The sequence below is a fragment of the Dipodomys spectabilis genome, unplaced genomic scaffold, assembly GCF_019054845.1.
Source record: "Dipodomys spectabilis isolate Male_0828 unplaced genomic scaffold, ASM1905484v1 ptg000115l, whole genome shotgun sequence".
Classification (NCBI taxonomy): domain Eukaryota; kingdom Metazoa; phylum Chordata; class Mammalia; order Rodentia; family Heteromyidae; genus Dipodomys; species Dipodomys spectabilis.
This window is the reverse complement of record NW_024870792.1, coordinates 1,054,411-1,310,000: the sequence shown is the minus strand read 5'-3', so window position 1 is coordinate 1,310,000 and position 255,590 is coordinate 1,054,411. Positions and strand designations below refer to the sequence as shown.

The 255,590-nt window shown below is 42.4% G+C and overlaps 6 protein-coding genes, 1 non-coding gene and 2 pseudogenes across 15 annotated transcripts; 4 read left to right on the top strand and 5 right to left on the bottom strand.

Annotated features, from left to right (window-relative positions):
* Positions 1-15,666: 15,666 nt before the first annotated feature.
* Positions 15,667-64,901, bottom strand: Sf3b1 (splicing factor 3b subunit 1). 5 transcript variants are annotated; one of them, XM_042688276.1, is made up of 25 exons: positions 64,750-64,901; positions 53,523-53,689; positions 49,888-49,992; positions 48,758-48,872; positions 46,877-46,956; positions 45,245-45,415; positions 37,986-38,223; positions 36,157-36,369; positions 35,781-35,902; positions 33,080-33,277; positions 32,898-32,999; positions 31,820-31,999; positions 28,375-28,461; positions 27,999-28,269; positions 27,645-27,790; positions 27,398-27,544; positions 27,148-27,273; positions 26,518-26,739; positions 25,145-25,327; positions 24,946-25,057; positions 23,495-23,615; positions 22,569-22,700; positions 21,090-21,362; positions 16,527-16,743; positions 15,667-16,300 (listed from the first exon to the last, which is right to left on the bottom strand). In XM_042688276.1, the coding sequence occupies exons 1-25, from the start codon at positions 64,775-64,777 to the stop codon at positions 16,142-16,144; spliced, it is 3,915 nt and encodes a 1,304-aa protein (XP_042544210.1). In that variant the 5' UTR covers positions 64,778-64,901; the 3' UTR covers positions 15,667-16,141. The 5 variants fall into 5 exon arrangements, with proteins under 5 accessions (XP_042544210.1, XP_042544211.1, XP_042544212.1 ...); XM_042688277.1 differs by lacking the exons at positions 48,758-48,872; positions 49,888-49,992; positions 53,523-53,689; positions 64,750-64,901 and adding an exon at positions 47,261-48,626; XM_042688278.1 differs by lacking the exons at positions 15,667-16,300; positions 16,527-16,743; positions 21,090-21,362; positions 22,569-22,700 and adding an exon at positions 24,012-24,081 and having other exon boundaries at positions 23,522-23,615; positions 64,750-64,856.
* Positions 43,088-44,148, top strand: LOC122114996 (annotated as a pseudogene).
* Positions 62,654-62,755, bottom strand: LOC122115076. Its single transcript, XR_006148691.1, has one exon. It is a non-coding gene; the product is annotated as a U6 spliceosomal RNA (small nuclear RNA).
* Positions 64,902-84,253: 19,352 nt separating the features above from the next.
* Coq10b (coenzyme Q10B) lies at positions 84,254-102,480 on the top strand. The gene is made up of 5 exons (XM_042688386.1): positions 84,254-84,469; positions 91,289-91,438; positions 94,681-94,873; positions 98,515-98,616; positions 101,413-102,480. Exons 1-5 carry the CDS (start codon positions 84,354-84,356, stop codon positions 101,578-101,580), a joined length of 729 nt encoding a protein of 242 aa, XP_042544320.1. The 5' UTR covers positions 84,254-84,353; the 3' UTR covers positions 101,581-102,480.
* A 10,725-nt stretch (positions 102,481-113,205) lies between these two features.
* Positions 113,206-122,666, bottom strand: Hspd1 (heat shock protein family D (Hsp60) member 1). Of its 2 annotated transcripts, none has more exons than XM_042688322.1 (12): positions 122,565-122,666; positions 121,317-121,492; positions 119,952-120,204; positions 119,157-119,239; positions 117,553-117,648; positions 116,915-117,008; positions 116,049-116,217; positions 115,442-115,541; positions 114,807-115,052; positions 114,337-114,511; positions 113,924-114,102; positions 113,206-113,828 (listed from the first exon to the last, which is right to left on the bottom strand). In XM_042688322.1, the coding sequence occupies exons 2-12, from the start codon at positions 121,488-121,490 to the stop codon at positions 113,676-113,678; spliced, it is 1,722 nt and encodes a 573-aa protein (XP_042544256.1). In that variant the 5' UTR covers positions 121,491-121,492; positions 122,565-122,666; the 3' UTR covers positions 113,206-113,675. The 2 variants fall into 2 exon arrangements, with proteins under 2 accessions (XP_042544256.1, XP_042544255.1); XM_042688321.1 differs by lacking the exon at positions 122,565-122,666 and adding an exon at positions 122,351-122,507.
* A 74-nt stretch (positions 122,667-122,740) lies between these two features.
* Positions 122,741-158,560, top strand: LOC122115028 (MOB-like protein phocein). 4 transcript variants are annotated; one of them, XM_042688327.1, is made up of 9 exons: positions 122,800-123,001; positions 123,435-123,599; positions 142,615-142,677; positions 145,206-145,306; positions 148,436-148,478; positions 148,694-148,780; positions 151,745-151,824; positions 155,418-155,529; positions 156,568-158,560. In XM_042688327.1, the coding sequence occupies exons 1-9, from the start codon at positions 122,999-123,001 to the stop codon at positions 156,697-156,699; spliced, it is 786 nt and encodes a 261-aa protein (XP_042544261.1). In that variant the 5' UTR covers positions 122,800-122,998; the 3' UTR covers positions 156,700-158,560. The 4 variants fall into 4 exon arrangements, with proteins under 4 accessions (XP_042544260.1, XP_042544261.1, XP_042544259.1 ...); XM_042688323.1 differs by lacking the exons at positions 122,800-123,001; positions 123,435-123,599 and adding an exon at positions 135,317-135,434; XM_042688326.1 differs by lacking the exons at positions 142,615-142,677; positions 145,206-145,306; positions 148,436-148,478; ... (2 more) ...; positions 155,418-155,529; positions 156,568-158,560 and adding exons at positions 122,741-122,792; positions 124,843-124,932; positions 125,013-125,281 and having other exon boundaries at positions 122,956-123,001.
* A 13,508-nt stretch (positions 158,561-172,068) lies between these two features.
* Positions 172,069-172,185, bottom strand: LOC122115079 (annotated as a pseudogene).
* A 5,436-nt stretch (positions 172,186-177,621) lies between these two features.
* On the bottom strand, positions 177,622-240,050 carry Rftn2 (raftlin family member 2). The gene is made up of 9 exons (XM_042688301.1): positions 239,433-240,050; positions 226,310-226,493; positions 224,418-224,532; positions 218,907-219,186; positions 215,100-215,303; positions 205,481-205,602; positions 204,002-204,105; positions 184,315-184,393; positions 177,622-177,956 (listed from the first exon to the last, which is right to left on the bottom strand). The coding sequence occupies exons 1-9, from the start codon at positions 239,569-239,571 to the stop codon at positions 177,699-177,701; spliced, it is 1,485 nt and encodes a 494-aa protein (XP_042544235.1). The 5' UTR covers positions 239,572-240,050; the 3' UTR covers positions 177,622-177,698.
* A 7,745-nt stretch (positions 240,051-247,795) lies between these two features.
* Mars2 (methionyl-tRNA synthetase 2, mitochondrial) lies at positions 247,796-250,137 on the top strand. Its single transcript, XM_042688307.1, has one exon. The coding sequence runs from the start codon at positions 247,829-247,831 to the stop codon at positions 249,605-249,607; it is 1,779 nt and encodes a 592-aa protein (XP_042544241.1). The 5' UTR covers positions 247,796-247,828; the 3' UTR covers positions 249,608-250,137.
* Positions 250,138-255,590: the final 5,453 nt, after the last annotated feature.

Below are 255,590 nucleotides of genomic sequence, written 5' to 3'. Positions count from 1 at the left end.
ACTCCCCAAGCAGAAGGCTTGGAGGGGCTCCTCTAGTTGGAACAGCATTAATCCAGGGGTTCCAGACAAGGGCAGTGGAAGTGGACTGGAACAGCAGCTATGAATTACTGAGGAAATAGTTTCATGTTTAGAAAGTCATTGTGGCCGAGTGCTCATACCTATAATCCCAGCTACTCAGAAAGCTGAGAACTGAGAACTGTGGTTTGAAACCAGTATGGGCAGAAAAGTCTATGAGACTCTTATCTCCAATTAACCACCAAAAAAAGCAGGAAATGACGCTGTGGCTCAAGTGGTAGAGCATCAGCCTTGAATGAAAAGGATAATGCCCCAGGCCCTGAGTTCTAGCCTCAATACACACACACACACACACACACACACACACACACACACACACACACACACACACACACACACACACAGAGGAAGTTAACTGTGGCCATATTGATGCTAGTTAAGTGAATATGAGCCCTGTTTTCCTGTACCACACAGAGCAACCGAACAACATGGAAATTAACAGACTGGTTACACAGTTTGACAGGGTCCTGAATCGCTCCTAGACTAACTTCTCAGAGTCTAGTGTTTTTTTCATTTATTTAATAGAGGAAAACTTGCTCTGTAGGCTTCTTCAAATTAAATGAGACAAATGGGCATAAGACTCCAGCCTAACTTACTAGTAGAATTGTTTGCTTATGCTCCAAGGAGCCAGGTAAAATTACTTAGTTATTGATTTTTTAAAGTAAATAATATTTCCTATATGGATAGTTCTTACAATAACCCTTTTTTATTCTTTTGATGCTGTTCCTATGACATGCACTCAGGGCCCAGGGCACTGTCCTTAGCTTTTTCATTCGAGGCTGGTGCCCTACCACTTGAACTACAACTATACTTCCTGGTTTTGGGTGGTTAATTGGAGATAAGAGTCTTACAGGCTTTCTTGTCTTGGCTGAATTTGAAGCTACAGCCTCAGATCTCACTCACAGCCTCCAGAGTAGCTAGAATTACAAGAATGAGCCACCAATGCCTGGCAAAAAACTAGGAACTCTTCATGAATTGGTGAAATCAGAAAAATAAAGGACATCTGGAAAAAGGAAGTCCTGAAGGTTGGCTGTGTTCTGGGTGGGCCTCTTCCTCTCTCTCCACCCCAAACCATTTTCTAAAGACAACGCAGAACTAGACCAGCATAATCATCTACATCTATCTGGCTCAAAACGTATGAAACTATGGATAAGAACTGTCATTTTGAGTCTTCAGTAATCCCATTTCCTGCATGGGAAGCAGGAAATATTTCTCTCTGTTTTCTATTTCGACCCATTTTAACTCTGTTATACTAAAACAAATCCTTACTAAAACTTTCACACACAAAAAAAAAATTATTGTAAATTTTACCATCCATGAAATGTAAAATGCTTAGGTTGAAAATTACTTCCAGCTGTTCAGGAAGATCTCTCTACAAAGGAACTAACCCTAGTCCTAGGCATGCCAGAACCCTGGAGGCAAACAGCTGTGGTGACTCCTCACAATGCCTCTTTTAAGAAAGTAGAGGAAGTGGCACTGTGGCTCTAGTGGTAGAGCACTCTTCTTGAGCTGAAGAGCTCAGGGACAGCCCCCAGGCCCAGAGTGCAAGCCCCACTAATGACAGAAATAACCATAAAAAATAAATAAAAAATAAAAATAAAAGGCTCCAGTTTTGCCGGGCGCTAGTGGCTCACACCTGTAATCCTAGCTACTCAGGGGGCTGAGATCTGAGGATCATGGTTCAAAGCCAGCCTGGGCAGGAAAGTCCATGAGATTCTTATCTCTAATAAATCACCAGAAAACTGAAAGTGGCACTTGTGGCTCAAGTGGTAGAGCACTTGCCTTGAGCTGAAGAGCTAAGGGACGGTGCCCAGGTCCAAAGTTCAAGCCCCACAACCAACCAAAAAAAAAAAAAAAAAATCCCATTCAAGAGTATACTACAAGTGATTATTGAAGGCCCACCACCAATTTAGTAGGACTTGAGGTATCAAAGCTTCCATTTGTGCCAGAACATCAATGTACCCAATCTCAAGTGAATCAAAATTGTTCTACTTAGTCACTCATTCCTGGCCATAAAATTTAGTTCTGATCAACAAGACAGAAATAGAAATCCACTGGGAATCATGGTCTGAGAAAGTTACATCTTTCTTGATAAAAAGATGTGGACAGAGCTGGCCTGTCCTTTCTGCCTTTTTCTTGCCTTGAATTGGGGCAGGTGTCCACAACTACAATTCTGAGAAAAAAGCCAAAAAAGTACAGAATGTGGGACCCAACAGCTTAAGCCATCAATCCAACACCATCAGTTACCTACTTCCAGACTTCTGGTTAAGTAAGAAATTGAAAGCCCCATATATTTGTTTCCATAAATTGAGTTTTCTAATGCTTATGAACAAAAGCATTCATAATTTAGATCTTTTAAGTTACCAGAATGAGATATAAGATATTTGTGACTATTTATAATCTACAATGAATATTATATACCAGTCCATGTTCAAACATAACTAAAAAGTTTCAATCATATTAATTAATTTACTGCAGAACTCTTTTGATCTTTGAGCAAATATTTTGATCTTTCAGGCTTCCTTGAGATTAGTTTGGGCTTAATAACAGAGTGGCTCATGCCTTTAATTCTAGCTACTCAGGAGACTGAGCTGAGAGGATCAAGGTTTAAAGCCATCCCAGGCAGGAAAGTTCGTGAGACTCTATTTCTAGTTAACCATCAAAAAGCCAAAAGTGGAGCTGTGGATCAAGTAGTAGAGTGCTGGCCTTGAACAAAAGAGCTCAGGGACAGCACCCTCTGACTAGCTTAGTGCCTTCAAGTCATATCCTAGAGCTTTGGCAGCAGCTAGTCATACACCAGCCTCTCTCTGTGTGTGGAAGGCCTAATTTATTTAGAGTTTAAAGGAAGAGCCTGCAGAGCGTCAGAGTGGGGTGGGGTGGGGTGGAGAGGGGTAGCTCAGGGCTGGAGTATGCCCAGGACCTCAGCTTCTTTCCACAGCATAGAATCAAAGAGAAGGAAGAATCATAGAATCAAAGAGAAATAAAGGAAAGGAGGGGGGGGAAGGGAGGAAGGGAGGGAGGGAGGGAGGAAGGAAAGAAGGAAGGGAGGGAGGGAGAAAGGGAGAGAGGGAGAGAGAGGAAGGAAGGAAGGAAGAAGGAAGGAAGGAAGGAAGGAAGGAAGGAAGGAAGGAAGGAAGGAAGGAAGGGAGGGAGGGAGGGAGGGAGGGTGGGTGGGCCTAGGATAAAAATGTCTATTTCGATTAGCTCAGGACTAGAATGATTAAGCACAGAAATCTGAATATACAACATGTTTTAAGTACTCTAGAGTCTCTTGTACCTTTCCTATGCAATTAGGATGCTAGAGGCTTGCTACTCGTTAGCTAATTTCTTCTACCTAATTGGTATGAAAGGTAAGATGATGCATCCTTGGTTGAAGCCTACCCGTCTGTTTTTCCTTCTTTCTTCCTCTGTGTGTGTGTGTGTGTGTGTGTGTGTGTGTGTGTGTGTGTGTGTGTGTGTGTGTGTGTGTGTGGCATCTGTAAGCCATTTTGCTTTCTAATTGTGGATCACAGTGGTTTTTATGGCTCATGTTACTGTCTTTCAACTTCCAGCCTCTCCTCCCTCTCCCACTCTTAAATGAGAAAAAAAAAAAAAAAAAGCAAGTTGGAATGTATTTTCCTCTCCGTGTAGCAGATGTCCCTTTCAAACATTTAAAATGAGGTACTGCTAAAAGTGACATCTTTTTCTCTCGGAGCAACTGACCCCAGCCCACTAGGTCCAGCCTTAGCAGGAAGCCCCCTCCCCCACGACCCCCTAGCTCCCCACCCAGGATGGAGAGAGAGAGCGCTCCCAAGCTGTCTAAGGCCCCAGAGCCATTTTTATCCTGGGCCCACCCACCCCCACCCACCCTCCTTCCCTCTCTCCCTTCCTCTTTCCCTCCCTCCCTCCCTTTCTCTAACCTCTCTCTCTCCCCCCCCTTCCTCGCTCCTGCCACACCCCCAGGGGCGTGGGCAAAACTTTGCTTCCCTCTAGATCTGTTTAGTTATCTGAGGAGATTGGATTAAAGAGTCTTTGAACTTGTTCCTGTTCCCAAGACTCAATGGATTGCCTCAAAAATTCAAACCACTGTTGATTTTTAAGAGGAAAATCACCTTTCCTTGGAGCTGGGAAGGTGGCTCAGTGGTAGAGTGCTTGCCTTGCATGCATGAGGCCCTGGGTTCGATTCCTCAGCACCACATAAGCAAAAAGAAAAAAAGCCTGAAGTGGCGCTGTGGCTCAAGTGGTAGAGCACTAGCCTTGAGCTGAAGAGCTGAGGGACAGCGCCCAGGCCCAGAGTTCAGGGCCCACGACGGGACCCCAAAAAAGACTAGTAAACAGGAGTACTTGTCCACATGCAAGTCATGACCACCTCAGGAGAGGACAGTAAGAAAAAGCAAAATTACATGATTCCTCTTCTTATTTAACTCCAGAAAGTGCCTGAGGCCAATTCACTCAAGACTTATTTAAATTTTATAGCTCACTTTTACTACGGCATCCTGAGCCTCTTATTCCGCTCAATTTTGTCATATTTCAACAAATGAGATGTGATTTTGCTGTTAAGCTGCCTAAGACCAGAAATGAAACAAGGAGTCAAGGGGCGTAGGCCTCATTTGCATTTCTCTGTATTATCACCTAAGAACATGGAGCATTTTTTAAAATGTTTCCTTGTGGAAGAAGCTTGAAGCTTTACGGACCCAGGTCTCACACACATGGTTTTCATTTCCTGGCCTCCTCCCCAGACCCTGTGCACACACAAAGCTCTGCTTTATAGCCTCAAGACATCAACACTTTTGTACTTTTTTTGCTTTGTTTTGTTTTTGTCAGTTGCCAGACTTGGACTCAGGGCCTGTCACTGAGCCTCTTTGTGCTCAAGGCTAGCACTTTCCACTTGAGCCACGTGTCCACTTCCAATTTTTGAGTGGTTAATTGGGGATAAGACTCTCAAGGGGATTTTTCTGCCTGGGCTGGCTTTGAACCGTGATCCTCAGATCTCAGCTTCTTGAGTAGCTAGGATTACAGGCGTGAGCCACCAGCAGTAAATGAGCTAGAAAAAGTCAATACTCCACAAACATTGCATCGCAAATAATAAACGGCTGCCCACAAGCAGTCTTGTCTCCATTCAGCTTTTAAAAACCTAGCTGAGGGGCTGGGAAGGTGGCTCAGCAGTAGAGTGCTTGCCTTGCATGCATGAGGCCCTGGGTTCGATTCCTCAGCACCACATAAGCAGAAAAAGCCGGAAGTGGCACTGTGGCTCCAGTGGTAGAGTGCTAGCCTTGAGCTGAAGAGCTGAGGGACAGTGCCCAGGCCCAGAGTTCAGGCCCCATGACCAGCAAAAAAAAAAAACCTAGCTGACCAACAAGCCCAGAATGGTCTTTGAGTCCCACCTCATAATAAGACACCAGGAGAGGTGTCTTATTATCTATCCTGTGCCTTGAAAGGAATGCTTTGTCTATAAAGAAGATGAATCATGCCGGGCGCTGGTGGCTCACGCCTGTAATCCTAGCTATTCAGGAGGCTGAGATCTGAGGATCGCAGTTCAAAGCCAGCCCGGGCAGGAGAGACCGTGAGACTCCTATCTCCAATAAACCACCAGAAAACCGGAAGTGGCGCTGTAGCTCAAGTGGTAGAGCGCTCGCCTTGAGCTGAAGAGCTGAGGGACAGCGCCCAGGCCCAGAGTTCAAGCCCCACAACCGACAAAAAAAAAAAAGATGAATCATGTGAAGCTGCCTCATAAATAGAAAACATTTTAAAGTGAAACATTTTAAAGTGACTCTTTGTTACTGTGAAAAGACATGGCTAGGCTAATTGCTAAGAACCTAGCTTTCAAATTTACCTCTAGGACTCACTAGAAACTATGTGGAAAATGAACTATACCTCATGTGGGTGGGATGAGAGGGAAAAACTGGGAGAGAGTGTCTGGAGGGATGACATTATCCAAAAAGAAATGTACTGGCCGGGCGCTGGTGGCCCACGCCTGCAATCCTAGCTACTCACGAGGCTGAGATCTGAGGATCGCCGTTCAAAGCCAGCCCAGGCAGGAAAGTCCAAGAGACTCTTACCTCCAATAAACCACCCAGAAAACCAGAAGTGGCGCTGTGGCTCAAGTGGTAGAGCGCTTGCCTTAAGCTGAAGAGCTGAGGTACAGCGCCCAGGCCCAGAGTTCAAGCCTCATGACCAACAACAACAAATACTCTTCACCTGACTTATGTAACTGTTACCTCTCTGTATATCTTTTTTTATACATTTTTATTGTAAAAATGCTGTACAGAGGGGTTACAGTTCCATGAGCAAGGTCATAAGTACATTTCCTATTGAGCACTGTTGCCTCCTCCTGTTTTCCCCCCTACCGTCCCTTCCCTACCACCTCCACAACTAACTCCCCCTACCCCATGTATCTTTTATAACAGTAAGAAATTACAATTTTTTAATGGTTCAAATGGCAAAAAGAAAAAAAGAAAAACTATTTCTAGAAAGTGCAAGCAGAAAGGAACAGAAAAGAATAAGACTGAGAAGACTGAAAACAACAACACAAGAAGACTGAAAGTTTCACGTAATGACTCCAGAGGTGCTAAAAAGAGGATCCTGAGGAAGAGCGAGCCCAGCTCACATAGGACTTCCAGGCAGAGAGGGAGAAAGGACATCAGTTTACCTCAGCAGACCTCTGATTTCCTAAGGAGAAAGTAGATGATGTGCCTGGATTCAAGCTACCCTTGTGAGCTGTGGTACAAATTTCTGCCCGCCTGGTTGTCTCCTGCCTAAACAAACCACAGGTAGCCAAGGGGCCTTGCCCTTCTTCTTTGCCCCCCTCTCCCCCCCAAATTTCAAAATAATGAAGAAGGGCAGATTCCATGAAGTGAGATGTGGGCACCTGCTCAGGGAGACCCTATTTCTCAATGTATAACCCTTGCGTGGGTCGGGGAAAATGGGACATGACTAGGTCTTGGGAATTCCCTTGGAGTACTGGATGTGATCAGGCTGCATGTAGTCCTTCAGTTCTATTGTATACTGAGTACCTGCTGCCTAATTCCAGGCCTGGACACTGGACATTAGAAGGGACCCAGGTAGAGCCCAGCCCCACAAGGGCTGGAGCTGTGATGGGTACAGCAGAGGGAATCTGAGTTCTGGTATTGGCTTTGTTATCTCAACTCTTTCCTTTTTCCTTTTCTTCCTTATTTACTTTATGTCTTTCCTGCTCCCAGCAGGGGGGTGGGAGAGAGGAAGTGGATGGCTGCATCTAGTCATAACTTGTACAACTTCACATTTCCCTGGCATACTGTGGCTGAACTAGTAATTTCTCAGCACCACTTTACAAGTCACTTGTATAATAAGCACCTACTTTTTTAAAAAAAGACTATAGTACAATGACAGACACAATGTCTTGTAGTGTGTGCGCGTGCGCGTGTGTGCCAGTCCTGGGGCTTGAACTCAGGATCTGGCCAGGGTACAGTCCTTGAGCTTTTGTGCTAAAGGTTAGTGCTGTACCACTTGAGTCATAGCTCCACTTCTGGTTATTTGGTAGTTAATTGGTAAAAGTCTCACAGACTTTCCTGCCTAGGCTGGCTTTGAACCGTGATCCTAAGATCTCAGCCTCCTGAGTAGCTACGATTATAGGTGTGAGCCACCAGCTCCTGGCTTTTAAAGAATAGTTAACTTATGTGTGGTGGCATCAAAGAATGTTAAATGAATGAAAACTAGCCTTCATCTGGAAGGCCTTCCTTATGCTATAACACAGTTTATCAGCTGTCAAGGGCTGCTTTCTCCTGAAAATTGTTAAGAGTCTTCACTCCCAAAGCCAGCAATGAAGTTCAAAGAGATGAACTTTGGTTTTCTGGGTTCTGCTGCCCCCTTGTGGAAGCTATAAGTCTTACATGGAACAGGATGTTTTTGAACAAAGCCTTTCACAGAATAGTGACTTAGATGATTTCCTCAGCATTATACAATGAAATAGGACATTCTCGCCACTTGTCAACTCAATAAGGTCAAAAATTGCTTGCTTGAGGGGCTGGGAAGGTGGCTCAGTGGTAGAGTGCTTGCCTTGCATGCATGAGGCCCTGCGTTCTATTCCTCAGTACCACATAAGCTGTGGTTCAAGTGGTAGAGCCTTGAGCTGAAGAGCTGAGGGACAGTGCCCAGGCCCAGAGTTCAGGCCCACAAGTGACAAAAAAAAAAAAAAACGCAGACAAAAGCACAAGAGCCTATATGAAAAAGAAAAAAGACTAAAAAGCAAAACAACGGGGAGGTAGCTTAAGTAGAAAAGTGCTTGCTTAAAAACATAAGGCCCTAAGTTCAAACTCCAGTACAGCAAGAAGGAGGAAAAAAAACCAACCCTTCATTTCTCTAACACTTTCTAAAATCCCTAAACATTGAATTTTCAGGGGAAGAAAGCAAATAATTTGAGGATCATAACCTTCCACAAATGCTTCATATTCTTTGCAGTGATTATGTAGCTCTGAGACAGTGCCCCGCCTGCCTACAGTATCGTAGTTAAGGTGAGAGCAGGAGGCTGAGACAGGGCCATGACTGATCTAAGCATCTGCTGCTCTGGGAACACAGCTTTATGTAACTCTACATTCCAGGTCAAGAAAATGACCTGGGAATATTCATCTTGCAAGCACAATTCAATCTATACCATTTCTGTACTTTAAAATCCTCAATAAATATTTGTGGAATAAATGAACATTGAATAGTCAGTGGCTACTCCATTGCCCATCAAATACAATTTAAAGAATGGCTTTCCAAGGCTTGAATCCTAAGTACGTCTCATTTATTCATTTGTCTAATAAATGTATCATGGGCACCCAGCAAGAAAGGTGCTGTACTTGGTGCTGGAGGTTCAGATTTGACATAGTTGATTCTGAACCCTTTCCTACTTTCCATTCCTTCATCAAAGCTCCCCGTTCTTCTTTGCAAATACATATGTGAAATTCTAAGTTCTTTTCCCTACAAGCTAGGCTTAAGAGTGCTCTCCGTCTCCGGCTCCCTCCTAACCACACATTCTCTTGTTCCCCTTACCCAGGAAGGAAGCACTGTCCTGCAACTCACCTAGAACTTGATGGACAGCTTCATTTTGGCATTCCCGCCTCCAGTACTGTGACTTGAGCATCTTCTGCATTCACTTTCAGACACCTATAGCCACGGGCAGGAGCCTTGGAGACAGATGGTTCTTAGCAAATGATCAAATAAATGAAGTCTTACTCTTTTTTGCACCACTGCTCAAATCTGTAATTCTAGCTACTCAGGGGGCTGAGATCTGAAGATCACAGTTCAAAGCCAGCCCAGGCAGAAAAGTCCATGAGACTTTTTCCTTTTTTTGTATATATTCTTTATTGTAAAAATACTGTACAGATGGGTTACAGTTACTTAAGGTAATGAGTGTATTTCCTATCAAGCATTTTTATCTCCTCCTTTGTTTTTTCCCTACCATCCCTTCCCTCCCCACCTCAACACCTCCCTCCCCCTCCCCCACCTCCAAGAGTCTCTTATCTCCAATAAAACCACTCAGAAAACTGGAAGTGGCTCTGTGGCTCTAGTGGTTGAGTGCTAGCCTTGAGCTGAAGAGCTGAGGGACTGCTCCCAGGCCCAGAGTTCAAGCCCCCATAACCAACAATAGTGTGTGTGTGTGTGTGTGTGTGTGTGTGTGTGTGTGTGTGTGTGTGTGTGTGAATGTGTATGCTGGGCACTGGTGACTCATGCCTCTAATTCTAGCTACTCAGGAGGCTGAAATCTGAGGATTACAGTTGGAAGCCAGCCTGGGCAGGAAAATATATGTGACCCTTATCTCCAATTAACCAGGCACTTATACTCATGCACACATAAACATGTGTGCACATACATACACACAGCTCAAAGTGGGGTTAGGCTTAAGTGGTAGAGTACTAACCTTGAGGAAAAAACCTGAAGGAGGGGGTGGGAAGGTGGCTCAGTGGTAGAGCGCTTGCCTTGCATGCCTGAGGCCCTGAGTTCCATTCCTCAGCACCACATAAGCAGGAAAAAAAAGCCAGAAGTGGCGCTGTGGCTCAAGTGGTAGAGCACTAGCCTTGAGCTGAAGAGCTGAGGGTCAGCACCCAGGCCCAGAGTTCAAGTCCCACGACCGGACCCAAAAAAAAAAAAACCTGAAGGAAATGAGAGGGGAAATCAATGTTCGAGAAGAAATGTACTTGTTATCTTACTTATAGAACTGTATCCCCTCTGTTTAACACTTTTACAATAAAGTTAAAAAAAAAAAGCTGAGGGGCAGGATCTGAGTTCAAGCCCAAGTATTGGCACAAACAAAACCATAAACTTAAAAGCCCAGATCTATTTATGTCATATCTAAACACAAAAATGCCCATCAAGAAATGAAATTCTAGGGGCTGGAAAGGTGGCTCAGTGGTAGAGCACTTGCCTTGCATGCATGAGGCCCTGGGTTCGATTCCTCAGCACCACATAAGCAGAAAAAAAAAAGCCGGAAGTGGCACTGTGGCTCAAGTGATAGAGAGCTAGCCTTGAGCTGAGGAGCTGAGGGACAGCGCCCAGGCCCAGAGTTCAGGCCCACGACCAGACACACACCCCCCCCCCCTAAAAAAAGGAAACGAAATTCTTTTGGGTTACCTCATTTGTTTCTGTTGGTTTTTGTTAGTTAATTGGAGATAGTTTCATGGACTTTTTTGCCCAGATTAGCTTCAAACCTTGATCCTTAGACCTCAACCTCTGAGTAGCTAAGATTATTAGGTGTAGGCCACCAGCCCCCATGAAATTTTAAATTCATTTTAAATATCGTTCTGTTCTTTCACGTTTCCTTCTTTTTTTTTTAAGTTTGGGGGGTAATGTTGTAGAAACAATAAATTACCCTACTTTCAAAGGCCTTTTTCCTAGCACAAATATAGTCCAGGATTTCAGAATAACAGCTTCTCTAGCTAGTATCTTCATATGTTCCTCCCCAGGATTAAGGACATAGCTTAGACGGAAAGCACCATTGTAGTATGCTTGAATTTCTGGGTTCCATCTTTAGCACTATCAAAACAAAATATCCCCCACTCCCCAAATTTGACGCCTGGTTATAAAAGACAATGTATATGTCCGACATGATCCCCTTCTGTAATTTTCAGAATCCATAAAAGGATTAAGCAATTTAAAACTTAAAATTTTAAACGTATTTTTCATTTGCCAACAACATAGCTGGATTGAGAGGCACTGACTGCTACACCCAATGTATTCTGTTGAGATGAAGTCTCAGGTTTTTTCTGTCCAAGCTGACCTAGAATTGTGATTCTCCTAATTTTACACTCCCACATAGGATAATCATGCTTAGTCACTGGTAGAGAAGACGGTCTCTCAAACTTTTCTTCTCAAACTTTTCTCAAACTGCAATGCTATCTCAACCTCTCAAGTAGCTAGTTAGCCACTGGCATGAGGCAATGTTTTCATTTTCTAACATTTAAATTCACTTGCTTACAAAAAACAACAACAAAAAAAAGTGCTCCACACTAACACAACGGCACAACCACAACAGAACATATTGTGGAACAATAAAGAATCAACTGAAATTAAATGTTTTATTCATCTGGTGGTACAAACTTTAAAAATACAATATGAAAAAAAAAATCTAACAGCCAAGGAGACTTTTTAATCCCAACAGGGAAACAGTGGAAGAAGAAAAGAAGGAAGGAGTGGGGGACAAGAACACATGGTAAAACTAACCTTCTATCCCCTTAACCATTCCTTCCTGCTTGTTTGACTTTAAGGAACATCAAGCCGGGCGCCGGTGGCTCACGCCTGTAATCCTAGCTACTCAGGAGGCTGAGATCTGAGGATCTCAGTTCAAAGCCAGCCTGGGCAGGAAAGTCTGTGAGATTCTTATCTCCAATAAACCACTAGAAAAACAAGAAGTGGCGCTGTGGCTCAAGTGGTAGGTGCACTCGCCTTGAGCTGAAGAACTGAGGAACAATGCCCAAGCCGAGAGTTCAAGCCCCATGACCGACCCAAAAAGAGAAAGAAACGTCAAAACAAAGTGTGAAAGGTGTTTAAAAGATAGCTAAAACTCACAGAGCATCTTTCACATATTACAGAATGCTTTTTATTCAATATGCACATGAACAAGGTCTTCAATATTTTCTCTATCTCCAAATTATTGGCATCACAGTCACTTACAGGGTAACAGTCACCTTTTGCTCCATACTTCCACAGAAAAAATTTATGCAAATATAATTATATTCTCCCAAGAATGAGCCAAAATCGTATTTTGACTTTGAAGTCTAGCGTACTTATTAGTAATTATTGAAAGTCATTTGAAATTAGCCATCTAAAACAGGATGTTCATAAAGAACCTGCTAGGAAAAAATTCTCAGGTGGTTTTAGAATTTGATCTATTTTACTACACAATGACACACATTTTCTGAAAGTTATAGCACATACAAAAGAACCATAAGGAGCTACCAATCCTACTTGGACACTGTTCATGTTCGGTATCAATTTTGTAAAAGCCAATTACAAGCTATTCCTCATCTAAGCTTCCAAGCACAGAACACTGTATGTTAATAGCTGGAAGCAAACACCTAGTCCCCCATATGTGTTATTTAGAGTAGTAGTCATATGCTAGTAATACTGCTTGCAGAATTTCTTTTCACTTGAGAATTCACTGAAGTACTAACACATTAAAAAAAAACAACTCTAAAACAGTAATGGGAAGTCTAAGTCAACACCAAGAAATTTAGGAGCATAAAAGCTTGGCATATATCTAAAATTAGTATAGATAAAAAAATGACTTATTAACACAGCTAATAAGATAAAAAGAGCCTATGTATTGGGAGACCTTTGCCAACTAAACATCTGACAAGGTCTTAACATCCTGCCAAAAACCATACTTTATTAATAAATGGGCAAAGGATCTAATAAACACATGAGGAAATGCTCAACCTTCCTAGCCATAAAGGAAATGCAAGTCAAATCAATGCTGAGATGCCACCTCACCACAGCATGGAAACTGGACAGCATTGAGAATACAATTACAAATATTGGCAGGGATAAGGGAGAAAAAGGAAGGAACCTCACCACATTGTTCATGGAAATATAAACTAAGGTAACCATTCTGAAAAATGGTTTGGAGATTCCTCAAATAACTAAACATGGAACAAGACCTATGGTCCAACAATACACTCTTGGGTATCTACCCAGAGGATTACAAGTCAGGACACAGTAAAGACAGTGCACATCCATGATCAGTGCTGCACTATTCACAACTAAGTAATGGAAACAACTCAGATGCCCTACAACAGATAAGTGGACCAAGAAAATATAGCAGATATACAATAGAATTTTACTCATCTATCATAAGGAATATGTCATTTGCAAGAAAATGGATAGACCTAGAAAGTATTGGGTTGGGCTGGGAAGGTGGCTCAGTGGTAGAGCACTTGCCTTGCATGCCTGAGGCCCTGGGTTCGATTCCTCAGCACCACATAAGCAAAAAGAAAAAAAAAGCCGGAAGTGGTGCTGTCGCTCAAGTGGTAGAGCGCTAGCCTTGATCTGAAGAGCTGAGGGATAGCACCCAGGCCCAGAGTTCAGGCCCCATGACCAGACCCCCCCCCCCCAAAAAAAAAAAAGAAAGAAAGAATTAGGTTGTCAGGTTCAGAGAGACAAACTACATGTTTTCTCTCAAATGTGGAAGCTAGATCAAAATTAAATTACAAACACATGGTAAGATATACATGGTTTCATGCATATACACACAGATGGGGTATACTGAGGCGCGGGGGGGGGGGGGGGTGTCTGATGGTATAACTGCTCTGAACTATTGAACTGCCTTAAAAAAAAATGAGTACTAGGAAGTGGACCAGGTTTTGGGGGGAGGGCAATGAGGGAAGCAGAAAATGTAGTCATTATATTCAAGGTACAAAATACAAAAACTGAACCAAGTTAACTCAAGGGTAGAGATGGGAGGGAAAACAGAAAATTATGAAAGGTTGACATCAATCAAGATGCACTGGACTCAATCCGTAACCTTTGTACAACTACTTTATAAAAATTAAAAAAGCTGGATGCTAGTGGCTCACACCTGTAATCTAGCTACTCAGGAGGCTGAGATCTGAGGATCATAGTTCCAATTGTAATTGTTTCATTACATGGCATTACAAAGCCAGCCTAGGTAGGAAAGTCCATAGAACTCTTTTTTTTTTTGGGTCCGGTCGTGGGGCCTGAACTCTGGGCCTGGGCACTGTCCCTCAGCTCTTCAGCTCAAGGCTAGTGCTCTACCACTTGAGCCACAGCGCCACTTCCGGCTTTTTTCTTTTTGCTTATGTGGTGCTGAGGAATCGAACCCAGGGCCTTGAGCATGCAAGGCAAGCGCTCTACCACTGAGCCACCTTCCCAGCCCAGTCCATAGAACTCTTATCTCCAATAAACCAGAAACCCGGAAACCCGGAAGTGGCGCTGTGGCTCGGTGGAAGAGCGTAGCTTTGAGCTGAAGAGCTGAGGGACAGTGCCCAGGCCCAGAGTTCAAACCCCATTACTGAAGGAAAAAAGGCTGATGGCTCATAACTGTAATCCTGGCTATTCAGGGGGCTGAGATCTGAGGATCACAGTTCAAAGTCAGCCTGGAGAGGAAAGTCCATGAGAACCTTGCTTTTATCTCTGATTAACTACCAAAAAAAAAAATCTGAAATGGAGCTATGGTTCAAGTAGTAGAGTGCTAGACTTGAGCAAAAAAAAAGCTCAGGGGCAGTGCCTAAGCCCTAAATTCAAGCCCCAGGACAGCCTCTCTCTTTCTCCCTCCCCGCCCCCCCTCCCCAACAAAAAAAAGTTGGAATCACAAACCTAGTCCCCCATATGCGTAAGAGTAACAGTCATTATATGCCAATATTATTGCTTTCACAATTTTTTCCCTTTAGAATTTAATGAAGTACTAACCGAATAAAAACAAAACAGCAATAGGTAGTATGAGTCAAAAATCAAGAAATTTAGGGGCATAAAATTTGAGGATATATTTAAAATATCTGTCAAAAAAAACCCATCAAGTGTTGCCTTATTGCTTAGTTCCTGTGGAATTAAGTGACATTTAGAATTTAATTCATGCTGCATTTAGATCAAATTACTTAATAACTATAAAAAACTGAGCAAATCTAGACATTTCAGCTGCTCCTACTGCAATATCACAGTACATATGGAATCTACACTAAAGTATATCTCTCCTCTTCATGATACTAGTTTTTAAAGGACAATACCTTGCCTCTATGCACAGTGCCTGGCATATAGTAGACACTCAACAAGGAATTACTGCATATACTGTGTACCAGTGGCTAAAGACACAAAGCCCAAAGATTGTCTTATTCTAATACCATTATTTAGGTAGCCTAACTCTCAAAAATCAGAAGAGTTTTGAAGACAGCTTTCCCCTTGCTAACCACAGCCCTGTCAGGAGTTGGATATGACTTAAATCACTACCTTTATATATGTTCATAAAGCATTTTGAGAAAAGAGGTGAAAGGTGCTATGTAAGTATAACATAATATGCTCAAGACAGTAAAAGGCCAAGGTGCTTTTTATGGTAATGGAATGGCTGTGGAAGATTAGGGGAGGATCCCCAAAGCTATTCATCTCACTGTCATCATTATGAGAACAACAGAATTTTTACAAAGATGCCATCACTTTATATAGTTTATTTTGTGCTAACTACTTTTCTATAATAAACCAGGTGACAGAAAATTAAGCCACTTATTCTACACAAACCAATACTTTTTAAATCAGAGTTTCACATTTTACAAGTCATGTTCAATAAACACACACAAATTAGCATTTTGTACACAAATGTTTATTTTTCAATTAAACATTCCCTTTAAACACAAGGAATGAATTCTAAATCTTCATAAAGATGAATTAAAAATGAAATCCCTCCAGTATAGCGTGTATAATCACTGAGTTCTTGGTCACTACTGTTTACTGTTTAACATCAAAAACAAAGACAGGTTATTTAAAAATCATGCTACTGGATTTCTAGTTCTTCCTCTAGGACCAGCTCTATACTGATCTGCAATGTTTAAAAGTTTACATCACCAAATTGAAGCAAGTTTAAGGTGTGAAACAGCTGTGTATTAGACACAAAATAAACATAAAGTTACAAGATATAGTCAAGTTCATAACGAATATAGGTGTTCTTATCATCATTGTAGATTCTTGGGTAATGTGCTATGAGAGCGTCCTGTGAACCAATGTAGATGGAGTTGTAAATTTTCCAATACACATCTCTGACTTTCCGAGCTGGATGAAACAGACCCTAGAATAATTGAGAGATTGCATTATCTGAGTTTTGCAGAGCATATATAACCTTAATATAATAAACAAATTATAAAGGCAGCTTCAAAAAAATCTGGCAACTCAACCAAAGTACAAAGCAAAGACAAAGCCCCCTATAATAACCATTCTCTCATGCATGTTAAGTACAGTGATTTGCTTCAACACATTACATTTGTGATTAATCTTTTAAAATATCCTCAACTTACCTGTAGACAATACTGTAACATTCTACATGGTCCAATAGCAACTCTCAGACCCTCCAGGGCTCCCATAACTGCTTGGATTACATGGGGAGATGTCTCAAACACATTGGGCCATACGTAGTTCAACAAGTGATTCAGAGAATCTTCACAACCAAACCCATAAACCCCAAGTGACATGTGTTGTACCACTGCACTTGCTGTTTGTCTGTGTACAAGGTCCCTATAATAAAGAAAAATATGTTAAGATACATTTACAGTAAAAAATCACCTGCCCATTTAGGAACTACATTACTAACTCAAGGTACTGAACAGACAAGATAATAATCTTAACATCTTATGTACTTTACACATCTTTTTAGTGACTAATGATTCCATTTGGGACATTTTGCCTTAATGACTTAAATCTCACTAAGGTTTCAAAGTAAGCCAAAGGTTCTAATTACCTTTAAAATAAATGAGCGAGAAAGTATGGTACAGTCTTACTATGCAACTAAGGAAAAGACGTGTGGATTTTATGTATGATTAGCAGTAATATTTTGTATTAAACTTTAGAAACTTAAAATACTTGATGGTAATTCAGATACTAGCATAAAAGAGATACTCTACCTCCCATTAACTACTAAAATACTAGAAGTAGTGCTCAAGTGGTAGAGTACTAGCCTTGAACAAAAAAGCAAAGTAATAGTACCTAGGCCCCTCAAGCCCCAAACCAGCAAAATCAATCAGTAAACAACATTAAGTTTCATTCAAAAGAATTCAGATCTGGGGCTGGGAAAGTAATTCAGTGGTAGAGTGCTTGCCTTGCATGCATGAGGCCCTGGGTTCGATGCCTTAGCACCACATAAGCAGAAAAAGCCGGAAGTGACTCTGTGGTTCAAGTGGTAGAGTGCTAGCCTTGAGCTAAAGAGCTGAGGGACAGCACCCAGGCCCAGAGCGCAGGCCCCACAACAACAAAAACAAAAACTAGCCAATAGGACACAGGAATTCAAATCTTATCAAGTGACAGTCTCAATTTTTTACTTTAACCCAGATGTTTTCAGCACAGTTAAATGACAAGACTGGTTACATTCAATGCGGCAAATATATTTTGTTTTCTTCACAGATATCCTAAAATGTGTGGTCTTGCTTACAATTTGAAGAGTGGGCTAAGAGAAGACACAAATATGTACTTGGCTAAAAGTCCTATAGGATCTACAGACATAAGCATTGCACATGTGTTGTTTTTTTTTTTTGGTTGGTTGGTTGTGTGGCCTGAACTCTGGGCCTGAGTGCTGTCCCTCAGCTCCTCAGCTCAAGGCTAGCTAGCACTCTACCACGTGAGCCACAGAGCCACTTCTGGCCTTTTCTGCTTATGTGGTGCTGAGGAATTGAACCCAGGTCCTCGGGCATACAAGGCAAGCACTCTACCACTGAGCCATCTTCCCAGCCCCCAAGCATTGCATACGTGTAAAGACAGTTCTTACATTTTTAAAAAGCAGTAACACAGGTAATTTTAGGACAAATGAAGCAAGATTAAGGGAAAAGAAAGTAATAGATAAAGAAGTAGTAACTGATATTAAAACTATAATATAGTATTTAATTTTAAAATTCCAAATTTCCCTACACACATAATTGAAAAGTATTTTTATACTCTTTTGAAATGGAATTCTACCTGGTATAGCTTGAATTTTTTTCTTTTTTCTTTTTTTTTTTTTTTTTTTTTGGGGGGGGGGGGGGGGGTCTGGTCATGGGGCCTGAACTCTGGGCCTGGGCGCTGTCCCTAGGCTCTTCAGCTCAAGGCTAGCGCTCTACCACTTGAGCCACAGCACCACTTCTGCCTTTTTTCTTTTTGCTTACGTGGTGCTGAGGAATCGAACCCAGGGCCTCAGAGGCATGCAAGGCAAGCGCTCTACCACTGAGCCATCTTCCCAGCCAGAATTTTTTTCTTTAATAAAGCTTTTTTTTTTTTTTTAAGCATTCAGCTTAGTTGATTCTTCTAAACCATGAGGAAAAGTGTGTCTTTGGGGGGGGGGATCCAGTCGTGAGGCCTGAACTCTGGGCCTGGGCATTGTCCCTCAGCTCTTCAGCTCAAGGCTAGTGCTCTACCACAGCCACAGCGCCACTTCCAGCTTTTTTCTTTTTGCTTATGTGGTGCTGAGGAATTGAACCCAGGGCCTCAGGCATGCACTCTACCACTGAGCCACCTTCCCAGCCCAAGTCTTTTTAATATTATTTAACTCCTCACAACATATTTTAGTAAATTGGAAATCCTTACAAATCTTATATATAATACCAGATGGCTCTTAGCCATATTGTTTCTTTAGTAGGCTGACTACTGTCTTGCTTTGAATACATTTATTTTATGACAAAATTCTAGCTGAAAATATTTTTCTTAGAAGCTCTTTGCTCAGCTCATACAGATTTGTTCTCTTGGTTGACCAAGCAACCTTCCAAAATTTAATCATCATACATTATATCACACTAATCACTGCACACAAGTAATAAATCATACTGATCTTGAGCTTTTGAACTAAGGACCGAGGGTATCCCTCAGCTTTTTTCACTCAAAGATAGTTATCTACTACTGAAGTCACAGCTCCACTTTTTGATGTTTCACTGGAGGTAAGAGTAGGCAAGGGAGCTAAAGAGAAAAGAGATAAAAATGGCACAAAAAAAAAAAAAAAGAGGAACTGTTCATCATCCCTGGGTATAAAGGAAATGCAAATAAAAACAACCATGAGATGCCACCTTACCCCAGACAGAATGACCTATATCCTAAATTCAGACAATGCTGGCGAGGATGAGGAGAAAGAGGAATTCTACTGCACTGCTGGCAGGAATGTAAACTAATACAATCAATATAGAAAGCAGTCTGAAGGTTCCTCAAAAAGCTAAATGAAGACCTTCCCTACTACCCAGCCACACCACTCCTAGGCATCTACCCTGAGCAACAGGAACCAGGATACAAGGACACCTGCACCTCCACATTCATTTGCTACACTGTTCACAATAGCCAAGATATGGAAACAACCCAGATGCCCCACTACACATGAATGGATCCATAAATTGTCGTTCCTATATACAATGGAGTATTACCCAGCCATTGAAAAGAACAAAATAATGGCATTTGCAGGGAATGGAAGGAACCAGAACAATTCATGTCGAATGAAATAAGCCAAGATCAAAGAGAGAAATAGCACATGGTCTCCTTGATATGTGGATGTTAAATTAAAAATGCGACAAGAAGGGGCTGGGAAGGTGGCTCAGTGGTAGAGCGCTTGCCTTGCATGCATGAGACCCTGGGTTCGATTCCTCAGCCCCACATAAGCAAAAAAAAAAAAAAAAACTGGAAATGACACTGTGGATCAAGTGATAGAGCAGTAGCCTTGAGCTGACGAGCTGAAGGACAGTGCCCAGGCCCAGAGTTCAGGCCCCACAACCGACAAAAAAAAAAAAAGCAACCAGTAATGACAAAGTGAACAGGACTCCAGAAACAAATGACCTCTTCTTAATTTATCCCATCATTTTTAGATGACTCTATGTTCTCGATCTCACATATGGTATATAACATGTGCACATCTGAGTTCGGAAGCTAGGAGGAGGGCACAGAATCAGAGGGAAATGGGTGAAAAAATACAGTAGAGAGGACCCATCAGCTGCACTGGACATTGACGAAAATGCACTAAGTAACTCAAGGGCAGCAATGGGAGGGAAGGAATGAGAGAAAGAGGGAATAGCTTACCCTAAAAAAGGAAAGAAATGTATATATGACCCATTTGAAGAAATAGTTGTATTGTCAAAGTTTGTAGAGTTCATAAGCTTTATAGATCATGGATAAAGACAATTCACCTTGTGAAAGTTAAAATGTGTTTGTGACTTAGGCTAAGTCACAATACTATAAAATTTATGTAATCACTTAATCACAATGAAGAAATGTTTTAAAAAAAGAATGTGATGACCACAATTTTAGCTCAGCAAATTGTTGTTTGACTTGCAGTCTCACTATATCTTTATATACTTTATGTATCAATTTCTCTTTTGTATTACTCCATAATCAGTGGGAAGAAACTTTTACTTTTTCTCATCTCTAGACATTGTTTTGGTTCTCTATTTCCTTGTCAAACTGTGTTCAATGTGTCAAAGGGGTTCTCAAATGACAATGCAATTACCTGAGAGTTTGTTGGTACTGCCTTACCTAGGAGTATCTACAGACCTACTGTTCTAATAAGTAAAATGTTCCAATGAATAAATTTCTGCATTTTTAGTTAAAAAAAAAAGTCACAGACTTTACTGCCAGACTATCTTTGAATCATGATCCTCAGATCTAAACCTCCTGAGTAGCTAGAACCAGCACCCAGCTTGACCAATTTTTTAAAAATAAAAGTTCATTATTATTTTTCAAAATATATTTCCCTAAGGAATTAAATTTGGAAGAGGAATTAAAAAGTCCTATCTACTGTGGATTTGCAAAACCCATAGTAATATTTCTTTAACAATACCACAAAAAACATGTCATCTAATAATTACTCTAATAAGTCCTAAAAATGAAGAGCTATATATTTTTTGCACTGAATTCAAATAACTTACCTATCCATTAAAGCATCTTCCAATAATGGTGTTACAGCATAAATGTAGTCTTTTCCCATTTCACCAATATATTCAAACAAGAATGAGAGTGATTTTAATACTCCATTTTGAACATTCAGTTCAGGAACTCTGTATTCGTTCATTAAGGCAGGGAGTACTGTGAAGGGTGAACACGTTTCAGCAACAATAGCTATTGCTACAGTGGTACAGACTCTGTTTTGCCTTTCCTGAACTTTAAGGTTGTTTAAAAGCGTAGCCAATACATCATGAGGGCTAGAAAGAAAAAAAAAAAGTATAATTCAGTATTTTCTCAGAAGGAAAATAATGCAATACTTTCAAATCACTAGCATTTTGGTTTTTTTACTTCATATAAATTAAAATGCTGATTCACTTTTTTGCCAGTCCTGGGACTTGAACTCAGTGCCTGGGCACTGTCCCTGAGCTTCTTTTGCTCAAGGCTACCACTCTACCACTTAAGCCACAGCACCACTTCTGGCTTTTTCTGTTTATATGGTACTGAGGAACCGAACCCAAGAATTCATGCATGTTAGGTAAGCACTCTACCATAGAGCCACATTCCTAGCCCTCAAATGCTCAAATTAAAGAAATTTAGTTAAATGTTTAAATTAATTCTTTTAATTAAAGGAAATTTTAAGGGGTCAAGAGTATCCAAAACTAATCTCCTATAAAAATTATGTTTTTCTCTCTTCCATCCCCCCAATTTACTTTTACTACATCTATTCTCTCCTTCTTAAAGCACTTCCTTTGCATTACTCAGAGGGAAATTGAGGCTAACAAGTTTTTCACAACAGCTATTCATTGCAGATTTTAACAGGTCTACTGAAATAAATAAATGTTACTATGATCAAGAAATGAAAAGTGTGTGTGCTTGCATAGGGGACTACTTTACCTAATTAATTTTTTTTCTCTTGTTACAGGGCTTGAACTTAGGGCTTTTGGCCCTTTCAGCTTTTTCCTCTCAAGGATTGTGCTCTACCAGGTGGCCCACATCTCTACTTCTAGCTTTTTGCTGGTTAACTGGAGAAAGAGTATCATGAACTTTTCTGCACAGATTGACTTCAAACCCTGATCACCAAGATAAAGGCTCATGCCTGTAATCCTAACTACTCAGGAGGCTGAGATCTGAGGATCACAGTTCAAAGCCAGCCCAGGCAGGAAAATCGTGAGACTTATCTCCAATTACCACCAGAACACGAAGTGGCACTGTGGCTCAAGTGGTAGAGCTCTAGCCTTGAGCTGAAGAGCACAGGGACAAGCTCCATAATGGGGGGGGGGGGGGGGGGGGGGGGGGAGCCTCCATTTTTAATTCAGTTAAAATTTTAAGAAAACATTTTAAAGTTTAGAAGGTCAAAGGTTAAATGAAAAGCTTTCTCAACTACATTATACTATATTATACCCTAAAAGGCATTTTCTAACACCACAATGGATTTATTGTAATAAAATGGAAAGAATACTTACCCAATGGCCTTTGCAATATAACCAAATGTGTTGACTGTGGCTCTACGAATAGCTTTTTTATGAGCTTTTAAGAGCTCTAAAAGCTCAAAGCAAATCCTCATCCATTCTCTTGCAGACACATATTCAGCTCCCCTAATGAAAGAAAAAATAATTATTTTTATAGTATTAATGCTTTGGGGTTGTTTTTGTAGTGCTAGGGAAATCAAACTCAGGGCCTTGTGCATGTCAAGCAAGCATACTACCATAAATATAAGCCCATTAAGGAAAAATAAATTTGTGCTGGAGGTGGTACCTGCCTCATATGTACAAAAGCCCTGAGTTAAAACCTCACTACTAAGGAAACAAAACTACATTTACAAATTCAGTTCTGAAACCATGATAAATATCTTAATTAACATTAAATAGAAATTATTAACCAAACTGAAATTTGATTGAAAAAATATGAAAAAAACTGCTTCATATCTTGATCACATATACTTATGTAATTGACATTAAGCAAATTTGCTAACTGAATACAAACTGGCTAAGTGTAAAAACCAATACTGTTTACAAAAATGGTTAGACCATAGCCAGGCGCCAGTGGCTCAAGCCAGTAATCCTAGCTACTCAGGAGGCTGAGATCTGAGGAACTCAGTTCAAAGCCAGCCAGACAGGAAAAGTCCGTGAGACTCAGAGCTGAGGGACAGCGCCCAGGCCCAGAGTTCAGGCACCATGACTGGCAAAAAATAAATAAATAAAATAATTGTATACAAAAATAAACTGACTTAGAGATACTTAGGAGAGAACAATGGCAGGAGTGCCACTGATCAAGATGAACTGTACTTATAATCTGACTTCTGGAACTTTATACAACTCTATACAACTACTTAATTAAAACCACTTTAGACAACTACTTAATTTAAAAAACGTTTAGGTCATCTGCTTACCTGTCAGCAATACGTCCAACAAGATCAATACAATTCTCTTGTACTTTTTCATGTCTGTTCTTTAAGATAGGGGTGAGTCTAGGCAGCAGATCTTTAATTGGTGGAGTCATCTTATGCATACCTATTTAACAAAAGCCAATACACCATCAGTCATTTGAACTGTGTAATTTTTATTCCTTTTTAATTCCCAATGTACTATACATGACTATGCATAAATATAAACTTATAGCTGCCTATGGAAAGAGAAAGCCCCAGATTCTGATCGGACTCAGAACTGCTTTTAACTTTTTATTAAGAACTTTCGATTATGCGTGGAAATGAAAGAAATCAGCGAAGTGATTTAAAGAATGATGGATACTCAATAACAAAAAAAAAAAAAAAAAGTTTTCTTTCTGAAATGTATTTGTACACTGACATTTAAATATGGGGACAGCTTATGTTCCGGCCATACACAGCAATATAAGCCAGAGGTAGACATGTAAATTAAAGCAAAATTTTCCAGAAAGGGCCCCCTTACCCTTTAACTGCAAAACAAACAGATCTCCAGTCTCCCTGCAATGCAGGGTATACTTGGATGGTATTTACACCTATGAAGAGAGAAAAAAGGAGGCAGCTGGCAGGGGCTCTTGCTCTAACTAGAACTGCTTGCTCTGATTCTCTTTCCATTGCTTTTCCCACAATATAACTCCCTGCAAACCAGAGCCCCACAAGTGGCCAAGTAAATGATTGTTGCCAAGTCATTATCTTTCAAGTACAGAGAAAGGACTGGACTGACTTGGGAGTTATATGCAAATGCAATCATTCAAATATCTATATTGCATAAATATTTCTTACTAAAATGAAAAAAAAAGTAGCTACATATAAGCAGCTATTTTGCTATTTCTTTAAGGCCTACAGAAGCTATTTTTGGCAATAATAGCAATAACTACATGAGAGAATATAAGAAACCTAAAAGAATACAAGATTTGTTCTCCATACCCAATATTTTTTCATACACTTTTGTTTTGACTTTGGATTAAAAGACTGAATTGATAGCTTTAAATCTTAGGTATAAAGAGACAAGTTAATAATTTAATCAGTTCACTTTTCTATCCAGTTACCTGAACTTATAACAAGGGAACAAGCAAATAAAACAACCTGTCATATTAACTAATATAAGGCTGAATAACTACTGAAGAATTTGCTAAAACTAAATCAAAACTTCAAGGTTGCTCTCTTCTCCCCCTTACAGAACATGACAGTGTTTTTCAGCTGTAAACTAGTAAGACTATTTTAAATAAAATAGGACTTACAAAGGTAAAACTTTTGTGACATCCAATGTATGCATAATCTTGAAGTAACCAAAGTTTAACCAAAGTTACCCAACTCCTAAGTATGATCATAAAATATTTGAAATACAAAGAGAATTTAAAAAAACAATGAAAATCTCACATGAACAGCAAATTCCATACCTATTACATTTACAATAGCCTTCAGTGCTCCAAGAATGCTGCCCAATACTTCAGGATACTCTTCACCCAAATATTCATACAACACAACACCCAAGTGCCCCATCAGTTTTTCCTATAAAAGAAATAAAGGTAAGAACTTTTTTTATTTTTAAAATTAAACTGCTTGTTGAAGAAGTAATAACTGGGAATACAAACTTACCTCTTGGCATGTCTTCATAACAACAGCAGTTCGAGAAATCAAGTCAGCTGCCTGTTGCCTAACTTTTGCTGATTTGTTATTCAAACGCCACAATACTGTACCACATATCTGAGGCAGGTATGGTTTTACTCGTTTGCCAAGAGCATTGACCACTGTGCCAAAGCCATTCAACATTACTGAGTCCTTAAAAAGAAAAAAAGTTCCATAAAAAAGAAATAGTCACTAATAATCATAATTTACTTCTGACAATTGATATTTAGTAATATTCAGTCTTTCCTAACTACTCAAACACAACTTAAAAAAAAACAGAGTTACAAGAACTATTGGCAGACAAATGAGAAAATGACTGCTTAAAAAATTACTTCTGCTGGGCACTGGTGGCTCACGCCTGTAATCCTAGCTACTCAGGAGGCTGAGATCTGGGGATTGAGGTTCAAAGCCAGCCCAGGCAGGAAAGTCCATGAAACTCTTATCTCCAATAAACCACCAGAAAACCAAAAGTGGCGTGGTAGCTCAAGTGGTAGAGCTCTAGCCTTGAGCTGAAGAGCTCAGGCCCAGAGTCCAAACCCCACAACCAACCAAAAAAAAAAAATAAAGTTACTTCACACTGGGAGAGAGGGAGGGAAAGGGTGACACTGTCCAAAAAGAAATGTACTCTTTGCCTGACTTATGTAAGGAATCCCTTTGTTCGTCCTCTTTGTAGTAACAATACAAAATTAAAACTTTAAAAATTGCTTCAAGGGATGTGGTTCAAGTGACAGAGTGTCTGCATAGCAGGCACTGGCTCTGAGTTCAAATCCCAGTACCATCCCCTCCACAAAAAACCCTAAATATGCATTACTTTAAATTTAATGTGTTTTTTAAAAATAACATTGTGGGACCACTGGTGTCTCAGGACTAGAATTGCATCTGATCTCAGGAGGCTGAGATCTTAAGATCAAGATTCAAAATGTGCCTAGGCAGACAAATCTGACTCTTACCTCCAATTAACAAGCAAAGAGCCAGAAATGGAGTTGTGGCTCAAGTGGTAGAACACCAGCTGTTGAGTGGAAAGAAAAAGCCAAACAAGAGCACGGGCGCACCCCCCCCACACACACACACAATATTACCTTTGAGAGAAATACGCCTGCCTTGATAGATTCTCATTAATAACAAAGATATTTAACTGAACTTTTTCCTAATTGGTTCCAAGCATCCTGAACTGATAGGAAACTTTCTGATCTTTTAGAGACTATTAAGTGTACTAGCCCAGGAATTCTTAGGCCTAAGAACTTGTACCTTGAATTCTCCAGTAAGTTTCTTGTCTTGTAAAGTAACATGCTTTTCTACAGAAATAAGTGTAACAACTTGCCACAATAATTAGTTGTCATTACCTCTGTAGTCTGTTCTTGGAAAGCATAAAGAATGCCATCAATAAGTTGTTCTTCAAGTTTATGATCAATATCTGCTGCTCCCAAGTTGCCCATAATTTTCTCAATTGTCTCCATCACCATTTTCCGGTACTGCTCAGCTTCATCTTTCAGATCATCCACAATCCTGGATATAATTTCTGCTGCACCTACTTTATTTGCCAACTCCACAGTAGTATCAACCAACTAAAAAGACAAAGAAAAGCCTTTCCATATACTGTCTTTCAAAGAAATAAAGCAACATGAAAAACAATTCATCTATGTATTCTTATTTAGCTGGTAATGATGATGAAGAATGTAACTAGAAAAGTAATTGGAAATTTTAACTCTAAATCAATTAGATTCAAAATAAAACTGTTACTCATGTTTCAGGTGGCCAGATAAAACACTGAACTTACTAAACAAAGATAGTAATTTAGTATTTACACTAGATTACAAATCATAATAGAACTCATTGATGAAAGTCCATCTCCTTTCACAAACAAGCACATATAAATAAACTGTAAGAAAATCATACTAAAATATACCAGGTAACAAGCATTCAGGGTGAGTGAACAATTAATTAGTCAAAAGGGTTTTTTAATAAAATCATACCTGTCGGTAATTTCTTCTATCTAAAGCCATTCTGTGCTGCCAGAAGTGTTTAAAGAAAGGAGGAAGAATCTCTGTTTTTATGTAATTTGCTTCTACACCATCTGTCCCACAACACTGTTTTACCACCTAAAAGATTTTTAAAAGTAATATTACATCAAATACAGTACTGATGCAATAAAATGTAGGCTTAAAAAATCTTTATAAAAATTCTTTAAACGATATAATAAGCTCAGGCTAGAGAAACAGTTACCTTCAGTACAATTTTCTTCATTTCTTCATCAGGAGATTGGAATTCTCGAATGAGAATTAACATCACTTCCCTAGTATAGTAGTTGGCATATTCTGCATCCATGAGAGGAATAAGATATCCAATAGCCTTTAAGAAAGCAGCTAAACCCTATTTTAAAATTTAAAAAAAAAAATAGTATTAGTTAGACTCATAGTGCCTTAACTTTATTGAGGAGAAATCAAAAACAGTATCTAATAGATGGATTTACCTTTCCTCTGTGTTGACGGATACCCTTCCATAGAGGTTTGAGCACAGAATCAAAAGATTCGATACCATAAGGAGTTGCTGCTTCAGCCAAGGCAGCAATAGCCAAAGCACTGATGGTCCTAACTTTCTGCTGCTCATCCACAAGACCTATAAAACCAAAGACAGGCTTAACCTATGAACCAACACTACTTAGTTGCCACAATATGATCCAGATTCTAGCAATAGATCTAACATTTAACCAAACTACAGGAATCTGTTCACATTAGATAAAATTAGTCAAAAAGTATCTCTCCAAATTAGTAACCTAAATTTCAGGACAGCTGTTTTATAAAAGCCAAGTTATATTACAACTCACCATGTTCAATGATTTCAACTAAACTTCTCAGATGTGGCAAGATGGCACAGCCCATAAGAATAGCTATCTGCTGTACAATCTTAATACCAGTGTGTCTTGCTTGCCAAGACTTCTTGCTTTTGCATACAGCTTTTAAGAAGGGCAATAAAGAAGGAATGCCCAGGGCAGAGGCTACAACAGCAAAAGCTCTAGCTGTTGTGTTACGGACATACTCATCCATATTATCTATATCAGGTCTCATGGTAGAAATCATAGTAGCCAGACCAGCTGCCTAAAAAGAAAGATAAAAGAAAATAATTAACCTTCAACAATTTCCTGATAATCAAAGAATCCAATCAACAGATGCAAGCTTTCTTCTCTGAAAAAATGTGAATACCTTTGCCAAGTTAGAAATAATCTCTCGGCCTTCCACTCTGGCATAGTAGTCTTCATCAATCAACAGTGGTTCAATGACCACAAGAATCTGAAAAGGAAAAACAAAATAGTTACAACTTAACACCAACTACCTATGTCACATTCATATAAAACAAATTTATATTCATCATGACTTTGTTAAACAAGGGAAACGTTTTCTAAAAACTTTAGTTACATAATTTCAAATCCCAGATATAGGTGACTATTTGAGAACTAAACAATATAAATAAATAATATTATAAACAGAGGGGACTATGGGGAGGGGAGTAAAAGGAGGGAGTATGATCAAAGTACATGATATACAAAGCATGAATGAATCCTATTTAGAATATACAAAAAGAGCCAGGCTCACACCTATGACACTAGCTACTCAGGAGGCTGAGATCTGAGAGTCAAATTTCAAAGCCAGCCCAGGTAGAAAAATGTAAGACTCCCATTAACCAGCAAAAATCCAGAAACAGAGTTGTTGCTCAAGTGACAGCATGCCATGCTTGAGTAAAAACCTACAAAAGTGTAAGCCCTGGGTTCAAGCTACTGTCCTGGCCAAAATAAATAAATTATGGTATTTTAGCAGGGTGAAGAAGTGACACTGTCCAAAAAGAAATGTACTCACATTACCTGATTCATGTAACCCCTCAGTACATCACATTTATAATTCAAAAAAAAAAGAAACATACTTATAGTCATCCTAATCTAATGTTAATAAAGACAAATGAAAAAGTGAGTAGCATCAATCATTTTATGGTACAGATAGCACAAAATGACATCTATATATACCTGTACTTGTGTATGTAATGTAATCTGCAAAAAACATCTGAAAGATTGACCTAAAATACTGATTTAACAATAAAGATATTGTTTTTTTGTTTTTTTGGGGTCCGGTCGTGGGGCCTGAACTCTGGGCCTGGGCACTGTCCCTCAGCTCTTCAACTGAAGGCTAGCACTCTACCACTTGAGCCACAGCGCCACTTCCAGCTTTTTTCTTTTTGCTTATGTGGTGCTGAGGAATCGAACCCAGGGCCTCATGCATGCAAGGCAAGCACTCTACCACTGAGCTACCTTCCCAGCCCACAATAAAGATATTGCTATAACAAAAGTTGGAGGTCCAGTCGTGGGGCCTGAACTCTGGGCCTGGGCGCTGTCCCTCAGCTCTTCAGCTCAAGGCTAGCACTCTACCACTTTAGCCACAGCGCCACTTCCAGCTTTTTTCTTTTTGCTTATGTGGTGCTGAGGAATCGAACCCAGGGCCTCATGCATGCAAGGCAAGCACTCTACCACTGAGCTACCTTCCCAGCCCACAATAAAGATATTGCTATAACAAAAGTTGGAGGTCCAGTCGTGGGGCCTGAACTCTGGGCCTGGGCGCTGTCCCTCAGCTCTTCAGTTCAAGGCTAACGCGCTACCACTTGAGTCATAACATCACTTCCGGCTTTTTTTTTTCCTGTTTATGTGGTGCTGAGGAATCGAACCCAGGGCCTCATGCATGCAAGGCAAGCACTGTACCACTGAGCCACCTTTCCAGCCCTGTTATAACAATATTTAACATTGGTTTACTCTAAACAAGTATAAGGGGTTTTACATTTCTACTGTGAACGTATAGAATCAGCTAAATTTTTGTTGGTTTTAAAATTTCAAGAATACATGGGGCTGGAAAGGTGGCTCAGTGGTAGAATGCTTGCCTTACAAGCCTGAGGCCCTGGGTTCGATTCCTTAGCACCACATAAGCAAAAAGAAAAAAGCTGGAAGTGGCGCTGTGGCTCAAGTGGTAGAGCGCTAGCCTTGAGCTGAAGAGCTGAGGGACAGTGCCCAGGCCCAGAGTTCAGGGCCCACGACCGGACAAAAAAAAAAAAAAAAATACATGAACAAGATGACCAAAAAAAAAAAAAATCAGGGCTGGGATGGTAGCTCAGTGGTAGAGTGCTTGCCTTGCATGCCTGAGGCCCTGGGTTCGATTCCTCAGCACCACATAAGCAAAAAGAAAAAAGCCGGAAGTGGCGCTGTGGCTCAAGTGGTAGAGCGCTAGCCTTGAGCTGAAGAGCTGAGGGACAGTGCCCAGGCCCAGAGTTCAGGCCCCACAACCGGACCCAAAAACAAAAAACAAAACAAAACAAAAAAAAAAAAAATCATTGAATTACTCTTATATTAAAAGTATTTGGGGGGCTGGGAAGGTGGCTCAGTGGTAGAGTGCTTGCCTTGCATGCCTGAGGCCCTGGGTTCGATTCCTCAGCACCACATAAGCAAAAAGAAAAAAGCCGGAAGTGGCGCTGTGGCTCAAGTGGTAGAGCGCTAGCCTTGAGCTGAAGAGCTGAGGGACAGTGCCCAGACCCAGAGGTCAGGCCCCACGACCGGACCCAAAAATAAAATAAAATAAAATAAAATAAAAGTATTTGGGCTGGGCATTGGTGGCTCATGCCTGTAGTTACTTCAAAAGGCTGAGAACTGAAGATCACCTAAGCCAGCCCAGGAAGGAAAAGTTTGAGACTTGTATCTCCACAAAACCATCAAAAAAGCCTTAAGTGGAGCTGTGGCTCCAGTGGTAGAGCATTAGCCTTGAGCAGAAGAGCTCAGACAGCTTCTAGGCCCTGAATTCAAACTCCAGGACAACAAAGAAACAACAACCAAAAAAAAAACACATGCTGTGGCTAGAACGCTTGTGGTTGAGCGCTTGCTTTGAGCACAGAGAGAATCAAGGACAGTGCCCAGGCCCTGAATTCAAGACTCAGGATGCCAAAAACAGATTGATACAGGCTCCCCCTCCCCACATTTCACATGTGTAATCCTAGCTACTTAGGAGATTGACATGTGAGGATGTTGGTTGAAAGCCAGCACAGGAAGGAAAATCCATGAGACCCATCTCCAATTAACCACCCTCCCCCCCCCCCAAAAGCCACAAGTGTAGCTGTGGCTAAAGTGGTAGAGCTAGCCTTGAGCAAGAAAGCACAAGGGCAGGGCCCAGGCCCTGAGTTTAAGAACCAAGACTGGCACCAAAAAAAAAAGGGGGGGGGGGGAGTGAAAGTATGGCTCAAATGGTAGTGTCAGATTTGTGCAAAAAAGCCAAGCAAGGGCTGGAAAGGTGGCTCAGTGGTTAGAGCGCTTGCCTTGCATGCCTGAGGCCCTGGGTTCGATTCCTCAGCACCACATAAGCAAAAAGAAAAAAGCCGGAAGTGGCACTATGGCTCAAGTGGTAGAGCACTAGCCTTGAGCTGAAGAGCTGAGGGACAGCGCCCAGGCCCAGAGTTCAGGCCTCACCACCGGACCCAAAAAAAAAAAAAAAAAGCCAAGCAAGAGCATAAAGCTGTTGTGAATTCAATACCACTAATGGCACACAAGCATATGCACACACACACACACACACACACACACACACACACACGATTAACCATGAGAAACACTATTTGAGAGCAAACCTTGTGCACATATGGTCGTACTAAGTCATCAAGTTTGTATAATATTCTATCAATAACTTTCACAAGTAAATGACGCTCTTGATCCTCAAGTGTAGGAGACATCAGTAGAGGAAGAATCTGATTAAACAAAGGTCCAGCTCCAAATTCACGAGCTTTATCAGTAATCTGACGCAATGCAGCCTGGGAAAAATAGGAAAAAGTATGTTTGCTATATAATCAAATGTTCTGAAAGACAAAATTACTCCAGGAATATTTTCTATAGTTGAATATTTTAATTATACATTTGCAAAAAGCTTATATAGAGGAACATGAGATCATTTCTGTCCAAATAACTCTGAAGTGTGATCTCATTTGACAAAAACAGTGTTTCAGCTAATTCAAGAAGGGTAATTTACTAGAGCTACAGAATATACTAGTTCCTTACAAAATCCTAGCAATTACTTGAAGTCAAAGCATTTAAAGACCTCAAACAAGCTGGGCACATGTTGCTCATGCCTGTAATCCTAGCTACTCCGGTGGCTGAGATCTAAAAATTGCCGTTGGAAACCAGCCCCGGGAGGAAAGCCTGTGAGACTCATCTCCAGTTAACCATCAGAAAACTGAAAGTGGAGCTATGGCTACACTTTCAAGTGGTAGAGTTCTAACCTTGAGCAAAAGGGCTAAGGACAGCACCCAGGCCCTAAGTTCAAGCCTCATGACTGACAAAATAAAATAAAGACCTCAAAGACAAAAAGGCTCCACATCCTTATTTGAAGAAAATTCTGAATAAAAAATTAAATAGTTTGGGAACGTAGCGTAGTGGAAGAATGTTTGCATTAAGCCCTGGGTTCGATTTCATCAGTACCACATAAACAGAAAAGGCTGGGAGTGGTGCTGTGGCCCAAGTGGTAGAGGGCTAGCACTGAGCACAGAGAGACTCAGAGACAGAGCCCAAGCCCTGAGTTCAAGCCCCAGGACCAGCAAAAAATAAAAATAAAAAAATTAAGTATTTTATATTACCCTTGGTGAAGATGAAGAGACCAGTTAAAAATTTCTGAACATAACAATGAATATGATGATTTAAAAAACTGACACCTACCTTTCTCATCGGAGGTGTTCCATTCTTAATTTTTAACAGCAACTTCATTATTTTTCTCTCTTTTTGTTCCTCTGGACTAAGTGTTGATTCATCCACATCAACCTAGAGTAGAAATTAGAGGTAGGTCAAGATACTGATAATTTCCAAACAAAAAATAATTAATTCCCACAATTATCACTTACCAATAGTTTGTCAAAGTACTGAATGTCATCGGGTTTCAAAAATGGAAGATTTCCAGACGGCTGGTCATTAACACTTTTCATGGTTCTATCTTCAGTTTGCATGTGGAAACCAGTCATACCACCTAAAGGTGTTGGAGTTGCAGTCAGCTTCCGAGCTGGAGTTCGTATAGGAACATAACCAGCTGGAGGGGGAAGTACCTAACAGAGTTATAAGACAATTTAGGATTTTCTTGCTATTAGACATGAAAAACAGCATAACAAACACATTTCACTTGAAATATTTGACAATTTATTATTCTGAAACCTCATTTTTAGTTGGAGAAAAACTGGACATCTATCTTAATTCTTCTAGCAGAACTTTAAAACACTTATGACATTCATATTTCTCATTTGGTAATTAAAATTTAGGAATACTGGAAGTATGAGAAATAAATATATGAGGCAGGATTATAAAACTGATCACTTTTAAACAGTAATTTATATAAACATAAAAGCAAATGTCAGATAAATAATTTAGAATCTGCTAGGCATCAGTGGCTCGCACCTGTAAATCCTAGCTACTCAGGAAGCTGAGTTCTGAGCAGTGAAGTTCAAAGCCAACCTGGGCAGGAAAGTGTGAGATTCTTATCTCCAATTAACCACCAGAAAACTGGAAGTGGCACTGTAACTCTCAAGTGGTAGAACGCTAGCCTTGAGCTGAAGAGCTTAGGGACAGCACTCAGGCCCAGAGTTCAAGCCCCACAACCAACAAAAATAAATAAATAAAATTAAAATAATTTAGAATTCATAAAACTTGATTCAGTAATTTCCAAAAAGCTCTACCTAATAAACTTGCAATGGTATACACAATACATGTTTATGCTTTAGTAATAAAATTAAACATCATTCACATAAACATGTGAAGTATAAAAACAAATCTTTTGGGGCTGGGAAGGTGGCTCAGTGGTAGAGCGCTTGTCTTGCATGCATGAGGCCCTGGGTTCGATTCCTCAGTACCACATAAGCAAAAAGAAAAAAGCGGGAAGTGGCGCTGGGGCTCAAGTGGTAGAGTGCTAGCCTTGAGCTGAAGAGCTGAGGGACAGCGCCCAGCCCAGAGTTCAGGCCCCACGACCAGACCCAAAAACAAAAACCAATCTTTTAAGTCTAAAACTCTACCAAAAACAAGTCAATGCCAAATCAAAATATTTACAAAAGCCCTATAAAACGCACCACTTAATTAAGCTCTCTGTAAAACCATAAAATCTCTCTTTTCAATACTAGTACATGGGGCACTAGTGGCTCATGCCTGTAATCCTAGCTACACGGGAGGCTGAGATCTGATGACTATGATTCAAAAGCTAGCCTACTCAGTAAAGTACATAAGACTCTTAACTAATTAAGCACCAAAAAAAAGTCAGAAGGATAGCAGTGACTCAAGTAGTAGAGAGCTTGCCTTGGGCAAAAACAAAAGCTAAAAGACAGCCACCCAGGCCCTGAGTTCAAGCCCCATGCCTGGCACACACACACAAAAAAAACTACAGTTTTTGTTTTTTTGGATTTTTTTGTCGGTAGTGGGGCTTGAACTCTGGGCCTCAGTGCTGTCCCTCAGCTCTTCAGCTCAAAGCTAGTGCTCTACCACTTGAGCCAAAGCACCACTTCCAATTTTCTGAGTGGTTTCTTAGAGATAAACAGTCTCATGGACTTTTCTTGCCAGGGTTGGCCTTGAACCAGGATCCTCAGATCTTAGCCTCCTGAGTAGCTAGGATTACAGGCGTGAGCCACCAGTGCCGGGCCACAGTTTTGTTTTTTTTTTAAATGTAAGTTCCTGGGCAGAATAAATCTATACAGATCTTCTCTAATGAGTTTGAACTACTGACTACAACTGTCAATTAGATTTAAAATTAAATTTCTGTTAAATATGTGGATGCCAACTGTTTTGTTATCCAATCATATTTTGTTAATTTATGTAGGTAGGCTCCAACTGGGACTAAAGATTAAAAACTTCAGCTGGACCAGTGGCTCACACCTACAATCCTGCTAGTTGAGATTGGGAAGATAGAGGTTTAAAGCCAGACACACAGAAATTCAAAACAATCTCCTCTCAACATAGCTGGATATTGTGGTGAATGCTTATGATCCTAGCTACATAGGAAAAATGATATAGGCAGATCACACCCCAGCATAGGCCTGGGCAAGAAGCCAGATTCTATCTCAAAAACAACCAGCAAAAAACAGGTCAGGAGAGAGGGCACTTGTGGTTCATACCTGCAATCCTAACAACTCAAGAGGCTGAGACCTGGAGATCACTCCTTTTGGCAGAAAAGTCCAAGAGACTCTATCTCCAATTTCCAGCAAAATGCTGTACTGGAGGTATGGCACAAGTGGTAGTGTACCAGCTATACATAAAGACAGCCAACCAAGAGCCAGAGACTCTGAGTTCAAATCCTGATACTGGCACAAAAAGAAAAGGACTGTAGGTATGGCTCAGTAGTGACAGCATTTACCTAGCAAGTGTGACAAAGACCCTGAGTTTAAACCCTAGTACCTACAAAAATAAGAGCTTCCTATTAGTCACTTGTTTTCCATCTAAATTATTTTTTGGTATTGAAATGGACAAAGTGGAAATAGCAAATCTGGGTAAAGCTAGTACAAACATCTTTTTTTCAACAAACAACAAGAAAATTTGCATCCTAAATAGCACCACATTCATATTCACTATTACCTTATATCCTTCTGGAAACATAGCATCCAATTCTTCATCAGAGAGCGGACGATTTCGCTCATCAATTTCTCTTTCCCATCGCCAGGCCTGAAGCTGTTCGGGAGTCATGCTCATTATGTGACCTGCCAAAATTGGCAAAATGTTCACAATCAATAGTACAAGACTTTAATCATTACATAGCCCCTTAAGTGCTAATAAAGATAATGAAGATCAACCTTAACATTTAGTTGCTTTTATGTAAACCAAAACTAATTTTTATATTACTCTTGCTAAAAAACTGACAGTAACAGCCCACACAAAAAAATCAAACACACACACAGAGAAAAATTCAAGTACATATTCAACCATTTTTTTCTTCCAATGAAAGAGTTTCTACCTGGAGTAGGAGTAGCCATATTCATGGCTGGTGTGCCAATTGGTGTTTTTCCAGGTGTCAGAACAGGAGTGCTTCCACCCATCTGACTAGCTGGTGTTTCATCCCAACGTGACTTTCTTTTGCTGGCTCCAGGAGTAGGTGTTTCACCAATTGAATCTCCACCTCGATCTGTTCGAGGAGTCTCAGCCCATCCACTTCCATGCCCGGGAGTATCTTCAAAGAAAAAAAGAAAGCAACATCAAATATTAACTATTGTTAAAAATAATGTTTAATCTCAAAAAGCTGAAATAATAAAGTAATGAAGTTTAAAAGCAGAATATTCCTAACACAAATACAACCAATCTAGCTAGACAGACAGACAGACAGACAGACAGACAGACAGATCCTTTTGAGGTGGGGGGAGGGGAATGAGGGGGCAATCCTGGGGCTTGAACTCAGGGCCTGAGCACTGTCCCTGAGCTTCTTTGCTCAAGGTTAGCACTCTACCATTTAAGCCACAGCACTACTTCCAGCATTTTCTGTGTATGTAGTACTGAGGAATCGAACCCAGGGCTTCATGTATGCTAAGCGAGCACTCTATCACTAAGCCACATTCCTAGCCCAGACACAACATTCGAAGTTTTAAAGTTCCAATTCTTTTCTTTATGAAAAGAATAATAACATAATAACTTGACTAACAGGAATAAAAAGGAAAATAACTTTTTTCCCCAAATATAATATCAGTGTACACACCTATCTACTGTTGTACACTACATCTTTCCACATACTAGAAGACAAAAATTCTGTGCTCTTCCTTTGTCCATTACACATTAAGAATTCCCAAAGTCATCATTGATTCCAGGCCAAAAAAAAAAAAACTAAACATAGAAACCCACAAAAGGTTACAGTCAGCCAGGCAAAGCCAGGTACCAAAGGCTCATGCCTAGAATCCTAGGTACCCAGAAGACTGAGATCTGAAAATCAAGGTTCAAAGTCTGCCCAGGCAAAAAGCCCATGAGTTTTATTTCCAATTAACAACAACAACAACAAAAGCTGGAAGTGGAGGTGTTGATTAAGTCATAAAATGTCAACATTAACTGAAAAAGCTAGGCTCTCTTCACTAAACTCAGAACACCACGGCCCCAAGTCCAAGTCCTAGTTACCGTACCCCCCATCCAAAAATGGTTATAATCTAAAAATTCTCCTTTCTTTTATGATTCCTCCTAAAGGTCGTGGAGTCTGAAATCTGGGTGGGTCTAGGCGCTGTCCCTCAGCTCTTCAGCTCAAGGCTAGAGCTCTACCACTTGATCCACATCACCTACTTCCGGCTTTTTCTGCTTATATGGTGCTGAGGAATTGAACCCAGGGCTTCATGGATGGGAGGCAAGCACTCTACCACTGAGCCACCTTCCTAACCCCAGTAAAGCAACTCTTAAACCTCTTCAAAAAGGAAAAATAAAGCCGGACGCCGATGGCTCACACTTGTAATCCTAGCTACTCAGGAGGATGAGATCTGAGGATCGCGGTTCAAAGCCAGCCAGGGCAGGAAAGGCCATGAGACTCTTACCCAATCAACCACTCAGAAAAATGGAAGTGGTGCTGTGGCTCAAGTGGTAGGGCGCTAGCCTTGAGCTGAAGACCTGAGGGAGAGCACTCAGGCCCAGAGTTCAAGGCCCACAACCAATTAAAAAAAAAAAAAAAAAAAAGGATAAATAATTAGACAAATGATCTGCTCAGTTCTTTATCTCTCTGCAGTAGCTGAGCACTTATCCTTCAAAGATCTCAGTCAAAATACACCACTTATTAAGTCAACATTTCACTCAACCACATTCACACTACACTCAAAGTACCTCTCTCTGTTTTGGGGGTCTCATCCCATCTGTTTTTACGAGCGCTGGAAGTTGCGCCTCCATGTCCTGGTGTTGCATGGCCTGGTGTATCGCCTCGTCCAGGAGTAGCAGCTCCCGCAGGTGTATGACTAGGTGTAGGATCCCAAATTTTTGAGCCTGGCGTTGCTCCAGGAGTCTCACTTCCTTTTGCGCGACCTGGTGTCTCATCCCATCTCAAGGAAGGAGTATGCCCAGGAGTCTGAACAAAGCAAAAAGTATTTTATTTCCCATACACACTCAGAGACACAAGTAGAAATTCCTTATCAAACAAGAAATATTTAGTTCGGTATTCTATAATTAAATGTTAAGACAACCTGCTTTAAAAAAAACAAAACACGATTAACAATGGTAGAGCACTATCCTTGAGCACAAAAGCTCAGGGATAGCAACCAGGCCCAGAGTTCAAGTCCCAGGAATGGCAAAAAAAAAAAAAAATTAAAATATACTGTGTATGTGTCAACTAGCATCTCTGCAACTCTGGCATCAAACTGCAATCCTCAGATCTCAGAATATAAGGTTAAGAGAGTAAGAAAGGGACAAGGAGTGTGATAGAAGGAATGAAATTGATTAGAATACAGTGCAATCATGTATGAATAAATTCTGCCTGAATCTGAATAATGAATATAAGCAAATAATCAATTAACTCAAGAAAGAATATAGAGGCAGCACCAGTGGCTCATGACTGTAATCCTACCAATCAGGAATTGGTTTGACACCAGCCCATGCAGGAAAAGTCTGTGAGACTCTTATCTCCAATAAACTACTCAGAAAAAGCTAGAAGTAGAGCTGTGGCTCCAAGTGGTAGAGCACTAGTCTTGAACAACAACAACAACAACAAAAATCTCAGGGACAGCACCCAGGCTGAGTTCAAGCCCCAGGAATGGGGGGGAAAAGTAAAGAAAGAATACAGTCTAACACTTAAATGTCTGGCATGTCAAACACACGTGACCAATTGGGAAAGCAAAATGGAGGCAGAAAAAATGCCGGTGCTGGTGGCTCACGCCTGTAATCCTAGCTACTCAGGAGGCTGAGATCTGAGGATCACGGTTCAAAGCCAACGCGGGCAGGAAAGTCCATGAGACTTTGATCTCCAATAAACCACTAGAAAACCGGAAGTAGCGCTGTGGCTCAAGAGGTAGAGAGCTCACCTTGAGCTGAAGAGCTGAGAGACAGCGCCCAGACACAGAGTTAAAGCCCCATAACTGACAAAAAAAGAAAAGAAAAAAGAAAAATGCCTGCAAAAGATTGGTAATTTTTTCTTTAGAATAACTGATTCGTTCGTTCCAGTGGTACTGTTAAAAAATTTAAAAATTTTAAAAATTGATTTGAACTGTCTATTAAACAGCCAAGTGTGGCAATGATGGAAAAATATACAAGTCTGAGGAATACAAAAAGGGACAGATTTAAAATTTTGAGAGTTTGGTCTGGGCCTGTGGCTTAGTGGTAGAGTGCTTGCCTAGCATGCATGAAGCCCTGGGTTCAATTCCTCAGTACCACATAAACAGAAAAAGGCGGAAGAAGCACTGTGACCCAAGAGGTAGAGCAGTAGCCTTGAGCTGAAGAGCTGAGGGACAGTGCTCAGGCTCAGAGTTCAGGCCCCATGACCAGCAAAAAAAAAAAAAAAAAATAGGAATTTGTATACAGAAGTACCTAAGATGGCATGAAGAGATAGAAACAAGAACAAAAAGTAATTCAAAAGACTGAGCAGCAGAACACTCCAATATCCTTAAGTAATGGAAGAGTATAACAAACAAGACTGCAGACTAGCAGCCTATGAGAGATCTATAACCAAATGTTAGGAGAAAAAAGGGTCTCAAGGAGTGTCAGGTGCTAATAAATGTAACTTAGAGAAGACAGACTTAGCAAAATGAAGTCAACAACCTTTAAAAGATATATATTTACACTGGCAAAAGAGCAGAACCAGACAAGAGACACTATTAAAAGTATTTTGAAACCAGGCACAGGTGGTTCACATCTGTACTCAGGAAGCTGACATCTGAGGATCACAGTTCAAAGCCAGCGAGGGCAGGAAAGTCAGTGATACTCTTATCTCCAATTAACCTCCAGAAAAACCAGAAATGGCACTGTGGTTCAAAGTGAGAAAGAGCTAGCTAGCTGTGAGCAAAAAGCTCAGGGACAGCACCCAAGCCCTAAGTCCAATACCCACAGCCAACAGTAACAACCACCAAAATAAAACAAAAACCAGTATTTTGAGCTGAATGCTAAAGGCTCACATCTGTAATCCTGACTACTCAGGAGGAAGACTTCTAAGGTGATGAGCCCTATCTCCAACTACCAAAAATCCAGAAGTGGAACTTAGTTCAAGCTGTAAAGCAGTGACTTAGCAAGTACCACAAAAAAAAAAAAAAAAAAAATTTAGAGTCTTCAGCTGGGTGTGACTGTGCACACATCTAAGCCCAGTATTCAGGAGGCAAGTGGATTCAGCCTTGCCATAGGCAAGGCTATACAGGCAAGACCCTATCTCAAAAAGAAGAAAAATGTCTGGGAACGTGGCTTAGTGGTGATTGCATTTCCCCTAGCACGCAGAAGCCCTGGGTTCAATTCACAGTACCACCCTTGAGCAAAAGAAGCTCAGGGACGTGCCCAGGACCTGTGTTCAAGCCCCAGGAGTGACCAAAAAAAGAAAAAGAAAAAGAAAAAAAAGAGGAGGAGGAGGATAGCCCAGCACTGGTGGCTCCAGGGCTCACACTTGTAATCCTAGCTACTCAGAAGGCTGAGATGTGAGAATCGTGGTTCAAAGCCAGCCTAGGCAGGAAAGTCCATCGAGACCCTTATCTCCAATTAACCACCAGAAAACTGTTAAGTGGCACTGTGGCTGAAGTGGTAGAACACTTGCCTGGAGCTGAAGAGCTAAGAGACAGCACCCAGGCCTAGAGTTCAAGCCCCATGACTAATAAGAAGGGAGAAGAAGAAATAAAAGAAAGTCAGTCAAGGGGGGAGGATGGGAAGGAATGGGAAGGGGAAACAAAGGAGGAGGTCACAATAAAAAAAAGTCAAACAAGATTATACTTTCTGTTTATCTGCAAATAAATAGTGGTAACTGATGACTGCATAATTATTTACAATGCAATTAATGTCACTGGATCGTAAACTGTCTTCCTAGAGAGTAAGCTAGCCAAAAAGGAATAAGCATACTAAATGTGATCAAAGGCTTACATTTATCCATCTAGAAAACAAAAAAATAAATAAAGCCTGGCTCCAGTGGCCCACGCCTATAATCCTGGCTACTCAGGAGGCTGAGATCTTGAAGGTCACTGTTCAAAGCCAGCCAGGACAGGAAAGTCCATGAGACAATGATCTCCAATAAACCACTCAGAAAACTCAGAAAACTGAAGTGGTGCTGTGGCTCAAGTCATAGAGTACTAGCCTTGAGCTGAAGAGCTGAGGGACAGCGCCCAGGCCCAGAGTTCAAGCCCCATGACCGACAAAAAAAAGAAAACAAAAAAATTTTTTAAGTATACTGCACTCTACAATGTAACATACTTACTGTTTATAACTAATACTCAAAAAGGAATGTTAATTTCTCCCTAGGTATGAAATGAACTATGTGAGTCCATCCAAAATCCATATTTAATCCTGAATATGACTGTATTTGGAGATTGGCAGTAAAATTAAAGGAATCCTACATATATACATTTGTGGTAATTTGTTACAGCAGCCATAGGGAACTAATACAAGAGTAACTGGTATCTTCATATTATTGAAATTTCCAGACTATAGCCATTGCATGGATCTCCATCCAAATAGCCATGGCTATTTGGATGCTTTTTAAATTTCTTTCAGTGATCTAGGAGGCATGTGTATTTTTGTTAAATTTTTTCCCTAGGTATTTACACCTTGATGCATAGCATATATCTGCTTATTTGAAGCAGAAGCTCCTCAAGCTTATAAACTAGAATAAACCGTTTCCACAGCTATTTTACTGCTGGAGGCTGAGTGTGGACTGGCATGAGACTCTCTTGGGAAGCAGTCTTAGGAGGACTCTATGCCTTCATAGACTGTTAGGTACAGGAACTCCATCAGGTTCTCAGGAGTAGAGCCAGAAAGAAATTCCTGGTAGCAATGGGAAGGGAGGAGAAATGTAATCACCATGAATCATACCCAAAGCATCCTCTGTAACAGTGGCAAGTTCTCTATGGAGACTTTACCAGAAACTATCCTAGTTAGGGGAGGGACTTTCTTCTGCTTGATTGTGGTCTAGCCTTATATTATGTAAGGGGGAAAATCAGAGTCAGTGGGGTCAAAGCTGTAAGGATATTAATTGGGAATGTTGCCATCGGGTGAAGGAGTAGAGACAAGAAGAGGGAAGGAACAGAACTATCTAAGCATCTTTATAAGAAACAAGAGAAGGGAGCCGCAGATCTGGTCGGACGCTGGCGGGGGTGCTTGGAGCTGAGCAGCGCTGGGGCCCGGCTCCGGCTCGACGGGCCGGCGGAGGGGGGTGGTGTGTGCATGCGCTCTGCCCAGGGGGTGTGCTTGGGGGGTCCCGCGCCGCTGCTGTGGCCCAGGCCTCCGCTGCGGGAGATCTAATATCAGCTACCTGTCCCTGTCACTCTTGACACTTCGCTGTCAGGGCTGCCGCGCCGGGGGCGGGTGGAGCGCGAACGGCGTTAGCTTTCCTTATTGGAGAGGTATTTGGGGGAGGGAGGGAGGGACCGAGGGGGGTCTTGGCCCATTCTTGTTTCACTTTGGATCTCCGAAGTCTGCTCCCCAAAGACGCTCGGAGCGGGTGCCCTCCCGCCCACACTCCCTACCCCCCTTCCATGTCTCCGATTGTGCGCCACTGACACTCGGTTGTTGGACTTTTTTTTTTCTTCTTCTCCCGCTTTGAGCCTTCCGGGGGAGACGGGGGCGGCTTGGCTGCAGGACTTGGCGGGGGTGACGTCCCCAGGCTCTAGCCCCGGTCGCCAGCGCAGGGGTGGGGAGGAGGGAAACTCCGCGCCTAGAGCGCAATCCAGGAACGGACGGCCGGCGCGGTACACCCCCTTGGGGGGTCGCGGGGCGCGAGCCCAGGACTCGTAGCGCTGCTCACTCCCTCGTCCATGAACTGCATGAAAGGCCCGCTGCACTCGGAGCACCGTGTGGTCGGGACCAAGCTGCTGGCCGCCTCCTCGTCCGCCTCCTGTCACCATCCCCAGCCACTAGCCATGGCTTCGGTCCTGGCTCCCGGTCAGCCCCGCTCCCTGGACTCCTCCAAGCACAGGCTAGAGGTGCACACCATCTCCGACACCTCCAGCCCAGAGACCACAGAGAAAGATAAGAGCCAGCAGGGAAAGAATGAAGACGTGGGCGCCGAAGACCCCTCCAAGAAGAAACGCCAACGGCGACAGCGGACTCATTTTACCAGCCAGCAGCTAGCTGCAGGAGCTAGAAGCCACTTTTCAAAGGAACCGCTACCCCGACAGGTCCACGCGCGAAGAAATCGCCGTGTGGACCAATCTCACGGAAGCCCGAGTCCGGGTTTGATTTAAGAACCGCCGGGCTAAATGGAGAAAGCGAGAGCGCAACCAGCAGGCCGAGCTATGCAAGAATGGCTTTGGGCCACAATTCAACGGGCTCATGCAGCCCTACGACGACATGTACCCCGGCTACTCCTACAACAACTGGGCTGCCAAGGGCCTCACGTCGGCCTCGCTGTCCACCAAGAGCTTCCCCTTCTTCAACTCTATGAACGTCAACCCCCTGTCGTCGCAGAGTATGTTCTCCCCGCCCAATTCCATCTCGTCCATGAGTATGTCGTCCAGCATGGTGCCCTCGGCGGTGATAGCCTGAATAACTTGAACAACCTGAGCAGCCCATCGCTGAATTCCGCCGTGCCGACGCCCGCCTGTCCACTCCGCCGTACGTTTATAGGGACACGTGTAACTCGAGCCTGGCCAGCCTGAGACTGAAAGCCAAGCAGCATTCTAGCTTTGGCTATGCCAGCGTGCAGAACCCGGCGTCCAACCTGAGCGCTTGCCAGTATGCCGTGGACCGGCCGGTGTGAGCCTGAGCCTGAGCCGCGCGCGTGCGCGCTGCGCCGGGAGCCTAGGACTATGCCGAAGGGGCAGCTCCGCCCTTGAAAAGACTTGGGAGAAGGTCGTGCGCACTAAAGAAAGGCAGAGGAAAAGAGGATGGGGGGGGGGGGGGGGGGGGGAAGGAAACCACTGATTTCAAGAGAGATAGAGAAAGAGAGAGAGAGGGAAAGAGAAGGAAAGAGAGTTCCTTTGATTTCAAAGGAATGGTCTCCATGTCTGACATCTTTCACTCAAAAGTATTTCTTTCCAACACTTGCAAGGACATGTTACACCAACAAAACGTTTGACTGGATATGACATTTTAACATTACTATAAGCTTGTTATTTTTTAAGTTTAGCCTTGTTAACATTAAAATGACTGAAAGGATGTATATATATGGAAATGTCAAATTAATTTTATAAAAGCAGTTGTTAGTAATATCACAACAGTGTTTTTAAAGGTTAGGCTTTAAAATAAAGCATGTTATACAGAAGCGATTAGGTTTTTTTCGCTTGCGAGCAAGGGAATGTATATACTAAATGCCACACTGTATGTTTCTAACCTATTATTATTATAAAAATGTGTGAATATCAGTTTTAGAATAGTTTCTCTGGTGGATGCAATGATGTTTCTGAAACTGCTATGTACAACCTACCCTGTGTATAACATTTCGTACAATATTATTGTTTTACTTTTCAGCAAATATGAAAAAAATATGTGTTTTATTTCATGGGAGTAAAATATACTGCATACAAAAAAAAAAAAAAAGAAACAAGAGAAGATTATGTGAGGACACAGTGAGAAAGTGACCTAGTGAAGGCCAAAGAGATCCCTCACCACATACCAGTCATGCTGCACTTTAACCTTACACTTCTAGCCTCCACAACAGAAAATAAATTTCTGTGGTTTAAGCCAGACAGTCTAAAATACAATTACTACTAAAACTTTAAAAAAAATTACCAGCCAGGCACTGGTGGCTCACCTATAATCCTACCTACTCAGGAGGCTGAGATTTTAGAATCGTGGTTCAAAGCCAGCCTGGCACAAAGTGCATGAGATTCTGATCTCCAATTAGCCACCAGAAAACTGGAAGTGGCGCTGTAGCTGAAGTGATGGAGCGCTAGCTTTGAGCTGAAGAGCTCAGGGACAGCGCGTAGGCCCAGAGTTGAAGCTCCACAACCAACTAAAAAAAAGAAAATTACCTCTGCTTGATCCCAACTTGATAGTTTTTTAGGAGTAGCACCAGGAGTCTGATCGGCTGTTTGATCCCAACGCCGTTTTCGTTTTGAGGGAGGCTGGGATGCTGCTGCTCCATTGACGACTTTTAGTTCTCCAGCTTTAGCTTTTTCTGCTAGCTGCTGCCTAATTTCTCTCTGAAAAAGAAAAAGCAGAAAATATTTACTTTTCAAATGCTGTAGGGTTAGCTCATACCTAATATGTATGAAGCCCAGGTTCATTCGAGTACCACAAAATAGCAAAACATATTCAATATATTCCTGTGTCATTAGTGTAGATGTTTCGATTTAATGTGCTATTTTTATTTAACTATTTTTTTGTCGGTCATAGGGCGTGAACTCAGGGCCTAGGTGAACTCAGGAGCTCTTTTGCTTAAGGCCAGCGGTCTACCATTTTTGAGCACCACTTCCGCCTACTGGTAGTTAATTAGAGATAAAAGTCTCACAAACTTTCCAGCTTGGGTTGGCTTTGAACCATGATCCTCAGATCTCAGCCTCCTGAGTAGCTAGGATTACAGGCATGAACCACAAGCACCTTACTTTTCGATACCACTAGTGATCTCACTTTCACTTTTCTGTATATCCAGTCTTACAGTCTTTCTTCCCAAACAATATGTAAGTAACTACAAAATTTGATACAGAATATCCTAGTTTACATATAATGAAGTAAAATCTTTTCTGTGTGAAGTAAAGTCTTCTATCAACGACAAAGAAATACTTATGTTGAACACATACTGAAAAGACAGTTTTCTTTAAAATACAAGACAGAAAGATGATAAAGTGAAAATAGAATTTTCCTTCACTTATAACAAATACACTTACTCTTTTATTTTTAAAGTGAGGTGCTAATACCCTATATAATTTTAAAAAATAATTATACATTCATAATAAAGTATGATGGAAAGGAGTTTGTCTCCTAGCACTGCATGTGTGCCCACACAGAGTAATTTCTGCAGGTCCAGAAGAACTACTCAGAATTCTCCATCCACAGTTAAACTGAATGTTACAGAACTGGTGGTTCTCCAAGAAATTTGTGACCACTCAAGTCTTTCCTAACACAATGGCTTCTGAAGCACAGCATAAACCTTCTCCCTTTAGATAATTTAAGGGAGGCTATGTACTTACATAGACAAAAGGACTAGAAAAAGACATAGAAATATGAAGTTTAATTTTGTGGTTGTTGTTTCTCAACTAAATCTATATTAATGTTAACGAAATAGTGCTGATGTAGACAGAAAAAAAAAATAGAAAAGCCTACAATCAATCTACTTTACATTCTTTCAATAAACGTTCTTTCAATAAAGAAGGAAGTCGGCTGGTGGGAGACACAGTGGGTTCCTGTAACCCTAACTACTCAGCAGGTTGACATCTGAGAATCAAAGTTCAAAGCCAGTCATGGCAGAAAAGTCTTTGAAATTATTTATCTCCAACTAAAACCTATCATTTAAAAAAGGAGAGCTGTGGCTCAAGTAGTAGAGAGTTACCCTTGAACACAAGATCAGGGACAGCACCCAGAACCTCAGTTTAAGTGTGCAAATGCACACACATACATACATACACAAAAGTAAGCAGCTCAGAACAAACAACAGGTTCACATACCTCTTCTTTAGTTAAATGCTGTTCTCGCATTACATCCATGTAAGTTCTAGCATTCATTTTGGGATCAGGGGTCTTCCCTCCTGCAGAAAAGAACAGCAACAGGACAAGAGTACAATAAATAAAGGATAATTAGGTTCAACTGATTTATCTGCCCTGCACTAATATTATGTTATTCCATAATCATTTAATTTATTTTTTGATGGAAAGCTTTAATAATTATACATCTTACTTTTATTGAGTTTGCTGATCAATTTAACCTGTTTGAACACAAACATATCTACAGCAGTTTAAAACAAATATTTTTATGCATATAAAAAGGAAATGACAGCACAGTTTAGTCTTCAGAAGTGATGGGTTCCTGGGTTGCTAATCCGGAATACGTACACTTTCGTGCCTTTGTCTCCATCAGCAGTTCTGACTTCAAGCAGCAGAATAGAAGCCTAGAAAATTATCTCTTTACCATTAGTAACACTTTGGAAAGATATTTATATTCAAAACATTACCTGTTGCAAGCTGTTAAAATCCTGACTACAAATAACTGACTACATGTGATCTTCATACAGTGTTCTAGAACAGTTGTAGCATAGAAAATCAGATTTTTAAATATTCCTATATTATTCTGATGTCAAAATACTAAAAGGGCTTCATTCTTTTAAAGTTTTTTGACCCAGAAACATTTTTATTTTTAGAAAGCATAAATTAAAACTGGAAACATATTACTTAAAATATATTACTTTTACCATTTATTAAGATGCACACAGAAGGAAAGTGTACAAAGAGATGCATTAGTCTCTTGGTTAAAGCTTCAGTATTTGCTTTTCAAACTTCAAATATCTTAAAGAAGCCCAAGTACTATATAACAAGGTTCACAAAGGCACACTATACTTTAGAAATGTGATAATTAGCTATACAGGCAGTATAGCATCATAATTTAGAAAAAAAAATAAAATTCTAAGACATCTCCTATACTGACGATCATGCCCAATTGGTAGTGTCATTCTTTCTGACACTAACTCTGATAAGACTTCCTTTGGAATACTTTTTCACCATAATCTAGAGAGGATGTGTTGAACTGCACCCTTAAGAATGCAGACAGGACTGGCATATAGCAGTACTGCTGTAGGAAAGAAATTAAGGACAGTTAGTATGGGCCTGTGAATTCTGACATACATGTTTAAATCAATTACAATTATGCAAGTAAAGAAAATATCCCTATTAATTCATGCAGGCTGAAAGTCTAATTTGTAAACCTGCAGCAGCATCTAATTTTAAAAACAGGCACCTAATTTTGACTGTGAAACTCACTCACCTGAGGAAAGCTTCCATCAGGTTCACTATGCCCCTTGTGCTGACTTGCACACTAAAATTATCAAAACAGACTCCAACTATTAAAAATATCCAAGTCTTTGTATACATACTTCTGTTTAACTTCATGCTTAGGGCAAAGTAGGTGCATTTACTAAGCCATATTTAGAACAATATGGGGGAGCACTAGTGTGAGAAAGTTTCTCAAAAGTAACAATCCTAAAACTAAAATTTGGAATAGAAACTTTCAATAATTTGAAAGTATTTTGGTAGCAAAGCATATTTGTTCTAAGTAAGTATAGTAAGAGTACCCAAAACAAAAGTAAAAGAAAAACCTTTAACCCTTTGCGTTTCTATGGCATTGGCTCATTACTTTCTTGTCCTTCTACCTGGAAAGAAAACTTGCATTATAAAGATGAAGAATATGGCATCTGTGACTTCAACCAAATCTACACAAATCTATATAAGGGGTTTATAAAAAAGAAAAGCAAATTCATAAGCATGCCAAAAAAAATCAAAGGGCTAAAGACAACACATAAATAAATTTTTGAATACTTATAGGAAAGAGGGAATTACCATCTGCAAAAGGATCAAGACGCTCTGGGGATATTATCATGGTCCGTCTGTGCTTTTTATATTCATCTTCCCGGTCGGCAATCTTTGGGGGTCGGTGCTCAGCAAACGGATCATACTAAAAAGAAAGGTATTTATTTAATATCCACTTTACTAAATAATCAAGCAAAACATTATAAACAAAATTCAAGAATATTACAAAATACATACAAAGATTTAATTATATAATAATAAAATATTCTGCATAATTTTAGATAAATACTAAGATGAGAAACTAAGGCATATAACTGAGTGAGGTGGTACACACCTATAATCCTAACACTGGAGAGAAAGGCAAAGAATCACTAGTTTGAGACCAGCCTATCAAAAATAGTAAGACTGTCTCAAAAAAAAGTCGAAAATAAATAAATAAATAATAAAGTAGGATGATATGGCTGTGGTATATAATGTGTCTAGACAAAAAATGAAATAATATATTATGCCCACATTTCCATGGCTCAATGATTCATATATTATTACTTTTACAAAGTTTCTTATTTGCAATTCTAACCAGCTCCTCTCAATATTCTCAATTGATTATGAAACTTTTTGGACTTAGATGGGAACTCATATTCATCTCTCCTAAACTGACTAAACTTGGTTTAAAATAAAAGTCACCTCGGGGAAGTATAAGAACGGAGAGAAGAAGGGTGGGTGAAATAGTCATAATATTCAATGTACATATGTGAAAATGGAATCAGGCAACTTGAGATGGGTGAGGTTGGGCTAGAAGGGGAGAATGATAGGGTGATTCTAGCCGGGTGCCCGTGGCTCACGCCAGTAATCCCAGCTACTCAGGAGGCTGAGATCTGAGGATCCAGGTTTCAAGCCAGCCTGGGAAGGAAAGTCCATGAGACTCTCTCTCTCCAGTAAACCACTAGAAAACCGGAAGTGGCGCTGTGGCTCAAGCGGGAGAGCACTTGCTTTGAGCTGAAGAGCTGAGGCACAGTGCCCAGGCCCAGCGTTCAAGCCCCATGACTGACCAAAAAAAGGGTGATATTGATCAAGATGCACTGTACTTATGAACTAATATGTTGAACTAAAAACTGATTTAACAACTATAGATGATTTTTCAAAAGGAAAATAATAGTTACCTGTTCTGTTGACTGTGGTATATCATTAAGCAATGCCACAGGGGCATGATATCCAGGCTTCTTCTGACCAAGCAAACTTGTAGATGATGAATAGTCATCGTCATCCTACAATGAAACCCCCCAAAAAGACAATAAACCCAAGTCAGAATTTTTTAAATAGCATGATAAACTTTTCTAGGCAACTACATACAAACAGCTTATTTAGAACTCTCCAGTTTCCTTGTTTTACAACATGATTTAATATTACAGAAATGAGTAATTTTTAATGTATATGTTGTTTTATACTATGTTTAGACAGGCCAATGTTACAATAATCACGTTTTTACTATATAAAAGGGCAACATGGGCTGGGAAGGTGGCTTAGTGGTAGAGCACTTGCCTTGCATGCATGAGGCCCTGGGTTCGATTCCTCAGCACCACATAAGCAGAAGAAAAAAAAAAGCTGGTAGTGGTGCTGTGGCTCAAGTGGTAGCACTCTAGCCTTGAGCTGAAGAGCTGAGGGACAGCGCCCAGGCCCAGAGTTCAAGCCCCATAACCAGACTCAAAAAAATAAATAAAATCAGTGCAACACATGGAGATCCTGTATCTGAAGATCACATATTTAGTTAAAAATGAAATGACAATTTTGCGATTAGCTTATGGAACACACGGCTATCATTTTGTCTTTCAACATCAGGATATCAAAGCCAACAAAAAGCTAGTCCCTGAGTAGATTCGAAATTTTGGGACTTCTAAATTGCACTCAAGAAAAAGAAGGAAAAGGAAAAAGAAGATACCAACTACAAGGTATTACTTGCATTTCACAAACAATCAGTATGGCAATCTATATACATAAAATGAAGTTTGGTAATAAGTCACACAAAAATGGCTAGAAAAAAAATGGCTAGGTGTGGTAGTGTATGCTTATCATTTTAGCTAGACAAAAGATGCAGATCAGACTCACTGTGGTTCAAGGCCAGCCCAAAAAAGTTAACAAGAGCCCATCTAAATAAGTCAGGCATGGTGGTATGTGCCTGTCATCCCAGCTACAACAAAGGTATAAATAAGGAGAATTTTGGTCTAGGGCCAGCCACAGACAAAAGCAAAAGACCTGATCAAAAAATGACTAGGGGGGGCTGGGAAGGTGGCTCAGTGGTAGAGCACTTGCCTTGCATGCATGAGGCCCTGGGTTCGATTCCTCAGCACCACATAAGCAAAAAAAAAAAAAAAGAAAAACAAAAAATGACTAGGGGGCTGGGAAGGTGGCTCAGTGGTAGAGCGCTTGCCTTGCATGCATGAGGCCCTGGGTTCGATTCCTCAGCACCACATAAGCAAAAAGAAAAAAGCCAGAAGTGGCGCTGTGGCTCAAGTGGTAGAGCGCTAGCCTTGAGCTGAAGAGCTGAGGGACAGTGCCCAGGCCCAGAGTTCAGGCCCCACGACCGGACCCCCAAAAAAAAATTAAATAAATAAATAAATAAAACAAAACAAAACAAAAAATGACTAGGGGCTGGGAATATGGCTCAGTGAAAGAGTGTTTGCCTAGCATGCACAAAGCCCTGGATTCAATTCACAGGAAAAAAAAAAAAAATGGAAGTAATGCTGTGGCTGAAGTGGTAGAGCACTGGCTTTGGGCAAAAGCAGCTTAGGGACAGTGCCCAGGCCCTGAGTTCAAGCCCCAGGACTTGGGGGGGGGGGGGGGGGGGATTATTAGATAATGACCAAAAAGTTAGATATTCACCAAATGTAGATGTCTCAGAAGATCAAGTGAAATGAGAAGTTATGTAGAACATATATAAATAGCATTTAAGAAATGTCAAAATGGTGGCTCAAGTCTGTAATCCTAGCTACTCAGGAGGCTGAGATCTGCGGATCACAGTTTAAAGCCAGCCTGGGCAGGAAAGGCCATGAGACTCTTATCTCCAATAAATCACAAGAAAACTAGAAGTGACGCTGTGGCTCAAGTGGTAGAGCGCTCTCCTTGAGCTGAAAAGCTGAGGGGCAGTACCCAGGCCCAGAATTCCAAGACCCACAACCAAACAAAACAAAAAGTCAAAATACTCAGGAGACAAGAGATTTGAGGATGGCAGTTCAAAGCCATCTGGGGCAGAAAAGTCCATGAGACTCTTAACTCCAACTAATCACCAGAAAACAGAAATGGCGCTGTGGCTCAAAGTAGTAAGGCACTACCTTGAGGAAAAAAGCTCAGGGACAGAGCTAAGAGACCCTGAGTTCAGGCCCCATGACTGAAGAGGGAAAAAAAAAAAAGAGTATGTCAAAATGAGAAGTAGTTCCAGAAAACAGATGGAAAAAAGTTCATGAATATCAGTAGCAAGAAAAATCAGTCCATAGGGGCTGAGAAGGTGGCTCAGTGGTAGAGCGTTTGCCTTGCATGAATGAGGCCCTGGTTTCCATTCCTCAGCACCACATAAGCAAAAAGAAAAAAGCCGGAAGTGGCGCTGTGGCTCAAGTGGTAGAGTGCTAGCCTTGAGCTGAAGAGCTGAGGGACAGCACCCAGGCCCAGAGTTCAGGCCCCACGACCAAACAAAAAAAAAAAAAAAAAAACACATATACACACAAAAAAATTCCATTCACACTGGTGGCACAAGAGAAGAGCCTGAGATCTGAAGATTATGGTTCAAAGCCAGCCCAGGCAGGAAATGTCTATAAGACTTTATCTCCAATAAAACACCAGAAAACAGGAAGTGGTGCTGTGGCACAAGTGGTAGAGCGCTAGCCTTGAGCTAAACAGCTAAGGGACAGCACCCCATGCTCAGAGTTCAAGCACCACGACTGACCCTCCCCCCCAAAAAAAGAAAATTAAATTTCCATTCATATTATAATACCAGGGGAGAAAAAAAAACAGTATCAAGTACATGTTAGAAATCAAGCTACCAAAGTCAACACATGGGGGACTCAGAAGGTGGCTCGGGGGGCTGGGAAGGTGGCTCAGTGGTAGAATGCTTGCCTTGCATGCATGAGGCCCTGGGTTTGATTCCTCAGCACCACATTAGCAGAAAAAGCCAGAAGAGGTGCTGTGGCTCAAATGGTAGAGCACTAGCCTTGAGCTGAAGAGAACCCAGGCCCAGAGTTCAGGCCCCACGATGGACAGGAAAAAAAAAAAGTCAACACATGGTTATATGTATCGATAATCCCAGCATTTAAGAGGCAGAAGCCAGTCTGGGCTACATATTAGGTTTGAGACCAGCAATCCATCCTCTCAAAAAACTAACAGAAGTCAGGTACCAATTGCTCATGCCTGCAATCCTAGCTACTTCAGGAGGCCAAGTAGATCACAGTTCAGGCTGGGAATGTGGCCTAGTGGTAGAGTGTTTGCCTAGGATGCCTGAAGCCCTGGGTTTAATTGCTCAGTACCACAGAAACAGAAAAAACTGGAAGTGGTGCTGTGGCTCAAATGGTAGAGCACTAGCAAGTGCAGGGACAGTGCCCAGGCCCTGAATTCAAGCCCCAGGACTGGCCAAAGGAAAAAAAAAATACAAAGAGAGAAGGAAGGACATTTTACTCTCTAAAAGATCTCCTAATCTCAATACCATCTTTCCAAATTAAACTAGACAATTCAAATTTAAAATTCCTTTGTATTTCTTGCTTTCTCTCAAAATAAGGACGAAGCTTGCCTCTTAATACAGTTTATAACTTACATCTTCAAGTTCTGTTGCAGCAATTGATGTCACATATCCAGCAAATCGGCTGTCACTTCCACCATAAATCTCCTGGTCATAATAACCTGTAGAATCAAGGCCCACTCCTTGAGCTTCATCAAGAGCTGCCTTTTTGCCTTGAATTTCTCGAATCTGTGCTTCAATATCTGTAAGAAAGACAACATAAAGTATTTTATTTTCCAAAGAGCTCAGAACAATACATTTCCTTAGTAGATATTATCAAAAATACAAAAAATTTTAACTACCATATAAAGGGTTAAAAGCACTGTATAAAAGTGCATATATGCCAGGTACCAGTGGCTCATGCCTGTAATACTAGCTACTCAGGAGGCTGAGATCTGAGGATCATGGTTCAAAGCTAGCCCGGGCACAAAAGTCCATGAGACTCTTATCTCCAATAAACCACTAGAAAACCAGAAGTGGCGTTGTGGCTCAAGCAGTAGAGCGCTCGCTTTGAGCTGAAGAGAACAGGGACAGCACCCAAGCCCAGAGTTCAAGACCCACAACCGACCAAAAAAAAAAAAAAAAAAAAAGTTCATATATTTAATACATCTCACATTAACAGACAATACTAATGGAAAGATGCTAACTATCTCATCAACTATTATCTACTCTCACCATTAGAATGCATTTTATAAATTCATTTTATAAATTACTGTTGAATTCTAAACCTTTGCCCAACTGAAAAATTAGTAACACTGATGTTCTTACTTCATCTCACCACTCACCAGAGCTAGATTTGGGTGAATGTAGCTCAGCAGTAGAGAGCTTGTCTACCATGAATGAAAACTTGAACATTCAATACCCAAACAAGAGATACTATTGAAACACAAAGCAAACAAAAACAAATATAAAAAATAGCAAGGAGCCTGGCGCCAATGGCTCATGCCTATAATCCTAGCTACTCAGGAGGCTGAGATCTGAAGTTTGTGGTTCAAAGCCAGCTCGGGCAGGAAAGACCATGAGACTCCTATCTCCAATAAACTACTAGAAAACCACAAGTGGCGCTGTAGCTCAAGTGGTAGAGTGCACTCCTTGAGCTGAAGAGCTGAGGGACAGCACCCAAGCTCAGAGTTCAACCCTCATGACCGACCCCCCCCAAAAAAAAATGCTAGGGAGCTAAAAGTGTGTGAATGGAGTGGTTAAAGCACTTGCCCAGCAAATTAAATCCCTAGTACTTGAAAATAAACAACCCCAACACCACTGACAGAAATGTGAAAGCAACAGTACTGAGATGGACATGGCGCAAGCACACTTAGTCCCCGATTCTTAGGAGGTAAAAACAGGAGGAGTATTTGGCCAAGGAGTCTGTGTTCCAACACAGCAAGACTAAGTTTGAAACAAAAGTATTATTGTGGAGAATAGTTGTCAACCAATCTTCAACAAAGTATCTACAGATTCCGTGAAAATGTGATAAAGGATTTCATATTCCTAAGCAAGTCCTCCCCCCAGGTTATGTCCTATCTGGGATCATACTCTGAACAAAAATAAAGGGGAGGGAATGCGAGAATATGAATTCTCCCATAAAACTCAAAATTGCTAAATAAAACTTTTCTAGCTAGGTGCCAGTGGCTCAGGCCTGCATCCTAACTACTCAAGAGCCCAACATGTGAGGCTCACACTTTGTGGAGTCCAAGCAGCATAAGTCTGTGAGACTCCAATTAACTACAAAAAAAAAAAGCCAGAAAGTGGAGTGAGGCTCTAGTGATAGAGCACTAAATGAGCACAAAAGCTCAGGGGCAGAGCCCAGACCCAGTGTTCAAGCTCCAGGACCAGCATAAAAACAAAAATCAAAACCAAACAAACATCTATTCTGTATAAAGTGCCCAGCTGCAGCATTTTGTTATAATACAAAACAGCCGGGCGCCAGTGGCTCACACCTGTAATCCTAGCTACTCAGGAGGCTGAGATCTGAGGATCACAGTTCAAAGCCAGCTCGGGCAGGAAAGTCCGTGAGATTCTTATCTCCAATAAACCACTAGAAAAACCGGAAGTGGCACTGTGGCTCAAGCGGTAGAGCACTCGCCTTGAGCTGAAGAGCTGAGTGATAGTGCCCAAACCCAGAGTTCAAGCCCTATGACCGACCAAAAGAAAAAAAACAAAACACAAAAGGTCCTACATTCTAACCCTTAGAAACAAAACTATAGTTGTGATTCTCTTCATTTTTCTTCAGTTCTTGTCTAACCATTATCTTTGTTCAGCTAAGTTAAGTGCTTTAAATACCAGTTAAGGGGGAAAAAAAATGGGAAAAAAAATCAGGGTGAGGGAAAGGTGCCAAATGCCTGTACTTAGAGATGCTGAGGCAGGAGGAATAGGAGTTCATGGTCAACAACAACCTGGGCAAACAATAAACAAACAAATGGGCTGGAGAAGTGGCTCAAATGACAGAGCATTTGCCTACCATGCACAATGCCCTGAATCCAAATCCTAGTACCACTGAAAAATAAAAAATAAAAAAGGAGCCCGGTGCCAGTGGCTCACGCCTATAATCCTAGCTACTCAAGAGGCTGAGATCTGAGGATCGTGGTTCAAAGCCAGCCCAGGCGGGAAAAGTCCGTGAGACTCTTATCTCCAATAAACCACTAGTGGTTGTGGCTCAAGCGGTTGTGGCTCAAGTGGTAGAGCGCTCACCTTGAGCTAAAGAGCTGAGGGACAGCGCCCAAGCTCAGAGTTCAAGCCCCACGACCAACCAAAAATAAATAAATAAATAAATTAGGATGGGAATGTGGCTTAGTGGTAGGGTACTTACTTGCCTAGCATGCATGAAGCCCAGGACCTGAGTTCAAGCCCTAGGACCAGCAAAAAAAAAAAAAAAATCTCATTCATTACTATTAGTTTTATGTTCAAAAGTTGGTCATCTTGTAACCGCCCAACCCACTCATTCCACATAAAAAAGAAAACAGATGGAGGAAAGGAGGAAAGGGAAAAAAGAAAAAAAGAAAAGATACTATACTTCTTTTTTTGGGGGAGAGGGGTCAGTCTTGGGGCCTGATCTCTGGGCCTGGGCACTGTCCCTCAGCTCTTCAACTCAAGGCTAGCACTCTACCACTTGAGCCACAGCACCAAGTCTGGCTTTTTCTGCTTATGTGGTGCTGAGGAATCAAACCCAGGGCCTCCTATACGCGAGGCAATCACTCTACCACTGAACTACTTTCCCAACATTATACTTCTGAAAGGCATACTTTGCTCAAAGAAGAAAGTTGTTGGAGCCAGGCGCCGGTGGCTCAAACCTGTAATCCTAGCTACTCAGGAGGCTGAGATCTGAGGATCACGGTTCAAAGCCAGCCTGAGCAGGAAAGTCTGTGAAACTCTTATCTCCAATAAACCACCAGAAAACCAGAAGTGGCGCCCTTGCTCAAGTGGTAGAGCGGTTGCCTTTGCTGAAGAGCTGAGGGCAGTGCTTAGGCCCAGAGTTCAAGCCCCATGACCAACAAAAAAAAAGAAAGTTGTTGGGTGTAGAGGCATACATCTGTAATGCTAGCTTTTCAGGAAGAAAGGCAGAAAGATCAGGAGTCTAAGACCAGCATTGGAGAAATTACTTGAGATCCTGCTTCAAAAACAAAAGGGCTAGAGTTATGGTTCAAGGTGGTAGATCACTTCATGGGAAAGCCCTGTCTATGAAGGGAAATGCAGTCCAAGGAATAGCTGGGCCACACTTCCCTATAAGAAAAAAAATAGGGGGGCTGGGAAGGTGGCTCAGTGGTAGAGCGTTTGCCTTGCATGCATGAGGCCCTGGGTTCGATTCCTCAGCACCACATAAGCAAAAAGAAAAAAGCCGGAAGTGGCGCTATGGCTCTAGTGGTAGAGCGCTAGCCTTGAGCTGAAGAGCTGAGGGACAGTGCCCAGGCCCAGAGTTCAGGCCCCACAACCGGACCTAAAAAATAAAAAAAAAGCAAAGAAAAAAAAGTAGGGGGCTGGGAAGGTGGCTCAGTGGCAGAGTGCTTGCCTTGAATGCTTGAGGCCCTGGGTTAGATTTCTCAGCACCACATAAGCAGAAAAAGCCAGAAGTGGCACTGTTGTGGTTCAAGTGGTAGAGCACTAGCCTTGAGCTGAGACAGCACCCAGGTCCAGAGTTCAAGCACCATGACAGAAAGAAAGAAAGAGAGAGAGCGGAAGGAAGGAAGGAAGGAAGGAAGGAAGGAAGGAAGGAAGGAAGGAAGGAAGGAAGGAAGGAAGGAAGGAGGGAGGGAGGGAGGGAGGGAGGGAGGGAGGGAGGGAGGGAGGGAGGGAGGAAGAAAGAGAGGGGGGAGGGAGAGAGGGGGGAGGGAGAGAGGGGGGAGGGAGAGGAGGGGAGAGGGGAGAGGGGAGAGGAGAGGGGAGAGGGGAGAGGGGAGAGGAGAGGGGAGAGGGGAGGAGGAGGGAGAAAGGGAGAGAGGAAAAAATTCAGTGAACTAGGCCAACCAAAGAGCCCACCATCTCTCCTCTACAGTTTTACTGTAGTCTGTACATCACCACCTTAATCAAAATGACCTGGTAAATTTGTAACAAATATGTAGCTTGGCTGAGTTATACTAAGGAACTCTAACTTAAAAGCGCCTGTTCCTTCATTAATACATATCCAGAAAAACATTTTACCTGGCCCTAAGCCTCCATTCCAATTGCAACACATCTTTGCCTTTCTCCCCTCACTTGTTACAGCCGCCTCTGAAGAACTTTTTCATTTAAGTTTTTGGCAACTAGTCCTTCATTTGGATAATAATATATATTTACTCAAGAAGTACTTTCATCTACTGATTTTATGTACATTATGATTAGAAACAGTTTTCTAATTACAAAGGCTCATAAATACTGAATTAATGTTTGTATAAAATGTATGAAATCATCACTGAATTTCTATATTAATCAGAATTTAGTAATAAAATTATCTAGTCAAGCTCTTCTGAGGCCAAGCAGGTGTTTGTAGTTAATTAATTCTAAGGGGAATTAATTACTACATTTCTACAGGCTCAACAGTTAAATATTTTTATGTAAACTAGGCATCATTTTCAGTCTTTGCTGGAAACTATGGATAAAATCAAAAAAGCGAATGAATTTTGTTAATGAATTATCAACTGAAGCACATTTATACAATTATTATGCATGTAATCCACAAAATGAAGGTATCAGACATGCCTTGAACCTCAGAAACTTGTTTAGGCAACTAACAGACGAACACGCACGCACGCACGCACAAGTGTATATTGGGTTTGATCTCAGGTTCTGGGCGCTGTCCCTCAGATTTCTCATTCAAGGCTAGTATAGTGTTCTTTCTACCACTTGAGCCATAGTTACTACACTTCTGGCTTTTTGTTGGTTAATTGGAGATGAGATTCTCATGGACTTTCCTTTCCAGGCTGGCTTCAAACCTAGATCCTCTAATCTCAGCCTCCTGAGTAGCTAGAATTACTCAATGTGAGCCACTAGCACCCAGACAGGTCACTTCTTAATAAACTACATGTCAAAACAGAAAACATACAACACTCAAAATATTTATGGGTAAACAAATTTGTATCATTACAGTTATAAAGTACTTCCTGTTTTAAGTTTCATTTCCAAAATAAGTAAAATGGATGAAGCAAATATGCCACAATATTAAAAATTGATGAGAAGTCAAACTCATTGTACACTGCTGTATACTTTGCTATATGCTCAATTATTTCATAATTAAAAAGCTGGGGCTGGGAATGTGGCTTAGTGGCAGAGTGCTTGCTTAGCAAGCAAGAAGCCCTGGGTTTGATCCCCAGTACTACATAAACAGAAAAGGCCAGAAGAAGCACTGTGGCACAAGTGTAGAGTGCTAGCCTTGAAAAGCCAACTTTAGTTCACCAAATTTTTCCCTCCCTCATACATTAGTGCAAAGGTTTGTAACATTCCAAAACTTCAAACTTTATCCACAACTTCAAATGCTATGATCATTTTAGATCTTTAAGGAGGAAAAAAGTTAACTCTATATTTTCCTTTCCTTTCCTTTCCTTCCCTCCTTTCGTTTTCAATTCTGGGGATCATACCCAGAGCTTCACATATGCAAAGCAAACACTGTAACCCAAACTTGATTTTCAACATAAACACTGAATTATAGCTACTGGTATATAAGCAGCAATTCATACAGCTAAACACAAATATTCTTAAATACAATCTATGAAAAAATATCAGAGAGAACACAATCAAAAGAGTAACCAGAGACCAAAAAAATTTAAAACAGGGGGGCAAAGGAGGAAAAATGTATGTTAACCTTTTCTTTTTCAATTATGACAAATAACCTGTATGTTCTGGCCTAATCTTGCTCCTCTCTGTAATACAAAACATTCAGATATAAAGACAAATAAAAATGGACACTGTTAGTTACTAGGCAAGAGAATGGTACCTCCTCGTGACTACATACACAATGGCCAAATGGACCCATCTACTTGTTAGTACATAGTTTGTGTCTTTTTGTGTAACAGTGTGCTTATTTTCTAATTGAGGTGCAAGAGTTATTTGCAGTCCATACCTATCACAAGGAAGATATGAATATTCATATACAGGTTTTCATGTATCACTTGGGTAAACAGCTAGAGATGGGATTGCTATGGTTATATAAATAAATGTTTAATCTTATAGAAAGTAAGCTTCTGGGCTTGGGGTGTGGCTTAACCTTGCCTGTCTGGCAAGTTCAAGACCCTAAGTCCAATACCCCAGTACCATGAAAATAAAATTTAAAAAAATTGGGGTATACTAGTTTAAGAGTAAAGGAACCAATTATGTGTAACTGAGAAAAGAGGGCTTAGCAAAAAAAAAAAAAAAGAAATGCAATGGTAACCCCTCTGTACAGCACCTTAATAACAAAAAAATTATATTTTAAAAAAAGGGGTGGGGCTGAGAAGGTGGCTCAGTGGTAGAGCACTTGCCTTGCATGCATGAGGCCCTGCGTTCGATTCCTCAGCACCACATAAGCAAAAAGAAAAAAGCCGGAAGTGGCACTGTGGCTCTAGTGGTAGAGTGCTAGCCTTGAGCTGAAGAGCTGAGGGATAGCGCCCAGGCCCAGAGTTCAGGCCCCACGACTGGACCTCCTCCACACACGCACAAAAATAAAAAGGGCACCGGTGGCTCACATTTGTAATCCTAGCTACTCAGGATGCTGAGATCTGAGGATCACAGTTCAAAGCCAGCCCGGGCAGGAAAGTCCGAGGTACTCTTATCTCCAATAAACCACCAAAAAACCAGAAGTGGCTCTGTGGCTTGAGCTTAAGAGCTGAGGGACAGTGCCCAGGCCCAGAGTTCAAGACCCACAACCAACAAAAAAAACAAAACAAAACAAAGTTATGAGTAATCCTTCAAATTTTGAGTTGTCCTAGTCCAGGCTAGAATCATCAATTCTAAATTTGCTACCCGAGGCTGTGCTGCACAGAGTACCTGCCATACCAAGGTGGGGGCTGAAGTGCACTCACCCTATAACCTCTACTTCTTCCCCTGGAGGGGCTGCCTGCTAGCCTCCCACCCCCCTGGCAGCCAATTAAGTGTGTGGCCTTCCGTCCTCATGTGTCCCCAGCACCGCCAGTGCCTATAAATTAAAAACGGATCCATAGAACAAACCTAGGCTGGACTGGAAGGGAGAAGGTACCTGCCTACTCTGTCCAATCCCAAGCAAAACACACAGACCAACAGTCTAAAGCTAAGCATGATAGTTCATATCAATAATTTCAGCTACCAGGCTAGACTGGGATTTCCAAAACATGCAACAAAGTTAATAAACCCTTATCTGCAAACACAAAATATCAAAGGGTTGGGGGTATAGCTTAAATGTTAGAGCACTTATCTAGCATAATGGAAGCCCTGGATTCAATCCCCAATACCAGTTCTAGAAGCTGGGCATTAGTGGCTCATGCCTATAATCCTAGCTACTCAGAAGGCTAAGATCTAAGGATTATGGTTCAAAGTTAGCCTGGGGAAGAAAAGTTCATGAGATTCTAACTGCCAAAAATGCTGAAGTGGAGCTGTGGTTCAGGTGGTAAGCAAAAAAAAGTTCAAGGACGTGCCCAGGCTCTGGAGTTCAAGCCCCAAGACTGGCACCACAAAAAAAAAAAAGTTAGCCGGGCGCTGGTGGCTCACGCCTGTAATCCTAGCTACTCAGGAGGCTGAGATCTGAGGATCGTGGTTCAAAGCCAGCCCGGGCAGGAGAGACCGTGAGACTCCTATCTCCAATAAACCACCAGAAAACCGGAAGTGGCGCTATAGCTCAAGTGGTAGAGCGCTCGCCTTGAGCTGAAGAGCTGAGGGACAGCTCCCAGGCCCAGAGTTCAAGCCCCACAACCGACAAAAAAAAAAAAAAAAAAAAGTTCTGGAGCTTCAACTCAAGACCTGGGCGCCAGTGGCTCTTACCTATAATCCTAGCTACTCAGGAGGCTAAAATCTTGGATTACAGTTCCAAGCAGGCTAGCAGGAAAATCTGAGTATCTCCAATTAACCACCAAAAAACCTGAAATGCAGCACCCTTAAGTGGAAAAAGCTAAGGAACAGCCCTCTTTCAAGCCTGGGAACCTGCACAAAAGAAAAGGGGGAGAGAGGGCTACAATTTAAAGGACTGACTTGACAAATGAAAAGTCTATCTTTTGAGCTAGCTAAATTCAAAATTAAGACTATAACTTCAGAGTTGGGAATGTGGCTCAAGTGGTAGTGTTAGCCTTGAGCAGAGACAGGCTCAGGGACAATGCCCAGGCCCTCAGTTCAAGCCCCAAGATTGGCAAAAAAAAGTAACAGTTCTGAATAATCCATTTGTTTATTTCACTCATAGCTACTGTTCATGTGGGCAACATCCCAGGCTGTCTCTATACATAGTGGTCCTTCTATTTCAAGTTTTTCAGTCACAGTAATCATTTGAACAACAGTTAAGAACAGACAGCACCCAACTGGAATGCAGTTTAAAACTAGGGAATGCACCCAGGCGCCAGTGGCTCAGGCCTGTTATCCTAGCTTCTCAGGAGGCGGAGATCTGAGGATTGCAGTTCAAAGCCAGCCTAGGCAGGAATTTCCCTAGTAAGACTAATCTCCAATAAACCACTCAGAAAACCAGAAGTGAGCGCTAGCCTTGAGCTGAAGAGCTGAGGGCAGCGCCCAGGCCCAGAGTTCAAGCCCTATGATCAACAAAAATAAATAAAACTAGAGAATGCTTTACAAACTTGTGTGTCATTCTTGCACAGGGGCTATCCTAATTTTGGTGTTGTTCCAATTTTGGTATTATATGGTGAAGTGAACACTCTTTCCAGGTGAGGATGTAGCTAATTTGGTGGTGAACCCTGAACTTGTGTAGCATCCATGGGACTCGGAGTGATTCACCACAGGCAAGTTCTCTTTTTTTGTGTATCTTTTAAGATATAACCAGTTTATATCGATCTGTCAATAAATATCAAATATTTGAGTACCGATTACGCTACAGATACAGGGGATATTAAAGAATCAGAGCAAGTACTTGGCTCATCATCTTGAGACAACAAAATATCAAAACCCAATGTTCCAGGGGCTGGGAAGGTGGCTCAGTGGTAGATTGCTTGCCTTGCATGCAGGAGGCGCTGGGTTTGATTCCTCAGCACCGAGTTTGATTCCTCAGCACCATATAAGCAGAAAAAAGCCATTAGTGGCGCAGTGGCTCAAATGGTAGAGCGATAGCCTTGAGCTGAAGAGGTGAGGAACAGCGCCTAGGCCCAGAGTTCAGGCCCTGCGACCAGGGGGGAAAAAAATAAAAGTTCCAATCTTCACAGTACCAATTTTAACTCACACTGAGGAATAATCACAAATAAAATGGCAATTTTTGCCAATGAACTACAATTAGCTAGTTTTCTATAATTCATGTCAGATCTTTTAGATTTTCCTGGTGGTTGTTACATTGAAGAGACCAATAAACAAGTAATCAAAGTGACAAAACTCCCTGCATTAATCATCAACACCTCAACAAGAACAGCAACATCTTTAAATGCTCTAATTATTCCAAAACTGTCCTTCTGGATAGTCCAACTAATAAAAGCCTTCTAATCCAAAGCAATCCTTTCCAATTCATTTACTGATTCCCTCTTTGCACTCTCTTCCGCCACAGTAGACAACTTAAGCACACCTTTTGCCTTATGAGATGTTCTTTCCGGCTCGAATACACTCCCTTAATTTAGAACCGATTGATGTTTTTAGACCAGAGACACGTCATCTCCTCTCTGACATAACTAGGCATGTATTAATCACTCCGTTATTCTGCTTCCTGAATACGTTGCTTTTACTTCTATTCAAGCATTCATTTGACCTTGCAAGAAAATTAAGATACATACACATCTATTTCCCCATTAAGACTGTATAATTTTGATAGCCTTAGTCTGTTAGTTCCCTCAAATTCATCAATACCGACCCACACACCTAGAAAGGACGTGTGAAGGAGGTGACACTTTTGGAAGCCTTGAGTTCCGTGTAACTTTCGCCTTTTAAGTCAGAAATCACGAAATGTCCTCACATGCCACGCTCCTGCTTTCCTGTCTTCTCTGGATACTCCTCATAGATTCCGGTCTATTCCCTACATCCTAAAATTTTGTAGAGCCTGTATACCACAAAACGATCAAACTATCTTGAAAAGGACGGTCACACTGATCGAAGGAAGGTGCCTTTCCCTCTTCCGCCGGTTCTTCCAACAATCGGCCCCCACGGAGAAACACAAACACGATTCGGGAAGTGGCGAGGGACGCCCGCCTCATTTCGTACAACAATCGTCCCGTCACCAGGCCATTCAGGTTGCCCAGGTTAAACCTAACGGGCCTGGGGGTGAGCCACCTCGATTCCGCACCCCCCGGAAAGCGGCTGCCGTGCTGCGGGGCTTCTTCTGGCCGCTCCGAAGCGCAGATTTAGCCCAGGCCGAGCCAGGGGCCGAGGGAGGCTTTCCTCCCACGCCCGTTTCCTCTCCCCCCCCCCACCGCGGGCCGCCCGGAGCCTCCGCAGGCCGAGCCTCCAACGAGGCCCTCGGGCCGGAAAACTCAGCAGCCAGCCCCAAGCGGCGGCACCCCGACACGGAACAAAGCGCCTGCCAGGGAGGTTCGAGCAGGACGCCATTACGCGGGGCCGGGGCCTGCGCCGCCGACGCCGACCGGACGCCGCGGGCTCGGAGCGCGGGCGAGGCCGCGACCCAAGCCCCTCCAGGAAGAGGCGGAAACACAGGCCGGCAGGGCCGGGAGCCGAGCGCCGGGAAAGAGAGCCTCGCAACGAGGCAACGACCGCTTACCTTCGTGAGTCTTGGCGATCTTCGCCATTTTGTCCACTCCAACACACAGACGGAACTGGCGCTCCCAAGAACTTCCGCTCGTCGCCGCCGCCGCCGCCCGCCACGGAGAAAAATAGCCGGGGCCGCTCCCTGCGCATGCGCCACGCACGAGCGCGCGCGCCGTCGGAAGACACGTGACAGAGCTGCCACCTAGGAAGACCCGCCCGCTCGCTGGGTGGGCGTAGGAGGGGCCGGGCGTCCGCGGCTCCCCCTCGAGGTGAGCTCGGAAGCCCTGCGGGAAGGTAGATTCCCCGGGCCAGTTTACGAGTGTCAGTAGCTCACGCCCGCAATCCTAGCTACTCCGGAGGCTGAGAGGTGAGGTTCGCGGTTCGAAGCCAGCCGGGGCAGGAAAGTCCCTGAGACTCTTATCTCCAATAAACCACTCAAAAACCGGAAGTGGCGCTGAGGCTCAAAATGACAGAGCCCTGGGCTTGGGCAAAGGATAAATGACAGCCCCCGGGCCCTGAGTTCAAGCCGGACAACCGCGAAGCCATGGGAAGGTGTCCTGGGAAGGACAAAAAGCTTTCCTTCGGGGGCTGGGAAGGTGGCTCAGTGGTAGAGCGCTTGCCTTCCATGCCTGAGGCCCTGGGTTCGATTCCTCAGCACCACATGAGCAAAAAGAAAAAAGCCGGAAGTGGCGCTGTGGCTCAAGTGGTAGAGCGCTAGCCTTGAGCTGAAGAGCTGAGGGACAGCGCCCAGGCCCAGAGTTCAGACCCCACGACCATCCCAAAAAGAAAAGAAAAAAAAGCTTTCCTTCGCCTTCTGTCTCAAGCGCTGTCTGTGTTTAATTACGGACTGTTTTGGCAGCCTCTTTGTCCTGTAATTCCAGGCCTCTTTTTTTTCCTCTTAGTAATTGTCTATGATTTGTGCCAGCATAGGTGTAAATACTACCGAACCTCACAGGTAGTCCAAGTAAGGTAGGCAAAGTATTGCTCATCTCACTCAAGAAATGAGAGGAAACTCCGGTGGAAGGATGGAGGGATGTGTGAATTACACAAGATTGTAGTTATTTCGTTGCAGTAGTTAAGAAGCACAAGGGGCCAAGTGCCAGTGGCCCCTCTGTAATCCTAGCTGCTCAGGAGGCTGAGATCTGAAGATCACGGTTCAAAGCCAGCCCAGGCAGGAAAGTCCATGAGATTCCTATCTCCCAATAAGCCACCAGAAAACCAGAAGTGGCGCTGTGGCTCAATAGGTAGAGCACTCACCTTGAGATGAAGAGCTCAGGGACAGCGCCCAGGCCTAGAGTTCAAGCCCCATGACCAACAGAAGGAAGGAAAGGAAGGAAGGAAGGAAGGAAAAGGAAGAAGAAGCACTAGGGGAGCAGGACACTGATGACCCACACCTGTAATCCTAGCTACTCAGGAAGCTGAGATCTGAAGATTGAGGTTTAAAGCCAGCTAGAACAGGGAAGTCTGTGAGACTTGGCTCCAGGTAAGAACCAGAAGACGAGAAGTTGTACTGTGGCTCAAATTGATAAGAGTGCTAGCTTTGAGTGCAAAAGCTCAAGGACAGGGCTGGGAAGGTGGCTTGGTAGTAGAGCGCTTGCCTTGCATGCATGAGGCCCTGGGTTCAATTCCTCAGCACCACATAAGCAAAAAAGGAAAAAAAACTGGAAGTGGTGCTGTGGCTCATGTGGTAGAGCGCTAGCCTTGAACTGAAGAGCTGAGGGACAGCGTCCAGGCCCAGAGTTCAGGCCCCACAACCGGACCAAAAAAAAAAAAGTTCAAGGACAGCACTTAGGCCCAGAGTTCAAGCCCCATGAAGCCAGAAGTGGAGCTCAGCCTTGAGTGAAAAAGTGATTTGAGTTTTAAGCCCCATTACTAGCACACACATAAAATAATGCAGAAATGTGTAAATTGGTCCACTGTACATTTCTAAAATATGACCAATTTTCAACAAAAGTGAAAGTGAAAAAAGATGACTGTCAAGGAATTTCCAATTTCAGGTTGGTGGTGTGGCTCAGTGGTAAGAGTGCTTTCCTGGCTAGAAAGCTCAAGGCCCTGGGTTCAAACCCCAACACTAAAAAAGAAAAAATTTTAGTTTTGATCACATTACTTCTCTAATACACCCTTAATTTCCAGCCAGAGTTTCAGTTGTGGGAAAATTATTTGTACAAACCAACCCTGACTTACTTACTTACTTTCTTCTTTCTTTCTTTTTTATTTTTGTGGGTCGTGGGGCTTGAACTCTGGGCCTGGGTGCTATCCCTTAGCTCTCCAGCTCAAAGTGAGCACTCAACCATTTGAGACACAGTGCCACTTCCGGTTTTCTAAGTGGTTTTTATTGGAGATAAGAGTCTCATGGTGTTTTATGCCCTGGCTGGCTTTGAACTGTGATCCTCAGATCTCTGCCTTCTGAGTAGCTAGGATTACAGGTCACCGACACCCAGCTAACATACTTTTTTTTTTTTTTTTTTTTTTGCTGGTTGTGGGGCTTGAACGCTGGGCCTGGGCACTGTCTCTCAGCTCTTCAGCTCAAGGCTAGCACTCTACCACGTGAGCCATAGCACCACTTCCAGCTTTTTGTACTTATGTGGTGCTGAGGAATCAAACCCAGGGCCTCATGCATGCAAGGCAAGCACTCTACCACTGAGCCACCTTCCCAGCCCCTAACATACTTTCTTCTGCACCCTAGTACTTTGATATTTAGTATAAGTACAGACTTCACTTTACAGAATAGATCCAAAGGTGAATGAATTACTTACTTCCTTCTTTCTCTGTAGTATTTTCCTACTGCTGTCCCAGCCTGGAGGCCTAGAATGCATGTTAACTCCCCAACCTCCTTTACTCCCCTCCCTAGGCTGAGCAAGCCTCCTTTCCTCTGGTCTATAGATCCTTGCTGGCCCCATTTCTTTTACCCTTCTGGATCATTTTCTTCCTGTTGGCTGCCTTCTCCTGGTCCTCCTTTCTCCTTCATCCAACTCACACTTCTTGCTGTTCATGACTAGAGGTAGCTCTAGTCTTTCTTTGAGCTGCAAAATTCAGAAAACAGGGTAGAATGCCTCTGGAGGCATTAGAGACCTTGGCCACCTGCAAGGTATGGCCCACTTCCTTCTTACCCTGGTGTTCCATAGGGTGCAGACTGTTGCATACTGTGGCCACAAACCAGGTTATACTGCAAGTACAGCTTGTTCTTGGCCACGGCTTCCTTCTCAGCCTGAATCAGCTTGGCCCAAATGGTCTTCCAGGGTGAGCACCAACAGAAACCTTTACTTAGCCGGGTGCTGGTGGCTCACCCCTGTAATCCTAGCTACTCAGGAGGCTGAGATCTGAGAATCGCGGTTCAAAGCCAGCCTGGGCAGGAGAGACCTTGAGACTCCTATCTCCAATAAACCACCAGAAAACCGGAAGTGGCGCTGTAGCTCAAGTGGTAGAGCGCTCGCCTTGAGCTGAAGAGCTGAGGGACAGCGCCCAGGCCCAGAGTTCAAGCCCCACGACCGACAAAAAAAAAAAAAAAGAAAAAGAAAAAAGAAACCTTTACTGGCCATTCCTTGGTGTCTGGAATGTTTGTAGCCCCAATGGGGCCATCACTGGCCACTCAGTTGATTCCACATCAGAGAGTGGTCTTCTCCAGACAGACACCCACAAACTGTAGCCAAGGATGGGCCATGGGATTCTCACACGGCAGGTGGATTGTGGGTTTGGATAGCCACGCTACCAACAACTCTTCCACATGCTTACTAGTAGCTGTAGTATGGCTGATTGATTACCAGCTGCCTCTTAAACCATACCTAGGCCCACAGAACTGCCTCCCGCCTCCATCCACAGCAGCAGGGTCTAAATGTTCACTCTGAAGCCCGTAGATTACACAGGCTGAACTCCAGCTCCAACTACCATATACCTTGATGGGCTGCTACATTTCTGACTCTTCCATCCCTGCCTTCCATGCCCCACCTACCCTTGTCACTTCAGAGCAGCAGTTGTAATTACCTCTCCATGAGCAGCACTCAAAAGTTACCACTTCATGAGGGTCACCCAAAATGTCAACAGTACAACCACATCTGGAAGCCTAGACCCCAGCTCACTTCTTTGGAAAAGCATCATTGTCCTCTGTCACTTGGGAATCTCTTGTTACTCAGCTTTCTAACACTGTAACAAAATACCTGAGATAATCAATGTATAAGGAGGAAAGGTTTATTCTGGCTCATTCTCAGTGGTATCAGCCCATGGCTTGTTGGCCTGTTTGCTTTTATGCCTGTAAGTCAGTCAGTACCTCATGGTGGAAGCTTAGCGTGAGACAAAATTATTTACCTCTTGACATCAGGGGAAGTGAGAGAGGAAGGGACTACTCCTGGTAACCCGTTGTCCTTTTCAAGAACACTGTCTCCAATGATCTTATTCTGACAAGAATTTTTTTTGCTGAGTACTGATGGCTCACGCCTGTAATCCTAGCTACTCTGGAGGCTGAGATCTGAGGATGATGGATCAAAGCCAGCCTGGGCAGGAAAGTCTGTGAGACTCTTATCTCCAATAAACCACTAGAAAACTGGAAGTGGTGCTATAGCTGAAGTTCAAGCCTCATGACCAAAAAAAAAAAAAAAAAAAAGATCCCACAACAACCTTCCTTCCAATAGGCACTATGCAGGCCAAGATGTGGGTTTGATTCCTAACACCAGGAAAAAAAATTAACCTCCAGTAATACCATAGACTGACAACAAAGTCTATAACACATAGATCTTTGGCCAGCATTCAAGATAGAATTATACTATCAGACCCCATAATCTAATAGAGCTGTCATAGAGCTCAGCTCCATAACTGAATCTGCTGGTTGCACTAATGCTTGTAAAAAATAAAAAAGATAATAAATTTTTTAAAAAAAACCACTTGTCAGTATCACTGCTAGGCTGAGCCTCGTCAGAGGATTCTAAAACAAAAGGAAAAAATCAGCTGGGCCCCAGTGGCTCGAGCCTGTAATCCTAGGTACTCAGGAGGCTGAGATCTGAGGATCAATGTTCAAAGCCAGTGAGACTCTTATCTCCAATAAACCACCAGAATACCGGAAGTGGTGCTATAGCTGAAGTGGTAGAGCGCTCGCCTTGAGCTGAAGAGCTGAGGGACAGCGCCCAGGCCCAGAGTTCAAGCCCCACGACCGACCAAAAAAAAAAAAAAAAAGGAAAAAAATCAGTATAATTGATTGACTTTTAAAATGTCACTATCTGGGGGCTGGGAAGGTGGCTCAGTGGTAGAGCGCTTGCCTTGCATGCCTGAGACCCTGAGTTTGATTCCTCAGCACCACATAAGCAAAAAAGAAAAAAAGCCGGAAGTGGCGCTGTGGCTCAAGTGGTAGAGCGCTAGCCTGGAGCTGAAGAGCTGAGGGACAGCGCCCAGGCCCAGAGTTCAGGCCCCACAACCGGACCCAAAAAAATAAAATAAAATGTCACTATCTGTTTAGTCATGAAGGATTGTGTTGTTTGTTTGTTTTTTGGCATTTTGATTACCATTAATCTTTGCACTGAGCTTTTTTGCTACTTCATGGAAGTACTTCACTTTACCTAGTTCCCAGTCCTGTTCAGTGACACTGGTGTCCTCTCATATACCTTATTGCTTGGTCAAAGTGTCTTTTTCTTTTTTTTTTTGTCGGTTATGGGGCTTGAACTCTGGGCCTGGGTGTTGTCCCTTAGCTCTTCTTCTCAAAGCCAGTGCTCTACCACTTGAGCCACAGCACCACTTCTGGTTTTCTGGGTGGTTTATTGGAGATAAGAATCTCTCTTTCACACAGCCTTTCCTGCCTCAGCTGGCTTTGAACCGTGATTCTCAGATCTCAGCCTCCGGAGTAGCTAGGATTACCGGCGTGATCTACCATGCCAGGCTTTCAAAGTATTTTTTTGAGGCTTCCTATAGCACATAGTCATCTGTTAAAATGTTCTGGCTTTAGCAAACAGTATCTACTCCCACATGTCCACTTCTCTCAGCCTTTTCATACCCTCCTCTACATCTCCCACAGTAGTTTTTGAAAGGATCTGTCACATCCATGCCAGGCGACCATGCGGAGGCAAGCAGGCACAGGAGAAAGATTAGTACAAGGTTTGTTAGAGGAGCCAGAGAGAGAGCACATGGCAGACTCTGCTATAGGTAGCAGCAGGGACTGGGGATTAAGAAGTGAGGTAGGCGGGATTTCAGGTGGTCTGGGCAGAGAAAGAGAGGGGCCAGCAGGTCTGGGTGGAGTTGAGGACCAAAGGTGGACATAATGCTTACAGTTTTACCATTTCTTATCCACTTGATGTGAGCCAATGCCATCTCCAGGAGCAATGTATGTCTGATCTTTGTTAGGATCTTCCCATCATGAGCTGGGAGTCCCATATTGATAACTACTTCTTACACAACTTGGTTCTGTCACTGACCCCAACTTTTGATCTAAGACCTCAAAATGTATTCTTTATGCTTTTCCAGTTTTTTCCTTTTTTTTTTTTTTTGAGGGGGAGGCCAGTATAGGGGCTGAACGGAGAGCTTTGAGCTCTGGCTTGGCTTTTTCTCTCAAGGCTGGCATCCTACCACTTGAGCCACTCCTCCACTTCTAACATATTTGTTGTTTAATTGGATTTGTCTGCACTGGCTGACTTTGGACCTTGATCCCAAGATTACAGGTATGAGTCACCAGTGTCTGGCTTCTTCTAGCTTTTGATGGTATTCATTGGCCAAGTCTTTCAACTTCTTTGGCTTTTCCCTGTCCTTCCTTAGCAACCACCCAATTTATTTAGGGAGGTGATGACACTTAACCCCAGTTGTTGATGTCCTGTCCAGGAAGGAAGATAAGAGAAATTCCTTAAGGAGACATGCATTATCTTTTGTTTTTGGTCGGTCATGGGACTTGAACTCTGGGCCTGGGCACTGTCCCTCAGCTCTTCAGCTCAAGGCCAGTGCTCTACCAGTGAGCCACTTCCAGTTTTCTGAATGGTTTATTGGAGATAGGAGTCTCACAAGCTTTCTTGCCTGGGCTGGCTTTGAACCGGGATCCTCAGATCTCAGCCTCCAGAGTAGCTGGGATTACAGGCGTGAGCCACCAGTGTCCCATCATGCATTATGTTTTAAAGCATCTTCTTCAAGCAAAAGGGAACAGTAGCTTTTTAAAAATTAATTTATTGTTATTATTTAAAGGGATGTGCAGAGGGATTACAATTACATGAGTCAGGTAATGAGTACATTTCCTTTAATACAGTGTCTTCTGTTCCCTCATTCCCAGTCCTTCCCTCCTGCCTCCACCCACCAATTGTATTATTCTCTTTCATCAGTGTCCAGTGAGATCCACTAATGCACTTTTTCACCCTTTTCCCCTCAAGTTCTGTACCCTCCCCCCACTCTCCTGAAGATATACACTTGAATATACTATACATAAAGAAGACAAAATCATGAGAAAAAAAAACCCTTAAAAAGAGACCTCTTGTGTTCATATCTTGGGAATTGGTTTCAATATTTATATGATTTTATATAAGTAAGAAGTGGGGTGGGGGAGGGGGGCGGTGGGGAGGGAAGGCTGGGAAGGTGGCTCAGTGGTAGAGCACTTGCTTGCATGCCTGAGGCCCTGGGTTTGATTCCTCAGCACCACATAAGCAAAAAGAAAAAAAGCCAGAAGTGGCGCTGTGGCTCAAGTGATAGAGCGCTAGCCTTGAGCTGAAGAGCTTAGGGACAGCGCCCAGGCCCCAAAGTTCAGGCCCCACTACCGGACCCAAAAAACAAAAAACAAATAAACAAAGAAGCCGGGCCCTGGTGGCTCACACCTAAAACCCTAGCTACTCAGGAGGCTGAGATCTGAGGATCACTGTGCAAAGCCAGCTAGAGCAGGAAAGTCCGTGAGACTCTTTATCTCCAATTAACCTCCAGAAAACCAGAAGTGGGGCTATGGCTCAAGTGGTGAGCGTTAGCTTTGAGCTGAAATGCTGAGAGACAGCGCCCAGGCCCAGGGTTCAAGACCTACCACTGACCAAAAAAATAAATATGAAAAGGCATATAGGCATAGCACCTTTGTGTTTCTCTCCGAAGAGTACCCTTTCGGTCTCACTGTGTGTGAGTATCTAGAATCCTGTATAGTTTATCATATCCCTCTGTATTTTAGATCTAATTTCTGTATATCAAAGAGAACATGCTCCATTTCTCTCTGAGTTTAACATGATTTGTTCTAATTGTTGCAAGCTTCCGTGTGCCCCTTAACCCACCACGACCAGGAATAAGGCAGCAACGGAGACTGGACCAAGAAATTGAAGTTCGGGGTATCAGGGAACCTGTAGCCTTCTGCAGCTTCAGATTCCAAGGTTCCATTCACCAAGGTTTTTATTGGTTTCCTATAGGGAAGTATACGTAGAAAGTAAGGTAGCCGGGCCAGTGGCTCACACCTGTAATCCTATTCAGGAGGCTGAGATCTGAGGATCACAGTTCAAAACCAGCCCGGGCAGGAAAGTCTATGAGACTCTTATCTCCAATAAACCACTAGAAAACTGGAAGTGATACTGTAGCTCAAGCTGTAGAGCACTTGCCTTGAGCTGAAGAGCACTGGGACAGCACCCACGCCCAGAGTTCAAGCCCCATGACTGACAAAAAAAAAAAAAGATATAAATATCAACCATGTGACAATATTTTGTATACAAATGTAGATGACTTATCTTGGGAATGAGAGCTAAACAATAAATAGCTGACAATTTGTATAAACAGTCTATGTAATATCTGTGTTGTTATTTACTGGCAGAAAGTTCCTTTTATTGTCTGCCCTCAGTTCCTCGTGCTGTTGGAAATTTACTCTCTCCCTGAGCCCCTCCCTTTTCCTTGGAAAAGAAGGATATCCATGAGAATTAAAATGTAAAATTGGAAAACAGAACAAAATTATTGATGAAGGGCAAAACCTCTTGGTAAAGAAAAACTCCAGACAAAGGCTGACCAGTAGTTAGCCTTTACCTCTTTTCCATCCTTTCTAAAAAGTTTACCAAGCTGCCAGCTTTGTGGAGGTTGACAACCTTGAGGCTTATCACCAGCTGCACTGAGTTGCTGTATTAGTCAGGAGCTTGTAATAAAAATAATTTCTGGGGGCTGGGAAGGTGGCTCAAGTGGTAGAGCACTAACCTCGAGCTGAAGAGCTGAGGGACAATGCCCAGGCCCAAATTTCAGGCCCCACGACCGGACCCAAAAAAATAATAATAATTTCTGTATTAGTGTCCATACATTGATAGTATCCGTCATGCTGACCAAGTCAAGATTCTGTTTGCCTATGCTCCTGTGACTCAAGGCCATGTTTTTGCTGTTTTGCTTTTGTAACCTTGCTGGCTTGCCTCAGTAGCAAGGCCTTAAGCCCGCAGTTGACATCACCTCTGTCCTCCAATTGAAGATCACCATCAAGTGGTAGGCAGCCTATTGCAAATTATTACATATAATATTTACCATAAAGAACAAATGAGCCGGGCACCAGTGGCTCATGCCTGTAATCCTAGCTCCTCAGGAGGCTGAGATCTGAGGATTGAAGTTCAAAGCCAGCCCAGGCAAGAAAGTCTGTGAGTCTCTTTTTTTTTTTTTTTTTTGGGTCCGGTCATGGGGCCTGAACTCTAGGCCTGGAAGCTGCCCCACAGCTCTTCAGCTCAAGGCTAGCGCTCTACCACTTGAGCCACAGCGCCACTTCTGGCTTTTTCTTTTTTGCTTATGTGGTGCTGAGGAATCGAACCCAGGCCTCATGCATGCAAGGCAAGTGCTCTACCACTGAGCCACCTTCCCAGCCCACATGAGACTCTTATCTCTGATAAACCACTCAGAAAACTGGAAGTGGCGCTGTGGCTCAAGAGGTAGAGTTCTTGCCTTGAGGTGAAGAGCTGAGGGACAGCGCCCGGCCCAAGTTCAAACCCCAGGAATGACCAAAAAAACAAAAACAAAAACAAAATTTAAAGGTCATGTAACTATAACCAATGAAAATGTGCCAAACCTGCATGGCTCATCTACGTAACTCTATGTAACCTACCCTTACAAAAACCCATCCTACCCTGAGCTGAAGGCCAGTCTCCTACTTTCCTGGTAGTAGGAAGCGGACCCTGTGTGGCTGTAATAAAGTTCCTAGCTCCTTTAACTGGGTGTCTTGGAAGTTTCTTTTGGATTCAGGATATAATAATCTACCCTGGGCTCACAGGCAGTTAGGGTAGAATTAGCCCACACCCAGGATAGATATCTGAATAATTGTTAAGCCAGGATTGACCTTTCCAGAAAACTCTCAGCATTCTGAGTGTATGTTGGGAGAAGGCCTTCAAACTCCCAATCCTTTTGGGGGTCTCACAGCTTGTTTTTGGGCTCTCACATCTAGTCCATCCCTTCCCCTGCAAATGACATAATTTTATTCTTTCTAATGTCTGTGTAAAATTCATTGTATACCTCATTTTTTGGATCCACTCATCTATTGTGGGGCATCTGGGCTGTTTCCATACCGTGGCTATTGTGAATAGTGCAGCAATGAACATGGATGTGCAGGTGTCCTCATCATATCCTGGCTGATGATTTTCAGGGTAGATGCCCAGGAGTAGTGTATGGCTGGGTCATAGGGAAAGTCTATGTTTAGTTTTCTTAGGAATCTGCAGACTGGTGTCTAGAGTGGTTAGACTAGATTACTCCCCACCAACAGTGCAGTAAGGGTTCCTTTCTCCCCACGTCCCCACCAACACTTGTTGTTTGAGTTCACGGTGTTGGCCAATCTAACTGGAATAAGTTGGAATCTCAGAGTTGTTTTGATTTGTTTGTCATTTATGGCCAAGGATGATGAGGAGTTCCTCGTGTGCTTCTTTGCTATTCTTACCTCTTCTGAGAAGTTGCTCCTGGGGCTGGGAAGGTGGCTTAGTGGTAGAGTGCTTGCCGAGCATGCCTGAAGGCCTGGGTTCAATTCCTTACTACCATGTAAACAGCAAAGTCCAGAAAGAGCGCAGTGCCTCAGTGGTGTAATGACCTTGGAGTCCAGAAAATCCTCAGAGGCATGGTCAGAGGAAATGAAGGAATTTTATTTGGCTGGCTGGCAACAGCCTTGTTCTGGGCTACCTCAGAACTAAAAGCATCCACAACCTCCAACGGGGCAGGATTTATAAAGACCAAAACCACATGCAGGTGGCAGTTTACAGAAGCTCAAAGATCATTATGGGGTGGGGATATTCTTCAGCAGATTGTCAGGACCAGGCAGAGAGCATAGAGATACTAGACTGGGGGTGGGGTTGACAAGAAATGGAAAACTGGATTCTTAACAGTGGTAGAGCGCTAGCATTGAGCACAGAGAGGTTCGAGGATAGAGCCCAGGCCCTGAGTTCAAGCCCCAGGGCTGGCAAAAAAAAGTCTCTCCTTACCTCTCTTACCCATTTAGCGATTGTTCTGGAAGGGGTTAGTTTCTTGAGCTCTTTGTGTATATTGGATATTAGGCCTTTGCTGTATTGCTGGTAAAAATTTTCTCCAGTCTGTTGGTGGTCTTTCTAGTTTAGTAACTATATCTTTAGCTGTGCAGAGACTTTTTATTTTGATGTAGCCCCATTTGTCAAGTCTGTCTTCTATCTGTTGTGTCCCTGAGAGGTTTTTGTTTGTTTGTTTGTTGCCAGTCCTGGGGCTTGAACTCAGAGTCTGGACCCTGTCCCTGAGCTGCTTTTGTTCAAGGCTAGCACTTTACACTTGAGCCACAATGCCACTTACAGCTTTTCTGTTTATGTGGTACTGAGGAAATGAACCTAGAGCTTTGGGACTGAGAATGTGGCTTAGTGGTAGTGTTTGGCTAGCATGCATGAAGCCCTGGGTTCGATCCTCAGTACCATGTAAACAAAAAGCCAGAAGTGGTGCTGTGGTTCAAGTGGTGCAGTGTTAGCCTTGAACAAAAGAAGCTCAGGGACAGTGCACAGGCCCTGAGTTCAAGCCCCAGGACTGGCAAAAAAAAAAAGAAAAAAGAACCCAGGGCTTCATGCATGTGCAGTAAGCACTCTATCACTGTGCACATTCCCAACCCCCTGGAACTCTTTCTTTTCAAGAAATTTCTATCTTGGCTGGGAAGGTGGCTCAGTGGTAGAGTGCTTGCCTTGCATGCATGAGGCCCTGGGTTCGATTCCTCAGCACCATATAAGTAGGAAAAAAAAAAGCCAGAAGTGGCACTGTGGCTCAAGTAGCAGAGTGCTAGCCTTGAGCTGAAGGGCTGAGGGACAGTGCCCAGGCCCAGAGTGCAGGCCCCAAGACTGGACCAAAAAAAAAAATTCTATCTATATCTATATGTTCTAATGTTTCTCCCACTCTATCTTGCGATTATTTCAAAGTTTCAGGTCTGACATTGAGGTCTTTGGTTCACTTTGAATTGATATTAGTACATGGTGACAAACAGGGATCCACTTTTAGTTTTCTGCATATGGATGCTCAGTTTTCCCAACACCAACTATTTTTTTGTTCTGGTTGTTGGTCATGGTCTGGGGCTGGATGCTGTCCCTCAGCTCTTCAGCTCAAGGCTAGTGCTCTACCACTTGAACCACAGTGCCAGTTCCAGTTTTCTGAGTGGTTTATTGGAGATATTGAGATATTGGAGATATTGAGTCTCATGGCCTTTCCTACCTAGGCTGGCTTTGAACTGAGATCCTCTTATCTTAGCCTCCTGAGTAGCTAGGATTACAGGTGTGAGTCACCATGTCCAGCTTAGGTCTGTTATACTGATGCTACCTGCCTTATTTTTTTGTCTAGAATTGTTTTGGCTCTTCTAGGTCTTTTGTTGTTCCATATGAATTTTTGGATTGTTTTTCTCTATCTCAGTAAAGAATGTTATTTGAATTTTGATGAGGATTGCATTGAATTTGTATATCAATGAACACTAGCTTTTCTTTTCTTTTTTTGAGCCACCTTCCCAGCCCCACCGAACACTAGTTTTTTGTTTGTTTTTTAACAAGGGCAATTAGGTTCTTTGTGTAGGCCAGATTCAGGAGAATCTAGGATTTCAAGTTTCTTGGTGGATCAATAAATGTCCATGATTTCTCAGAATTACAATTATTCCTAATCAGGACACTTTTTTTTTTTATTTTTGGTCCCGTCATGGGGCCTGAACTCTGGGCCTGGGCTCTGTTCCTCAGCTCTTCAGCTCAAGGTTAGCTCTACCATTGAGCCACAGCGCCACTTCCGGCTTTTTTCTTTTTGCTTATGTAGTACTGAGGAATAGAACCCAGGGCCTCATGCATGCAAGGCAAGCTCTCTACCACCTTCCCAGCCCCAGCACACTTTTTTTGTGTAACATGTAGTCTAAAATGAAAGTTATTCCCATTTGTGGAGTTTTGGCTAGTCATAAGATCAGGACCAACTTTTTTATTGTTGTTGTTCTATAGCTATAGTAAATGATTTATTTATTTATTTATTTATCTTTGTCAGTCGTGGGTCTTAAACTCTGGGTTTGGGCACTGTCCTTCAGTTCTTCAGCTCAAGGCTAACACTCTACCACTTGAGCTGGTTTTCTAATTGTTAATTGAGATAAGAGTCTCATGGACTTTCTTGCCAGGACTGGCTTTGAACCGAGATCTTCAGATCTCAGCCTCCTGAGTAGCTAAGATTACAGGCATAAGCCACGGGCGCCTGGCTTAGTAAATGATTTTTATATACAGCAAAGTTGTCTTTCAGTTTGTACACTTAACACTTAATTGGGGATTAGACATGGAAATACTGGAATATTTCAGTAGAAACTATTAGCTTCAACTACCATTGCCATAGATGGCAAGTGATTCAGATATTTTAAGCCAGGCATGGTGGCACATTTCTGTAAATCTAGCACTTAGGAGGCTGAGACAGGATGTTAAGTTCAGAGAGTCTCCACAGAAATGAGCAAACTAAAAAAGCCACTTATCAGTGACTCATGCCTATAAGCTTAGGTACTCAAGAAGTTGAGATCTGAAGATCATGGTTCAAAGTCAGCCCAGACAGAAAAGTCCAAGAGACTTTTAACCAGTAGAAAAGCTGGAGTAGAGGTGTGGCTCAAGTGATAGGCTGTCAGCTGTGACAAAGAAAGCCAAGCCAGAGTGCAAGGCCCTGACTTCCAGCCCTGGTACCTGCATGTGTGCACACACTTATACACATCCATACACACAAGTCATATATACAACAGTAGGCCCTTAGCTGTTTACACTTTCCAACCACCAGAATCAGGAGACAAATAAATGTCTTATCTTTGTAAATGACCTAATGTTATATATTTTGTTATTTTAGGAGGAATCACAGTACTGGGAATCAAACGATTGTAAGTCTTATGCATGCTAGGTAACTGCTCTACCTCTGAGTTAAACTCCTAGTTCATGTATGATGGCCTAAGACAACAGCCAGATGCTGGTGGCTCATACCTGTAATCCTAGCTACTAAGGAGGCTGAGATCTATGGATCATAGTTCCAAGGGAAAGAATGTCTGTGAGACTCTTTTTTTTTTGGTCGGTCATGGGGCCTGGGCGCTGTCGCTCAGCTCTTCAGCTCAAGACTAGCGCTCTACCACTCGAGCCAAAGTGCCACTTCCAGCTTTTTCTGCTTATGTGGTACTGAGGAATCAAACCCAGGGCCTCAGGCATGCACGGCAAGCACTCTACCACTGAGCCACCTTTCCAGCCCTCCAGTGAGACTTTTATCTCCAATTAACGATCAGAAAACCAAAAGTGGTGCTGTGGCTCAAGTGATAGAGCTCTAACCTTGAGCTGAAGTGCTCAAGGGCAGCACCCAGGCCTAGAGTTCAAGTTCTACAACTGACAAAAAAAAAAAAAAAAAAAAAAAGACATAAAAACGACAGTAAGGAAACAGTGTATTATTCTTGTAAGGAGGCATTAACTAGGTAAAAGAGGATGTTTATGGAGTTTCAGTGTTTATGGTATTTATGGTGTTAACTAGGTAAAATATCATGGTGTTTGTGGAGGATTCAGAAGCAAGTCTGTGAGACATGGAATAGTTAAAGAATTTTGGCTTGAACTAAAGAGAGACTTCTCAGATGAAGAAATAAAAATGGCAAAGAAACACATGAGGAAAGGTTCACCATCCCTGGTTGTGAAGGAAATGCAAATAAAGACAACCCTGAGATACCACCTTACCCCAGTCAGAATGTCCCACATCCATAAGTCAAATGCTGGAGGGGATGCAGAGAAAGAGGAACCCTATTACACTGCGGGTGGGAATGTACACTTATACATCCACTTTGGAAAGCAGTCTGGAGGGTCCTTAGAAAGCTAAATATTGACCTCCCTTATGACCCAGTCATACCACTTCTAGGCATCTACCCTGAACAACAGGAACCAATATACAAGGACACATGTACCTCCATGTTTATTGCAGCACTGTTCACAATAGCTAGGATATGGAAACAACCCAGATGCCCCACCACAGATAAATGGATCCAAAAATTGTGGTATCTATACATAATGGAATATTATGCAGCCATTAGAAATGACAAATTAATGGCATTTTGCAGGGAAATGGATAGAGCTAGAAGAAATCATGTTGAGCAAGGTAAGCCAAGAGCAGAGACAAACGGTACATGGTCTCCCTGATAAGTGGATGTTAAATCCAAAATGTTAGGTGATACAACAAAATTAACAGGACTTAAGAAACAAAGAACTTCCACTCATCTGGTCGAACCACTACTAAATAACCCCATGCTGCTGATCACATGTATGGTGTATGTGTGTACGCCATTATATGTTATAGACCGTGACAGACAATTTGTTCCAGGAAAGTTAGAATGAGTTTGTGACTCTAAATGAGCATTACTATCCCACAATACTGTGAAATTTGGGAAATTATGTAATCACTTAATCACAATAAAAAAAAACCCACCAGAAAAAAAAGAATTCTAGGCTTGAGGACTGGGAAGGTGGCTCAGTGGTAGAGTGCTTGCCTCACATTCATGAAGCCCTAGGTTTAATTCCTCAGCACCACATAAGGAGAAAAGCCCTAAGTGGCACTGTGGCTCAAGTGGTAGAGTGCTAGTCTTGAGCTGAAGAGCTGAGGGAGAGCATCCAGGCACAGAGTTCAAGCCCTATAACTGACAAAAAAAAAAGTTCTAGGATTGAGGCTCGGCACCAGTGGTTCATGCCTGTAATCCTAGCTACTCAAGAGGCTGAGATCTGAGGATCACAGTTCAAACCCAGCCGGGGCAAGAAAGTCCAGGAGACTCTTATCTCCAATTAACCACCAGAAAACTGGAAGTGGCACTGTGACTCAAGTGGTAGAGTGCTAGCCTTGAACTGAAGTGCTGTCAGGCCCATAGTTCAAGTCCCACCACCTACAAAAAAAAAAAAAAAAAAAAGAATTTTTAGGAGGCCAAGATCTGAAGATGGTGGTTCAAAACCAGCTCAGGCAGGAAAGTCTGTGAGTCTCTTATCTCCAATTAACCACCAGAAAACTGGAAGTGGAGCTGTGGCTCAAACTGGTAGAGCAAAAAATGCTCAGGGACAGCACCCAGGCCCTGAGTTCAAGCCCCACAAAACTAACAAGAAAAAAAAATTCTAGGAACAAAACTAACAAGAAAAAAAAAATTCTAGGAGCCAGGTGCAGGTGGCTCATGCCTGTAATCCTAGCTACTCAGGAGGCTGAGATCGGAGGATGGCAATTCAAAGCCAGTCCAGGCAGGAAAGTGGACTTGGACTTTTCCTGCCCCAGCTGGCTTTGAACCGGGATCCTCAGATCTCAGCCTCCTGAGTAACTTGTATTACAGGCGTGAGCCACCTGCACCTGGCAAGTCAATTAACCACCAGAAAACTGGAAGTGGTGCTGTAGCTCCAGTGGTAGAGTACTTGCCTTGAGCTGAAAAGCTCAGAGACAGCTCTAAGGCCCAGAGTTCAAGCCCTATGACTGACAAAAAAAAAAAAAAAAAAGAATTCTAGGGGATAGGAGTTAGTACTATGGCTATTTAGGTACCATAGTAAAACTTCCTCACATTTCTAACTGCATTTCCTACCACTTTCTTCCTCTCAATTTCTTTCAAACTGTACCTCTTCCTAATACACAGGCAGATTGTCCCTGTCTAGGGCCTTTGCATTTGTTGTTCTCTCCAAGTACACATAGTTTATGTCTTCACTTCATTGACTTTTATTCAGTATTATATCAGATGCCTATGTAAGCTACTTACATAAAATAATCCCCAACTAAACACCCCAGCAACTTGGAGCATGAAGCAGGCAAATCCCTTGAGCCCAGTAACTCAAAGCCAGCCTAGGGAACAGAAGAGATCCTGTCACAAAATAGCAGCCACCTTATACCTTTGCTGCCTTGCCCTGATTTAATTACTTGTTTAGAGATAGAGTGTCACTAAGTAGCACACAGGGTGGTCTACAACTCAATCCTCCTCCTTCAGACTGTACAGTACTGGAATTACAGGTAGGTACACTTATGACCTCAAAAGAATGAGATAGCCAGGTGCCGGTGGCTCACGCCTGTAATCCTAGCTACTAAGGAGGCTGAGATCTGAGGATCACGGTTCAAAGCCAGCCCGGGCAGAAAAGTCTGTGAGACTCTTATCTCCAATTAACCACTAGAAAACCGGAAGTGGTGCTGTGGCTGTCCCAAATGGCCCCTTGAGGAGGCCCCAAATGACCTCTCTAGGAATCTTTTTTTTTTTTTTGTCGGTTGTGGGGCCTGAACTCTGGGCTTGGGTGCTGTCCCTCAGCTTTTCAGCTCAAGGCTAGCGCTCTACCACTAGAGCCACAGCACCACTTCCAGCTTTTTTTTTTCTGCTTATGTGGTGCTGAGAAATCAAACCCAGGGCCTCATGCATGCAAGGCAAGCACTCTACCACTGAGCCACCTTCCCAGCCCGTCCTGCTTTTTTTAAATTCTCCAGTACATATAATTATCTGACAATTTATATAATGATTATTATTTGCCAGTTCTGGGGCTTGAACTCAAATGAGCCTGGGCACTGTCCCTGAGGATTTTTTTTGCTCAAGGCTAACACTGTACTCCTTGAGCCACAGCACCACTTCTGGCTTTTTCTGTTTATGTGGTACTGAAGAATCGAACCCATGGCTTCATGTATGCTAGGCAAGCACTCTACCTCTAAGCCACATTCCCAGATTTTTTTGTATTGTATATAATAGTTGCACATTATTTACATACTAATAATATTAGATGATACATACTATATATAGTAATATTACATACTTTCCCCACTAGAGCATCAGCTCTATGACTGGATTTTTATTCACTTCTCCAACACCTCATAGTGAAATAAGGAGACTGGAGCTTGGCATCTTAATAAAGTTAATAGACAATGTAGCCTTTCGGAGAACGCTAGAGGTTAACAGAGGACATTCTTTGGATTGCAGATATGTCATGAGTTGTAGGACTCCAGGAAAATCATGATTACCCTAGATAATTGGGGTCCTGATTGTCCCTTATTGTTCCCCTGGATAGTTTGCTCTGCCTGTGTATAATACTTTTGTTAAGGCTGTTAAGGCTTAGTCTCTACCCCAACATGTGATTTTTGTCTTTAAAAGCTTGGTGCAAGGTCTAATCTGGGCAGCAGGCCTTTGGGACAGGACTCCACCATACAGTGGCCAGCCCTTTAATAGACTGCCGATTCGACCTCTCAAAATGTGCCTTCTTGGGCTGGGAAGGTGGCTCAGTAGTAGAGTGCTTGCCTTGCATGCGTGAGGCTGTGGGTTCGATTCCTCAACACCACGTAAGCAGAAAAAGCCGGAAGTGGCACTGTGCCTCAAGTGGTAGAATGCTGAGCTGAAGAGCTGAGGGGCAGTGCCCAGGCCCAGAGTTCAGGCCCCAAGATCAGCAAACAAAAAAGAAAGGGGGGGGCTTCTCTGTTTTCTCGCTGTAGAATAGTAGGTTTCCCCCAAATATTTGGATTGATTAAAACTACACTAAACAGCTAGTGCTACTATCCTCACTTTTCAGTAAACTATGGCCTTTTGTAGGTTAAATAAGGACCTGGGAATAAATGGAGAAAGTAATGTGCACTCATTCCTGAAATGAGTGAACTAATGCAGAGGTTGTCTTTTGTATGGAATAAGGGAAATTCATAAATTAACACTTCTTGTAGGGGGTACTGCTGTTAGATAACAGCCTTGCCTTACAGCATGACCTCATGTTGCCCTAGCAACAACCCTTGGGTTAAGCACAGCAGGTATTTTAACAATCATTAACGAACAGGACCCTGCCAGTCTCTGCCGCCAGAATCGATAACAAAAGTCCAGGTCGACACTCACGAGGCTAGACAGTTACATAATCAGATCAAGGTTTCCACGGGGAAAAGGGCGTGCCAGGGACTCCCGATCCGCCACAGCTCACTGGCAAACTCCAGGCTGTCGGCCAATCCGGAAAAGAGTTCCTGCTCAGAAGGTGGGACACACGGTCAACGTGTTACGTAAGTGCAGGAGCGAGTGGCAGGAGCCAGGGGGTGTGTCCTGCAGGCTCTGTGCGCCCTCTAATTGGCCACCAGGAACACGAGGCGTTTTCCATAGGCTCCAAGGCGGTGGGAGCGTGCGTCGGTTTGACGCAATCAGGGAGGGGTCAAAGGGCGTGTCTGGCAGCTGTCCAGGCCCGCCTATTGGCTGGAAGACTCCGAAGCCGGCTAGCCGGGCCAGGCCTTGGGCGGCGCCGGGGGCCTGGTCCCGGAGGGACAACCGGCTTTGGAAAGATGAACATGGCAGCTCGAACCGGTCAGAGGGCCCTGACAAAGGCAGTCTCGAGATGCCCGCCAAAGTCGGCCACAGCGGCGGGCGGCCCGGCGCCGGGATCTGCGCGGAAAGGAAGGTAATAAGCAACCCGGGCACCGCTCGGCCCGGCTGGGTGGCGGGACCGGGGGGACTTGAGTCCGGGGAGCCGAGCCCGAGCCCGAACATTTACGCACCCGTGGAACAAAGGGTCGCGGCTTTGACCTTTGGGGACGCAGCGCCGACGCGCGTCGCGGGGCCGGAGCCCGGCCGACCGGTCGGTGCCGTCGGTCTGTGTTCGCGGCTCGCTGTCCTCGCGAGAGCTGGAGAATCGTCACGGGCTACGCTGCCTTGGCAACAGCTGATGGGGGGGGGGGGAAGGGGGGGGACCCCGGGACCAGTAGCTCCCGCCTGTAATCCTAGCTACCCGGGAAGCTGAGACCTTAGGACCGCGGTTCAAAGCCAGCCCGGGCTGGAAAGTCCGTGAGACTCTATCTCCAATAAACCACTAGAAAACCGGAAGTGGCGCCGTGGCTCAAGCGAGCCTTGGGCTGAAGAGCTGAGGGACAGCGCCCAGGCCCAGAGTTCAGGCCCCACGACCGACCCCTCCAACCCCCAAAATCCAACTCACTACCAACATGAAACCTCAGCAGCCGGAGTCGGGGCTCCTGGCTCTCCTCCCGAGAGCCTGCCGCGGGAAATAGTGCGGGTGCCACCGTGGAGGCTGCTCGGCGCTCTTCTGTAGCATCTGCCGGCGCGGGACCGGAGTGTGCTGCTGGCATCCGGCCACCTGTTGTTCCTGAGTGCAGGGGTCACACAGGCCTTGGCATTTTTTTTGGGTACAGTTCTTTCGCCCATTGGGTGTTTGCAAAACGTAACTAATCAAGAAGAATTGTATTTATTTTTCACTCCACTGTAATGTAGACGTTCTGTAATCTTGAATCCGGCTTTGCCTTCGCTTTTTCCTGCTAGCTTCCTTTTGGGGGAGAAAAGGTGGAGATAAAGGCAGAGACATGAATACTTTTTGTAGTTTCCTGTTATGAAAACAATTATAGTTGGGCGCTGGTGACTCACACCTATAATCGTATGCTACTCGGAAGGCTGAAAAGGAGCGTGTAGTTTGAAGACAAACTGGGCAAGAAAGTCCCAGAAACTTATTTTCAATTAACCAAGGAAAAACCAGAGGCGGGGATGAGTCAAGTGGTAGAGGCCAGCCTTGAGCAAAAAAGCTTGAGGGACAGCGCCTATGCCCTGACTTAAAGCTCTAAGACACACACACACACACACACACACACACACACACAGCGCCTATGCCCTGACTTAAAGCTCTAAGACACACACACACACACACACACACACACACACACACACACACACACACACACACACACACACACACACACACACACACACACACACACACACACACACACACACACACACACACACACACACACGAGTAGCCGGTGCTTGCCTGTAATCCTAACTACTCAGGAGGCAGAGATCTGGGACAGGAAAGTCCGAAAGACAGTTATCTCCAATTAACCACCAGAAAATTGGAAGTGGAGCTGGTAGAGCACTAGCTTTAATCGAAAAAGCTCAGGGATGATATCCAGGCCCTGAGTTCATGACCCACAACTATTACAAAAAATTTCAAATAACTGGGTGCTGGTGTCTCATGTCTGTAATCCTAGCTGATCAGGAAGTTGAGATCTGAGGATCACAGTTGGAAGCCAAGAAATAAAGTATTGTAATAAATTATTTTTGAAGATTGAAATTACTATTTAAAATGGGTTCTTTTGTAAACAGTTAGTGTAAAGGAAGAAATCACATCTGGCAGAGCCCCAGGACATTTAAATTCAGTGAAGGATTTTAAAAGTATCAACAGTCCTCCACCTTCAAAGCCTCTCAGACATTAAGTGAAACTAAAATACAACTATCATTACTTCTGTTTTAAGAAATAACCTCAAAAAGTAGTACCGTGGGCTGGGAAGGTGGCTCAGTGGTAGAGAGAGCTTGCCTTGCATGCATAAGGCCCTGGGTTCGATTCCTCAGCACCACATAAGCAGAAAAAGCTGGAAGTGGCACTGTGGCTCAAGTGGTAGAGCGCTAGCCTTGAGCTAAAGAGCTGAAGAACAGCGCCCAAGCCCAGAGTTCAGGCCCTATGACAAAAACAAAAAAAAAAAAACAAAAAAAAACAGTAGTACCAAGTCTATCAAGCTTTAGATCTGCTTGTATTATGCTTACTAAATAGCAATTTGCTGCCAGTAGTCCCAGCTCCTCTGGAGGATGAGGCAAGAGGATAGGGTAAGCCAGACAATTCTGGAAAGTCTGGGCAACATTGCGAGTCCTTGTCTCAAAACAAAAAAGCTTGTTTGCAAATTAGTGTTAATATAGTTGCTGGCTGTTCTTTTTTTTTAAAAAAAATAAGTTGTTTTTTTTCTTTTTGGGTCCGGTCGTGGGGCCTGAACTCTGGGCCTGGGTGCTGTCCATCAGCTCTTCAGCTCAAGGCTAGTGCTCTACCACTTGAGCCACAGCGCCACTTCCAAAAAATAAGTTTTTTTTTTAAATTGTGAAAATACTGTACAGAGGGATTACAGTTACAAGAGCAAGGTAATGAGTACATTTCTTATCAAGCATTGTTGCCTCCTCCTTTGTTTTTCCCCTACCATCCCTTCCCTCCCACCTTCTCAACTACACTCCTCCTCCCTCCCCCCACCCCACCCTCGGGCTGTTCTTATATATAATAAGTAATGAAGAGAGTTGTATTGGAACATTAGTGATTAAGTTCTCAACGTGCTCCAGTATTTTTCTCTGGTTTAATTATATGGTTCCTTGTATTACACATAATCCTTCCCTCCCCTCTTTTTTTGTGCAGGTTCTGGGGCTTGAACTTGGGGTCTAGGTGCTTTTTTGTTGAATTTTGTTTTTTGTGTTGGTCATGGGGCTTGAACTCTGGGCCTGGACACTATCCCTCAGCTCTTCAGCTCAAGGCAAGTGCTCTATCACTGAAGCCACAGTGCCACTTTCAGTTTTCTGAGTGGTTTATTAGAGATAAGAGTCTCAGGAGTTTCCTGCTCAGGCTGGCAAAAAAAAAAAAAAAAGATTCAGCAAAAGTGTGATCCTCAGATCTCAGCCTCCTGAGCCACCAATGCCCGGCAGTTTGCTGTGTTTTCGTTTGTTTGTTTTTTTCCCTCTTTTTTAGCTCAAGGTTAGGGCTCTACCACTTGAACCACAGCTCCATTGACAGCTTTTTGCTGTTTAATGGGAGATACATGTCTCAAGGACTTTCCCATCAGGGCTATCTTTGAACTGTGATTTGAGCCCCTGAGTAGCTAGGATTGTAGGTGTAAGCCATCAGCTTAAACCCTTTTTTGATGCAGGGATCCAACCCAGGACTTTGCACGTTTTACCACTGAACTGCCCCTTAGCCCTTATTATTGATATTGTAAAAAATCAATGTCCTGTCCAGGGCCGTGCAACCATAGAATGCACTGAGACGGGAATATCTGTTAGATTGCTTCTTCAAACACATATTACTTTTTTTTTTTTTTCTTTTTTTGTTAGTTGTGGGGCTTGAACTCTGGGCCTGGGTGCTGTCCCTCAGCTCTTACTTAGCTCAAGGCTAGTGCTCTACCACTTGAGCCACAGCATTACTTCCAGTTTTCTGAGTTGTTTATTGGAAATAAGAGTCTCACAGTCTTTCTTGCCCAAGCTGGCTTTGAACCGCAATCCTCAGATCTCAGCCTCCTGAGTAGCAAAGATTACAAGTGTGAGCCACCAGTGCCCAGCCTAAAGAATGTTTTAGAGGAGTGGTGGATTTATATACCAAATTTACTTTTTCTTCTCTCTTCCTTGGGCTTTGGCTCTGTTGCCAGACTCTCACTCTACCACATTCCCAAGTAGCTCAGGTACATGCCATCTGCCCAACTCAAATTTAGTTGTCATAATCAATCTAACCAACAGAGGTCCTGGTTTTATTTTGTATGTGATCTCTCTCTGTCTCTGTCTCTGTCTCTGTCTGTCTGTCTGTCTCTCTCTCTCTTCCCCCCGCCCCCCATCTGTCATGGGACTTGAATTCAGGGCCTAGGTGCTGTCCCTGAGCTTTTTTGCTCAAAGCTAGCTTCTCTACTGCTTTGAGCCACAGTTCTACTTCTGCTTTTCTGGTGGTTAATTGGAGATAAGACTGTCACAGTCTTTCCTGCCTGGTCTGGCTTTGAACAGCGATCCTCAGATCTCAGCCTCTTGAGTAGCTAGGATTACAGACATGAGCCACCAGCTCACTTTTGATTAATCTTTTTTTTTTTTTTTGCCAGTCTTAGAGCTTGAACTCAGGGCCTGGGCACTGTTTCTGAGCTTCTTTTGCTCAAGGCTAGTGCTCTACGACTTCAGCCACAACTCCATTTTTGGCTTTTTCTGTTTATGTGATACTAAGGGATCAAACCCAGGGCTTCATGCATCCTAGGTAAACCCAGGGCTTCATGCATCCTAGGTAAGCACTCTACCACTAAGCCACATTCCCAGTCTAAAATAAAGAGTGCTCTTTTTTTTTTTTTTTTTTGCTAGTCCTGGGGCTTGAACTCAGGGCCTGGGCGCTAACCCTGAGCCTCTTTGTGCTCAGGGAGAGTACTCTACCACTTGAGCCACAGAGCCAATTCAACTAGAATGTAATCTGCCTAAAACTCATGTTTTTGATAAATCTTCAACTAGATTATAATCTGAAGGCTCATATTTATTCTGTTCACCATTGTATCCTCAGTGACTAACAGTCTAACACAGAATTGGAACTCAGAGAGTATATCAACTAATGAATAAATATAGTACATAAAAAATTGATTCATGCCCAAGCCCAGAGTTCAAGTTCCACTGCCCCTGCCCCTCCCCCCCCCCAAAATTGATTCATTCGGGCTAGGAAGGTGGCTCAGTGGTAGAGTACTTGCCTTGCATGCATGAGGCCCCACGCCCAGGCCCAGAGTTCAAGCCCCAGGACCGGATCTTAAAAAAAAAAAAAAAAGAAAGAAAAAGTCAGCTTTTTGGGAAGAGGACCTTTTGTGTCAGAATCTTCTAACCTAACTGCAAAGTTTTTTTTTTTGTGCGTGTGTGTGTTTTTTTTTTTTTTTTTGGCTAGTCCTGGGGCTTGAACTCTGGGCCTGAATGCTCTCCCTGAGCTTCTTTTGCTCAAAGCTAGCGTTCTACCACTTGAGCCACAGCGCCACTTCCAGCTTTTTCTGTGATTCATTGGAGATAAGAGTCTCATGGAGTGATTTTTTTTTTTGTTTGTTTGTTTCTTTGTATGTTCCTCCCCCAAGGTATAACCCATTTTTACTGAATTTGATGTGAGTGCCCTACATCTTGTATATACACTTCTCTAATTTGGGGAGGGGAAGGGAAAAACAAAATGCTTAAATAGGGATACAGGTTGACCCATGGTAACAATGAGATGCACAAGACACTATGTTGAAAAACGAACTTTACAATTTAGGTGTATGGGGTGGGGGGAGTGTAGTTGTGGAGGTGGGAGGGAAGGAAGGGTAGGGGAAAAACAAAGGAGGAAGTAACAATGCTTGATAGGAAATATACTCATTACCTTGCTTGTGTAACTGTAACCCCTCTGTACAGTATTTTTATAATAAAAAATGTATTTTTAAAAAAAAGTCTCATGGGAGGGAAGGGGGGGGAAGGAGAAGCATTGGGATTGGGGGGGAGGGGGGAGGCTGGGAAGGGATGTGAAGGGTAAACCAAAGGAGGAGGCTGCAATGCTTAGTAAGAAATGTGCGCATTATCCTGCCCATGTAATTGTAACCCCTCTGTACAGTATGTTCACAAATAAAATTAAATTAAAAAAAAAAAAGTCTCATGGACTTTCCTGCCTGGGCTGGCTTCAAACCCAGATCCTCAGATCTCAGGCTCCTGAGTAGCTAGGATTACAGGTATGAGCCATCAGTGCCTGGCACGCTTCTTTATGATGCTTAATAAGTTTATTGTTGTTGTTTTTTGCCAGTCCTGGGGCTTGAAATGAGGGCCTGAGCACAGTCTCTGCGCTTTTTGTTGTTGTTGTTGGTCGTGGGGCTTAAACTATGGGCCTGGGCACTGTCCCTGTCTTCTTCAGCTCAAGGCTAGCACTGTGCCACTTGAGCCACAGCGCCATTTCTGGTTTTCTGGTGTTTAATTGGAGAAAAGAGCCTTATGGACTCTGAGATCCTCAGATCTCAGCTTTCTGAATAGCTAGGATTACAGGTATGAGCCACTGACCCCCGGCCGCTTTCAATACTTTTTTTTTTTTTTTTCTTGGTCAGTTGTGGGACTTGAACTCTGGGCTTGGGCGCTGTCTCTCAGCTCTTCAACTCAAGGCTAGTGCTCTACGGCTTAAGCTACAGCACCACTTGTGGTTTTCTAGTGGTTTATTGGAGATAAGAGTCTCAAGGACTTTCTTACCCAGGCTGGTTTTGAACTATGATCCTCAGATCTTAGCCTCCTTAGTAGCTAGGATTACAGGTGTGAGCCACCGGAGCCCGGCGACACTTTTAAGTACAAACACTTCTAAAATGTAATCGTTTTACCCGTGTTTGCTAATTATATTTATTACTTAGTATATAAGTACACATATGTATATATGTATGTGTACGTATATATTTCTATATATGACATATATGTATATATAAGGGATTGATAATAAAATGTTGTGTGTGTATGTCTTTTTTTGGTGGTACTCTAGTTTGAATTAGGAGCTCAGACTTGCTAGGTAAGTATTCTCCCAATAAGGCCATACTCTAGCCTTAAGATATGATACTGTTTTTTTTTTTTTAACTTGTTGGTTAATTTATTTTTACTAGCTAAGATAGTTTTCTGTAATTTCTATAGTTTGAATGTCATCTTAATCTTCACTGTTACTCTAAATCCAGTCATTTTTGTCTTTTAGATATTTAGCTTCCTGTGGTGTACTGATGAACAGAACTCTTCCAGTACATACGTCCATTTTGCCCAAAGACATATGTGCAAGAACTTTCTTCAAAATTACTGCACCATTAGTAAACAAAAGAAAAGAATACTCAGAAAGAAGAATTATAGGGTTTGTATATACTAATAGTTCTAAAAGATTATTCATAATTTTCTTTAGAGTATTGTGCCTTTCTCTTGAATTGTCTTACAGACTAAACTCTGCTTTTTCTCTGTTGGCCTTTCCTTACTGTTTCATAAATACTTATTGAATGAATGCAGTTATATGATAACTGTATAGAATGGGTTTTTAACCTTGACATATATGCATATTTATGATTTACACTTTTGTTCAGTGTTCCTTTTGTGGTTGTAAATCAGTTAATTAAAACATACATGAGTTTGGTAGCTCACACCTGTAATCCTAGCTACTCAAGAGGCTGATATCTAAGAATTGCAGTTCTTAGTTTCTGGGTAAGAAACCCCAGGAGACTCATCTTCAATTAACCACCAGAAAACTGGAAGTGGAGCTGTGGCTCAAAGTAGTAGAACAGTAGCCTTGAGCAAAAAAGCTCAGGGACAACCCCAGGCCATGGAGTTCAAGCCTCATGGCTGACCAAAAAAAAAAAAAATCCCTGGTGTGCATGTGTGTATGTATGTCATATATGCACATACATATATATGTGAAGGTTCAAGTAATCATATACCAAAAATGCCCATTTGGAATTTAGGTTGTGATTATTGAAATTACTATATAATTATATGATGAATCATATTCTAAGAGCATTGAGTCTTTGGAACCAAAAATAACATCTGACTCTCATTAAATGGTCTTTTATGTATGTCCATAGAATTTTATTGTGTTTTTGTTGACTTAAACCCTAAATTGTTGAATTTATTTCTAGGTTTATTGCCTTTCTGTGCTATCATTTTCTAGCTAGTTCTTGTTAGTATAAGAGAGGTGTTGATTTTTTGTTTACTTCATGGTAGGCCACTTTACTAAATTATTGATTCTTCAGAGTATTAATTCATATCACCCCATATTACCTGGCAGTCAGTAAATTTGGCTCATTCTCTCAGCATGTGTGCTCTGATCATAAACAACATCTTTCTTTTTTCCTCTTTGGTGGTGCTGGGTTTTGGTTGTACCTACTAGGCTGATAACCTTCCACTTGAGCCACACCTCCAGCCCTGCTCTGTTGGAGATGGAGTTTAGCTAACTCTTTTACCCAGGCTGACCTCAAATTCTAAGCCTCTATATCTTAGCCATCTGAGTAGCTAGAATTAATTACATGTGCAGTTTATGAAACAGTGCCCTGTTTTAGGTAGTTTTGCTTGTGCCTGGGCTCAGCTTTATCCTGCCATATTCCTACCTATGCCTCTCACATACCTGAGATTTAGTACTATTCCCATTTGTTTGTTGATACTAAATTTTGGATGGCTTCCAACCTTTAATTTTCCCAGTAGCTAGGATTACAGGGTTGAACCACTATATCTGGTATGTTAAACCTTTATTAATATCTATTTGCTGATAGACATTTCCATTCGTTTCCTACTCTAACCATCAATATTGAAGTGAATGTCTTTTGTACTCTGTGACAGTATTTTTTTTTTTTTTGGTCCGGTTGTGGGCCTGAACTCTGGGCCTGGGCGCTGTCCCTCAGCTCTTCAGCTCAAGGCTAGCACTCTACAGCTTGAGCCACAGCGCCACTTCCGGCTTTTTTCTTTTTGCTTATGTGGTGCTGAGGAATCGAACCCAGGGCCTCCTGCATGCAAGGCAAGCGCTCTACCACTGAGCCACCTTCCCAGCCCTGTGACAGTATTTTTGAGTAATAAATCACCAAAACTAAAATTTTGGCTTCAAGTAGGAATTTTTTAAATCAATCTAACCCTTTAAAAAAATGTTATTATAGGGGCTGGGAAGGTGGCTTAGTGGTAGATTGTTTGCCTTGTATGCATGAGGCCCTGGGTTCCATTCCTCAGCATCATATAAGCAGAAAAAGCTGGAAGTGGCGCTGTGGCTCAAGTGGTAGAGCACTAGCCTTGAGCTAAAGAGCTATGGGACGGTGCCCAGGCCGAGTTCAGGCCCCACAACCAACAAGAATAAATAAATAAATAGGGCTGGGAAGGTGGCTCAGTGGTAGAGCACTTGCCTTGCATGCTCGAGGCCCTGGGTTCGATTCCTCAGCACCACATAAGCAAAAAGCCGGAAGTGGTGCTGTGGCTCAAGTGGTAGAGCGCTAGCCTTGAGCTGAAGAGCTGAGGGACAGCGCCCAGGCCCAGAGTTCAGGCCCCATGACCGGACCCAAAAAATAAATAAATAAATAAAATGTTATTATAAAGGTGATGTACAGGGATGGGAATGTGGCTTAGCGATAGAGTGCTTGCCTGGGACTGATTCCTCAGTAGCACTTAAATAGAAAAAGCTAGAAGTGGTGCTGTGGCCCAAGTGGTGGAGTGCTAGCCTTGAGCAAAAAGAAGCTCAGGGACAATGTTCAGGCCTTGAGTTCACACCCCAGGACTGGCAAAAAAAAAAAAAAAAGTGATATACAGAGACTAACCTAGTTTTTGTAAGGCTGTTTTTGCTGGTACTGAGGGGGCTTGAACTCAGGTTCATGCTCTTGCTCAGCTTTTCTTGCGCAGAGCTGACATTTTATCACTTGAGACATCCCTCCAGCCTAGCCTTTTCTGATTAATTGGAGCTGGACTCACACTTTTCTGTCTGGACTGGCTTTGACCCCAATCTAACAGGTCTTAGCCTCTTGAGTGGATAGTAATATAGGCATGAGCTACCAGTGTTTTATTTTGTTTTGTGGTAAGTCTTGTTATATTAACTATACTGGTCTCTTAATTTGTAGGCTAAAATGATCCGCCTGCTTCAGCCTCTGAACAAATGGATTCAAAGCATGTGCTACCACAGAGTCCTTTTCCATTTTCTAAGTTTTCCATATTAACTCTCAATTTTTATTTTTTTGAGACAGGATATTGCTATGTAACCCAGTTTATATAGAAATATCTGTTTTCTTGCCTTTACCTCCTCAGTAATGGGGTTATAAGTGTGTCCTCTCACACCAAGGTAAACTCTCACTTTTTAAAAATCAACAAGTAATTAAAAAATTTTAAAACCACATCTGCAGGTCAAGTTCAACCCATGAGTTCCCAAATTCTGATCTCTGCTATGTTTCTAATTTAGAGTTCTTTGTTGCTTTGAAGTTTATTTAGATGTGATTTCCATATGCCTATCAAATGATTTATGAATATTATATTCGTATTCAATTAAAGTATTTATCTCAGAACTAGCTGTTAAAACTACTTCTCTCTCTCTCTCTCTCTCTCTCTCGCTCTCTTTTTCTCTCTCTCTGTCCCCTTTTAAAGGTATTCAATGCAGGAAATGTATGATGTAGTATCAGGAATGGAGGATTATAAGCATTTTGTTCCTTGGTGCAAAAAATCAGATATTATATCAAAGAGATCTGGATATTGTAAAACACAGTTAGAAATTGGGTTTCCTCCAGTGTTGGAACGATATACATCTATAGTGACCTTGGTGAAACCACATTTGGTAAAGGTAAGAGTTTTTGTTCTTAAATATTCCCCAAATCATATCAAGTGGATTAAATAACGTGTAAAAACTGAAAAAGATGTCTCTAGTAATAGGAGGCTGGGCACTGGTGACTCACAACCTGTAATCCCAGTCAGGATTTGACTGAGATCTGAGGATTGAGGTCTGAAGAGAGCTGGGGCATAAAAGCCTTTGAGATTTATTTCCAGTTTTTTTAACCAGCGAAAAACTGGAAGTGGAGGCATGGCTTAAGTAGTCAAGTGCAAGGCTTAAGCAAAATAAGCCAAGCAAGAACATGAAGTTCTTGAATTCAAGCCCCATTATTAATGCGTGCACACACACACATTTTACACATAGAAAAGGAAAGTGAAATCCCATAGACTAATACTCAATATTTTTGAATTCCTCTTTTATAGTGATAAGAACTTTTTTTAAAGTAACAATACTGGGGTTTGGACTCAGAGCCTTGTGTTTGCTTTATTGCCACTCTACCATTTGACCCAGGCTTCCAGCTCTACTTTTTTTGTCAGTTGTGGGGCTTGAACTCTGGGCCTGGGTGCTGTCCCTCTGCTCTTCAGCACAAGACTAATGGCTCTACCACTTGAGCCACAGCACCACTTCCAGTTTTTGAATGGATAATTGGAGATGAGAGTTTCACTGGGATTTTTCTCTCCAGGCTAGCTTGGAACTGATCCTCAAATCTCAGCCCCTTGAATAGCTAGGATTACAGGTGCGAGCTATTGGCATCTGGCCTTGATTAATATTCTTATTGTAACTCACACCTGTCATACTAGTTACTCAAGAGGCTGAAATCTGAGGATAAAGATTTGAAGCCAGCCCAAGCAGGAAAGCCCTTAAAAAAAAATTTCCTTCTTCTCAGTAGCTAAGCATACTATGAACTGCATTTAGCTGTTAATGTTTTGTTTTTATAAATTATAAAGAGCATTCTGATATAAATGTCTTTTAGTTTGTTGTCCTTGACTTTTGTAATAATGGTTAGACTATGTTATTGACTGATAATGGATTCAAGAGGGCTTAAATGAAGAGAGGACTTTAAGGAACAAACTGGAAATAGATTTTTTTGTTCTTTGTTTTTCAGTTTGAGTATGTGGAGAGATACAGACTTTTGTCAGAGAATTGGACCCTGTGTTCTATGATTAGGAAGAGTATAGCTAAGCAAAAATGACTCCTTTAATTGGAGGAAACTATACAAGGACTTGTTTGGGGAATACAGATTTGTAGTGTCAGTAGCCTTACAGGAAGGATATTATTAACTTTTTTTTGTTGTTGTTGTTGGTTGTGGGGCTTGAACTCTGGGCCTTGGGAGCCGTCCCTCAGCTCTTCAGCTCAAGGCTAGTGCTCTACCACTGGAGACACAGCACCACTTCTGGTTTTCTGAGTGGTTTACTGGAGATGAGTCTCAGGGAAAGCCAAGCGGCCGATGGCTCACGCCTGTAATCCTAGCTACTCAGGAGGCTGAGATCTGAGGATCACAGTTCAAAGCCAGCCAGGGCAGGAAAGTCTGTGAGACACTTTTTTTTTGGGGGGGGGAGGTGGTCTGGGCCTGAACTCTGGGCCTGGGCACTGTCCTTCAGCTCAAGGCTAGCGCTCTACCACTTGAGCCACAGCGCCACTTTCAGCTTTTTTCTTTTTTCTTATGTGGTGCTGAGGAATTGAACCCAGGGCCTCATGTGTACAAGGCAAGAGCTCTACCACTGAGCCACCTTCCCAGCCCATGTGAGACTCTTATCTCCAATAAAACCACTAGAAAACCGGAAGTGGTGCTATGGCTCAAGTGGTAGAGTGCTCGCCTTGAGCTGAAGAGCTGAGGGACAATGCCTAAGCCCAGGGTTCAAGCCCCACGACCAAAAAAAAGAGTCTCATGGACTTTCCTGCCCGGGCTTTGAACTGTGATCCTCAGATCTCAGCCTCCTGAGTAGCTAGGATTACAGGTGAGCTACCAGGGCCCGGCTATTATAAAATCGTAAGGGGAATAATTGTCAAAGAGAAAAAGAATAGGCTTGATTGTTTGTTGGCCTCAGGATATACCTTAAGAACTAAAAATGTAAGGTTTAACTGAAATGGAAGTTGTAGCCTTCAGACAGGTATTTTAATGTTGTGCTGCAGAGGAGAAGTGATAATGTACTCTTAAGGTGGGTTATGTAGTAGTGTGATAATGCCTACTTAACATCCAGGAGGCCTAGGTAATGAAGCTGAATTTCAGCCAAGGTCATAACCACTTATAACAATATACTAGCTAGCATATCGTCACCATTTTTGACATTGCGCATGGCAGTCTTTTCATGAGTCACAGTCAGTATCTTTTTTAATGGTATGCAGTGGGAACTATCAAGAGTCACAAAAGCCCTGTTTCAGGTTATGCAAATACATATAAAATAGACATGTCCTGGGGCTGGGAAGTTGGCTCAGTGGTAGAGCGCTTGCCTTGCATGCATGAGGCCCTGGGTTCGATTCCTCAGCACCACATAAGCAAAAAGAAAAAAGCCGGAAGTGGCGCTGTGGCTCAAGTGGTAGAGTGCTAGCCTTGAGCTGAAGAGCTGAGGGACAGCACTCAGTCCCAGAGTTCAGGCTCCATGACCGGACACCCTCCATCCGCCCGCCCCCCCCAAAACAAACAAACAAACAAACAAACAAAATAGACATGTCCTGAAGCCATTTAGAAAGAAAGGAGTCAGGGCCAAGGGCATGAAGGAAACTGGGTAGCGGAATTGGGAATGAAGAATGAAGGCAAGACTATTGGTAGTAGGAGAGAATTTAGAAATTGCCCTAGGGATCTATAGCAGAAAACTTATAAGCATTTCAGCTATCATTTCATATTGATAATATAAAGAAGATAATATTTTGCAGCTCAAGGAATATGATACAGGAGTTTAACTTGTGTTAGAAATAAGATTCCAGTGCTGGGAAGGTGGCTCAGTGGTAGAGCGCTTGCCTTGCATGCCTGAGGCCCTGGGTTCGATTCCCCAGCACCACATAAGCAAAAAGAAAAAAAGCCGGAAGTGGCTCTGTGGCTCAATTGGTAGAGCACTAGCCTTGAGCTGAAGAGCTGAGAGACAGCGCCCAGGCCCAGAGTTCAGGCCCCACGACTGGACCAAAAAAAAAAAAAAGAACTAAGATTCCATAAAATCACTCCTTGTGCTATTAGAGGAGAGAAATCTAAGTAATGAGTGGGTGGTAGCATGGAAAAGAGAATTACTGACAGCCTTTAGGGATTCCAGAAGAAAACAAATGACTCATTTTAGTAAGACATTGCTTCCTAATACCAAGCTATTAAATATCATCATCTCTTGGCCTATGAAAGTAATAATCACTTTTTGGAAAAGTAATTCTGTCATGGTAGATTCTTGCTAATAATAGATTTTTGGGGGGGGGGGGGTCCGGTCATAGGGCCTGAACTCTGGGCCTGGGCGCTGTTCCTCAGCTCTTCAGCTAAAGGCTAGCGCTCTACCACTTGAGCCACAGCTCCACTTCTGGCTTTTTTCTTTTTACTTGTGTGGTGCTGAGGAATTGAACTCAGGGTCTCATGCATGCAAGGCAAGCGCTCTATCACTGAGACACCTTCCCAGTCCCTATAATAAAGATATTTAACTGTAGTTTTTAATTTTTAATTTATTTTTAATTTCTAGGCATCCTGTACTGATGGGAAACTTTTCAATCATTTAGAGACTATTTGGCGCTTTAGCCCAGGAATTCCTGGTTACCCAAGAACTTGTACCCTGGATTTTTCAGTAAGTCTTTCATGAAGTATTTGATTTGTTTCATATCTAAAGTGAAATTGTTAAGAAGCAATAATTCTTTTATTGGTTTGAACTTATGGCTTCATATTGGCTAGGAAGATACTCAACCACATGAGCTGCAATCATTGCTATATTTTACTTCTTTGAAACAGGGTCCTGCTATGAAGTAATGTTGATTAGTTTTACCCTGTAACCAAAGTTGACCTCAGTGCTAGGATTACAAGTATGCACCACCATGCCTGGCTAATCTATTTTTTTAGAACCAGATGCCATGATTATCTGATATGTATAGAAATTGCTAAAACATGATTTAAGAAATTTTATTTTTATTTTTTTTGTTGGTCATGGGGCTTGAACTTACAGTCTGGGCACTGTTCCTAAGCTCTTTTGCTCACGGATAGTGTTGTACTACTTTGAGCCACAGCATCACTTCATGTTTTCTTCACGTTCCACAGCACCACTTCATGTTTTCTTCATGTTCCTAAGCTCTTTGCTCAAGGATAGTGTTCTACTACTTTGAGCCACAGCACCACTTCATGTTTTCTGGTGGTTAATTGGAAATAACAGTCTCACAGGTTTTCCTGCCTGGACTGGCTTTGAACCACGATCCTCAGATCTTAGCCTCCTGAGTAGCTAGGATTATAGGAATGAGCCACCAGTGCCTAGCATGTTTTTTGTTTTTTTGTTTTGTTTTGGTTTTTTTTTGCCAGTCCTGGGGGTTGAACTTAAGGCCTAGGCACTGTCCCTAGGTTTCTTTTTTTGCTCAAGGCTAGCAGTCTATCACGTGGATCACAGCACCACTTCCAGCTTTTTCTGTTTATGTGGTACTGAGAAATTTATGTATACCAGGCAAGCACTCTACCACTAAGCTACATACTCAGCTCCAATATTTTTTTTAATCTCAAATTTCTTATTATAGAATACCTTTTTTTGCATTAATGCTAATGATTTTTTCCATTCTATTTCCTACAACATCAAACGTTATTCCTTCTCCTTTACTACTTTTTCTAAATCCATAGATTTTAATTACTATATTAACTCTTATCCCATCCATAATCTGGACTGGGGATGTAGATTCAGCAGTAGATACTTGTCTAGCATGCATGAGGCCCTGGGTTGGTCATCACCAGTACCAAAAATAAAATATATGCCATAATTTAGCTACCAGCTTAATATTACTTACAAACATTTAAGGCTGAGGTTGTATTTCAAGATGTAAAGAGCGGGCTGGGAAGGTGGCTCAGTGGTAGAGTGCTTGCCTTGCATGCATGAGGCCCTGGGTTCGATTTCTCAGCACCACATAAACAGAAAAAGCTGGAAGTTGCGGTGTGGATCAAGTGGCAGAGCACTAGCCTTGAGCTGAAGAGCTCAGGGACAATGCCCAGGCCCAGAGTTAAAGCCCCAGGACTGACCAAAAAAAAAAGATGTAAAGAGCCTGCTTAATTTGTATGAGGCCCTGAGTTCAATCCTAAATACAAAATAAACCCAGTACAGTTAGTACAAAACAAAATAATGCCTCTAGGAGGTGGTGACTCATGCCTGTAATCCTAGCTATTCAAGGAGGATGAGGTCTGAGAATTGAGGTTTGAAAGCAATCCCGACAAAGTCAAGAGACTCTTAACCTCCTGTTCACTATCAAAAAAATCTGAGGGCTGGGAATGTGGCTTAGTGGTAGAGTGCTTGCCTAGCATGCATGAAGCCCTGGGTTCCATTCTTCAGTACCCCATAAACAGAAAAAATGGAAGTGGCACTGTGGCTCAGGTGGTAGAGCAGTAGCCTTGAGCAAAGGAAGCTCAGGGACAGTGCCCAGACCCTTAGTTGAAGCACCACAACCAACCAAAAAACAAACAAAAAAGCTGGTATAGAGGTATGGCTTTAATGGTAGAGAGCAGGTTTTGAATAGAAAAGCCAAGTCAGATTTTTGCCTTGAATTCAAGCTCCAGTACCTGCACCAAAAAAGAAAAAAGTTTGGCATGGTTGCTAATTCCTTAAATCTCAACTTCTCAGGAGGTGGAGATTGGGAGGATCAAAATTCCAGACCAGCTTGAGGAAAACATGACCCAATCTGAAAAGTACAGTATTACACATGGCCCATGTGGTGAGGAGAATCTCTGCCTAGCAAGCAGTAGCCTGTAAACTTAGCTACTCAGAAGGCTGAGATCTGAGGATCACAGTTCAAAGCCAGCCCATGCAGGAAAGTCTGTGAGACTTTTTTTTTCTGAGACTCTTATCTCCAATTAACCACCAGAAAAGCAGAAGACTCAAGCAGTAGAGTGCTCCCCTTGAGCTGAAGAGCACAGGGACAGCACCCAAGCCCAGAGTTCATCCCATGACTGACTCCCCCCCCCAAAAAAAAAACAAAAAAGAGTTAACCACCTACCCTATTGCTATGTGGGATGAGGCACACTTACGTACTTATAGGCAACCTCATCTACCTCAACTTCTCTTAGGAGCAACAGCTATGAAAGTAGTCTTTTCCATTCTTATTTTCCTTTGGAGGTAGGATGGATCTAAAAGGGAAGAAACAAGTGATAAATGTGTTTTTTAGCGAAGTTTTTCTTCTCCAGACTCCATAGAGGCAGACTCTGCCGTGAAATGAGGTTACTACAGCCCAGTGTGTGTGAGCTTTTGTGCTGAGGTAAAGAATATCCCCTTCTGGTGGGTCCTGAAATCTCAGCTGTAGCCACACACTTCTTCCTTAGATTCCTGAATCACAGTGTCAATGTTGTCCTGAATGAAAATCTAGCAAAAGAAAAGTCTTTTCCAATTTTTAATATTTTCTTACAGATTTCTTTTGAATTCCGCTCACTTCTACACTCTCAGCTTGCCACATTGTTTTTTGATGAAGTTGTCAAACAAATGGTAGCCGCCTTTGAAAGAAGAGCATGTCAGCTGTATGGTCCAGAAACAAACATACCTCGGGAATTAATGTTTCACGAAGTTCATCATACATAAAGGGAAAAAAGAACCAATGTCACCTACTATTCACTTTGTTAACTTTTAGGAAGAGCTTTCATGATTTGTTTTCAGAAGTCAGAAAACATTTTTAAAGCCAGCTGTGATTATAAACCTGCTCCATTGAAAATTTGTACATAGAACATGGACTCTCTTGAACATACAATTATTTCTTCAATCAAGTGCAATTCAAACTAATGTGTACATTCACAGGTTCTACATTTATAATAGAATGTCATCACTATTGCTAGAATACTGACGTCACTCTTCTGAGCAGAAACTGAGGCTAAATTTAAACCTTATAGGTATTACCTTCCATGAGATAGAGGTACTCATACAATATATGTTATGTTCATCATATCATGTTTTAAGTTATTAAATTCAGAGTATTTGTAACTTATTTTTGTGGGGCCTGTCATATGGCTTAGAATACTTAAGAAGTCTTCATATATTTAAAGTTAAAACTTTGATTTAACTGTTCATGAAGGTTCATTGGTATTTTTGTTTTCTTAAATTGTTCTTTAGTACTAGCAGTAGAGGTAATAGTTTTAGTAGTTACTGTAGTGCTATAGTGAAGTTAGTTTCTAGATAGTGTTTTGTTATTGTGGGTCTTTTCTTGTGTGTTTGGTTTGGTTTTTGTCTGGTCCAGAGCTAAGTTATTTTCCCAAGAGTTCACAACATTCTCCTAGGTACTTGGGCTTCACTTTCAATAATGCTAATCATGTGTCAAGTTTTGTTTACCACAGAAGCTTTATTAGGTCTCCAACATTATGCCCTCCCTATTTTCTATTTATTGTATATACTCACTTTCAGTAAGTTCTACACTTTTTTTTTAAATCAATCAATGTAGACTGAAGTACTAGCTTAATAAAGTTAATTTGTTTATTTTTTGTACAGTTACTTTGGTTATTGAAATCTTAAATTGTTTCAGTGTTTCTTTCAATTGACAAATTGACATTTCCTGTTTTTTGGTGGTACTGGTTTTAAACTCAGGGACTCATGCTTACCTAGCTTAGCTCTCTAATACTTAAGCCACAACTCCAGTCTGGCTTTTTTCTGATTATTTTAGAGAAGGTACCTAGCAGACATTTCTGCTCAGGCTGTCCTCAAACATAACTTCCAAATTACAACCTCCTAAGTGGGTAAGATTACAGGTATAAGCTATGGCATCTGACTGGCATTTCATTTCCTAGCATATTTCTTTTTTTTTTTAATTTAATTTTTTTTTTTTTTTTGTGAACATACTGAACATACTGTAGAGGGGTTACAATTACATGGGCAGGATAATGCGTACATATCTTATCAAGCATTGCAGCCTCCTCCTTCGTTTACCCTTCACATCCCTTCCCAGCCCCCCAATCCCCCCCCCCCCCCCCCCCCCCCCGTTGTAAAGCTCGTTTTCGACATGACAACTTGTACTTCTCATTGTTGCAACAGGTCCACCTGTATCCTTAAACGACTTGTTTTTCCCCATCTCCTCCACAAGTTATACTGACATCAAATATAGTGAAAGCAGGGGTTATACTGTGGGGGAGGGTTTCCTAGCATATTTCTATAGGCTCAAGGCTCTGGGTTTGATCCCTAGCATTTCCATATATATGTATACACATACATGACATATACATACATACATACATACATGCATACATATACACACACTATATCCATCACATGTTTAAAAAATAGGATTACAGGTGTGAACCACTGGCATGCAACATGATATTTCTTGGACTTCTGTTTTCTGATTTCTCAGCTTGAAACATTTTCAATCTGTTGAAAGGCATGAAAGGACTAGGGAAAACGTTTTCCTTTCGTATGAATAGAATTAATAGTATAGCAACACAAGCTACTATCAAAGGCCTTAACATGCCAGCTCTACTCACCTCATTGAACTCTTACTGAGTTTTCAGAAAAGAGAGGACTACTAGCTATGTCTACTGAAGATAAACAAGTTTGGGTGCCTATACAAAATACATTTTAGATACAAATTGAAGTTACTTAGGCCTGTTTGTTGGATTTATCCTCCACAAAGTCAGGGAAGGGATGATTCTTTGGAAGAGTGGAAAGAACCATCCTCACTCAGGTTGCCAAGAAGACAGGTTGCTTAGGGGTATGGGTTGAAATCAACCAGGGAGCGTATTTGGATCCTGGGATTGGTTAAGCTTTTAATTAATGAGCTTACTGATTTTGAAAGGATGTTATAAAGGTAAAAATTAATGAGTCAAAAATTAGGAAAGAACAGCTACCAAAAGTCTCTCACCTCCATGACTTTTTTTTCTTTTTTTTTGGTGCCAGTCCTGGGGCTTGAACTCAGGACCTGAGCATTGTCCTGAACTTCTTTTGTTCAAAGCTAGCACTCTACCACTTGAGCCACAGCACCACTTCCAGGTTTTTCTGTTTATGTGGTACTGAGGAATTGAATCCAGAGTTTCACGCATGCTAGGCAAGCACTCTACCACTGAGCCTCATTCCCAGCCCCTCTCTCATCTTCCTGAGTAGCTAGGATTACAGGGGTAGGGTGAGCTACCAGTGCCAGGCTACCATCTTTTCTGTTCTAGGGCTTGGACTCAGCCTGGGTACTGTCTTTGAACTTCTGTGTTTTTGAGTTATGGAATATAACTCCATGGTAAAGGTAGCCAGGAGAGGAAGACTAGCCTGATAACAAGGCTTCCCCACACTAAGAGAGCCCCTCCCCATGAAGGTTGATCATGGGCTGGTAAAGAAATTTGATTTGAGGGGCTGGGAAGATGGCTCAGTGTTAGAGTGCTTGCCTTACATGCATGAGGACCTGGGTTCGATTCCTCAGCACCACATAAACAGAAAAAGCTGGAAGTGGTGCTGTGGCTCAAGTGGTAGAACGCTAGCCTTGAGCTAAAGAGCTGAGGGACAGGGCCCAGTCCCAGAGTTCAGGCCCATGACCAACCTAAAAAACAAAAAACAAACCAACCAACCCTAGGGCTGGGATGTAGCTCAGTGGCAAAGCGCTTGCCTAGCAAGTGCAACGTCCTAGGTTCAATCCCCAGTACCAAAAAAGAAAAGACAAAAAAATATAGTTAAAAAAACTCAAACAAGAAATTTGATTTGTTTTCCTTTTTGGGGTTCCTAGGCTTGGGACTTGAACTCAGGAGCTGGGCACTGAGCCTGAGTTTCATTTTACTCTAACATTTGAGCCACAGCTCCATGTATAGCTTTTTGGGCAGTTTATTTGGAGGTGTCTCAGACTTTTCTGTCCAGGCTAGTCTTAGATCTCAGCTTCCTGAGTAGCTAGGATTACAGGCATGAGCCACTGGTGCCTGGCTTGAAATTTGTAGGGTTGGACATAAGCCATTAGGGGTAGGTGATGACAGTTGAGTCCAATTATATTTTTGGTCAGGGTATGTTAAAATTATCCAGTAGATAGTGAATGAGACTCCCTCAGTTTGGAGAAAGAGAAAGTTCTTGGGTTTGTTGGAGGTAGAGAATGAGGGAGAAGTAAAAAACAGTACAGGGGTTAAAGTAGGAATCATTCATGCAGATAAGAGTTTGCTGATTGAAGTCACATAGCACTGAGAGAATGAGAATGAGTCCAGTGATGAGGGATTTGTCAAACAAAATTGAGTTTTGAAGCTGGGAGCCGGTGGCTCACACCTGTAACCATAGCTACTCAGGAGGCTGAGATCTGAGGATCATGGTTCAAAGCCAGCCCAGGCAGAAAACGTCCATGAGACTTTTTTTTTTGGTCTGGTCGTGGGGGCTGAACTCTGGGCCTGGGCACTGTCCCTCAACTCTTCAGCTCAAGGCTAGCACTCTACCACTTGAGCCATAGCGCCACTTCCAGCTTTTTTTTTTCCTTCTGCTTATGTGGTGCTGAGGAAACGAACTCAGGGCCTCATGCAAGGCAAGCGCTCTACCACTGAGCCAACTTCCCAGCCCCATGAGACTCTTATCTCCAATAAACCACTCAGAAAACCAGAATTGGCATGCTGTGGCTGAGTGGTAGAGCACTAGCCTTGAGCAAAAGAAGCTCAGGGAGAGTACCCAGGCCCTGAGTTCAAGCCCCAGAACTAGCAAAAATAAAAAAATAAATGGAACTTGCTACAGTATGTTGAAAATGGAAGGCAGGGTTGGCTTTGGGTGTCTAGGAGTGGCTCGGACACAAATCCCACAGTCCTTATATTTAATTACTGTGAGTTGAGGATTTGAAGAGCATCTTGAGTGGTGTGAGAAGACCTGCAGTGTCAGTAATTAGGCAAAGGAAGGTGATGATATGGAAAGGAAGCAGTTAGGGTATGAGATGGTTAGGGTCGGGTTTAGAGAATTTAAATGCCAGCATTGTGTGATGTGTGCCAGGCAGCAATCCCAGGGGATTGAACTGCAAATGTGGTAGATGAATCCCACTTGTAATAATGCCTACATAATAAAGTAGAGAGCTAGAAGGTAGATAAATAAGGGACATAAGGAATTTTTTAAATTTTTATTTATTCATTTATTTTTGGGTCCAGTCGTGGGGCCTGAACTCTGGGCCTGGGCGCTGTCCCTCAGCTCTTCAGCTCAAGGCTAGAGCTCTACCACTTGAGCCACAGTGCCACTTCTGGCTTTTTTTCTTTTTGCTTATGTGGTGCTGAGGAATCAAACCCAGGGCCTCAGGCATGCAAGGCAAACGCTCTACCACTGAGCCAACTTCCCAGCCCCAAGAATTTTTTTTTTTTTAAAAGGGGGGTTGGAAGAGGAGAAAGTTCTGGGTGGAAGAGGAGATTTAAATGCTGGTATGTACATGAGAATTGATGCACATAAGTACTATATACACTGTTAGTGCTATTAGACCTTTTTTGTGTGTGCTTATTATTGAGGCACACAAATTCAGATTTTCAATTTCACGAAAGTGTTTTTTTCTTTTGTTGGTTGTGGGGCTTGAACTCTGGGTCTGGGAGCTGTCCCTCAGCTCTTCAGCTCAAGGCAAGCGCTCTACCACTTCTGGTTTTCTGGTGGCTAATTGGAGATAAGAGTCTTGGATTTTCCTGCTTGGGCTGACTTTGAACCATGATCCTCAGATCTTAGCCTCCTGAGTAGCTAGCATTATAGGTATGAGTCACTGCCGCCAGTGGAAGTATTTTCTTTAGATACTTGGTTTCACTGACTGCTTTAGCATTGACATTCACATCTAACCCAGTTTTGAAAATCATCAGGCTAGAACTGCTGTTTGTGAGGACTAGGAAGATAAGCTTAGGTTATTTGCCCTCAGACTTGCTTTTCAGATTTTTGGGTCCTCATATGGCCAAAGTCCAGCAGGGGGTATCTCAGTTGCACTGGAAACTTCTATTTCTTTCAATCTTTTTTGAAATACAATTGTGACTTTTAAGATGCTGTGGTTCCTTTCCTCTTGATTACTCTTCCGTTTTCAAGGTGATCCGGGTACATTTCCATGTGTACAGCTAAAAGCTGTCTGATCAGTGTTTGCTTCTCCCTTCCTCCACTTTCTCTTGTTCAGGCTCATGCATTTGTTACATCATATTCTGGAAAGTTTTACAAAGACCAACCTTTGTTTAAACAAATCCATTCTTCCCAGAAAGAATGAAATTTTGCCTTCATACTAAGGCCATTCTACCCTGTGGTTTTGTTTTGATTGGCTAGCTATGTCTGGAGTGGGTTTCCTCAGGGGATCCTATTTCCTAGACTGTAGTCACTAGCTTTAATCTTAACTAATTGGATGCTTTAATTGTAACTACCTTGATTCCTTTTTTATGTCAGTCTTTGGCTTCTACTCAGGGCCTGGTGCTATCAAACCTAGTGGTCTACCAGTTGAACCACAGCTCCCCCTTTGGCCTTTTAGTAGAATCAAAGAATCTCATGGACTTTCCTGATTGGACTGGCTTTGAATTGTGATCTTCAAATCTCTCTTGTCTTTTCAGCTCAAGGCGAGCACTCTACTGCTTGAGCCACAGCGCCACTTTCGGTTTTCTAGTGGTTTATTGGAGATAAGGGTCTCTCAGCCTTTCCTACCCAGGCTGGCTTTGAACCGGGATCCTCAGATCTCAGACTCCTGAGTAGCTAGGATTACAGGTGTAAGCCACCAGCGCCCGACTCTCTCTTTTTTTTAAATGGGTCATTGAGTTGAACTGTAGGCCTGGGCACTGTCCCTAAGCTTCTTTTGCTCAAGGCTAGTGCTCTACCACTTAAGCTATAGCATCACTTCTGACGTTTTCTGTTTATGTGGTGCTGAGGAATTGAACCCAGGGCTTCATGTATGTAAGGCAAGCACTCTACCATTGAGCCACCTTCCCAGCCCCTCTCTTGTCTTCCTGAGTAGCTAGGATTACAGGGGTGAAGTACTAGTGCCAGGCTACCATCTTTTCTGTCCTAGGGCTTGAACTTGGCCTGGGTACTATCTTTGAACTTCTGTATCAAGGCTAGTGCTCTACTACTTGAGTTACAGCTCCATTTTCAGCTTTTTAATGGTTTGTTGGAGATAACAGTCTCATGGACCTTTCCTCCCTGGGGTGGTTTCAAACCTCAATTCTCAGAACTCAGCCTCTTGAGTAGCTAGGATTACAGGTGTGAGCCATTAGTGCCTGGCTTCATCTTGATATACCCTCTTTAGAATATCTCAAGAATGGAGCTGGGAAGGTGGCTCAGTGGTAGAGTGCTTGTCTTTGCATGCATGAGGCCTTGGGTGCTGATTCCTCAGCACCACATAAGCAGAAAAGGCTAGGAGTGGTGCTATGACTCAAGTGGTAGAGAGCTAGCCTTGAGCTGGAGAGCTGAGGGATAGTGCCCAGGCCCAGAGTTCAGGCCCCACGACCAACAAAACAAAAACAAAAAATATCTCAAAAATTTTGCCATTGCTTGGTAAGCTGTACTTTTCACAATAGATGCTACTGTCTACCTTATGAGAGGGATTGGATTCATTTTCTTTTTTTTTTTTTTTTGTTGGTCGTGGGGCCTGAATTCTAGGTCTGGGCGCTTTCCCTCAGCTCTTGAGCATAAGGCCAGCAACTCTACCATTTGAGCTACATAAAGCACCACTTCCCGCTTTTTCTGTTTATGTGGTGCTGAGGAATCAAACCCAGGGCCTCATGCATGCAAGGCAAGCACTCTACTACTGAGCCACCTTTCCAGCCCCAGATTCCTTTTCATAGTTAATTTGCCATGTGACTCAAATTTATTGACTGAATTGATCTAATCTGAGGCCTCATACATGCCTGGTAACTACTCTACAACTGAGTTATATCTCCACAGCTTTCAATTTTTGGGGGATGCGGGGGGCAGTCCTGGGGCTTGAACTCAGAGCCTGGACGTTGTCCCTCAGCTTTTCAGGTCAAGGCTAGCACTCTCACTGAGCCACCTTCCCAGCGCCTGTGACTCTTAGCTCCAATAAAAACTAGAAAACTGAAGTGGTGCTGTGACTTAAGTAGTAGGCCATTAGCCCTGAGCTGAAAAGCTGAGGGACAGTGCCCAGGCCGAGATCAGCCCCCATGAGACACACGCACACACACACACACACACACACACACACACACACTGCTTATATAATTTATAGGGCAAGTTTGCTGGGCAAAATAAGTTTTCAACCCACTGCACTCCATCACACACACACACACACACACACACTCACACACACACACACACACTGCTTATATAATTTATAGGGCAAGTTTGCTGGGCAAAATAAGTTTTCAACCCACTGCACTCCATCACACACACACACACACACACACACACACACACACACACACACACACACACACACACACACACACACACACACACACACACACACACACACGTTGCTTTATAGGGCAAGTTTGCTGGGCAAAATAAGTTTTCAACCCACTGCACTTAGTAATATATTTCCCTAATCTAAAAACTTCCTATCACCCTGAATATTCTTAAATCCATGTGGTACTAATTTTGTATCTTTTTGTCTAATAACCTATAGGTTAGCCTCATAAGCTAAAAACCATTACTGTACCTGGTGCTGGTGGCTCATGACTGTCATTCTACTTTTATCAGGAAGCTGAGATATGAGGATCATGGTTCAAAGCCAATCTGGGCAGCAAAGTGAGACTCTTCCTGTGGTTTTAAGTGGTAGAGTTTAAATTCAAGCCCCATGACTGACAAAACAAAACCCCAAAACATCCAGTCTTTGACTACTACTCAGTCGTTTGTTTGAATATTCTGTTTACATGAAATTTATTTGGTCTCCTGTCTAATTGTCAGTCCTCTTGCTAACCCAACCAACTTACCAAAAGAAAGGTATTTTAGATATAGGAGTTCAAGTGACTCTGGCTTTGGAAAAAGTCCTGTGAAATAGCTCAGTTTGGCCTTGAACTCATGATTCTAGTCTCTTGAGCACGTCACTACAGTGGGGCTTTTCATCTGTAGTAACAGACCTCCCTCCCCCACCCCTTCTATTCTGTCTAAACTATATATATGGTTCAAGGTAAGTCAACCAATAACTTCTGCTTCCTTACCTTATGGTGGCATTCCATGTCCATACTGATAAAACTGCAGTCCTTTACCACCCAGAACCAGTCCTGATTCTACAGCTCCAAGAGAACACAGCCTTGTGTAAGTGAAAAGCAAAAACTGTCTTAGATATTATACAAGGTCTTGCCTTCAAAAAGTTTATAATCTGGTAAAATCTAGAAAGGTACATCTTTATAGGTAAAATGTGTACCAGTTTAAATTTTGTTACTTCTTTATAGGTAAAATATGTACTGCTTTAAATTTTCTGTTACTGGGGCTTAAACTCAGGGTTCTTATGTTTGTTTGGCTAGCATTCTATCACTAGCTTTTTGCTGGTTATTTTGGAGATTGGAGTGTCACTGAGTTTTCCTCTGGAGCTGACTTTGCACTTCAGTCTCCCAGATCTCTATCCTCTGGGCCAATAAGTTACAGATATGAGCTACTTCTGCCTGGCCATATTAGTTTTAAAAGTAATCTACACTTGTCAGGTGCTGGTGGCCTGTGTATCCTAGCTACTCAGGAAGCTGAGTTTTTTTTTTTTTGGGTCCGGTCGTGGGGCCTGAACTCTGGGCCTGGGCGCTGTCCCTCAGCTCGTCAGCCCAAGGCTAGCGCTCTACCACTTGAGCCAGAGCGCCACTTCCGGCTTTTTCCTTTTTGCTTATGTGGTGCTGAGGAATCGAACCCAGGGCCTCGAGCATGCAAGGCAAGTGCTCTACCACTGAGCCACCTTCCCAGCCCCTCAGGAGGCTGAGTTTGAAGCCAGTCCTGGCAGTCTGGAATTCACTTAACCACCAGAAAGTCACAAGTAGAAGTGTGGCTTAGGTGGTAGAGCACTAGATCTGAGTGAGAAAGAAACCTAAGGCCCTAAGTTCAAGCCCCAGTACCAGCACAGAATTGAGCTAGAATCTCATTACTTTTACACTATTAAAAACAAAGGTGAACTAGGTTGGAGTCGTGTTGCCTGACTAGTATGTACAAGTTTATGATTTTCTCACTTTCCATGAATGCTATACATACCACCCAAAGTAGAAGAAATAGTTACACTGTCAGAGGTTGTAGAATTCATAAACTCTATAGACCAAGGTAACGACAATTTGCCTTGTGAGCTAAAATGTGTTTGTAACTTTAAGTATCACTATCCTACAATACTGTTAAATTTGTGAAATTCATGTAATCATTTAATCTCAATAAAAATTAATTTTTAAAAAACTCACAGGAGAAATTTTTACCAGCTATGCATCAGACAAGAGCTTCATATCTAAAATATACTTGAGTTAAAAAACACCCTCCCCCCCCCAAATAATCCAGTTAAAAAATGGGTAGGATGCTGGGTGCAGGTGGCTCACACCTGTAATCCTACCTACTCAGGAGGCTGAGATCTGAGGATTATGGTTCAAAGCCAGCCCAGGCAGGAAAGACCATACGATTCCTATCTCCAATAAACCACTAGAAAACCGGAAGTGGTGCTGTAGCTCAAGTGGTAAAGCGCTTGCCTTGAGCTGAAGAGCTGAGGGACAGCGCCCAGGCCCAGAGTTCAAGTCCCACGACTGATAAAAAAAAAAAAAAAAAAAAAGGGTAAGATGGGCATGGAAGGTGGCTCAGTGGTAGAAGTGCTTCCCTTGCATGCATGAAGCCCTGGGTTCGATTCCTCAGCACCACATAAGCAGAAAAAGCCGAAAGTGGCCCTATGGCTCAAGTGGTTGAGCTGAAGAGGTGAGGGACAGCACGGAGGCCCAGAGTTCAGGCCCCACAACTGGAAAAAAATAAAATGGGTAAGAATGGCCAACAGACACATGAAGAAACGTTCAACACCTCTGATCATAAAAGAAATGCAAATCAAACATTGAGTTTCTACCGCATCCCAGTTAGAATGGCCATTATTAAGAAAATTGACACTAACAAATACTGGTGTGAATGTGGCCAAAGGGGAATTTTATTATACAGTTGATTGGAATGTCAACTTGTCCAACCACTGGAAAATAGAGGTTCCTCCAAAGACTAAACATAGAGGCTTCCCTAACCTGGCAATTCCACCCTGGGCATTTATGCAATAGACCACAAACAAGGCCACACTGAAGCTACCAGTACAACCAGAACTGCAGCATTGTTTACCATGGCCAAGATAGGGAATGAACCCAGATGCTTTTCAGTGGACAAATGGATCAAGAAAATGTGGTATATAAATATAATTCTACTCATCCATGATCTTACCATTTGTATGGAAATGGAGACTTGGAAAAAATGAAACCAGATCCCAAATAAAGGTTACATGGCATTCCCTCATTTGTGGTGACTAGAATGTGCCTATAAATAAGTAAACACACTAGTTGAAAATATATACTGGAACATTCTCAGACTTTCTCCTCCTGAGAGGGTAACAAAGGTACAATAGCTACCTGCATCTGGTCACAAAAAAATCGAATACCACAAGCCACCATTAGGTTGTACTTTTTCAGTTCAAGGCGAGCACTCTACTACTGCTTGAGCCACAGCACCACTTCCGGTTTTCTAGTGGTTTTCATTGGAGATAGGAGTTGTATGGTCTTTCACACTTTTCTGCCTGGGCTGGCTTTGAACTGTGATCCTCAGATCTCAGTCTCCTGAGCAGCTAGGATTACAGGAGTGAGCCACCAGTGCCTGGCTTTCTCTCTCCCTTTCTATGGTATACTTCTTTCCACTGAAATACTCTCCTCACCCTTTTTTTGGGGGGGTCCGATCGTGGGGCCTGAACTCTGGGCCTTGGCGCTGTCCCTCAGCTCTTCAGCTTAAGGCTAGTGCTCTACCACTTGAACCACAGCGCCACTTCCGGCTTTTTTAGTTTCTCTTATGTGGTGCTGAGGATTTGAACCCAGGGCCTCATGAAACATCCCTTTTTTAAGGACATATTTGCTTCATGGTGCAAACCCATATTAAATGTTTTGAAGCTAGAACCATAGTTCCTACAAGAATGCCAAGCTCACCTTTGGCAGCCAGAAATCAACATTCCCAACATGGTTCCCACAAAACTCATCACAAATTCAGTCTGCAAGAAACAAGAAAATACTACAAATATAGTTGAAGACTTCAAGTGGTAGAACAACTCTGTTTGACAAAGCAAGGTGTTTTAATTGAAGACTCCTGTGCCTTTTAATTGGTTTTCATTTGTCATATTTTATGGGCCATGGAAAAAATGGACAAGTATTAACTTTAAAACAAAATTTTTATTACACAAAGTTTGTCACATAATTGGATTTCTCTCTACTTTATACACAATTATTCTTACTCTCCACAGAAAGGCTGCTTCTGAACTTCTCATCTGGTGATGGCAAGCACTAAAATCCTGATTTTAACAGAATAGTAGTAGAAATGCCTCAGTGATTTGAGTTGAAAGCAGTACATTGGTACATGGCTCTTGCACCCAGTATCAGGAATGTACAAATGTCTTTTATTCAAAAATACAAAATAAATTATCTGTAGGCATGGACAATGACAGCAGTAAACCATTATATATTGTCAACTGAAACCAGTAACTGATGGTTATAGTGATTTTATCAGCCAGCCTTTTCTCCAGTCATTTTCATTAACCGACTTCTCTGAAGTTATTGGTGAGGAACCCTGTCTTGAGTTTCCTGTCACAGTTCATCAATAATGGTAAAGCACTACTCTGGGAATTAGAACATGCCACCTCCCATACCACCTCCCATTCCACCCATTGCACCCATTGCAGGATCCTTCTCTTCTTTAGGAATTTCTGTGACTACAACTTCTGCTGTAGTTAGCAGTGAAGCCACACCAGCAGCATCCAATAAAGCAGTTCTTACAACCTAGAAAAAAATTTAATGAATGGTAAAATGAGGCAACACTTAATGAAAATTTTATCCCTTAGGGTTGTTAAATGGCTTTAGCAAGTATTATTTACCTTTGTTGGATCAATGATTCCTTTTTCCACCATATTCACAAAATCTCCAAGCATAGCATCATAACCAACTTCTGAGGAACTCTGCAGAATTCTCTCAACTATCAAAGATCCTTCAACACCTGCATTCTTAGCAATGGTCATTGCAGGAATTTTGAGTGTTCTTTTAATAATTTCAATACCTACAAAGAAAATGTTAGCAAATTCATTTTGGCTCTACAAAATTAACTTTTGTGACATCAAATTCTCTATATACTTACCCCTTGAAAAATGTGATAAATTAGCTACCTCTAAGATTAAGCACTACTTTGTTACTCAGAAAATTATGTTGTTCCATTTAGGGATCAGCAATATCATTACTCTCATAGAAGATTAAAAATTAATCTACCAACTCACTTGAAAGGTAGTTTTCTTACCGATTTTTTGATCTTCATTAGCAGGTGTTAATTTGTCCAAGGCTGGAATGCACCGAAGCAGAGCACAGCCACCGCCTAGAACAATGCCTTCTTCAACTGCTGCTCTTGTAGCATTCAGGGCATCTGTAACTCTGTCTTTCTTTTCATTCACTTCGACATCACTTGTCCCACCAACCTACAGATCAATGTAGTTCCAGTTAGTATGGCCTCCAACATTAAATGTTGACTGTGCCAAAGAACTTATTTAAAAAGTACTTAGTTTTTATAAAAAAGTTCATTATTTGTCCTACCAATGACTACCTTAACTGATGTCTTACTACCATCTCCCCTAACCCCAACAACTTACCCACAATAATTTCACCTAGATCAAGGACATGAGTTAAATCCCCACAAATTTTCATTCTGAACTCATCATGTACTGGTTTATTGGGCTATCACAGAAAAAGACTGTCAATAACAATAAAATTTACCTTTAGGACAGCCACTCCATCAGAAAGTTTTGCCAGTCGTTCATTCAGTTTTTCCTTTTCATATTCACTAGTTGTGATATCCAACTGTTCGACAATTTCTTGAATACGCTTTTCAATTTGAGCTTTGTCACCTTTTCCTTTCAAAAGCATGGCATCATCTTTGGTCACAATAACTTCCCCAACTTTTCCTAAGTCATGAGGCTGAACGTCTTCAAGATTTAGCGTCAACCCCTCTTCTCCAAATACCTACAACAGACACATAATTTGTGAAGTACTAAAATTCAAAACATTGCTAGTCTAGAAGATCTCAATACCCAGTACCAACTAGCAAGAGCATTATATACAAGAGATAGCTAAGGGCTATCATTGGTAGCATTAGCACTAGATCTTAAGCCTAATTAAATTGTATATCGTTTCTGGGCCCCAAGTTCAATCAAGCCCAAGGACCAGGGTGTGCATACACATACATACACAATTATTATGCCCATTTTAGAATATACTCAAGGAAAATTGGAAATTAACAAGACCTTAATTTAATCCCTATCTTCAAATATCCAACAAAAATAATACCTACATCTACACTCACTATTTTAGATCCTACATTCAGTAAACCAATATCACAATGTTTTACTTACGGCACCACCAGTTGCAATCGCCATATCTTTAAGCTGGTTCTTTCTGTTGTCACCAAAACCTGGAGCTTTGACTGCTACAACCTGAAGACCAACTTTGAGCCTGTTAAAAAGTCAATGTTGAGATTTAAATGGAGTAAAAACATCTACTTCTAGTTTTCTTCAAGTTCTGACACTACTGAGATCACTCTGGGCCACCAATTAACTCACTTTAGGTTAAAACAACCACTGAATATACCCACAGGCAGTTGCTCACTAAAATTTTGTTCCAAGCAAAATTAGCACTCTAAGAGTTTTGGCACCCACATACTTTACAGCCTTCAGGGTACTCCTCAGAAAGAAACAAACATGAGAAAGGTAGCATGAATCACACCTGAAAACTATAACCTTAAATAATGTGGAGGTACATAGTTTAAACCTTTCAACTAGATCCAGGGACCAGTGGGAGACAGAACTGAGCACTGAGACTACAAAAAGCCAGAAGTGCCTTAAAGGGTAAAAAACCAGTCTTGAGCAGAAAAAGCCAAGTGAAGTTCTGCCGAGGCTCTGAATTCAAGGTCCATTACTGGCATTGACTAAAAAAATACCTAGAAATGTAAAACAGCGATACCTATTTAAAACCAGCGTACTCAGAGCTTCTCCATCAACATCTTCGGCAATTATGACCAAAGGCTTACGGTGAGCATTGGCAATTTCAAGAGCAGGTACAATGGACTGTACACTTGAAATTTTCTTTTCACTTAGCAGAACATAGGCATCCTGGAATTCACATTTTTGACCTGCAAAAATAGCATTCATTTCAAAGCATATAAGACGAAAGCAATTTATTTCAATAATTTAGTTTCAATAAACTAATTAAACCACTCATCTGGGTACACTGTTGGCCTGTAATCGGCTACTCAGGAGACAGGTCTGAGGATAACGGTTCCAAGCCAGTCTGGGTAGAGTCCATGAGACTCTTATCTCCAATTAATCACAGAAAAAGCTAGAAGTGGCTATATGGCTCAAGTGGTAGAATGTCAAGCTTGAGCAAAAGGAGCCCAGAGGTAGCACCCAGGCCCAGACTTGTTAAGCCCCAGGACCAGCAAAAAATTAAAAAATAACCACTCTGGGGCTGGGAATGTGCCTTAGTGGTAGAGTGCTGATCTAGCTAGCATGCATGAATCCTTGGGTTTGAATCCTCAGTACAACACAAAGAGAAAAAGCCAGAAGTGGTGTTGTGGCTCAAGTGGTAGAGGGCTAGCGTTGAGCTTTTTAAAAGCAGCTCAGGGACAGTGTCCAGGCCCTGAGTTCAACACCCAGGACTGACCCCCCCCCCCCACCAAAAGCAATAAAAAAAAGAACAAAACCACTCAGATCATGCGTTCCTTTTATATTTACTTAACAATTTTTGGAACTCTATAAAGTTTTCTCAGATATATATCTATATTTGACAAATACTAACAATGTATTTTTCACAGACTGATTTGTTCTTACCTTTTGATGTATTAATAAAGTATGGAGAAATATATCCACGATCAAACTTCATGCCTTCAATAATTTCCAATTCATCATTCAGTGTTTTTCCATCCTATGAAATAAATTTGAAAACTCAGCCAGTATACTCTCCATCAATGCTGAGGTCAGACACAATGGAAAGAAATATAATATTGCCTTAACATACAGACTGAAATTTTCTATTGGAAAATCAGTCTTGAGAATCATCTCAGTTTCATCAAAAACACATTTGTGAAGTACACAGACACACTTTGGAAATGTTGCCATGGAATGTCTTCTTGCACAACTAATATATACTAATAGGAAAAATATTTTTTTTTAAGTTTTATTTTATTTGAGAACATACTGTACAAAGGGGTTACAATTACATGGGCAGGATAATGCATACATTTCTTACCAAGCGTTGCAGCCTCCTCCTTTGTTTACCCTTCACCTCCCTTCCCAGCCTCCCCCTTCCCCCCCAGGAAAAAAATTTTTGATTAAAAACAAAAAATCCTTATCAGCTAGGTGTGGCAGCATGCACTTGAATACTTTCAGCTACTCAGGAAGCTGAGGTGGGAGAATCACCTAAGTCCAGTTTGGGTCTCAAAAATAAACTTTAAAAAAAGTGTACTTGCCTTTACAGTGATGACACCCTTTCTTCCTACTTTTTTCATTGCATCAGAAATGATATTGCCAATTTCTTTGTCTCCATTTGCAGAAATTGTAGCAACCTGAAATAACCAATTACTCTTCAAAATTAAATGCATACTGTTAATGTTCTATTATTTTTCAGACTAACTTCTAATATGTTAAGTTTCCAGGGCAAGAGAAATTTATGGTATAATAGCCCCCCCCCCCATTCCCCCAGTCCTGGGGCTTGAACTCAGGGCCAGGGCATTATCCCTGTACTTCTTTTGCTGAAGGCTAGCACTCTACCACGTGAGCCACAGTGCTACTTCCAACTTTTTCTGCTTATGGGGTACTGAGGAATGGACCCAGGGCTTCATGCATGCTAGGCAAACATTCTATAACAATGCCACATTCCCAGTACATGGTGTAATAATTTTAATGAAATATGGGTTCTTTTCCCTGTGGCATATGGATCAATCCCAGAGCTTCATAAATACCATGCAAGTATAATGCCATGGAACCTCATTTATAGCCCATCAAGCTTTTGCAACTAACTATTTGGCTAAATTGCATAAAACACACAAAAAGCTATTCTTAGACAAACTAGTAAAAAAAAGTGAACTTCATTTTTCCTTTAACAAATGGTGATGCTACATGCGATGGCTAATCAGGGCTGTAACAATATTAAGGTACTTGCTTAGCATGTACAAGACCTGAGTGTTTTTGCTTTTTTTTTTTTTTGTCAGTTGTGGGGCCTGAACCCTGGACCTGGGAACTGTCCCTGAGCGCTTCAGCTCAAGGCTAGTGCTCTACCACTTGAGCCAGGCCTTTTTTGCTTTTGTGGTGCTGAGGAATTGAACCCAGGGGCTCATGCATGCAAGGCAAGCGTTCTACATGCCACCTTCCTAGCCCCAAGACCCGAGTTTCTAAAGTGGAGTAGAAAGTACATTTGATAATGAAAAAGAACATCTTTGCAGATATACAAACCTAGTTATGCAGAACTAAAAAAGCAAATTATGATCACTGAATTTACAGTACGGAGAATAAATGCTTCCCTAGTTAATGACTAGAATTATGCTGCTGTCCAAAATTTTTTTTTTGTTGTTGACCATGGGGCTTGAACTCTGGGTCTGGGCCCTCAGCTCCTCAGCTCAAGCCTAGTGCTCTACCCCTTGAGCCACAGTGCCACTTCAGGCTTTTTTCTATTTACATCATGTTGAGGAACGGAACCCAGGGCTTCATGCATACGAGGCAAGAAGTCTACCACTGAGCCACCTTCCCAGCTGTCCCTGAGCTTTTATGCTTAGGGTTAGCATTATCACTTTGGACCACAGCATCACTTCCTTATTAATTTTTAAAATTTATTATGTCTTTTTTTTTGGGGGGGGGGAGGGCGGGCGTTCGGTTTTGGGGCTTGAACTCTGGGCCTGGGTGCTGTCCCTCAGCTCTTCAGCTCAAGGCTAGCGCTCTACCACTTGAGCTACAGCGCCACTTCCTGGCTTTTTTCTTTTTGTTTATGTGGTGCTGGGCAATCGAACCCAGGGCCTCATGCATGCAAGCCAAGAGCTCTACCACTGAGCCACGTTCCCAGCCCTCATTACGTCTTTACCTGAGCAATTTCTTCGGGAGTTGTCACAGGTTTAGACTGCTGCTTAAGTTCAGCAATAACTGCATCAACAGCTAACATCACACCTAGTTCAAAAATATAGGCCATTACAATGTATATTCTTTTGTCTTCCAAGGAGAGTTGAAATTCTAAGACTTAGGTTGTATTCAAATGTTTGTTTTTTAAAAATTAAGATCTATACAGTTTATGTGCCCCGACAATCATATCACCAGAAGGCTAAACTACACATGAGATATGAACTTTAAATGCATACAGTCAAGTCCCACAACACTTAAGTCAAGAAAATGTCTCACACAAGTGGCTCATGCATATTATCCTAGCTACTCAGGAGGCTAAAATCTCAGGATCACAATTTGAAGCTAGCCTAGGCAAGAAAGTCTGAGACACATCTCTGATAAAAATTACACAGAAAAGCCAGAAAAGGAGCCCAGGGACAGCGCCCAGGTCCATACTTCAAGCCCCAGAAAGGAAGGGAAAAAGAAAGTTAAATCAAGAAAATCATGGTTGTCTATAGTTTCAACAATAACACCAGTTTAACTGATCCTCTATAAATTATTCCTAATTTTGTGTCACCCAATACCTTACCCCTAATAACTTGATTGACATAATACTGAGTCCCATGGAGTTTCCTGCCCAGGCTGGCTCTGAAGGGTAATACTGGGATCTCAGCCCCCTGAGTAGCTAGGATTACAGGTGAGAGCCACCCGTGGTCTGGCTAATACTCTTACTTTCAACATTAGGAATTTCTTGTGTTTTACTGACAAAAGACATCCTTACCTCTTCTGATTTCTACTGGATTAGCACCTTTGCTAATCTTCTCAAAGCCTTCCTTGGCAATAGAACGGGCCAGAACAGTAGCAGTGGTGGTACCATCCCCAGCCTCTTCATTTGTGTTGTTGGCAACATCTTGAACAAGCTTTGCTCCAATATTTTTATATTTATCCTTTAAATCAATTGACTTTGCAACAGTAACACCATCTTTTGTTACTTTGGGACTTCCCCAACTCTGCTCAATAATCACTGTTCTTCCCTGTAATTGTGGAGGGGAAAAAAAAAAACAAAAAACTGTGACAAAAACCAGACCGTATTTATTTTAAAAAGCAATCTTCAACAGATGACATCCACTTGAAAGCCTCAACTTAAGTCATATCATTTTAATCAGTCCTGCAACATGAATCTCAAGGGCAAGTTCACCAACATAATTTGTCTACAGACAAAATGACCTCTGCTATGCCAAGAGCATTAATTGCTAGGAATAAAAGATGCCATCTTAGGAACCAGCACAGAAGGCAAAGTACAAAATCTAGAAGATCCTTCACACCATTTATACTTTCTTTGGTAAGTTCCTGCTATCTTTCAAAGTAATATAATTTGCCTACAATTTCCTCAGTTGACCCTGACCATCGAGGCAAAAACAAAGCAATACTCTTCCAGTTTCATTCAAAATGAAACCAGGCATGGTACAAATAGTACTGGCAACTTTTGGATTTGAGCCAAGCTTCTACTGTTGAACTGTGCAAAATGCATTAAGTAACTGATACTTGTATCACCAATCTGAAATGAATCATCACTTGCCTGTGTACCAGTTAGGAGCGTCTCAAAATTTACTCATTAAATGACAGTAGGCTCTGCACTGGAAAATGGCAAAAGACATTAAGTATACTATGTACAGGAGGAGGAAATGAGAAGCTAAATAAATTACATTTTTACACAACATAGACGAAGAACTTTAAAATGCAAACTTTGTTAGGTGTGCAATATACAAAAAACTTTGTGACTAAGGTATGCTAAATTTAAACTATATTATATTTCTATTCATGGCACTAACTACTGGGAAAGGATCCAAAATGGAATTCAAGCAAGATTACTTTTTTCTCAAGTTTAAGAATTAACTGTGAGCTGTAAGTTACTATCCGATTACATCATATTGGACAAAAAGGTTTCATCAATCTAGCAGAGGCAGTTAAGACCATTTGTGTAAGGAAAAAAAAAAAGACAGAAAATTCCTAAAACCTTGAGCTCATACAAATTGCTTTCTCATTTAAAAAACTCAAAGTATTGTTCCAAAGCTGCGTGACTACGTCAAGAAAACGTTATACCTTTTATACAAGATTATAAAAAAAAGATTAAAGAGTACTATACCTTTGGCCCCATTGTAACAGCTACAGCGTCGGCTAAAAGGTCTACACCTTGAAGCATTAAGGCTCGGGCATCTGCACCAAATTTTACGTCCTTGGCATAAGCCCGAGTGAGATGAGGAGCCAGTGCCCAGGACACTGGTCTCATCTGGCGAAGGACTGTCGGTAAACGAAGCATTTCTGGGGGAAGGAAACAATTACACGGTCACTACTGGCATGGTCCGGGAGTCGCGGCAAAACGTGCCAACCTGTCCAGACACATGTGATGTTCGATGGGAGCCTGGCTGACCTTCGCCAACCGGTGCGCCCGGGCCAAGCGCCGCGGCTGCCGAAGACCGGTTAGAAGAGGGCGCCCAGGCCCGACTCGTGCGCAACACTAGCGCAAACCACAGGCAACTCCTCCCCGCGGCCCCCGTTCCCCGCGGCCCCGGCCGAGTTAATCTTTCACCGCCAAAATGGCCTTCGGCGGAAACCCACTCCAAAAGCACCCTTGAAGACGCCCAGGCCGCGGGCATCACAGACCCGCGTGACTCGGGAGATCCCAGAGCCCTGTGCAAAGCCCCGCTGGCCAGGAGCGTCCCCGAGCCTCCACAGGGGGCGACTGCAGCAGAGCGGGGGTCGGGGTCGGGGCCCGACCCGCCGCGCGCAGCCGCACGTGCCGGCTCCCGAAGACGCCCCGAGCAAGGTCACGCGTGGAGGCGCCGCCCCGCTGCGGGCGGAGGGACCACCCGGCCCGCTGCCCCGCACGCCGCCCCGGGAGCGTGGCCCCCGACCGCCCGAGTGGCTCTAACGCCCCGACGATTCCGCAGTCCGGCCTGCCCTGCCTGCCGCGGCGGTCCGGGGCCCCGGGTCCACGCCGCCCGCGGGAACAGCCCCCGCACCGAGCGGCGAGGCCTGGCCCCGCGTGCCGAGCCTGCAAAGCCACGGGGCGAGACGCGGGTCCCACTTTCTGGCCGGAGCGGGCCGCCCTGCGCGGGAGGAAGGCGCGCCCCAAGGCTCGCGAGTCCGGGGACGGGGCGGCGCGGGGCGGCCGCGTACCTGCGGGGCGTCGGGCGGGAGTGCACGCGGCGAGGCAGGCCGTCGGCGGCGAGTGAGGGAGCGAGCGCCAGGCGCACACGGCAATGAGCCCCGAGTCCCCTCCCTCCGGCGCTCCCCCGCCCTGCGACCCGGCGCGCGCAGGCGGCCCCGCCCCCTCCCCCGAGCCTGGGCCCGGCAATCGGCATGCCTGGCGGGAGCCCCGCCCCCTCCGTACCCGCGCACCGCCCGGCCCGCGGGGCTCAGCCCTCTCCGGCCGGTTTAAGCTAGTTCCTGGGCCGCGCTCCGTTCCAGAACTTTCCGGCAGGAACCGCGGTCGCCACGGGTTAAGGGTCAAGTTGCGTCACTTCCGGAAAGGGGACGAAGGGGTAGCGCTTTCACCTCGGCGGGCTGCCTAGAAAAGCCTAGAAAGAGCTCCCTTTCCTTCCGTCCTTCGGGCGCTCGCGTAAGTGCCCTGCGCAAAGTCCTCGGGACCAATCGCCGCGCGCGCTGGCGTTTCCGCCCTCCCGCGCGCGGAGGGGTCGGGGCGGGGGGCTGCGCGAGCGCGCCTGCGCGGTGGGCGGCCTCTTCACGTGTCCCCTAGCCCGACTGCGGGTCTCTCCTTGCAGCGTCGGCGTGAGAGCAGAGTCCGAGTGGCGACCGCGGAGAGTCATGGTGAGTTCCTCGTGGTCTGGAGGACTGCGGCCTTGCCCGGCCTGGGGCACACGGGGAGCCCCACAGGGGCCTGGTGAGAGGGGTCGGGTACTGGTTACTGACCGGCGCCCACCTGTACGAGGCTGTGCACGCACCGGGCCCGCCGGCTGGTGGGCCGCGAGGAGTGCGGGCGCGCGCGCAGCGGCCACCGGCCAGTGCCGCACCTTCCCGCGTGAGGCCTTTGCGGGAGGGAGCGTGACCCCGGGCGTAGAGATGAGCTCTCGCCGAGGACTGAAATTCTCCGGGAGGACGGTTGACCTTGGGCTGAGCGAGGGGTTGCCCTTAAAAGGGGCCTCGTGTTGAATTGGGACGGAGTGGTGTCCGTTCTGGAAGCCAGCTCAGTGAGACACGACGCGGCCCGTTGACGATGTGTTCTGCACGTTTGTCTTTGCAGGCCGGACAAGCATTTAGGAAGTTCATTCCTCTGTTTGACCGAGTGCTGGTCGAAAGGAGTGCAGCTGAAACTGTGACCAAAGGAGGCATTATGCTTCCAGAAAAGTCTCAAGGAAAAGTATTGCAAGCCACCGTAGTGGCTGTGGGATCGGGCTCTAAAGGAAAGGTAAATGGGGCTACAATGGAAGTAATTCTTGCTGTACTTAATAATGGAAGGAAAACGCATAGTAGGAAATCCTGTTAGTAAAAGTGGCCTTTTCAGTTGGCCACAGGTGCCTTTCAAGATAACCTCTTAGCTCATCTCTGATGTCTTTAAGGATGATTGCAAAATAACAAGATTTTCTTTCTTTGTGTGCAGATTTCTAGAGCATTGAAGTTGCTATCAACCGGCATAAAGATTATGCTTTAAATAAACTATGGTGGCCTGTAGAGAAGCTTGATTAGGTGGAGCAGGCCTTTAACCCTAACACCAGGGAGGCTGAGGTTATAAGGATCCAGTTAGAGGACAGTCTTGAATTGTTGGTTTAACCTCTTAACAATGAAATTGCTCTATCCTTATAATCTTTAGGAGGGGCCTCATTTGGCATACCTAATAAAGGCATGGGACCTAATAAAGCCAGGCACTGGTGGCTCATGCCTGTAATACTAACTACTGGGGATGCTGAGATCTGAAGACAGCCCCAGCAGGGTAAGTCAGGTAGACTCTTATCTCCAGTTAACGACAACATGCTGGAAGTGGAGCTGTGGCTCAAGTAGAATTATTAGCCTTGAACAGGAAAGCTCAAGGACAGTGCCCAGGTGGAGTTCAAGCCCTAGAACCAGCATACATACACAGACACACACACATAAAGAAATTGAAGTGTTATCTAACTAGTTAGGCCTTTAACATTGTCAGTGAAGACATGCTATCTATTGTGTATTTGGTGTGAAATGTTAAAATTGTTGTGAAATGTTAAAATTGTTCCAGTTAACCTCTTAAGAGGGACAGTTGTAGTCCGGAAACATTCTGGAGTTAGGGCTTTGAGGAATGGCAACTCTGCTTCAGTCACTTTACCTGAAGGGAGGAAATCAAGAGCATGTGTTAAATACCGAATCCTTGAGTTGTTGTTTGAGGGGTCATTTTATGCCTGGTTTGAAAGCTGCTTTATTATACATAGCCAACCATATTAATATTTAACAATTTTTGAAAAGTTTAACAAGTTTTCTTTAGCTTTTCCATTATAATTACTGTGAAAAGTCAAGATTTAGTTTAATCCACTGTTTTTATTTCAAATTCTATCAGTTAAACACTATGAGGTGCCTTTTTCACATACTAGATTTAGTGAGCATATTTCTTTTCATAGCCAGTTGAAAGTTAATTATCTGGTGAACTAGACATCTTTGCTAATACACAGCCTTATTTTCTTAAGGGTGGAGAGATTCAGCCAGTTAGTGTGAAAGTGGGCGATAAAGTTCTTCTCCCAGAATATGGAGGCACCAAAGTAGTTCTAGATGACAAGGTAAGTAAATGTCATAATTCTAAAAACAAGTACAATATTAGTTATTGAATTGTCTTAACTAACAGTTTCTCTGTTTGCAGGATTATTTCTTATTTAGGGATGGTGACATTCTTGGGAAGTATGTAGAGTGAATACATCACTAAAATGGCATCCTGTGAAGCTGCCCATTCCATGGAAGTTCTGAGATCTTTCATCATGTAAATAATTTCCATATCTCCCTTTTATAATAAACTGATGGTAACTAAGCTAATGATATCCATTGTCTCTAAAGTTTAATGTCACTGTTCTGGTATAAACATTTCCAAATAAAACATGTAAATAAATGGGTAGTCTTTATTTAGTGGTTTAAGTTGGTTTTAGAGTTCTGTAGTTTATGGTTTCAAGTAAATGACTGGTATACGAAGCTCAGTGTTGGTGATTACTGTTTAAGTATTTTGAAGGCTGAAATCAGGCCTGGCAAAACATACAGGGCTTAGTGGCAAGCCTCAAGTTGTAGAAAACCAGCCTGGGATATGTTAAGCCTTGAGTTCAAACCCACATCCTGCCAAAGAGATTGATATTGATAAAAACCCTTGGATTTTAGAAAGTCAAGCCGCCAAACTTATTTTAGCAAATTGTAGTGCATTACAAGTCTATAGTATTTATCTTTTCACTTTGTGCTACAAAAAATTACTCCCTAAATTGAATGTCTTGCTTTTAAAACTACCACATAATTTGGCAGAAAAAAAAATCGAACACAAATGATAGGAGTAATAGCACTCACTTACTTTCCAGGCACTTTGTATATAGTATTGGTTAACTTAAAGAACTTAATGTGCTGTTTTCATCTTGCAGATAAGGAAGTTGGCACAAGGGTTAAGTAATAACCACCAGTCAGTGGCAAGCAGTCCATTTTAGGTGTTTAAATACATGTGTCCTATATTTTACTTACGATGCTGAGAATAAAATAAACATAGGTCTTCTACGCTAGGTAGACTCTTCACTGGGCTACTTTTCCTTGGTTTGAGTGAAAATCAAATGTGTGGTAGTGACAGTGATCATATTTCCTCTCAGCAAAGTCCTGTGTACTCTTAATGTGTTTAAATTTATGCATATTATTGCCTCTGGTGTACCTTTTGTTACACCTGGTTACTGTCTCGGAGTTCTTTTGCCTAATGCTAGCACTCTACCACTTTGATCCACAGCTCCACTTCGTTTTCTGGTAGTTAATTGAAGATCAGGGTCTCAGGAACCCTTCTTGCCTGGGCAGGCTGGCTTTGAGCAATGATCCTCAGGTCTCAGCCTCCCGAGTGGCTGGGATTAGAGGCGTGAGCCACCAATGCCTGGCAAGAACTAATTGTCTTTAGTTCTTATAATTAAAGTAGAAAAGTGAACCACGACATAGCTAGTGTGCTTATATGTCATGGTTATGAGTACAGATTCCAATTGGAATTTTACCTGTGTGTGAGGTGGTTATGGGCCTTCCACTTGACCTAGGTGCTGTCTCTGCCCTTTTCTGCTCAAGGCTAGTGCTCTACCACTTGCACAGTTCCACTAGTAGATTTTATGTATGTATATTTTTTGTTGGTAGGGCTTGAACTCTGGGCCCGGGTGCTGTCCTTGAGCTGAAGAGCTCAAGGACACAAGCCACAGAGCCATTCCCGGTTTTCTGAGTCATTAGAGATAAGAGTCGTACATTCTTGCCCAGGCTGGCTTTGAACTGCGATCCTCAGATCTCAGCCTCCTGAGTAGCTAAGATTATAGGCGTGAGCCACTGGAGCTGGCTGTAGATTTTTATTTGTTTATTTATTTATTAGTGTTTATTTGGAGAGAAGAATCACAACGACCTCAATGACTTAACTGCTTGGGTTGGCTTTGAACTGAGATCCTTACATCTCAGCCTCTAGCGTAGAATTACGGGCTTGAGTCATCTATACCTGCCCTATATTCTGTTATATTCCTGTTGACAAACAGCAACATACTTTCAATCATGAACTTCTACATTCCTAGTATCCTAAATACCACATGGCCAGGTTTTTTGTTTTTGTTTTCCTTTGCAGTAGTATTTTTTTTGGGGGGGGGGGTCCGGTCATGGGGCCTAAACTCTGGGCCTGGGTGCTGTCCCTCATCTCTTCAGCTCAAGGCTTGAGCTCTACCACTTGAGCCACAGTGCCACTTCTGGTTTTTTTCTTTTTGCTTATGTGGTGCTTAGGAATCGAACCCAGGGCCTTATGCATGCAAGGCAAGCACTCTGCCACTGAGCCACCTTCCCAGCCCTGCAGTAGCATTTTGAACTCTGGTCTTCTGACTTGCTCAGTAGCTCTGTACCACTTAAGCCATACTTCCAGCTCTACAATTTTCTGGTTATTTTGGAGATACAGTCTGGCTGGCTTTTCTCTTTGAACTGGCTTTGAGCCACAGTCCTTAAGTCTAGGTCTCATGAGTAGATTTATAGACATGCTAAAATAACTTCTTAGGACTGAAGGTGCCCTTCTAGTTTCAGAAAATAATTTCTTCAATAAGGCCACTAGACAAGCATCAGAACAGACTACTGTGGTATAAAATCCATTCTAATTGAGTAAGCTTGAAATTTTAAGTATGCTAGTTCCAAGGGTGAAGTAAGACTCATTTGCTTGAAAAGCCTTGGGTGTTTGGACTGGATTTCAGATCCTAGCCACAGGGCTTGGAGCTAGTTCCCTCACCTCTTTGTTTTCTTTGTTCCTAAGATTTTTTTTTTTTTTTTACTCACCTTATCATTTTGGCTTTTACTTTTCATTTGCATAGTGCCTCTGAGGCAAGTGTTAAAACTGCTGTGACAATTTGAAAGTTTTTTTCAAACACTCATCTACATTGCCCAGTCTGACCTCAAACTTGCAGTCCCACTATTTCAGTAGCTAGGATTAAGGGCATGTGCTATCTTGTCCAGCTATTGCTGTTTTAAGCCAACTTCGGGTAAATTTTTTTGTGGCCATAGATAATTAATGCAGTAGTTTATAAACTATGAGAAGAAAAGGTAATTAGGCTGAAAGTGTGGCTCAAGTGGTGGAGAACTTCCAGATCCTAAGTTCAATTCCCAGTCTTGGATTAAAAACACCTTTTAAGGGGCTGGAAAGGTGGCTCAATGGTAGAGCACTTGCCTTGCATGTATGAGGCCCCAGGTTCGAGTCCTCAGCACCACATAAGTAAAAAGAAAAAAGCCGGAAGTGGCACTGTGGCTCAAGTGGTAGAGCGCTAGCCTTGAGCTGAAGAGCTGAGGGACAGCGCCCAGGCCCAGAGTTCAGGCCCCACAACCGAACCCCAAAAAAATAATAAATCCAAAAACACCTTTTAGTCAAAAGACTGAAAAATACTAACCAGGCGCTGGATGGCTCACATCTGTGATCTTAGGTACTTTGGAGGCTGAGATCTGAGGATCATGATTAGAAGTTGGCCCAGGAGGAAAGGCCATGAGTCTTATCTCCAATTAACCACCAGAAAACCAGGAGTGGTGCTGTGGCTCAACGTGGTAGAGCAATAACCTTGAGCAAACCAGCCCAGGGATAGCGCCCAGGCCCTAAATTCAAGCCCCAGCATGAGCACCAAAAAAAGCTGGAAGTGACACTGGTTCAAGTGGTAGAGTGCTAGCCTTGGGCAAAAAAGAAGCTGGGAGAATAACCAGGCCCTGAGTGCAAGCCCCATGACTGTCCCCCTTCCCCAGACAAGTGTCATTGCCACAGTGAAACTTCTTGGTACAATTAATATATTCAAAAGAATGATAGGAAAGCTAAACAGGCTCTATTTGAAAAATAGAGCTGGAGGAGGTGGGCAAATGGAAAGAGTGAATGAAGATAACTATAGTCAAAGAAGAGGAAGGGAAGTACTAGAGGATGATAAGAGGTATGAATTTGATAGAAATATATGATATGCATGATTGAAAATGCCATAAAGAAACTATCCCTTGTGCAACTAATGCAAGTTAATAAGAAATCATCAGCTGGACACTTCATGCCTATATTCCTAACTGCTCAGGAGCCTGAGATCTGGAGGATCATAATTTGAGGCCAGCCTTAGGCAAAAATGTCTGCAAGAATCCTTCAATTAACCAGTATAATACTGGGCTAGAGGCATGGCTTAAGTGGTAAAAGCACCAGCTATGAACAAGAAAGTCAAGTATGAGGCACTTAAATTCAAGCCTAAGTGAGACCTTGAAAAACAAAACTAAAAAGGCATAGCTGAAGTGGCAGAGTACTTGCTTAACAAGTAAGGTAAAGCTTTAGGCTCAGTTCCCATACTAGAAAATCAAAACAGGAACAAGTAAAACATAACAAATAAATGGTAACACTTTCCCTAAGTACAAATCAGGCAAGGTGGTACCCAACTGTAAGTTCAGCACCAGGTGAACCTGTGCTATATAGACCTTATTCATAGAAAACAAAATTCTCCGAAGTGAATTTCATACTAAATATTTGGAAGTTTGAAAGTTGTCTAAGTGTGTATGTGTGTGTACGCGCACATGTGCGCATGTGTATGTGCCAGTACTGAGCTTGAACTCACAGGGCCTGGCTAGTATTCCTTAGTTTTGTTCAAGCCTAGTATTATACCGCTAGAGTTACAGCTCCACTCCTGGCTCTTCTGTAACTGGAGATGAGTCTCAGACTTTCCTGCCTAGGCTGGCTTTGAACTTTGATCCTCAGGTCTCAGCCTCCTGAGTAGCTAGGAATACAGGAGCTGCCAGGTCCAGCTAAATACGATACTTGAGGTATGTAAAATACTTCTAAAGCTTCAAGAGACTTTTTTTGGTCAGTTATGGGATTTGAACGCGGCCTGGGCACTATTCCTCAGCTCTTCAGTCAAGGCTAGTGCTCTACCACTTGAGCCACAGTGCCACTTCTGGTTTTCTGGTGCTTAATTGAAGATAAGAGTCTCATGGGGGGCTGGGAAGGTGGCTCAGTGGTAGAGCGCTTGCCTTGCATGCATGAGGCCCTGGGTTCGATTCCTTAGCACCACATAAGCAAAAAGAAAAAAGCCGGAAGTGGTGCTGTAGCTTAAGTGGTAGAGTGCTAGCCTTGAGCTGAAGAGCTGAGGGACAGTGCCCAGGCCCAGAGTTCAAGACGGAACCCCCCCCCCCAAAAAAAAGAAAGTTTCATGGACTTTCCTGCCTGGACTTGCTTTGAACCATGATACTCAGATCTCAGCTTCCTGAGTAGCTAGGATTATAGGCGTGAGCCACCTGTGTTCAACTTCAAGATACTTTCTTTTTTTTTTTTTTTTTTTTTTTGTCGGTCATGGGGCCTGAACTCTGGGCCTGGGCACTGTCCCTCAGCTCTTCAGCTCAAGGTGAGTGCTCTACCACTGGTGCCACAGCACCACTTCCTGCTTTTTCTTTTTTTTTTTGTTCCGGTCATGGGGCCTGAACTCTGGGCCTGGGCACTGTCCCTCAGCTCTTCAGCTCAAGGCTAGCACTCTACCACTTGAGCCACAGCGCCGCTTCCGGCTTTTTTCTTTTTGCTTATGTGGTGCTGAGGAATCGAACCCAGGGCCTCATGCATGCAAGGCAAGCGCTCTACCACTGAGCCACCTTCCCAGCCCCACTTCCTGCTTTTTCTGCTTATGTGGTACTGAGGAATCGAACTCAGGGCCTCATGCATGCAAGGCAAGTACTCTACCACTGAACCACCTTCCCAGCCTGAGACTTTCATAAAATATTTAAAAAATTCAGTTTCAGGGGCTGAGAATATGGCTTAGTTAGCACATGCCGGTAATCCTAGCTACTCATTGAGGCCCAGATCTGAGAATTGCAGTTCAAAGCCGGCCTGGGCAGGAAAGTCTGTGAGACTCTTATCTCCAATTAGCCACCAGAAAACTGGAAGTGAAACTGTGGCTCAAAGTGGCAGAGAACTAGCCTTGAGCAAAAGAGACAGTGCCTAGGTCCTTAGTTTAAACCCTATAATGACAAAAAATTTTTTGTTTCTGTTTCACAGTCTGTGTATAGAGGAAAAGAATTACTGTGTACAATCTTTAATATTATAAGTTTCTTTTTTGGTCTGTCTTTGGGCTTGAACTCTGGGCCTGGGCACTGTCCCTGAGCTCTTCAGCTCAAGGCTAGTGCCCTATACAATCTTTAAAGAAGAAAATTTTGATAGTTTGTTCAAAGTTATAACCAACAGGAAAGAATATTTAGATTTTTTTGATTCCCATATAGATAGCATTTATCTGAAATATTCAAATGACTGCCTTTACTTGATATTTTCTAGTAACACTTTATATATAACTATTTACTGATTAAGTTCTTTTTACTGCTCTCCCACATTCCCACCCCCAGTTTTGGAGATTAAACACTGTGGCTTTTTTTTTTTGCTAGCCCAGTGTGTACCACTGACATATAGCCCCTAGTTCTTACTTAATTATGTGTGTATGTGTGAATGTGTGTGTATGTGCCAGTCCAGGGGCTTGAGCTCAGGGCCTGGGCAATGTCCCTGCGATTTTGTGTTCAAGGCTAGTATTGTTCTACCACTTTGAGCCATGGTGCCATTTCTGGCTTGGAGATAAGAGTCTGATAGGCTTTCCTGCCTGGCTTTGAACTTTGATCCCAGCTTCCTTTGTAGCTGGCTAGCTACAGGTGTGAGCCACAGACACCTTGCTCCTGTTATATGGGAACTTAATCAGTGAGATACAGAGAAGCCACACTTTTTGAGGTTGAATCTGGACTCCTTATTAGAAAGCCAGTGTTTGCAAGTGGACTAGTGTTCTAAAGAACTTGCAGTCCAGAATGTTCTTAGCATGAGCCTTTTTTTTTTTGGTTGATCCTGGGTCTTGAACTCTGGGCACTGTCCCTCAGCTCTTCAGCTCAAAGTGAGTGCCCTAGCACTTGAGCCACAGGGCCACTAATGGTTTTCTGGTGGTTAATTGGAGATGAGACACTGGCACCCAGGAGCTAGAGCCTTATAAAGGCTAAAACCAAGCTGGGTGCTGGTGGCTCACGCCTGTAATCCTAGCTACTCAGGAGGCTGAGATCCGAGGATCACGGTTCAAAGCCAGCCCCGGCAAGAAAGTCCGTGAAACTCTTATCTCCAATTAACCACCAGGAAACCAGAAGTGGCACTGTGGCTCAAGTGGTAGAGTGCTTGCCTTGAGTTGAAGAGCCGAGGGACAACAACCAGGCCCAGAGTTTGACTGACCCAAAAATTTTTTTTAAAAAATTAAAGGCTATGGGCTGGGAAGGTGGCTCAGGCGAAAACCACATCAAGGCAGATGCCACTAGGTATGGAGATTAGCAAAGTGTGTTTACAGAAGCAGAACAAACCAGTTATCCGTTAACTAAGGGAGGCAGTTAGGGTTTGTAAGTTAATTAGGAGGGACAATCTGGCATAGAGATTTATTGGAATCCAACCAACAGTCTTAACAATCAGGGGTAAAGGATAGGGATTTCTTGGAGTCTAACAATCCAGGGCACAGCTGCAATTCTCAGAATGACCTATGCCCCATTTATAGTTCTCAGAATTGAGTGAAATGTCCGTTACCTATTAAGTCATTAAGATGGCAGTAGGGATAAGATGGCACTACTTAGGCCCAGTATCTATATTTCATTTCACTCCTAATCTCTTGTTAAAATTTTCTTCTGCCAGGTGCTGGTGGCTCATGCCTATAATCCTAGCTACTCAGGAGGCTGAGATCTGAGGATCATGGTTCAAAGCCAGCCCAGGCAGGAAAGCCTATGAGACTCATATCTCCAATAAACCACTCAGAAAACTGGAAGTGGTGCTGTGGCTCAAGTGATACAACACTCACCTTGAGTGGAAGAGCTGAGTGAGGGACATTACCCAGGCCCAGAGTTCAAGCCCACAACTGACAAAAAAAAATTTTTTTTCTTCTTCTTTCTCCCCAGATTAACCTCAGTTATAGAACTTTCTTGTTTGAAAGTCATAATCTGCAGGATGACAAGAGTAGGGAAAATGTGAAGGTTATGAAGTAGAAACATTTCAGCCAGCTCTAAAGAACAAGGTTTTTCTGTGGACAAGGCCAGGTTTGACATCACCATGTAAAAAATATATTATCACTTTTCAAAGGGAATGAAATGGTATTTTGATTCTATGTTTAACATCTGCTCATTTAGCCCTTCCCTCCCTTCTTTCTTTCCATTAGATGGGCTGCATTGTTCAACAAATCAGCAAAGTCCATGAGACTCCTATGTCCAATTAACCACCAAAAAGCTGGAAATGGAGCTGTTGCTCAAGTGAGCACTAGCCTTGAGCAAAATAAACCCCAGAGGGCAGTGCTCAAGTCCGAGGACTGGCACAGAAAAAAAAGAATACTAAGGACATGAATGCCTGTAGTCCATGCCTATAATCCTAACTAGTACTTAGAAAGCTGAGAGCTGGAGGGTCATTGTGGTAAAGTTTTCAGAGATTCCATCTCTTAAAAAAAAGCAGCAATAGGGGCTGGGAAGGTGGCTCAGTGGTAGAGCGCTTGCCTTGCGTGCATGAGGCCCTGGATTTGATTCCCCAGCACCACATAAGCAAAAAGAAAAGAAGCTGGAAGTGGTGCTGTGGCTCAAGTGGTAGAGTGCTAGCCTTGAGCTGAAGAGCTGAGGGACAGCTGCCAGGCCCAGAGTTCAGGCCCCAGGACCAGACCCCCCCCCCCAAAAAAAAAAATCAGCAATAACCGTGCTGGGGCATGATTAAAATGATAAAACACTACCTCTGAGCAAGGAGCAAGCTGTAGGTAGGTTCTGAGTTCAAACAGTAAGATCAGAATGACCTTTTTCAACAGGGACCTGCTATTTACACAAAGGAAAATTACTGAATAATCTGGGAAAGTGAAGTTCATTCAGATTTTCTGGTGGTTAATTGGAGATAAGAATCTCACAGACTTTTCTGCTCAGGCTGGTTTTGAACCGCCATCCTCAGAACTCAGCCTCCTGAGTAGGATTACAGGCATGAGCCATGGGCACCTGGCTCCCAGGCTGGCTTTGAACTGGTATCCTCAGACCTAAGCCTCCGGAGTAGTAGTAGGCTGGCTGACATCAAGGACTTTTTTTTCTTTTTTTTTTTTTTTTGTTGGTCATAGGGCTTGAACTCAGGTCCTGAGTGCTGTGCCTAAGCTTTTTTGCTTAAGGCCAGTGCTCTACCATTTGAGCTACTTCCTTATCCAGCCTTTTTATGTTTCTATTTCAGTGGCTGCTACATAGTGGGGCTTAGTGAATATTTGGTGAAAGAATAAATTATTTTACTATCTTGGAATTAGTGTAAAAATGATAGAATTATGTCCTTGCTCTTTTAAGAGTTACAAATGTATATACATCTTTAGAAAAGATTCTTATATGCAAGCCAATTTATTGTCAAGCACTTCTCAGCCAAGTTCCAGGTCACTGACAAATATTCTGCTTTGGATCCACTCAACTTAAGATCGCTTTTGTCTCTGGAGGGTACGTAACAGCATACTCAAGTTTTCTTTATCTAGGGATGCCTGATGTTTCTTCCTGTGGAAATCAGACCAGCTTGTTCACTCTTTCCTCTTTTGGCTGTTAAAACATTTCATAACAAAGCCTCCCTCATCCAATTGAACGATTTAAGATTTTTATCAGGAAAAACAAGGGAAAAAAAATTCCGAACTGCTGTGGTTTCTTGAAACCATTTCCCATTTAAAGGAAATTTCAGAATTCTGTGGGATGTAAAATTCCCACCATCCATCAAGACCTATTTATTCATTTCTTCTTGCTTCCAACTTGCAGAATTCGAGCCAATATGAAGTGTTTGCAGGGCAAACCTATCAGATGCCCACTCTATCTCATAATTGATACCTCATCATCTTTTTCGTAGGCAAACATCATTGAAAAGGTCCTTGGCTTTGTAGTCAGAGGGTGGCGGAAAAAAACAAACACACGTTGAAGGCAGGCCTTCCATCTGATTTCAGACTGGGTTGGTTTCATACAGATTCTGTGGCATCTTCCCAGACTGATCTGTTTTACGGCTCTGACCTTGCTTCCCAGGCAGATTTTGGAAGAAAATTAGGCATCTTTTAGGTAATTAGGTAATTGCCTGCACATGGACTTACAGGAATAGTCGCCATTGTGCAAACTGTCCTTGCAGCACAACTGACGCGAGCCCAAGGACGGGCACCGAGGTTGACGTAGCGGTGCACGCACAGCCGCAGCGCCTACCCGTGGTGACGCCGCTCCACCCCCTCCCGTGGAGCTCCGGAAACGGCTCGCGACCCCAGACCTCCGGCCCCTCCCACTCGCCGAGCCGCGGCGGGCACTCGCCGGCTGTTCCATCCTGTACACCTCCCTCCGCCGAGCCCGCCTTGTCCTGGGTTCCTCCCTATTTTCCCGACCTGCCCTGCGCGAGCTGCAGCTGTTCTCCAAGGTGCCCCCTCCCCGGAGCCGGGACTCAGAGCGCCGCTGCGCCCCGCCCCTACCCCCTCCCCGCGCAAGCAATCGTCCCTTACATCCGGGTACCGACACCAGCCGTCCGGACTCAGGCACTATGGTCATGGCGGAGGGGACGGCAGTGCTGAGGCGGAATAGGCCGGGCACGAAGGCACAGGTAACCATCTCGGCACCTTTTCGGCAGGGAGCTGTCGGTGCCGAGGCACACGGCTCCGGCTAGCCGGCGATCGACGAGGGGAGGCCGGGCCCCCGCGGAAGGCGGGCGGGCGGGCAGGGACGTTGGTGCCCGGCCTGCTCTTCCGGAGCCGCGGCCCCTCGGGGTGGGCTCGGCCGGCGGCGGCCGCCCTCGAGGCCTGCCTGCAAAGCGCGGACCGGGGCGTGGGGAGCCTGGGGGGGGTGGGCGCGCGGGCGGGCGGGGCCCCCCGAGGCCCGGGGTCCCAAAGACGTCAGCCGCGACCCGCCGGTCGCCCGCCCGCCCGCCCGGCTGCCTGGCGCTGAGGGGCGCGGCCGGCCTGCTGGAGACCTCGGGGTCTCCTGAGGGTCGGGGGCCTCGGCGAAGGCGGCGGGCGGGGCGCGGAGAGCAGACCCTGCCCTTCCCCTGCTGCTGGCCGCCGCCGGTGCCGCGCCTGCCTCCGCTCCCGGCCGGCGTCTCGCCGCGTTCGGGAGGCGGTGGCTTGTCGGGCTGCCCCTGTGGTTTGCCATTGACCCACCACTCCCTGGGGCTCCCCCGCGGCTGTTCTCCGGGTTGGCCAGGCTGTGACTTGCCTTTGCTGGCACGGACTCGGGTGAACCGATCATCATACCTTACCGGTTGGCACTGTTCGCAGAGACCTGGGTGCTGCATGTGAAGGGAGAGCCCGGCTTGACGTTCAGAGTTGACCTCATTGATCTGCCCACCCAACTGGCGTGCCCTAGATACTCCAAACCCGAACAAGGGCGTTTAAGAGAAAGTGGTCAGGGAGAGAGACGTGGAGCGAAAAGCAGTCCGAGAAGACACTTCAATTCTTTGTACCGAGAGGTGCAAAGACTTTCACAGAGAATGTAGATTTAGACAGCAAACTGAAGCCTAGAGAGTTGAGTGGGTTTGCTTCTAAGGTTACATAGTGTCTTGATTTTTAATTCACTGGTGGCCTTTTCAAGAGGTTTCTTTTGCTACTGAATTGTAGAATTGTTTTGGAAATCTTATAGAGTCACTACTTGTCAGTTACTTCTACAGGCAGTTTTTGTCTTCATATTCTTGACATTTGTATGTTACATGGTTGTTTTTTTTAAAACTCTTTCCAAGATTTTAATTCCTTCTAATGTTCTTTTCTCAGAAAACTACTTCTTGTCCTGTGACATTGTTTCTGATTCTTTTCTTAAGTGACCAGTTTTTTTCTCATATATGTACATCTTTGAAAAACATACCTAAAAACATTCATAAACACATAGGTACGTTTGGTCCTGGGAATTGAGCTGCTTGCATGGTAAGCATGTACTCTGTCACTGAGCCAGAAGAGCTTTTGAAAATTTATTTTGAACAAATATTGCAGCATGTCTTTACTGTGGTACAAGTAAGTCACACGTGAGAAAATAACTTTTGCACTCTTGCACGCTGTGGTTAAGTCAGACTAAAAGATTTCAAGAGATGGCAGTCTTAGTTCTTGTTTATCACATGTATTTCCTCCAGTGAAATAGGCCTGCTCCAAAATGATATAGTCAGAGCTATAATAATTAAGTTGGTTAATCTGGAATGCAGACACATAGTTGGTTTTCAGTTAATGTTGACTGAATTGAGATGATTAAGATGGATTTTTTGTTTCTTTAAAATACAATTCATGATGCAAAACACTATTTCCACTTCACCTTTTCCCCAATATCTTTTCTGTATAGTACCTCGTGTATTTGCTGACTTTTTTTTGCTGGTACTAAGATTTGAGACTCCACTTGCAGGGCTCTACCACCTGAGCCATGCACCTGGATTTTTCTGCTTTAGTTTTTCAGATAGGGTCTTCCATATTTGCCAGGCCCAACTGTACCTCTATCCTTTTATTTATGCCTATGATGACAGGTGTATACCACCCTGCTCAGCTCTTGGTTGAAATAGGGTCTCAATATTTTGTAACAGCTGGCCTCAGACTGAGATTCTTTTTTTTTTTTTTTTTTTGGTCAGTCATGGGGCTTGAACTCTGGGCCTGGGCGCTGTCCCTCAGCTCTTCAGCTCAAGGCGAGCACTCTACCACTTGAGCTACAGCGCCACTTCCAGTTTTGTGGTGATTTATTGGAGATAGGAATCTCACGGTCTCTCCTGCCCGGGCTGGCTTTGAACCAAGATCCTCAGATCTCAGCCTCCTGAGTAGCTAGGATTACAGGCGTGAGCCACCAGCGCCCGGCTCTTTTTTTTTTTTGTCGGTCGTGGGGCTTGAACTCTGGGCCTGAGCGCTGTCCCTCAGCTCTTCAGCTCAAGGCCAGCGCTCTACCACTTGAGCTACAGCGACACTTCCGGTTTTCTGGTGGTTTATTAGAGATAGGAGTCTCACAGTCTTTCCTGCACGGGCTGGTTTTGAACCGCGATCCTCAGATCTCAGCCTCCTGAGTAGCTAGGATTACAGGGGTGAGCCACCAGCACCCGGCCAGACTGAGATTCTTTAATCCTGAGAAGCTGGGATTACTAACAAGTATCATTCATTGTACTTTTTTTTTTTTTGGTACTGAAAATTGCACCCAGGGACTCAAGCATGATAGACAAGTGCTGTGCCACTTGAGCCATACCACAATATTTTTTTCTTGTCGGTTGTGGGGCTTGAACTCAGGGATTGGGTGCTGTCCCTGAGCCTCTTTGTGCACCACTTCCATTTTTTTTTGGTGGGGGGGGAGGCCTGGTCTCGGAGCCTGAACTCTGGGCCTAGGCGCTGTCCCTCAGCTCTTCAGCTCAAGGCTAGTGTTCTACCACTTGAGCCACAGCACCACTTCTGGCTTTTTTCTTTTTGCTTATGTGTGCTGAGGAATCGAACCCAGGGCCTCATGCATGCATGGCAAGCGCTCTACCACTGAGCCACCTTCCCAGCCTTCCACTTCCAGTTAGTTGGACTTTTCTGCCTCAGATCTCAGCCTCTTGAGTAGCTAGGATTACAACAGGTGTGAGCACTGGTACCCAGCCTCAATTTTTTTTTTTTAAGCGCATAATCTATCTACAGTTTTTGTGTGTGTTTGCCCATGCTGGTTTTGGGTATTGAGCTCAGAGTCTCCACACTGTGAGCTTTTTGCTCACAGCTGGCATTCTACCACTGACCATGCCTGCATTTCCTACAGCCTATTTGTTTTGGAGACATGATCTCATAGCTCAGGCTGGCCTTAAGCTGGAGATGCTTTTTGCTTCCACCTGAGTGCTGGAATTGCTGATGTGTTCCACAGTACCTGGCTATAATCTACAATATTATTTATTTATATTTATTAGTTGTATTTATTATTTAATGGAAGATAAGGAATCTCATGGACTTTTGTATTCCTGTCTTTCCCAATTTTTTTCATTCTTTTCTTTCTTTCTTTTTTTTTTTTTGATGCTGGTTCTGGGGCTTGAACTTAGGGCCTGAGTTAAGTGCTGACGCTGAGATTTTCTTTCTTCAAGGCTAGAACTCTACCACTTGAGCCACAGCTCCACTTCTGGCTTTTTAGTGGTTGATTGGAGAAAGAGTCTCTGGGAACTGGGTGCCAGGGGCTCACACCTATAATGCTATCTACTCAGGAGGCTGAGATCTGAGGATAGTGGTTCAAAGCCACACTGGGCAGGAGAGTCTGTGAGACTCCTATCTCTACTATACCACCAGAAAGCCAGAAGTGGTGCTATGGCTCAGGTGGTAGAGCGCTCACCTTGAGCCGAAGAGCTGAGGGACAGCACCCAGGCTAGAGTTCAATTCCCATGACTGACAAAAAACAAAAACAAAAAAAACCTCTTGGATTTTCCTGGTAGAACTGGCTTCAAACAGGATCTTTGGATCTCAGCCTCCTGAATAGCTAGAATTATTGGTGTTTGCCACTGGCACCTGGCCCAATATAATTTTTATTTTTTGACAAAAGAATAAGAGGGCTGGGAATGTGGCTTAGTGGTAGAGTTCTTGCCTAGCATGCATGAAGCCATGGGTTCGATTTCTCAGTACTACATAAACAGTAAAAGCTGGAAATGGCACTGTGGCTCAAGTGGTAGAGCGTTAGCCTTAAGCACAAAGAGGCTCAGAGACAATACCCAGGCCCTGAGTTCAAGCTCCATGATCAATAACAGCAACAAAAGATACTGTGAAAATAGTACTGTTTAAAATACTTTAAAGAGCCGGGCACCAGTGGCTCATGCCTGTAATCCTAGCTACTCGGGAGGGTGAGATCTGAAGATCGCAGTTCAGAGCCAGCCCGAGCAGGAAAGTCCATGAGACTCCTTTTTTTTGGGGTGGGGGTGGGGTAATTCTGGTTGTGGGGCCTGAACTCTGGGCCTGGGCGCTGTCCCTCAGCTCTTCAGCTCAAGGCTAGCGCTCTACCACTTGAGCCACAGCACCACTTCCGGCTTTTTTCTTTTTGCTTATGTGGTACTGAGGAATCGAACCCAGGTCCCCCCGTGAGACTCTTATCTCCAACAAACCAGTCAAAAACTGGAAGTGGCGTTGTGGCTCAAGCGGTAGAGCGCTCGCCTTGAGCTGAAGAGCGCAAGGACAGTGCCCAAGCCCAGAGTTCAAGCCCCATGACCGACCAAAAAAAAAAAACAACTTAAAAAGTTAAACCCATCACCTGTAAAACTAAGAAGTTGATGCTGAAGGATGTGGCTCAAGTAGTAAAGTGCCTGCCTAATAGGCAATAATCTCAATAATGACAAAAGGGGGGAAAAAAAAAGAATAGAAAACTAAGATGTTAATAATACACTTGAATTGTATTTCTCTGGGTTTTCCTATCTTCTTACATCCTTTCACCCCAAAATGTGATTAATTGTTTTTCTTTATGTTTTTACCATAGAAGCAAAAGTATGGTTTTTCATTTTCTTAACCTTTTTACATGATTGTATACACTGAGTAGTCCTCCATTTTTTTTCTTTCATTAAAGTTTTTGAAGATGTATGTGTGTAATGGAAGTGGAGCTGTGGCTCAAGTGCTAGAACACTAGCCTTGAGCAAAAAGCACAGGGACAGTGTGCAAACCCTGAGTTCAAGCCTTAAAACTGGCACAAAAAAAGAGGAAAAAGTTCTGTGAATATCTAAGAAAACATATAACCTGTGTTGATTGATTAAAGTTTATAGGTAATTAATTTACTACTACTCCCCCACCCCCACTTTTACTCCAGAGACATTATTGGGGGATAAAATATATGTCAGGAATTGTGTAGCCTATTAAGAATACTTAGGGAGACAGGTGCCGGTGGCTCACACCTGTAATCTTAGCTACTCAGGAGGCTGAGATTTGAGGATTGAGGTTCAGAGCCAGCCTGAGTAGGAAAGTCCGTGAGACTCTTATCTCCAGTTAACCCGAAAACTAGAAGTGGCCCTGTGGCTCAAGTGGTAGAGTGCTACCCTTTAGCAAAAAGAGGCTTTGGGGACAGTACCCAGGCTCAGAATTCCAGCCCACTACCGACAAAAACAAAAAGAAAAAAGAAAAAAATACTTAGGGAAACGTTGCTGAAAATCAGTCAAATGGAAAGGTTGTTATTTAGGGAAATGTCTATAAATTCTGTTGTCTGTAGAGGAATCAGAAGTAAGGTACTCCACAAAAATATAAATTAAATAAGTAATTATTAGGGTTCCTCCCCTCGGCTCCTCTTTGTTAGGGACCAAACCCAGGTCCTTGCTCATGCCTATCATTTACTACTGTGGTAACTCTAGTAATTTCCAGCCCTAGATTACTCCCTCCCTCCCTCCCTCCCTTCCTCCCTCCCTTCCTTCCTTCCTGTCTGTCTCTGCTGGTCCAGAGGCTTAGACACAGCCTGGACACTGTCCCTGAGCTTTTGTGCTTAAGGCTAAAACTACCAATTGAACAGCTCGCTTCTAACTTGTTGGTTAATAGGAAATAAGAGTTACAAGGACTTTCCCGCTGGCCTGGCTTGGAATTGTGATTCTCAGGTCTGAACCTCCTGAAAAGCTATGATTACAGGTGTGAGCCACTAGTACCTGGCTAATAACATACTTTTAAACATATTTCTGTTTGGAAATTTAGAACTTTCTTTATCATTGGAATAATGATTTGTCGAGTACTTAATGGAGCTATAAATTAGCTACTAATGCTAGCTTTTTAGGTAAAAAATGATTTAGGTTTTTGGTGTCTGGAGATTTTTTATTTTTATTTTTGGATAGTGTGAACAGTATTAGTGCTTGAACTTAGAATCTTGCTTTTTTGCTCATGGCTGGTCCTCTACTACTTTTTTTTTTTTTTGGTGCAGGTCTGAGGGCTTGAATTCAGGGTCTGGGCGCTGTCCTGAGCTTCTTTTGCTCAAGGCTAGCACTCTATTACTTGAGCCACAGCTCCACTCGAGCTTTTTCTATGATTAATTGGAGATAAGAGTCTCTTGGACTTTCCTGCTTCAGATAGCTTTGAACTGAGATCTTCAGATCTCAGGCTCCTGAATAGCTAGGATTACAGTGTGAGCCACTAGCAGCCTGCTGGCCCTCTGCTTCTGGAGTTACACCTCTAGCTTGGCTTTGTTCTACTTATTTTGAGATGAAATCTCAAAGACTTTTCTGCTCAGACTGGCTTCAAGTTTTAGATCTCAGATCCTCAGATCACTGCCTCCTGTATAGTTAGGGTTACAGGCATGAGCCACTGGTGCTTGGCTAGATTTTTTTCTTTCAGTGTAACTTTTTTGGGGTGTTTTGCCATCATAAGTGAAAAAGTGACATCTTTCTAGTTAAATGATACATGAAAAGTTAATGGGAACCATATTGAGAGATTTGTGGTTGGAAAAATTTTTAGTTTCGTTTTTAAAAAACTTAGTATTCACTGAAGACTATTGATTAAAGTTCCTTTAATTTATTTCATTGGTAATCATACTATAACAGTTCTTTCCTTCCTTTTTTTTTTTTTTTTGGTCAGTCGAGGGGCTTGAACTCTGGGCCAGGGTCACAGCACCACTTCTGGTTTTCTGGTAGTTAATTGGAGATAAGAGTCTCACGGATTTTCCTGCTCTGGCTGGCTTTGAACCATGATCCTCAGATCTCAGCCTCTTGAGTAAGCTAGGATTATAGGCATGAGCCACTGGGGCCCAGCTTTTTTCTTCCTTTCTAATGTGAACTTTGTTTTTTTTTACTGAGAGTTAACAATAATAACATTAATGCATTATCTGTGTAACTGCAATTTGTATGTGCTTTAATCACAATTTTATTTTTATAGGATTTCTATAATTGGCCTGATGAATCGTTTGATGAAATGGATAGTACACTTGCTGTTCAGCAGGTAATAAAAAGTTTTTTTAAAAAGTAATTCCATTAATCTAAACATTGTACCTCTTTGGCATAGTTAAGTATTGCTAGATTTTTCAGTATTCCACTGAGTTATTGAAATGCTCCTTAAAGCCTTAATCAAGACTTTTTTTTTGTTGGTCATGGGGCTTGAACTCTGGGCCTGGGTGCTGTCCCTCAGTTCTTCAGCTCAAGGTGAGAGCTCTACCACTTGAGCTACAGCGCCACTTCCGGTTTTCTGGTGGTTTATTGGAGATAGGAGTCTCACAGACTTTCCTGCCCGGGCTGGCTTTGAACTCCATCCTCAGATCTCACCCTCCTGAGTAGCTAGGATTACAGGCGTGAGCCACCAGTGCCCGTCTCAAGACTTTTTTTTTAAACTCATGGCTTCTAGCTTATTAGGCAGGCCTTTTACCACTTTAGCAACACCCTTTATTCCATTTTATTGTGCTTTAAGATAATGTTTAAAGCTTAGTCATACTTAAATACGTTGTATTTTATTTTTATTTTATTTTATTTTTTTGTCAGTTGTGGGGCCTAAACTCTGGGCCTGGGCGCTGTCCCTCAGCTCTTCAGCTCAAGGCTAGTGCTCTACCCTTTGAGCCACAGTGCCACTTCGGGCTTTATCTGCTTATGTGGTACTGAGTAATCGAACCCAGGGCCTCATGCATGCAAGGCAAGCACTTTACCACTGAGCCACCTTCCCAGTCCTTATTCTATTTTTCTTATTAGCATACTTAAGCTGTACAAGGATTTCCTTGTGACATTTCCATGCATGTGTACAATATAATATATTCTAGTCAGTCTCCTCACACACATCACTCTCTACCTCTTATTCTACTTGATACAATTTCAAGATGTTTCATTGTTCTAGTTATACTAGCTAATAATTTTTTAAAATTTTTATTATTATTATTTTTGCCAGTCCTGGGGCTTGAACTCAGGGCCTGGGCACTGTCCCTGAGCTTCTTTTGCTCAAGGCTAGAATTCTACCACTTGAGCCACAGCGCCACTTCTGGCTTTTTCAGTGTATGTGGTACCAAGGAATGGAACCCAGGACTTCATGCAAGCACTCTGCCACTAAGCCACCTTCCTGGCCCCTTACTAGATTTCAATTTACAATCAGTGTAGAATGATGAGTAATAAATAGGAATAGTATACTCATTTGATGACTAAACTCTGATAACTTGTTTCTCACATTTACATTTTAGTTATCAGTAGTTCTTAACTATTTGCCTCTAATCTATGTAAATGCTAAAATACTTTGAAGTTAGCTAACTATTGATAGTAGTCTTCTGTATGTAACAAGTTTGGTTCAAAAAGCCTCTTAGACATTCTTTTGTACGAAGAGGAGCTGTGGCTCTAGGTGGTAGAGTGCTAAGCCTTGAGCAGAAGGACTCAGGTACAGCAGCCAGACCCTGAATACAAGCCCCACAATTGACAAAAAAAAAAATTACTTAATAAGTCTGGTACTGCTGTTCATGCCTGTAATTCTAGCTACTCAGAGGCTGAGATCTGAGGATTGAGGTTTAAAACCAGTTCAGGCAGACAAATCTAAGAGACTTTTCTTTCTAGTTAAACAGTGAAAAAGTAGGAGTGGAAGTATGACCGGAGTGATTGAACACCAGCCTTTAATGAGAAAGCTGCGTGAGAGTTTGAGGACTTGAGTCAAGCCCCAGTGCTGGCCCTAAAAACAAAAAACACAGGTGATGCTGGCTCCTGAATCCTCCTTCAGCCTCCTGAGTAGTAGGGTTTCAGGTGTCTGTCATCCTGCCCAGTTTGTTTATTAAACAACAACAACAAACTTTTATTAGATTAGTATCCCATATAAGCACTCATTTAAAATGTGTAAATCAGGGGCTAGAAATATGTCTTAGTGGTAGAGTGCTTGCCTAGCATGCATGAAGCCCTGGGTTCAATTCTTTAGTACCACCACATAAACAGAAAAGCTGGAAATGATACTGTGGTTCAAGTTGTAGAGTGCTAACCTTGAGCAAAAAAGTGCCCAGACCCTGAGTTCAAGCCCCAAGACTGGTACTAAAATGTGTAAATCAGTGATTCTCTTCTGAGTTCACCATAATCTAATTGTATAACTTCTCATTCACCCATCTTCCTTAGCAGTCATCTTTCCTCTATTCTGCCTTTCTTCTCTCCAAGGTTAAGCAACTACTAATCTGTTTTCTATCTTTAGGTTTGTTTATTCTTGACACTTCATATAAGCAGAATCATCTAATGGGGGCATAATTACATTTACATAGTGTGCATTTTATGTTCATGTGAAAATTTTGAATTACAGTTTGGATTCCAGTTTTAATCTTGCCAAATACTCTACAGTGCTGTTGAATGGAGATAGATAAGGGTTACCACTCTTCTTACCTACTTGTTATGATTCTAAATTTGGTTTTCTTTTTAGTATGTAATCCAAAAGTTGAACCATAAGAGCCATTACATATTCAAAAGTTATATATATTTAACATGGTTTATTATATAATATTTTAACCTTAAGAACTTCTTTGTTTATAGTATATTCAACAGAACATAAGGGCAGATTGCTCTAATATTGACAAAATTCTTGAACCACCTGAAGGCCAAGATGAAGGTGTATGGAAGTATGAACACTTAAGGTATGTATGATATGTCAGATAGTAAGGGCATAAGTAAAAATATGCTTTACTAATGATAATTACCAATCAAATAAAACTTTATGTGACTAAAGATGAAAAGCCAAATCTTAAAGCTTTTGTGTCGTTTTTTTGGGCAGTTGTGGGGCTTAAACTCAGGACCTGTATGCTGTACTTGAGCTCCTTTGCTCAAGGCTAGGCACTCTACTACTTTGAGTCACAGCTCTACTATCAGTTTTTGAGTGGTTAATTGGAGGTTAGAGTCGCATGGGAACTTTTGTCCCCAGGATGGCTTCCAACCTCAATTCTCAGATCATAGCCTCCTGAGTCGCTAGGATTGCAGGCATGAGCCACTGGCTCTTGGCTTTTGTGTCTTTTTTAAATTTCTTTTTCAGTACTAGGGATTGAACCCAGGTCCTTGAACATGGTAGGCAAACATGGTATCACTTGAGCTATATTCCCAGTTTAGTTTCTGAAATGGGATTTTTTTTTTTTTTTTGGCCGGTCATGGGGCTTGAACTCTGGGCTTGGGTGCTGTCCCTGTGTTCTTCAGCTCAAGGCAAGCACTCTACTGCTTGAGCCACAGCTTCACTTCCAGTTTTTCTAGTGGTTTATTGGAGATAAGAATCTCACAGACTATTCTGCTCAGGCTGGTTTTGAACCTCGATCCTCAGATCTCAACTTCCTGAGAAGCTAGGATTACAGGCATGAGCCACCGGTGCCGTGCCCGGCTGGGATCCTCTTTACTTTGCTCAGACTCACCTCAAACTTAAGATCCTCCTGCCTTTACCTCTGAAGTAGCTGAATTTTGTGTCTTAGAAAGATTTGTTTTTTATTAGCTGTTTTCACATCAACTTATACTGCAAAGTCAGTTGTCAGAAAGAGATTTAGGTTCTGTTAAATTTTTACATACTTATTTCTTGTGTATGCATGTACATGTGCATGCTTATACTGGGACTTAAACTCAGGGACTCACATTGTCACTTGGCTTTTACACTTATGGCTGACACTGTATCACTGAGCAAATAGAACCGAACCATTGCTCTAGTTCTAACACTTTTTGTGTGTGTGTGTGCCTGTAATGGGACTTGACCTCAGGGCTGGGTGCTGACCTTTTGCTCAAGGTTGATGCTCTCCCATTTGAGCCACAGCTCCATTTCTGGCTATTTTGGGGGTAGTTAATTGGAGATAAGAGTCTCAAGGTTTGTCTTCTTGGGCTGGCTTCAAACTAGGATCTCAACTTTCTAAGTAGCTAGAATTACAGGCGTGAGCTCTTGGTGCCTGGCTTAGTCATGTCTCTAAATTGTGACTGTGATACTTCCATTTTCAATAACTTTATTTCTCATCTGAGGATCAAGGTTCCAAGCCAGCTCAAGAAAGAAAGTCTGTGAGACTCTTATTCCCACTTAACTACCAAAAAGCTGGAAGTGGTGATGTAGCTAAAGAGGCAAAGCACCAGCCTTGAGAGAAAAAGCTAAGGGGCAGTGCCCAGGTCCTCATTCAAGCACCAGGACACACACAAGAAAACAACTTTGTTTCTCAAAAAAATGAATAACTTTTAAGCCGGGCGCTGGTGGCTCACGCCTGTAATCCTAGCTACTCAGGAGGCTGAGATCTGAGGATCGCAGTTCAAAGCCAGCCCGGGCAGGAGAGACCGTGAGACTCCTATCTCCAATAAACCACCAGAAAACCGGAAGTGGCGCTGTAGCTCAAGTGGTAGAGCGCTCACTTTGAGCTGAAGAGCTGAGGGACAGCGCCCAGGCCCAGAGTTCAAGCCCCACAAACGACCAAAAAAAAAAAAAAAAGAATAACTTTTATGTCTCTATAGATGACCATTTCTAGGTTTAGTAGCTGATAAATTACTTATGAGCAGTTAGTTCTGATCTTTTAGTAAATATAGATTAATTATAATCTTAAAATAAGACATTTTTGTGCTTTTCATTATTATTATTCATTATTATTTCAGTCCTGGGGCTTGAACTCAGGGCCTGGGCACTGTCCCTGAGCTTCTTTTGCTCGAGGCTAATGCTCTACCACTTGAGCCATAGTGCCACTTTATGCATGGTAGGCAAGCACTCTACCACTAAAACACCTTCCCAGCCCTTATTATATCTTACGAATGAGAAAAATTACAAGACATATAGATAGATGGAATTAACTTTGTTGTTACTGTACTGGATTTGAACTCAGGGTCTTACACTTAATAGACAGATGCTCTACAACTTGAGTCAATCCCTCAGCCCTCTTTGATTTTAGTAAATTGCTGGAAGGATTTTTAGAGGAAACACATATTTTGACAGTTATATTTTTAAAAAATGACTTAGCCAGCCACTGGTGGGGCTCAGTCCTATAATCCTAGCTATTCAAGAGTCTGAAATCTAAGGATCATGGTTCAAAGCCAGCTCATTACGATAAATACAAGAAACTTAGCTCCAGTTAACCAGCAAAAAGCTAGAAGTAGAGGTGTGACACAAGTGGTAGATTGTTAACCTTAAGTGAAAAAGCTAATCAAGAAAGAGCACAAGGCCTGGTGCTGGTGGCTCACACCTGTAATCCTACCTACTCAGACTAAGATCTGAGAATCACAGTTCAAAGCCAGCCTGGGCAAGAAAAATCTGAGACTTTTCAATCAACCATTAGAAAACTGGAAATGGCACTGTGACTCAAAGTGGTTGAATGCTAGCTTTGAGTAAAAAGCTGCTCAGGGGACAGTGTCTAGACCCTGAGTTCAAGCCCCACAACTGACCGAAAAAAAAAAAAAGCACAAAGTTTTGACTTCAAGCCCAGTTCCAGCATAAAAAATGTAAATCTAGGCTTTAAACCTTGAATTTTAGATCTCAGCCTTCTGAATAGTTAGGATTACAGGCATCAGGGCCCCGTGAGATTTCTTTCTACAGTTAATATCTTAAACTGAAGGTATCTTAAATACCTTAAACTTAGTATATGAAACTTAAAATATTAACTGTAAAACAAACAACAATTGGTGGCATAGTTTCAGGATTAATTGAACCCCTGAATTTGCAACTAGCTGGGCAGTGTAGCAAGACCCCATTATAAATAAATAAATGACCCCATTATAAATAAATAAATGGAATAAGTGTAATTTCTTAATTTATATTTTTATATTTCTAGGCAATTCTGCCTTGAACTAAACGGACTTGCTGTCAAACTTCAGGTAATACTTTGTGAAATCTATAACTGAAGATTCTGGGTTGTTTTTTTTTTGGTAATTTTAGGCTTTACATAGAAATGTTTTTTTTTTTTTTGTTTTGTTTTTTTTAGTTCCCCTCCCCCCCCCCCTCCCCACTGCAGCTACATAGAAATGTTTTTAGCTCTTATAACCTTTTATATTATTACTTTACAAATTAAGAAATTAACTATTTTTAACAGAGTGAATGCCATCCAGATACTTGTACTCAAATGACAGCAACTGAACAATGGATTTTTCTTTGTGCAGCTCATAAAACTCCAAAAGAGGTAAGGATTTATGAAGTCTTATTTTGTCTAATAAAATCATTAACTAGCCTAGATTTTCTCAAGATACTGATAGACAAGCTTTTAGATGTTTTAATTCACTGTTCATTTTTGCTTTTTTTTTTTTTTTTCCTAATAATGGGGTCTTAGGTTTGGATTCAGGATGTCATGGTGCTTGGCAAGTACTCTACCAATTGAACAATGTCTCTGGCCCCACTTTTGAAATTTTAAATAATATTTGTGTTGTTTTTCTTACTGAGTTTGTTGGGCCTAGCACTGTCCATTAGCTTTTTTGCTGAAGGCTAGTGCTCTATCATTTGAGCTATAGCTCTACTTCAAGCTTTTTGCTGGTTAATTAGATACAGGAATTTCATGGACTTTTCCCCCAGGCTGGCTTCAAACTGAAATCCTTAGGTCTCAGCCCCACTCCTGGTCTTGGGGCTTGAACTCTGGGCCTGGGAGCTGTCCCTGAGCTCTTCAGCTCAAGGCTAGCACTCTACCTCTTGAGCCACAGCCCCACTTCGAGTTTTCTGGGGATTAATTGGAGATAAGAGTTTCATAGACTTTCTTATCCAGACTGGCTTTGAATCTCGATCCTCAGATCTCAGCCTCCTGAGTAGCTAAGATTATAGGCGTGAGCCACTGTGCCCAGCTTCTCAGTCTCCTAAGTAGTGAGGATTACAGGTATGAGCCACCAGTGCCCAGCTAACACTTTTTTTCTTTTTTCTTTTTGGCCTGTCCTGGAGCTTAAATTCAGGGTCTATGTGCTGTTCCTGAGCTTTTTTTTTTTTTTTGCTAGTGCACTACCACTTAGCCACAGCTTCATTTCCAGCTTTTTTGGTAATTATTTGAAGGTAAAAGCCTCATGGACTTTCTTAATTGGGCTAGCTTTGAATTACAATCCTCAGATCTTAGCCTCTTGAATAGCTAGGATTACAGGGATGAGCCACCAGTGCCTAGCTAACAGTTTTTTCCTTTGCAATACTGTGGTTTGAATTTGTTGTTGTTGTTGTTTTGGGTGGGGGGTTGTTGGTTGTGGGCCTGAACTCTGGCCCTGGGCACTGTCCCTCAGCTCTTCAGCTCAAGGTTAGCCCTCTACCACTTGAGCGCCACTTCCGGCTTTTTCTGCTTATGTGGTGCTGAAGAATTGAACACAGGGCCTCATGCATGCAAGGCAAGCACTCTACCACTGAGCCACCTTCCCAGCCCTGTGGTTTGAATTTAAAACCTACAGGAGCTCTGTCTGACTTAAGCCATACTCCAGGCCTGCTAGGACACTATTTTAAGGTATATATTCTAATCACGAATTTACATTTCTAAATACCAGCTTCAATCTCAGCACCTGAAAAATATTTTAAAAATACTGAGTAAAGCGTAAAGCTAAAGTCATTTTTCTTCTAGTTGTGTGGCGCGGGGCGGGGCGGGGGGGGGGGGGGGGAGGATTGGGTTGGGGAGGGGGGGGGGGAAGGATGGGAAGGGGAAACAAAGGAGGAGACTACAATGCTTGATAAGAAATTACTCATTATCTTGCCCATGTAATTGTAACTCCTCTGTACAGTATTTTCACAATAAAAAATAAATTAAAAAAATAAACTTTAATATATTTACTGATTTTCCCTGAGTTGGTATATTTCATGGTTTGTGACAAATGGAATAGGGTAAGACCAATTTATTAAATTTAAAGATACTTCAAATTTTTATGTTAAAATTTGAAAGATTTAAGAAGAAAGTTACTTAGAGTGCCAGATTGGTGACAGGTGCTAGAGGACAAAAAGGGGTGTTTTGGGATTTTTTTGCTGATCCTGGCACTTAAACTTGGCCTGGGCGCTGTCCCTGAGCTTTTTCTGATTAGTTTATTGGAGATAAGAGTCTCACGGGCTTTCTTGCCCAGGCTGGCTTTGAACTGAGATCCTTTGATCCTAGCCTACTGAGTAGCTAGCATTAAAGGCATAAGCAAAAAGGGATGTTTTCTAGGCTGTAAGAAAGTAGTGGATCGTGGAGATAGTCATGAAGGGAAGGAGGCTTCCAATAGGCTTAGTGAAGCAATCAGTATATCTGGAATAGTCATTTTGAGTTCTTCCTACCTCTATGAATTTTTTTTGGGGGGGGAGGGGTTGGTTGTGTGGCTTGAACTTGGGGCCTAGGCACTTTCCCTGAGCTCTTTGTTCAAGGCTAGTGCTCTAACACTTTGAGCCACAGCGCCACTTCCAATTTTCAGATGGTCAATTGGACATAAAGAGTCTCACAGACTTTCCTGCCCAGGCTAGCTTTGAAACATGATCCTCAGATCTTAGCCTCCTGAGTAGTAGGATTATAGATGTGAGCCACCAGCACCTAGCTCTAACTCCATGATCTTTTCTTTTTTTTTTTTTTTTTTTTTGTCCTGGAGCTTGAACTCCAGGCCTGGGCACTGTCCCTTAGCTCTTTAGCTCAAGGCTAGAGCTCTACCACTTAAGCCACAGTGCCACTTCTGGCCTTTTCTGTTTATGTGGTTCTGCGGAGTCGAACCCAGGGCCTCATGCATGTGAGGCAAGCACTCTATCCCTAACTCCATGATCTTGAGTTAAGTCATTGACTATTCAAAGCCTCAGTTTCCTCAATTATATAGTCAGAGATTAGATTAGATAATTAGGTTCTTGGAGCTGGAGGTATAGCTCTGTGGTAAAGTGCCTGCCTAGATAATTGGGTTCTTCCTACTTTAAACATTGTTTTCCTCTAGGTTCAGTGTAGAATGAAACTGGGAGACTAGATGATGTTATTCTAATGTCTGATCTTATAGATTATTGGATAATGAAACTTTATTGATATAACATTATATTTTATAGTCATTCTGGAACTACAAGGGACTGCTTTTTATGGCTAAGGCTAATAAGCTCCTGTCTTTAGAATGAGATACCTATATCATAATTACAGCCTAATCTAAGATGTGAAACTTTGTTGATGGACTTTTTGTTTCCCCTTCTCTAGTGTCCTGCTATAGACTATACTAGACACACACTTGATGGTGCTGCATGTCTTCTGAATAGCAATAAATATTTTCCCAGCAGGTAAACCAAACTTACAAACATAATGTTAAATTCTTTGAGCTTCATTTGAAACTAATATTAGTTTTGTTTTTGTTTATTTGCTGTTCCTGGGGCTTGAACTTAGCACCTGAGCTCTGTCCCTGAGCTTCTTTGTGTTCAAGGCTAGTGCTGTACCACTTGAGCCACAGCATCACTTCTAGCTTTTTCTGAGTAGTTTATTGGAGATAAGAGTGTCTAGGACTTTCTTGGTCTGGCTGGCTTCAAATGTGATCCTCAGATATCAGCCTCTAGAGTAGCTATGATTATAGGTATGAGCCACTGGTACCCAGCTAGCTTTTTTTTTTTTTTTTTTGTCGGTCGTGGGACTTGAACTCTGGGCCTGGGCGCTGTCCCTTAGCTCTTCAGCTCAAGGCGAGCGCTCTACCACTTGAGCCACAGTGCCATTCCGGTTTTCTGGTGGTTTATTGGAGATAGGAGTCTCACGGTCTCTCCTGCCCGGGCTGGCTTTGAACCGTGATCCTCAGATCTCAGCCTCCTGAGTAGCTAGGATTAAAGGCGTGAGCCACCAGCGCCCGGCTAGCTTTTTTTTTTTTTTTTTTAAAGCAGTGCTATAATTGGCTTGTTTAAATTATTCAAGTTTTGAAATTAGGATTGTGGTTAAACTTGGCTTCCAAAGTTCATAGATCAAAGTTGAGTCAAAGCTAGTCATTGATACTATGTGTCATGCCCCATTTTTCTCCCTCTCCGGTGCCAGTGGCTCATACCTGTAATCCCAGGTACTCAGAAGGCTGAGATCTGAGGATCATGGTCCAAAGCCAGCCCAGGCAGGGAAGTCTGGGAGACTCTTATCTCCAGTTAACCACCAGAAAAGTAGAAGTGGTACTGTGGCTCAAGTGGTAGAGCACTTGCCTTGAACTAAAGAGCTGAGGGACAGCGCCCAGGCCCAGAGTTGAAGCCCTAGACCTACAAAATAAAAAAGATACTTATATGCTTGCTCACTTCAATATTTGATAGCCTTAGCATCCTCTCATACAGCATGTCTAAAGAACAGACTTTCCTAGGTTGGATTCGATTGTTTGCTTTTGAAGGAGTCTTGTTCTTTTCTAATGATCTAGGAAGAATTTGTGCATGTATTATATTACTGGTGAAGTTTACTATAGTATTTGTTAACAAGTGGTTAAATTTGGAGAGTGTCATGTCATGCGTGTGTGTGGGGGCCCACCCTTTCCCTGTCCTTGAACTCTGGGCTTAGGTGGGGTCCCTGAACTCCTTTTGCTCAAGGCTAGCTCTCTTACCACTTAAGCACCACTTCTGGCTTTTCCTGGGATTAATTGGAGATAAGAGTCTCCTGGATTTTCCTGTTTGTACTGGCTTGGAACTATGATCCTCAATTCTCACCCTCCTTAGTTATCCAGGATCATAGGCATGAGCCACTGGTGCCTGGCCAAGGATTTGGAGATTGAAAAAAAAATTTTGTTGGTACAGGGATTTGAACTAAAGACCTCAAATTTGTAAGGCAGGTGCTCTACCACTTAAGCCATGCCCCAGGCTAGTTTGGAAGATTTTCCCCTTCCCTTAGTATGACTTGACTCCAAAATTGCTGTAAAATACGTTAAAAGCAAACTGGGAATAATGGTTTACACTCAGCTACTTGGGGTATAGAGATTGGGAGGACTGTGGCTTGAGGCCAGCCTGAACAAAAAGTTGAGACTAAATCTAAAAAATCAATGGGTTGTAATCTGCACTTGTGATCCCAGATACTTGGGAGGCATAGGTAGGAGTATCACTGTGTGAGACCAACCAGGGACAAAAGCAAAAGACTTCATCAAAAAAATAACTAAAGCAGAGAAGATCTGTAATGTGGGTCAAGTGCTGTAGTTTCTGCTTACTAAGCTTGAGGACCTGATTTCAAACCCTAATATCATTGGGCACCAGTGGCTTACACCTCTAATCCTAGCTACATTGGAAGCCGAGATCTGAGGCTCACGGTTCAAAGCCAGCCTGAGCAGGAAAGTTGGTGAGACTTTTTTTTTTTTTTTGGGTCCGGTCGTGGGGTCTGAACTCTGGGCCTGGGCACTGTCCCTCAGCTCTTCAGCTCAAGGCTAGTGCTCTACCACTTGAGCCACAGCGCCACTTCCAGCTTTTTTCTTTTTGCTTATGTGGTGCTGAGGAATCGAACCCAGGGCCTCATGCATGCAAGGTAAGCGCTCTACCACTGAGCCACCTTCCTAGCCCATGTTGGTGAGACTCTTATCTCCAATAAACCACTAGGAAATGGGAAGTGGGGTTGTGGCTCAAGTGGTAGAGTGTTTGCCTTAACTGAAGAGCTGAGGGGCAGCGCCCAGGCCCAGAGTTCAAGCCCCATGACTGACAAAAAACAAAAACCACCACCACAACAAAAAACCCTAGTATCACCAAAAAGGAAACTAAAATACCAGAAAGGCTAGGCATAGGGGCTGGGAAGATGGCTCAGTGGTAGAGCACTTGCCTTGCATGCTCGAGGCCCTGGGTTCGATTCCTCAGCACCACATAAGAAAAAAAAAAAGCCGGAAGTGGCGCTGTGGCTCAAGTGGTAGAGTGCTAGCCTTGAGCTGAAGAGCTGAGGGACAGGTCCCAGGCCCAGAGTTCAGGCCCCATGACCGGACCCCCCAAAAAAAAAAAAAAAAAAGGCCAGGCACTGGTGGCTCATGCCTGTAATCCTAGCTATTCAGTAGCTGAGATCTGAGGATTGTGGTTCAAAGCCAGCCCGGGCAGTAAAGTTCATGAGACTCTTATTTCCAATAAACCACCAGAAAACTGGAAGTGACACTGTGGCTTAGCCAGTAGAGCGCTTGCCTTGAGCTATAGAGCGCAGGGACAGCGCCCAGGCCCTAAGTTCAAGCCCCAGGACTGGCAAAATAAAAGAGAGAAATAATGCTTTTTGTTACTACAAATCTCATGCTATTGCTAGGCTTTTTCCTATCACAGTTGAGGCTCTACTGCTTGAGCCACACCAGCTTTCTGGTAGTGTATTAGAGATGAGAGTCTCATCCATTTGTCTTTCTCAGGCTGGCTGTAAGGTTGGATCCTCATCTCTCAGCCTCATTAGTAGCTTGGATTATAAAGTATGAACCATCGCTTGTGCTGCATATTTTGATTTCTCAAAAAGCAGAGAAATAAAATTGATTTTTTTGGCCAGTCCTGGGGCTTAAACTTAGGGCCTGGGCGCTGTTCCTGAGCTTCTTTTTGCTCAAGCCTATCACTCTATCATTTAAGCACCACTTCCGGCCCTTTCTGTATATGTGATACTGAAGAATCAAACCCAGGGCTTCATTCATGCTAGGCAAGCACTCTACCACTAAGCCAACATTCCAAGCCCTAAAATTGAATTTTATAGGATAAAACAGTGGTTTCTTTTAGTAGTGTTAAGTAGTGAACAAAGTATTAATGTTGTAAGTTATGTTTTAATGTGCTTTGAGTTTTCTGAGGGCTCTAAGCCTGTTCCTGGAACTGTGGTCTTCAGATTACATGTTTGTCAGTTTATACCTTTGTGAATTGAGAGGATTGAATTATACTATGATTAACATTTTATCTAGCTTTGACAAATCTATTAAATCTATTATTTCTACTTCTAGGGTTAGCATAAAAGAATCATCTGTAGCAAAACTAGGATCAGTATGTCGTAGGATTTACAGAATATTTTCACATGCTTACTTTCATCACCGGCAGATATTCGATGAATATGAAGTAAGTATATTTCACTAATTCTCATAATGCATTTTTAAATTATTTATTTATTTATTGGTCGGTTGTGGGGCCTGAACTCTGACCTGGGCACTGTCCCTTGGCTCTTCAGCTCAAGGCTAGCACTCTACCACTAGAATCATAGCTCCACTTCTGGCTTTTTTGCTTATGTGGTGCTGAGGAATTGAACTCGGGGCCTCATGTATGCAAGGCAAGCACTCTACCACTGAGCCACCATCCCAGCCCCTAAATTAATTTTTTATTAGCACATATTAGTTTTTTTTTGTTGTTGTTTGTTTGTTTTTGGGTCTGGTCGTGGGGCCTGAACTCTGGGCCTGGGCACTGTCCCTCAGCTCTTCAGCTCAAGGCTAGTGCTCTACCACTTGAGCCACAGCACCACTTCCAGCTTTTTTCTTTTTGCTCATGTGATGCTGACGAATCGAACCCAGGGCCTCATGCATGCAAGGCAAGCGCTCTACCACTGAGCCACCTTCCCAGCCCACATATTAGTTTTATAAGGGAAATTTCATTGTGACATTGCCACCTACATGATGCAATGTATCACATCAACCTCATATCATCTGTCACTCCTTCCCCCGCTAGGAAAAATGTTAATAGAATTGAATGTCTTATTTTTTATTTTTTTGTAGTACTGTGGTTTGGAGTTTCCCACTTACTTATTTTTTTGTTGGTAGTGAGGCCTGAACTCTGGGCCTGGGCACTGTCCCTCAACTCTTCAGCTCAAGGCTAGCGCTCTACCACTTGAGCCACAGCACACTTTGGGTTTTTTCTGCTTATGTGGTGCTGAGGAATCGAACCCAGGGCCTCATGCATGCAAGGCAAGCGCTCTACCACCTTCCCAGCTCTCAATGTCTTATTTTTATACATTTATACAAAGCACATTAATCGTAATTATGCTTTTTATATTCTCTGTTTGCCATCTCCTAATGCATTCTTGTCAGAATAACAATAATATACTTTAATATTATTTTTAGCTTTTCATTTTGGATAATAGAATGATTTGTTTTTTCCTTTTTACAGAATGAAACATTTCTATGTCATCGATTTACTAAATTTGTGATGAAGTATAATTTGATGTCCAAGGATAACCTGATTGTACCAATTTTAGAAGAGGAAGTTCAGAATTCAGTTTCTGGGGAAAGTGAAGCATGAAGGGAATCATAGAAAAAAGTACTGATCACATAATTAACATTAATTATGTACTGTATATATATATATCATTTTAGACACATCAATCATGTATCCATATTATAGCTTCTTTGTCTAGTATAGAATTTTGTATGCTATATGTCGCCTTTTGAAATGGGAAATACTTTTTAAGTTATTCATGAGCTGTATATTCACTGGTGTGGCACTCATGGTTTTTAAATAAGATTAGTATTATCTGTTTATAATGCCTGTTAATAAATGAATTTACAGTTTGGTAAAATTGCTGCTAAACAATCATTGGATCACAATCCTCATTAAATCTATCTATAAAAGAGATGAGTGAGCTTGAGGTTTCACACAGCCATTTACTAAAGAGATAGCAATATTTTTCTTTGGTTTTATCCCTAGGTTTTGAAGTCTTAGAAAATTCTGTAGTATATAGTTACATCTTAATTGTTAACTTTTCCAAAATTAGATGAAAGGTTTAATATTTTGTTTGTAGTTTTTGATATGCCTATATGGTTATGTGAATATAAGTGCAAAGTAATATTGAAATAATCCTGCTGTACTACATAAAGTATATTCCAGGCCAGTGTACTTAGAAAGGATTGATCTTTTTGCAGCAGTTGATTAAGTACGTGATCGTGCTAAGGCAGGCTTGTGAGGTTCCCCTGGAGCCTGCCCTCGTCATTTCCTTTAGTTCTCTCCATACACTATTTAGCCAAGAAGTTTATTCACCAGACTATGACTCATTGGTGGCTTATATCTATTTATATTTGTATTAATTGCTTACAAATTATACAATATACTAGCAATTATATTACACTACAGGAAACTATATTGGTATGGGCTCTTGCTTTGTTTGGGGAAATTGTTCTAACTATGTAGAAATAATCCTCAAGATAGTTTGAATCTTCTTGTTAGTAATATTAATCTTTTTATCTAACAATGAGCAGCATTAAATAGAGGGGAAACACACTGTAGTATTTATTTTTTGCCCTCTTCCCAAAAGTTTGTTTGAAATACATGCACATGTGAGATCATTTGTAGTAATTCACAGTCCCAGTGTTGTTGAAAAGCAGTTACACGTTTGTGTACTTTGTCATAATTCAGTATCACCAGAAGAATTGAAGTGCATATTTATATTATACTCTGTTGGGTGACATTTTTCATAAAACACTGGAGGTCTTATGGTTATAATGAGGCATGAATATAGGGTAAAAAAATTATACATGTAGTGCAGAAAATATTTAAAGCTATCTCTTGACCAGACTTAACAAACACGGGGAACTTGTTTTTCATTTAAAATTACTTTGAAAAGAAGATGAAAATGCATTCATCTCGTTTTTCAAGTTTGAGGAGATAATTTATTCTGTATTATGAGACAAGTATGTAAAGAAAAATGTGGGAAGTAGTTACATTCTGAGAGTGTGTATGTGTAGTTTATGCCATTTCAAGCCTGCCTGTTATTTTGGCTTGGAACAGTAACCATCCCAGCAGCCACCATTACTACTGTACCACAGCTCCCAGTATCTTTTAAGTTTTGTGTTCACAGTGAAAAGCAATGTTGACATTGAGATTATGTGTTTATATTAATTTCACTATAAACCAATGACAATAGTAACTTTTAAACAAACTTGCTAAATATCGAGAGACTAAACTACAAAGTTAATAAACTATATAGTAATGGAGCTGTTCTTTCTAGAAGGTGTCTCATAATGCATTTTTGTTGCTTGACTGTATTTTTAATGAACATTTGAATTGAAGTGACTGGGATTAGTGATCTGGTTAAGTATTTTGAAGCACATTTTGAATATATGGCTTAGTGTGAACAGGGAAATAAAGTATTGTTTTTTCTTATTCATTTTATCCTCCCTTACTTGGTTTTGGGGTTCATCAGAAAGAAAAGAAAATTGCAACAAGCAGACATCAGTTTGTGGCCTTGTGTTTGTATTCACACTGACAACTAGTCACTAATAGTATACTAGAAACTTGATTAGTTACACTAGGTGAGGCCTAAATGAAACAGTTCCTGTGTTAATACTATTTACAGAATTTTGAAAATTCATGTATACTTAGTAGTGATTAAAAAACTTTCTTGCCAGGTGCCAGTGGCTCACCCCTATATTCCTAGCTACTCAGGAGTCTGAACTCTGAGGATTAACAGTTTGAAGACAGTCTAGGCAGGAAAGTCAATGGGACTTTTATCTCTAATCTACTGAAAAAAGTCAGAAGTGGAGCTGTGTCTCAAATGGTAGAGTGTCAGCCTTGAACAAAAAAGTTGAAGGGACAGTACCTACGCCCTGACTGAGTTCAAGCCCAGGACTGACACCATAAAATCCCAAAACAAACAAAAAACTTCTTGAGCCTGACCCTGGCAAACCAAATTATAAAATAAACAGGGCTGGAAATGTGGCTCTGTGGTAGAGTGCTTGGTTAGCATGCATGAAGCCCTGAGTTCAGTTCCTCATTATGACATACGCAGAAAAAAAGCAAGTGGTATTGTGGCTCAAGTGGTAGAGCTCTAGCTTTGAACAGAGAGGTGCAGGGACAAAGCTCAGGCCCCGAGTTTAGGCCTAAGACTGGCAAAAATTTAAAAGTTTTTTTTTTTTTTTTGCCAGTTGTGGGGCTTGAATTCTGGGCCTGGGCACTGTCACTTGAGCCACAGCACCACTTCTGGCTTTTTGTGCTTATGTGATGCTGAGGAATCTAATCCAGGGCCTCATGCATGCAAGGCAAAGCACTCTACCACTGAGCCACCTTCCCAGCTCTACAACATTTTTTTTTTGTCAGTCATAGGTCTTGAACTCTGGGCTTGGGCACTGTCCCTTAGCTCTTCAGCTCAAGGCTAGCGCTTTACCACTTGAGCAACAGTACCACTTACAGTTTTCTGGTGGCTATTTGGAGATAAGAGTCTCACGGACATTACTGCCCAGGCTGGCTTTGAATTGTGATCCTCAGATCTCAGCCTCTTGAGTAGCTAGGATTACAGGCGTGAGCCACCGGCGTCCAGCCCTACAACACTCTAATGAAGTTAAAAAAAAATCAAAGAAATATTACAAAAGCAACAAGGACAAAAATTACAGTTTTGGCACTTCAGTAGACATAATTAAATCTTTCTGTAAGTTTACACAAATACACAAATTTAAATAAAACTATTTGTTTTATACAAAAGAAATACCCTAACACAGTAGAGTCTCACAATGCTTTGACAAACATCAGTTTGATGCTGTAGAGTTACTTTAATGTATTGCTAACAAATTTTCAATCAGGTAAGTTTAGATATGTCTTCATATTGAATTCTTTCAACTCTCCATCGTTTTAAAGGCCCGGTTTTGATGGTGACAGTAGCTGAGAAGGTCTCCTTGATGGATTCCAAGGTAGCTTCATTGCTTCTGTAGCCTTCATTTACAACTAGGATTCTTTTTCCTGGTGCCAGAATTACTGTCTCTAAATGAGTCTGGTCAAGTTTCAGCTTTTCTCCAGAATCAGTCATCTTTACAACAGCTGTATACTTGTCAATTACTTCCTGAACAATATCCTTTATCTTATGAAATTTATCTCCAAGTTTTGGTTATAATCCTTAAAATGATTTCAGTTTCAACCAGAGGTCAATTTCGGATGTTCTTTTCCTCTTCAATCTCCATGATTTAATCCAGTGCAGATTTCTTTTTCTTCTTTTCTTTAGCCTGCACTGAGCTCTGGGAAGAGGCTTTTCACTTGACAGATGCTTTACTCCCCAGGGGCTTGAACTCTGGGCCTGGGCGCTGACCCTGAGCCTCTTCAGCTCAAGGTGAGGGCTCTACCACTTAAGTCACTGTGCCACTTTGGTTTTCTGTTCATTGGAGATAAGAATCTCATGGGGACTTCCCTGCCCGGGCTGGCTTTGAACGTCAATCATTAGATCTCAGCCTCCTATGTAGCTAGGATTATAGGCGTCCTACCTGGGCTAGCTTTGAACCTTGATTGTCAGATCTCAGCCTCGTGAGTAGCTATGATTATAGGAATAAGCCACCAGTGCCTGGCTTCCATATGTTTTAACTGTCCTATATAGTTCCAAAACTCACCATCAGACTTTTTTTCCATAAAGACTACAGAGTCAACTTTTTCCCCCTGTTTATCATGTCTGGGAAAGCAGCTAACTTAACCATGTATGTTACCGTAAATATAGCTTTTTGTATGCCTTTTTTTCTTACTGGAGATGTTAAATTTATATTTCTCCAAGTTCTCTGTTAAATTCTTAATGATACTTTCATATTTAGTGCCAGTAATTTTTTTTTGGGGGGGGGAGGTCTGGTCGTGGGGCCTGAACTCTGGGCCTGGGCGCTGTCCCTCAGCTCTTCAGGCCAACGCGCTACCACTTGAGCCATAGCACCACTTCCAGCTTTTTTTTTTTTCTGCTATGTGGTGCTAAGGAATCGAACCCAGGGCCTCATGCATGCAAGGCAAGGCCACTACCACTGAGCCACCTTCCCAACCCAGTAATTTTTTTTTTTTTTGATCAGTTGTGGGGCTTGAACTTAGGGCTTGGGTGTTGTTCCTGTGCTCTTCAGCTTGAGATGAGCGCTCTATCACTTGAGCCACAGCCCACTTCCTGTTTTCTAGTGGTTATTTAGAGATAAGAGTTTCACGGACTTTCCTGCCCAGGCTGGCTTTGAACCTTGATCCTCAGATCTCAATCTCCTGAGTAGCTAGGATTACAGGCGGGAGCCACCAGCGCCCCAGCGCCCCGAGGAAGAACTAATTTTTCTTTTTTATTGTGAAAATACCATATAGAGGGGTAACAATTACATGGACAAGATAATAAGTACATTACTTATCAAGCATTGTAGCCTCCTTTGTTTCCCCTTCCCATTTCCCCCCCTCCCCCTCCCCTCCACCCCCAAGAACTAATTTTTATGTGATTACTTTGTCCCATTTTGTATGATTATGGTATCTTTTTGTGTGTGTGTGACAGTCCTGGGGTTTGAACTCAGAGTCTGGGCACTGTCCTGAGCTTTTGTGCTCAAGGCTGGCACTCTGCCACTTGAGGCACAGCTCTGCTTTCAGCTTTTCGGTGGTTAATTGGAGAGAATAGTCTTGCAGATGTTTCCTACAAGGGTTAGAAGATTATGGTTCATGATCTTCAGAACTCAGCCAGAGGAGCTAGAATTACAGGTGTGTGGCAGCAGTAACTGGTTTATTTTTTGAAGCATCTAGTGTTAACTAACAGACAATACAACTGTATTTGTGGAACATATTTAGCAATTAGAGATAGTCAAAGCATTCAGAGCTGTTCCTGAAAAAAATCAGGAAACTTACCAAAAAATCCAGTAAGGGGTTAAAATACTTGAATTTTAGTGAAGAGCTTCTCTGCTTTAGCAGTTTTGGGGTGTGAACTTGGCCTTGTGCTTGCTGGGCAGGTACTTTTCCCCTGAGCCATACCTCCAGTTTTCAGAGCCTTACTCTTGTATAATTTTTCTGCCATTTATCTTTTTCTTCATACCATACATAAAAACAATATCCAGTGTGAGAATATACTGTAATTAAGCAAAGAGAATACTAATTTTTCCCCAACTTAAAAAAATTTGTTTTACTGTAAAAATGCTGTACAGAGGGGTTACAGTTACATGAGTAAGGCAATGAGGACATTTCTTGTCGAGTATTGTTACCCCTTCCCTTGTTCTCCCACTATCCCTTCCCTCCCCCCTCCCCAATTTTTTGAAAGGTAAGTATTTACATCTATGAAGATAGTATGCTGTCTGATAATGACACTAGGAGTAAATGCAACGCCAACAATTCAAAGCTAGTGAGATAGTCATTTTTTTAGGCAAGATTAAAAAAAAATATATTGATATAAGGACACTTGTAAGTTTCCCCACTTCTTATATTCAGTGTTCCAACCAAAAGCACAGCTTACCTTGACTAGTTTTTGACCCAGTTAGATGCTTAGATGCAAGTTTTTCCCAGCAGGCTTGAGTCCAAGCCAGGGCCTAGAACAATCGCAGACACTGGAAAGATGCTTACTTTGTTGTTCAAAAGAATGAAAGGAGCTAGGAAGGTGGCTCAGTGGTAGAATGTTTGCCTTGCACGCATGAGGCACTGGGTTCCATTCCTCAGCAGCACATAAGCAGAAAATGCCAAAAGTGGTGCTGTGGCTCAAGAGGTAGAGCACTAGCCTTGAGCTGAAGAGCTGAGGGACAGCGCCCAGACCCAGAGTTCAGGCCCCACAACCAGCAAAAAACAACAAAAAATAAAAACAGTGAAAGAAACTGACGCCAAAACCCCTTAACTCTATATCTTGATTCATTTTTTACGCGCATGCCTAAGCATTCTTTCTCACCCATATCACATAATCACCCTGTGATTCTTGTTGTTTACCCTTGCATTTTGTGTTGCTGCTTTGGTATCTCAACCAGGCCTATCTCTGCCGTGTTGGGGGCATCCCCTTGTAGGAGCAGCTCTGAAACAACTTTGAGGGCAACTCCAGCTATTCAGTGGGAAGAAAGAGCACTTTATTTATTTTTTTCTTTTTGGGTCGGGTCGTGGGGCCTGAACTCTGGGCCTGGGTGCTGTCCCTCAGCTCTTCAGCTCAAGGCTAGCACTCTACCACTTGAGCCACAGTGCCACTTCCGGCTTTTTTCTTTTTTCTTATGTGGTGCTAAGGAATCGAACCCAGGGCCTCAGACATGCAAGGCAAGCGCTCTACCACTGAGCCACCTTCCCAGCCCCGAAAGAGCACTTTACCCCAGGCCCACTCGCTTAAAATGTCAAGTATCAAGTCTGTTATCTGCCATTGGGGCAGTGTTGGAGAGCAGATCTTCAGAGCTTATGCTTGACTGAATTTTATGTCTCCTTCTTGGCTCCTAGTGGCTATCATTCATTTCAGTCTTTGACTTTATGAATCTGTTTTAGATAACTTATAGAAGTGAAATCAGGGAGCATTTGTGTGTCTATAGCTCATTGCATTTTATAGAATAACCTCAAGGCTCATCCACATATATAGTATACTGGAGAATTTCCCTTTAAAAACTATTGAATAGTAAGTATTCCATTGTATGTGTATAACACACTGAAACTGGCAGTAAACGTTTAGGTTGTTTGTATATTTTGGCTATTGTAATGAATGGAGGAGCTCTTCAAGATCTTAATGTTATTTTTTTATTTCATTTTTTCTATAAATGCTAGTGAGAATGTTGGATCATATGGCACTTCTATTTTTATTTCTATTTTATTTTATTTCTTTTGTTGGTTGTGGGGCTTGAACTTTGGGTCTGGGTGCTGTCCCTTAGCTCTTTAGCTCAAAGCTAGTGCTACCTCTCCAGCTACAGCACCACTTCTGGCTTTTTCTGTTTATGTGGTGCTGAGGAATTGAACCCAGGGCCTCATGCATGTGAGTCAAACACTACCACTGAGCCACCTTCCCAGCCCCAGACTTCTACTTTTAGATTTTGAGGATCTATGTAGTTTGCCATAACTACTGTATCAATTTGATTTCCCCCAACAGTGTGCAAAAGGTTTCACATCCACACATTCTCATCCATACTTTTGTCCATAATAGCTATCCTGACAAGCATGAAGCACTGTTTTCTGTTTTGTTTTTCAAATTTCAGCAGGGATTTATTTTAGTATAACAGGGTTAAAGTAGGGAAATAGAAACATTTCCTGTTCCTTGGAGTTAAAGACTCTGATAATATGGTTTTGATTGGCATTTTCCTGATGACTGAACCATCAACTTTTTTTTTTTTTTTTTGCTGGTCCTAAGGCTTGAACTCATGGCCTGGGCACTGTCCCTGAGACTCTGAGCTCAAGGCTGTCATTCTCCCACTTGAGTCACAGCACCACTTCTGGCTTTTTAAAGTAGTGTATTAGAGATAAGAGTCTCATGGGGACTTTTCTGCCTGGGATTGGCTAGGATTACAGGCATGAGCCACTTGTGCCTGGCTGGACAATGAACATTTTTTTGCATAGTGGTTGTTATTCCTATGTCTTTAGAGAAGTCTATTCTAATGTTCTAAGCCCATTTTAAAGTTGGCTTAAAGTTATAAGAGTTCCTTACATGACTCAAATACTGAGCACTGAGATTACAAGTGTCTTCTACCACAGCTGACGAGGGTCCAGTTTCATTCTTTTGTACAGAGCATCTAATTTTTCCAACATCATTATTTGTGTATTTTAACCATTGATTGATTTTCCTTGTCAGCACGATTTTTGTTTGGAGACCCCCATCTTGCTATATTGCTCAGTCTGGACTTGAATTACAATCCTCCAGCTTTGGGCCTTCATGTAGCTGAGATTACAGAACACATTTTCGTGCCCACTGAAATGGGATCATTTAGTTGGTGCATAAAATTGTTCTGTGGGGGCTGGGAAGGTGGCTCAGTGATAGAGTGCTTGCCTTGCATGCATGAGGCCCTGGGTTTGATGCCTCAGCACCACATAGGCAGAAAAAGCCGGACGTGGTGCTGTGGCTCAAGTGGTAGAGCGCTAGCCTTGAGCTGAAGAGCTCAAGGCCCAGAGTTCAGGCCCACGACCGACAAAACAAAACAACACCTGTTCTACTGTGGTAGAGAGACCCAGCTTACCAGAGTTTGAAAGTAACAGAGATGAAAAAACTGGGAAGGGTGTTTCACAGACCTGTAGTACATGTGCCAGCAACTTATGGGGAAACACAGATAAATAAGGAAAACATGAGTTGGTAGCCCCTAAATTCAGCTGAATGGGCTGAGTTCTGGTCTTCAGCAAATCCCAAGGAGAGAGTAAAACACACCTAGAAGGAGGACCTTAGAGGTCATTACTTGACTTAACTCTTTTTGTCCTATCACCTTACAGGCTTAGAGATAAAACCGAAGCACCAGCAAACCAAGGCCACAGAAATTAGATGGTTGACCAGGATTCAAATAGCTAGGTAGTGGTAGAATTGGGACCTCAGTCCCTAACAGGCATAGGCACAAATGTGGAGATGTTAGGGGCCAGAGAAGGCAGTTCTCTACCCCCATCTGACTTCTCAGTAGTGTGAAGGCTCACCAAACTTAGATTGATTTCTTGCCAGATCCTTCAATCCCAACAGGAAATGATCCAATTCTCTAGTTGGACTCCAAAAGGCTTCTTGAGGCCAAAGCTTAACATTGCAGTCATTGTCTCAGGCTCTGAGAGTAGGTTAGAGTTAGGGAGTTGCATGAAATCTACTGCAGTATTTGGTTACAGCAGTGTAGTGTGCTAAATAGTACAGCTGTTTGCAGACTTCCAAAACCCTGACTTATTTCCAGGGCATATCTTAATCATAGTGTAATTTTGGCTGATTGCAAAACAGCCCTTTCTCCTTGCTTATAATACTGAATTAAAAAAAATAGACTAGTCATCAACTGGCAGAAATCTCTTTGCCTTTAGCCCTCACTAGCTAATTTCTAATTGTGCCAGAAGCCTCACAATGCACCCATTCTTCCCAGGGCTTCCCACACAGGCTCATGAACTTGATGATTTCTTAAGTTTGACCCAAATGTGCTTCTTTCAGCCAGAACCTCACACTGCAGTTATTTATCATTTGGCTCTTGGCTCTTATTTTTGCATCAAGGGATTTAAAATACGAAGTTTCATAAATTCAGTCTATGATAATGTAGCTCCAAAAAAGAGAAATTATACATTTAATTGCAGAGGGCATTATATTACATATGAATGGTTTCTCATAAAAAAACCTTTCCTTTGCTGAGAATATATTTGCATCTATCAAATAGGTAAGTAAATAAACATTTAATAGGCTAGATTTATAATATCTGAAGCAAAGTAGAAAATACATTTTACATAAGAGGTATGTATATAACAGCATTCTGAAACCTAGAACTGAGAATAATGGAGAAGAAATGTGATGTTTATTACTCCAAAAGAATAAGCCTAGGGTTGGGGATTTAGCTCAGTGGAAGAGCACTTGCCTGGCAAGTGCAAGGCCCTGAGTTAGGTCCTCAGCTCTGGAAAAATAAATAAAAGAATAAGCCAGGGACTAGGCAGTGGCTCAAGGCTGTATTTCTAGCTTTGGGGGAGGTAAAGATAGGGGAAATCATTGTTTGAGACCAGTTCAGGCAAAAAAAATTCACAAGACTCCATCTCAACTGGATGAAGTGGCTGGATGAAGTAGCTGGCCTCTATTAGCACAGCGAAGCGGGAGGCAGTAGCTGGTTGTGGTAACACATGCCTGCCATTCCTATGCAGAAGCGTAAGTAAGAGATAGCGTGCATGAGGCCCTACTTTGAAAACAAGGCAAAAAGTGACTGGGGACATGACTGAAGTAGAGCACCAGCCTAGCAAGGGCCTTAAACTCAATCCCTAGTACTACCAAAAAAGTAAGGGAAAGGCTGAGCATAGTGGCACAGGTCTGCATCCTGCACTTGGGTAGATAGATGGTGAGTTCAAGGCTAGTCTGGACTACATATGGAGATCCTGTCTCTCCCCTACCATCAAAATAAAAAAAAACTCCTTTTCAAGTGTAGAAATGCTTGTGCCTATAGTCCTACCTACTCAGGATGCTGAAGTGAGGAGGAATACTTGAATTCAGGAGTTTGAAGTCATCTTGGGCAACATAGACCCTAGTTTGAATAAACATTTGTGCTTTTTTAACCATCAAAACCGAAGTGGCACTGTGGCTCAAGTGTTAGAGCACTAGCCTTGAGCTGAAGAGCTAAGAGACAGTGTGCAGGCCCAGAATTCAAGCCCATGACTGACAAAAAAAAAAAAAAAGCTGGGAGCCGGTGGATCACGCCTGTAATCCTAGCTACTCAGGAGGCTGAGATCTAGTATCTCTGGTTCAAAGCCAGCCCGGGCAGGAAAGTCTGTGAGACTCTTATCTCCAATAAACCACCAGAAATCCAGAATCTTCAAATCTCAGCCTCTCAAATAACTTTACATTTTTAATATAGTTTTGTTCTGTGAAAATTTATTATTATTATTATTTTGTTGGTCGTGGGCCCTGAATTCTGGGCCTGGGTGATGTCCATGAGCTCTTCAGCTCAAGGCTAGCACTCTACCACTTGAGCCACAGTGCCACTTCCAGCTTTTTCTGCTTATGTGGTGCTGAGGAATTGAACCGAGGACCTCATGAATGCTAGGCAAGCACTCTACCACTGAGCCACCTTCCCAGCTCCTTAAATATTTTTTTAACCTTAGTATTTACATAGTCTTTTTCTTTTTTTTTTTATTTGTTTCTTTTTGTTGGTTGAGCTTAGGGCCTGGGTGCTGTCCCTGAGTTTCTTTTGCTGAAGGCGAGCACTCTACCACTTGAGCCACAACTCTGCTTCCAGCTTTTTGGTAGTTAATTGGAAATAAAAGTCTCCTGGATTTTTCCAGCTGGCTTTGAACAGCTGATCTTCAGATCTCAGTCTCCTGAGGAGTTAGGATTACAGGTGTGAGCGACTGGCGCTTGACTGATTTCTGGGTTTTCAATTATGTGCTAAATATTTGTTTTTGTATTATTTCAACATTTTTATCATTTTGATTTTTACATTTAATGAATATATTTTAGAACAAGGAGTGACATCAGCCTCATTCATAGTAAGCTGGGTCTATGGCAGTAGTTATTTGTTGTGTGTGTCAGAAACAAAGATATAACTGTGCTTTCTATAATGTCAGAAATTATTGAATAATGAGAAATTCTCAAGTTATGTCAATTTCATTGGCACTGATTTGCCAAGTATTTTTTTTTTTTTTTGGGGGTCCGGTCGTGGGGCCTGAACTCTGGGCCTGGGCACTGTCCCTCAGCTCTTCAGCTCAAGGCTAGCGCTCTACCACTTGAGCCACAGCACCACTACCGGCCTTTTTCTTTTTGCTTATGTGGTGCTGAGGAATCGAACCCAGGACCTCATGCATGCAAGGCAAGCACTCTACCACTGAGCCACCTTCCCAGCCCCGTGATTTGCCAAGTATTATTGATTCTGTGAGCCAATTGTTACTTTCTTTTATTCAACTCTTAATTACTGATACTAACTCTCCCTTCACACATTATACTTCACAATAATATAGAGGTTACAGAATGGTTAAAAAAGAGTCAAAGTGGCTATAGGGTTCAGAGAAGGCTGTGCTAGAGGAACCAGCTGGGATAAGCTAATACAGATGCTTAGAGAATCATTGTAGAGGGGTTAGATGAGCCGGAGGTATGGCTCCAATACTAGAGTGCCAGCTTAAAACAATGCACAGAACTGTGAGGCCTGGTGGTGGCAAAACACAGACCTAGTTGTAAGTGTCGAGTTGACTCCAGGCTTACTGGATCCAGAGGGTGACACCTCAGCAGGAGATTGAGCTAAGCTTAACCCTATGGACAGAGGCAAGAGTTCAGGGCCTGTTCATCCTTGTTGCATGTACCAGATGGGCCAGTGATGGACTGTGTGTGCCGCACAGCCCAGTGTTGGGTGCCGCTCCTTGTATGTGATTCAGGCAGGAGCATTGCATTAGGCTTTGGTCTGGTATGCAGTAAGTTCATGGGTCTAGGTTTTGATATGGGTTTGTTTTACCCATGTGTCCATATGTTTTTTTTTCCCCCCTTAAAAAATGTTATTATAAAGGTGATGTAGAGAGACGTTACAATTATATAAGTCAGGTAATGAGTACATTTCTTTTTGGACTATGTCACCCCTTCCTTCACTCTCTCCCAATCATGTGTTTTTTGTTTAATTTGATAAGTCTATGGGCAATAATCTTTTATTTGCATAAATAAAAGATTTTCAGGGCCGGGCGCTGGTGGCTCCCACCTGTAATCCTAGCTACTCAGAGATCTGCGGATTGCCGTTCAGAGCCAGCCTGGGCAGTCCATGAGACTCTCATCTTCAATTAACTACCGGAAAACCAGAAGTGGAGCTGTGGCTCAAAGTGGTAGAGTGCTAGACATGAGCAAAAGCGCTCAGGAACAGTGCCCAGAGTTCAAGCCCCACAACCGGAAAAAAAAAAAAAAAAGATTTACAATTGATCCCATGGACAGATGGTGGTGGTTTACTTACAAGATATAGAGTTATTGCTGGGTGCCGGTGGCTCACGCCTGTAATCCTAGCTACTCAGGAGGCTGAGATCTGAGGATCACAGTTCAAAGCCAGCCTAGGCAGGAATGTCTGTGAGACTCTTATCCCCAGTTAATTACCAGAAAACCAGAAGTGGCTCTATGGCTCAAGTGGTAGAGTGCTCGCCTTGAGCTGAAGAGCTCAGGGACAGTGTCCAGGTCTAGAGTTCAAGCCCTGTGAACAACCAAAAAAAAAAAAAAAAAAAAGATGGAGAGTCGTACCTCCTCAGCACCTGCAGTCAGAATGCAGCAAATACTGTTTGGTAAAATGAAATCACTGAGGGCAAAGAAAGTCCTGTCCTGTACAATATGACGTCACTCAGAGCAGAGCCCAACCTGACCTCTGCACTGTTCACAGCAAAGCTGGCAGGAAATCCAGACACAAACCCAACCCAACTGCAGCTTTGTTGAGAGGCTGGGAGTGGAGGAAAATGGAATCTTCCACCAACATTTTTAGAAAAGCTAAAAAAGGGGAAAAAAATCCTCTTGAAACACATGGTTTCTCTGAAGAATAATTCAAAAGAATGACATGTGGTAGACACTAATGTTTACAGAAAAAATACTGAAATGATAAAAACTACTTTTTATATGTGTGGTATAACCATTTAAACATGACTCCAGGCTTTGGGAAAGAAAAAGGAAATGTAAATAAAATATCCAGACTTGGTGTGTTTTCAATTTTATGCTCATTAAATAAAAAATATGGGCTATTCTCTTGCTTTAATTTTTAAAAATGGTTTTTGCTAACTACAATCCTTACATATGGAAAATAACTCTGTGCTGAAGGATTATTATACCCAACAAGACACAAAAGAAATTAACAACAAAAGAAATTCTTCTATTAGAAAACCAGATGGTCAGGGCTGGGAAGGTGGCTCAGTGGTAGAGTGCTTGCCTTGCATGCATGAGGCCCTGGGTTCCATTCCTCAGCACCACATAAGCAGAAAAAGCCAGAAGTGGCGCTGTGGCTCAAGTGGTAGAGTGTTAGCCTTGAGCTGAAGAGCTGAGGGACAGCGCCCAGGCCCAGAGCTCAGGCCCCATGACTGGCAAAAAAAAAAAAAAGAAAAGAAAACCAGATGGTCCTTTGAGTGGTTCTTACTGGTCCACTCTTGGGTCCAGGCCTTTCTGGAACTTCCAGATAGCAGTGATTTAGAAAGAGGGCACAAAGAACCTTGATTGAAACTTGTATAGTTGATTTAAACTTCGTGTTCATCAAGGGTTCTAATTTCCCCATTTTATTTAGATTGTTTAGGGTTTGATAAGAAAATAATAACTTTTTACAGCAGGGCACCACTGGTAGCTCACACCTGTAATCGTAACTACTCAGGAGGCTGAGATTTGATGATTGAGGTTCAAAGCCAACCCAAGAAGAAAAACCGGTGAGACTTTTATTTCCAATTTAAAAGCCAGCAAAAGCCAGAAGTGGATCTGTGACTCAAGTGGTGGAGTACCAGCCTTGAATGGAAAAGCCAAGTAAGAGCTGTGCTAGAGGCCCTGAGTTCAAGCCCCAATATTGACATGTATTGGCTTTGTGTTTGAGTATTTTTTCTTTTCTTTTCTTTTCTTTTTTAACAGCACTGAAGATTAGCTCCCGGCCTCATGCTTGCCTAGCGAGCATTAGGACCATACCCCCAGTCCTGTCTTTGAATCTGCATTTGCTGTTTTTTTTGTTTTTCTTTTTTTTTTTTCCAATTTTTCCCATGTTTCCCTTTTATTCCTTTTCATCTTGTTTGAATTCATCAGGTATTTTTATTCCTATTTGTTCTTTCCACTCACACAAAGGAGAACTATTTCTTTTTTTTCTAAAGAATTATTGTGATTAAAAAAATTTTTTTTTATTGTGAAAATACCGTACAGAGGGGTTACAATTACATGGGCAAGGTAATGAGCAAATTTTTTTTTTTTTTTTTTTGGTCCGGTCGTGGGGCCTGAACTCTGGGCCTGGGCGCTGTCCCTCAGCTCTTCAGCTCAAGGCTAGCGCTCTACCACCTGAGCCATAGCGCCACTTCTGGCTTTTTTCTTTTTGCTTATGTGGTGCTGGGGAATCGAACCCAGGGCCTCAGGCATACAAGGCAAGCGCTCTACCACTGAGTCACCTTCCCAGCCCCATTGAGCAAATTTTTTATCAAGCATTGTTGCCTCCTCCTTTGTTTCCCCTTACCACCACCTCCCCCCACCAAAGTTGTAAAGTTCGTTTTTTCAACATAACGTCTTATGCATCTCATTGTTGCAATGGGTCCACCTGTATCCTTATTTAAACATTTGTTTTTTCCCTTCCCCTCCACAAATTATACCAACATCAAATACAGTGAAAACAGGGGTTATACTGTGGGGGAGGGACATTCAAAGCAACAAAGAAAAAACGATGGTTGGATGCCATGAAGTAGGTGGCAATGCCTTAACTGTATGCATGTTGTCAGGCCCAAGGGCCTCTTCCACCCTTGTCAAAGGGAGAGCTAACATTCATACAACACACGATTTCTATTTCTTATTGCATTTACTTCATTAATCTTTTGGGTTTTTTGTTGCTGAGAGTGAACTCAGTGTTTCCACACATGCATTGAGTATAACAACATCCCTTTTTGAACTTATTTTGCAGTAATTAAGATAGTGTTTAGCAGGGAAATGACCCAATAGATGAGGAAATTATCAGATACTATTAGAACTGATTTTCCTTTGAAGTTGCTGTCTAGATTTAGCAGCAATGACAACAAAGTCTGGTAAATGCTGTTTTTTTTGTTTTGTTTTGTTTTTGCAATCCTCAGTCTACTACCATTACACACACACACACACACACACACACACAAGTATATATGTACCACTGAAGTCTATTCCATTCTTAAAGTAAATCACAGAGAGGTTAAATAATTTGTCCAAGATCATCACACAGTTGAAAAGGTGAAGCTGAACTCACGACAGGGATATCTAATCTACCATTACCTCTATAGGTGGTTGTAGGACTTGAACTCTGGGCTTTAGCGCTGTCCTTCAGGTATTCAGCTCAAGCATTTCTGGCTTTTTGTGTTTATGTGGTGCTGGGTTGTCAAACCAGTTTGTTATACTCCAAGGTCCTAAGGATCTTGATTTTTTTTTCCCTCTACTTCTCTCCCCTTATTCTTATCCTCCCCTTTCCTTCCGTTCCTGCCCATCTGTATTTTCTGTTTTTGAGAAAGGGTAATTCCTGTCATTTTATCTTCCAGTTCATAGATTCTTCTGTCACCTCCATTTGCTGGCAAGCCCATACATTGAATTCTCTAGTTTGGTTGTTGTGTATTTCCTTTCCAAAATATCTTTTTTCTTTTGAAATTTTCTGTCTTTGCTTCCTATTTTTCCCCATTTATTTCATAATTGTCTGTTGAAGCATTTTTATGGTGTTTTCAAGCTTATTTGTATTTTTGGTGGTATTAGAGTTTGAGCTCAGGGCCTAGCTAGGCTGGTGCTCTATCACTTGAACCATTGTTCCAGCCATGTTGGTTATTTGAGGATGGAGTCTAACCAACTTTTCTGACCAGCCTGGCTTGAACTGTGATCCTTCAGATCTCAGCCTCTTGAATAGCTGGGATTATAGACATGAGCTACCAGTGCTGGGTAAAATGTTTTTAAAATAATTCTAACATTTCTGCCATTTCATTGTTGACATCTCTTTATTATTTAGTTCTTCATTTAATTTGGCATTCTCTTTGTTCTTGCACTTGGCTTTTACAAGGCCCTTGGGATTCAACACCCCCGCTAAGGCTAATAATAGTATTATGAAAAGAACTGAATATATAATAAGATATATACAGATAAGATTATTTTCATTAGCTGGGCTCTGATGGCTCATGCCTGTAATCCTAGCTATGCAGGAGGCTGAGCTCTGAGGATCTCTGAAGCCATCTAGGACAGGAAAGTCCCCATGAGACTAATCTCCAATTAATCACCAGAAAACTGAAAGTGGCACTGTGGCTTAAAGAGATAGAGGGTTAGCCTGGAGCAAAAAAGCTTAAGGACTGTGCTTGGGCCCTGAGTTCAAGACCCAGGACTGACAACAACAACAACAACTACAATAACAACAAACAATTACTCACATTTAATAATTTGTGTATATGGAATCCAAATTTTGAAGACCTCATCTCTCCTGCCCATTTAAAAATATAGACTTGCCAGGTACTGATGGCTCACGCCTGTAATCCTAGCTACTCAGGAGATTGAGATTTGAGGATCAAGGTTCAAAGCCAGCCCAAGCAAGAAAGTCTGTGAGACTCTTATCTCCATTAAACCTCCAGAAAACCAGAAGTGGCGCTGTGGCTCAAGTGGTAGAGTGCTCACCTTGAGCTGAGGAGCTGAGGGACAGCGCCCAGGCCCAGAGGAAGTCCCACAACAGACCAAAAAAAAAAAAAAAAAACAAAAAAAACCCCCAAAACTATATATCTATAGCTAGAGCTACAGATATAGATAGATAGACTAATAGGATATGAACTGGGAATGTGGCGCAAATCATAAAGTGCTCTGCCTAGCAAATGCAGGGTCTGAATTCAAACTGTAGCAAAAAAAAAAAAAAAATTAGACCTTGGGGCTGGGAAGGTGGCTCAGTGGTAGAGCGCTTGCCCTGCATGCCTGAGGCTCTGGGTTTGATTCCTCAGCACCACATAAGCAGAAAAAGCCAGAAGTGGTACTGTGGCTCAAGTGGTAGAGCGCTAGCTTTGAGCTGAAGAGCTGAGGGACAGCGCCCAGGCCCAGAGTTCAGGCCCCATGACCAACAGAACAAACAAACAAAAATCTAGGTCGTTCAGGAGTAGCTCTCTATTTAAAGTACTGTAGGCCACTCAGTCATTTCTCACTATCAGAGAAACTTATCACCCACTTTGGGGATAACTTAAAGCTAATGCTTATGAAAAAGGGTTTTAAGATAGACTTGCAAGTTTATTCTTCTTAATTTTTTTTTATTATCTTTAAGTGGTTGTATAAGGAAGTTCCCATTCTACAAGCAATATATGAACACAAAGTATCTGACAACATTGTCGCCCATGGCTCCTAACCCACCCCCTCTCTCACTTTTCTTTTCTTCTTTTGCAAGTTTATTCTAATGAAAAGATTTAGGTGCTTTTGTTTTGTTTTTAAAGACATGATCTGGACTATGTTGCCCAAACTCCTGGGTTGAATTGATTTTCATATCTTAGCTTCTTGAGTGGCTTGGACTACAGGTGTGTGGCACCCTGCCTGGCTAAAAAGGCTTTTTACAATAAGAAAAAATAATTTAGGTGACAATTGTCCAGAAGAAATGTACTCATAACCTGATTTATGCAAATGTAACTCCTCTGTACATCACCTTTATAACAACAAAAACATAAAAAAAAGAAATAATGTAGATTGAAAATAAACTGTAGCTGGGTACCAATGGCTCACAACTGTAATACTACCTACTCAGGAGGCTGAGATCTGAAGATTGTGGTTGAAAGCCAGCCCAGGCAGGAAAGTCTGTGAGAGGCTCAACTCCCATAAATTATCTCCCAAAAGCTAGAAGTAGAGCTGTGGCTCAAATAGTAGAGTATTAGCCTTGAGCAAAAAATGCTCAGGAGGCTGTGTGTAGCTCAGTGACAAAGTGCTTGCCTAGTAGGTGCATTACTGCAGGTTCTATCCCCAGTACAAAAAAAAACAAACAAAAAAAACAAGTCAGGGACAGTGCCTAGGCCTTGAGTTTAGGTCCTAGGACTAGCACACAACACACACACACATACAAAAAAAAAAAAAAGAAAATATGCTTATACAAAATTTTAAAATTAAAAGTAATGAGCATATTCATGAATTTTCCTTTAATTAAATGCTCTCTCTCTCTTTCTCCCTCTCTCTCTCTCTGTTGGTTGTGGGGCTTGAACTCGGCTTGGGCGCTGTCTCTCAGCTCTTCAGCTCAAGGCAACTGCTCTACTGCTTGAGCTATAGCACCACTTCTGGTTTTCTGGTGGTTTATTGGAGATAAGAGTCTCATGGATTTTTCTGCCCGGGCTGGCTTTGAACCACAATCTTCAGATCTCAGCCTCCTGAGTAGCTAGAATTACAGGCGTGAGCCACCAGAATCTTCTCTCTTCTTAATGAGCACTGGCAGAATAATAGAAGAGGCTCTGGGACTGGGAAGGTGGCTCAGTGGTAGAGTGCTTGCCTTGCGTGCACCTGGGTTCAATTCCTCAGCACCACATAAGCAAAAAGAAAAAAGCCGGAAGTGGTGCTGTGGCTCAAGTGGTACAGCACTAGCCTTGAGCTGAAGAACTCAGGGACAGCACCCAGGCCCAGAGTTCAGGCCCCACGACCGGACCCCCTCCCCCCCACCAAAAAAAAGAGGCTCTACCTTTTGTTGACAGCATAGAGGAAAACTGATCTTTTTGAGTCTATTTCTGTCTTTCCCAGTGTTATGGCATTTTGTGAATAGCTAATGATTTATTTTTATCTATTTATTACCAAAAATATACCAACTCTTTGTTTTTGAGACAATGCTCCACTGTGTAGGCCAGGTTGGCCTGGAACTCATGATCTCATGATCCTATGGCCTCAGTTTCCTTGGATGCTGGGATTACAGGGTGAGCTACCAGGCCTGACTTACTAACTCTTGAATAGAGCTCAGGCCCCTCTAAAATGTAAGACAAAACCAAAATGAAACATTTCCACAAATATTCTCGGTCACTATTTCCACAGAATAAGACTAAGCAGGATGATCTGCAGTTCCTTCATGCCTGTAGCAGGCCTGCTTCTGCATGACACACGGGCCATTTCTGCTCCTCTCACCAGAAATTCATTCGTGGAGATGGGCTAAGTCAAGCTGTGTGACAACGTGACACATGCCTGTCTGATACATAAAAGAGAAGTATTCGTGTTCAATAGAATGTTAGTTCAGTAACAAATGACATTTTATTACTCAGATGATCCTACAATGTCAACATCTATGCTCATAAAAAGTACATAGAAGGCTGAATTCATCAATGAAAGTCAGTTTTCATTCACTTGGAAGTTCCCCACTTTTCAAAGCAGCCTCTCCCATAGAAATAGAAATCTTCCATTTTTCAGAATTTGAATCCATCTCTTGAACAGATCAAAGTGGGCACAAGGAGGGCAGGGTGAAGCGGGGAGGGGAGAAGGCTGGCAGCATCTCTGTGCTGCCCAAGGCTTGACAGACAATTCCTTCAGCACTCTTCCGGATGAAGCGGATCAAGATGAAACCTAACTCAAATCTGGACATTGGTACAAGACCTAAGTTTGCACTTGAAGTTGTTATGTTTTTCCTCTTCCTACTATTTGCAATGGAAAAGAAAGAAAATTCAGCCTTTTCCTTGGACTGAGCTCCGCTGTATCTCTAGGCTGTTCGGAGCAACGATGCTTGAATTCCATGAGTCGGTACAGGGTTGGTAGGTAACGTGGCCACCTTGAAAGGCAAAGACATACAGGAGGGGTTCTTTTCAAAGAATATTTTAACAAATAGGAGTTTGCTTTGTATTATAGGACATTGTCACAGGAGACTTGGATCGTTATATTCAGGAAATAAATATTTTCACTAATCAGTTGTATGTGTGTGTGTGTGTGTAAGAGAGAGAGAGAGACAGAGACAGAGAGATTATTTTTTTTCACTGTAAGTTAGACTGTACCTTCCTGAGAATGCTAGATCAATTATGCGTCGGCATATTCCGTCTTTCTATCCTAAATGGTCAGGAAAGTATATTTTGTACATCCGCAAGAAACTGAAGTAGCTTGTTGCCTAATAAGCTAAGAAGAAACCTGTTTAGACGGATGTTTTAGTTGAGAGCATTGTAAACATGAGTGTAAATTTACAAATATGTTGGTTATTCTCCTGCATCTGGGGGGAGGTTGAGCCAAAGTTTACATAGATTAAAGGCTGAGTCTGGAAAAAAAAAACAAACTTAAAAAAACCACTCCATACATGCAGATCAAGTAGTACAAGGATGTCAGTTGACCATGATTTTTAATAACGATTCACAAGACCTTCTATTGCTTGCCCTGCGGTTCACATGCACGTGACCTGGGTCACTCCATCTTCCTGGTCAAGCTGTCCATCATCTAGCTCCCGCAGGCCACTGTCCCCGCCTCCGCCACTGAACCCCGAGAAGCTGGGTCTCTCCTCCTTGTTCCAGCACTCTCTGGAGGCAGAAAGGAAGCTCTCCTCCAAGGAGGCTCTGCCCTCCACAGGTTGAGGCAGGCCCGTGTCTAAGCCGCTGCTCACTCTGTTCCTGTCTTCGCCCTTTAGAAACCGGCTGCCTTTCCTCTGAAACACAAGAGATCCACAGCCCAGAGTTACAAGTCAGCATCTCCCAGGCTTCTGCTCCCTGCCGGAGCCATGCAGTCTTCCCCTGCCTCCCATTGAATCCTGCTCATCCCTGGGGTGGACAGTGTGATACAAGTGGGCAGGCTTGCTGGCATGCTGCACCCATCTTCAGAGTCCTAAACAAGCTCCTGCCTAACTCTGAGAACAAGCTCAGAGCCGCCCTCCTCAGTCCTGGCTGTGTTGAATGTCTTTGTTGCGTTCTGGCGGGCAGATAGGCTGTTATACCTCTCCCAAGAGAGCCAGAGCCACAATCAGAGTCTGGGCAACAAAGCAAGGTAGAAAAAATATCATTTTCTTTCTTTTCTTTTTGTTGGTTGTGGGGCTTGAACTTTGGGCCTGGGCGCTGTCTCTCAGCTCCTCAGCTCAAGGCTAGCGCTCTACCACTTGAGCCACAGCTCCACTTCTGGTTATTATTATTTTTTTTTTGGTGGTTAATTGGAGATAAGTGTCTCACGGATTTTCTTGCCCGGACTGGCTTTGAACCATAATCTCAGATCTCGACCCCCTGAGTAGCTAGGATTACAGGCATGAGCCACCAGCGCCTGGCTGCTTTTCTTTTCTTTTTGTGCCATTGTTGGGGCTTGAACTACATATATGCTCTTGCTTGGCTTTTTCCAGTCAGTGGGTAGCATCTGAGATCTGAGAATAGTGATTAGAAACCAGTCTGGGGGCTGGGCACTGGTGGCTCACACCTGTAATCCTAGCTACTCAGGAGGCTGAGATCTGAGTTCAAAGCCCGCCCGGACTTTCCCTGAGACTCTTATCTCCAATTAACCATGAGAAACTTGGAGGTGGCGATGTGGCTCAAGTGGTAGAGTGCTAGCCTTGTGCTGAAGAGCGCTGGGACAGTGCCCAGGCCCAGAGTTTAAGACCCACAACCTACATAAAAAAAGAAAAAAGAAAGAAACCAGTAGGAAAGTCTATGAGACTCATGTCAAATTAATCAGCAAAAAGCCTGAAACGGAGCTATGGGTCAAGTGGTAGAGTGTTAGCCTTGAGCAAAAATGCTTAGGGACAGTGCCCAGGCCCTGAGTTCAAATCCCAGTACTGAGGTACACACACACACACACACACACACACACACACACACACACACACACACACACACACACACACACACCAAGGCACTATACCACTTGAGCTACACCTCTACTTCTAGCTTTTTGTTGGTTAACTGGAAGTAAATCTCTTAGCTTTTATCTGCTCCAGCTGGCTTCAAACCAGATCCTCAGATCTCAATCTCTTGAGTAGCTAGGATTACAGGAATGAGCCACTGGCACCTGGCCAGGAATATAGTTTTCTTAGCTGAGATAGATGTAAGCAGCAGCAGACCTGCTTCAGTGGCTACCTGCCCCCTAGTCACAGAGAAACAGGCTGTGCTGAGCATCCTGGAAGAGTCGAGACTGGGTTTATGCACACTTCATTTCTTGTCTTGCTTCCAAGTACTACTGGTGACTCTTAAGTGTCAGCAGTTTGACCCATTTCATTGGGCAGACTGGTCTTTGCAAAGAATTTACTCAGGGCTGACAATGTCCTTGGTACAGTTCAGGCTAGAGAACCTTGTCTCTGTGAAGCTGATAAAGGAGCTGAAATAGAACTCAACATGGATATTCAGACTGCAGAGGAGATTTAATTCCAATGACATGCCCTGTATTGGAATATGAATACATAGTTGTGGGCACCTAAGACCGAAAAAGGACTTAAAGATAAATTTAGTTGCCTATAATCCTAGCAACTCAGAAGGTTGAGATCAGAGGATTGTTGTTTGAAGCCAGCAGCCCAGACAGAAAATTCTCCGTGAGGGGCTGGGAAGGTGGCTTAGTGGTAGAGTGCTTGCCTTGCATACATGAGGCCCTGGATCGATTCCTCAGCACCACATAAGCAGAAAAGCTGGAAGTGGTGCTGTGGCTCAAGTGGTAGAGAGCTAGCCTTGAGCTGAAGAGCTGAGGAACAGCGCCCAGGCCCAGAGTTCAGGCCCCATTACCGACAAAAAAAAAAAAAGTCCCTGTGAGACTCTTAATTCTAATTAATCACTCAAAAACTGGAAGTGGAGCTGTGGCTCAAAATGGTAGAGCACTAGCCTTGAGCAAAAAGAGCTCAGGGACAGTGCTCAGGCACCTTATGATACGGGGGCAGGGGTGGGGGGAAGATAAATTTAAAAAGTATAGTATTCCCTATCCACCCCAACACCTGCCATGTGTGTGTGTGTGTGTGTGTGTGTGTGTGTGTGTATGTGTGCACACATGTGTGTACGTGCCCGCTGGTACTGGGGCCTGAACTCAGGGCCCAGGTTGTCTGTTAGCTACTTTGCTGAAGGCTGCTGCTCAACCAATTGAGTCTCAGCTCCATTTTCAGCTTTTTTCTTTTTGTGTCAGTCCTGGGACTTAACTCAGGGCCTGAATACTGTCCGTGAGCTTTTGTGCTCAGGACTAGTGCTTACCACTTTGATCCATATCGCCATTTCTGGCTTTTGGTAGTTAATTGTAGATAAGAGTCTCATAGACTTTCCTGCCTGGGATAGCTTTGACCCGGGATCCTCATATCTCAGCCTCCTAAGTAGTTAGGATTACTGGCATGAGCCATTGACGCCTAGCATACTTCCAGTTTTTTGATGGTTAACTGGAGATGAGTCTCATAGACTTTCCTGCCTGGGGCTAGCTTCACACCATGATCCTCAGGACTCAGCTTCCTGAGCAGCTAGGATTGTAGGTATGAGCTATCAGTGCACAGCTATTTCTCTCTTTTATAAAGTTTTTTTTTTTTTGGGTCTGGTCGTGGGGCCTGAACTCTGGGCCTGGGCGCTGTCCCTCAGCTCTTCAGCTCAAGGCTAGCACTCTACCACGCTCTACCTCTTGAGCCACAGCGCCACTTCCGGCTTTTTTCTTATGTGGTGCTGAGGAATCGAACCCAGGGCCTCGAGCATGCAAGGCAAGTGCTCTACCACTGAGCAGCCCTCTTTTATAAAGTTTATTTGCCAAGGATTTGTTCATATGCTAGTTAAGAATGAAAATTATATGTTTTTGAATGTAAGAGCTAAAATTATGAAGGGCTTAGAAAAAAACAGTGGTTAGATGCCCAGCCTAGTCATACAACATTTATTAACCCATGGGTGGTTTTATTTTTTTTCCTTGACCCAGTTACTGGGTCTGTGGACAAAGTCAAAAGGCAAAGTGTCCAGTGGGTCCTTCTTGATCAAAGCCTCCTTCATGACGCAGCTTGGGCATAGTTCTGTGGTCTCACATTTGTCACAGACACCCTTGCATTTGCCACATGCAGATAGCAGATCTCCAGGCTTTCTCCCTTTTATTCCATTCACCAAAAGGAGTGAATTAATACAAATAGAGGGACCTGTGAGTTACTCCCACCTAGGTCTGAGTTTTGAGACTGGGCCCTGCTCCCCAGCAAAGAATTAATCTTCTGGCTTCAGACTGAGCTGACAAGCACTGCTAGACAATTCTTTCCTCAGGCCTGGCCAGTGGTGTCTTTTTCACAGGAGCAAACAAATTCATTTCTGAATGATTTAACTTGGACTAATCAAATAGGAAGGCTGGATTCATGGGGGCTGCAAGGTGCTACTGGGATCTTTCTTCACCAGCAAAGGGGCCAAAGGGAAAATTTGCAAATAAATTCCTCACCGTATACCAGCATACAGAGGCCAACTCTCACATTCTCAATGAGGATTTCCTTATTAACACTGGATATTAGTGGGGTGCAGGTGCCTCACACCTGTAATCCTAGCTACTCGGGAGGCTGAGATCTGAGGCTCACAGCTTGAAGCCATCCTGTGAGAATCTCTTGTCTCCAATTAACCAGCAAAAAGTGAGGAGTGGAGAGCTGGCTCATGTGATAGAATGCCAGCCTTGAGTATAAAAGCTAAGGGACAATACCCAGGCCCTGAGTTCAAACCCCAGTACCAACAACAAATGGAAAATGAGATACAACACAATAATTTCTACAAGCTTACATTTCCACTTAGCACTATATTATGATTTCTTTCCTTCCTTCTTTCCATCTTTCCTCCCATCCTTCCCCCTTCTATGGGGCTTGAACCAGAGCCTAGGTGCTGCCCCTGAACGCTTTTGCTAGTGTTTTACCATTTTGAGCCACAGCGCTATTTCCAGTTTTCTGGTGTTAATTGGGGATAAAATTTTCCTGCCTGGGCTGGCTTTGAACCACGATCCTCAGATCTCAGTTTCCTGAGTAGCTAGGATTACAGGCATAGCCACCAACACCTAGCTTTGTGATTTTCTTTCTGCATCAATAATGTGTGATTTTTTTCATGCTAAAGCTCCAGGCTTACTCATAAATCTTCTGACCTCCTATTTTCTCCAGGAACTGGGAGGAAAACATACCAAGATCTGGATATAGATTCAGTGCCAACCTTGATCAACCTATCAACTTTGGAAACTCAATTCCACTTCTGAAAAAAAAAAAAAAAAAAAAAGGGTATGACCTGTTAAAACTCCATGAGATCTTACGACAAATCAGTGAATTTAGAATGGCCTACCTTTTTACCTCTTTTTCCACTTCAGCATTTAAAAAATCAAAACAAAAGAATTAAGTTAGCATTATACCTGCCATCCTAAGACATTGTGTGGTATAGAATCTTGAACAGTGTCATGATGGACTGAGTTTGAGAGACAAAGAAATATGACTCATGAAGTGGTGACAACATGGGGTGGATAGTCAGGATTTTCAGCCTTGAGGGAGAGCTTGGAAGCAGCTGCAAGGCCAAATGTAGCTCTTGAATCACTGGGAAGACTTAGAAGAATTTTTGTAAGTGTGTTTGCTAGTACTGGGGCTCAAATTTAAGGCCTGATACTCTCTGTTTGCGTTCTTTCCCCCTCAAGGCTGGCTCTCTACCCCTTGAGCCACAGCTCCACTCTGGCTTTTTTGCTGGGTAACTGGAGATAAGTATGTTCTGTACTTTCTGCCCTAGCTGACTTTGAATCGGAATTCTCCTATCTCAGTCTTCTGAGTAGTGAGCATTATAGGCATGAGCAACCAGATCCCCGCTGAGCCTAACACTCATAACACTGATGCAAGGAACCCAAGTTGTTTGTACCACTAGCTCATATCTTTTTATTTTGGAGTAGTACTTAATTGTATGGATGTACCAGAGTTGTTTATCCATCCATCTTGTGGATCTTTCCCTCATTTTGTCAATTCTGACTTCACCACTATAAATATTTGTGTACAAGTTTTTGTGTGAACATAAGTTTATACTTCTCTAGGATAAATATCCCAACTGGGCATGGCTGAGGTAACATGGTAAACATGTGTCTAACTTTGTTAAGAATCTGCCAAACGGTATTGCAGAGCGCTGTGTTATGGTGCATTCCTGCAATTGGAGTTCTGCTTCCTACTCTGCATTAGCAGCTCGTAGTTACAGACAGCAGTTTTGTTTTTATTTTCCCCCTTCTAATAGGTGTATCTTCTACTGGTGGTGTCTCATTGTGGTCTTTATCTGCATTTTCCTGATGGAGAGTAATGTAAGTGGTGTGTGTGTGTGTGTGTGTGTGTGTGTGTGTGTGTGTGCCAGTAGTGGGACTTGAACTCAAAATCTAGGAGCTGTCCCTTGGCATTTTTTAGTCAAAGTTGGCACTCTACCACTTGAGTTACAACTCCCTGTCCAGCTTTTTGTTGATTAACTAGAGATAAGGGTCTCATGGATTTTCCTGCCTCAATGGCTTTGAACAATGATAATCAGATCTCAGTCTCCTGAGAAGCTTGGATTACAGATGTGAGCTACCAGTACCCAACCTAAATATCTCTCACTGTGCTTATTTCTTGTCTACATAACTTCATTTGTAACATATCTAACACTTTTAACTATTTTTAAGTACCATTGCTTTCTTACTGTTGAATTTTGAGTTATTTATTTACTTTATTTTACTTTATTGTTAAGATGCTGTACAGAGGGGTTACAGTTACATGAGTAAGGCAACGAGTCCGTTACTTGTCGATCATTGTTACCTCTTCCCTTCCTTGAGGTTGTCCCACTATCCCTTCCCTCCCCCACCTCCCACACTCCTACTCCCCTTCCCCTTCCCCCCCCCAGAATTTTTTTTTTTTTTTTTTTTTTTTTTTAAATAAAATTTTTTATTGCGATTAAGTGATTATATAAATTTCACAGTATTGTGTGCTAGTGATACTTAAAAGTCACAGACAAGCTGCCCCCCCAGAATTTTTAATGTGTTCTAGACATAGTACAAGATCATTGTATAGGTGTTATGTGAGTTTTTCCCTCCTACAGTTTGTGGCTTGACTTGTTTGCTTAAACATTAATTTTTCTCACCTCTGGGGTGTGAGCAGCTGAATTCCACATAACTGGCCTCTGAAGGAACACTACTTGTTTTGTAGCCAAATTCCCTTCACTGAAAATTAAAATAATATAGCATTTAGTATTGTGAATTAATTATACTCTATATCAACATTATAGTCGTGCTTGACTAGAAGGATCTACACATATCCTTTGTAAGATAGTCTTTTGAACCCCAAATATGAAGAAGAAAAAAAACCCTAACACAGAGAATAGACCTTTTTCTTTTGCTTCCTGATGCCATAATGTGAACTGTTCATTCTGCCATGCTTTCCTGCCACAATGGGTTGGCATTCTGAAACTTTTAGCCAAAATTAATCTTTCCTTCCATAAGTTTTCCTCTCAATATTTGGATCACAGCGATGATAAAAGGAACTAATGCAGAAAATTGGTACCAAAGCTATGGGGTCTTTGCTGTGGCTAAATCTGACTGTGTGGTACTTTGACTTGTGGAGCTGGTGTACAGAATTTGGAGAAGTTTGGAGGTGTGGGCTAGAGAAAGCCTAGGATGCTTTAAGGAGAGGTCAATGAGTGGTCTAGGGATGCTTTAAGGAGAGGTCAATGAGTGGTCTACTGGATGCTTTAAGGAGAGGTCAATGAGTGGTCTAGTGGATGCACTGGTCTACTGACCAGCAGGAAGGAGAGGAATGGCAGCGACGGCCAAGCTTACGAGTTTTAGATGGGAACAGAGTTTTGTTAGGAACTGGATTACAGGCCATGTGTATTACTTTCTGGAAAAAAAAAAAAAAAGTTTACATTTAGTCCATGTCTTGAGAGTTTAACTTTAACAGACAAGTCCAGGAAATGGAAATGTGGGTTCTTTTTGTTGTTGTTATTGTGATTTTTGATTTGCTTTGGGTTTTCTTTTTTCTTTTAAAGGAGTATAGGAGGGTGCAGAAAGAGAGGGAAAGTGAACAAATATGAGCACGCTATTCAGTATACACTATGTGGAAAATGAACTGTTTAACTTGTGGGCAGGGATGGGAGGGGGAGACTAGGGGAAAGCAAAGCAAAGGGTGACATTGTCCAAAAAAAGAAATGTACTCAAGTCAGGCATTGGTGGGCCATGCCTGTAACCCTACCTACTCAGGAGGCTGAGATCTGAGGATTGCGGTTCAAAGCCAGCCTGGGCAGAAAAGTCCTTGTGGGGGCTGGGAAGGTGGCTCAGTGGTAGAGCGCTTGCCTTGCATGCTTGAGGCCCTGGGTTCGATTCCTCAGCACCACATAAGCAAAAAGAAAAAAGCCGGAAGTGGCGCTGTGGCTCAAGTGGTAGAGCGCTAGCCTTGAGCTGAAGGGCTGAGGGACAGCGCCCAGGCCCAGAGTTCAGGCCCCACGACCGGACCCCTAAAAAAAAAAAGTCCCTGTGATCTCCAATTAACCATTCGAAAACTGGTAGTGGAGCTGTGGCTCAAAGTGGTAGAGAGCTAACCTTGAATAAAAAGAGCTCAGAAATAGCACCTAGGCCCCAAGTTCAAGCCCTATGAACAAAAATAAATTAAATAAAGTGGGGGTGGGACAGCTTACACTAAGCAAAAGGAAAGAAATGTACATATCACCCGGTGTGGAAGAAATAGTTGTGTTGTCAAAGCTCATAGAATTCATAAACTTTGTTTTTTGTTTTTTTTTTTGGGTCCGGTCATGGGGCCTGAACTCTGGGCCTGGGCACTGTCCCTCAGCTCCTCAGCTCAAGGCTAGCGCTCTACCACTTGAGCCACAGCGCCACTTCCGGCTTTTTTCTTTTTGCTTATGTGGTGCTGAGGAATTGAACCCAGGGCCTCAGGCATGCAAGGCAAGAGCTTTACCACTGAGCCACCTTCCCAGCCCCAGAATTCATAAACTTTATAGACCACGATAATGACAATTTGCCTTGTAAAGGTTAAAACGTGTTTGTGACTTTAACTAACACTATCCCACAATATTTGTGAAATTTATGTAATCACAATCTCAATAAAAAAGTACTTAAAAAAGAAAGAAATGTACTCATTACTTGACTTATGAAATAGTTGCCCCTTTGTACAACAGCTTAATAATAACAATAAAGCTCTTTTTAAAAGTAATGGAAACCGGGCGCTGGTGGCTCACGCCTGTAATCCTAGCTACTCAGGAGGCTGAGATCTGAGGATTGCAGTTCAAAGCCAGCCCAGGTACGAAAGACTGTGAGACTCCTATCTCCAGCAAACCACCAGAAAATCGGAAGTGGCACTGTAGCTTAAGTGGTAGAGTGCTTGACTTGAGCTGAAGAGCTGAGGGACAGCGGCCAGGCCCAGAGTTCAAGCCCCAAGACTGACCAAAAAATAAAATAAAATAAAATAAAAAATAAAAGTAATGGAGTGTTAGTAATGGCTCAAGTGTTAGAGTACTTGCCTAGCAAAGTATTCTGAGTTCAATCTTTAGTATCATTGAAATAAAGGAAAGAAGGAAGGAAGGAAGGAAGGAAGGAAGGAAGGAGGGAGGGAGAGAGGGAAGAAGGAAGGAAGGAAGGAAGGAAGAAGGGAGGGAGGGAGAGAGGGAGGAAGGAAGGAGGGAGGGAGGGGGGAGGCAGGAAGGAAGGAAGGAAGAAAAAGAAAGAAAGAAAGAAGGAAAAACAAAGAAATAGAGAAGGAAGGAAGGATGGAAGGAAGGAAACAAAATATTATACTGGAAGCACTGTAGGACTTTCCTGGAGTTCAGTTTCCTTTTGCTTCTTATTTCCCTCCTCTACACGATGTGTATTTGAGTCCTTGACATGCAGGTAGTGAAAGATTCTTAGTGTATGCTTAAACTTTATATTATTTCATCAATAAGAAATTCATCGTCTTTGATTTTATCTTGTTTAGTGTTACCCTGCAGTATTATGTTGATAGTCTTTCCTTATCTCATTTTTACTTTACAACTTTTTTTTTTTTGTCCAGTCATGGGGCCTGAACTCTGGGCCTGGGCACTGTCCCTCAGCTCTTCAGCTCAAGGCTAGTGCTCTATCACTTGAGCCACAGCGCCACTTCTGGATTTTTTTCTTTTTTGTAATATGGTGCTGGGGAATCAAACCCAGGGCCTCAGGCATGCAAGGCAAGTGCTCTACCACTGAGCCACCTTCCTAGCCCCTACTTTACAACTTTTTAAGAAAGCAACTTATTGAGATAGAATTTATATGCCATCCTATTGACCTGTTAAGGTATAGAATTCAGTTTTTAGTATACTCCTAGAGTAGCAGAGCCAGCCATCCACACAGCCCAGTTTGAAGACATTTTAAGTCTACCCCCAAAGGAACTACTCCCCAGTAGTCCTGCTCCTTCATCGCTCCTCCCAGGAAGCCAGAGGCAACCTGTAATTTACCTTTCCTATACACAGATTTGTATGTTCTGGGCCTTTCAAATAAATGGACTTGTATACACAAAAAAATTAAAAAATAAAGTAATGGACAAATTAATTTGGTGAAATTTCAAAATGGCATGTCATTTAGGCTGTGGCATAGATATTCCTGCTCAAAGCCAGGTTCCTGTGAGAATTGGAGCACAAGCAAGAGTAGAAATACTTGAAAATGTGTGGTTTGAGGGAAAATAGAAAGAATGCTTTTATTTTATTATTTTTTAAATTTAATTTAATTTTTTTTGTGAACATACTGTACAGAGGGGTTACAATTACATGGGCAGGATAATGCGTACATTTCTTTTCTTTTTTTTTTTTTAATTTTTTTTTTTGGGTCTGGTCATGGGGCCTGAACTCTGGGCCTGGGCGCTGTCCCTCAGCTCTTCAGCTTAAGGCTAGCGCTCTACCACTTGAGCCACAGCGCCACTTCCGGCTTTTTTCTTTTTGCTTATGTGGTGCTGGGGAATCAAACTCAGGGCCTCAGGCATGCAAGGCAAGCACTCTACCACTGAGCCACCTTCCCAGCCCCAATGCGTACATTTCTTATCAAGCATTTCAGCCTCCTCCTTTGTTTACCCTTCACATCCCTTCCCAGCCTCCCCCCTACCCCCCTACCCAATCCTCCCCCCTCCCCCAGAAAGAATGCTTTTAAAGTTGTAGACAGGCTGGGAACCAGGGATCCATCCAGATAATCCTTGCTACTCAGGAGAATGAAATCTGGAAGATTGTGGTTTGAGGCCTGTCCAGGCAGAGAGATTTCAGTACTAACTTCATCTCTGAAATTACCAGCTAACAGTAGAACAGGTGTGGCTCCCGTGGTACAGGCAGGTGAACTGAGTTCTAGGCCCTGTGGGATAGACTTGTGAAGGCTGTGTTTTATCAACCAGACTGGATCTACGTCACCTAGGAGATTTGTTAGCTACATGGGTGTCTGTGAGAGTGTTTTACCAGAGAGGCCTAAGTATATGACTGGACCTTCCCTGAAAGTAGGAACCTGGATGAAATAAAGGGAGAGTGAAATACAAGGAGAGATCTGCTTTTAGGCTGTCTTGAACCATTCTGCCCTACTATGCTCTCCCCACCATCATAAGATGCCGCCCTTAGAGCATGAACCAAATAAATTTCCCCCCTTAAGTACAAAATAAACCAGCTGGGTGCTGTAATCATGCCTGTAATCCCAGCTACTCAGAAGACTGAGATCTGAGGATCACAGTTTAAAGCCAGCCTAGGCAGGAAAGTCCGTGAGATTCTTATCTCCAATTAACCACTCAGAAAACTGGAAGTGGTGATGTGGCTCCAGTGGTAAAGCGTTTGCCTTGAGCTAAAGAGCTGAGTATCAGTGCCCAGGCCCAGAGTTCAAGCCCCTCGCCTGACCAGAAAAAAAAAAAAAAGAAGAAAAAGAACAAATAAACCAAAACACAAAGCGAGGTGCTGGAGGCTCATGCCTCTACTCCCAGCTAGTTAGAAGGCTAAGAATTGAGGATGTCAGTTCAAAGCCAGCTCAGGTAGGAAAGTCCATGAGACTCTTATCTTCAAATAACCACAGGCAGAAAAGTTCCTGTGCTACTCTAATCTCCAATTAGCCACTCAAAAACTGTAAGTGGTACTGTGGCTCAAGTTGTAAAGCACTAGCCTTGACTCAGGGACAGCACCCAGGTCCTGAGTTCAAGCCCTAGGACGCTCTCTCTCTCTCTCTCTCTAACAGAATACTAAGACAAAAACTTGAATATACCCTGAGTTTGATCCCCAACATTGCAAAAACAGCCAAACAGAATTGTCATTACAAAAGAAAAAGATTTTTAATGTTTAAAAACTCCTATATGGGGTGGGAATGTAGCTTAGTGGTAAAGTGCTTGCCTAGCATGCATGAAGCCCTGGGTTCAATTCCTTAGTACCACATACACAAAAAGCCAGATGTGGCACTATGGCTCAAGTGGTAGAGTGGTAGCCTTGAGCAAAAGAAGTTCAGGGACAGTGTCTAGTTCCTGAGTTCAAGTCCCAGGACTGGAAAAAACAAACAAACAAAAAACAACCTCCTCTCACTACTACCATCTTTTTGTTTTCTGGGTCCCCTAGTCTCTATCAATGTATGCGTTTCTGTATGTCAGTAACTCTCACATATTACACATTTGTTCCCATGTCTTTCACCTAACACCCTTTTCTTTGCACACTGTGCTAGTATCTTTAGTGTCTGTGTACCTTCAAAAACTGAAGATATAAACGCACACCTAAGCTGGGAGCGTGGCTCAAGTAGTAGAGTGCCTGCCTGGCAAGTGCAAGACATTGAGTTTAATATGCCACTACTGCGAATGAGAGAAAGAGAGGAAGAAAGAGAGGGAGGGAGGGGGGTTGGTGGGAATAAGGAAGGAAAGGAAGGAAGGGAGAAAGAAAGAGAGGGCTGGGAATGTGGCTTAGTGTCTAGTATGCATGAAACCCTAGCCTTGATTCCTCAGTACCACATAGACAGAAAAAGCCGTAAGTGACACTGTGGCTCAAGTGGTAGAGTACTAGCCTTGAGCATAAGAAGTTTAGGAACAGTGCCCAGACCCTGAGTTCAAGCCTCAGGACTGTCCAAAGGGGGAAAAAAAAGAAAAAAGAAAAAGAAGGAAAGAGAGAAGACAGAGAGCAAGAAGAAATTTCATAAAATAAAAATATACTTTATAATTTTTAGAAAATCAGGCTGTTCCCAGTTTCCTGCAATCATAAATTATGCTGTTATAAAACTGTATAGCCTTTTTCTTACAAATTATTTCCTTGATATAAAGTCTCAGAAGCAGAATTATTAGATCAAGTTCGTGTGAATTCAGCTTCTCTGTAGGCAATGTCAAATCTGCCTCAGCCAGAGAGACCATGTTGGGCTCTGCATGGGAGAAATTTTACATACATTTTCAGCTGAGCCTTTAGCCTCTGTTTCATTTTCAGATCTTCTTTGTAGTTAGCCACTCAGTATTCTCTGTATTTAACTATCATCATGGCAAATTACCCCTTCTAAAGACTGCGAGGGGTTGGTCTCCTCTGAAGTGCTTTCCAGTCTCCACGGATTTATGAGGAGGAGTGTCTGTAGCTAAAGCTGCTCAGTTACAGACTTTTATTATGCAAAACCCCCAACAAAACCTCACTATTAACTGCTTTTTATGCTGAGCTCTCTTTCTGGAGAAAGGAATGCAACAGTAAAACTCTAGCCTTCGAGTTATAGACCGGTTAACTGCACACCATTTGAAAAATCCCAAACTTATCTTTGCTATTGAATTTTTGAGAAATATCAAATCTTTTCCCAAAGTGCAAAGAGGAAGCTGCTTCTTTTATTTTTATTTATTTATTTATTTTGATTTTTCAAAGACAGCTCCTAGTCCAGTCTTAGTTTTATTTGACATGGTCTTCTATTGGAACAAACCACTTGGTGTGAGGTAGAATGTAACTTAGTCTGTACAGGAAAGGATGAGCATGCACGCAGAACAGGTAGGGCCTGAATTTGGGAGCCACAGTATACATGTAAAATTTATACACAGAGTAAGCTGGGCGCTGGTGGCTCACACCTGTAATCTTAGCTATTCAGGAGGCTGAGATCTGAGGATTGTGGTTCAAAGCGAGCCAGGGCAGGAAAGTCAGTGAGACTCATCTCCAATAAAAGCTGGAAAGTGGCACTGAGAGTGCTTGCCTTGAACAAAAGAAGCTCAGGAACAGTGTCCAGGCCCAGAGTTTAAGCCCCAGGACCGGCAAAATACGTAAGTAAGTAAATAAATAAATACATACATAAAATTAAAGTATACATAGGGTATGCTGGAAAAGCTAGTGTGGCTTTGGAACCAGACAGTTCTTGAGTTCAAGTCTAAGCTCTGTCATAGCACATAATCCCCAAATCAGGTCACAGTCCTTACAATGTCTCTGAGTGTTCTTATCAGGGACCCTGTGAAGGACAAATGAGCACTGTGCATGAAGAGTCTGTCACAGCACCTGCCACTAGCAGGAGCACCACCCTGATTTCCTGCCAGTTTCTCCATCCACTCAGCAAAATGGAGGTTGGAGTTAAGGGAAAGTCAAATGTCTCAGAATCATCAGTGTCTTCCAGAGAGCAAGTTCAAGAAAGGAAAGCGTAAATAAAGATAAGGAGCCATCAGGGTAGACTTATTCTTAAGCAGAAGGCAAGAAACATGGCAGGGATGTGGGTGACCCCATAATGAATTCTTCCCATGGGGTCACAGGACTGGGCAGTGGGGATGCGCTAAGGTGTAATGAACGGTTGGCCTGGAGTAGTCTTCTTAAGTGCCAGCATGTTTAGATTGTAAACCAACAGTCATGCTCTGATGTAATTAAAAAAACAAACATAACTTTTTTGGGGTGGTGGTGGGGGAAATGGCTGCTTTTCACAAAGTACTCTGAAAAACTTCTTGTATGGTCCCATTTGTATCATACAAGTGGTGTAGCAGTCCAAGTGGTGGCAAATCCACCAGGGAAAGGGTGAGTGGACCGTGAGGCGAAACACCTGTGAGGCGCAGGTGCTCAGGCAAGGTTTCCTCTCTCTCTTCCCTGCCTTCTATGCACTTAAAAAGAAAATAAAGGGGCTGGGAATGTGGCCGAGTGGTAGAGTGCTTGTCTAGCATGCACAAAGCCCTAGGTTCAATTCCTCAGTGCCACATATACAAAAAGCTGGAAGTGGCACTGTAGCTTAAGTGGTAGAGTGCTAGCCTTGAGCAAATGAAGCTCAGGGACAGTACCCAGACCCTGAGTTCCAGCCTTGACAAAATAAAGCAAAAACAAACAAAAATAAAATAAAAGGTAGCTTCCACTACAGTGTCATTTCAAAGAGAAGGATTTGCTATGGCAATAACATGACTATTAAGAAAAATGTGGGGAATAGATCCAAAGACATTAATTGTTGGGGACTTTAACACACCACTTTCCCCACTAGATCAACTCGGCAAAAACTCAACAGAGAAACCACAGATCTAAACAACTGCATAGATCAACTAGATTTAACAGACATCTACCGAATATTTCACCCAGCAGCATCAGAATGCACATTTTTCTCAGCAGCACATGGAACATTTTCCAAAATAGACTATATTTTAGGGCACAAATTAAACTTGTCCAAATTCAGAAACATTGAAGTTATACCTTGCATTCTCTCAGACCACAAGGAAATAAAATTAGAACTCAACACCAAAAGCCACCAAAGAAAATCCTGTAACACATGGAGGCTGAACAACACACTGCTGAATCACGAGTGGATCATGGAAGAGATTAGAAAGGAAATTCAAATGTTCATGATATTTAACAAAAATGAACACACAAATTACCAGCTCCTCTGGGACACAGCAAAGGCAGTACTCAGGGGCAAGTTTATAGCTCTGAGTTCCTACATCAACAAATTGGAGAGATCTGAAACCAACAATTTAATGAGACATCTGAACCTCCTTGAAAAAGAGCAGCAAGATAAACCCCAATCCAGTAGACGGAAAGAAATAATTAAAATTAAATCAGAATTAAATGATTTAGAATAAAAAAAACATAGAAAGAATCAACAAAACAAAGAGTTGGTTCTTTGAAAAAATTAACAAAACTGAGAGACCCTTAGCAAATCTTATCAGAAAAAGAAGAGAACACACCCAAGTAAATAAACTCAGAGATGAGAATGGAAACATCACCACAGAAACAACCAAGATTCAGAACATTATAAGGGAATACTTCTCAAAACTTTATGCTAATAAGTTTGAGAACTTGGCAGAAATGGACCTTTTCCTAGCAAATATTGACATGCCAAAACTAAACCAAGATGAGTTAAACCATCTTAACAGGCCCATATCAAGTATTGAAATAGAAACAGCAATAAGAGACCTCCCATCTAAGAAAGCCCAGGACCAGATGGCTTTATAGCGGAATTCTACAAGGCCTTCAAAGCAGAGCTCACACCAATACTCCTCCAACTCTTCAATGAAATTGAAAGAGAAAGTTCACTACTGAACCCATTCTATGAAGCCATCATAACCCTCATCCCAAAACCAGGCAGGGACTCATCAAAGAAAGAGAACTATAGACCCATTTCTTTGATGAACATTGATGCAAAACAATTAATTCAAAAAATCATGCATCACGATCAAACAGGATTCATTTCAGGGATGCAAAGCTGGTTCAATATATGCAAATCAATTAACATAATTCATCACATCAACAGGAGCAAGGATAAGAACCACATGGTTATCTCAATAGATGTAGAAAAAGCATTTGACAAGATCCAACACCCCTTGATGATGAAGGTTCTGGAAAAATTAGGAATCCATGGAACATTCCTCAATACAATAAAGGAGGTATATGACAAACCTACAGCCAGCATTATACTTAATGGTGAAAAACTAAAGCCATTTCCTCTTAACTTAGGAATGAGACAAGGATGTCCACGCTCTCCACTCCTCTTCAACCTAGTACTAGAATGCCTAGCTACAGCAATAAGACAAGATGCAAACATAAAGGGGATCCAAATAGGGAGAGAAGAAGTAAAACTCTCCTGCTTTGCAGATGACATGATCTTGTATTTAAAGAATCCCACAGACAACAGCCGGGCGCTGGTGGCTCATGCCTGTAATCCTAGCTACTCAGGAGGCTGAGATCTGAGGATCGTGGTTCAAAGCCAGCCTGGGCAGGAGAGACTGTGAGACTCCTATTGAGCGCTGTAGCTCAAGTGGTAGAGCGCTCACCTTGAGCTAAAGAGCTGAGGGACAGTGCCCATGCCCAGAATTCAAGCCCCATGACCGACAAAAAAAAAAAAAAAAAGAATCCCACAGACTCCACTCCCAAATTACTCGAGCTAATTCAAAACTTTGGCAAAGTAGCAGGGTATAAAATTAACCCTCAAAAATCAATGGCTTTTCTGTATGCCAACAATGAGAAAAGTGTGGCTGAAATTAGGAAAGCAACTCCATTCGTAATAGCCCCACAAAAAATAAAATACCTAGGAATTAACTTAACCAAAGAAGTGAAGGACCTCTATGATGAAAACTTTAAAAACTTGAAAAAGGAAATCAAAACAGAACTTAGAAAGTGGCTAAAACTCCCATGCTCCTGGATTGGAAAGATCAACATTGTAAAAATGGCAATACTTCCCAAGGCTATCTACAAATTCAATGCGATACCTATCAATATTACAACCTCATTCTTCAAGGAAATAGAAGAGGCAATCCAAAAATTCATATGGAACAATAAAAGACCCTGAATAGCAAAAACGATCCTCAACAGAAAGAACAGTGCTGGAGGAATATCAATACCAAATTTCAAACTCTACTATAAAGCCATAGTAATCAAAACAGCTTGGTACTGGCACAAGAACAGACCTCAGGATTAATGGAATAGAATTGAAAACCCAGAAATGAACCTACAGACCTACAGCCACCTAATCTTCGATAAGGGAGCTAAAAAAATATAGAATGGAAGAAAGACAACCTCTTCAGTAAATGGTGCTGGCAAAATTGGTTAACTACTTGTAGAAAACTAAAGCTAGATCCTTATATATCACCCTGTACCAGAATCAACTCCAAATGGATCAAAGACCTCGGAGTCACAACAGACACTCTGAAAACATTACAGAATGGAATAGGAGAAACCTTAGGTCTCCTTGGCGCAGGCCAAAATTTTCTTAATAGAGACCCAGAAACACACAAATCAAAGAAGTGTTGGACAAATGGGATTGCATGAAATTGCAGAGCTTCTGCATGGCAAAGGACATAGCTAGCAAGATCAATAGAAAGCCCATACAACAGACAAGAGTCTCATATCTAAAATATACCTGGAACTCAAAAAATTAACCCCCCCAACAACAAATCTTCAAAGAAACAACTGCCCAATAAATAAGTGGGCTAAAGACTTAAAGAGAAACTTCTCTGAAGAAGAAAGAAGGATGGCCAATAGACACATAAAGAAATGCTCAACCTCTCTAGCCATAAAAGAAATGCAAATCAAAACAACATTGAGATACCACTTCACCCCAGTCAGAATGGCTATAATCAAGAACTCTAATAACAACAGATGCTGGAGGGGATGTGGACAGAAGGGAACCTTACTGCATTGTTGGTGGGAGTGTAAACTTGTTCAACCACTTGGAAAGCAGTATGGAGGTTCCTCAAAAGACTCCACATAGAGCTCCCCTATGACCAGCAATCCCACTTTTGGGCATTTACCCAAATGTTCACAAACAAGACCACACTAAAGCTACCAGCACGACTATGTTTATTGCAGCCTTATTTACCATAGCTAAGATATGGAACCAATCCAGATGCCCCTCAGTAGATTAATGGATCAAGAAAATGTGGTATATATAAACAATGGAATTCTATGCATCCATCAGAAAGAATGACATTGCCCCATTTGTTAGGAAATGGAAAGGCTTGGAAAAAATTATATTTAGTGAAGTAAGCCAGGCCCAAAGAAACATAGGTCCCATATAACTAGTATATGTCTGAGTCAAGTAGAAAAGGTCAGATAAGGTGATGTTAGGGAAATGAACCCTAAGATATGTATTCAAATGTTTTTTTCTTTCATGCGATTGTTTCTAACACATTTATAAGTTTATTTCTTTGTTGCTTTGTATGTCCCTCCCCCACAGTATAACCCCTGCTTTCACTGTATTTGATGTTGTTATAATTTGTGGAGGGGAAGGGAAAAAACAAATTGTTTAAATAGGGATACAGGTGGACCCATTGCAACAATGAGAAGTACAAGTTGTTATGTCGAAAACGAACTTTACAACTTTGGTGGGGCGGGGGGGGGGGGGGGGGGTGGGGGGGGGTGGGGGGGGGGAGGAGGATGGGATGGGAAGGGGAAACAAAGGAGGAGGCTTGATAAGAAATGTACTCATTATCTAGTTGTAACTTCTCTGTACAGTATTTTTACAATAAAAAAAAAAAGAAAAAAAAAGAAAAAGGTGGGGAGAGGGGTGGGTTTTTGGAAGTCACTCTCATGGGCTGAGTGAATAAAGATGACTTTGACCGGTGTGGAATGTCTCACTGTTCTATGATGCATATTAGTGCACTTGTTTCTTAAGCTGATCCTCTAAGATGGGTGTTTTGGCTGCTGCCCTGGCATTTTGAGGACATTATTGGGATGCTTAAGCAATGTAGCTCTGAAAACTTCTGGGTCTTCTGAGCTGTGCTGCTGCAAGGGCTGTGAGGCTTTCTTTCAGCGGCCAAGGAAAAGGTGCAGAGCAAGGCATGAATGCAGAGGGACAAGACAATTCTCTCTGTCTGTCTGTCTCTGTGTGTGATGCTATTTCCATCTCTTCCTTAGGGTCTAGACTTTAAAAAGTTCTTGTTATAGTATTACTCAAAAGCTCCTGCCTTCAGCTTCTGTCTTCTGAAATATAAATGAGAATGCACACCTTGCTTTCTTTCTATTCTGTGTTCTAATGTTCTTTTTCTTTCTCCTACTGCAGGGTGATAACTCAGTGTCTCTGAAAATGCATCAGAATCCCCTGTGAATTCTTTTTTTTTTTTTAATCGGTCCTGGGGCTTGAACTCTGGGCCTGAGTGCTGTCCCTCAGCTCTTCAGCTCAAGGCTAGTGCTCTACCCCTTGAGCTACAGCGCCACTTCCGGTTTTCTGGTGGTTTATTGGAGATAAGAGTTTCATGGACTTTCCTGCCTGGTCTGGCTTTGAACCGAGATCCTCAGATCTCAGCCTCCTGAGTAGTTAGGATTACAGGCGCCTGGCTCCCTGTGGATTCTTGTTACAATGTGTATTCCTGACAGGCTTCCCCCCAGCTCATGATGTAATCAGAATTGGGAAGAGGGTCCTGGCACAGCAAAAAATGGGGAACTTTGGTTCCATTTTAATTAATGCTTTTTTTTTTTTAAGTCAGTAATACTGCCCACAAGCTCAGCTAATCTGCTTCTTTACTGAACTTGCAACTGAAGAATTTAATGTCAGTTTTCATCTGGATTTCTTTCATGAAAAAAGATTTGGGCTTATTTGAATAATCACATAGTCTGAGCGATTAAGAAGGGGTTGTGGCACATTTACAGACTGACAGCACTAACTCTGAAATAAAATAGAGAGAACACATTACATCATCATCAGGTATCCATGGTAACAGCTCTAAACCTTGGTAATACGACACTGCCTAGGAATAGAAAGCTACAGCTTTAATCTAATGGCATAAATGTTTATGTAAAGTGATACCAGGATTTGTTTGAATAATGAAGAAAGTGAAATGAAACACCTTGTGTGTAGATTATTCAAGTATGGCATAAAAGAATTATGAATGTTCTAATAGCTAAGACACCATTGTCTCTCTTCCATCAGTGGAAGGAAGTTTTCCTTGGCAATGGTTCTAATTTATCTTTTCAAACATTTTTTTTGTCTTTCTTTTTTTTGATACTGGGGATCAAACCCAGGATGTTACACTTGTTAGGCAAGTGCTTTGCCACTGAGCTACATCCTGGCTCACCTTATTATTTAAAACATTTTTTTTTTTTGGTCGGTTGTGGGCCGGGTCACTTTCCCTGAGTTCTTTTTCTAAAGACTAGTGCTCTACCACTTTGAGCCACAGCACCATTTGCTGTTTCAAACATTTGGACCCCAAGAAAGATCAAGATGATTTTCTAAGTATAAGCATACATCTTTATAATATACTATTTCTGTTGCTCTTACTATCTTGTGATGCAGTGCTGATTTTGGATATACTAAGCTATGGTAATTTGTATTTTCTGAAACATCCTGACTTAGGACAGGCCAAGTTCTCATGTTCGGATAATTGATTTCAGCTTACTAGGAATTTGGGTTCTTCTAAAGAATCAGGACTCCTCAAATCATTTTAATTTAATAAAATAAGCGAAGTATAAGCTTATTTAATAATAAGCTTTATTAGCTGAATGAACTCAATCTCTGTGTACATACTTTGCATAATACTATTGTTTATTCAAAATAAGCCTATTAAAGTTGTTGCTATCATACCATTTTCCATGTAAGAAAACTTTTGTTGTTGTTGTTTTGGGATTTTTTTTTTTTTTTTTTTTTGGTCGTAGGACCTGAACTCTGGGCCTGGGCGCTGTCCCTGTGCTCTTCAGCTCATGTTGAGCGCTCTACTGCTTGAGTCACAGCGCCACTTCCTGTCATTGGGCTTGAACTCGGGGCCTGGGCAATGTCCCTGACCTATTTTGCTCAAGGTTAGTGCTCTATCACTTGGAGCCACTGTGTCACCTCTGGTTTTCTGGTGGTTAATCATAGACCTCCCTGTCCAGGACAGTTTTGAACCATGATCCTCAGATTTCAACCTCCTGAGTAGTTGGGATTATAGGCATGAAGCCACCAGCACCTGACCCAAGAAAACTGTTTTTAAGAGATATAGTGATGTGCCTGAAGTCCCACTGCCTATTCTAGTTTTAGAGCTAAGAAGCTCTACTTTCTATCCTCTACTTTGACCAAGATCAATCATACATAATTTTCCTTCATAATTAAAGATGGTGTGGCTGACAGGTTACTCTCCTTGTGCATATCCTGGAAGCAATGAAGTCTAGCATGTAGTTGTTACATGAACAGCATATTTCAAGAAGAATGAAAAAAGCAGAAGATAAAATAGGTTTTGTTTTGTTTTCAACCAAGAATCCTCATTAGGAGATAAGAACAAGAAAACTCTATCTTCATTTTTCATTTGTGGTGGCTTAAATGTGAAGTGTCCCCCTAAAAGGACAGTGTGTGTGTGTGTGTGTGTGTGTGTGTGTGTGTGTGTGTGTGAGTGTGTGTGTGTGTGTGTGTGTGCTGGTACTGAGTCTTAAACTCAGGGACTTGTGTTCTCACTTGGCTTTTTCATTCATTCTGGCACTGTACCACTTGAGCCATATCTTCATGTCCAGATTTTTGCTTTTTGGTTGCAGATAAAGAGTCTTACAACCTTTCCTCCCCAGGCTGGCTTCAAACTGCAATCCTCAGATCTAGCCTTTTAAGTAGCTAGGATTACAGGTATAAGCCACCAGCTCCTGGTCTTTCATATGTAATTTGATGGGAAAGGGGCAGTTGCTCATTAAATATTGTTGTAGCAGTGAGAATAAGCTCACTCTGAACATCTACTCAGCTGGAAGTGCTATCATGAGGTGATTAGATCAGGAGAGTGCCCGCTTCGTTAATGTGTTAACATATTGGTACGTTCACAGGTGAACAGGTTGTTAGGAAGGCGGAGGGAGTTGGTCCTGGGGCAGCGCTCTGAAGGGTATGTCTTGCCTCTGGACCCCTCCTCTCTCACTCACTGCATGCTCCCTCCACAGAAATGAGGCAGGGAGCAGCTTTGCTTCACCACATACTCCCCGCCATAATACTCTGGTCAACACCAGCCCACAGCAAGCGGGCCAAGCGACCACGGACTGAAACTGCTGGAACTGTGGCCCCAAAGAAATCTTTCTTCACATAAGTTGCTTTCCTAGGTACATTGTCATAGTGATGAGAGATGACTAACAAATATCACCTGTGTTGCAAAAACTTAGAAGGATCCAAATCACAAAGTGTGAAGAAATGAAAACAGCAATATTATGCAACCCCTGGTATACGAAAGTAGGGTAGAAGCTGTGGATTATGGTGTGATTTGTTGCATAAGAATAACTGCCATTCAGATACATGTTCTACTCTAGTCTAGCCAGGATCAGGAACAGGAATCTCAAACAAGGATCTGCTGCGTAGTAGTGCTTTCTCAAATCTTAGGATCAGAAGATGCTGCTTCTTTGACATCTAAAATCTCTCTTCTTCTTAATACTTCTGTGGAACCTGTATACTAAGTTACCTAAATAGTCCTTAACACTATAACATATTATGTTACACAATACATAAACCTGACTCTCCTCAACAAAATGCAAGGTAAGAGTCTCAAGGAATTCTGCTGTCTGGCCTCAACTGTATCTGTTTAAACAAAGGCATCTGTTTAGTATACTAAAGAGTATATATTGTTTTTTAGTATATCTATATAGTATATGTATACAGCTTTAATATATATATACACTAAACAGCATATATTATTTCCCTAAAATATTTAAAAATTATTATATATTTAAAATATTATATATTTAAAAATTATATGGGAAAAAGCCCTCAGCAATTATCACACAAAGAATGAGAATACATACTACGGGCCTAGTTCTTTTTTGAAAAATCACTTTCAAGCTGGGAACCAGTGGTTCACATCTGTCATCCCAGCTACTCAGGAGGCTGAGATTTGCGGATTGCCGTTGGAAGCCAGTCTGGGCAGGAAACTCCAGATTCTTTTTTTTTTTTTCCATGAGACTCTTATTGCCAGTAAACTCAGTAAACTCAGAGAAAGCCAGAAGTGGCTTTGTGGCTCAAATGGTAGAGCACTAGCCTTGAGCCGAAGAAGCTCAGGGATAACACCCAGGCCCTGAATTCAAGCCCCAGGATCAGAAAAAAAAAAAAAAAAAAAAAAAAACTCACTTTCATAATCTTCTATAATGTGGACTGTACATAACTTTATCTAGTTTCATAATAATAGATGTTCAGAGTGTTCTTATTCTCACTGCTATAACAATATTTAATGAACAACTACCCCTTTCCCATCAAATTACATATGAAAGACCAGGAGCTGGTGGCTTATACCTGTAATCCTAGCTACTTAAGAGGCTGAGATCTGAGGATTGCAGTTTCAAGCCAGCCTGGGGAGGAAAGGTTGTAAGACTCTATCTGCAACCAAAAAGCAAAAATCTGGACGTGAAGATATGGCTCAAGTGGTACAGTGCCAGAATGAATGAAAAAGCCAAGTGAGAACACAAGTCCCTGAGTTTAAGACTCAGTACCAGCACACACACACACACACACACTCACACACACACGCACGCACTCACACACACACACTCACACACACTCACACACACACACTCACACACACTCACACACACACACACTCTCTCTCTCTCTCTTCTCACACACACATAATTACACATAAACATAAACCTTCAGTGGTAGGCACAAAAAGCTCTACTTCTGCAATTCACCATGCCTGGAGGATCTGGGTTGCAGAAAAGTCAATGGTGGTGAGATCCCAGTGCCCCTCTGGAGCAGAAGCTCCAGATGCAGTGCTCAGCTGCTGCTCATGCTAGTGTCCCAGGCACTAGGTGCAGCCTGTGACCCTTTGCTGGTTGGATGACGAAGCCAAGCACAAGTCCATGCCACTCCACCTTGTCCCTTCACAGTGTACCCGGGGCCTCTTTAGTCCCAGCCTCAAGCTTATCCCTGTCCTTCTTCCTAAACCAGTCCTCCTCCCTCACCCAGTGTGGTCCAGTATCTACTGGGCTTGCTGTGGAGCCCAGGGTCTAATCATCAGAGCACCATGGGAAATGCTTGAACCCCCTAGGGCAGAAGCCTGGAGTGAGTGGGAGGGAATAATAAATACAATTCTTGGGGAAAATGGAATAGGAAGGCTCAGAATTCATACATTGTGGGGAAGTCTGTAATTCTAACAGTATGGGACCAAATGACAATCCAAAATACAAAAGAGATGAGGACTGCAAATGCACCAGCATTCAGTAGGGTGAGATGAGGGATAGACCAATGGCTGGGGGTTGGGTAGAGGTAGGAAGGTTAAGGGTTCTTTTTCATTAGAGAGCTTCTGCAGTGTCAGTGTATTTGAGGAGTAGGGGAAATGCAGACTCTGGAGCCACTCTCCAGGCTCTCCAGGATACGTGCATTTCCTGCTCTGAAGACCCAATGCTGAGAATGACTTCTGGATTGTGACATACTTTGACAGGTCTGCCACAGATAGAAAAGGTTGGGAAAGAATGCTGCAGGGGCATTGACCAATTAATCAACCACCTTGCTTACTTTGTCCTACTCCATTTTGGTTCCTTTTTTCTTTCTTTCTTTTTCTTTTTTTTCCCCAGTCTTGGGGCTTGAACTCAGGACCCTGGCAACATTCCTGAGCTTTTTTTTTTTTTTAATTTTTGCTCAAGGCTAGCATTCTACACTAGCCATAGCTCCACTTCCAGCTTATTTGGTGCTTAGTTGGAGATAAGAGAGTCTCACAGATTTTCTTGCCCAGGCTGGCTTTGAACCATGATCTTCAGATCTCAGCCTCCTGAGTAGCTAGGATTACTGGCTGGGTTTGGTTCTTGAAGCTTGAGTGTGTTCACTCAATATTTTTCAGGAGCTCTCTCCCTGCCATGGAGGTGTCTTTGCTTGAAAGCCTTTTTATAGACTGTGGGGACGCTGAGCTACTGGGAAGAGGGCAGGAGAGACCTGGAAGGAGTTGCTTTCTAGTGTCATGGACAGTCAATTGGAATGTGGAACCACGGTGACTGCCAAAAGCCAAGGCTGTTCTGCCCTGTTCAGGTCTTTGCTGGCCCAGGCCGGGCAGCTTTGGCAGTCAATCATTTACTGGATGCCAAACCGGGTAAGGGGAACATCTGGGTTGAAGGGACAGCAAAGCATTGTAAATGTACCAATTCATTGGCTTCTCCAAAATAAATAGAGGTGTGGCAATTCCATTTTTATCTTTCCAGGCAAGGTAGAAAAGGGAGAAAAGGACAGAGCAATGTTAGTACTCATGAAATGTTGGAATTTTCATTCTAATGAAGGCATACATTTTAGTGGAAAAAGCAAAGGAGTCTATACTTCAAATTCTCTGCCACACTGGAGGGGAGGTAGAGGCACACTTGCTTCTTCTGGCTGCTTCAGGCCCTACTGGTTGTTTTGTTTTTTCTTTTTCTTTCTTTCTTTTTTTTTTTTGGTCGGTCGTGGGGCTTGAACTCTGGGCCTGAGCACTGTCCCTCAGCTCTTCAGCTCAAGGCTAGTGCTCTACCCCTTGAGCTACAGTGCCACTTCTGGTTTTCTGGTGGTTTATTGGAGATAAGAGTCTCACGGACGGGGGGAGGGGGGAGGCTGGGAAGGGAGGTGAAGGGTAAACAAAGGAGGAGGCTGCAATGCTTGGTAAGAAATGTACGCATTATCCTGCCCATGTAACTGTAACTCCTCTGTACAGTATGTTCACAAATAAAATTAAATTAAATAAAAAAAAAAAAGAAAGAAAAAAAAAGAGTCTCACGGACTTTCCTGCCCCGGCTGGCTTTGAACCGAGATCCTCAGATCTCAGCCTCCTAAGTAACTAAAATTACAGGCATGAGCCACTGGCGCCCGGCCCTACTGATTGTTCTAAGCCTGGGGTACTGGGGTGAAGGTATATTTGCATATGTGGTGCGGAGACCTAACTGTACATCTCTCTGAACATCTGTCCTCCCCAGATTCTGTGACATCAAACAAAATGTGTGTGTGTGTGTGTGTGTAAACTTTCGATCCTCATTGGCTTAATTGAACTATCTCAGAAATGGATTTAGGTTTTACAATTACCTGTCATGTCTCAGTATGGGTGTAGGCATCACATTTGTCAAAAGCCATCCAAATTCAGCCAGAGTATGCAGGAGAGGGCCGTAGTCGGTTTTGATCTCACAGCCCTGCAGGAATAAGCATGAGAGCTCACAGTCACAGTCTGATGGCAAATACAAGCAGTGACACAAGTACTAAGGATAAAGGAGTTCACTCTTCACCAAGTGCAGTTTCCTAGGGCTTCATTTTCTGCCTTTGCTGCCTTCTAACCACTGAGCCAAGTTAAGATCACTGAGTAGAGGAGAGTATCCCGGGTGTTCTTTGGTTTGGGGCAGTTGTTCTAAAATGATCAATTGTGGGGGCTGAGAAACTGCATTTCAATGAAGTCTACAGAGCAAATCTTTGAAAACACTGGTCTTGGGTTTGGGAAGTGAAGAGTAGGGAATGAGGCTAGGCAACATGGCTCACACCTGTAATCCCAGCTATTCAGGAAGTGGAGATTGGGACACCCTAAATTCTAAGCAGTCCAGTTAGTGAGCCCTCAACTTGATAAAAAAAAAAAGCTGGATGTTAGCCAGGAGCTGGTGGCTCACGTCTGTAATCCTAGCTACTCAGGAGGCTGAGATCTGAGGATTGTAATTCAAAGCCTAGGCAGGAAAGTCCAGTCCTGGGGGCTTGAGCTCAGGACTTGGGCATACACTGTCTTTTTGCTCAAGGCTAGCACTCTACTGCTTGAGCCACAGCAGCCACTTATGGCTTTGTCTGTTTATGTGGTACTAAGGAATTGAACCCAGGGCTTCATGCATGCTAGGCAAGCTCTCTACCACTAAGTCACACTCCCAGCACCATAAAACACTACTTGAATGACTGAATTTTCCTTCCTTCCTTCCTTCCTCCCTCCCTCCCTCCTTTCTCTCCTTCCATCTTTCCTTCCTTCTTTTTTTTTTTTTTTTGTCAGTCGTGGGGCTTGAACTCTGGGCCTGGGCGTTGTCCCTCAGCTCTTCAGCTCAAGGCGAGCACTCTACCACTTGAGCTACAGCGCCACTTCCGGTTTTCTGGTGGTTTATTGGAGATAGGAGTCTCACGGTCTCTCCTGCTCGGGCTGGCTTTGAACTGCGATCCTCAGATCTCAGCCTCCTGAGTAGCTAGGATTACAGGCGTGAGCCACCAGTGCCCGGCACTTTCTCTTTGTTTCAACCAGTTTTCAAGACATCTTGTAGAGAGAGGCTCAGTGCCAGAGGATTTTGTTTAGGGTTAGAATTCTAATTTGGGGGTAACTTATTGTTATCTATGTATAGACAAGTATTTTGTTATCCTGTGAGACAGGGTGATGTTGAGCAAAGCATATTGTCTTTAACACTGCATAAAGTACAGGAAAGAAGTTTGCTCACACATTTGTGATGAGATTCCAGGCACTGGACAAACCCATGTTTAAGGACACTGCATGTGCCAGGCAATGAAGATTAATATGGAAAACTAAGCACACAAGTAACTGTAGCTCACCTCAATGATGGTCCATTGTTCTACGACAATAGCATCGTTTCCTTTCCTGTTAGAACCTGGAACTCCAGAACCTTCTTCTTCATATATAAAAAATCCTTCCAAAGATTTAGGCAAATGGTCCCCTATAGGGCAAAGGATACAATTAAGAAAAGTTGTAAATACTAAGCATTTCTAAAAATCATCTGAATCCTTAAAATAACCTTATAGAATATTGAAAGAAAAACAAATCAGTTAAAAATATTTGTCTTGAGGGACTGTAATGCAATTCAGCAGTAGAGCACTGGCTGAGCATGCAGAAGGCCCTTGGTTTAAGCCCCAGCATCATAGCACAACAAAAAATATTGTTTTATTTTATTTACCCAAGTAAAGATAGTTTTATATTTCACTGAATTAAAACCAAAATATATACATGAAAACTGTAATAGCAGAAATAAGATGAAGCAATGAAATACAGTGAGAAGCAAATGGAAAAATCAACCTTAAAAATCATTCAGAAATGATCTTCACTGTGAATTCACACTTTGATTTTGCATATGTAGGTTATGTGCACATTAATTATACCATTAAAAGAAATAACATAAAAATGTTAATATTTAGGCTGGGAATGTGGCTTAGTGGTAGAGTGCTTGCTTAGTATTCATAAAGCCCTGGGTTTGATTCCTCAGTACCATATACACAGAAAAAGCTGGAAGTGGCACTGTGGCTCAAGTGGTAGAGTGCTAGGACTGATTAAAAAGAAGTTGTTCCTTGGAATTAGAGTTTAAAAGGAATATAAGGTAAGATCTTTAAAGAATATAAGCAGAATAATTCTTTTTTTAAAAATAATTTTATTTTATTTTATTTTAATTTAATTTTATTTTATTTGTGAACATACTGTACAGAGGGGTTACAATTACATGGGCAGGATAATGCGTACATTTCTTACCAAGCATTGCAGCCTCCTCCTTTGGTTTACCCTTCAATAAGCAGAATAATTCTTTACCTCAGTAATACATTAAAATCTTCCTCTTCCCCCCAGAAAAAACCCAAGCCCACCAAAACAAACAGTGACAGGAAGACCTAAGCAGAAGTCATTGTCAAAAGAATTCCTGCTGGGAAGGAAATGTTCAGGGAGGGCCTCTCTGATATTTTCATTCATAATTGACAATACCCATCCTATGGAAATTCTTTTGTTTCCTACTTTGCAATAGAAACATTTTTTCACATGTGCATGGGTATTTAAACATGACTTTAAAGATTATTGATATTATAAAGTTGATGTTCAGAGGGGTTACAGTTACATAAGTCAGGTAAAGAGTACATTTCTTTTTGGACAATGTCAAACCTTCCTTGATTTTTAAAAAATAAAATATAATGTCACATTCAAGTTTTCCTGATAGCATTCTAAATTACAAAATTTCCTTCTTTTTCTTTTCTTTTCTTTTTTTTTTGTCGGTCATGGGGCTGGAACTCTGGGCCTGGGAGCTGTCCCTCAGCTCTTCAGCTCAAGGTGAGCACTCTACTGCTTGAGCCACTGCACCACTTCCAGTATTCTGGTGGTTAATTGGAGATAAGAGTCTCATGGAGTTTCATGCCCAGGCTAGCTTTGAACCGTGATCCTCAGATCTCAGCCTCTTGAATATCTAGGATTATAGGTGTGAGCCACTGGTACCTGGCTCCAATGGTATTTTCAATATTAAAACATAACAAAGGCAAAATAAATTTCAATGTAATTATTTTAAGTTTACTTTTTGTTAGCAGATTATGCAATTTTAAAGCAAATTCTTCCTCTTCTTTGTGGTATTTATTATTATTATTATTTTGACATCACTCATATTTAGGGAAGAATAGCTTAGTGGTAGAGTGCTTGCCTTGCATGCATGAGGCTCTGGGTTGGATTCTTCAGCACCACATAAGCAAAAAGAAAAAAAGCTGGAAGTGGCGCTGTGGCTCAAGTGGTAGAGCACTAGCCTTGAGCTGAAGAGTTGAGGGACAGCGTCCAGGCCCAGAGTTCAGGTCCCACGGCCGGACCCACCCTCAAAATAAAAAAAAAAAAAAAAGAGTCTCATGGACTTTCCTGCCCAGGCTGGCTTTGAATCGCAATCCTCAGATCTCAGACTCCTGAATAGCTAGGATTACAGACATGAGCCACTGGCACCCGCCAGCCCAAACTTATTTTTTGAATATTTTTATTATCTGTAAGCATTTGTACAAGGGGAGTTGCCATTCACCAAAGTCATTTTTAATACAGTGCATCTTGCTCAATGTCACCCCTTTCAATATTCTCACCCATCCCTCCCAATCCCACCTTCCCTCACTTTTCTCATTTATTTATTCTTTTTTTTTTTTTTTGCTGGTCCTGGGGCTTGAAATCATCTGGGCACTGTCCTGAGCCTCTCTGTGCTCAAGGCTAGTGCTCTACCACTTGAGCCACAGCGCCACTTCCGGCGTTTTCTGTTTATGTGGTACTGAGGAATCGAACCCAGGGCCTCATGCGTGCTAGGCAAGCACTTTACTACTAAGCTATATTCCTAGCCCCATTTTTCTTAATTTTTCAGGTTATATATTGAATCGTTTTGGAATATAACAAAGCAGCTTATGAAGTGGTAATGCAGCACAATTATCTACTTAACACCACTTCACATTTCAGGATTCAGTTTCCCAACCAATGTGCCTTGGTCCACAGGTGTGCTGAAACCAGGTATGCCAAGACCCAGGGCGCCCCCTCCTGCCCAGAGCAGAGTCACCACCCACATGCTCTACAAATGTAGGATATTCTGGGAGCATGGTATGAAAAAGTCACAAAGCCCTTGCCTGACTCATTGCTTCTCAGGCATTTTTTTTTTTTTTGTCGGTCATGGGCCTTGAACTCTGGGCCTGGGCGCTGTCCCTCAGCTCTTCAGCTCAAGGCTAGCCCTCTACCACTTGAGCCACAGCGCCACTTCCGGTTTTCTAGTGGTTTATTGGAGATAGGAGTCTCACGGTGGTCTTTCCTGCCCGGGCTGGCTTTGAACTGCAATTCTCAGATCTCAGCCTCCTGAGTAGCTAGGATTACAGGTGTGAGCCACCGGCGCCCGGCCCATATATTTTTTTTTAATCCAGTATTACCAGAGGTTTATCCTGAAGTGTGGCCTTATATTCCCTGGCTGAATATACTAAGGGTTCCTGAACCCTGGTTAAAATGCCCAAGCTTGAAGAATTCCTGGGGAGGGCTGGGAAGGTGGCTCAGTGGTAGAGCGCCTGCCTTGTATGCCAGAGGCCCTGGGTTCGATTCCTCAGCACCACATAAGCAAAAAGAAAAAAAGCTGGAAGTGGTGCTGTGGCTCAAATGGTAGAGTGCTAGCCTTGAGCTGAAGAGCTGAGGGACAGTGCCCAGGCCCAGAGTTCAGGCCCCACGACAAAAAACAAAAACAAGAATTCCTGGGGAATTTTTTTACTTCTCTGGATATGTGACTTTTTTTTTCTCTCTCTCTCTCTGTGCACATGCACACACACACACACACACACACACACACACACACACGCACATGCACATGCATGTGTGCATGAGCACTTCTATCTGTGGACACCAGTAGTGGGGCTTGAACGCAGGGCTTGGGCTCTGATCCTTAGATTTTTCACTCAAGGCTGGTGCTCTACCATTTGAGACACAGCTCCATTTCCAGCTTTTTGCTGGTTAATTGGAGATAAGAGTCCTATGCACTTTCCTCCTGTTTGGGCTGGCTTTCAACCTTAACCCTCAGATCTCAACCTCCTGAGTTGCTAGGATTTACAGGCATGTACCACCGGCCCCCAACTTGAACATATCATCTTTGCACATGAACTTTGCCTAGATAAGACATTGACATTCCTGTAAATGGAGGAACAGTAACAACTCACATGAGCATTTCTGGTCCATATATTATCTTTGCGATTAAACTGCTTATGCGTGGACCCAGGACCATCTCTGATATGGAAAGCTGACAGTTACAAAGTTGCCACTCTTCATGCACATCCTATATGGAAATTTATCTCAGCCCATCTACTTCTCTCCAGGTTGACCCCCACTTCCCTAGGAACAAGGTATATGTCTCCTATCAAGGTGGATCTCCTATCAAGGTGGGTCTCCTATCATCCCTCACAACCACTCTTGTCCTCTGAAATCCATTTCCAGAAGTGATGCCAATGATGTGCTTTAAAAATGTGAATCAAACTGGTTGCTGGTGGCTCAGACTTGTAATCCTAGCTACTCAGGAGACTGAGATCTGAGGATCCTGCCCAGACAGGAAAGACTTTGACACTGGTTAATCTTGAATTGACCAGAACAAAGCCAGAACTGGAAGTGTGGTTCAAATGGTGGAGCACCACTTGAATGAAAAAAGCTAAGCAAGAATGGGAGGCCCTTGCCAGGCGCCAGTGGCTCACACCTTTAACCCTAGCTAATCAGGAGGCTGAGATCTGATGATCGCGGTTCAAAGCCAGCCCGGGCAGGAGAGACCGTGTGACTCCTATCTCCAATAAACCACTAGAAAACTGGAAGTGGCATTGTGGCTCAAGTTGTAGAGCGCTTGCTTTGAGCTGAAGAGCTGAGGGACAGCGCCCAGGCCCAGAGTTCAAGCCTCATGATTGTCAAAAAAAAAAAAAAAAAGAAAAGAAAAGAAAAGAAAAAGATGGAAGAAAAACAGCCTCTTCACTAAATTGCGCTGCCAGAATTGGTTAAACACTAAAGTTAGATCCTTATATATCACCCTGCTCCAGAATCAACTCTAAATGGATCAAAGACCTCGAGATAAACGTAGATACCTTGAAAATATTACAAGAAGGAATAGGAGAAACAGTAGGGCTCCTTGGCCCAGGTCGAACCTTTCTTAATAAAGACCCAGAAGCACAACAAACTAAAGAAAGGTTGGATAAATGGGACTGCATTAAACTGCAGAGCTTCTGCATGACAAAGGACATAGCTAGCAAAATATATGGAAACCCCACAGACTGGGAGAAGATCTTCACCACCCATGCAACAGACAAGGGTCTCATATCTAAAATATACCAACAGCTCAAGAAATTAAATTCCCCTAAAACAAACCCCCCAAGAAACAACCACCCCATTAAAAAGTGGGCTAAAGACCTTAAAAGAGACCTCTCTGAAGAGGAAATACGAATAGCCAAGAGACACATGAAGAATTGCTCAACATTTCTGGCTATAAAAGAAATACAAATCAAAACAACATTGTGATTCCACCTTATACCAGTTAGAATGGCTACAATAAAGAAATCTAACAACAACAGATGCTGGTGGGGATGTGACCAAAGGGGAACGCTATGTACTACTACACTGTTGGTGGGAATGCAAACTTGTTCAACCACTTTGGAAAGCAGTGTGGAGGTTCCTCAAAAGACTCCACATAGAGCTCCCTTATGACCCAGCAATCCCACTTCTGGGATTTACCCAAATGACCACAAACAAGGCCACATTAAAAAGCCACCATTAGAACAATGTTCATCGCAGTGTTATTTAGCATAGCCAAGATATGGAACCAACCCAAATGACCCTCAGTAGATGAATGGATCAAGAAAATATGATACATATACACAATGGAATTCTATGCTTCCATCAAAAATAATAACACTGGGGCTGGGAAGGTGGCTCAGTGGTAGAGTGCTTGCCTGGCATGCATGAGGCCCTGAGTTCGAGTCCTCAGCACCCCATAAGCAGAAAAAGCTGGAAGTGGTGCTGTGGCTCAAGTGGTTGAGCACTAGCTTTGAGCTGAAGAGCTGAGGGACAGTGTCCAGGCCTAGAGTTCAAGCCACACAACCACCACCACCACCACCAACAAAAACAAAAGAGAATAACATTGTTCCATCCATAAGGAAACAGAAGGACTTGGAAAAGTTATGTTAATTAAGCCATACCCAAAGAAAAGCAGGTTGCATGATCTCCCTCATTTATCAGAACTAGAATATGTATATGATTTTCTTAACAGGGGCTCTCAATAACCCAAGTGCTTAGGGCTGGGAAGGTGGCTCAGTGGTAGAGTGCCTGCCTCGCATGCATGAAGCCCTGGGTTCGATTCCTCAGTATCACATACATGGAAAAAGCCAGAAGTGGTGCTGTGGCTCAAGCAGTAGAGTGCTAGCCTTGATCAAGAGAAGCTCAGGGACAGTGCCCAGGCCCTGAGTTCAAGTCCCATAACCATCAAAACGAACAAACCTAAGTACTTAGTGTATAGGTCTATACATAATGAAACATATTAACATGCACTCCAACTTATGGAAACTAGAGAGTCTCATTAGACCCTGTACATAGTTTGTTCTTTTTCTCTGTTGTTTTTTCCTTTCTTCATGTCTCTTAGTTTTTTGCATCTCGTGTTTTGCATAATAGAAAAGGCAATATGTGAAAGGGAATCACAGAAACAGCAGAACAACGGATGAACAAGCAACATTGAAACTCACTTGACACTATGTGGGATGTGAACATTGCAACTGTGTGTGGGGGGATAGAGAGGGAAAAGCGGGAGACAAAGAGGGATGGGGTAATAATGGTTAAAAACAAATGAACTTACTGCCTTACCTATGTAACTGTAACCCTCCTGCTCATCACCTTTTCAAAAAAAAAAAAAAGAATGTGAGGCCCTGAGTTCTAGCCCCACTGCATCAAAACTAACTAAAGAAATAAACGTGAATCACAGCACAGCTCCTCCTTTAAGTCTTTAACAAAGGAATGGAAATAAATCTCTTGGCTGATGATGAAGAACATACCTGTCACCCAGGTGGCTGCACTACTTTGTAGTTACTCAAATGTTATTACACATCTCTATGCCTCAATATCCTCCTATGTAAAAGGAGATTAATCATATTATGGGCATGAGCCACCATATATGGCCACAACACTTTTGTTAATTTTGAAATTACATATATACATTTTGACATCTTCATAGTCGGATGCCCTGAAGCCACATGCTGACTCCCTGACAGTAAACCATGTGCCTGGCATAGGGCCTGTCACATGCATATCTCTCTGGGTGATGAAGACATACAGGATTCAACGTCTTTACTCTATCCCACCTCACTGAGATGATCTGAAATGAGTATCAAGTGAAGAAATCTGAAAATAATAAATAATCAAAATATAGCTTTACATTGTGGCAGACTAAAGGAGGATTGTTTTGTTTGCAGATGAAGTATAGGAACCTCAATGTATATGCATATGTGTGTGTGCGTGCGTGTGTGTGTGTTTTCAGGAGCTTTTAAAAACACAAGAGTCAGCTAGGCACTCATGTCTGCAATCCTAGCTACTCAGGAAGCTGAGATCTGAGGATCACAATTCAAAGTCAGCCCAGCAGGAAAGTCCACAAGATTCTTATCTCCAATTAACCACCCAAAAGCCAGAAGTGGAGCTGTGGCTCAAATGGTAGAGTGCTAGCCTTGAACAAAAAAGTTCAGGGACAGTGCCAGGTTTTGAGTTCAGGCCCTAGTACTGGCAGAAAAAAAAACAAACAACAAAACTAAACAAAACCCAAACCAAAAACAACAACAAAAATCCAGGAAAGACTACTGAGTGAGAAGGGGAGGTTCCCAGATCTTATAACCTGTCCTCCAGGACCTTGATGAAGTAGGTACTTTAGAAAAGAAGTTCTTTACTACCTCTCTCTCTGTTTCTTTGCGAAAGTATTTTATTCGATGTGATTTGTGATGTACTATATTTAAATTTCTGAGCAATGTCAAGTCAGGTTTTGTACTGCCATATCTCTTGGGGGTATTTGGGATGAGGACAAAAGCAAGACAGAACAACATATGCATTGTCTCCTCATGTGCTTTAGATGTCAAGCATCCAGCATCTCAGAACAAAGCAACCAATTCAGCCCTGTTTCCTCGGACTCACTTCTCTCAGCCACACAGACATTGCTCACTATTTCCTCGCATTCTCCTGGGGAAGTCCCAAAGGACACACCCAGTGGCAAGACCCCACAGCCTGAGGTGGCTCAGTGGGGGCTTGGCATGGTTGGTCAGCAATGTAAAATGTCTAATGAGGCATTCCAGGGTGGAGGAGAGACGGAGAGCCTCTCCAGGGCTTTCTCAGTAGTTCTAAAGCTGGAAGAACAAAAGCCTCACAGTGTCTCTGGCTGGTAGCTGCTGTGGCTAATTTTATTTTCATCAGGCATGGCTCAAGGCGGGGATGCCTGAGAGATGGTGAAAAGATGCTTTTCCTTAGGCAGTTCATTACAGACCAAAAATTGAAATGAATCCAAGTTTAACTTTTCTGGGGAGTGGAGAAGAGAGGAGAGAGAGAGAGGAGGGAGGGGCTGGGGAGGGAGGGAGGCAGGGAGAGAGAGAAACAGAGAGAGAGCTAATATCCAACTAGATGTTCTCTAAAACTACCAAGCTGCAGTGGTGGGAAACAAAACTAACACCAGAAATAAACAAATCCTGAGTCTAGATACAGTGGGATTCCTCCTTTTCCCCTTCTTTCTCTCCTTCTTCCTCCTTGTTCTTCTTCTTCCTTTTCTTATTATTTTCTCTCTCTTCCTCCTCTTTTTTTCTCTTCCTCCTCTTTAATTCACTTTCCCTCCTTCACTTCCTCCTTCCCTCTCTTTCTCCTTTGTTTTCTTTTTCTTTTTTAAAGATAGGATTATGGCTCAGTGTGGCCTTAGCGTCGTGATCCTCCTGCTTCAGCCTTCTGAATGCTGAGATTACAAGCATGTATCACCATATCTGAACCAACTTTCTTTCTTTCTTTCTTTCTTTCTTTCTTTCTTTCTTTCTTTCTTTCTTTCTTTCTTTCTTTCTTTCTTTCTTTCTTGTTGATCATGGGGCTTGAACTCAGGTTTATTTGGGAAAATGTTTCATCATTTTTGCAACAGACACTAATGCGTCTCTACTCCAATGTATCTAAATGAGAAATGCCAGGGCAGGTTAATAAAGAGAAACCAAAGTAAATACAGGATCAAGATCTTCTCTGAAAGAATTAAGATTGCCTAGAATTCTATACAAACTGTCGAGTCAGGTATGTATTAGTTATATACTCAGTAGGACATGATAATGTACAAAACTTGGGATAATATGATAAACGTGAGCATTAGTTGTGAAATGCCAACATGAACTTCCTTGTTGCAGTACTCTAGCATGTTGTATTTGAGAAACCCTTCTAGTTAATCCCACAGTGGGTCCCGAAGGTTCCAATCCAACAGCAAACATTACATAGCAAGTCTAGAGTACACACTGGTGTCCAGTTGATCTCACTGTGGGTAAACTTTAAACCAAAGTGACACAGCTGTGTGACAAGTTGAATCTATTTCCTTGGAGTAATATCTGTCCTTTCAGCCATGAAACTCTAGAGGCAAAATCATTTTTACCAGCTTTGACAAAGTCCCCATGCCCTTTTTTTTTTTTTGTCTGTCATGGGGCTTGAACTCTGGGCCTGGGCGCTGTCCCTCAGCTCTTCAGCTCAAGGAAAGCACTCTACCACTTTGAGCCACAGCGCCACTTCCAGCTTTCTGGTGGTTAATTGGAGATAAGAGTCTTACGGACTTTCTTGCCTGGGCTGGCTTTGAACGCAATCCTCAGATCTCAGCCTCCTGAGTAGTTAGGATTATAGGTGTGAGCCACCAGCTCCTGGCAAGTCCACATTCGTTAGATATAAATATATCATTAACATGAAATGTACCTTTAGAGGTCTCCCAGGATACAAAAGAATCAGTTAGAGACAAGCCTTGCTTATAATAAAAGGTAGTTAATTCTAGCCAATCAGCATCAAGTGTACTGATGATGGATCCTTTTCTTGTTATTTTCATTGACAGGATGCCTTCCTGATAGGTCCAGCAGGTCGAGTCATCATCAAAAACATTGAAGACTGTATACAACTTGTTATCTGGAGAGAGGCATTCAGAGGGAGGAAAGGGGATAATTATAATTCTATTAATAAAAGATTCTTGTTTTTGGTGGTACTGAATTTTTTCCAGGCAGATACATTACTACTTCACCCATGCTCCCAGCTCTTTTTGCTTTAGTTATTTTGAAAATGGGGTCTCGTATTTGTGCCCATGTTGCTATGAACTGTTTTCCTCCTATTATGTTTCCTGAAGGTCTGGGAAGACGTGCATATTCTACCACACACTGTCCACCTATTCTGTTAGTTGAGATGGGCTCTCAAGAACTTTTTTTTGCCCTGGATGGCCTTGAATTATCATCCTCTTGATTGCTCCCTCCTGAGTAGCTAGCATTACAGGACTGAACTACCGTGCCCAGCTTCATTAAAGATTCTTTTTTTTTTTTATTTTTTATTTTTTCTGACCACTCCCTCCTTCTGGAAAATGTGACCCTCTGCCCTGTCTGAGGCCTCTTTCTCCTTAAATCCTAAGACTTCTGGGGTGAGCCTTCAAGCCCCTAGGCCTACTTCCTGGCTAGCTACCTTGGGGTGCTTTCTGTAGCCCCAGCCCCCATCCACCTCCAAAATATCTCCACCTGAAGTCCCTTGGGCATCTGACTCAGCAGGTCTGTACCTGCTCTGGTCCTCCTTCGAAGTGCATCTCTGCAGAGAACAGCTCAGCTGCCAAAGCCACTGCTTGCCACTCCCCTACCCTTCCCCCCACAGTACCCACCCTACCAATTTGAATTCCTGACCCTCCCTCCCTCTGTTCTCTCCCTCAGATCTAGGCCCTCTCCCTGGGTGAGAGAAACAAAACTTATTCAGATAAGGGCACTAGAGGCAAAGGGATACACCTGAGTTTAGACTCCTGGCTCTGCCACCAACAATCTTTACAAGATTTCTTTCTTTTCTTCCCATCCCTCTCCCTCTCTTCCTCTCCCCCTCCCCTTTCTTTTTTTGCTGGTCCTGGGGCTTGACCTCTGGGCCTGGGCTCTGTCCCTGAGCCTCCCAGTGCTCAAGGCTTTTTCTGTTTTTGTGCTACTGAGGAATAGAACCCAGGGCTTCATTGATGCTGGGCAGGCACTCTACTACTGATCCACATTCCCAGCCCTCTTTTTTTCTTTATTTTCTGGTCCTAGGGCTTGAACTCTAGGCTGGGCTCTGTCCTTGAGCTTCTTTTGCTCAAGGCTAGTGCTCTCTACCATTTGAACCAGAGCTCCACTTCCAGCTTTCTGTGAGATTCATTGGAGATAAATGTCTCATGGACTTTCCTGCTTGGGCTGGCTTCGAATTGCAATCCTTAGATCTCATTTTCCTGAGTAGCTAGGATTATAGGCATGAGCCACTGGTCCCTGGAATACAAGATATCTCTCTTTTTTTCTGGTTGTGGGGCCTGAACTCTGGGCCTGGGTGTTGTCTCTCAACGCTTCAGCTAAAGGCTAGAGCTCTACCACTTGAGCTACAGAGACACTTCCTCTTGAGCTACAGAGACACTTCCGGCTTTTTCTGCTTATGTGGTGCTGAGGAGTCGAACCCTAGGCCTCATGCATGCAAGGCAAGCGCTCTACCACTGAGCCACCTTCCCAGCCCCTCTCCCTCTCCCTCTCCCCCCCCTCATTAAAGATTCTTAAAAGTTAAAAAAATTAATCATGAGATATTTCAAGCATACAAAGAAGAACAGAGAATAGTAAAAGCACTTGCCATTCACTTAACCAAATGTTAGCATGCCATATTAGCTTCAAGACATGGACACACTGAGGCTACTATGTGGCATGTATGTAGTAGTATGTAGTTGCTGATTCTATCTCCAGAAATAGCTACAGCAATGAATGTGGTGTTTATCATTTTCCTGAAAGCTTTTATTTTTCAACGCTTATTTATAAGTCTATGTAATCTAAAAACATCATACACCTGTTTTTCAGTTAAAAATTTTAAATTTCAATACTATTATACTGTTCTATGTTAATCTATACATTTTTTTGGTATGTGTGTATATGTGGTGTTGGGATTGAACCCAGGGAGACATGCATGCTAAGTGATCTACTCTACTGTTAAACAATACCCTAGTCCTATAATTGATTTTAAAAATTCAACATTTTGCCCTTGAAATGTAAATATCTATATAGTTTTTATTTAGTTAGTTTTACATTGTATTTCAACTAACTTCTCCCTTTTGATGGACATACACATTGCTTCCATTGTCTGTTGTAACAAACATTTTTCTTGTCCTACTGAAATAGCTTTGAACTGTGATCCTCAAATCTCAGCCTCCAAGTAGCTAGGATTACAGGGGATGAGTCACCAGTACCCGGCTAGGAAGTTTAATCTCACTTGTATTACAGACAAAGTATTTGGATTCACAGTTTTACTAGATACTCCATCAGGTCTTGTACATATTTCCATGATCCTCTTCTTTATTCAAGAGTGACCATAATACAACAGTTATTAGGAAGTATGTAACTAAGTAGCATATTGAACTTAGGACTTAAAAGACTAGAAGTAGACACCCCATTTGGTGAAACTCAAGGGGGAAACCAGCGTAGAGTTTGAAGGTAGATCTGAATAGAATATAGAGAATAGCTCTTTGATTACCACTCTAGTAACTATTGCTCACTCTTACTTTTTTTAAAAAATGATTTTCACATCACAGAAAAACCAGGGCAGTTGTTAGTTAAGGAACTGGTGACGCGGGAGTGTGGTGGTGAGGTCCAGATGATGAGTTGGAAATATTCTTCCTTCAGGAGATCGTGCTCATATGGTCAGGTGGATCTCTGTCTTGCACAGGATGTAGGATCAAAGGCTCAGTTAATAGCAATTAGCTTTCTAGAGCTTATTTCTGCCAGGCATTGGACACTCTAGAACTCTTTTATTTACTTTCCACCAGAACTCTGTGAGGGAAGTCCTACAATTACCTTTCATGTATAAAGAAAAGGAAGCATCATTAAACTCCAGAGCCTGTGCTGTTAAAAGCTGTATGACAGCTTCGATTTTCTTTGGAAGTGCTTTTCATAAAGCATGCCTGTAAAGGTATCAGAAAACCTTGAACAGTCAACAAATAATTTCAATTTCATGGGAAAACTTGCTAGTTGGCAAAGAAGAACAAAACAATTGTTAAAAGTTATTTTAGGTTGCAGGACTATTGTTATAAAAATTGTTTCATCATGTGTGCTATTTTCATATTCTAGTTGACGATGAATGAAAATCAATTAATTTCAGAGGTGAAAATCATCTATGAAATGGACAAGGCCCAAACTAGAATTCTCCCACACTGTTTATAAGGACAAACATAAATTACAACAGCTTTCCTTGTCATCAATTCAGTTTTTTGGCACATGCACAACTCTCTATTCAGGAAGGGAGTTTTAGAAACTGATCTTCAGCACAAAGTTACAGGACCAGTTAGAGAGACATAAGGTCTGAATCACTGCTTTGCAATATTTCCAGATACAAGAATTGTTTTAAAAAAATCACAAGTTTATGTTAGTTCATTTAGACTTTATCCTCTTTAGAAATTTACTTGGCCTCAAATTTCCTTTCGAAAACTTCCAGAAAGTGCATTTGGCTAAACTTAATCTAAGAATATATTCTATTTATCTTGACCATTACCTTCTCCAGTTTTGGGTTTAGGGGAGCTGGGGCTGCCATTTTGTTCAATTTGACACTGTAGGCTTTCGTGATGAGGGTCTTCTTCAATTCTGCTTTTAGATGATTGCCTGCTTAAGGTTCCTTCATTCCAACTTCTGCAGTTTTCATCCGGACTGTGTCTCACACGCAGCATTGGTTCTATGTCTCCATCATGGCTGGTCCCATTACAGCATTTAGATGGTGAAGAATGCTGGGATATAAATCCAACAAATCTCATTCCTCTTTTAGCAGCAACATTAATCTGAGGTTTACAGAGAGATGGCAGAACAGAATGTTCACTCCATTTAGGTAGGTTAATTTATCAGTTAAATTTTAGCTTTATTGAGGAAACTATTAGGAGAGAGTGAATTGACCAGTAACTAAGGACACATCCATGAACTAATTAGTCACCTAAAAAATAATACTGGACTTTAAGAGAAAGAATATACTTCAGAAATTATAAAAACAGCAATCATTGTTTTTTCTAGGAAGCTTCTTTTGGGAAGAATTTGGAATTTTATACATGATTTTTGAAGCAATGATCTTTCCAGTTGGAGCAAAGTTAAGAACTATTATAGAAAGCCTCCAAAATAACACTAACGTATACATCTTCATGATTAGAGGAGACATTGACTTAACTGCAAAAACACAGGGGTTGGAGGTATGGCTCAGGTGGTACGGCACCTGTCAATGACTACAAAGCATCAGATAGAGAGTTGGAGTCCCAGTCTCAGTTGGAAAAACAAAAAGGAAAAATATAAAAACAAAAAACCCCTGAAAGCATACAGAGCATTATTTGCTTGATGTTGATAGAGAAAATATCAAAGACTAATTTTTGTAGATGTGTATATAAAACATAAGCTTAATTCATAGCACAGTTCCAATGAAACTTTCTGATCTTTATATATTTCAACTTAATATTGATGTCTTTTATCTGGTCTAAGATACATATAATAAATTCAATCCTGTTGATTAAAAAGAATAGAAATTGTGTTAACAGATGATATAATGCCAGAGAAATATCTAAAGAATATCTTGTTTTTCTTTTTTTTTTTTGGTGGTCGTGGGGCTTGAACTCTGGGCCTGGGTGCTGTCCCTCATCTCTTCAGCTCAAGGCCAGTGCTCTACCACTTGAGCTACAGTGCCACTTCTGGTTTTCTGGTGGTTTATTGGAGATAAGAGATAAGAGACTTTCCTGCCCCGGCTGGCTTTGAACTTCAATCCTCAGATCTCAGCCTCCTGAGTAGCTAGGATTACAGGTGTGAGCCACCAGCGCCTGGCCAAGAATATCTTAAGAGTGGTTATTTTCTCTTTCCCTCTCTCCTTCTTGCCTTCCCTTGGAGATAAGAGTCTCAAGGATATTTCTGCCCCATGGACTTTGAATTTTAATCCTCAGATCTCAGCCTCCTGAGTTACTAAGATTACAGGCGTGAGCCACTAGCTCCCGGCTCTCTCATTTTTGAGTTTGAACTCAATCCTAGAACTTGCTAGGCAAGTGCTCTATCCCTTGAAACAAATTCTCTTAAAGTGATTATTTTTATATTCATCACTTTTAGCATTGATTTATTTGTAAGATTTAGGTTTCTTTGAATGTAGACTGTAAATTTGTAAATTTAATGTATTTTCTTCTCTGTTTCTGCCTTATTTAAAAATTCTATTTATGTGTAATTCGTGTGTGTGTGTGTGTGTGTGTGTGTGTGTGTGTGTGTGTGTGTGTGATGGGGCTTGAACTCTGGGCCTGGGTGCTGTCCCTCAGCTCTTCAGCTCAAGGCAAGCACTCTGCCACTCAAGCTACAGTGCCGCTTCTGGTTTTCAGGTGGCTAATTCGAGTTAAGAGTCTCACAGACTTTCCTGCCTGGTTGGCTTTGAACTGCAGTCCTCAGATCTCAGCCTCCTGAATAGTTAGGATTACAGGTGTAATCCACCAGCACGCTGTATGTAATTCTTTTTTTCTGTGTTCAGTTGGTGGATCTTTTTAGGGCAGGAACTGCTCTTGCATATTGTAGCACTTCCAATTATAGGTGATCTACAAGTATTTGTTAAATAATTTAAAATGAAGAAGTAGTAATGTTTTCTATATGGTTGCTCTTTGAACTATTTCAATTAAGTATTTTATTTTTTATTTTTGGTCAGTTGTGGGCTTGAACTCATGGTCTGGTGCTGCCCCTGAAGTTCCTTTGCTTACGGCTAGAGTTTTACCACTTCCAGTTTTCTGGTGGTCAATTGGAGATAAATGTCTCATGGTTTTCCTGCCTGGATTGGCTTTGAACCATGATCCTCAGATCTCAGCCTCCTGAGTAGCTAGAATTACAGGTGTAAGCCACAAGCACCTGGCTCAGTTAAATATTTTAAATGTTACCTGGGGTAGTAAGAGAGAGTTATGATGGAAGTTGTAATTGGAAACATCTATAGTTAGAATGAAAAAAAAATGCCAGGAAGAACTGAAGAAAAATCAAGAGCAATGCCCAGCCAGACACCAGTGACTCACTTCTGTAATCCTAACTACTCAGGAGGCTGAGATCTGATGATCGTAGCTCAAAGCCAGAGAGGGAAGACACATTTGGAAAGACACATTTGTGAGATTTTTCTCTCCAATTAACCAGTAAAGGCTGGAGGTGGAGCCATGGCTTACGTGGTAGAGCAGCCTTGAATGAAAAAGCCAAGCAAGGACATGAGGGCCTGAATTCAAGCTCCAGTACTGTCACTAACACACACACACACACACACACACACACACGAAACAAAACAACAACAAAACCCTCTTTACACTAGGCAGCCCCTCAAAAATAATATTTGGCATTCATCTATTGCTCTTATTCACACCAGGGTAAGGTTCAGATTTTATGTGCTGTTTCCTTTTCTCTTCATAAGATAACCCCATTCCTCTAATTGCTGAAATAACAATTCTTTCCTGTTGAGGCAGAGCTTTAACTGTATCCAGGAAGCCAACTACAAAATAAAGACTCCGAGGGCTATTTAGTTAGGCTAAATTAGTAGCTGTATTTTAGTTTGCAAAAGAAGATGTCTGGGGTGGATTTATTCCCAGAAAAACATTTCCCAGAATAGTAGTAGTAAACAGTATGTGTATTTTGTTTATACAAATCTAGTCTCAAAGACCCTTTCTAAAGGCGCTTATTGAATGCTGGCTTTAAACTTAAATATTATTAACTGCTTGGACTGGCTGTATAAAAACCACAGTTAATCGTGCACACATGGTTCTATAAAGCTTGACAGCAACAATGAACAAGTTTCACAACTTTTTATTTTATTCTTTATTTTTGTTTTAAGACAGGGTCTTAATTTTAGTCCAGGCTGCCCTTGAACTAGAGATCCTTCTCCTGCCTCAGTCTCCTTAGAGCTGGAATTACAGGTGGAATTACCATGTCTTGGCAAGCATGAAGCCCTGGGTTCAGTTCCTCAGTACCACATAAACAGAAAAATCTGGAAGTGGTGCTGTGGTTCAAGTGGTAGAGTGCTAGCTTTGAGCAAAAGAATCTCAGGGACAGTGCCCAGGCCCTGAGTTCAAGCACCAGGACTGGAAAAATAAAGGGTATCTGGCCAAGCACTGGTGGGTCACACCTGTAATCCTAACTACTTGGGAGGTTGAGATCTGAGGATTTCTGTTTGAAGCCAGCCTGGGCAGGAAAGCCCCTGAGATTCCGATTAACCATCAAAAAACCTGAAGTGGAGCTATGGCTCAATTGGTCATGCTAGCTTTGAACAGAAAAGCTCAGAGACAGAGCCCAGGCCCTGAGTTCAAGCCCTAGGACAGGTGCACACACATGTGCGCGCGCACACACACACAAGCGCACGCACACACGTGCACACATGCGCACACACACACACACACACACACACACACACACACACGAGACAGGAGGGCTGGGAAGGTGGCTTAGTGGTAGAGTGCTTGCCTTGCATGCATGAAGCCCTGGGTTCAATTCCTCAGTGCCACATAAACAGAAAAAGCTGGAAGTGGTGCTGTGGTTTAAGTGGTAGAGCGCTAGCCTTGAGCTGAAGAGCTGAGGGACAGCGCCCAGGCCCAGAGTTCAGGCCCCACGACCAATAAATAAATAAATAAATACCCAAAACAACAACAACCACAACAAAGAGACAAGATATCACTTTCATTTATACTCATTTCCTATATATTTTGAAAATGGGGCTCCCATAGGACACATTTATTGCAGATTTCCCTTCAAACAAAAAAATATTTTTGTGTGTGTCAGTGTGGGGTTTGAGCTCAGGGCCTGGCACTTAGGCACTTCTCCTCTTAAGCCATACTCTTGCCCCTTTTGTTCTTTAATCCTTTGAGCTAAGGGTCTCATCTTTTTGCTGTGGCTGATCTAGATTATCATCCTCCTGTTTATGAGATTATAGGTATGAACTATAATAGTCAGCTGTTGGTTGAGATGGTATCTCATTAAATTTTTGCCCAAGCTGACATAGAACCTCAATCATTTTGATTGCTGGGATATAGACTGGAGCTACCTCATGTTGTCCTATTATTATTAGTATTATTATTGTTATTATTGTAGTAGTACTGGGTTTAAACTCAGGGCCTCCTGTTCGTTAGGCAGGACTTTAGCACTTGTTCCACGCCTCCAGCCCTTCCATGTGACTGAACTTTTTTTTTTCTGATATGTCTTCTCTGTTTCGTTGTTCCTCATTTTATGTTTTAAACTCTGTATAATTTGGTACAAACCCTGAATATTCTCTCTCTCTCTCTCTCTCTGTCTCTCTCTCTCCTTTGTGCCAGGACTGAGATTTAAATTCAGGCTACACTACAACTTCACTTTTGGCATTTTGGTGATTAATTGGATATCAGAGTCTCTTGAACTGAGCCTGGGTAGGATTTGAACCAGGACTCTATGATCTCAGCCTTTTAAATAGCTCAGATTACAGGCATGCACCAAGGTACACACTGTATTCTTTTTCTTTTTCTTTCTTTCTTATTTTTTGTTGTTGTGATAAAGGCTATATACGGAGGGGATACAGTTACATAAGCCAGGTAATATGTGCATTTCTTTTTAGACAATCTCACCCCTTCTCTTGCTCTCTCCCAGTTTTCCCCTCCCATCCTCACCTACAAGTTGTATAGTTCATTTTTAACACAGTGTCTTGTGAGGCCCTTTCTTTTTATTTTTATTTTTTGTTTTTTTGGGTTTTTTTTTTGTCGGTAATGGGGCTTGAATTCTGGGCTTGGGCGCTGTCCCTCAGCTCTTCAGCTCAAGGCGAGCACTCTACCACTTGAGCTACAATGCCACTTCTGGCTTTCTAGTGGTTTTTATTGGAGATAAGAGTCTCACAGACTTTCCTGCCCGGGCTGGCTTTGAACCATGATCCTCAGATCTCAGCCTCCTGAGTAGATTACAGGCGTGAACCAACGGTGCCCAGTGGCCCTGTTCTTTTTAAAATAAGGAAAGAAATGGGTAAAGAAGAAATATCAAATGCTTCTCAAAATCCCATGAAAAATGTACTTATATGTAGTACCTTTTCTATCAGTTCTTTCGCTATGTCATTTGTTTGTGTCTCGTAAGTTAGAGGACATTCCTCAATCACAAGTCTTGGGCGTCTTTGTCCACTGGATGCTGCTGAGTGCTTTGGGCTGTAACAGAGAAAAGTTATTCATGATTGGAGGTCAATTGCTGAAGACCAGCTATTTCCTTCATGTGAAGATGAGTGAACAAGTTTAAGACAATCTTTTTTGTTCTTTCAACTCTGAGGACTATCTTTGTGACTTTGATTAGTTTAAATGTCCTTGATTTAAACTTCTAGAAATTGATAATTTAAACTGAAAGAAAAGCTTTATATTTGTTGCTTTAATAAAAGTTATAAGAAATGCTTTACATAAGTCTTGGAGCTTGAACTAAGGGCCTGGGCACTGTTCCTTAGCTTTTTAGCTCAAGGCTAGTGCTCTACCACTTGAGCCATAGCGCCACATCCGGTTTTCTGCTGGGTTATTAGAGATAAGAGCCTCAGGGACTATGCTGGCTGGGCTGGCTTTGAACCCTGATCTTCAGACTCAGGTCTCCTGAGTAGCTAGGATTACAGGCATGAGCCACTGGCCCCCAGCCCACAGCTCCATTTCTGGCTCTTTGCTGGTTAATTGGAGAAGAGTCTCACAGACTTTTCTGCCCAGGTTGTCTTTGAATTGTGACTCTTGTATTACAGATGTGAGTCCAACTATTTTCATCCTTCATTGAAGTATCTTACTATTAAATTAAAAAAAATCATTTCCAGGCACCAGTGGCTTACATCTGTAATCTTAGCTATTCAGGAGGCTGAGATCTGAGGATTATGGTTCAAAGTTGTACCCAGCAGGAACGTCTGTGAGATTCCTATCTCCAATAAACTACCAAAAAAGCAGGAAGTAGAGCTGTAGCTCAAGTGTGTACAGCACTAGCCTTGAGCAAAAAAGCTCAGGGACAGTGCCTAGTACGGGGGAAAAAAAGTCAAATTTGCAACTTTGACAAAAATGGTTGCATAATTTGAAAAAAGTATCTTTCAAACATATTTTAGACTGGTGCCTTTGGCTCATACCTGTAATTCTCACTCCTCAGGAGGTTGAGACCCATGGATCATAGTTTAAAGCCAGTCCAGGCAGAAAAGTCCATTACACTCCTATCTCTAACTAACCAGTAAAAAGCTGGGGGCATAGATATGGCTCAAGAGGTAGAGCCCAAGCCTTGAGCATAAAAATCCAGGCAAAGCTGGGCGTTGGCAGCTCACACCTGTAATCCTACCTACTCAGGAGGCTGAGATCTGAGGATCACAGTTCAAAGCCAGCTGGGGCAGGAAAGTCCGTGAAACTCTTATCTCCAATAAACCTCCAGAAAACCAAAAGTGGCGCTGTGGTTCAAGTGGTAGAGCACTCTCCTTGAGCGGAAGAGCTGAGGGACAGCACCCAAGCCCAGAATTCAAGCCCCACAACCAACAAAAACAAAAACAAAAAAACCACTCCCCTCTCCAACCCCCCGGCAAAACCCAGGCAAGTACACGAGGTCCTGAGTTCAAACCACTGGCATCAAAAATAAAGTAAAATAAAAAAATAAAATTAAGAGGGAAAAACTGGGAGAGTGTGAGGGAAGGGGTAACATTGTTCAAAAAGAAATGTAATCTTTTTTTTTTTTTTTTAAGCCAGTGGTGGGGCTTGAACTCAAGGTCTGGGCACTGTCCTAGAGCTTTTTCAACTCAAGGTTAGTACTCTACTACTTTGAGCCACAGAATCACTTCTGCTTTTCTGATGGCTAATTGGAAATGAGTCTCACAGACTTTCCTGCCCAGGCTGACTTTGAACTGTGGTCCTCAGATCTCAGTGTTCTGAGTAGCTAGGATTAGAGGGGTGAGCCACAATAACTAATTTCTTGCCAAACTATGCGTACCTTAGTTTTGAGCGTGATAAAACCACCCTGTAAAGGTAACTTGCTGGTAGGTGTTTTCGGGGTCCCACAGGTTGTATAATAGGATGAATGGCCCCAACGATATATCCTTTAAGATAATAGTCTTCCACTTTTGTTGCTATATCCAAAATTGAATTGATCTTGATGACTTCTGGGTTTGATGAAGCTGAAATATCAAAAGTGAAGGATATTTTCATACTTATACATTGCACTAACATGTTATGTATTTCCTAAACTTATTTCAGAAAAAAGCAAGGGTAATCTTATGAACTGGTAGATGTATAATTTTATCATGTCTTTTCTTTTTGTCATTTTTTCATGCTGGAGATTGACCTGATGCTGATTGCCTAAACTTAGGAAGTTGGTTAGGAACACAGGAAGAAGAGTCCAAGGAAATGTTGTCTCCCATCACATTAATACACATACATTGGAACAGAAATCCACCATCTGTGTGCATTCAGACCAACTTAAACTAAAATAGAGCAGTCAACAAGAGTTACCCAAACTAGGATGAATCCATGTCCTTTAATTTGCATCCTCTTTTGGAGTTAATGTTCTACTTCTAATCATCCTTATGAATAGAAAAGCAAAGAGAATAATCCTGGGTTTTGAAGAGACAGCTAAATGTCTGTATGAATGTTAAACATCCCAGTCCTGCTGTGTTCCGTGGCAACCATGCCGTCATTCATGTCACTTTACTCTTTTTAGAATCTGGACTATTAACCTTGAATTTGAGACAAAGGAACCGAAAAAGCATCCAATAAGATGGAACAAACTCCTATGACTAGGAGTTACTTAAACTCCTAGTAACTTAAACTTCTTTTTAAAACAATGCACTAATTCTACAAAAACTTAAAATTAGTCTTTTAATGGATTGCACTGCATACTATATAAAATGGGAGTGTTTTAACATGATATAAAAGAACCTTCAGTTTGGCCTCTGCTTGAAGACCAGACTTCACCTTTGGCAGCCGGTTTTCATCTTTCCTGTATATCATACTTCCACATGTCAGAACTATCCCGGGAGTGTTGGAACCCACTATTCTGTTTCATGACACTAGCCTTTATTTTCTTCCCAATTCTTTCCTCTGTGCTGTATATTCTTTTTTTGTTCTGTGCTGTATATTCTTCTACTAGATATTTACTTATTCAGATGTCTGTCTTGACTGTTAGGCTGAGAATTGTTTAAGGGCAGGAAATCTACCTCAATCATGTCTTTCTATGTTTTATATGTGCCTTGGTTCATTATGTTAACTTGGAAATACTTATTTGTTAGGACAACAAACATGCAAAATGAGTGCATAAAAGTACAACTATTGCAACTCAAAAAATCATACCCCTTCCCAAACTAATAAACCAATCAATAGGGCAATAGAGCTAAAGAGAGACTTCTCAGTAAAAGAATTAAGAAGGGTAAATAGACACATGAGGAAATACTCAACATCTCTTTCCATAAAGGAAATGCAAATCAAACCAAGTTTGAGATTCTTTTTCATCTCAGTAAGACTGGGCAAGATCAAGAATTGAATAACAACAAATGCTGGTGGGGATGTGGGGGAAAAGGAACACTACTGCACTGTTGGTGGGAATGCAAACTAGCACAACAACTCTGGAAGGAGGTTTAGACGTTCCTCAAGAAACTGAACCTAAGATCTACTGTAGGAGCCAGCCAAAACATTATAAGCCAGGATACCATAAAGACACTTGCACATCCATGTTCATTGCTGCACTATTTACAATAGCCAAATTATGGAAACAGCCCAGATGCCCTACAATGGATGAGTGGATAAAAAATGGGGTACGTATACACAATGGAACTTTATTCATCCATTAGAAGGAATAATATTATGTAATTTGCAGAGAATGGATAAACTTAGAATAAATCATGCTGAGATAAAGCAAGCTCAGGGAGACTAATGGTACATGCTTTCTCTCACATATGGAACCTAGATCTAAAATGCATCAGGACATGATACATTATATCGGAGTCCACATATTTACACACAGTCAGACTAAAGGAGGATACCTTTAGGGGAGGAGCCCAAGGACATAACTCCTCTGAACATTTAAAATGCTATTTATCAAAACAGATTCCAGAAAATGGAAAATTTTTGTTCTATCATATGATTCAGTAATTAACTTGTAAGGGATTCAAATCAATGAAACTTGATTCTCAAAGAGATAACTACATTTTCATGCTCATAGCATCTTCATAGTAGTCAAGAAGTGAAAGCAATGTAGGTGTCTATTCATAGCTGAATGGATAAACAAAATATGGCCTATATACACTTTAATATTTTTCAGTCTGAAAAAAGGAAGGAAATAGACATGCTCTGGAGGCTCACATCTGAAATCCTTGCTACTCAGGAGGCTGAGATCTGAGGATAGCATTTTGAAGCCAGCCTGAGCAGGAAAGTCTGTGAGAGTCTTATCTCCAATTAATCACAGAAGAGCACTTAGAATGGTTGTATAAAAGTCTTAAAAGTGAAGAAAGAAAATCTAACAAAGAAAGACATTCTAAAATCTTTCCTTAAGATCACAACAGAGTTTCTTTCTGGTCTAATTTTCATCATCATGAAAGGGTAAGGCTATTGTCATGAGTTTTCACACACATCTACACACACACACACACACACACACACACACACACACACACACAAAGGATGTCAGAAGGGATTTCACATAGAAACCTAGAAACGTTAAAAAGGAAGAAAAATCTTGTCCATCAACACTTATTTAATAAGCACCTTTAACATTAATTTATATTAAGACAATATTCCTTCTGGGTTCACTGCTTTATAAGACCATTCAGTGGTACCATTCAGATTTGTGCTTTTTAAAAAATAAATATTTAGGCTGGGCACTTGTGGCTCATGCCTGTACTCCTAGGTATTCAAAGACTGAGATTTGAGAATTATGGTTCAAAGCCAGCGCGAGCAGGAAAGTGCATGAGACTCATCACCAATAAACTACTCAGAAAAAGCCAGAAGTAGTGCTGTGACTCCAGTGATAGAGTGCTAGCTTTGAGCAAAAGAAGCTTAGGGACAGCATCTAGGCTCAGAGTTCAAGCCCCAGGAGTGGCAAATAAAAAATAATAAATAAATAAATAATTAACATCTTGCACAGGATAATAATCCCTGACGGAAACATCTTCAGAGTACTACTCTACTACGTAAGCCACACCTCCATTTCTGACTTTTTGTTAATTAATTGGAGATAAGAGTTTCATGGATTTGCCCACCTGGGCTGACTTTAAACATTGATCCTCAGATCTTAGCCTCACTTAGTGGGATTGCCAGTGTGAGCCACCAGGGCCTGGCTCTTAATAACATTTTAAACTGTGCTGAGAGCAGAGTCTTTTGGACTCTTAGGTGCTCAAACCCAGCTCAGTTTGGGGATGTGAGAAAGAGCTGGGTGCACAGTCAGGAGGAATTTTCAGCAGTGCTCAGCAGGGTGAAAACTGGCCCCTCTCTGGCTCAGCATTTTGGACCAGGTCTTTAGTTGGGGCTTACATAAGATCAGGGGCTCTTGGACTTTTATTATTATTATTTTTTATGATTGTCTTGGGCCTTGAACTCAGGGACTGGGTGATGTTCGTGGGCTTTTTTTTTTTTTTCCTCTCAAAGTTAGTGCTTTACCACTTGAGCCACAGCTCCACTTCTGGCTTTTTGCTAGTTATTTGATGATAAATATCTCACAGATTTTCCTGCCTGGGCTGGCTTTGAATCGAGATCCTTAGATCTCAACTTCCTGATTAGGAATTACAGTGTAGGATTACAGTGTAAGACTGGCACCCAGCCTTTTGTTTGTTTGTTTGTTTTACTTTTGTGGGCTGAACTCCCAGCCTCATGCCTACTGAGCAGGCGTTCTAACTTGCTCTACACAGCCCCCTTTCCTTATTCTTAGAAAACTCTTAAAAAGTAGGTATTATAATCATTCTCAGATGGAAAAAAAAAACAAAACCTCAGGAAGAAAAAGATGAGGCAATTTCCTCAAATTGCTAGTAAAGTGTGAGGCTGCTCTTGAACCCCGACAGAAAGAATTGAAAGCCAGAACATTCCAGCACTTCTGGGAAAGTAAAAGTTCAGGGATTTGGATTATATTGTTTCGGAGTCTGAGAATTCAGAAACAAGATAGGAAAAAGCATTTAGACCAGGGTAAGTTGGTAAGTAATTTAATGTATGGAAATTGAAAGGAGTCTCTAATTAGTTTACTCATCAAATGTTTTAAATAACCAGACTTAACCAGGCCCCCTAAGTAAATACTGCTTCCATGATGATACTTAAGTGACAGCTGTCCCCTGGTAGCCACTGGTTAATATATTTCAATGCAGTAAAACTCTGATGAACTACGCAGGACAGACTGGCGGGCAGGCAGGGACAGGCCTATTGATGAGAGCCCCAGCCTCTGGCAGCCTGTTTCAGTGCTGTGCTCCTCCCGTTCTGTTTCGTGTGTAGTTTCCAGACATACCGTAGCATTTCCTCCCATGGCTAAGCCTTTGTAGCGTTGTCTGCTTTTCCATTCAGTCCTTCTCTTTTTCTTTTTTTCCTCAGTCATTTCTTTTGACACCAATGAGTTCCCCCTCCCTCACCCCCCAGTGGTAGGGAGCGTGTGCAACAATGTAATATACTACAGGGGACACACACGAAGCCCATGCAAAACTACCAACACTTGGATAATCACCATCTGTCAGAAAGTTAGAAAGCAGAAAGTTAGAAAGTTAGAAAGTTAGAAAGTTAGTGCTGGTGGTGGCTCACGATTATAACTGTAGCTACTTAGGAGGCTGTGGTTCTAAACCAGCCTAAGTAGGTGCTTAAACTTCAATTAACCAGCAAAAGCTGGAAGTTAGAGGGGTGGTTCAAGTGGTAGAGAGCCAGCCTTAAACAAAACTCAAGCAAGAACATGAGGTTCAAACCCAGTACTGGGGGAGAGAGGAGAGAGGACAGGAGAGAGAGAGGAGATAAGAGGGGAAAAGGGGAGAAAAGGGAGAGGGAGAGAGGGGAAAATGGAGAGAGGAGAGAGAGGGACAGAGGAGAGTAGAGAGAGAAGGGAGAGAGGGGGAGAGAGGAACAGAGGAGAGGGAAGAGAGAAGGGAGAGAGGATGGGGAGGGGGGAGAGAGAAGGAGAGAGAGGAGAGAGGGAGAGGGAGAGAGGAGAGAGGGCAGAGCGGGGAGAGAGGGGAGAGGACTTGGCTGGCGCTTTAGTAGCCCCTATTTCCCCCTTCCCAGTGGCACTTCCCGCCTCCCCCACCCCGTACCACCTTGACTTTTATGGCAATCACTCCCTTGTTTGTCTTTTTAGTGAATGACCCAAGAATGCAACCCTGAACACTAGAGTTCAGTTAGCTGCTTTCTGTGGTGCTAGAGATGGAGCCAGGGTCTTGCCGCCACGGTGCTACTCTGTCTGGTTGGAAAGGCTGATTTCTCAGCTTCATGCACGCTGGGTCACAGAGTATCTACTCACCGCCCCCTCTTCTTTGACTTACCCTCACTGTGGCAGAGCTGAGTAGCTGTGATTGAAACCACATGGCTCCTAAGCCTAAAGTATTTACAATCCAGCCTTTTTCCAGAAAACGTGAGCTGCCTTCTGCAGTACAAGGTCCCCTTGTGTGGGTATGCCACGATTTGTTTTTCTGCCCTCTCGTTCTTAGGAATTATGGGTGTTCACACGCTCAAATGATTCTGTAACGTAACAGATGACTCTGCGGACACCCTTGTACGGACACATGGTGCATACACACACATTTCCTTTGGGTGTCTCTTCAGCTAAGTAGATAAATGTATTATTATTATTATTTTTTTGTCTAGTTTCCCTCCCTCCCCCCCCCCCCAAAAAAAAGGCTGATGCTTGAACCACAGATCCACATCAGTTTGTTTGTTTTTGGTGGTTAATTGGAGATAAGAGTCTCATGGACTTTCCTGTGTGGGCTGGTTTCGAACACTGATCTCCAGATCTTAGCTTCATAGAAGATAGGATTACAGGCATCAGCCACTAGCACCTGGCTAAGATACTCTTTTTTTGGCTTCCATATCCTCCAGACCATAGCTTCATCACAGCTCAGAGCACTCTACCACTTGAGCCACAGCTCTACTTCCAGATTTTCTGGTGGTTCATTTTATTTTTATTTTTATTATTTTTATTTTTTTTGGGGGGTCTGGTTGTGGGGCCTGAACTCTGGGTCTGGGCACTGTCCCTCAGCTCTTCAGCTCAAGGCTAGCGCTCTACCACTTGAGCCATAGCGCCACTTCTGGCTTTTTTCATTTTGCTTATGTGGTGCTGAGGAATCGAACCCAGGGCCTCATGCATGCAAGGCAAGCGCTCTACCACTGAGCCACCTTCCCAGCCCCTGGTGGTTCATTTTAAATAAGAGTCTCACATACTTTCCTGCCTGGGCTGTCTTTGAACTGCAATCCTCAGATCTCAGGCTCCTGAGTAGCTAAGGTTATAGGACTGGTCTATTGCAGCTGTGTGTTTATGCACCAATTTCCTTCAGTAATGATCCCTAAGGCTTTATTTAGCTTGTATCCTGGTTCTTGGCACAGAGTGGCTCAGTGAATATCCATTGAAACAATAAATGTCTACCTGATGTAAGAAGCAGACCTGGGGGAGAAAAGAACCACCCAAATGTACTGTAAAGAGGCGGACAAATGTAAATGTATTGTTGCCTAACACCAACATTTTTTTTAAGTGAGTCAACATTGCTATTATTAGAGATTCCTTCCTCTTCCCATTCAGAATGGAATCTTTCTTTCCCACAATAGTCTGGATTTGTGAGGTTTTGTTGTTTTTCTCAGCAAGATTAATCTCATGGTTTCAAACATAATGGAACTCTTTATGTATTTTCCGTCTAGTGGAAAGGAAGGCTAGGGGGCTGGAGACACAGCTCAGGGGTAGAGCACTTGCCTTGCTGGCATAAAGCCCTGGGTCTGAACCCCAGAAGTGGGGAAAAATGGAAAAGAAAAGAAAGGAGGATGAGGTTTCATAACAAGGACTTTTTTTTTTCCTGGTTCTGGGGCTTGAACTCAGGGCCTGAGTACTGTCTCTGAGCTTTTGTGCTCAAGGGTAGTGCTCTACAACTTGAGCCACAGCTCTACTTCTGGCCTTTCAGTGGTAATTGGAGAAAGGAGTCTCATGGGCTTTCTTTCCTTCTATGGGCTGGCTTTGAATTATGATCCTCAGATCTCAGCTTCCCGAGTAACTAAGATTACAGTTCTGAGCCACTGGTGCCTGGTCTCTTCAATTTTTCTTTTGAGACAGAGTTTTGCTGTGTGCTCCAGGCATGAAAACATGATTTGTCTGCCTCCCAGTGCTGGGATTTCAGGCATGAGCCTGACTCTTTCTTTCTTTTTTTTTTTAACTTATATTTCTGATTATATATTCCATTCATGTTCTGTTGATGCTTTAGTGCATTATCTACAGTTCTTTATCTTCATTCTTCCTGAAAATCCTCTAATATGTAAAATTATCCATTACTTTTTGTGTTAGTTCCTATCTTTAGGTTCTAGTGTTCTCACTTTTTCTTTTCTTTTCTTTTTTTTTTGCTGGTTGTGGAGCTTGAACTCTGGGCCTGGGCACTGTTCTGAGCTCTTCAGCTCAAAGCTAGCACTCTACCACTTGAGCCATAGCACCCACTTCCAGCTTTTTCTGTGTATGTAGTGCTGAAGAATCGAACCCAGGGCCTCATGTATGCAAGGCAAGCGCGCTACCACTGAGCCACCTTCCCGGCCACTCATTGTTATTTTTGCTGGATAGCTTTCCCCAAAATTGTCCAAGATACTAATGTTCTGTCTATATTCCTTTTCTTAAAAGCTGGGTACAGTGGCTCATGTCTATAATCCTCATGACTTGAGAGACTGAAATTGGGAGGCTTTCTTTCAGTCCAGATGACAAAAGGGCTGAAGCATGAGCTGGGAATGTGGCTGAGTGGTGAAGTGCTTGTCTAGCATGTATAAAGCCCGGATTCGATTCTTCAGTACCACATGAACAGAAAAGGCCGGAAGTGGCTGTGTGGCTCAAGTGGTAGAGTGCTAGCCTTGAGCAAAAGAAGCTCAGGGAGATGCCAAGGCCCTGAGTTCAAGCCCCAGGACTGGCAAAAAAAAAGTGGTGAAACAAAAAGGGCTAGAGGTGTGTGGCGCAAACTTTAGAGCTCCTGTCTACAAGCATAAAGCCCTGAGTTCAAATCCCAGTGCTGCAAAAAAAAAATATTATTTCCAGGTCCCCCTCAAATTTACCACATCCAGCTGTGCAGCTATGGGCTCCACTGCCCCTTCGGATGTACCATGCCTGCAGTGGACTGCTTTCGGATCATCCTTTAAGTGACTCTTTGAGAGGCACCCTGGCTATATAAGGTATCATTATTTCCATAGTTGCTCAGGCTCAGAACTGGGCAGTCAGCCTGGATTCTTTATTCTTTCTAGCTCTTCATGTCTAGCAAGTTATAAGTGCCTCTTTCTTGATATCTCTTGTATCTACCTATTCTATTCCATCCTTATTTTTACCCATGACCTGTGGGTAAAAAATCCTGATCACTACAAGCAATCTTTTACCTTTTTTCCTTGCCTCCATCTCTCCCATTGAAATCCCACATTAATCTTCTTATAATACATCTCTGTACCTATCAAGTTTGAACTACTTGTTCAAAATCCTTTGCAACTGGATACTGTTGACTCACACCTGTAATCCTAGCTACTCAGGAGGCTGAGGTCTGAGGATCATGGCTCAAAGACAGCCCAAGCAGGAAAGTCTGTGAGATTCGGATCTCCATTTAACCACCAGAAAACCAGAAGTGGAGACCGGGTAGTGGTATCTTACACTTGTAATCCTAGCTACTCAGGAGGCTCTGAGGATCGCAGTTCAAAGATAGCCTTGGCAGGAAAGTTCAGAAGACTCTTCAATAAACCACCAGAAAACTGGAAGTGGCACTGTTGTTCAAGTGGTAGAGTGCTCTCCTTGAGCTGAATAGCTGAGGGACAGTGCCCAGGCCCAGAGTTCAAAACACACACACACACACACACACACACACACACACACTGTTCTAGCCTTAAGCGTAAAGAGGCTCAGGGATAGCACCCAAGCACTGAGTTCAAGTCCTATGACCACCACCACCATCACCACCACCACCAACGCCCCTTTACAACTGTTTTTTCTCCATGGACTTGCATCTTAACGCTTCAGGCAAGCCAGACCCTTCCTTACTCTATTTAATTTCCAACCTCATCCTTTAGCTCACTGCTCCATTTAGTAGCGCTTGACCAGGCCTCAAGCTCCTAATCCTCTTATGCCTATCTAAGGTCTGCTTTTTCTTCCAGAGTCAGTTAAAGCCCTAACTCAAGTTCCAACTGATACTATCCAAAATTCCTTTTGCTTTTCATGATATTTCCTATAGCATATTTCCTGCAACATATGCCTTATACCATTGCCACCAGCCTAACTGGACTAGACATAGGGAATATGAACATGGATAAGGTATGGTTCCTGCCCTTGAGGAGTTCATGAACTTGTTCAGATGAAGCAAAAATTATATATATATATATATATATATGTGTATATATATATTATCTATTCCTAGTGCTAACTAGTATCTTCTACAGTATAGATAAGTACTTATTGCTTTTAATGATCATGATGAGAGACAAATGGTTTTTATGAGTTATAATGAAGCAAGGTAGGAATTAGAAAATTTTACTCAATGTATTTTATGTAATTAAATTAAAAATTCAAGTAAAGAAAACTACCATCCATCTTCCTGGTAGATATTGTAGAAACTCTTTTTTACTCATAAAGCTATAAATGCCCTAAAAAAACCTTAAGATTAGTATTATGCAGATCATTTTCTGGGACTGTAAAAGGAGGTATACTAATTTTTTGGGATCATTTGCAAAGTTAATTGAACTTTTTCTATAATAATTCTATAGTAATGTCCATATATGCACATTATACACTCTCATAAATGCACACACACATATAGATACACTATAAGAAATCTCTAGTCATTAAATTAATTCATTAACAATTTATTAAAAGTCAAAAGCTTTTAATGAAATGTTACCTTATCATAATATGGGTGAAATTGTTACTACACACTAACTCAGAAAATACATCACATCACAAGGCCTCATTGGTACTGATAGTAGACTTGGTAAAGATCTCCAGCAAAATTCAGCCTACATGGCTGGTACTTTAGAAACAAAGAATTAGGTTTTTAATTTCTTATACCATCTCTAAAATTCCTAAAAAACCAGTCTTCACAGGGATTACATGTCAAGTTATGTTTGTATGAATGAATGTTTTGTGTCCAGGATAAGAAAAAAGTCGAATCTGTGAAATAGATCTGTAGGTAATCAATAATGATCATATTCCAGAGGTGAAATGAAGAAATTACTAATGACCACAACAGGTTGGCCAAAAAGTTTCCTGTAGGATCTGGGTTCAAAGGAGGAGAGAGACCCAAACTGTCCCCAGTTTTGGAGTCAGAAGGTAGAAGAGGGTGACAAGTGAATCCATTTGTAATAAAGTAGATAACATTGAAACACTCTGCCTTACCATGAAAATCGCATTTCATTCTCCGAAAGTATATATTTATAAAAGTTGTGATTGGGGAGGGTAGGAAGAAAGATAGAATTAAATGGAAAGCAAATAAGTTGTTAAAGATAATTAAAACCACCATAAACACAGGGGCTGGGAATTCTTAAAGTTTCCCTTTTTGCCTCCATTGGCATTTTATTCTGTTTTGTTGTCTCTGTTTGGAAAGGTCCGAGGGAGGTAACATAAGACACCAGTCATCGTGAGCACACAGCTGGCACCAGGCTACTTCATTTCTGCCAGGGCTGCTCACTGCATACTGGCTTCTGACAAACCAGTGGCAGGAGCTAACACTTCTTCTAGAGTCACAGGGCCAAACAGAAGGTTGGGGTGTTCAAACCAACCCAGACTCATTCCTGTAGACATGGGAGTGGCAGGTGGCCATCAGAGCTACAAGTTGAGAGAGGCCAGAAAAGCATAATCTTGAAGGGGCTTTGGAACTGGGCTGGTGCTCAGATCCTGGCTCCTAAAGCAAAGGCAAAGGCATAGACCAAAACAGGCAAACAAAAGCCCCAAGCCAAACCATGTGGAAGAACTAGAGAGAAATGGGGCACTAGGAGACTAGGCGCCTGTACCAAATAGGAACCAGATGCAACTTTCAAACGTGTGCCTGCTTCACGTGTTCACATTTGCATGATATGCCTGTATTTACACCTCATAGGAGAATTTACTGTTCCATCCTCCACACACCTGGAGTGGAAACTTATACTCCTTTTACAGATAAAAGGGGGTCTGACAATGAGAAAACCCAAACTACTTTTGAATAAAACTGTAGATCTTGATTCAAGGATGATGGCGTTTATACCTATTCATTGACGATGTTGACACTGGGAGAAAGAGATGGATCAGACCAACCTCAAGTTCCTTAAACTATTAACTTAGGTGTGCAGAACATCATAAAGTACAGATCAAAATGTCTCTGACCCAAATTTTATGAATAGTTTTAAGGTTCAGGAGAGCATGTTTTATGTGTCCCAGGCTTTATAGACACTAGTTCACACTGACAAGGAAAAGCAGAAGTGAGTCACTACTATGAAAACCACCATATTATAGATATTTTTTCAAATGACCGCTTTCTTAAAAAGTATAGAAAAAAATCGAATTATTGGTTACTTTTCTGATTAGCACCGTTATCTTAATCCATTTCAACCGACATAATTGAAAAGAAATGGAAAGAAAATATAGTTTTCCTTTGGATACCCTTAGTCTTAGATGAAAATAGACATGTGAACATGTTGAAAGTATGTGTGAACATGTTGAAAGTTTGTGTGTGTGTGTGTGTGTGTGTGTGTGTATACAGATTTGGGGGTTTGTTTGCTAGCCAACTCAATTTTTGACAAAGAAAAATGGACTACCCTTGCTTTTACACAAAGATGCACTGTTTCAGGCAAGCTTGGGAGAAAGAGAGAGAGAGAGAGGAGAGGGAGGGAGGGAAGAAGGGAGGGAGGGAGGGAGGGGCAGAGAGAGAGAGAGGCAGAGAGACAGAGACACAGACAGAAATGCAGAGAGATAGGGACAGAGACAAAAATGAATTTGTGTTTAACTAAAAAAAAGTTAAGACAATATCCAGCATGGTAATTTAGTTAGTGTAAACTTTCTGTTAGACTTATGAGAATTTAAAATATATTTGTCATAAAAAGTTAAAATCCTAGTGTCTGATAGCTTAACAGTATGCAACTTATATAAATCCCATAATTAGAGATGCAGTTAGTTCTTTTAAAAAAAATGTTTTTTGTCCAGGCAGTTGTAAAGTACTCAAAGTTCCGAAAAGAAAAGAGGCAGAGTCTCTGTGGAGTGGGCTACGGTCTTCTCCACCGACCTGCCATCTGGGCTTGTTTATTTGTGTTTCTAACTTTCTGGAACAGAGAAACTCTGTTCCAGACAGGGCACAGAGCAAAGGAAGTGTGTAATAGAAAACAACTTTTTTTTCCTTCTTCTTTTTTCCGTTAAACTGTATTTTCAAACTTTAGTTGGGTCATAAATATCAAGTAGGCGACACAATCACAAAACTCCACATAGTTAGTCACCTCAAATTTGTCTCAGCAAACAATCTTCCCGAATTTGGTCTGGGAAACACTGCCTACATGGTGCCTTCTCGTGCTTTTCAAACCCCTTTCAAAAACACAAGCTGTCATTAAGGCTTCAGATATTTGGCCTGCAGATCAGTCATTTTCCATAAACCCTTCCACAAATAAGCATTTGATTTAAAAACAAAAGAAACATTTCCAAGCAGTTTCCCTAATTTTGTAAAATACACAGGAACCATCATACAAGGAAAAACAAAAAGAGAAACAACAACAACAACAACAAAAAACAGAAAGAAAAAAAATCCAGAAGGGAAAAAAAAGCAAATACAATAAAGCAAAAATCCAAATTAAGAAACAAAGCATTACTATTAGAGGGGATTATACAATCTGACTGTGAAGAACAGTATAAGAATTTGTAAGTCAACAGTAAAAAAATTAGTTATTAGTTGTCTCTTATTTTGGGAAGATTTCACAGCTAAGAGAGAAGCAAAAGGTACCTTGTAATGTAAAATCCAGTAATACATATTCGTAAGCGAATTCCGTCTTTGTTTCCACTTGTGGTCTCTTCAGGGTAGAAAATATTTTTCCAGGACTGCTATCATCAGGGTCTTCCAGCTTTCGAAGTCCGCACCCCATAGCAAAGTCTGCGAGGAATTAGACTGCAGGGAAGGAGAGGGAGGGCAGAAAATTCTGTTGTTTAAGCTGCGAAAAGAAAGTTACAGACTTCACTGCTTTGATTGGGTTTTCGGCTGAGCCATCAATACCCAGCCAGAAAACATCAGAGTCCAAAGAAAGGAGCTGAAGATGGTTTCTGTCCATTTCTGTGTAAAGTCCCTGAGCCCATGATTTAGCTACAGAATCTGGGCAGGGCTTGATCTCAGAGAAACATTCAAGCTGCTGCAACTTAGTGGAGAATTTCCATGCCACGTCAATTCACAGCCAGCCAGCCCCCTACCAGAGTGCCGTGGCTCTGGGCACCAACTGTGCTTTGTCTATCCCAGTTGGCCAGATGATAAAAGAGGTCCCAAAACGGAAATAAAAAGGCAAAAGTGCAACTTGGATGTAATTATATACCAGTAGATATATCCAGATAACAGTGGCATGTAATTTTTTTTCTGTTCCCCCCCTTTTCTCTGTCCTGTGCTCACCCTTCTTTTCCTTCTTCCTTTAGAGAGTGGGGAAGCGGGGGAAGGAGAGGAGGGAGAATTAAAAAGGGGATTCTCAGCATGGTTGGAAACAAAAATCTTTTCCAGAAAGGAAATTGGCTTTTTGAAGAAACTGTTTCTGGAATCTAAAAGAAGAGAAGCAAAGTGCAAAAAAGCTCTTGAGTCTTTTAGGTAACACTTGGAAAATTTCATTCTATGTGGAGTAATTTTTTTTTTCCTGGAAAAAGATCTTATGGTGATTAAAACCACCAAGTATTAAAAATTTATATTAAAGTACTTTCATAAAAACACTACTTGGAGGAAAAAGAGGGTAATGGAATGGTTGAGGGAATATTATCAAACTATGTTACATACGAAAATGTCACAATGACACCATTGTTTTGTAAATTAATATATTAATATTAATTAATGTTAATTAAAAGATTTTTACTCACAAAAGAGAGTTATATGGATAATTAGTTTTTCTTAGTTTAAAACAGTTTAACATACTTAAGATGATAATGCAATATTTCTACAGATCTCCAAGTATCTTTTATTTTTTTTGGTCGTGGGGCTTGAACTCTGGGCCTGGGTGCTGTCCCTCAGATCTTCAGCTCAAGGCTAGCACTCTTACCACTTGAGCGCTAGGGCCACTTCTGGTTTTCTGGTGGTTAACTGTTGATAACAGTCTCACGGATTTTCTTGCCTCAGCTGGCTTTGAACCTCGATCCTCAGATCTCAGCCTCCAGAGTAACTAGGATTACAGGTGTGAGCCACCAGTGCCTGCCTTTCTTGTTCTTTTAAAAATTACTTTCTTTAAGTACAAAATGGTTACCATTCAACAAATCAGTTTATGAGTACAATGCTGTTGCCCCACATCCCTACCAACCCCACCCATCCCCTCAAGTTACCCAGTTCTATTTTCACATTTGTGCATTGAATGTTATGATGACATTCACCCACCACACCTGTCTCCATTTGTCTGTCTCCCATCCCTTTGACCTCCTTCACTCCTGAACATGTTTCAGCTTCCTGGCATTCATTTTGTTAAACTCTAAGTTCCAAGAACCCTTCATTAAAATCAAACCAAACCAAACTCACTTTGACAACTGGACTCATTCAGTCATAAACTGCCATTGACCTGAAGTCAAGAGCACTTTTGATTGCAGTGTGGATGGCACTTGGAATGACACTGCCTGGATTCAAATCCTGCTTCTTAGGCCTACTACAGAGATGTTCCTGGAAAAGTGACTTGGCCTCTTCAAGTTTCAATTTCCTCTCCTCTAGAGTAGAGTTAATAGTAGTACTTCCCAGGCAGGCTTTTAGGAAGGCTGAGTGAGACAGTCTAATCTCTTATCTGAACACTATATCTGGTGAATAGCACAAAATATATTTATTAATGAGTGTATGTTAGAAATCAGTGCGGCAGTACTACTCCCATTATTTACACACTAAACCCTGATCACATTTGAGATGTGGAGAATTCTAGTCTGAGAAGATTTCTTAATCTCATTGAAGTGTGCACATGAAAACTCTCAAGGAGGGTGCTGCATTAGTTTGCAGATTATTCTAAGCTTTACGGCTTTCTTCTTCCTGCTTCCCTTTCCATGCCTTCCTTCTCTGAAGTGCTCTTGCTAGAGGGCAATTCCACGGTTGTCCATAGTGTGTCCAACCATCAGCATGGTCATGGGAGGCAAAGTCTGAGCAAATTTGGGTAAAGAGGCAGTATATGGGGACACCGTGGTTTATTGGACTATTTATGCTTTCAGACCTGTCATTTTTCATGAATTCTTTTGTAGAATTCTTTTGTACAGCAGAACCGAAACCTTTGATAGTCACTAGGCTCTAGTACAGTGACTGGAAGATTCTTTGTGAAGTACTCATATTTATCAGGTGCCTACTATCATATTCCAGACACTGGGTGCTGAATATAGAAGATGACTAACCCTTGCTTTTGCCTTAAAGGCGCTTCTTCTGAAATGGGGAAGACGGACTTGGAGGATTCTAGTGTGAGCTGGTTGCTGCTGTGGTGGAAGTACACATAGGACATGACTGCAGAGGCTTGTCTTGCACTGATAATGACCTGTGAGTTGCTTTCAGGATGAACATGCCTAATATAGATGAAAGGAAGTGAGGAATCATGAAACATCCCAACAGGAGGCAGCTGAGAACTGCTAGAACATGAAGTGTGAAAAGAGACTAAGCTGCTGAAGGGTTGTATGCCATACAGAGAGAATTTAGATTTTATCTTGTAGGCAACAAAAAGGAATCAAATAATTAAATGAAGGTTGAAGTAGACTAAGAATACTAATTTACATTTGTCTTATGGGACTGGAGGCGATTTTGGTGAAAATACATTCTTTTTTTGTTTTGTTTTCAGTCCTGGGATTTGAACTCAGAGCTTGACACTTGATAAGCAAGTAGTCTACTAGTTGAGTCTTGAGAATTTGTCTGCCCAGGTTGGTTCTGTTCTTAGATCTCAATCTTCTGAGCAGCTAGAATTATACACATGGGCCACTGGCTCCTAACTAAGACTGAACTCTAGCATGGAGAATGAAGGCTGGTCAGGAAGGTAATCCTGGCAACTTAGGAGGCAGAAATTAAAACAGTGGCAGATGAGGCCAGCCCCAGCAAAAATGGTAGCAAGACCCCATCTCAAGTATTTTAGATGTGATGATGAGCACCTGCAATTCTAGTTATTGGGGGAGGTATAAGTAGGTGGATTGCTATCTGAGGCTAGCCCCACATTATGTGAGTCCTATCAGAAGAAAAAAAAGGGCAAGAGGCAAGGGTCAAATTCTAGGTCCCACTAACCCCCCGCCCCCCAACCTGGGAATGCCCACCAATTATGCCTAGCATGAAGGCCCTCAGTTTGATCTCCATGAACGGAAAACAAACAAGTTGATGTCTGACTGACTGGATATGATACTGTGAATTTCTTTTATTTTCAGTAAAGTGGACTGCAGTTTCTTAAGTTCACCTCAGAACAAATACTAGGCCTTTTTTTTTTTTTTTCAAAATTACAACAAAATAAAATTTTATTTGACCTTTAATGGTATTTTATTTTATTTTTGCCAGTCCTGGGGCTTAACTCAGGGCCTGGGCACTGTCTCTGAGCCTCTTTGTGTTCAAAGCTAGCGCTCTACCACTTGAGCCACAGTGCCACTTAGGGCTTTTTCTGAGTAGCCGATTGGGGATAAGAGTCTCATGGACTTTTCTGCTTGGGCTGGCTCTGAACCATGATCCTCAGATTTCAGCCTCCTAAGTAGCTAGGATTCCAGGCATGAGCCACCAGTGCCTGGCTCTTTAATGGTATTTTAAGAGTGCGTATTCTTTCTTTTAATTGTTATTATTAAGTAGCTGTACATAGGAGTTGCAATTCTGTAAGTCAGGTTACAAGTACGATGCTTCTTGACAATGTCACCCCTTTCTTCCTTCTTCATTCTCTCTCTCTGGTCCCTACCCACGAGTTACATAGTTCCATTTTACACATTATACATAGAATGCAACCACTCCCTCCATTCCTATGCCCCCTTTGACCCTTTCCCAAACAAAGCAAGTTTCCATTTCCTGGCATTCGTTTACTTTTTTCATTATTTAGAGAATACTTTATTAGTTTCTGTAATCAAACCCACGTAGATAAGATCTTACATATTTAATACAGTGTGTTTATCCCTGTACAAATGGAAAAAATTAAGTTTAATGTTTCTAGACCAGTATGGCTATTAATTTCTGTACCATGCCAACTCAACATGGTAAACTGGGATACTTTGTCCAAAGTTGAGAGCACAGCTAAAGTTTCCAAAAATTTAAATTATATATACACATATCTGTATATCTATCTATCTATCTATCTATCTATCTATCTATCTATCTATCTATCTATCTATCAATAAGAGCAGTATGTTATGCATCAACAGCAGCAACAGCTTTTCCAGGTTCTGCAATCATCTGAACTGATATTTGTTTTGATAAATAGTGCTTTAGTTTTTGCCTTTGTCTCCTTCTCTAAATATACGCTCCTTTAGTCAGCTTGTGTGTAAACATTTTGAGCTCTGTAGATGTTATCATATATATTATCATGTATTTTAGATATAGAAAATCACATTTTCATTAACAAATATGTCAGGTAAACCTTCCTGCTATTTTAACAATTAGTGTTGTGTCTCTGTAACTGCCGTTTCCACACATACAGGTTCAATTAACTTTGGATTGAAGATAATAAAAGGAGTTGTCAGGTGCCAGTGGCTCATGCTGTAATTCTAGCTACTCAGGAGACAGACCTGAGGATCGTGGGCAGGAAAGGCCATGAGACTTATCTCCAGTTAACCAGCAAAAAGCCAGAAGTGAAGCTGTGGCTCAAGTGTGGTAGAGTATTAGCTTTGAGCAAAAAAAAAGAGCTCAAGGACAGTGGCCAGGCCTGAGCTCAAGCCCCAGGACCTGCACAAAAAAACAAAACAAAGAAACTCCCCCACCCCATAAAAAGTTATGTCTGTACTGAACATATGAAGCTGTTTCTTCTTGTCATTATTTCCTAAGCAATACAGTTTAATAACTATTTACGTAGCACTTATATCTACTACCTTATAATATTAGGTGTCAAAAGTAATCTGGAGGTGAGTTAGTGGGAGGACAATGTAGTCATAAGCAACTCTGCATCATTCTACAAGAGGGACCTGAGCACTGTGGAGTTTGGTATGGGTAGACAGTCTGAATCCTCATGGATATCATGGGCTAACTGTGTATGGCATTTCACTGCAAAAATGAACTATACAACTTGTGGGGGAGGGGATTGGGAGGGAAAAACAGAGAGTGAGCGAAGAGGTGACAGAGTTCAAGAAGAAATGTACTCATTACCTAATTTGGGCTACTTTCAAGTTCCTTCCTTTCCTTACTCCCTCCCTCCCTCCTTCCCTCCTACCCTCCCTTTCTTCCTTTTTTTTTGTGCAAGGCTAATACTCTACCACTTGAGCTTGTGGTTTTTTGCTAGTTAATTGGAGATAAGATTTTCAGGGACTATGTTGTCCAGGATGGCATGGAACTGTAATCCTGATTTCCGCCTCCTGAGTAGCAAGGCTTATAGGCATGAACACTGGTGCCTGGCTAAAGTTCTTTTTAAATTTGCTTTTATTTCCTTTTGTAAAGTAGCATATACTTAATTGCACAAAGAGGTTTCATCATGATATTTTCCCATATATTTTTAAGATTTTACTGTGATTTTTGTGACATTGACTTTTTCTCCCACTTTGGTTTGTTTTATAAATACTTAGATTGTATAAAGGGACCAGTAATTTACATATAAGAACATCATTTAGAATGTAATAATCAGAGAAGTGAATCCTGATGACTAAATAATTCACTTACGTTACTTGTATTACTTATATAAACCTGTGGTTAGCCATAAAGTGGTTATCCTATTGTGCCCCATCTTTTTAAAATGAATATAATGCATCTTGATTGATGTCACCCCTTTCATCATTCTTCCCTCAGTTTTCTTAATGCCATAACATATACATTATATTTTTGTAAAGGTGATGAGTGGGAGGAGGTTACAGTTACATAAATAAGGTAATGAGTACATTTCTTTTTTTTTTGCATGTTAGAATCTTATCTGATTATTCTTTATTATTATTATTATTATCTTCAAGTAGTTGTACAAAGAAATTCCCATTCTACAAAACAGTATATGAATACAAGGTGTCTGACAACATTGTCCCCCATTGCTCCTAACCTATCCCTTCTCTCATTTTTTCCTTTTTTTAAAAAAATTGAGATTATGTGATTACATAAATTTCTCATATTTCATAGTATTGTGGAATAGTGATACTTAAAGTCACAAACACATTTTAACCTTCACAAGGCAAATTGTCATTATCATGGTCTATAAAGTTTGTGAATTCTATGAGTTTTGACTGTGCCCCATCTTAAATGTGTATTTTTATACACTTTTTTTCAAATATTTATTCAAATATTTTCAACCTCCATCTTGTTCTGAAGGATAATTTACATTTCTTCAATATTGTATTTCTCTTTTCCTTCCTTCCTTTTTTCTTTCCTTCCTCCCTCCCTCCCTCCCTCCCTCCCTCCCTTCCTTCCTTCCTTCCTTCTCCCTCCCTCCTTCTTTCTTTCCTTCCTCTTTCTCGTACTGGGGTTTGAACTCAAGCCTGGACCATGGCCTTTTTCCTTTAATGCTCTACTACTTCAGCCACAGCTCCACTTACAGTTTTTAACTGGTAACTGGAGATAAATGTCTCATGTACTTTCCTGCCTGGGATGGTTTTGAACAACCTTCTGAGTAGGTTTACAGGGGTGAGCCAATGGTGTCCAGCTGTATATTTCTTTTTTTAAACTAACATTTCAAAAGGTTACAGTATGACATTTTAATACATGTATATGTATATAAGGTCCTTTTCTCTATAAGGATTAAATAATATACCTGAAGTTTTTATGTTGCTGGCACACATTAAAACACTATATAAGAGTTCATCTTATCTATAAAGTCGGAAAATTGGTAGATACCTTGTCAGAGTATCGCAAGCATTTAATATGATGTTATACCAAGCACATAGCTCACAAATAACACATATAATGGCAGTTGCTCCAGACTCATTCCATCAGTTGCTATGGCATCATGCTGCCATTCCTAGGAGACGTTCTTCATACAACCCTAAACTGATGACATCAATTTCATTCATTACAAATCTCTTGATACTGCTGCAACCATTTTCTAAGCAGGTATCTTCAGAATCCTGGCTTTCTCTTTTTGCCATAGAGTAGAACCAACTTTGTCTTTCTAACATTGCCTTTTTCACTCTGATGCAAAGGAGAAACTTGATCAAGACGTACTTTATTAACAGTAGTAGTACTAGTAGTTGTACAAAGGGGTTTCAGTCCAGCTATAAGCTTATCAGTGCAATGCGTATGTTTTTGTTGTTATTGTGTTGGTCTTGGGGCTTGAACTCAGAGTTTAGGAGCTGTCCCCGAGCTTTTATTTTTTTCTCGAGGCTAGTGCTCTGCCAGTGGCGCCACAGCTCTACTTCCAGCTTTTTGGGTAGGTTATTGTAGATAAGAATATCAGGGATTCTCCTCCTTGGGCTGACTTCCAACTGAGATGCTCAGATCCCAGCCTCTGGAGCAGCTAGGGTGACCGGCGTGAGCCCCGGGCGCGCTGCCACGCCCCACATTCCCCGCCTTCACGGGTATTTAAGAAGTACACATCCGGACACCCGAGGGTGGGCGCCGGTGCTCACGCCTGCAATCTTAGCTATTCAGGAGGCTGAGATAGGAGGATCTGCTGAAGCCAGCCTGGGCGCTGCTCGTGAGACTCGAGTCCCCAAGGAATCACAGAAGTCGAAAGTGAGCGCAAAAAGCTCAAGGGCAGCGCCCAGGCGCTGAGTTCGAGCCCCAGGACCGACGCGCGCGCGCACACACGCACACGCGCACACACACACGCGCACACGCGCGCACACACACGCGCACACACACACACGCACGCACACACAATGCCCAAGTTCTGAGCTCTGAACTCCGGGACCGGCGCGTGCGCGCACTCCAGATCACTGCAGGCGGGCGGGAACTGCGGTGGCGGGGCCGAGGGCGGGAGGGGTGGAGACGGAGGGAGGCGGCGCCCGATGCTCTCCGCGGGGTTCCTGCGGCTTCCGGTCGGAAGCTGCGCATGCGCATCACCCAGCCGGTACGCGTGCGTCCTGCCGGCGGCCGTGACCGCCTCCGGCCGGCCGGCGTTCGAGATGCGGCGGGTGTCGGTCCTCCGGCTGTGGGGGCGCCCGGGGGTCCGCAGGGCCGCCGTCCCGGAGGACCGGGCGCGCCGGTACGGCTCGCGCGCCCCGCGCGGCCCGGACGCCGCTCGCGGCGCGCGCGCCCACTTCACCACCCCCATCTTCTACGTGAACGCGGCGCCGCACATCGGGCACCTGTACTCGGCGCTGCTGGCGGACGCCCTGAGCCGCCGCCGCCGCCTGCTGGGCCCGGGCGCCGCCGCCGTGCGCCTCTCCACCGGCACCGACGAGCACGGCCTCAAGATCCAGCAGGCGGCCGCGGCCGCGGGCCTGGCCCCGCTCGAGCTGTGCGACCGGGTGTCGGCGCAGTTCCGGCAGCTGTTCGGCGCGGCCGGCGTGTCCTCCACCGGCTTCCTCCGCACCACCGAGCCCCGGCACCGCGCGGCCGTGCGCCACTTCTGGGGGGAGCTGCGGTCCCGGGGGCTGCTCCGCAAGGGCCTCTACGAAGGCTGGTACTGCGCCTCCGACGAGTGCTTCCTGCCCGAGGCCAAGGTCACCCGGCAGCCGGGCCCGTCGGGGGAGCCGGTGCCCGTGTCCGTCGAGAGCGGGCATCCGGTCTCCTGGACCAAGGAAGAAAACTACATTTTCCGGCTCTCCCAGTTCCGGGAGCCGCTCCGGCAGTGGCTGCGCGGCGACCCGCACGCCATCGCCCCGGAGCCCTTCCGCCGAGCCGTGCTCCAGTGGCTGGAGGAGGAGCTGCCCGACCTATCCGTCTCGCGCAGCCGCCGCCACCTGCACTGGGGCATCCCGGTTCCCGGGGACGACTCCCAGACCATCTACGTGTGGCTGGACGCCCTGGTCAACTACCTCACCGCCATCGGCTACCCAGACGCCGAGTTCCAGTCTTGGTGGCCCGCGACGTCGCACATCATCGGCAAGGACATCCTCAAGTTTCACGCCATCTACTGGCCTGCCCTCCTCTTAGGGGCCGGGCTGAGCCCACCGCACCGCATCTACGTCCATTCCCACTGGACGGTGTGTGGCCAGAAGATGTCCAAGAGCCTGGGCAACGTGGTGGATCCCAGGACTTGCCTGGAGCGCTACACGGTGGACGGCTTCCGCTACTTCCTCCTTCGGCAGGGAGTTCCCAACTGGGACTGCGACTACTACGATGAAAAGGTGGTCAAGTTGCTGGACTCGGAGCTGGCAGATGCCTTGGGAGGGCTTTTGAACCGATGCACTGCCAGCCGGATCAACCCTTCTGGGACTTACCCAGCCTTCTGCCCTGCCTGCTTCCCCAGTGAGCCGGGCCTGGCCGGGCCCTCGGCGCGTGCTCGGGCCGACGACTATGCGCTGGTAAACGCAGTGGCCGCCTTGCCCCAGCAGGTTGCTCACCACTATGATCACTTTCAGATCTATAAAGCGCTGGAGCAGGTATCCGCCTGTGTTCGGCAAACGAATGGGTTTGTCCAAAGGCATGCGCCGTGGACACTGAACTGGGAAAGCCCGGCGGATGCTCCCTGGCTGGGCACCGTGCTTCACGTGGCCCTGGAATGTTTGCGAGTCTTCGGAACTTTGCTTCAACCGGTGACCCCGCACTTAGCTGACAAACTGCTGTCTAGGTTGGGAGTCTCTGCCACCGAGAGGGGCCTTGGAGAACTCTGTTTTCTGCCCCGGTTCTATGGACATGCATGCCCTTTTGAAGGGAGGAAGCTGGGTCCTGAAACAGGGCTTTTATTCCCAAGACTGGACCAGTCTAGGTCTCGGCTGGTAAAAGCTCACGGGACCTAGAAAGGCCTCTCTCTCTCTCTCTCTCTCTCATAAAAAAGTTACACCTTGTGGTTTGTTTTCTAAACTGTTAGATGATCACAAAGTATGTCATTATGAAAAGAGCTTTTTGAGCCTGTCAGGTGCCTACCCTGTCTCCACTTGTTTATGTCATTAGCCACTCTTCTTTTTGCATCTGTGTATCTAAAGTGTCTTCAGGGAAAGATGGTGAAAAGACAACTTTTCTGATTCCTACTCCTAAATCATACTTAGGTTATTTGTTCAAACTACCTCGCATGGCATCTGTCTCTTAGGCTAATTAATAGTGATTCCTTACTTTGAGTAGGGATTGGAGGCCTCCAACCTCAGGTTTTAGGGTTAGCAGTCTTGGGGTTTCAGCTGAGGACATTGTGCTTGCTAGGCAGACGTTTTATTTCTGACCCATGCCTGCATCCTGGTCATACTTTGTTATATTGAGTCTCCTGGTATAAAAGGTTTTTTTTCCCCCCATTGTATCTGCAAATGCTGGTATCTTTTTTTTTGTTTTTTTTTGGGTTCGGTCATGGGGCCTGAACTCTGGGCCTGCGTGCTGTCCCTCAGCTCTTCAGCTCAAGGCCAACACTCTACCACTTGAGCCACAGTGCCACTTCCAGCTTTTTTCTTTATGTGGTGCTGAGGAATCGAACCCAGGGCCTCAGGCATGCAAGGCAAGCGCTCTACCACTGAGCCACCTTCCCAGCCCCAAATGCTGGTATCTTGGATTAGATTTTTGCTCATCTTCATTCCCTTCTTTATATTTTCTTTGAAATAGGTAGGACTTGATTTTGTTTATAGTCCAAACTTTGGGCTTTGTAATATTACACTTGAACCAGTAGATGGCCCTGGTCACACACACACATTAAGGTTTAAAATGTTTAATTTTCTGCTTTACAATTTCACAGATTTTTCACATTTTTATTGCTTTCCTTTAATGGATAATTGAGAAACCACTGCTGTTCTAATGGAAGGTAATACAAATACTAGGATTCTGTTTTTTAAGACTACTGAAAAACTATATTCTCTTAAGCTAATAAGTAAGTATATCAACTTGTTATAAACTTCAAAGCTCTTTTGAGGTTCTTGGTATGTTAGGTTTTAAAAACTTAAATAACATTAGGTTTCATGACCAATCTAAAAACCTCATAAGGGCTATAATGTCTAATTATTAATTTGGTGTTGGTAGTGGGGTTTGAACTCAGGGTCTGGTTACTGTACCTTAGCTTTTTTGCCCAAGGCTGGCTCTCTACCACTTGAGTCACAGCTCCACTTCTGACTTTTTGGTGGATAATTGGAGATAAAGAATCTCATGAATTTTTCTGCCTGTGCTGATTTCCAACTACGTTCTTCAGATCTCAGCCTCCTGAGTAGCTAGGATTACAGGTAGGAGCCACTGACACCAGGTGTCATGATTTCTTTTGGTCACTCAGGATCTACAGTACAGTGTAGAGAGTGTATGATAATTGTTACAAATGTTAATACATTTAATTTCAAGTAGTTTTTGCTGATTGTTATTTTAACTTTAAATTAAAATTTATAATTACCTTATTCAGATCTGTTCTGTTGCATTTGTTGAAGGTGATGGTGAAGAGAGGAAATGATCAATGCTCCAGGAATCTTAAAACTTTAGGGGTCTCTTGAGGGCCATAAGAGAACATCACAGAGATGTCAACTTACCAATTTATATAATTACTGCAACATAGTATGCCAGTGTTATAGGTAGATTGGAATGGTAGGCCAAAGTTTAAATTAAGACCTTGCTTTGGATTATTCACTGAAGTGTGGTAGAAAGCAGGGGGCTTACTACAAAGTGAAACTTGTGCTGGCAGTTACTCCACTTTATTCTAGGTGCCACCATTGTTTCAGTTTCTGTTTGTTCATCTGTGAGGAGAGGGATTTCTAGTTGCTTGGAAACATTGCTTGGGAAGAATGCTTGAGGGCATAAATGTTCTTTTGTACTGCCTGTTTATCATTTTGAGTTTCTCATTTGACATGTTCTAATTACCTGCTGGGATTACCAGGGCAGACTTTGGGGCAAAGAATGTAGTATCTCCTGGAGCTGGATAGATTGTGGTGGAAAATGTTTACATAAAGGAAAACATTTGGAAAACCACTTACATGGTAACCTGTGCCTTCAAAGTATCCTGAAAACATCATGAACAGTTCCTGTTATGGATCCAGACAGGGTATTTTCCAATTGAATGATCTTTCTTATGGTCCAGTGCTGGTCAACAGCCTGGAGCTTGGCTTGCTGAAGTTAATGAAATTCTTTCTGTGATGACTTATTTTTGAAGTGAACTGGTTAACAGGATGTGTGGGGTACTGGAGGCATAAGAAAGAACGAACCCCCCAAAAAGTGGGGGGAGATGGATTACAAAGGACAGAAACCTGGTGCCAGTGCTCATGCCTATAATTCTAGGCTGAGATCTTAGGGTCATGGTTCAAAGCTAGCCAGGGCAGGAAAGTCCATTTAGACCCTTTTTATCTCCAATAAACTACCAAAAAGCCAGAAATGGAGCTGTGGCTAGAGTGCTAGTCTTGAGCAAAAAAAGGTCAGGGACAGCATTTAGGCCCTGAGTTCAAGCTCAGGATACAGGGACACATAGACACACACAGACACACACACACAGACACACACAGACACACACACACACACACACACACATACACGAGACAGTAAGGATATTCACTTTGATCCAGCAGTTTAAGAATGGCAAGTGGAGAACACTGTGGCAGTGGTGACATTAAACACTGGAAGGTGTGTGCTTCTGAGGCATCCGCACCACTTCTGACAAAAGATAAAATGTGTAGCACTTAACAGTTCTAATCCAAAACTGTAATACCTTTCTTTGAATCTTTTTCCCATAAATTATCTTCCAGATTCTGCCCTTGTGCACCGCAAATATTCCTTGTATTCTTGGAGGTAGTGTTTGCAAGAAGTGACAGCACTACCTAGATAAGGTGTTCATGGGCTGTCACAATAAGAGAGTAGTAAGATGTCAGCTCAGGGATCACTCCCATCAATGAAGTCATGTAGGAGGTAGTGGGCCATGTGTAAGAAGCAATACCATATGGAAGGCCTTTTCCACAAGCAAACTCACACATTAGGCATCTTAGAAGTTAGAAAACCTGTGCCTGTAAGAGAAGCAACTAGATAAAGATCTCTGATTTGGGGGCTGGGAAGGTGGCTCAGTGGTAGAGTGCTTGCCTTGCATGCATGAGGCCCTGGGTTCAATTCCTCAGCACCACATAAGCAAAAAGAAAAAAGCCGGAAGTGGCGCTGTGGCTCAAGTGGTAGAGTGCTAGCCTTGAGCTGAAGAGCTGAGGGACAGCGCCCAGGCCCAGAGTTCAGGCCCCACAACCGGACCCCCCCACCAAAAAAAAATCTGATTTGAAGCCTCAGTTATTCTAGAAGTCAACCTCATCATTTTTCTTAGGACTTGTGGACTATTTGGGCTGTGAACAGCTTAATAAGTTGAATATGAAGTTGATGCCAAAGTATTTGGGAAAGCAACAGACTGGAAGATGGGCCCTCAAGCAGATTTTTTCCCCCCAAGGTTGTACCTATTGCTGGGATATAGCTTGATTAGTTCCAATAAGTTCTGAAACTAAAGTAATAGCAGGTCAGTTTCTAGGCCTCCAGCAAGGATGACTCATAATTAATGAGGTACCTGCAGGTTATAGTACCGAGGGCATTACAGTGGGGATGGTGTCATGGATCTTTTGACTCCATTTCTGCATGTGGTGGTGGGGGTCTGCATTGTAACCAGTTATGAGGCACAAGGAGTCTCCCAGTGAAAATTTGTTCCCTAAGGGTATGCTATGAGAATCTGTAATTGTCTCCTTGAAGCAATTTTCCAATGTAGTTTTTACCAGATACAGAAAAATTTAGTGGCAAGGTCTAGTGGGTGCTTACTTTTTGCCAGAGAGTGAGAATCAGTGGCTCTGGAAGGGTGTGGACATATTGACTGCTATGAATCTATTTTTTTTTTTTAATTCTTTATTTGCTTTAAAGACATTCTGACTGATGTAGTGGTCACAACTTCCCCAATCCCTTGAATATAATATCCTCTTACTGTTTCAGCACATTTATTTGTTGGAACTTAGCATTTTCTCCTGTCTGGTTTCTAATTTTGCCCTTTTTCTATTTTATTTTCTCATTCAGGGCCTGGGCATTGTCCTTGAGTTTTTTACTCAAGGATAGCATTCTGACATTGTGCTACAGCTCCACTTCTGTTTTTCTTGTAGTTATTTGAAGATAAGAGTTTCATGGACTTTTCTATTCAGGTTGGCTTAGAATTGTGATACTCAAATCTCAGCCTCTAGAGTAGCTATGATTACAGGCACAAACTGCCAGTGCTCCACTTTGCCATTGTAATTTTTATTCTCTCTTCTCCTCTTCAAAAGAGGAAAAAATATGAAGACAGAATATGCTATGGTGGTTGGAAGTATCAGAGTGAACCTTTACAATGTGTAAATGACCTCCTAGGGATTATGACGTATACCTGGATAGGGAGAACTTTGCAACCTAGGAAGACATGCCTAAAATTAGTGATCACTCAGCTTCTTGATCTCCTTCATATTTCTTATCTATAAATATCCAGGAAATAATGGAGAAAAATTGCCTTTGGGTCAAATCTACAGAGACTCTGCCCATAAATAGCACCTACACCAATCCAAAACATAAATTCTATCAGTTCCCATAAGAAAGTCAAAATATTCAGAAAAAATGGAGCCTCTGATAAAATATGACACAGTTATTCAAGAAAGGAGGAAGTGTATGAGGGAGCAATTGACATTTGCTCTTTCAACTCTATATGTATTTCATAATTTTGGTATGTCTTTCACATGTATATATAAATGGGGAAATTTAAACTGGGAAGATTTGATATTAGGTTTGATATTCCTATTGCTCTCTTAGATGCAAAACTAGAGGGCTTGGGTATTAAAGCAAAAGCATAACAACATTTTATATGTATTAATATAACATTATGTATATAACATATTTATATATGAAATCTCCTGAAAGTAATTGTAGATATAAGAGCAATCTTTTTCTAAAAAACTGCGGTATATGCACTCCCAGGTTAACTGGATATAAAATAAATGATCTTTCTAGCTCTTATTACAGGGTTTTGCTGAATTAGAAAAATTGAGTTATTGTACTGGATATGAATCTATTTTTGCAGCTAAGTTTTACTAGAGTTCAGAGAAGCAGGACAGATTGGAGAAACCAAAAGTATAAGTTTTGGAGGAAAGCATGTGGATCCCTTGTGAAGCTAAGGTAGTATGAAACATCACAGTAAGTACAATTGTCCCATTCTTTTTGCAGGAGCTTTGGATAGGATTTTTTTTTTTCTTCTCCGTGCTGGTCTGGGCTTGAACTCCAGACTAGAGCTCTACCACTTGAGTCACAGCTCCACTTCTAGCATTCTGGTGGCTAACTGGAGATAAAGCATCTCATGGACTTCTCTGGGCTGGCTTTGAATTGCGATCCTCAGATCTCAGCCTCTTGAGTAGCTAGGATTACAGGCATGAGCCCCCAGTGGAGTGACTGACTGACACTTAGGAACTGCACACTAAACTGACCACTATTTCTGGAAGGACAAGAACAGTAAACCCAATTAAGGTTGATTGAATGGGAAATTTAACCTTCCAGGAATTGTGTTTTATAGCTGGAGAGAAAGGACGGAAATACAGGCTAAGATGCCTTCCTATTTTGAGGAAAGGAGGGACTAACCAACTAGAGGTAAAACTGTCTTATTTTTAGGTAGTCTTGGGTTACTATAGATCTTGCACATGCAAGGAACCATCTAACAGGGAATAGTTGCCATGCTTAAATACTGAGTCACTTGTTATTTATATTTTCATGATAGGAGAAAAGAACTGGGAGGCATACACCTCAGGAGGATCTTCTGTGGTCTTGACAACTAGAAATAGTATACCCACTACTGTGGCTTTTCTCCTGAGT

Bases quoted from the DNA above. Each gene is read 5' to 3' on its own strand.
- Sf3b1 (XM_042688276.1), bottom strand. From the start codon at position 64,777: ATGGCGAAGATCGCCAAGACTCACGAAG. The intron at 45,416-46,876 runs GTATGTGAACCT...TTTCTTTTTCAG, and splicing joins AGCATTTAACTAAAGAAGAG to AGAGAAATTAGGCAGCAGCT. The intron at 35,903-36,156 runs GTAGAAACTCTT...CAATTTTGGCAG, and splicing joins TATGGCTACTCCTACTCCAG to GTCACATAATGAGCATGACT.
- Coq10b (XM_042688386.1), top strand. From the start codon at position 84,354: ATGAACATGGCAGCTCGAACCGGTCAGAGGGCCCTGACAAAGGCAGTC. The intron at 84,470-91,288 runs GTAATAAGCAAC...TTTGTCTTTTAG, and splicing joins GGATCTGCGCGGAAAGGAAG to ATATTTAGCTTCCTGTGGTG. The intron at 91,439-94,680 runs GTTTGTATATAC...CCCCTTTTAAAG, and splicing joins TCAGAAAGAAGAATTATAGG to GTATTCAATGCAGGAAATGT.
- Hspd1 (XM_042688322.1), bottom strand. From the start codon at position 121,490: ATGCTTCGTTTACCGACAGTCCTTCGCCAGATGAGACCAGTGTCCTGG. The intron at 117,009-117,552 runs GCAAGTACACTT...TTTATTTCATAG, and splicing joins AGGGTGTCATCACTGTAAAG to GATGGAAAAACACTGAATGA. The intron at 113,829-113,923 runs GTAAATAATACT...ATTTTTTTCTAG, and splicing joins GAATCATTGATCCAACAAAG to GTTGTAAGAACTGCTTTATT.
- LOC122115028 (XM_042688327.1), top strand. The intron at 142,678-145,205 runs GTAATAAAAAGT...CTTTGTTTATAG, and splicing joins GTACACTTGCTGTTCAGCAG to TATATTCAACAGAACATAAG. The intron at 148,781-151,744 runs GTAAGGATTTAT...CCCCTTCTCTAG, and splicing joins CTCATAAAACTCCAAAAGAG to TGTCCTGCTATAGACTATAC.
- Rftn2 (XM_042688301.1), bottom strand. From the start codon at position 239,571: ATGGGGTGCGGACTTCGAAAGCTGGAAGACCCTGATGATAGCAGTCCT. The intron at 226,494-239,432 runs GTACCTTTTGCT...TTGATATTTCAG, and splicing joins ACTGGATTTTACATTACAAG to CTTCATCAAACCCAGAAGTC. The intron at 215,304-218,906 runs GTAATGGTCAAG...GCCTCTCTCCAG, and splicing joins TAAACCCAAAACTGGAGAAG to ATAACAAGTTGTATACAGTC.
- Mars2 (XM_042688307.1), top strand. From the start codon at position 247,829: ATGCGGCGGGTGTCGGTCCTCCGGCTGTGGGGGCGCCCGGGGGTCCGC.